Here is a 288,358-nt window from a genome sequence, read left to right as displayed (position 1 = left end):
TTTTATTATGACCACTACTACTACATTATATTTATTCTTTTGAAATTGTGCGGCCATAGCAAATGTCAACTGCCCTACGCAGTGCCGCCGGGTTGACTTATTTTAGTAGTATATACAGTAGTAGTTATAGCTGAACTGGAGATTAAATGGGCCGTATCCAGCCGCAGTCTCTGGCCGGCCATCGTGGCGTCGAAATCAAATGAAAAAATAAGAACTATGCATTTATTTTGAAACTGAACAAATCCCTCCACACATCGCCATAGGGAGTAGTGCAAAGGTTGTTTTTTGTGTGTTCAGGTACATGCACATGTGTGGGTGGTATATGTGAGCAGCAGCGAATGAACAGGCTGTATGACATGGAACACTACCGCAAAACCTTAGAGAATGCTCCACTTTCAACACCTTCAAGACTGAACTCGACTTGTTTCCTGCACAATAGCAGAAAACCGGGATCGACCCTCATAATTGATTTTGGATTCCTAAGAACGGCTAATATAAGTTACCAGTTGGTGCTCAAAATACCAACACACTTAAAATAGGGAAACAACTTTTTGTCTTTATACATTTATTTTAAATGCCTATAATTTTAACATGTTTACTTTTTAACCCTGGAGAGCCCACGGGGTCAAATTTGGCTCCTATAAATTCTGCTACTCAAATAACAAAGACCTTTTTTTTTTTTTTACAAATTTAACTTCAAAAGTCCAGAGTGCCACTTCTGACCCCTCCATCTAGTGGATGAATATTGCACTTACATGAGCCAGAGTGGTGGTGATAAGATGGCTAAAACGCAACAAATAAAACAAAAAAAATTATATTGTTCAATGTAGCTGTGTATTTGATTGATTATTTTCTTAAATTCTAAATAGTTTACTGACAGTTTTTGTTATTCAGATTTTTCGAAACGATACCCCTAAATCCCAAAGGGTCAAATTTCGCCCTAATCCTAAATTAGGGGATACATTGAAAAAAACATTGAAAAAACATATATTTTGGTGTTCAGTGAACTTATAGCAGTCATTTGATGTATAATTCATAATTTTCCAAAGAAGAAAAGGGTTCTTGGGTTCCCCAGGGTTAATTATAACTACATTTAGCATATCTACACAAGTAGCATTCTTTTTTTTTCCTATGACCCCCAATTCAGTAGCATTTTATCAAAACAAAATTTGGTGTTATAGCTGTAGATTTTCTCTGGAAATGGTGTATTGGTGCATTCATGACTTCAGTGCACGAAGCATAAGGGTAAGGGGTACAAAAAAAACTAAAGGATCCATTTGAATTGCTTGTATACTTTTTGCTTGTTGGATCTCTGGAGTATCTGTAAAAGTGTGACATTAATGACTTTTTCTGAAAATGTGTCAGAGAATATTGTTCTTCATTTTGCTCATCATGTCTCACAATTTTACTATTTTTCATAATAATAACCCTGACTTTTCTGGGTAAATCGTACATTCGACTACCCATTCACCTATTGGTGAAGCAGCATGAGGAGCAATTGGAGGTTCAGTATCTTGCTCAAGGATACTTTGACATGGTCACAATGGCATGAGATCAAACCAGGACTGGACTGACACAAAATCATTAGCCCATTTTGACTCATGGCCTGGCTCGACCCGACTCCTGACCATACATGTCTAACACATTTTTCTCCCACTAATATTTTGACTTATGTTGGTTCAGTTTCCTGTCTATATTCAAAACGGTCTCTCTAAATTGTGTGCCAGGCTCTTGGGGTAAAATGGAGGAAAATAATAACTAAAAAGCACTGCATCTGCCCCAAAAGACGCCGGCCCACCGGGCTTCTGCCCCGTATGCTAGATGGCCAGTCCAGCCTTGGATCAAACCCACAACCTCTTGATTGGGAGGCAACCTCCATTCCACTGAGCCACTCCGCCCCACTTTCTTAGTCCTCTTCAACTGGAAAAAAAAAAGAAGAAGAAGAAAAAAGAACACTTTCAGTCCACAGCCAGTCAACACTGTCTGAAACACTGTCATGTCAAAGCCAAAAGGTAAGCAGAGCTGCTTGTTAGGTCCCTGGACGTCATAGAAATATAAGCCATAATCGCCAGTGGTTCCGCAGTAGAGTTGGCAGGGACCACACCCTCAAAACCAACTTTCTTCTGGGAGACTTAAACCGACGGTTTTCCATTGCTGTTTATAAACACAATATTCAAAACTGACACTCGTGGAAGCCGAGAACAGCAGCCAACCAGGAACGAGCGTGAAAACCAGCCCACCAATCAGGAGCGGGGGTTTTCACTGCCGAATTTGCATAGGCTGACAAGACACAGGAATCAAACTCTTAACACGTCCGCGGACACAGTCCTTTAGGACGGTTCGATTTGAAAGTGGAACGATTTGATTTGGTTTGGCTCAGTGGGATTACGATTCCATTTGATATATTGTACGGCTCCATTTGAGAAGGTACTGTATGTAAATGTGCAATTTCCTTCTAAGATAAATCTCTCCCCAAAAAAATGATTCAATACATATCCATATATATTTATTTATTATTTATTATTTATTATTTATTATTTATTATTTATTATTTATTATTTATTATTTATTATTTATTATTTATTATTTATTATATAGTGGAACGATTTGGTTCAATTTGATGTACTCGCATCTTAAACCAAAAATCAAACACGTCCGCGGAAACAGTCCAGCAATCAAGAGTGGGGGATCGCACAGCAAAATTTGCATATGCCACTGATAGTAGCTTGTCTCCGCCCAGAAACATCCCGGACAGGCCAAAACAAATCCTACACCTTTAAAGAAATTTTCAACTACTTTGCAGTTGAAACCGTTTTTTGTTACACTCCAACAATTGAGAATAACATTTTAGTCTGGCCAACGACAAATATTTCAGTTCCTCACATGACCCTTTGAGAAAATGAGTTGCCCACCACTGAGTTAAATTACACACCAAAACAAGAGCGGAAAGCAAAAGCTATCATTCATTAACATTTGCCAGATCTAGGAATTTCATATTTTATTCGAAAAATTTCACATCATGTCTCCATTCTTTCCCTGCCCTGAGAAGTAGCCTACTATACAAAAACATGCCTCACCTTGTGCATCCGAGCTAACACCTGAAATAAATGCAAATGTTCAGATCACATCATAATGTACCATTACAAAGGCGTGCTATGTCACACAACAACAGCCGTCTGCGGAATGGCATGTCCCCGTTGTTCTGCCCCTCCACTGCAATCGTAATGGCGGAACATCATGTCCTCTGTATTCTTTCATCAGGTTTTAGACTGAACTGAAAGGCATATGAAAGGGGCAATTTTCTCTGCCTTGAAAAGGCTGAGTAGATGAGAGCCACGATGATTCACGTGAGACTCTTCAGAGACACATTGCAGCTGGATTATTTAACCGTGACATTCCTAGGTTCTTTATATATATTTATAATTCATACTAACAATGACATATGTTTGATCATCGGAGGTGGGCATTCTGTCAGTCCATCACTGATAGAATGCCCGTTTTGCTGACGAATGACCAGAACCTTTGAAAAAAATGACTGACTGACTGGAAGTGGGTTTACGTCCATCGGTGTTATCGTCACGAACCGGGTCAAGTACCGACGGACCTATCAGTGCGCCACTGATGATTTGTTGACGAATGACAGACTGCCCTCTATCTGTCGTTCCTAAAATATTGGTGACAAAGTCATGACTTGGGCGTCGATCTTAAAGTGTAAGTCATCCTTAAACATTTCTTGACAATAATATGTTATATGTGACCTCACTAGTCTAAACATGAAATTCTGATTTCTGATTAATATTACATTTGTGGAATATGAGTTATGAAGCAAAATCCAGCCATTTTTGTCCATCTCTGGAGGCGGCCATTTTGCCACTTGCTGTCGACTGAAGATGACATCAATGTTGCTCAGAGCTCAGGCAATGACCAATCACAGCTCATCTGTTTTCTGAAGCTGAGCTGTGATTGGTCGTTGCCTGAGCCAAACGTTTCAGAATGAGTATAATATTTTCACCCATTAAAACCCTGACGTATATGATCTGACACATGCGGGATAACCCATTAGAGGGCAGTATCACCCAGTTGATGGCTTTTCCATCGACCTTCCAAGATCGCAAGATCAATATTGGGGAATTGTCTTTCTGATTTATGGAAGTACTAAGAACATGTTTGATATGTCTGTTTTTTAAGGCTGGGTTTTGAAAAAAATTTGAATCATCAATATCGATTCGATTTTCCTTTTTGAGCCTGATTTTGATTGAAAAATACAGAGAATCGATTATTTCAATATCTCATTTTCCCCATAAATGTATAAGAAATTAGAATTTTAAAGGCTAATTTTGTTGTATCTTAATGTATTCTTACATTAATGAAATACCTGGCTTATTGCACTTTTTATTTACAATTATTGAATTATTTAACCATTTACAGCTTCCGCAAAATTTTATTTGGAATTTGTGGAGTTTTTAAATCATGCCCATTATTAATCAATATCAATTGAATTGAAGCGGATTGAATCGAATCGGGAAAACTCGAATTGAACTGAACCCTTGTGAATTGATTGTGGGAATGAGAATCGATGCCCAGCCCTACTCTTTATTATTACATTTTTGACAGTTATGAATGTACGAATTTAGCAGAAGCATTGTGACCGGCTGCATCAATTATGACACAAATAAAAAGTCACATGTGGAAGTTGATTTTAACGTGGAGGGCAAAACAGTTACAAATTGGCTGCCACCTGCCACTTCCTCTTAATCCCCTTGGCGGATGGTAATTGTGGGAATGCTGGAAGCTATTGTTATTTTATTTTATTTTTTTGCATTTTTACATTGGATATCCTTAGCTCCACTTTTCCATCTAAATGAATGGAGGGTAGACTTTTCCATATAAATTTCAACTTGCTTCAAAAATTCACGCCTCCCGGGTTAAAGTGTTCTTTTTATTCATTTACCTTTCAACTACAATTAATACTTTGTAATTTTCACATAATTTAGCTTTCAATTGACTTCATAAGCATTCATCTTAGCATTCAGCTATTAGCATTCAACTTCCAGCATTCCCTCGCAATTTCTGCAGAAATTGCACATAGTCTAGTTATCTTTTGTAAGACTGTCGTGGAAAAAGGGTGAATGGAAATGCATATAATGTACAGTATTGGCTTGTGAGCACAACTGTGTCATATACTGTATAACTTTGTATTAAAGAACAATACAGTTTCTAAAATGAATCTCTGAGACTGTTAATGTTTTTTTTTGTTTGTTTTTTTTAAGGAGGCTCAAGGCTCATTCACCTGCTTGGTTTAGCTTTTAACTAATCTTTTATTTTAAGTATTTTTTTCTCTCCACATTTCTATATTCATTGAAATGTTTATCCTTATTTATCTACTCACTTCTTTTTTTTTAAAAAAAAAGTTTTGTTTGTTTTGTTTGATCAAAAGTACCAATAAATACTCTATTTACAAAGAAACAGAATTTTGTCATCTGTTTCATGGTTCAGACTTTAAATGATTAATTTTAGAATGTGTCTAAATCTATTTTATTCTATGTGACCTGAACGAAAAAGTAGGTCTGTGAAGAGTTGAAGAGAATTCTCGCACAGTGCATCTGCTACATCTATGAATTATGGAGCACTTCAGTGTTGCCACTCACTAATCAGCTTCCTGATTGGGTAGTGAGCGTGTAGTGCTGTGTGTGCTCACATATCCGTCGCCATGCAAATGTCTGGACTGGAAAACACCACCGCTGGGTAAACACACGCGCAGGGGTCTTGTGTGAGGCGCACGCACGCACGCAGCTGCATCGCGTCCTCGCCTTGGCCTCGTCCGTCCGCCGACAGCAGGGAAAACAGAATCGTGTTCTACTGGGGCCACTGCTGATGAGGAAAAACACAGATCGCTATCCCGCACCTTCTCCAACCAATCAGATGCAGGCGTGCCCTGGGAGCAGCGGCCATGCACATACACACTCCAGCGGCAGAGAACAGAGCTGTCCACAGCGAATGCATGCCCACGCTTACTCCATGACTGATTTTGGCGGAGGGGTGTCTGGTTGCGTCTGGCTGGTGTGTGTAAGTGTGTATTTGGAGAAAGAATGCCTCTGTCTTCTGGCTGGCTCTCAGCTTTCACTGGGTTCATCTGTGCGTGCGTGCGTCCAGAGGGTTTGGTTCCCTTCTTACATATTGCAGCGACAAATAAGAATCTGATTCATTCCTTCCTTCCTCAGTTACACAAAAGCTCATCTAAATCCCGATGCAAATGCATCATCAAAGGGACGGGTGAGGACAACCTGTGGAGTGTTTGTTTATGGCAGGGATGGGACGGGTTGAGTGAGAAATGGATGGATTGATGAAGGGACTAAGGAGCGGATTGAGGACAAGGAATCAATGCGGCGACGGCGGAGGAGGTGACGGATGAATGAGGAGGAGGCATAAGTAGTGTGGGAGAGGGAAGAAAAAGAAAAAATGTCGGATTGGAGAAAGATGTTTGAGATGGGACAAAGTGATGATTAAACACACAGAAGCTCAGGTGAAATGGTAGCGTTCCCATTGACCTGTTTTGAAGTTTAACTCATTCACTGCCATAAATTCATTTTATTTTTTTAAAGATTATTAAAAATGAGAGGCAAGAGGCGATTTTTTTTTAATTGTAATTAATTGCATGACTTCACTAGTTAACTCACGATTAATCACAAATTTTATATCTGTTATAAATGTTCAATACAAAATTCTAGGTTTTCATACTCTTGTAAACAAAAGTGAACAAAAAAGTTAAATAGAAACAGTTAAAATGATTTTCTTACGTTTATAGCCATCAACGGCAGTGAATGAATTAAAATAAAGAAAGAAAATATTATTAAAAATTCGAGGAATCAGGCAATTAAAGTTTTTAATCGTAATTAATTGCATGACTTCAGTAGTTAACTCGCGATTGATTACAAATTTCATATCTGTTCTAAATGTACTATAAAAAATTCTAGGTTTTCATACTCTTGTTAACAAAAGTGGGAAAAAAATGTTAAACTAATAGAAATAGTTCAAATCAATTTTTGACGTCTATAGCCGTCAATGGCAGTGAAGGTGTTAAAGATGACAGAGAAATAAAATGATTAATACCCACTGTTTGGAAAAGGGTAAGGTCGAGGCATCCTGCAGTGTGTGCATGCTTGTGTGTGTCTTTATTAGTGATGTTCAATACAATTTTGTTTTTAAACCGATACTCAAATCTTCAGTATTCACCAAAACCGATACCAAGTGCCATACCATTAGTACTTATCCATCCATCCATCCATCCATCCATTTTCTTGACCGCTTTTCCTCACAAGGGTATGATACATAAAATTAAAAAAACAATGACAGATAAAAAAAAAAAAAAAAAAGACATAAATGTCCTTAAAATTGAATTAAATTATTGGCAAATATATTTTTTATAATAATAATTGTAATAGTTTTTTTTTCAATTTGCTCATAAAAGTCATTTTGCATAGCGCACACAATAAAACTAATTTTAAAAAATCGATAAATAAGATTAAATAAATAATCCAGTGGCCAGAGAAAAAGTCCCAATCAAAATATATCGTTGTACAATTTCTAAGAGGCAATTAAGCGCGCGGTAAAGTAAACTCTAACTTTTGATGCTCAAGTCTCTGCGTTCAATATCCTTCCATTCATCCATTACCCAAATTCCTTATCAAATGACACAATTTGGAGAATATTGTGTGTATGTATAAAAACTGTTTGGGAAAGAATCAGCTCAAATATTGGACGTGGTTGAAAAATTGACATATGCCAGGTCTCGACATTTTTGTGATGACTTATTAACTTTGAGAATGAATCTGTGATCAGATATTGATTATCATATAAAAATGGCAATCAGTATAGACATATTGGCTTGATTTTTTTGCATTTTTACATTGGATATCCTTAGCGCCACTTTTCCATCTAAATGAATGGAGGGTAGACTTTTCCATATAAATTTCAACTTGCTTCAAAAATTCACGCCTCCCGGGTTAAAGTGTTCTTTTTATTCATTTACCTTTCAACTACAATTAATACTTTGTCATTTTCACATAATTTAGCTTTCAATTGACTTCGTAAGCATTCATCTTAGCATTCAGCTATTAGCATTCAACTTCCAGCATTCCCACGCAATTTCTGCAGAAATTGCACATAGTCTAGTCATCTTTTGTAAGACTGTCGTGGAAAAAGGGTGAATGGAAATGCATATAATGTATTGGCTTGTGAGCACAACTGCATCATATATAACTTTGTATTAAAGAACAATACAGTTTCTAAAATGGATCGCTGAGACTGTTTTTGTTTTTTTAAGGAGGCTCAAGGCTCATTCACCTACTTGGTTTAGCTTTTAACTAATCTTTTATTTTAAGTATTTTTTTCTACACAATTCTATATTAATTTAAATGTTTATCCTTATTTATCTACACACTTATTTGAACTGCAACTCTATTTCAGCTTCGAAGATTTCTTTTTTTCCTTCTTTTTTTTTTTCTGGAGAGCTCAGTATTGTTCATTCGGTAATTTTACCAATTTGACATGTCATCATCATTGCTCTCTTTAAAAAAAATATATATATATATATATTTTTTTTTTTTGTAAGTGTATGTGCGTGCATGTGAGTGTGTGTGTATTCACACATTCGAAGATTTCTGAAGGAACATCCCCAAGTGACACTCAACTTGTCCTCTGTGGTTTGACATGTTTTCCGTACAAGCACGCACACACGCTATGAGTGAGTATTGATTTACTGGTATGTCCAAAAATGGGCGTAAATGTGTGCGGTAGGCAATAGTCATTAGTAGAGGAAATGAATAGTTGCCACCATGGTTGACAGGACCCTAATGAGGTGACCGGGGCCCTTGGCTCTGCTCGGTTCCTTGTTTTATACGATCTGTGTGGCCAGGTCTCTCTCATCATGTGTTTTTAGAACACCCAGAGGCCTCATTACCATTTCACTATTGTTTATTTGCAAGGGAAAAGAAAAGGGAAAGAGAAAGATGAAAGAAATGTCTGTGATCAATTGTTTCCTGTCGTACGACCTTTCACAAGGCTTGGTTTGTTCTTAGGGTCTACAAACACGCTTCACTTTTTGGAGCTTTTTGAAGGTTGTTTGTCTTGATGCTTTGATGTTTTGATGGAATTAACTAAATCAGCGCCAGGTTGCTTTTTGGTGTCATCTAATCCTTCCTGTGTGTGTGTGGGGGGGGGTCGGGCTGGTGGGCGGGGGGTTGTTTGTTATTGCCTATTTAGGGGAAACCAACAGGTTTTTTTTAAATACACTGTAGATAGATAGATAGATAGATAGATAGATAGATAGATAGACAAATAAGTATTATTAACCTTGGTTGAATTGGACATGAACAAAATCCACGTGTGAGAATATGTGTAACGGTTCAATGGGGAAAAAAAATAGCTTAACTTTTTGGCTATAATTCCAAATGCTACATTTGATGAAAACACAAAACAGCTCATCTCCCAAAAAAAAAAAAATTGGGGGCTGTTTTTCCTTTCAGCAGGATTCTTGGGGCCTTTGGAAGCAAAATAAAATGTCAGGAAAAACAAAAACATCTCACTGGCATCTGACTCCCATTTAACACGACTTTCAATGTGTCAGGGAGGGGAAGCATGGGAACCCAAACGCGGGAAGACAAGGCGAGGAGGCAGAAGCCCAATCAAAAAAAAGAATTAAATTTTTATGAAAAAAAAAGCGATCTTCCAAATTACAAGATAAAACAAATCATAAAACAAATCATAAAACAAAACATGGGCGGGACCAACAAGGCAAAGCCGAGCAGCATTACATGGGCCAATGACAAGGAAAAACAATGAACCCACAAAGACAGAGGGGAGACAGCAGACTAAATACACAAACACTAACGACACAACAGGACACACCTGGGCAAGACACAAGTGGCTGAGGGCACTGATTGGATAACACGAGGAAGGGCAGGATCACACTTAACAAGACAAGAAAGACACACAAGGAAAACAGAATCTAAACATGACACAATGTGATTGTTTAATTCTGAACACAGCCACGTGTCCATTTAGAGGGTGTGCACACTTGTGCAACTCCATTATTTTTGAGTTGTTTTTATTTCCGTGATGAAAAAATTTGTGGGGGGGAATCAGTTGAGTTGTACAGGTTATGTTGGGAAAACAACAGGTGTGTGTAGACTTTTTATTTTCATCACAGTATGTGTGACAAATGTTAACACAAAACAAAGATGTTATTAAATCTATTTTAGAGTATTTATAATTTCTCTATCAATAGGCAGAATCATTTAAAAAGCCATAACATAAGAAATAATGTTGTCCTGCATCTATTAACACTTTAAATGTTAAAGAATTTAGAGTAAGGTGCCCACAAGAAAAAAAAAAAGCTACATGCATTTCAAGCAGAAAATTCACAATTAGCATTAATTTGCAATTATGTTGCTGGATATTTTATGAATGCACAGCCATTATCTGTGCTGATTTTAGCTCCGTTTGATCTCCACCAGTCCCTGATGGAAACGTCTGGCCCTTGAGCTGCTAAACACTTCACCGTGTTCGCCTGCAAGGTGCTAATTTTCTCTGTCATGCTTGGAAGGCAGCGGAAATTTGCGGGTCACAAAAAACCAAAACCGACTCTCAAGAGTTCAGACGTCCGCAAGGCGCTTTTTAATCATTCTGCGCCCATAGTTAAATCGCTCTCCCTTGGCCCATGTTATACCTCTTCACCAAATACCCCACTGCTTCTTCATCAAGAACAAAAGAAGCCAAGTTTTGCAAGCAACTGTGTTCTTTCTCCATTCACGGTTGACAAGTTTTGGCAAAGGTTTTAAACACTTTGTTATTTTTAGGCCCGCTGTGCTGTAAACGAACTGCATTGTTGGACGGAACCGTGGGCTCACTAGCCACAATCACCATTTGAGGGTCACCTTGGAAAAACAGAGGGACTGATTATAATGATCAGCTTCAGCTGGCTGCTGACAGGATGAGCTCACATTGTGATGTTTTCCTATTTAGGCAGAGACAAGAAATCAAGTCAACTCATTTGTCATGGGGGGGTCAAGATGGTCATTGTGGTACTGCCCACAAAGATAGCAGCATAAGAAAAATAACCAGCACCGCATATTGAGTTTCATGAATTTTCAGTTTCTTTTTTTCAAACAAAGGTTGCACACATCTTTGAGTCAACTGGAATTGAATCGGGTCATTACCATTTCAGTAGTTATTTGGCACCCAACCACTCACCGCATGTCACCTGGGATTGGCTCGGCTCCCCTGTGAAGCTGCACAGGATGAGTGGTATAGAAAGAAAAATAGCTACATGGTTGGTTGGATGGATAGTCAACACACAATGTCACATTTAGAAATGACCCGCACGCAATATCAAAAGGAAGGCTGTTGATTATAACAGTGCAATATATGCATTGAAACTTGTTGCGTAATTAAATTCCATTCATATTTGAAATATATAATCCATTCGTCCTGCTATCGTCTTTGAATGTCATTGATTTTATGAGGAAAAAAATAATTACTTGATAACAAATGAAGCAAGAAATAAGCAAAGGCGGAATGGAGGTTCGGGATGTGGAAAGGAAGGGAAACCTTATGAATTGTTGAAGATTTTGTCTCATTAAGACGGACAAAAAGGAAACATGTTGACTTTGTGTCTTTTTTTTTTTTTTTTGACACATCGTAGACATTGCATGGTCAACCAATATTCATTGAGGAAAAGTAGTAGATTAGAAGTCAGTTGAAATTTTCCAAGAAATGTACCCAGTCAATTGAGGTGTTTTAATTTGTTTTTAAATTAGCTTCAATATTAGTTTTCTAATATAGAGAGTATTTGTGAAATGCGTGATTAATATAATTTTTTAGTGTATTAAAAGTAAATGACAATTCCCAAAGAACTATTCAACCTTCTTTCTTCTGCACGGGTGTATAGTAGTACCAAAATAAATTCATTTAAAATACAGTAAACCTGGAATGCTTGTGTATAAAATTAAGACAGAAACACATTTTTTTTTAAACGAAAGTAATTATAATAACTGTAAAATCCTTTTAATAACCCATTTTTGGGGGGGGGGAAAAATAATATGATCCCCAATTTGTTGGGGGGTGTTTGTTCTATTGGAGCTATACTGGTGCCTTAACTCATTCACTTCCATTGATGGCTATAGATGTCAAAAATTCATTTAAACTATTTCTATTAGTTTAGCATTTTCCCCCCACTTTTGTTAAAAAGAGTATGAAAACCTAGAAAAAAAATATTGTAAATTTAGAACAGATATAAAATTTGTGATTAATTGTGAAATAACTAGTTAAGTCATGCGATTAATTACGAAAAAGAATTATGCCCCTAATTTTTAATTAATTAAATTTTTCTTTTGTACAAAAAAAAGAAAAGATTATTAAAAATTAAGGGCGTCAGGCGATTACATTTTTTAATCATAATTAATCGCATGGCTTCACTAGTTAACTTATGATTAATCACAAATTTGATATCTGTTCTAAATGTACAATTAAAAAAAACTCTAGGTTTTCATACTCTTGTTGACAAAAGTGGGAAAAAATGTTAAATAAATAAAAATAGTTCAAATGAATTTTTGACGTCTATAGCCGTCAATGGCAATGAATTAGTTAATAAGAAACGGAAATTCTTCACAGGGGGTTGTAAAAAAATAAATAAATAGAATCACACAACGTAACTCAATATGTGTCACATACTGTAATCAAAAGTACATAAAAAAACTAGCTTACAATTCATTTATTTTTTAAAGAGCATACAGTGCCAGAATAAGATTTAAAAATATATATTTTTAAAAAAATTGAAAGAGCTTCATCATAAGTATGATGTACTTTTTATGAACATAGTTTTCAACCTCGATTTAAAAGTATGGGGGCGTGCGAGTATGTTTTAAATGAGTATGTTTTATTCACATGATTTTACAGCCGTTTCAGTCAATTTTATAAACATACAATGTGGTTTAAGTTAGTTTTTGTTTTCTTTTTCTTTTTACAGCAATCTCATTTTAAATTTATTTAATGAATCAAAATGTTTCTCTACTTTTAGTTTGAGTTATTTATAGTGATGCAACGATATTGGCAATATCGTGATATCGCGATATTAAAACTGACACAATATATCGTCGTCGTCATGTCAAGATATTAAAACAGCACATCTGTTAAAAAAAAAAATTGGGTAGATTTCCATTTGTGCAATTCTAGCACCCTCTGGTGGCTAGTTTTTTAGTGCAGTTTTAATTTTCAATTTTTTGTTTACACTCCACGCTAATGGTCAGATGAAGGGGAAGTCAATATGTGTAAGAACTCAATTTAAGTAAGTTCCTCAATATGTATATGTATTATATTTATATTTTTTATATATAATATTTATAATATTTTTATAATATTTTTCATTACTGTAATGTACAAAAGCACAATATTGTGTTTGTTTTTTTAGATTGATCCCCTTTTTTTTTCAATATTGTGACCTTTTTTTGTATTGCCAACCTCCCCACAATATCGTGATAACTATCGTATCGTGGCCTTCTTTAGTTATTTAATCAATTTCCATTAACTGAAATAACCTTGACCCAAGAATAACAAGCCACGTCAGTCAAATCATCTTAATATTTCTTTTGAATTGGCATGGAACAATGATAGCCAAATCCTCACATTGTATGCGGTGATAGCCTGTGACGGAAGAAACAAGGCAGAGTTGATGTTCATGGTCGACACCGTCAGGAAATATCTGCACTCAGCCACAATTTCTACACGGCTTCCACTGGGCATCGAAGAGCATGTTGTGAGCTTCTGATATTCTCCTGTTTGGCGCAGGACCACGAAGACTCTTGGCGGCGAGGTTCTTTTGTGTTTGGGAAGCCTTTGTTTGTATGCATATGCAACGTGCCTATGAAACAACGAGTACGAGTAATGACAGTGAAGCCCCCTGTCTGCAAATCACGCTTGTTGCCAGGTGACAAGCTGACAATACAAGATGAGTTTCAAATTGGTTTATAATGGGGTTTTTTTTTAAGTTGAAGGACAATTTTTAACATTTTAGGATTTTTATTTTGTTATCTTTTTCAAAACATTTTCTGTCCTCACTAACTATTGAAAAACTAAACGCCGTCCAACTCAACTCTATGAATGGGCTATTAAATGTTCATTTACACAAACCCCCAATTTAATACATATGACGATGTCCAATGTAACGTGAATAAAAAAAAATAAAATGCATTTCCAGAAAAATACATAATGATACATAATGACAGATAATTATAGATAATACTCCAGCTGGTTGTTTGAAGGAAATAATTAATGGTAAATAAAATGCGCATTTATTTTGGCAGACATGACAAGAACTGTGAGACCAGCTGGTATTAACAGTGTCGAAAGTGGGGAAAAACTCAATTGAATATGAACCATATCATTATGAGATCAGTTCTAACCAGGTTCGAGTGATGTGGGCGCCAATGGAAGCCGAGCCCCCACCAAGCGTACCTGAGCTCCCTTACAACCAGTCAATTCACCAATATGTGGGGTTATTTTATTCATGGTCGTCAGATTGAACATTATGCGCTCCAGGACCGTGACTGAAGCCTGATGTCACTTTTGTATTTTTTATTCGCCGGTTTACATTTTTACTATTAAATGATCTGTAGTTTTATGTTGTGTGATCCATCATGTGATATTATTTCCCTTGTCTGTACACAACTAAAGTTGTTCATATTACTAGAATTCTCTTTAGGATGTGGTTTATGCCTAATATTTACAACATGTCTATGATATGAATCTGCTAAAATAGCTGAAGGATCAATAATTACAGCAAATTTGTTTGCCTTGCTGAATGTACCCGGTTTGGGGGTGGGGCTTGCTCATGTGAGTCACTCACCCCGCCTCATATCCTGCTGGGCCAATGAGGGGTACAGATTACATTAACATGACAGCTAGGCTTGATCTAGTGGCTGCAAGTTGAGCTGCAACTCCCCAGTCAGTTTTTTTCCAGGTTCATACTGTGCCCCCCTTTAAGAAAGCAGAGATTGAGCCTTGTTTTCTCCCTCCCACTTTGTTTATTTTTCCTTTCAATCTGAGAAACTCGGGCCGCTGTAAGGTGACCCGCCAGTCTTCCCGTCATTGGTCATTGATGTTTTTATGTTTATTGGATGGGTTGTGACTGAGGGATAAAATAATTTTGATTCTGAGTCTAAAATTGCTAACTGAGAAGCGAGCACTTCATCACCAAGCCGTTTAATGACTTATTACTAATTACTTATTGAAAATTAGTTTGCAGATGTTGTGTGCTGTAGCATCCAATTCCTCAGATGCTAACGCTGCTAGCTCACATTAATCCGTGCATCCAACAAATCTCAATGCCGGTCTGCATACATTTTGGCTTTGATATGATGATTTCAGAAAGTGTAGTAGCCGTGTCTTAAAAGTGGAGGATGTTGGCACAGCCAAGCTGACAAGTTATGCACAGAGAAAATCCGTGCAGGGTTTGTATTATGTAAATGAGCTATATTGTTACATCACAATATGTCAAAATTAAGAATGGCTCACTCATACACATTTTCTCCAGATATATCAGCTACCAAAATACTTATTTGACTGTTTAATTTCAGATTAACTCATTCACTGCAATTCATTTGAACTATTTCTATTAGTTTCACATTTTTTCCACTTTTATTAACAAGAATATGAAAACCTAGAATTTTTTTATTGTACCTTTATAACAGATATAAAAATTGTGATTAATTGTGAGTTAACTATTGAAGTCATGCGATTAATTACAATTAAAAAATGTAATCGTCTGACACCCCAAATTTTTAAAAATCTTTTCTTCTTTTTTTTATTAGGGGCATCAGGCGATTAAAATTTTTTATTGTAATTAATCACATCACTTCACTAGTTAACTCACAATTAATCACAAATTTTATATCTGTTCTAAATGTACAGTAAAAAAATGTTCTAGGTTTTCATACTCTTGTTAACAAAAGTAGGGGGGAAAAAGTGAAACTAATAAATAGTTCAAATTAATTTTTGACGTCTATAGACGTCAATGGCAGTGAATGAGTTAAGTGGGTGATCAGGCACTCAGGAGACAAATCTACTTTGTATATAAGCAATTCATAAGTTTACATTCTATAATGGCATAAGTATCCAACTTCAAACATGACCCTATTGATCCTACTGACGACAAGCGACGTGGAAAATTAATGCAAGGATAATTCATAGAGACCTAATTAAAAGATCTTAATTGAGAGATCCCAGTGGCCGCCAGATATCTGTACACAGAAGTCCATTCCAGCCCGCCTATCAGATGAGAAGCCCAACTCAAGTGGAACTCACCAGCCTTGAGGGAAGGAAATACTTTTATGGGAAGTGTTGGAAGGAGTTGAGTAAAGAATCACATTCTCCTTCTTTCCTTGTGCTACTTCGCTTTGGGAGGAGGATGGTAGCAATTACCAGCGCCAGCAGCTGAGAGAGAGCCAAACCTCTGTACATCAATCAGTACTACACTAGTGCCACTGTATGTAGTGTAGATTGTGTTAAAGAGCACCCCCGAGTGGTGGTTTACTGCATAACACCCAGCAAGTTGGAATAGAGATTACATTTACAATTAGCTCAAGGGTCCTAAATTTGAGTGGTGAGCTTTTGTCCCCTTCAAATTAATGTTCACTTCCTAATTGCTATGTTCATTAGCCAGGGAACAATAATATAAAAAAAAACACTATCCTGATTTAATTTGCATGGGTGATGAGTCAGAAAAAGAGGCAGTATGGCGTGCTGCGTGTCATTTGGTTCATGTTGGACTGCATAAAAAGCAGAAGCAATTTAGGTTAATGTGGAGTGAGGAGGGGAGATGTCGCAAAATAGCAGGGTTAATTTAGGGTGAAAATTCATGGCTTGTCTTTTTGTTCGGCAAAATGGATGGAAACGCATTATTTCTTCTTTTGTTGAGCTTTTGACTTTATTGCAACAGTTTATCAAACTTTATGTTGTTGCCACATTTTGAGAAGTTCTCTATTGTTTGCGCTGATAACAGCTACGCTAAGCCTCATCAGTTGTGACATTTTCACTGTTCGTAATGCAATATCTATGCCGCTCTTTAATAGCTTTCCCCATTAGGAGTTTATATAGTGAGTGGAGCCTCTAAAGTCAACCACAATCATTTCTGAAATGCTGTTCAGTTTTAAATTGGTTCTATTTTCAAAACAATTTTCCCAAAGGAGAAATTATAATTGAGAAAATTATCTGTTGTAGATTAACAAAGTAAAATAAAATAAAAAATGGTCTCTAATCTATCATAAAACCTACATTAGCTGTAATTACAAAATGTAACACTATTCATCCATCTAGCTAATGCTAAATGCTAACTTGTTCAGCAGCGCTAAACAATCAATGCACCCACTATATTCCAATCTTTGTTGCTTGGTCTCGGCAGCTATTGGAAGCTGTGTAGTTTATCACGTGCTGCCAGAAAAACTCGACGTAACGCTCGTATCCAATATAATGAAAACAAGCCTTTTTTCTGATTAGATGTGGATGCAAATGAGAACGCAAACGGGAATTTAGAAGTAAATAGGAAGGAATTTAACATTAAATTCCCTTTTAGTGGGTTTATGGTATGAATTGGTAAGACAAATGGGTGATTAACGAACATATGGCAAAAAACGGGATGCCAGAACGAGACCTGCATAATAACTGGACAGAACATTGGTGTTGGACTGTTAAAACTGGACGCCTGGTCACCCTAGGCTAGCATCATTTGCCTCTTATATGGAGAACTGTGCAAACAAGCAAGTGAGAACGGGTACTAAGAAATACTAATAAAAGTTTGTTTTAATAAGATTATGTGTTTTAATGTTTTAATTGTATTCCTTTAATCTTTAAAGCATGTGTGATGAGTAAAACACAGTTACTAGTTGCCTAGCTAGCTAGCTAGCTAAATGCATGTCATTGATTTGTGGGTTTTTCTTCCCAAGAAATTTAGAATTAGTAAAACATTTTCTCAAGATGAAATCTTCAGTTTTGTTTTGTTCAGTGACCTAACACAATCTGGATGACTGTGGATTTACGCAAATATGGCTTTTGTAGCAACCCAATCTGCACTTCATGCCACGTTGCCAGGATGGCAGAGCCAAAAGGTGAGAGGAAACAATCCTCCATCCCTGATTACTGCTCTGCTCTTGGACTTCGGTTACTCAAGCAGTCATGCATACAAAAGCGCTGAAAAGCGTTAAAGCCAAATGTTTATTCTTTGTGTCTCCAAGGTAGAGTATGAAAATAAAAGCCTGATTGTTGTGTGTGTGGAAGCGAGGGTGTGTTCATCATATGCAGGTCACGCCTCAAGGCCAACTTGGAGGGCGATGAAAGGCAGAGGCGCAGCGTTCTGTCCTCTGACCAATGATTGTTAGATAGAATGCAGCGTTGGAGGTAAACAAATAGGACTCCATTGGGTGGAAGGATTTGGAGATGTGAATGCGTTATCAGCTAAGTCTGTGCTCTCTGAACTGTGTGGAAACAAGAACATCCGTGATCTAATGATTCATTCATCTTACTCTAATATGACGCATCAAATGTTTTCCACCTTTCACCTTTGCAACTCCTTGTAAAGGACATCCATCTCCTCTGGCTCAGACTTATCATTCATGAAATAACTGCCACTGGCACTGCTTTTAAAAGGTAATCAACAAGCCAATTTGATTGGCTATGACCATTTTCAGTATGCATTTCACCTAAACCTACCTACGTAAACCCCTACCTTTGCAACAGAAAGAACATCACAGGTACTACTGACGATTTTAGACTGTTTGGACGTAAATATAAATTTTGAGATTTCTCCACAAATAGCCTCCTTGAGGTCTCTAGTTTCATTTCCCATCAGCACAAAGGTAAAAAAAAAATAATAAAAGTGTATAAAAATAAGCAATTATTAGACAATATGCATTGTAACTAGGGAGTACTCTTAGCCTAGCTGCTAGCTAGCACCGTGTTTGGCATCTCTTTATTAAGAACAACACGGATTTCCTCACCTCAAATTTATTTATCATTCATAAATGGTTTATATAAATGTTGTGAGGATAAGCGGTTCTGATAATGGATGGCTGGACATAGCAACCCCCCCAAAAAAAAACAAAAAAAAACGAAGTACACCATAATGTGACCATGCACAAAAGTGAACAGAATGACGCCCTTCAAAACATGACATCATGCCTTGTAGTCGAAGTGCGTCGTCGGTCCGGTTACCGTGCTTTGTAATCCAATCAGAGATCTCTTTCTTAACCAATGGATGACAGCAGTGTTAATTTCAAAAGCCATTTCAACTTTTAAAGGGATTCTTGTCAATTTCAGATTTAGAAAAAAATATTAAATTCATAGCAAACTTTTTAGATTACTGTGATGGTTCGTTCACTGGACTCCATAAATCAAGCAATCACAGACTGCAGCCAATTTCAAATGCAGCAACACATTCTCATTGGCACAAAGAAATTGCAACAGTCACCAGCTGTTCTTAAATCACTGGACTGGACTGGTTACCCGTCAAAACAAGATTAAACAAGAATCAAAATTCTCCTCTCGATTTATTAAGCTTTACATGGCCTTGCAGCTTAGTACATAACCGACATGCTCATCAATTACACTCCGCCAAGAACTCTCAGACCTAGTAGCAATTGCAGTCTAATCATTCCTCGCAGTAACCCTTGGCAAGAGGAGGCAAGATTTTTTTTGTTTTTAAATCAATGTCCCGCGTATTTGGAACAGCCTGTGCAAGATAGTTAAACTCATAACATCAGTACCACTTTCAAAAACAAGTTAAAAACGCTGTACTGTTATTGTCTGCGTTATTCTAATTGTTTTAAATAATGTTTAATTAATTATGGTCATGAAATGTAATTAATATATTTTTTAAAAATTATTTATTGTTTATTTGATTCATTGATAAGGATTTTCCATCTTGGGTTTTATCGGGTACTAATTTTAACAAGAAGTGATACAATGCTAACATTCTGACACTTGGTAGGTGTATATATCGCAACCTGAGAAAAGAAACCGCTAAGTCAAACGTAAAAGTACGTAATATGTCATGGCTAGTAGTGTGGTGCTAAATTAAAAATCCTGATGAGACTGGATAATACCATAACATAAGAGCCCATATGTTGGCTTTAAAGAATTACATGTTGTGGATCTAGCCAAAGCAAAAAACTGCCTGACTAAGACAAGCTAGCTTAATGCTAACACACGGTCAACAGGCTAAATAAAAATAGCATCTTTGTTGTGGTATTCATATATCTTTAAACAACACAATTGATTGAAAACTGTTACTTTACATGCTACATGTTATTGTATGATTTTATGCAGTTGAAAAACTGTGAACATTGCCGAACGCTGCAAATGTTGAATTAGCAAAATATGAGGTTGTTGTCTGTCATTTTGCGACATATCTACGACGTGTTTGCGATGTAAAAGGGACGTTTGAGACAACGCTCAAATAGTGTTGCACGGGATACCATTACCAGTACTGTACCTTGATGTTTTGGCGTCAAAAACGGCTCGGTATAATTTTTTCTTAGTACCGGTACTTAAAGAAATAAATACGAGACAGCCCGCCAACTCATACACATACACGCATGGCCGCCTGTCTACCGATAAGTGGAAAATGCCTTAAGTAAGCTATACGCCTTTTTCAGCGTGTGTGCGGAGAAGGCGCAGGAATTTTCAATTTTAGGAATGTTTTGTAACAAGAGCAAATGTGGTTCACGGAGAAATAGAAGAAAAAGCAGCAATCATTCCTGCAGTGGACTCAAGGTGCGTTCAATGAACAGGCACAAAGTAGGAAATCACATTTTATGCATAGAAAAAGCTCAGCCGACTGACAGAGCAACAGACATGTGACGCATTTTTGACACTTCATTTAAAAATAAGTGGAGTGTGAATTATTTTGTTCCCAGTTTGATTTGATTACGCATTTGACTAATTAGGAGCGAAATGGAGAAGAGCAGAGACATGCACGCACACTCAAGCAACGTTACATTGAGTCATTGGAGTACCACTGTATTGCCAATATTTAAAACGGATGACATCAAATGCAGTCAAATACGGTACTTCAAGAATATGGCATGCAATGTGAAAGCACATACAGGATAAACATAAATATATACAGTATATACATAAATGAATATGTATACATCCTAATATTTTTAATTAATGATAAAAAAATAATAATTTGAAGTTCTTTTGTCAGTTTTAATTTTGCTGCTTTTGCTGATGTTTTAGAGTTTTGAGGTACCGTTTCAGTACCGGTATCGAGGTATTTTATGCAGGTATAGTATCGAAGTCAAAACGCACAAATTAACCTAAAATTTGAGTCAAATTGACCCAGAAAACATTTTAAAATGTAAATTTTTTGTTTCCTTTTCATTAGAAGATGTAATTATTGGCCATTTTTGTCCAGTCACACATCGCTGTGACGCGTTTGCGTGCAAGCAACCCCTATTCACTTTGGACTTATTTCCTGGTCTAATTTTGTGCTATAAAAATGAGTATGGTGTCGTCAAGTATATTGCCATTATTTAGGTATCACTTAGTCAGATTTTTCATATTTTTCCTTGGAGAAAGAAAGGGGAAAAGGGGTAGACGCGACTGCAGCGGAGTGCGCCAATTATGCGCAACGAGTCCTCATGGTGGCATTATGAATGAAAACAATGACTGTTTGTCCCCCAAATTTGTGCAGACATATGTTAAGCATAGTCTAAAAGTATTAGAACGAAGCTCACAATTTGGATAATATATAAGACGGAAGCGCTGCTGCACATTCATAGGCCTAATAATGATAATAATAATAATTATTATTATTATAATGAACGCTTTTGAATATTATCAAAAATGTAGCAAGTTCCGTTCTAATGTTTCCAGACTATGATTATCACATGTCTGCACATGCACTCATAAATTTTGATGACAATCAGTCATATTCTTTTATATATATATATATATATATATATACTGTATATACTGTATATATATATATATATACACATTAAGTGACGTATGTTTTGTGTCTATAGTGGCCGAGTGTCATCATGACGTGAACAACGTGAACAAGTATAATAATAATAATAATATTAATATTATTATTATTAATAATAATAATGTGAATTTAGTTCTAATATTTATTTTCAGACTATCATTAGTACATGTATGCATACATTTTGGTGGCAATCAGTCACGCTTTTCATTCATAATGCCACCTAAACGCACCGGTTACCTGAGTCAGTTTTTTTGTTTTTTTCCTTGTTTCTCAAAGGAAGAATATATGAAAACTGAGTGGGTAGGAGTGCTATCTAAATTATTTAATACTTGACGACGCCATGGGCATTTTATAGCACAATATAGTCCAGGAAATAATTCCGAAACGAACAGGGCCCTTTATCCCACTGTGAGCACCACGTTATAGCGATGACGTGCTGTACAAGAAAGTCCAATATGACAGCATACATGGTAGGCCTATATCATCATTTTGACACTTAATCGGCTTTAAACCTTTATTTTTTCAGGGATTCTGATGCCATTGATAAATTTAAAAAAAAATTGAAATATCTCCCTGCTTGACTGTCCGCGCTGCCCGTGGTGGGTTGGGGCACGTTGAGCACTTGTAAAACATAAAATACAAACTAGAAAATATGTTTAACACATGTCTCCAAACTAGCTTTTTGTTTTCATTTTTGAAATATGATTTCAATAAGTTTGCTGTTCCAGGCAGAGACGCACTTTCCCAAACAGAGCGCTCTCTCACCGTAGAATATGAGCGTCAGAGGGAATTTCTGAATGGGACCTCGAAAATAATTTTGCAGACACATTTATGAGAAATTCTAAAGAATTATGACGGGATTACGAACAAATGCGCATGTTGGTGAAAAAATTGATTCGTGAGGATTGCGATAAAGGCGGCAACTACGAATAACTCCTAATTCCGAACGCAACGTTCAGCAACCCTCGCAACTCAGTGGGATAAGGGCTTTGGTTAGTGTTTTTGGCGTGGAAGGATTGGATTACTGGAATTTCCATTCAGTTCAGTGGTTAACGTTAGTTTGAGAAGGATATGAGTTACCAACATGGCCACAGAACGGCTTGAACAAGTGATTAGGTAACGGAAAATGTAAAAAATAAAAAGTCGTCTCTGAGGAATGAAATGTTTATGAAAACTTTGGAGTCAATGTGAAAATTTGATTTAACTAGAACAACAAGTGTATTTTACATAACTTGTACAGTACATGACACCAAAGTGGCTTCATTTGAAGACCAGAAACACACATCGTCACTTACACCAAGCAATAGGCAGAAATGTTGCTGTTTTGATTTCATGGTGTTTTGAGCTGCGTCCAATACTTTCAGTAACACAGGACGGAAACGTTATAATTTAAAAGGAAAAAAATAATTCAAAGTGGAGATGAAGATCAGAAGGTTACTGTCGACCGTAACCTGCCATGGTTGTGCAATAAACCCTAAAAAAAATAAAGATAAAAATTGGGTGACTACAATGTCGTAATCTCCCAGCCCAAAAAATATAAATAATATATGTTAATAATAATAATAATAATAATAATAATAATAATAATAATAATAATAATAATAATAATAATAAATGACTTGACTTTCCTCATACCTTGTTAGAGCAGCTCCACCAAGTGTCAAAAATGCAACGCCGGCAAAATTGACAAGGGCCATGTTAAATGCCACCAGCCGTTTGGAATCAGTTTGCATCAGGCAGGAAATGACCAGCAAGCCGAAATGTTGACACGTCTGAGGTCGAGGTAGCACGTTTTGCCGCAAGCAGGCTTGGACGTGGATGTTGATACTACTGTACTGTACTATTTGGAACGATGCGCTACATAAAATTTATTAAAGTGCAATCTCCAAAGTCAAATGACTCTGAGGTTTGAATTTATACATGAATGATCTTGGTAAAATAAATAAATAAATAAAAACATGAAAAGGTATGACACCCTAATACATTTCTCATTACTTTTATTCCCATCACTTTAATTACTCCTTTTATGACCATCATTTATGTCATTTAATTTTATTTATTTGCCCACCTTTGTGTTTTATGTCAACCTCTCTGCTTAGGATCTGATGTATTTATCGCTCTGTAGAGCACTTTGGTGCACTGTGAAAAACATACTGTACCTCAGGTCAACAGTCTCAAATATGTCGATAAATTGCAACGTAAAAATGGTTCACCATATCTTTGGCAATGTTCAGTCTGATTAATTCAGCAACTGCCTTCCTTCCACCGAGATTCCTTCTTGTCATACAGCACACAATTTGAAAACGATTCTGCTCATGTTGTCAGTTTCTTAGCGGGAATTGAAGTCATCAGTCGTGAAAAATTGTAGTGACAAAATCACCAAGATGGCAACACTGACTTTTCTTTTCTAAACTAGCTCAAGATAGTTAGTAACCATGTTGTTCGTGGAAGCAGCAATAGTCAACTTCCTTTCTATTAAGTGAGTCATTATTATTTCGGTTGAACCATTAAACAATTAGAATTAAATCAACACGGCATTTATATAGGGTAGACATTGTAGTTATGTTAAGTTATGCAGTTAAAACATGCATGTAAACGGTACGATACGTTCTGTTTTGCCTTGGAAAAGATTGATTTAAATGTCATTATTTCAAGCAAGAGTTTTAAAATTTGAATCATTTAACCAGCATCTTGAAACGGGTTGTGATCGTCAAGAGTGATTCCATCATAGTTATAATTATTAGGGAGTACAGCACTATCTGTATCTGTATCTGTTTGACCATTTAAATTATATTTATCTGTATTTGGAGTAGGCGTGGCTTAACAAAAATGGGTGGGGCTTACATCAATATACTACTGTATTTTTTGTATGAAATTCAAAAATACAAAACATTTGTTTGAAATTGATATGATTGAGCAAAAGTTTCTATATTTTTTTGTTTATTTGAAAATTATTGACAAAATAGCCTGGTAAAGATTCAAATCAATGGTTTTGATCACAAAATAACTATTTTCCCAAAAAGATTTGTATAAACTCAGAAAATGTACGTGTATGAATAAATATTTACAGAACAGTCTGAAAATGAATATTTACTGTTTCTGATCACAATAGTAAAGAAACTATTTACAGAACAAGTTTATTTATAAACTCGGGAAAATACTGCTGAATACAGCACATGCAATAGTCATCATTTTCCATTAATAACGTCATTTAAAGCATACTGGATGCTGTGAATGAAAACAAGTACAGTCGAACCTCAATTTAACAAACACACAACTAACGGACTAAAAAATTTACAGATTTTAAGCAGTGTCCGTCTGAAACTCAAAATGTCTGCACATAGCGAGGAACGCCCATAAGTTGTTTACTAACCCAATCAGCAGATAGAGATTCATGCTGCAGTTCTGGAAATAGTTGCTGTAATAACGTGGGGTGAGCTTCATGACTGTTGAGGCACTGACTCCTCTGAAGTCAGATATTAAAATATGAACTCAAAATACAAGATTAGCCTATATTTTAATGTTGACCTTGATTGAAAAATGTGTTATCAATGGTTCATCATGCTTCAATCAAGCAAGAAAAAACAAAAGAATAGTTCATATGATGTCAAGTTCATTGTTCGTTGTGGTTGTTATTGATTTGAAAAAGATAATCAATGTAAAGCATGGACCAAATACTAAACTGGAAAATAATTTAATGTAATCATAATATATATTTTTTTATTTTTTTACTCTTTACAAGCAACGAAGGGAGGCTCTGCCTCTCCTGCCGACCTTAACCGCCAGTCACCACACGTTGTTTTGTAAACACGTCTCTCGAACTGTACACTACTGACTATGACTATGACAGCATGATTGCTGTTAGTCAAGCTTCACTATGTCACCCAAACGTGACGCAAGTAAAGAAAAGAAAGTACACAAAATAGAGCTTATACGCACGTACACCATAATTACGCTTGCCATTGGCTCTAAGGAGTTCCATGTGAGACTCAAACGCGCCTTTCACAAATATCAAAACATTGTTTGGAGAAGGTTAACTTTTCAAATATATTCAAACTTGTTTCTAATATATAATAATTTGGTGTTTTTTGGCCAAACAAAATTGGCTTTAACGGATGACTCCTCCCCCCCATGAGTCCGTTAAATCGAGGTTCCACCATATTTCAAAAACCTCTTTCTACTTAAAATGCATTCTATTCAAACATAAAATAGATGGTGGACCACTACTGATTAGTCCATTCAATAGTGTAACATATCGAATATAATGGAATTCTTTCTGACACCGCAATAACTCTGTTCACTGAGAAATCATGTTCCATGAAGCCGACACCTTTTCAATGAACCTCCAGCTGCTTTTTGAACATTTGTCTCTCTCAATTCACACCTGCCATCATCTGTTCTTCCAGCTCACTTGACATTAGAATGACTTTCAAAGTGAGAACTAATCGTTCATGTTGTAAATGTAAACAATATGCTCAAACTACTCTAACTTCTTTTTCTCACAACTGAAATTGAAATAGTTCACCTTCATTCTGCCTGCACCTCAGCTCTCCGTTTACAATTAGCTTTTCACTTCTTTTTTTTTTATATTCAGTTTTATTGTAATCCTTTTGTGACCGGCTGGGTTTCATTACCAGAATCTTATATGAGTAATCTGCATAATCTGTCTGATCTTTCTTTAAAATCTCAATTGTTCGACTAAAGGGTAATGTGTTATGTTGGAAAATAATTTCAACACATGACTGTGTTTCATAATTGTATTCTAATGCCTCGGGGCTATGTCACCATATGCCCGTGATCCCATGTGCCCCACAGATGGGTTACAGGCACTTTAAAAAGTCGTGTGTAACAGTGAGAAAGTGAGAGCAGACAAGAACATACTGCTGACTCATGACCCAACAAGCTGTTTTGAATTAGAAATTGCACATCGGGGATTTCACAGTACTCTGGAAAGTGTCTCTGGTCAGTTTCACTCCCACAGACACCCATGGGGTACTTTGGAAGTTGTGTCAGATTGCAAGAGATTATTCCAGTCTGACAGAATGCTTTAAAATAGTATCACCACAGGCAGAAGCTGATTTAAGATCCTTTTGAAGAGTAATGGATTGTGAAGTGACAATGACGACCAAAACATGACCACAGGCACAAAAGATGCATGCTTTATTCCCAAAAATGCTTTCTGACTTGTGTTGACAGGTTCAGAAAAAGAAATTATGAATACATTTTCACATGGATGGGACTGTTATGTGTAACCTTGGCCAATTCGAAAAAAACAACAAACAAGATCGTTTATTTTGGGAATGAAAGGGCAAAGTATTACAGTATAACAGCCAACCAATGGCATACACTATATAAAATGCACAGTTTGAAAACAGGACAACAGTTAAATGTGTTTCACAACAGGGTGTCCTCGGTTTTCGTCTGTACCAATGTACGCCATTTAAGGCTGACGTTGAACTTTGTTCACACGGAAAGCAAAGCCGGCTTCGTTCCCGAAAATAATCTTGTACACAGAGAAACGTTTCAAGACGTGTGTGTCCAAAAGAAGACGCTGAGAACATTTAACGGCTGTAACGTATATGCCAAGTCTGGAGTGGTGCTGTAGCGCAGCCACAGGGAGTTAATGGAAAGCTTAGAAGAAGAATCAGTAAAGAAGACGAACCACTGATCTGAATCGCTGATAGGCCAAGACTTTTGAAGCTGCGAGGCCGCCATATTACTCCTCCCAAGAAACGTTTCTCGGCGTACGATCCTACACATTTACATTATCGAAATATATGTATATATATACATATATATATATCACGTGACGTATCGCGTATGCAAAACACTCATACATTGACATGGCTGCATGCCAATGACTACAAAGCGTCTCACGGCGGACATCAAAGGTGGAATTACGCCCTATAGCAAAGACGCACTTCTTCAAAAGCAGTACCGCCACGGACGACTCACCAAAGATTTGTGCCCAGCCAAAAGCCGGGATGAAACCGGCCGATAAGGAGGACTCATTCAGCCGGCCGGCTCAGTGAGTCGGAGTTGGGGACCGTATGCAAGTTGCATTTTACAGAGGCTTCAAATTACCAGTCAAGTCACCACTGACATTGTTAACTCTATAAATGGAAGTTTTGGACGGTCCCTAACCTGGACGGTAAACATCCGGGTGACTTTTACTCTCACAGGCCATGCTACATGCTTTAGCCTACATTAGGAGAGGCCACGCCCCACCCAAACACACGGAATGACATGAAACCTGACGTGCTGAGGATTTTACTCTGATCAGAATTGGAACAGTAATTGGGATGGAAGACGTCCTTTTTCTTGCCCATTACGTCAGCAAACTCCCACTGAACTGAACAAACGCGGCTGTCGTTTACGCACCAGATACGTCATCATGATCACGTGACCAGGATAATAGCGTTCACCACGGTATGTTCTTATTTTGATACTTAATCAGTTTAAAAGAAAATTCAGGGAATAAGATGCCAGCTATATTTGCACTTTTATTCTTTATACACAATGCCTAATCCAACACTAGAAAACGAGTTATAAGTCTTGTGTCGCTTTAATCAGAATGCCGTGTTTAGACCTGTGGGTGTGCATAGAACATATTACTTTAAAGAAAATGTTTTTTCTTGACTTCCTTTTTAAACAGGTGACAAGCTTCATTGTGATATGTTTTGATGATTTAAATGTAAATTTTACTTATTTAGTGATTCTTTTGCGTACCACTAGAGTCATTCTGCAGTTTGAGAACCAATGCGTTAAAGTAAGCCTAATATATATATATATATATATATATATATATATATATATATATATATATATAAAACAAAGGAATAATAAAACCATACAAAAATTCCAACCTTTCCTCTTCATTTTTACTTGTATTCATTTTGACAAGCATGCCCTCAATCCCTCAATTCTCATACTAAATTAATATTTCAGCAAAGCACAAAAAGACCTACTTAGTCAAAACGAAGTTGAAATGATTTGAGCTGTTTTTATATGGAAGGGTTTAGACCTGATGACTAGTGACATAATTTGTTATAAGAGTGTAAAATCTATTATCAATCTAAATGACATGCCAGAAAGCGGACATCAGATCCAATATATCTGACAGTTTTTGTGGCATAGACTCGCATGATCAAGGGCATGTACTTGGTATTCCACATTCAAGTGAGCTGGAAATACCGACAAAGCTGTCTCAAGAGGGAATCCATAATTAAAGGCAACAATTTTGATGATGAGAACCCCTTTGCGGAGGATTTCCAGAGCAGTGTATGGAGGATTAACTATATGGTACATCATTTTATAAACCGCAAATTAGCATGCCTGATTAGCGTTCTAAGGCAGCTATTAGATAGGGATAATACTTTAATTCGCCCAAAATGGCTTGCAAAGCTTTGGCTGCTCTATACATAGCATTAACAAATCTGATAACATTACCATAGAGAGAATTTGGAAATTAATGCAAATATATATATATATATATATATTAGGGCAATTCGATACCGGTTAATCTTGATACGAATCGATAAGTCAATTAATGTGTTTTTTTTTTAACTAAAATTTAGAAAATACTAATCAGTAAACTTGTACATGTACACTGTAAGATTTGTATGAAAATGTACTTCAGGCTTATAACTGTGAGCCACTGTATCTGTTTCATGTTTGAACACCATTGAAATAAAAATATTAAGGCTTAATGTTCCATTGATATAACATTCTTCCATGCTTAAAGTGTGAAGCTAAGTAAGTCAATATTTCCATCAAAAATTGATCTTTAAAAATCGATTCGGCTGCATGTAAATCGATACGAGAATTGTGTGCTGTAATATCGCGATATATTGCCGAACACCCCTAATAATATATATATATATATATATATATAAATATATATATATATATATATATATATATATATATATATATATAAATATATATATATATATATATATATATATATATATATATATATATATATATATATATATATATATATATATATATATATATATATATATGAAAAAGAGGGTTTTGGTGAATGTGTATAGGAAACTGGTGGGGTTCAGTACCTCCCAAAAGGTTAAGAACGACTGACCTCAGAATGAGATCCAAACCCACATCCTCTAAACTGTGAGGCAAATAGTCCACTCAGCTGCATTTTATACAATATTTTACATAACATTTTAAAAAAGAAATGAATCAAGTAAAAGAAAAAACATTACAATCAAGATTTATTGTTGTTGTGTTTGTATGCAAGGTCAGATGTATTGTGAAAGCAAGTTTCGTACATAAATTATTCAGATTACAGTATTACATTTGGCTGCACTGTAATATTCATATGGAAAATGCTATTCAAAACAAACATCTCCGAATAAGCTATGAATTAAATTAGTAAAAGTAACAGTCAATAGTATGCACATCCTTTCTCTGAGACTGTCTTTGTGTAGCTTTTATTATTTTTACAACCTTTTAAAATTCCACTGTTATTATAATTTTGTTTCTTAAAACGAGCACTAGCCATATTACTGCAAGCAATTCCTTCAATTGCTTCAACTTGACTGCAAAGTCTTAAAGCCTCTGTCTTTTAAAATGCATCCCCTGGCCTCCATGTTCCCTGAGCCTCTCCAGACTGAATCAGTATTCCAGGGATGGAGCTCAACTCTCCTCTCCTCACCGTATGATTGTATTCCTATGCTGGGAATACCATCTGATGTGGTTGTCTTCCGGTACATCACCAGTTCCCCAGAGTCCAAACACCCGAGCAAAGCTCAGCCCACTATTCCTTACAAGAAGGAAGAGGATCGAGTGGTGTGGGATGTACTCCGAAAAGAAGAAAAAAAGAATAAACCAAGGCGAGGAAAATGTTATGCAGAAATGACAAACTATTGGAATCCATATATAAAACTCAAGACAACTACATCTGAGCTTTTGAATATCTTACACAAAATGTCAGTCGGACTTGTCTTTGTATTCTACCCAGAGTGAATGTGCTTTTTAAAACTCAGGAAGAAGAGGCACCATGATTTATCAGGAGAGCCTCAGAGGAAAGGGCAGCCTATGGGATTGGCTCGACAGCTCACACATATTAAGTAATAAAACTTGAATTTACTTTGGTATGCTCACATTGCAGCTACCGGGGCCAATATACAGCTAAACCAGGCCCTGGACAACTTTGTAGTTGTGTATAACAGCCCCTTTAGTCATTACTGTGTTATGCTAGAATTGGTTAAATAGCACTGGCTAAATAATTATTTCCACTAATGAAATGTTAGTTTAGTTTTTCTTGCATTTGGCACAGGCTTGGACTGGTACAAAAAAGTCGGCCCTGACATTTTGACTTAGACCTGTCACGGTGTGGTCACGGAGCGGCGTGGTGTCTGTCGGCGTGTGGAGTGGAGGACCCAACAGCAAGAGTGCGGGCGAGACTGGCGTGCATTATTTTACAGAAAACACTAACCGAGGAACTGGTTAGCATAAAATAAACAAGGAACTGAAAAGGTACAAACTCAAAATGACAGACAGAACTCCGGGGGTGACCGTGACAAGCGGCAATGATCCCACACAGACTGATCACCACCCGTGAACTAAATGCACCCACACTAATTGGGTAACTAGCCACACCTGGGGCCAGGCACAAGTGGCTGAGGGCCCGGATTGGTCAACCCGCGGAAGGGCGGGAACCCACTCAGGGCCCTCAACCAAAGCCAGATCTTCCCAGACATGACAAGACCAGGCGACTAGTGCTTGCAACCCCATTCTGTAACTGAGAAGTGGCATAACATTCACGGTCAGGGTTTCATTAAATAAAATGCACACATATTCAGAACCTTGCTCAACACACTCCTAATAGATTTTTTTTTTTTCTGGAGAGCTCAGTATTGTTCATTCGGTAATTTTACCGATTTGACATGTCATCATCATTGCTCTCTTTTTTTTTTTTTTGTATGTGGGTGAGTATGTGCGTGCGTGTGTGCGAGTGTGTATGTATTCATTAGTTCACCTAAAACCTATTAAAAAAATCCCATACCGTTCACCTAAACCGAACACTTCCAGCCAGAGTCGTGAGGCCGTCAGGAGACCCGAGGAAGGACCAAAGAAAAGAAAGGAAAGTGAAATCCAGCACCGACCAGACACCACCCACCAGGCCACCAACCAGAGTTCTTCACCAACCCCAGAGACATCTAAATAAATAATAAAAACTCCTAATAGATATTAACGTAACGGGTTTGCGAGTTCGCCCCTCATGGTGGGTTAACTTTACAGCAGACTCAGCTGTGTTTCTATTGTGTTTACACTGAAAGTTGTTTTGTTATTGATGAATGTCACCTGGCTTCCTCTAACAGTACGGTACTTGTGTGAGCAAAATGTATGCGGAAGATTTAGCTCAACACTCCTTGGAGCGGTACACGTTGAAACGTTTGATTAGTGGAATCGATTGTATTACAAACATTTGCTGATGTTACGGCCCGGATCGGACTACATGGCAACATATGCTCTGAGGTAGGATGGCTCCCAAAACACGGACATTCATGCGTCTTCTGTACTTTCGGCTTTTATTGGTTGCTACAGGGCCGGGCCTTGGTGATTTGGTAGATTGTAGCCCCCCCAGACAACAAGTAATACAAATAAATAGCATAAATACAGTGCAATACAACTGTTTCGTGAAATTTGTGCTGACATTATTAATTACAAAATGTTTTCAAACTATGTACAATATATTTGTGTAAGATACATATAAAAAGTACTAAAAATAATGAGGCCCATTTTGTTAACAATTGACGTAAACCTCGAAAAATTTACGAAAATTAACGATGTTTATTTTTATAGACAATTCTGATTGACTGACATGCATGCCTCTAACCCGGGCCTGTTTTTCCTCCACCTCCTTTCGCCGCTTTTTTAATGCAGTTCCTTAGGGCTTGGACCTTTTCATTGTAAAGGTTTTTACATAAGCGAGCCATCCATCTATCAATAGCGCTAACACTCTGAGATGATGCGCGACCCCTCCCCCTACCTTTCACTGTAAACAGCAGCAGGTCAGATTCAGGGTGCCAGGTCATGATCTCATATTTATTCGGACTAGAAGTCATTAAAAAAAAAAATATATATATATATATATATATATAAAATATATATACAGTATAATATAACATATAAATAATGTAACGTAATAATGTAAAATAAATAAAATATATATGATCGATAAAATTTTGTAGGATCCTCGGTTGAAATAAAGGTGATCTCTCCAACTGATGGTTCACAACTTTTATTAAACCTTCCTTTGTGTGAACACACTGTAAGAGCTACAATACAAATAAACAAAAATTGCCATTAATACCTGAAACTGTATGTTTTGTGTATCCTTTCACTGGATTTAAGCCATATACTAGAGTGACTATATTCCCATTTCCGAAAAAAAGAGGACACTTGCACCGGCCTCAAAATTGTGGTACCAGTCACAGTTACACAGTGTACTTCACCTCCTCTTAGTCACGCAAATGCTAACCATACATTTTCATGAATTTTTAAAACCCCTGGACGCCCCAACAGGAAGTAAAAAAATAGTTTGTTCTCCCAAAAGAGGACACCTTTGGTCACCCTACCATGTACTATAAATTAATTGCCTTAAATTAATACCTTTTATAGCCTTGACAATCTCTTGAGTACAATTTATATTGTAAATAAACATTTTAACCTTGCCTGTTGCCTTTAAAAATACCTTAAAACAAAAATAAACCATACAGAAATACAGATTATTCGTCAATAAAACTAAATCTTGAGCAATAGCATTTATTTACCAAGGAGCATTGGCACACACCAGTGGACGAAAACTGTAACATTTTACTTTGCAATAAATTACACAACGAACATTAAATATAGCAACATTAGTTAAACAATGAAACAGTGCTCCAATAAGAACATTGTTCTCTTCTTAGCCAGGTGCTAAGGAATCGTTCACTGACTTAGTTGTAAACTTCAGTTTTCTCAGATTTCCTGTGGCGCGCACACGTCTTCTCTGCACTTGGAAGACAGCGCTATTAAGTACGTCGGTTACTTACGTCAGTTCCTACCGGTTTATGGGACCCTTTCCTGTATCCTTCAAAATAAAAGTATCAACTATATTAAAATAGCACAATAAAACAACGCAATTCTGCAATACAAAAATGCAAAAACAAAAATAATAGCAGGGTCATTTGCACATTTTAATTTAGAAAACCTGAGGGGAAAATATTTGTAATCTTTTTTTTTTTGCCCTGCAATTTGGTGCCCCCTCCACTAGATGGCGCCCTAGGTGACCGCCTAGTTTGCCTGTGCCCTGGGCCGACACTGGGTTGCTATGTGCATTTGACATTTATGAATTTGAGGAGAAGAATCTCTGGTTATTTTTAAACCAAGTTAGCTAGTTTCCCCCCCACCAGATATATTTTTAGCCAGAGCTAGCGGCTCACATATATCACTATTGCATTATGGTAAAAGCATTTTTACCATCTTACAATGACACTCACCTTAATCAAAATGGTCAGAACATACTTTAGTAGACTTTGCCTTTCGATTTACCTTTGCAAAAGACACTTCTAATGTAGGGCAAATGACGTCATGTGAATACTATCTATACAAGCAGGATGAAGTCTAAGTTAAAAAAGTATTTTGCTGAGGTTAATTTACCTACCCTTTTATTTGCTGTGCTTTGCTTACTCATGCATTTGCCAACTAACAGCCAAAAAACCCGACATATTGCACTTTATGACAATTCAGAAGCTTTTGTATTTACAATTATTGAGTTAGAATTATGAAAACATTTTCATCTCATTTATGCTATGTCACACTTAAGTGATTCATTAAGAAATAAATCCTTTAACCAATTACTGCCTCTGCAAAATGCAATTTGGAATTTAATGTTGGTGTTTTAATCATGTCCTTGATATTTATAAATTTATTATTAATCATTATCGGATTGAACTAATGTGAATCAAATTGGAAAAAAAATCTAAATTGAATTGAACTGAACTCTTGTGAATTGAAATTGAATCGATTGAGGAAATTTCAATCGATACCCAACCCTAGAATTGATTGATGTTTAATTTCAGCTAAAATTCTAAACATTCTGCTCCTTATCAATGTGTTTGGGGTTTAGTGTACATTTTTTCTACATAGCTCGTTGAAGCAGTTTGGCTCAGTCATCCATGTGGACAACTCCTAAATACTGTATGACATCTCCTATATAGCGTTGAAATAGTGCACCTATGTAATAATAAAAAAGTTTTTTCAAATGACATTCCACATATAATACATTTCCCCTCTTCCTTCATATGGAGCCATTTTCTTATTTTCTGTCCTCTAACGGCTCTGTCACACAAATGCGAGGATTTTTTTTATATATTACACCTCCCTTGAAAAACAAGCTAGCCAAAGCAAAGGACATACCACAGGCCTGCATTGTGGATAACATGATAATGCTGTGAAATTAACGCCACCTTCAAAATGCAAAAAAAAAAATAAATAAAATGGTAGGAAGAAATGACAATTATTTACGGTATGTGTGTGACCACATCAGGAGAAAATAACAAATGAAGGACATAGAGAGATGAATGTACCCCATACCAGTCTGTGGTTAATTGCATTTGGGAGGAAATAAGATGTACGCATCAAGTATCCTTCTGTCTGCTACTGAATGTTTTGCATTTAGTAAACAAGTGTATTCTGTTTACACTTGATAAATGCGCTCCACAGAGATTGAATAATAAGGCAACAACTTGTACCTAACATAAATACATGTTTTCTTGTTTTTTTTAATTTATTTTTTAAATTAAATGTTCTTGGAGAACTCAACAAGGACTATTATGTATTTTTTTTAATGTGACAATTCACTGTAAGAAGCCGTAAAAACCAGGGGCCGATCTAATACACAAAGGTGTGTGTAATGAGTGTATACATACATTTTCCTGTTTATCAATTTGGACTCATACAAAGGAACATGTAAATTAAAGCACAAATTTTAGCACGTGAACATACAAAACCTAGGGTAGAACGGTGAAACTAAAAGAACGCGTGTAACCCACCATGCGTAACCAGGAAATGAGCGACAAAGAACGATTTTTTCATTGAATTTAAAGGCTAAATCAAGGATGATGGATGAATTTATGAGAACAAAAAACAGCACATTTTATGGTTAGATAGGTTTGGCTTCAGACTTCAAGTGCAATATGATGTTTCACCTTAAGGGGGTGCTGGAGTTTCTGCATCCTTTGGAGTGCGTAAAAGTGTCTTAGTCGGCCAGAAATGCGCACAACTGAGTATCTTTTCTGGCTTAAGCCCATTAAGGAGAATCATAACTCCAGTTTCCATACAGACATCGCTAACAAGATGAATTTCAACAAGGGTTTCATCATCCAATGCTGGATGCCCAAATATAACTGGAGCCATAGATTGCTTCCACATCTCAATAAAAGTACCGTTAGTCAAGTGAACTGGAAAGGATTTCATTCATTCATCTGCATTCCACAGACTGCATATATCACACATGACTAATTAATTCTGTGGAACAGTTCTGAGATTGTGAACTGCCCAGCAAGAGGTGGTAAGGATGGCTGACCGCTGAGTGTTACAACATCAAGAAAGAGCTGCAAGAAATTCTGGAAGAAAAGGCTACTCTCGTTCACCAGTTCACCACCTATGTCTTGAATTTGGAAAAAAAAAAAAATATATATATATATATAACAAAGAAAAAGGGTTCCGTGAATGCGCATATAGGAGTCTGGTGGGTTTCAGTACCTCCAGCAAGGTTAAAGAACCACTGAGCAAAAAGGTTGATGGTTTTACCTGTCCAATGCAGGTGAGGGGCCAACTCAGAATAAGTATTTAAAAGTCTGCCACATCATCCAGGCTTGCTGCATGCTTTACAACGTGGCCATCAGACAAGGTGTCCTCCTATGGGAATCCCTTAGAGCAAACGAGCTGATGCCTTATGCGGAGCATGTCCCACCCACTGAATGCCACTGCCATTCAAAAAAAAAGATCATCCACAGATTTTAGGTATGTTTTATTTATTTTTCCAATCTAAGATAGCAACTTAGGACATTGTTGAATGAACCAGAATGTTCATTCTGAAAATTTCCCATTCACGACATTGGCCCATAATTCTTCAGTAATTCTAAACTATCCCTACTAAACTACTTTATAATTATCAAAGTGCCAATCCAGAGCTCCAGAAAAACAAAAGTCAGAAAAACAATACAAGAGGTAAGACCACAATATTTGGAAGTAATAAAACTCAATGTTACAGTGGATAAGTCACATTATGTTGATAAATCCATTGTTAATAGATACCTGGCGTGATTTCGGGCTCGTGTTGTAGTCACTTGGCGATATTTTGGCGCTGTCGACGGACTGAGCTAATATTGCTAGTACCGATTAGCATGCATCCTACTTTCATTATTTCTGACCTTTAGAGCCGCCACGGTCGTCAAAGTTATATGCCGTACTCACTTGTTTATGTGCCGGAAAAGTGAGCAAGTGGAAGCCCTAAGAGAAGGATAATGGATGTACTGAGGGAAGACATGAGGGCAGTCGGGGTTCGAGAGGAGAATGCAGAAGACAGGCTTTGATAGAAAAGTATGACACACTGTAGTGACCTCTAATGGGGGGGGTATGGGGGGGGGGGATGGAAGGAAAAGAAGAAACATGTTTAACATGTTGTGTAAACATATCATGGTCACAGTGGGTCACTCCCATTTCCATTATAGCCTATGAGAAAAAATGACTATAAGTCCGAAAATACTGGAAGTTGACCATTGTCCCGGAACATTTTGGAAGGAATCAGGCTGCTGCTTCTTCTTCTTCTTTTTCTTCTTCTTCTACTACCACTACCTTATGTTGGAGTTTGAATGAATAAAGAAAGCAAAAAAAACAACTTCTTCTTCTACTACTACTACTTCTTATTCTTCTACTTCTACTACTACTACTTCTTCTGCTTCCAGTACTACTATTTCTTCTTCTACTACTATTACTGCTACTACTTCTTCTGCTTCCAGTACTACTATTTCTTCTTCCACTACTATTACTACTACTACTACTTCTTCTTCTTCTACTACTACTTCTTCTCCTTCTTTTACAACTACTGCTACTTAGTCTTCTTCATGTGACCAAATTGCGTGTATTGCCTAATAAAGGGCTACATTCCCTACTTTCTTACATGTTTATAAGAAAAGGTTAATGGGCTTTAAATTGTGTTTTATCTACACCATATGGTGCCCAAACCGCTTTACAAAGCCTGACATTCACCCATTCACACATCAGTGATCAGCTAGGATCCGCCAGGTCCACTGGGATCAAATTGAGGTTAGGTGCCTTGCTCAAGTACACTTCGACATGGTCACCAGGGGTGAGGATCAAACCCACAACCTCCCAGATGGGATACGACCACTCTACCACTGAGCCATGCCGCCCCACACATCCATTAAACGGTTGTCAGGAGTCACCTTTGTCCTTCTTCCTCTGCAGGCTATCGTTAAACTTTCATTACCAAATAACTCCTGAACAAAGCATATGAACCCATGACAGTTGTGTCCATAAATAAGAGCACAGATTTACAGATGTAGGTCCATGTGCTTCTCATTGCCATTTACTAACATTTGTATAACTTGAACCATAAGACTCACCCTAAGAGACGTTAACTGTTTTGTGTGCTTTGTAAAAAAAAAAAAAATTTAAAAAAAAAACACAATCCTCTTTATAAATGTGATTTATGACTCAAGCTCTCCACTTAGATGGAGGTGGTGAAAAACGACTATTTCACACATCAACTCCAACTCTCTTTTGAACACATAAGAGAGCCAGTGGAATAAATGAAGGAAATATTAACGACATCTTGTCATAAAATCAAAGCCCTGTTTAGCACAATCCTTCAAAAGATTCAAAATCCTTCCTCTCTTCTATTTCATTCCTGGCTCCTCCCTAGTGATTGGCATGGATTTAATAAGATCAGAGAGGGATAACGGATTTTACCTGAATTCACCTCATCAGTGTATTTCAAGCATAGAGGAGGTTTAATTTGTTCTGCTGTGCTGTGTGACACGTCAGTAATACCATTGCTTTGTTTCTCAGATATTCCTTTCCTCCAAGTTCTGGGCAGGCAACTGTCTACAAGCTGAACTGACACACTAGGTACATATTTCCTTTTTTTCTTTTTCTTTTTTCTGGAGAGCTCAGTATTGTTCATTCAGTAATTTTACCGATTTGACATGTCATCATCATTGCTCTCCTTTTTTTTTTTGTATGTGGGTGAGTATGTGTATGTGCGTGTGTGCGTGCGTGTGTGCGTGCGTGCGTGCGTGCGAGAGTGTGTGTATCCAATAGTTCACCTAAAACCTATTAAAAAATCCCATACCGTTCACCTAAACCGAACACTTCCAGCCAGAGTCGTGAGGCCGTCAGGAGACCCGAGGAAGGACCCAAGAAAGGAAAGTTAAATCCAGCACCGACCAGACTCCACCCACCAGGCCACCAACCCCAGAGACATCTAAATTCCAACAAATCAGGGAGACCTCAAGAGACCAAAGGAGAGATTGAGGAGAGGAAGGAACATATTTCAATCACATAAAGAAATCATCAAAACTCCCTCTGGGCCTCACAGCTGACCAAGCATAACAGAGTAAAGACCAAACCATGAGGTCAGAGGAACTGCCCAAAAGGCTCAAAGACAGGATTAGGAAATTGGACACTACATTTATGTGAACACTTACATCCATTCATCCACCTGTTAATAATATTGGGTGTGATCAGATGGAGAGAGCAATTGTTTGCTTACACAGTATCTGACGAAAGTGAGTACGCCCCTCACATTTCCGTGGATTTTAATTTAATTTTTTTCATGGGACAGCACAGAAGAAATAACACTTTGTTCTCTCGAAACAATTTGAAATACAGCTAAACTCCTGGCAAAAAAAAAGTGAATACACTAGTTAGTGAAAATGTCCATTGTACTGAGCAGAGTTAGTCATTTTCACTCCCAGGATTATGTGATTTTTGTTGTTAATCCGGAGCAGATGTGTTAAATTTGGTAATACAGGTCTCACAATCTCTCATGCATGGCAGTTCAACATGCCACCTCATAACAAAGAACTGTCTGAAGATCTGGAGGAAAAAATGTTGCTCTTCATGATCACCTCGTCAAGAAAGCTTTGCATAAGCCTGATAATGATCCTGTTCATTGAATTCAGCTGTGTTGGAGGAGGGAAACCTCTAAAACCTGCAGGGCTCGGGCCCTCGAGGACCGGAACTGCCCACCCCTGCTCTACATAAAGATGATCTAGGCACCACCCTGAAACTGAGCTTTGGGATGTAATCAACTTTGTTGACTTTTATATAAATTTTACCTGACTGCTTTTCATTGTGTCAAAGTGTCAGTACAAAAAGATATAACTGAATATCTGCAGAAATGTGATGTGTGTACTCACTTTTGTGAGATACTGTACTGTATTACATAGTGATTAGTTGTCATTGCACTGTTTTCACAGCTCAGATTCAGAAAACAGGTGAGCAGTGATTGGTCGTAGCCTGAGCCCTGAGCAACTGTGATGTCATCTCAAGTCGACAGCAAGTGGCAAAATTGCCGCCCCCTAAGATAAATAAAAACGGCTGGATTTTGCTGCTTAACTCATATTTCACAAATGCAATATGAATCAGTATGTCATGTTTAGACTAGTGAGGTCACATATAACATATTATTGTCAATAAATGTTTAAGGTTGACTTCCCCTATATGGAAAAGAAAAAAGAAAAAGATCAAACACAGAAGATAAATAAAACAGATTATTCTGCTTATTTTCCTGTTCACATGATTGGGTTTGTACTCTTCCTTGTATCTGTATCAATATTCCAAAAAGATTTGTGGAAATAGTGTCATTGGAACAAAAAGGGATACTCAGCAAAATTATAATTTTTAAGTTTTACCATTGTCAAAACTTACTTAAAATGGTTCTACTCAAAATGTTAGCTTTATGGTATTTAACCTAAACCTAAACTCACCGTATGTCTCTGTTGCTATGATGCCTGCATGACAGATTGCTGGGTACAACAAATATGAGGAAAAATTACTTTATTGATTAACATCAGGCGCACCACAAAGGAGATGAGTGTGAATTTCATGACAGTATTTACACGAAACAACCCCTCACATCCACCCTGTTTTTTTGTTTTTTTTTCACCCTTCAAAGTTATTACAAACTGCGTGATGTGAACATATTTGATATGGAAGTGCAGTTTGTTCACCTTTCGCACCACTGAGAGTACTACAAAAGTTCAGAGGGGAATTAAGGATGTGGAAGCATAAAAATACAGCGGAATGAAAAAGGAAAAGATTGCATCGTAGTGCGGTACAAAAGGAACAATGAAGGGTCAGAAACTCCAGAGGGAGGGAGACGGCATTGTGAAAGTGAAAAGCTCTAATGTGGCTGTGCGAGATAGAAAGAGCTGCTAAGGTCAGTGAAGACATCGGTACTGACAGCACTGGCCAGAGCAAAGGTTTGAAAAAGGAAGCATGTATAAAGTATTAAATGAATTTTGCCACATGTGGACATGTGACAACTGTAGATGAGCCAAGAGACACTGAAGAAATATGTCATGCAATCAAGTGAAGCTGACAAGCGTAACGGTTGTTGCTAGAAATCTATTGACTCAATAGGAGCTGACTGCTCAAGAGTGTTTCTCCAGGAATGCCCAGTGAGGTAAAACCAGTGAAGCTATACTCCACTTTAACTGCTTATGCCGGCCTATGAATTTAAATTTAAGTTGTCAGCATGCAAAGCTGCATGGCAGTTATCTCACAATTTTTTTCCTCCACACATTTTTCCACACCTATGCTTTAACTTGCTCCCCAACACTGATGAATATCTGCACCTGCCAACAAACAGCTGCAAGGGCACACAGATTAACAAACACATTTAAAAGATACTTTATGGCATGCAAATTATGTCACGTCGTTACATGAGGGAACATATCAGGGAAACTAAACCAAAGTCAGTCAAGCGTGTCTTGGGTTGGACTCCGCCGTTGCAAACTTGCGACTTGAGTTGCCCGACAACAAGTCGAGGTGCCAGTGGACAAGATAGTCATCCATTGCTGGAGCCGGCGAGACTTCCTTCTTCCCCGAGCTTCTTTCCATTTATATTGATATTTAAACTTAATTTTTGAATTAAATTTTTTTATATGCGTTTTTATTTTCACTTTTAGTCATTTATTTATTTATTTAGTCATTTTCTTATTTCTGAATTTTGACAGTTTTGGTCCTCCATATCAAGGGTGGGGGTGAAAATTTGCCAAAATGTGCCCAAGAACATTCAAAAAAAAAAAAAATTAAATCCCTTTTTCTTCGCATGTGCAAATGTTGCACATTAGCAAGTACCAGTCCACTAAAGAATCAATTGCAGGACTCCAGACTGCCCCAAAATGTTGGCATTTTGCCCCTAATATTTAAGACAGTGTAATATATATATATATATTTTTTTATTCTTTTCCCCCCTTGCAATTAAATATAAAATAAAAATTATTCAATTAAATTAAGTGCAATTCAATTTTTCATCCACTCGTGCATGTGGTCTGATTGGCCAGGAAGGGTAGTGAATTTATAATATCAAATATGATATTGTAAAATAATGTGCACATTTCCAGCATATGAAAAGTACTGAACAGGATTAGGGTCAGTGAAGAGAAACATTATAACAAACATTGGTCATGAGGAAAGGTTTGAAAACTTTTTGAAGCTAGCAAATCAAATTTCGCTCACAGGTAGAAGGTATCTATCTATCTATCTATCTATCTATCTATCTATCTATCTATCTATCTATCTATCTATCTATCTATCTATCTATCTATCTATCCATCTATCTTTTTTGCTGACAAACAGCCCATTTATGATTTATTTTTTATTTAATTTTTTTAAGATGTAGTACATGACCATGGATGGTGAGCCGCAAATGGCCCCCGTGCTGTAGTTTGAACACTTCTGATTTAGAGACTATTATTTCTCAATCAAACGACACAAGCATCACATTTTGAATGGTGAGCAGCCTGATAAACTTCACCCAGAAACACTTGTGACAGCCAGTGATATTTACTGGATGTTTATCTACTCTAAAGCAATCTTATTAGCTCATTATCCCACAGTGTTTGCATTGTGGGAAGCCCTTTGTTTGCCACATTGTGCTTAATGAGGTCTTAATAACATCTGCCTATGTCATTGAGGACAGAGGACAAAAAGGTGAGGGCAAGTTGATAGAAGGGATTATCTCTGTTGTAGTTTGCCTTTGCAGGAGGATTTTGATCCTAATTGGATGTTAACGTGGGCCAAGCGGCATCTAAGTCCATACGATGTGAAATAAATATTGATCATGGGGCTACTAACTTCTTATAGCAATCTTTTTTCAAATGGACTTTCCATATATGGTTGCTTATCTTTCAGTGGGTCGTCAGTCAATTGGTTTTGACTTCCTCTGAGCTGTCATGAATTGTTCTTGTGGCATTCAGGGTGACCTCTGTTGCACATATTCAACGTTTTGAATGAACTTTTTTACTTCACGTACCAATGAGTGCAGAGATGAGATTTCTACTGAGGTGGTTACTGTGTGCTGATGTTAAATTATGTTGGGTAGCATGTAAAACATCACTTGTATATTGGATGGTTATGGATAACCAAATCAAATTTCTCAAAGAAGAAACTTGGTTCTTGTCCTTTTTGACACATTGTTGTTGCCTTGGAAAACACTGACTCAATGTAGTATATTTAAGTTTATATACAATATACTGTTTACAGTAGTGGTTCCCAAATTTTATTTTATTTTTTCGGGATATAAAACGAGTCAAACCACCTTTTGGGAAATTGGCCTCAAAAGAAAGGCAAAAGCTGGAAACGCTTTAGCATTTAATATTTGCCCTTCCCCAGTGTATGCCCAACTGTGCAGGCGAATAATTTAAGATAATCTTGACCTTTAAACTTAAAACAGATCCTTGATTAAGGCAAAAAAGGGTCTGGGGGGGAAAAAATGAAATAGTCTTTTTCCATATTTCTTAGTAAGAGAGTCTGTGTGCAATGGCTCTTTTAGCAATCCATTTAAAAGTTGACACATTTGCTGAATATTTGTGTCGCTTTTTAAACCTTGCAACATATCTCCAAGCACTGATATTCAACACCATAGGGGTCAACAACAGGTCAATTGTGAAGATCCTCAATGTCCCTAATGTCTTTGATTTTATCTACAATCAATTCACTGTGGTATTGAATTAGCACTCTTTGGGAATTATTTTTTTCTTTTTTAATTGAGAGCTCAGTATTATTAATTCCGCAGCCTTCAACATGTTATCATCATCGCTCTCTCTCTCGCTCTCTCTCTCTTTTTTTTTGCATGTGTGTGTGTGTGTGTGTGTGTGTGTGTGCGCGTGCATGTGCACGTTAATTTACCTGAAACAAATTAAAAATCCCAAAGCCTTCACCTTAACCGGATACTTCAGAGTTTTGCTAGAGTCATGAAGCTGTCAGGAGACCAAAGGAAGGATCAAAGGAAAGGAAGATGCAACAAAGTGAACTCCAGCATCAACCTGACGCCACCTACCGCTCACAGTTACAAACTCAGAATCTACCACCAACGCCAGAAACATCTCAATTCCAACAAATTAGTGAGACCTCAAGAGACCAGAGGAAAGACTAAAGGAAGGAAAAGGAAGGATAGATGAAGCAGACAGAGATCCACAAACGCCGGCCTCCACTGATTCAGCAATGAGTGGGAGAAGGAAATTCTGTTTGAATTTCAGTAGATGCTGGTGTGGTGGATCTGGCATGCATGAGAACCTCTACCAAATAGGGGAGTCGTCGACCTCGGCCCATCAAGGCAAGCACGGCCCACCAGGCTGCGGCAGCACCAGGGCACTGTTTGGGTATTCACACGTCCATACATAACAGAGGCCCAATTATAATCTGATGATGTCCAATTGTATGCATTTTATTCTCTTTATATGGTCATGTGTCACTTGAACCGTAGTTCTGGACCAACCAGTTGATGAAGAAGTTCCCGTCCAGTTAGAAAAAAATGGTACTGAAAATCTATGTTTGTTAATGAGCTTCAAATAATTTCAGTACATATAATAATAAGGGCAGACCGACTTTATAAGGACTCTTGGCACATCCATGAATAATATTGGAACTCATGCATTTGATTATTAAATGGACTTTAAATGGAATCATTGGTCATAAATCAACATTATTAAACATTTTGCCCTGTTTTTGCCAGTTACACTGCAAGCTACGCAAGCATTAATAGTCCAGCTAACAAATTAGAAAACTCCCGATTCCACCCATTTCTCTATCTCTAATATCATTAAGGCTGTTTCAAGACACTTTGTTTCCGTCAACTCTGAAGTAACGACGCATGTTTAATGATCACTGCCACCGTTTCTCTTTATAAGCCTGCAGGGTTATCCTTTCCTTACCAAGCAATAATCCACCAAACTTGAAACAGCCGGCGTAATTAAGTATTGATCCCAAAGATCAGGCAAACTATTAAAGAGTGGGTCTTTGCCCAGACATTTGTCATAAGGTAACACTAATGAACATTGCTGATTCCGCCGCCTAGCTGCTGATGAAATTGTTGAATTTTGCCTTCTACATTAATAATAAACTTGACCCAAGTGAATAGTATTTTCACTCAATAACTTTCTTGGAACTTTAATTTGCTAAGAAATGGAGGAATGTTCGTGGCCTTTTAACTTGACATAACATCCTTCTTCTAATAAGGAAATATTACATTGTGATGTCGACTTATTAACAAAAATACATGAAACCCATGAGTCTGTGTAGGGAAATCCTCCTGCTAGTTCTGTATTTACATGGCCGTGTGCCTGTTTGTGTATATGTAGATGGAACTTCAGAAGACAACACTTGTCCGCCGTTCTTCCCCACAGAGACAGTAATTAACTTGTCTCTGCCTCGGCCAGCCTCCATGTTGTGCTGCTGTACAATCGGTGACAAGAAAGCCTTGTGCCACAGCATGCCTCTTGTATGAGGTTCATTGGCATGACAGGAAGAATTTGAACACGTTCTAACACGGTCAAGTGACTCTATTGGAAAACGAATAAATGGCAAGACTACTCCTGAATTGAAATAAAAAGAAAATGATGTACAGTACTTCAATTTGTATTCTCAATCATCATCATTTAGCATTCCCTCCAGGATTTCGCAGGCATTTTTTTATTTTTATTGTTGCCGTCTAAAATGCCTGATTTTGCGGCCAGTTTTTCTAAAAGTTGCAAAACATATTTTGTTGCTCAAACATTTTTTTGTGCAGATTTTAAGAATTTTGCAGGCATTCTTTATGATTGTTGCGGGCTAAAATGCCTGATTTTGCAGACAATTTTTCTAATAGTTGAGATCTTTTTTTTGTTGCGCAAAATTTTTTCTGCAAATTTTAAGAACTTTGTGGGCATTTTTTATGATTGTTGCAGGTTAAAATGCCTGATTTTGCGGACATTTTTTCTAATAGTTGAGATCTTTCTTTGCGGGCATTTTATTGATTTTTTTTTTTGTTGCAGGCTAAAATGCCTGATTTTGCGGCCAATTTTTCTAAAAGTTGCGATGAAAGTTTCCTTTTTTTTGTTGCTCAAACATTTTTTCTGCAAATTTTAAGAATTTCACTGGATATTTTTGAAAAAATTGTTGCAGGCTAAAATGCCTGACTTTGCAGCAATTTTTGTAAACGTTTATTAAAAGTTGTGATTTTTTTTTTTGTTGCTCAAACATTTTTTTCTGTAAATTTTAAGAATTTTGCAGGCATTAAAAAAAATTGTTGCGGGCTAAAATGCCTGATTTTGTGGCCAATTTTTTAAAAAGTTGTGACAAAAGTTGCAACTTTTTTTTTTGTTGCTCAAAAATTTCGCAGGCATTTTTTTTTCAAATTGTTGTGGGCTAAAAGGCCTGTTTTTGCAGCCAATTTTTCTCAAAATTGCGATAAAAGTTGCAAAAAAAAAATTTGCTGCAATTTTTAAGTGGATTTTTACAAGAGGTGTTTGTAAAAGCAACAAATATTTTCAAATAGGTATATTGAAATAGGTAGCATACCTGGGCGGCACGGTGGCTGTCTGGTTAGCACGTCCGCCTCCCAGTGCAGAGGACGTGAGATTGAGTCCAGGCTTCGGCCTTCCTGGGTGGAGTTTTCATGTTCTCCCCGTGCTTGCGTGGGTCTTCTCCGGGTACTCTGGTTTCCTCCCGCATTCCAAAGACATGCATGGCAGGTTAATTGAACACTCCAAATTGTCCATAGATGTGTTTGTGTGTGGATGGTTGTTCATCTCTATGTGGACTGCGATTTGCTGGCAACCAGTTCAGGGTGTACCCTGCCAGCTGGGATAGGCTCCAGCGCCCCCCGTGACCCTTGTGAGGACAAGAGGTTAAGATGCAAGATGCATGGATAGATGGTAGTATACCTTAACATATTTTACACTTTAAAGTGTAAACAACTTTTTTTAGCTTACAAACTGAAAAGCTCATCTTTAAACAAATTCACATAATTTTTTTTCAAATAATTTCTTAAAATCAAAATTGAAAATGTTCTTACAGTTGCATATGCACATTAGAATCAATAATATTTCAAATAAATTGCCAATGCTATGAAATATGCAGTGCTTAATGCTATCATGGCCAAAATCATTGCTATTACTACTACTCCATTTTCTCCTCAAAATCATCAGCTTCCACTTAATCTTTCCACTTGAAAAACATACTTTTGAACACTTTCATGTTTCAATTAACGATAGCATGGTGATATAGCTTCAGTTTATAATCTTACACATTTAAAGATATGTTTATAGATACAAGGGGTTCTTAGGTTTTCTGATGTTGCAACGGCCGAGACGTCATGAATTTGTACGTGAATCAGAATCTATCACCAAGCTACATGTACAATAACACAGAAGTGAAGTCATAATCAGCAAAATCATAAAAATTATGCAATACATAAAGCCACCCAGGAACGACTCAATTACCACTTAAGAATTTGATGCAGTTGATCAAAACATTGAGACAGAAACAATTCAGCAGCTTTTAATCAACTCAGTAATTTCTTGAACTCACTAGACTTTTCAATAAATTTCAATCAGGTTTCGCCATGATACAGAATCAGCTCTTATTAAAGTACTAAATGGCAAAAGATTGAACACTCACTAAGGAGAGGTGTTAGTTTTAGTCATTTTGGATTTCGGTTTTAGCGTTTGTTACATTAGATCATAAAGTACAGTTTTTTTGTTTTGTTTTTTCCTGGAGAGCTCAGTATTGTTCATTCGGTAATTTTACCGATTTGACATGTCATCATCATTGCTCTCTCTCTTTTTTTAATTTATTTTGTATGTGGGTGAGAATGTGTATGTGCGTGTGTGTGTGCGTGCGTATTCATTAGTTCACCTAAAACCTATTAAAGAATCCCATACCGCTCACCTAAACCGAGCACTTACAGCCAGAATCGTGAGGCCGTCAGGAGACCCGAGGAAGGACCAAAGAAAAGAAAGGAAAGTGAAGACCATAAAGTGCTGTTGAACAAGTTGGAATCTTGGGTAGGACTAAATAGAACAGTCCTAAAATGTCTCAGGTCTTACTTGGTGGATAAGACATATTTTGTGGCCATTGGATGTTTTGAATCTGATCAAATGACCATGGCGTGGAGTCCCCCAACATTCCGTCTTTGGACCCCTTTTGTTCAGCCTGTATAAGCAGACGACACAAGGCTATATGTATCAAACACTTGGGGCCCTATTTTCGTAGACTTTTCTTGACAACATTGGATCACGTGAGAATTATGCCTTAGAGGACTTTGAGATCGATGGTGCACAATCTTAATGTGTGCTTTGGGTTGAGATGATCCGAGTAGACCACACACAATGCAACAAACACTTTTCGATGCCTGATTTTCTATCTTTCTGTGTGGAGTCTGCTAAAGATAATCAATCTTTTAAGATTTCAAATATCCTCATGTGTGTACCAGGCCTTAGCTTCTGGGTAATCTTTCTAAAGTAAATATACATAACAGAAGACAGCAAATATCTAATCCTGAATCCAAACAGACTGTCACAAAGTGGGCGTGTCTGTGTTGCAATACCAGTTGGCTGGACTTTCTTAAGCAAACGCCATCTTTTTCAGAAGATTTTAAGGAAAAACAACCAATTTCTCTTCAGGCTGTACAAAACAACTGCTGCTCTGTGGAGGTGTGTTAATTACTGTTTATCAACCTTTACATTTCTCTGTTATTTCATAGTTATTAAGTGCTAACGTAAGGTACTAAATCAATTAAATTAGATTATTTAGTCTGTCAGCCTTATGTTCTATGCTAATTTTTGCAATTTATTATCTCGTGCGGCCATGTCTCAGCATTGTGCTGCGAGGTAGCAACCAGAACACCAAAAATAAATAAACCAGATCATTTAATGCTAATATTTGTTGCATTGCTGGTCACCGTCATCATTTGGTCTTGGAGTGGGGAGATATATAAAGTGAGGACATAAATAACACTATGTTGATAGTTGTTGTCTCAGAAAAGAATGTTAGAGGCCAGAATGACTAAACAACAAATGGAAGGAGGAAAAGCGTGTGCATACATCCAAGGTCCTCCCGGCCCTTGTGGCCGCTTGCTGATCGAGGATGATAAATGACCGAACATGGCCAAACCCTCATTTGGCTCTCGCAGCATCAGGTGATAAAGGCAGAGCTCTTGTCAGGGATGGAGTGCACTCTGCTCTGCAAGGACAAGACCTCACACCCGCAGAGACACTAGAGGAGACTAGCTTTAATATACTATACGCCACAGGCATACTGCATTCAGGGAACAGCATTAAGACACTACAAGTGTAGAGGATAGAATGGATTGGATTCTAAACTCGATGGATTCGATAATCGAGCAGTTTTTGAACATCTATTCCACTTGGCAGAAAAAATTATAACGAAAATGTATAACAAAAGATGCATAAAGTTGCAGACACACAGCACCATCTTTTGTCATACTTAACTTTAGAATGTCATTCATAATATATATATATATATTTTTTAAAGTTGCTCAGACAAATTCTTGACCGCTACAAGAACCCAGATGTCCTTAAAAAATGGTGGTATGGAATAAAACATCTAATATTAACCACCATTTTAAGGAGCATTCATGAAAAAAAAGGAACTGTAAGACAGAACAGACATAGGTAGTGGGAATGGAGGCTCTGAGGTGAATCTCTTCAAATTCATATGCTTAAATCATATTTATAATTTCGCTGTTCTTTATTAATTTTTTTTGGTATGTTTGTTTTGATGCTAGTTCTGCAGTGCAAATGAGAATCTGTTGTCTGATCTCACGCTAAATAATAATAAATAAATACATATTCAATAATGGAGAAAAAAAGTAACTTAGTCTTAAAAACATTCGTGTTTTCCTCCTACAACCCAAAAGGGAAGTCAACCTTAAACATTTTTTGACAATAATATGTTATATGTGACCTCGCTAATCTAACATGACATTCTAATTAATATTACCGGTACATTTGTGGAATATGAGCTATGCAGCAAAATCCAGCCATTTTAATCCATCTCAGGGGGTGGCCATTTTGCCACTTGTTGTCGACTGAAGATGACATCACATTTACTCAGGGCTCAGGCAACGGCCAATTACAGCTCACCTGTTATCTGAAGCTCAGCTGTGATTGGTTGTTACATGAGACCTGAGCAACTGTGATGTCATTTTCACTGGCCAGCAAGTGACAAAATGGCTGCCTTCTGATATTGATTAAAAACAACTGGATTTTGCTACTTGACTCATATACCACTAACACAATATTAATACAAATACCATATTTAGATTAGTGGGGGTGCATAGAACATATTACTGTATTGTCAATAATTAGTTTTTGGGTTGACTTCCCCTTTAAATGAAATTAAGTCTGACGGCTAAAGGTGTGTGGCTTTTGCACAGGACTAACCAGTAAAAAGGGAGCAAATAGTTAGCATGTAATTCACAAACCGTGCGCAGATGGTCAAATGTATCACTATCTGTGCTGGTGGTATTTCCGCATATTTAAATGAGGTCATATGCATATTTTTGATGGAGAGATTGCCCACTTCACAGATAAACATCGTCTAATTCACTAACATCAGCGCTAATTGCCACACAGCTTGAGTGACGCAAAGAGCATCTACAGAATGCTTGTGTATAAAAGGTTAGAGTGACTATATTCAATACAACCGAGAATCATAAACAATTTCTCATTAATCCACTGTTAAACTAATGCAGCTAATAATGAATTATTGTTAAAACCAAAATCCTTGAGGCTGACCAAAATCGCACCCCTCACTGATGTGCATGAGCATGATTCTCAAACACGGCAATTTATAATGGCATGCCATTGTGATTGTGCGTAGTTTTGATCAATAGTCACCGAATATGCAGTCCAGCTTCAACAAAACTGCAGAGCTAACAACACTTTTACAAGCCAACGTTAGTTAGCCACTGCTGATACAGTACGTTGCTAGCATGACTTGTTCATAATAGTCTTACTAGCAGATACATTTATCAGTTTGAAATACAATTTTTTGGAACGTACAGTGACTCAATAAAAAATCAGAAGAGGTGATGAGTGTACCGGTCACGTAGAACTGTTGCTAATTCCGTGTTGCTGCTGATGAGGAATATCGGAATTTTGTCCTCTTAACGTGTTCCAAAAATGAAGATAGATTTAATGTAAGAAAAATACACCTTTGCAAAAATGATTTTTAATCTTTCAGAGATCTCTGGACAGATAACAGCTTCCGATTACATCACTTAAAAACGTGGGATTTCAGAGCGTCAAATGTGCTCTTCTACGTGTACAATAGCTTCTTATAGTTAAAAAGACCTCCTCCTTTTCATTTATAGACTAAACATACTCTCTGGTACTTTTCCGTGAGCAGTGGCGTAAACAAGGTCAGATTTGGGTGTGTGTTCGGGACTGAATATGTTATATAGTTGAAGGTTCTATTTTTCCCCATAACAAAATCTCACAAACAAGTTGAACCAAATGTACGGTGGCCGTGACTGATGAAGAAAGTAAAGAGTGTGTGTGTGTGTTATTTCAAAGCAAATTTTGTTTTCAAGACCGAAATGTGTGTGTACAAAGCGCTGAGAAGGAACTTTTTTAGACTAAATAGTATGACCCAGTTTAAGGTCAGATTATACCGAAATCAACACCATCTGCTCTGCACAGGACGCAAAATATTTTGACAAGGTTAATATAAAGAATTGGAATGTTAATAATGGTTAATAAAATAAAATGCAGTATTAAAAATGTTATAATATCTTTCACTGCTGGATTCACTCTGCCTCTGTTTGCTAGTCTGATCCCCTGTTGTTAGCAAACATGCAATGGACATTTTTGTTTTATGTTTTTACAGAGGTGAATATTCCAAAATGGTTCCAGAAAAGCTTTTGAAGAAAATAATATTTTCCTTCCGCGTGTTTGTTTTCTTTTGGGTAGTGAGAATGTTGGTTATCCGAATGCAGGCTGGAGATCGATGAACAGTCACTTCGAAGCTTTTATTTCTACAGAATATTCCGGGCACAAGTGAGTTTCCAGAAAATGGCAGCCTCTCACTAGTTCGAAATTACAGCGGACTCACAACATTCTTATACTATCTTGAAGGGCGGTACCACAAAACCCCCAAGCCCCCAGCCCACCCGGAGTTCACCAGACATGAGATAAAACTTTTACAGACATCATTCAATGCACATTGACTTCGACCACAGACAAATGGTCTACAGTATTGTTGTGGAAAGAGAGGAGGCCCCCCAGACAAACCGACACCCGGCATAAGATAAGATTTACGAAGAAATCATACTAAGACATTGACTTCAACCACAGACAAATGGTCTATTGAGGAAATAAGTAAATTAAAACAGTTATGACTAAACCTGGGCAGAAGACCCTCTTCAAAGCTCAAGCTGAGGTCAGTGTAAGGCTGAGTGGGGTGGTAGGGGTGAGGGTGACCAGCTGTGAATATGTTCGTGAGTGTGCAAAAATTTCAAAATTATTTAGAAAAGCCAGACTAATATTTTGTAGATCATGACTCTGGACTAGTTCAGCATGAAACAAAACTTTTTACATTGAAGTGAAGCAACTGACAGAGGGAGCGGGTACAACTTGGCAACTGCAGCATGCTGGGACATTTTTTCGATCATTTTTCTTGGGCCTGACCCTGCTAATCACTTAGCAAAAATTCTCGCATAATGTTAATCCACTCAGAGCAGGGGAAAAAAATATTTTAATTAAAAGGGAGTGAGGAAGAAAAAACTCAAGGCCATGGCTAATTATGCTCAATCAGCGTGCAATCATAATGTTGTATGTCTCAATTATAAGATTTCAATGCCCTCATCATTGCAATCTCACACTGCACGTTAGCATTTGAACAGCGAGACTCGCGCCTGTTGCAAAAAGCCCGCCCAGCTTCTTATTACAGCTTTCAGCCTTCCAGATAATTGATTTGGTTTAATATAATGAAGGATGGTGAACAAAAAAGTCTCAAAGGAAATAGGATTGTCATCTGGTTTCCATTGTGATAAAAAACATTGTAGCCCAAATGCAATCTCCTAATCTCCAAAACTAATGAAGTTGTTTTCGTATACAGACCAACATCACAGCAAGATACACTTTTATGTTAAAAATGATTATTTTCCTTGATGGAGCTTGTCTATTATTGTGCACGCCTGATTCTACGCAAAGCTTTTATTTCCCAGGGCTGACACGGAGCACTGATGCCCTGTTTTGTAGAAGTACGTCTGAATGTCTGCTGGGAAAACAGACATGAAACATTCAAAGCCACAGAGAATGAATGTCAAATGCTTGTAGTTTTTGTGCAAATGATTTTTTTTTACCCTTTATTATTTTACGCTGTATTATGCAGCATGGTGTTCTTTTTTTGACATGTCATCATCATTGCTCTCTCTTTTTTATTATTATTTTATATATATATATATATATATATATATATATATATATATTATTATTATTATTTTTTGTATGTGGGTGAGAATGTGTATGTGCATGTGCGTGTGTAGCATGGTGTTTTAGTGGTTGTCATATGTGTCTCACATTTCTGAGGTTCACGGTTTGAATCTCGTTTCAGCCTTCCTGTGTGGAGTTTGCTTTGTCCTGTATGATTACTCTGGTCATGTTTTTCAAGCCCGATGTTTCCAGTAAAATTATTCATGCCAATATTAATGTCAATATCATCTAGCCACTGTCACTTCAGTGCTGCATGCCAAATATTAGCCATCTGATAAGGTAATGTGCGGCGCTATAAATGTGTCCTATCTGCACACCGAGTAGCTGATTATAAATGAAGTTTAACTGACAGTCTGCTGAAGCTTTCATGAGCTGACATTTCCATAACTCATTATTGTGCAAATTTAATGACTGTAATCATATTAATTCGCCGAGTACAGGCACATAAATCAAAGATTTCCATATTAGTGAAGTCTGTTGTCTGGTCTTGTTTATCATTTTCTGATGAATGGATTCTGATTGGGCCATCATTTGTCTGCTGTCAATTGTACAGAAGTGAAGGAAGGACAGCATAGCTGGTTAAGAGAATGCCTGTACTGTATGTACCCTATAAAGACTTAAGCATAGAACAACTGACATAAATTACAGATTTTTGGAAAATACTTTAGAGCCAAACTTTTCCAAATCAACTTCCACATATGACTTTTTAGTTGTATCATATTTTATACATCTGTTTAAAATGCTTAAAATTCTTAATTTCATTAACTAAAACACAATAATACACAGACATATAAAACATTTTAGTATTTTCAAGCATTGTACACTATATATATATATATATATATATATATATATATATATATATATATATATATATATATATATATACTTGAAAAAACCGAGGCAAGTTTTTTTGACTCAGAAATTCTAAGTACATTTTACAAGGAGAGTACATTTTTACTAGTTTATAAAAGCAATTGTCGTCGACTAAATTGACAGTTTATTCAATATTTTCCTGCAGCATACATAGTAACTTTTATACTGAAAATTATAACACACCTATTTTTAACAGTAGTTTAACACGCAAGACACATTTAATACAACGGTGTCTTTATTAGTTGTTTCAATGAAACATCTAGAGCTGACAATAATATAATTTAGTTTTCACCTGAATAGAAAAAAGTGCATAATTGCTTGAGATTTTTTTTACAGCTGCACAATGAATGTAAACATGTTTGAAGATTTAAAAAAAAAAAAGTGCAGTGAACACTGAACAGTTTCTGAGTTCTTCTCTCCAACCCGCGTTTCATTCCTTCTGATTGGAATGTGTGAATTTCCGTCACTGTGTTGTTTTCATTTTCATTTTGGTCATTGACGAAATTGTCAGTCAATTTGAGTTATCGTTGTCGTCTCAATGAATGGCTTCTATTGTAGTTTTGCTTTAAATTTTGTCTGAAAAAAATATTTTTTGTGACAAAAAATATGATGAAAATTTTTCGATGACCAAGTTATCACTGCTGAGGATCGAACCCACAACCTTCAGGTTGGGAGACGATTATGCAACCATTTGAGCCATGCTACTCCTACTGGCTCACTCTTTGTCAAGTGTAACAGGTGGAATCCTTGTACCTCCAAGACCAAAAAAATTGTCCACTAATATATTAATATAATATATTAACACACAGTGGGATCAGCATGGCTCAGGTGGTAGACTAAACACTGGATTTAACTGACTTGACAAAGCTGACTTAGTCGTCATGTTATTCATGTGTTTCACTAATAAGAATTTATCAGACATGCATTTTATAGATTAATTAATCAATCCGGTTTTGTCCTACATTCCTTTCTTCTGTGTCTTACTTTCTTTTCCTTCTAACTTTGTGGTAACCAATGCCCCTAGGAAGCCTCTTTTTCTGTTCCAGCTTGACTTTGCTCCAGTGTACAAAGCAAAATCCATGAAGGCATTGTGGGATGAGATTGGTTTTTGAAAGTGTAAGAGTAAAAGCCTCTACACCATTAAACACATTTGGGATGAAAAGAGATTATGAGACACACAACCAAAATCTTGTACAAAACCTTCCCAAAAAAGTTGAAACTGATCACGCTACAAACTCTGCATTTTCTTTTATTTTCTACCTCCCCATTCGTGGTAAATCCATCTTCTTCGCACAATAACTATGCTGGACCAAATCTTAATGCTGCAAAAATCGTTTAGTCTGCCTCCTCTCCTATTTTGTTGTTTGTTTTTTTTTGCACCGGAACCTCCAAACTCAAACACCCCAAAGGTTTTCCAATTCACAAGATGTAAAATGGTGCTGTGACATGTTCGCAGGTGCCAAAGTCGTCCTGCCATTGTCTCAAACATTAAGTCATGCAAGTCTATGTACACAAACAGTGCCGGTGTCGGTACCAGATGTGGATCGGGCTGCCTACCGATGGCGTCACGCTACGGGATTAGCTGGAGATGATCCGTTTACAATTGTTATTTGAAAAAAATATATATCCGGTTGACTTCAAAACATTGGAAAGAAAATATTAAAGATTTCATTTAAATAACAAAAGATATGGACTGAAATCGTCAAAACATGAATAAACCTAAGAATATAAAAGCAGGATATTTGAAGATTTAAGAAAAAAAAATAGATTGAAGCGCCGCTTAGCTTGCCGATGACACAGCAGCACTAACGAAATGCGCGATTCAGACTTGTTCACTTCGGTTTGGTTTATTTTTTAGCAGTTCACAAATCACAATACATCACAAAAATAGTCTTAATGATAATAGGACCACATTAGCAATCTAAGCTGACAATATTTGTCACATTTCAGGCAATCAATTTGTGTATTTGTCATTTATTCAATTTATTTTATTATTTATTCCATATAGCTTGCTTTTACTGTATATTCTTAGGTTTATTTGCATTTTTACAATTTCAGCCCGTACATTTTGCTATTTAAATTACATCTTTAACATTTTCTTTCCAATATTTGTCGTCAATTGGATAAATTCTAGCCAATCGTGTAGCGTGACGCCATCGGTAGGCAACCCCGATACATCTGGTACCGACACTAAACAAAATGTATTTTTTGGGCCCCCTATCACCACCAATTAAAGTGATTATTGATCATTCATACTCCTATAAACTTATTTCATGTTCTACTCTTTCATTATGAACACAATTGTTATGCTATATGTGAGACGTGTCGTGGTTAGATTGCAATCCACAATTATTACGGCCATTGAAGTAGACAACTGGTTTGCAAACTTGCAGGCAAATCTTTGAATTATTGCATACACATACATTTGACAGTATGAGTCTCTCTCTCTCTCTCTCTCTCTCTCTCTTGCTCTCTCGGGGCTCCCTGGTGGTCACGGGGCCCTAAGCAGCCGCTTATTTTACTTATGCCTAGGGCCAGCCCTGCACGAACTAGTACAGTGAAACTGTGAATGGCTCATTAAATGTCTTCTGGTTCCTTTGATTGCTCCGCTGTTACTTGGATAATTCTAGACCCTAATAAATGCAAACGAGTGCCGACCCCCTGGGATGCATGCATTTATCAGATCCAAAATGCAGGCACACTCACCCCCTCTCAAGTATGACCCTGGATAACCTCAAGCCGATTGCTGTCCCTCAGTGGAGGCATCGTATCATTCAAAGGTCTGCCCTATTAAATTGTGATTGTACTCTATATACATACTATAGTGACAAGATTAATAACCAAAACTCACAGCTCACAGCAAGTAATGCAGAGAATCTTCTCCGTAAAAAAAAAAAAAAGCACCTACCCATCACTTTATTAAATCTGTCCAGACTAGTAAAGAGAAGTAAACAATGGTGTGACAATGTGTCACTTTAGTTGAAATGCCTTGCGTTACAGTATACATATTAAGTGAAATGTGGGGCACGACTGCAATGACAAGTTGTTACGTCACAGTTGCAATACTGTATATAACGACCTTATCAATTATCGGTCCTTGCTATCGGCGAGGGCTCAAGTACAAGAACTTGTACTCATACCCGGAATAAAAAACAGTGGTATTGCGCATGTAAATCAACATACATATTAATGTTTCAACGTCAACGTTATTAATGCATTCAAACCCCAAACAGTATAAATGCGTTTTTAAATATTTTTTTCTTCACTCCCAAAAATGTATTTATACGTTTTTTTATGCTAGCGCCAATAGAAGGCTTTGATGCAGCTTCTGATCAGAAGAGGTCGCTTAAAGCAATGGTAGTTATCACCAAAAACGGCCAGCAGGTGGCAGCAGAGTATAATAGTTCAGCCAGGGCCCTGTTGCAACAAGCTCTTTTTGCCAATGTTTTCAACAGGTTTCTGAATAATAATGAAGCTTAGCTATATTTTAATGCTAATTGCTGCAAAACGGAAACAGATACAAATATACTTTTTTTTCCTGATGAAAGAGGAGATTTTAATCTTTAGTTTGGTAGGTTCCATGTTTTTACAGCAATAGAACCCAATTTTCTGTGGGCCTTGCAAAATCAGTCAAAATCCAGTTAAACAGCCAGGAGCGAAGGGGGTTGTTTCAGTGAAAATGGCTGCAAGTGAGTGACTTAAGAATGGTCAAATTACATGTTTTATGAAAGTAAAAATGTGAATTAAAAGACAACCTCTAAAGGTGATAAAGCACTACACAACACATCATATTCAACTTTATTACTCCTGTCTCACTCAGTCTCTGCTATTCACTGCTATTGAATTCTAACTTGTATTCAGAAAATGAGCTCTGTTCTGAAGAATAGCATTTGTAATGGTATTTTCACATCTTCATCTGACATGGGAAAATATTCAATTATAGACACATGTGGCCTTAGATAGAGTCTGCCAAATAATGAATGGGAATTAACTCCAGCCGTGCTGCATCTCAGTCCTTGCCCACAGGAGCGAGGTGGTTTGATGAGATGGAAGGAGAGATGAGGGGATATATTATGAGAGGTGGCAGAGCAGCCTGTTGTTTATTCACAAGGTCACCGGCTGATATTCATCCAAAATGTCCAAACAGCCTCTGTCATCCCAATATTTGCCAGGCTAATTGTGTTTATTCTTTGGCATACGTCGGGAAAGAGGAGCCCTGATCGTTTTGGGTGAACGTTTTTAACTACAGAATAACATATTTCAAGTTATCAACCACAAATAAGATCTGATAGAAGGACTGTGTTACACATTCTGGTTTTATGCAGTGTTTCCGCGGGTCATTAAAAAGCATTAAATTGATTTGGCTGAAATTAAGGCTATTAATACCATTAAAAACAATTGATGTAGAAACATTTTTGTTGATGCTTTATTTAATATAAAACATTGTGCAAAGGAGACTATAACAACATTTAGCAATAACAAATTGTACTTATTTTTTTAAGTGTATTTGTGGAGACTGGTGACCAGTCACCAACGTCCATCATGAAACACTAATGTCATTTAGTGGCAGAAAATGACCTCAACATAAATCTATAACTCAGGGTTTCACACTCCTTTTAACTGTTTAGTATATCTTTTCAACTTGAAATAACTTTGTCAATTACTTACTATAAAATGATACATGAAATATATGAAAAGATACAACCACATTTATATTTGGTGACCATATTTGTCCACTTTTATGTTCATTAACAAGACTTGAAAAAATCATTTATTTTACATTTAGCACAGATACAACGTGCGATTTACTATCGAAATCATGCCATTAATTACAATTAAAAATTGTAATCGACTTACAGTCCTAATATATAAAGAGTATATGCTTGCACTGAATGTATGTATGAATGTATGTATGTATGTATGTATGACGTATGCGCCTGTGTTTATATGCAATACAACATGGGTATGAAATTAGTTTTAAATTGCATCAAATTAGATTTGCTGATACCTGCAGAAACCCTGTTATAAATGTACTAACGTTTAGTTTTGATGGACATAATAATAATAATAATGATAATAATAATAATAATAATAATAACTTTTGTCAATTGTATCATGTATTTAAATAGTTTAAATTATTATTATGGCTGGCAACCAGTTCAGGGTGTACCCCGCCCACTGCCCGAAGCCAGCTGGGATAGGCTCCAGCGACCCCCGCGACCCTTGTGAGGAAAAGCGGTTAAGAAAATGGATGGATGGGATGGATAAATTATTATAAGTAGCCCAAAATAATAAACATTTAATATATTACATTGGGAAATCTATTGTTATTTTTTCATACTATAATAGTATTTACTGCATAAAAATTCCTCATATGTAAATGTCCTAACAACTTTGTTGTCCCCATGCACGCAACAACATATAACACATACAACAACATCCATGATGCAAATGACTCTGGGATTCCATCAGCATATTTCAGCCAGATATCATACAAATTGGTTACTGCATTGTTGTATTTTTCTCATTTTGTACAGCTGCAATGAAAGGAGAGGAGCATGCGCCTTGGGTTGTTTGTGGCCATTCCAGTTTTTTTCAATCTAAAAATACACATCGGCAGAAAGATGAGGGAAAATAACAACAATTTGTCAAATGTAAAAAACAACAATTGCTTAATGCGGCACATGGATTGTCACCACAGTTCTGCCGACTGCTATTCAGCATAATCATGTAGAATATATGTACCATTAAAAAGCAGAAAGGTACCATTTAAAAATATGTTTTTCATACTATGCAACATAATTTACACTTCTTGGTGGAGGCATTGCTTATGATAGCCATCTCCCTGCTTGACTATAAATAATGCATTGTATTCATTTCGACTATGCTCTTGACAACAACACTCTTGGCAGCGCCATAAATCAGACATGACGGACCACGGTATTTCTCTCTGGTCCTCACATGCATACTGTAGAACAAATGCATACAGTGGAACCGTAAGTCAAACGCCCCTGATGTGTAATACTTGGGAATTTGGGAGAAATAGGTTTCAAAAGTTGCACAAACACCTCAAAGCTCAAACCACATCCTTAAGATCTCAATGTGATGATGAACCTGATGCCGTTCATTTACAGGCTGAGGGAATTACCTCATCACTGGTTCATATTCTTTCACATGGTTGTTGGCCCCACGAGTTAAGGGAGCCCATACCACTTGTATATTTATTTTTCGTTTAACCCCAATAATCCAGATGAGATAAATGATTGCTTGACTAAACTTCAGGATGGATGTCTCACAATTTAAATGTTATTAACTGACAGCTTGACTCCAATTAGTTTTATTATTTTTCTCAACCCAAAAGGTTTCATAGTTCGATCATGACTGTGCACTACAAACACATTACTCCTAATGTTTGACCATAATCTGGTTAAGACGTGTTACCTGTCACACCGATTTTGACTGGCAGCTTTTTGTTTCCAAGGAGTCATTACAAACATGTACTTACTTTTATCAGTCCTACAATTGTCAACAATAAATGGAATTGTTTGTGCAAATGCTGCCAAAGAGTCATCAATCCAAAATAGATGGCTAATTTTAGAAATGACTTTGATTGACAATATAATGATGATACCTTGTAATGTGATCTCAAACCATCACTTTCGTCATTTTCTGGACAACTAATAACGTGGTTCGATAGAAACCAAAGGCCCGCAGTTCCAACGAATTGCCTGTCAATGTGCCCAAGTATCTTATTCCAGTACCGACTAGCAGTCTGAAAGAAATATATTTTCACACTGCACTTAGCACAGACCCCAGACCATTCTGTGTACCTTGGGTCAGTAAAGGATGGAAAACATTACTGTGAAGAAAGCAAATCTTCTTGGAAGGATGTTCGCTATCGCTTCTTAAAAGGTAAGGTTGATATCCCTTTAATTGTTTTTAATGGTTTTGATTTATTTTTAATGGTGAACGAAAGTTTGGGTTTGTTTTGATCTTATAGCGCCAAATACATTTTGCGGAAAGTGGCTTGCAAATATGTACTGTACATCTTTGCGCATCGTCAGTGCCACGTGAACGCATATTTTCAAAAGCCGTAAAATAATGAGCGTGAAGAAGACCCAAAAACCTTCTGTTGCGGAGAAATTATTTTTGAATAAAAAATACATCCCCGTGTACTTTTTTTTTTTTTTTCTGATCACAAGTACTCCTTTTATAACAAAAATGCACAATGGCCAATATTTACTGTATTAATGGTGGGGGGCACACAACTTTTTGATGGCAACTTTGTCTATTTAAATTAATACAAACTTCATTAAATCATGATGTGTATCTGTTTGTATTTTTTAATTAACGTTTAAGCCCGTATACCACGGAAGGGAAAATGTTTGCAAAGCTAGCGAATGTTGACTTCTTGTAAGGGTTTGTTCAAGGTCATTCGCCAAACTTTCAACAGATGTTCGCTAATGTTTTGATAACAAGAAAAAAAAAACATTAAAACTAGGCATACGTTTAGCAAACCTTGAACGGATATTGACGGGAGCACCCATTCACAACATTCACCATACTACTTACTGACTTTAGGGATTTAATCTTAAATTTAAAGTCCAGGACAAAAATCTGCCAAAAAATGATTATGTATGTATGGACTCAATGTCAATCTCATGGATTGCATTGTGATTGTCTGTCATTGTCACAGTCATAATCCATCCGTCTGATTAAAGGTTTATGCATGTAATTTGTAAATCGCTATAGTTTTCACGGTTAAAACAGTCCCCGGATGCAGTGTTATCTGAGTGACAGTTATGAGTCACTGCTCTCTGCTATCTGTCATTCTCGCCTGATTGGCAGCTAGCGTTTTGGAGTCGAGCCATGGAAGTGTCACCTCAGTGGGTGCCTTGGGGCCAGGTTGTGCTGATATGATTTATGTAGGCTGATGATTGTGCCAGCTACACCACAAATTGACTGTCACCCCTTCCTGTAAACCAGTGCCCTTCAAGAGCGTCTCCCCCAAAATGAGAGGCAAAAAAGCTGGAGGCGGGACCATTTCTCACAGGAAGTACACTAATTCTCTCAAATGTTAAGTTGCGGTAGTTGCAAAACATCACAAATGTACCAGTCTGAGATTGTATATTTTGACTTTGGGAATGTAGGTCGGCAAGTCATTGAACAAGGTGAAGTACAGAAAGGAAGTTGCGATTCACTGATTAATCACACTGCTGATGCAATCAAGAGGAGGGAAGAGTGCTCATCTCCAAGGAGAACATTTGAGTATTCATCCACATCTGCACCAGAGGGGAAAAGAGAAAGTAAGGTGAGTACAAGCTGAGAGGTTAGTAAAATTTATAACTGATAACTGAGATAAATTTGTTAAAGAATCATCTTATAATATTGGAAGACACTCACAGTTGTATAGTATTTCGTTTCATTACTAACATCTCATTTTTGCAGTCATTTATGCCCAATTTACACTGACTGCGGAACTTACGCAGTACGTTTTCTCTACGGCATCCTGGGACATCTGGGACTTCTACCATGGCTCTTCTACAATGGGTAAGTACGTTTTCTGCTTAAATAGTGTTATTTTGTCATGTTTAATTTAATCTGAGCTCGTTTTTTGTCTTAAATGTCCGACTCATGTCATGTAGTTAGCTAGCTTCCCTCTCCCCCAAAAAATTAGTTCACAAAATGGTTTTATTTTGAAATTTACCGGATCTTCCTTGATGCCGACGCTCGACTTCCTGTCCGGCTCGTGTAATTTCTTCAGCTTCATGAAAATCCACACGTGGCGTCCGGAAAAAATAGAACGCTTGCGGAAACCTTCCGCAGCGCCGCATCCCTTTTACACGGCATATGCACCGCACTGCAGCTGGTGTGAATTGACACACAGACTCGAAAGCTTTCTATTCCTTGCGGCGGCCATTCGGAAAACGCACCGCGTCCGTTACGCAGCCAATGTTAATTGGGCATAACACAGAGGTGGGCATTCCATCAATATTGACGTAAGGTTTGTCAATCCGTCAATGGCGGTCCACCCATTTTTATTCAAATTTTCAAGAAATGCGAAAATAAAACTGAATGGAAACGCTAGAATTTCGAAAAAGGGCCCAAAATTCACCCCAAAAGTTTTTTACGCTTATAAGAGGCGGATTTTTAAGCATATCGAAAAATGGAAAATGTGCATTTTGGCTTTGGAAACCCTGACAAGACACGTAGGACGTTTTGACCGGATATTACGTCACACATATGTTTGTAGTCACAAAGCAGTAGCGGACGATAAAGTAATGAATGTTTGAAGGGACGATGAAAGAGAATTATTTTTGGAATTAATTATAAAAGCGAATATTAATGCAATTTTAGATGGAAAACGGCAAAAAAGCGCTACGGTTTATCAAGAATTAAAAAAGCAAACTCATACGACTTCATCGCACAGCGCAGTCGCTTCCTGTTTTTCTTCTTCTTTTAAATTACTGGTGGGTCACATCTCTATGGTGTATACCGCCACCTACAGCGGCGGAGTCCCCTTTCTTTTTCTTTCTTTCTTTTTTTTTTTAATATTCGCAAAAGAAGAACAGATGGAAACGGGCATAATGTTGCATGTCCATTTTGCGCATTTTCAGTAAATTTGCTTAAAGAATTCTAAACAATTGGATGGAAACCCTACTATTGACAGACACGTGAGTCACTTGAAAAGGTTTAAAGTTCTTCCTTTGAAACAGAGTAAATACAGATAAACTTTTTCAGGATGAATAAAGAATTACGCTTTACAGAGCACTCAACAAGGTTCATGTCATTCTGACCGACAACATGTTGGTCAGCTTGACTCAAATATGTATTCTTTAAAATTTTGAGTATTGTTTTCCCCCACGTGAAACAATCAAGGGGCAAATGTTAGTGAATATTGGCAAAGGTAGCGAATGTGTGTTCCCGTAAAGGTTCACAAACGTTTCCCCAACGTTTTAATGTTTCTGTTTCTCAAGAAAAATAATAACATTAAAACTGTTTAGAGAACCACTGAAACTGTTTAGAAACATTTAGAGAATGTTTAGGAAACGTTGCGACCTTGAACTAACTAACACGTGAAATCAACATTCGAGTGATTTTTCCTCCCATATCTACTTGGGGAAAAAAATAAAAAATCAGTCGTAAATGTTAAATCTGTTCCATGTTTCCAATCGTGACTCCTCATGTGTGTGGTCAAAAACAATTTGACCGGAAACACGTACCGCATGGTTGTGATATAAAATATCATAATAAGATATCATGCTTGTACAGTTGCCAGACACAGTAGATCAACTGTTTGTGTTGAATGTTTGTCTAGGCCTTTCCACCATGACATCACACTTACTTCCGGGTGGGGAAAGCGATCTCCTATTTGCCCAACTAGTAAACAAACTAAATGTCATGCAGAGTGACTAAGAAACCAACTAAATGGCTATAATGATGATTTTTAGTCTTTCTCTTTACTGTTCCAGTCTGGCTCATCAGTCAAAAATATGATGTTATAGAAGATAAATTGCTTGCATGCAAGGAAGATAGCTGGCAGGTGGGCCGTAATTCACATTAGATAAATTGATTCAATAAGAGACATGATGGAAATTAGGACATTACAGTTAACGTGATCATTGGGGGACTGATTGATTTTTTTTAAATGGACTTGCTCAGATTAATGGCACAGACCTGCTCTGTTGAGATATGGATAACATGCCGTAGAGCTAACATGAGCTAGCAGGCTAGCCATTATGTTTGGCTGAGTTACACAAAAGACACTTCAAACAAACATACCAAACACAATGATGGATGTTGGGTTCCCATTCTGTCCCTTTAGAAGTGGATACTTCACCTCTGGTCAGTCTCACGAGCTTCTCAGTACAACTACGACATCCACTCAATTTATACTCTTCACCCACAGGTTGTTGTTTCCTTCCATCCAAGAGCCACTTTTTGGTTCATTGAAATTGTTTTATTCCATTTGTTCTCATTTATAATCATAGATTATTAGTATGTTGTCCGGCAAACTAGACACTGTGTAGCAGCAGACATGCAGCATCACCGGGACTTAACAATGTACAGCGTAAGTGGGTCTCATAATTCAAGTGAACGGAGGGAGAAGAAAGCAAAAACAAAACAGGTTTGCCACCAGGTGTGCCACTGATTTATGTTATATTTCTAATATGCCCAGATTAGTTACTCCTTTTTCGTGTGACTGCAATATTGTTTTATGTGCAAATATGTAATATGTTACATGTAAGCTAAGTGTATCCTAAGTGTGTTTAAATGCCATAGTATGTGGGAAAGTAGTGTATAGTGCAGTAACTTATCGTTTCTTTGTATTTGTTTCTTTTGGCATCTGGGCATTTGTGGTTTAGTTTCCCTTGGAGTAAAAAGTGAGAAAAAAATGCAGCAAGCTAATGCTAGTAGCCAAATTAGCGACGACTACGGCTACAGCCCTATGTAAAATGGCGCATGTTCATCAGTCAGAAAGGATGTCTGAGTTCACCCATATATGGTGAGAAGTTAGGAGGCAGCCATGATGATTATCAGTTTGTTTCCATTAAGTGTACAATTGTAAATGTAATATAGTTATGGTAATGACCAGCACTTCAATGTAAGCATAAGCATACAAATCAACAGAATTATCTCATGATTGCAATTAAATGAGCATGTAATAATTATAATCCAAGTAAATAGAGAAAGAGCAGTAGGTGTCCCGCATCATTGATTCACGTGTCATATTTCGAATATTTCCAGCGGTTTATCTATATATCTGCCAGTAGGAATCTGGCCAGGATCTATACACTTTTTTTGTTCCTTCCTTGGTCTGGTGTGTGCGTGTACCCTGCTTTTAATCTGCTTTCTTTCTTGAATTCAAATAAAATAGCAATCCATTAAACCTGTGAGGTTGTGCAGCCAGCCCCTTGTGTACAAACATCTTTTGAGCAATCTCCATGTAAGAATTTACAATTACCCGTACTACCGCTCCAAATAAGAGCAGTACTGATGTTTTCCGAATGGCTGCAAAATACAGCCAACTTGGAGCGGATTCATTGCCACGCACCTTCAGGTTGGTGCGCTTCAGCCCTTCAAGACAAATGATTTTTTTAGCAGGACATGTCACACTCATGGCTAGCAGAGTCAAGCGCAGTTCATCACTCGCATTTTGTGTCGTGTCTTTATGTTGCGGCACAAGAGGAGAAAAACTGCTGCAACCTCATTCTCTTTTTGTAGACCTGTCTGGAGATGTTTGAGAAAAAGATTACAAGGTGTGTGTCTTCTTATTAAATACAGGCACATAAATATAAAACATTTAAAGATATAAAGAAATACAGGGAGTCCTCGTCGTTTTGCCTTTTTTTTCGTTAATGTCTTACAGTAAACACACCATTTTAAAGTTATTTAAAGTTGTGTTGTTGTCATCTCCAGCAACGGATGTTCATCGAGCAGGTCGGCTCGCCATCAGGCGCGTCACATTTCCGTGTTTAATTTTGAATTAGCTACGCTCTGCCGTCCGTCAGCGATGAATGTCTGTGCGGAAACACAAAATATAATAATAATAATATCATATCTTCTGGGTATCGCTAATATGTTTTTAAAAATTACGGTACAGTATTTTGTTGTAAATATCGACTTTAAAGGTTAATTCCGACTTAAGTCAAAATTCGGGTTGCATCGCCAGCGTAGGAGCGGAACGTGGCCTAACTTTCATTTTAAAACAGAAAATCATCATTAATGATGTCAGATGTCGCATTTTAACAGGGACAGTTGCAATTTGAGCCTTGTGTCCCGAGTCTTCGGCAGATTTCGCCAGTCCATTGTTTTGTCACGCTTTTACGCAAGTCCAATCCCGGCATCCTGTTTGGGCCATGTGTATGTCAATCACATAGTTGTCAATAGAGATTCATACGACTAATCTCACTATGTGTAATCGCTAAGAGGTGTGTCTTCTCCTGCATTGCATCACTTTTTTCTTTTCTTTTTCTTTTTTTTTTCTGGAGAGCTCAGTATTGTTCATTTGGTAATTTTACCGATTTGACATGTCATCATCATTGCTCTCCTTTTTTTTTTTTTTTTGTATGTGGGTGAGTATGTGTATGTGCGTGTGTGCGTGCGTGCGTGAGTGTGTGTGTATTCATTAGTTCACCTAAAACCTATTAAAAAATCCCATACCGTTCACCTAAACCGAACGATTCCAGCCAGAGCCATGAGGCTGTCATTAGACCCGTGGGAAGGACCAAAGAAAAGAAAGGAAAGTGAAATCCAGCAACCACCAGACACCACCCACCAGGCCACCAACCAGAGTCCTTCACCAACCCCAGAGACATCTAAATTCCAACAAATCAGGGAGACCTCAATTCCTCCTCAGTTTTCTTTCCTTTCTTTTCTTTGGTCCTTCCTCGGGTCTCCTGACGGCCTCAGGACTCTGGCTGGAAGTGTTCGGTTTAGGTGAACGGTATGAGATTTTTTAATAGGTTTTAGGTGAACTAATGAATACAAACACACTCACACGCATGCACGCACACACACACACACATACACATACTCACCCACATACAAAATAAAAAATTATAAAAAAAAAAATAAAAAAGAGAGAGCAATGATGATGACATGTCAAATCGGTAAAATTACCGAATGAACAATACTGAGCTCTCCAGAAAAAAAAATAATAAAAAATAAAGAACCGCTCCCTGCTTCCATGTCTAAGAATCATGGGTAATGTAGTCCTACTAGCCTAAAGCCGCAGTCGCCTGTCAGACCCAATGCTGGACCGGCGTAAAACGGCACAGCCAGCTTCCAATAGCTGCCAAGAAAAATTTGGGGATGACGATTGGTTCATTGACTTGTTTAGTGCTGTTAAACTGCCAACCAAGATCACATTTAGCATTAGCTAAAGCAGTACCACAGTCACCATTACCAGATTGCCTGGCAATTGAATTAGTTATAAATAGTTCCTTGTGAGAATTTATAGTATATTTGATTTTCAGCGAAATTGTATCGTCCCGGATTTTAATTTTGAAATTGGTCACCCTATGTAAGGGGCATCTGAAACAAGCCGGATCTCTCCTGGACTTACAATAACATCAACCATTTTGATGATCAAAAAACTTGAAACAGCCCTGAATTGGACAAAAAGATTTTGTTGAAATTCTCAAATGATTCCTGGAAATAAAAGAAAAAAATTAAATGTAAAAAGTCCTTGTCCATTCAGAGTGTATATTAAGGCAACAATATAAACAAGCTTATGCAGACACATGCAAGGTCCAGCTTGAAGTGCCTTTCTTCCCAGCAGGCTCACAATAACCCAAACTCACACATACACACACCTTCCTGCCCCTCTATGTTGGTGTGAAACTCAATGGCCATTGGACAGACATCTCATCAGTTGCCTAGTGACGAGTGGCAGGTTGTTCATATAACTGCTTTGTTAAGTTGAGATGGAAAGGTCAGATTCAGGGTTCTGCCAAGTATTTTATCAAACCACGCAGCTGTGTGAGCTTTAGAAGGAGTGTGTCTTTGAGTTTTTACAGCATGTGAATCATCCACAAAAAAAACATGCTACCCTGACTATCCATGGATTTTGATCTTATCGCTTGTCTCGGAATAATGCAGGCTTCCTTCTTGATTAAATGTATTTGGGGATTAGCGGGAGTTACATTCAGAGTAAAGAGGTGTATGGGTGGAAAAAGAATTATCAGGGCAAGCAGCCCAGTACAGTGTGATTCTGTAGACTAAATCCCTCCAGGTCTGGACTTCTCCTTCATTGTCTGATTGAAGCAAACCTCTGTGGTTTAGAGGAGAGAAAAGCATTGAAAGTGAAAAAGCGCAGAGAGGATTTTGATGTCTGCAAAAGCTGCAGCTACAGCAGCTGTTAAAACACTGACAAAGATACTCTTGACAAGCTTTTAACGTCAAATCAACACATATCTGCTTTTTGGGTTCTGTGATGTAATGCTTTCATCTGACGTCGTGTGTTTGGAAGGCGTTCAGGTAGATGTGTTCGTTCACATAGAGTTAAAATATGTATGGTAAACCTTTCAAAGCCATGGTGATGCTTCATCAATTTTTCAGAACAAAAGCACCAGATTGGTCGCCATGGTAGCACTGAGCATAAGTGCAATGTCTGCAGAAATTGCGTGGGAATGTTGGAAGCTGAATGCTAATAGCTAAATGCTAAACTGAACGCTTATGAAGGAAATCAAAAGATCAATTATGTGGAAAATTACACATTTTTAATTGTAGTTAACTGACAAATGAATAAAAAGAAAACTCGAACTGCAATCTGAGGTCGGATTAAATGATTTCAAAGAATGTATAATCCATTTCTGATATGATAGTCAGTTGGTATCAAACCATTGAATGTACTAAAATGTCTACTAAGCGGTGTTTGAGCCAAGGTTCTCCGTGGTGGGAGGCAATTGCTCTAAGCACTGAGCTAACGTCAAGCTAAAGTCATGGCTAATGGCGTATTTATTTTGAAAAGAGTCATCTGATGAGGAAAGCCAACATGCATTTAATAATTTCTGTACATTTATAATCCATTTCCTGATATGATAGTCAGTTGGAGGTGGGATTCAAACCCGCGACCTTCTGCTTAATGGAAAATGCACTTTACCAAATGCACCACTGAGCAGTATCAGAGAGTTTTGTATGTTGTATGTATGGAAGTGGGCATGGAAAGTGGCACTTCGAAAAAGTTCTGTGTCAATCTCATTGAAAATGAATGAGGACAAGTTGATATTTAACATTAAATTGTGCCAATACTGTATTTATTTTCAAGTATGCCTCCTTCATATGGGTAGAAATTATATTTAAAACGGTCCAAATCCTATGATTTCAGCATATCAACAGTAATTGTTCAGAGATTTCTGTAGTCCATGAAAAAAGCAGGGCGGGGTTTAAAAAAAATCGAATAATCGATATTGAAACGATTTTCTTTTTGAGCATGATATTGATTTATAAAACCATGAATCAATTATTTTAATATTTTTTGCCCATAAATATATAAGAAATATTTTAAAGGCGGAGTTTTTATTTTATTTTTTTATTTTAGTGTTTTCTTGACATTTACTGTTCACATAAGTTTAAAAGTATTTTATTACATTTATGAAAGACCTGACTTATTGCACTTTAAGACAATTCCGAATCTTTTTAATTTTTATTTACAATTATTGAATTAAAATGACTGCGATTGGCTGGCAACCAGTTCAGGGTGTACCCCGCCTACTGCCCGTTGCCAGCTGAATCTTTGTGGATTATTTTTACCATGATATTTAATAAGACTTGATGTTCCATAATTAGTCAATATCGGTTTGAAGTGAATCAAATCGAATAAAAAAAAACAGAACTCTTGTGAATTGAAATTTTATTGATTTGAGGAAATTAGAATCAATACCCAGCCCTAGAAAAAAAGATCAAAATAGGACATTTGCAAACATCTGTTTTTACTTTGGAAAACTGACTGATCCGGTAACATAGTACAACATCAACCCCCCTTTTTTTTTATCACTACTGTATAGGAATACGAAGTACAAAAGACCAATCACTGGTATAATAAACAATAATCGGGGGGGCTGGGTTGGGGTGAAATATAATACACTATAATGCAAAATTTAATTGTATTGAATCAGTTTAGTCAATGGAATAATCGTTTCTAAAAGTATATATATATATATATCGGGGGCTTTCTAGCTGATAACTGACTGATAACTGATACTGATGACCTGCAGGAAAGGACCACACAGCCTAGGAACTGCTCCAAGAACGAGCCTCTACACGTGGTGCGGGTGCCCAAGGCAGTGAGCTAACCATCACCCGTTTCGAAAAATATTTGACCAATATTCTATTCTCCTCTGAATGCACTGATCAGCAAAATATTGGAGTGGGTTCATTCCAAAAGTGTCAAAATGTGAACATATTGGGCTAATGTCTATTTAGCATTTAGCTATCTTTAAAATGGCTGTTTTCTGAATTTTGTGTATGTCAAGTAGAAGAATTGCTAAATTTTTGCTGCTGTATGTCAAGCCTTCTCTGAACCTCAACTTAATGCTTGTGCGGCTGCGATGGGCTCTAAGAAGCAGTCAGGGCACAGTATGACAAGGAAACGAACATGCATTTTGACAGAAGCATTTTCAGCCACTCTTGTATCCAGAAGCAGACATGACTCGAGGGGGGGGGGGGGTGCTGTGAATTGCTAATTCCTCCACTCATGCTGCATCCAATCTGCCTGCTCCTGTGATGTTCATTTTGGATGGTGGGCTCTCACTGTGGGCAAGCGGAATAATTCAGACGTCAAGTGCGAGGGGTGGGGCAAAGTTTTATAGCTTGTGGTCTGATCACTTGATGTATTGTTTCCAAGTGATGTTTCTCTCAGGGTTCACGTCAGACGGATGAAAGTGTGTGATATATATATTTCTGTCCACTAATGACTCCCTTGACTGACACAATATCACAGGTGACAGACAGATTAAGGCTAGAACCAGACTGAAACACTTTAACAGGCACTCAGTCATCAAAGGGCTAGTATTAACTGCAGCACAGTTTAGTAACTACGACGGGCTAAATTAGCACAACTGAGCCAGCTGATTGCTTGTCGATCCATCCAATCCCACGGGAGACTTGACTTTCCCGAAGGAGAAGGCTCGTCTTTAGGGAAATGAACACAACATTTTTTTGTCATGAAGGTATTAGTTGATTACTATATTAAGTGTAATCTTTGCGTGTTCAAAAATAATTGAAAAATGAGATCTGATGAAGAAGCTTCTTTTGCAAAAGATTTATTTTAGGAGCTCCTAAAAGACACAAGACATGCTTACATTCAAAGGTGATGTTAAGCCTCGAGTGTGTCCATATGAAAAACACACAGTCGCTTTATAGAGGAAAAAAGCATACTCCTCCTCTGAGGCTGGACAAAGGGTTAGCAATTATAATAAACAGACAAGTGATTCATTGACATGTTTACTCCAGTTTCGTCCAGAGCCGGAAATATATGACTAGACAGGTACGACCCTGCGACCTAGACTCCCTAAGACCCACAGTGTTATCAACTTGAGAACATGCATGCCTCCCATGTGCATTCCTGTCTCACCAGCTGGAAGGGAGTGAAAAGTGTTATTCCTTACACTACAGTTATATGTCCAATATATTTCACACAAACATTATCAGTTAAATGGCATCTATATACTATAAGTAAATTCATAAACAGTAAAAATATGCATAGAAAATGTTAAATGTCTTCAGTCCCTCAATGAACAAACTATATTTGTTCAAAATAAGACATTAAATCCCTTAGAAATAGTCTAGAGAAAAATTCCAGCCGGATCTTCATCTGAAGTCGCCACCGCGGTCATAGCTTTAGAAGTTACAGATTCAACCATCATATAAGACGACTTGTTTTGTACATCTTGCTTTTCAATGGCTGTGGCAATAAGCCGCGTGCACAACGATCTTAAACAAGGAATACAGCAACAACCGCAAGTTGTCAAAAAAGCTGAAACCAAATTTTTATATCTTCCAAAAGCATCCATCCAGTTATCCAAATTGACGTATCGATACCGGACTGCTCTTTCATTTTTTTTTTAAGTGTTCGGAGTCCCTCAATGGCATTGGTTAAACTTCCATCCGGTGCAGTGTTATTAGGAATAAAAGTACAACATTGTTCTGCGAACATTGAACAAACACCACCCCTTTCTGCAAGTAACATATCAAGGGCTATACGATTCTGAAAAGCCATTAAAGATGTAGCTGACAACTGGCCGTGTACTGCTTCGAAACCTGATTGAGTCCAATTTCCTAGTCTTTGAACATTGTAATGTACATAATTAATCCTATCTACATTTTTGTTAATGGTACACCACCAGCAAATCAAAGATTCAAAACCTGAAGCCACCTGGTCCGCAATCTTATACTCATCTGGGACCCCGCGTGGCACTCCAATCGCATCTATGTATGTGGGAACATTTTGATCCTGCCAAGTGGATCTTTTGGCCCTCTGAAAAGAATGAGAAAAATTTGGTTGCCAAGTATTAACAATTTGCAGAAGGTTATCAACCGATGTAGGGAAAATATCTACTGGCAGAAGGAGGGTGATGAGAGCACAATATCCCTTCATATTCAGAGGTAACTTATCAAATATTCGGCTGTCCCCACACCACCACCAAATGTCAGCTCTGGACTGAGGCTGGAATTTACGACCCACATCTGTTGCTGAAATGCAGTGAGTGGTGTGGTTCAGTCTTCCCAATTGTTTCCCAGTACCTGACATTTTAATACATGAAAAACCACCATCCGCCACTTTATTTGAAAAAATAGGTTTAGTATCTTGCCAATCAACCAGTGGATAAACTTTATCCCATTTAGAGCATTTATCATTGGGGACAGTTTTATTCATTAGTTCCATTACACATTTATCCTCTATTTTAACAGGAATCACCCTCAATAAAGGTCTTGGGCCCACACATACTCACAATCATTTATTTTTGAAGGAACTTCTGGTTAGTTATCTGTTAGCTTAGAGAATGTAGACACTATCTCTTTAATTACCGGGGGCCTCTCAACGAGTGACTTCCCAGCGGAACATTAGGGGCGGGAAACAGCCTGTTTTTATGACCCTCAAAAGGAGTCCAACCTTTTTATATCTTATGAAGTTTTTGTTTTTTCAAATGGGTTCGTCTAATCCAATATTCCTAAGAAGCCCTTATAATAGTAGATAATGATTAATCAAATATTTTACCATGATATTTACTGTTGTAGATTTAGCATAAATGTACTTTTATCATACATCAAATTTCTGTATTTTTTACGCTGTTTTTTATTATAGCAGTGTAAATCATTTAAAAACAACATCATCTTAACCCAAAACTGCTCATGTCCGGCCGGGCCATAAACAGTCTGAGAAGAGATTTATATATATTTATACCTTTTAATAAACACTGCAGTCCTACAGTTCATTTTTACAACTTGTCTCATAAAATAATGTCCACCAGGTGTCCCAATGTTCCTTCCACACCTAAATGGCAAATTCCATGGGCTCTAGAAATTATACTTTTCAATTGTTTCTGAAATTGAATATACTTACCTTATTTTCCGCTATTCTGGTTGTCTTTTGTCATCTTTGTAGAACTTACTTCCCTCCAAGTCAAATCCTCCAATTCTCCGCTCCATTCTTTGCCTGTAAATTCCTCACACCAAACTTCATTCTCACATCAGACTTCCTTTTGATACACCGACAGACCAGTCATTCTCACATCAGACAGACCAATCATTCTCACATCAGACTTCCTTTTCAACAAACTCAGACAGACCAATCATTCCCCCATCTGATAAAGATCAATTTTGATCATTTCAGACCTGAATGTGAAAACTGCAGCCGCTTCCAAATTGCTGCTTCAAAGAGGAAAAACAGACACCTTGTGTCCTGTAGATTAAAAACAACCAAATTGTGACAATTTGGCCAACACCAGAACTATAAAAAGATCTCCAGCTGAGCTAGCCATGAGCCATAAAAAAAAACCTTTGAGGCAAGAGTTTGTAATATAAATTTGAATCCTGTTCAGGTAACTTAAAGTGGAAAAAACAACTCAAGCAGATGTAAATTAAGATACTACAGCGGAGGACTTTTAGGGTCAGGAAGAGAAGAATTATTATTATTATTATTTTTTTTTAAACAACCCCATTAATCTATTGCAGGTCACAAATCTTCCAAATATCTGCCATCTCAACTAGTAAAAGAAACGAGTTATAATCAGAAAAACAAAACCCCTACTTTAAACCAACCAAAAAGTATTCTTAAAATGCCAACTAACCTCACCTCTTCTACAGAGTAGTGGGGGCTTGTAAAAACACAGCAGGGAACTTTGCCTTTGTGCATTCCCCGTGGAATCCAAAGATCAGTGCTGTTGAGCTTAATCAAAATTAAAAATTTAACCAGCAAATTCGCCGTAAGTGTTCCATATCTGAGTCCAATCCAGAAGCTAAAATTTAAAAGGAAAATGGGCAAAAAATTAGAAGACCAAATTCAACAAGCATCAAACAACGGAAAATATAGTATTAAAGATTAGAATAAATTTTATACTACCCTAATTCACATAAGCCGTTCTCAACTTCCGAAACTGCGTTGCTATAGATCACATCTCCTTTACCGACACAGTACAGAGTGCAAACTGTACTCAAAACAGACCAAAATATGACTCAAAGGCCGATCTCAGATGACTCGAACTTTGAGTCCACACTGGAGTTCATATTCCTTTCTGTCCTTGTTGATAGCAGTTTATGCAGGGCAAAGTTCAAAGCAGGCCTTAGCTGTCACTGGAGACCGCTGACAGTTTCATCAGGACGGCTGTGATGAGAGTTTGAGATGTCTGCTCAAAGAGTTGATGGACATTTTGCTCAGATAATTCATAAGAGTCATTGAACAGTCTCATGGCGAGCGGATTTGCAGTATACCATCCTTTTCGCAGTCCGTGTGATCACTTCCCCCCCCGAAAGTGACCATTGTTCAGTTCGCCGTCCACTCTGTGCCCAACAGCCAGGTTATTCCAGCACGTTGGAGACACCCAAGAACAACACCTCTCGTCAAAGATTGAACCTGCCTGAAACATTTATACACTCGGAACAGACAGAGGGAGATGAGATCATAGCAAGAGATTTATATGCTTGTTATAATTAAAAAAAATAATAATTTTCTCAAAAAATATGTATTTTGTAGTTTCATCTAAATATGTTCTACATTATAGCAAGTAGTATTACTATATTTACGCATATGTCTACCATAGACTCCTTCTTCATTACATGTTACCTTAAATTATGCCTCCACATGGAGGGAAGTCTCAAATTCCAGGATTTCTCAGACTTCTAGAATGGGACTCAGATAAGGACAAAGGTTAAATCATTTTCACACCTACGAATGAGTTATCAGAGATGCAGGGGAAATATAAAATCAAAAATGAAAAGTCTATTTCAATTAAAATTTGGTTTTATTACTTATTCAACTATAAAAACACAGACCAGATTTAAAAATAATAATAATAATAATAATATGGATAGTGGCCTGTAGTTATCATCTAGACCTCTTTATCTTTCCGCATTCTTCTCTTACCTAGAAAAAAGAAAAAAAACTCCCATTACAGAACACATTGCCCTCTGACTCCTATTTTCCACACAAATCCCCCTCCTCTCTTCCAAGACACAGGGAAGGAGCAGAAAAAAGGGGAAGGGAAAATCACATTCAAAACCTATTTTTTTTTCTACATTCCTATACGAAAAACAAACGCCATTATCACACCAGTCTTTTCTACTCAAAAACAACACCAAACATACAGTTAAAGATTTTAAAGAAAAACAAATGAAATATCCATCCACACAACAGGAACAATTTGATTTTGCCTTAGACGACCCCTGCTATTCACACACACAACAGACTACAAGTCTCCAAAATGGAGACAATGGGAGAGAGGACTAAACTTATCACACCCCCTTTCATTTTTCTTTAGTTTAATTTAATTTTAACAGACAACAGTACAAATCACCACCTTCTTAAAACAGCAGCTCACGGCCCCCATCCTCACAGACCTTTAGTCCCTAATCAAGCGTGGGGGGAAGAGCTTTAAAAATTGTCACAGACAAAGGCAGAATTCTCCCCTACTTTCAAAATATGCAGATTTCCTGCTTACCATTCTTTTTCACCCTTTTTTGAGGACAAAGAATTTTGGAGGGAAAAAATTACTTTCCACCCATCTTTTCTTTCTTTCCTACACTTAAAAATCACTGTCTCAAACAAACTTACACTTCCATTCACTTAACTTCTGCACTTTCCTCATCTCCACAAAGGCAGTGAGGAGAAACAGACCAAACGGCCATTTTGATTTCTAAAATCTCGCTAGAACATCACACAACACACCTTTCCCATTGTCAGAGTCACACAAACAGTCACAAACTCCCTGCAGGCACACAAACAAGGAAAAAAAATCACACAATCCACACATTTCTTATTCCCAATTAGAGATTCAGTTAACTTCCAAACCACCCGGATAGCCCCCACTTTCCTTATCTAGGTCTCATTCGATTACTCAACAATTCTCTCAACTATTTCAAACTTTTGGGGCACATACGCACACACATACCAACTAGAAAAATTCCCATTATAATCACACAATTGACCCTAGTCATTTTATAACAAAAAAAAACATTCTCTCCTAATCACACAAGTCACACATGCTCCAGATTAGTACGCCATCTAGAACCAATAGACTGTGCAATCTCCGCATGGCGAGCCAATTCCAATCCAAAAATGTTTTGCCTTATTTAATCTATTTTCCGGGTCATGTCTCATTTCCAACAATTTTAAATTGGCGGAGATTTTAGCCTAGCATTCGCCATGCGTTCATCTAACACGTTGTCGTTAGCCGAGCCGTGGCTAGCGGACTCGCTCAACACAGCTTTACGAGCAACTTTCACAGAGCTACCCAACGCAAGCATTCTAGCGTTAACCAACATTTGGTCCACGACCTGACATTGTCGTCTCACTTTTTTCCATTTAAAGAAAATATAGATGTGTCTTTCACGGAGTCAATCAGCATTTGGCGCTGTTTTACACAAGCAACTTCTACAGACTTCATTAATGCAATCAGACATGTCTCAGATTTTAACGGTGGGAACCAACCTTTATCACAATTAGTCCGCATCCATTCATTTAAAAGATTTTTCATCTTACGCCGTCGCCGTGGTGGCAGCGCTTCAGCCATGACGAGTGTTGCGGCCGTGACTTGTTCGCTTAGCGACAAGCTTTGAGTATGGACCGGAAGTTTACGCAAATCAAACCACCCTGAGTCTCGGTCAAAAATGTCGTCCATTATATGTAGTAATTTAGTCGTTTATAATATTTATAAAGTCAGTGACGTCTCACTTATGATACTACAATACAACAGATCAAAACTATTCTCATTAATCCCCCCAAAAAATTATTATATATATATATTTTTTTTTAGAAAAATAAAAGAAAAAGGAAAAACGAAACAGAAATCAAATATCTTTTTGCGCGACTTAATAAATACTTATCCGGATCTTCGCGGGCGGCTTCTTCACAGCTCTCGCTTCCAATGTGAATGACATCACACGAGCGGCTTAATTCATAGCTCTCGCTTCCAATGTGAATATCACACGAGCGGCTTAATTTGACACAACACACACACCCCGCGGAATTATGTCCCACGGTTTTTAATAACCCACAGCACACACACCGTGTAATAATACCACACGGGCGGCTTATCCTCTCCGCTCACTCCGAAAAATTATTCGGAGGGCTTATTCATACCAAAATAAAAATAAAAACAAGACAGCCTATTCCACCGCGGAACCAATCTCATATGCCGTTTCCGAACGGCGGAGCGCTCCCACTTGACGTCACTTCCGTATTCAACGGGCCAACCCATGCATGGTTCAATGTCGTAGTAATTGTCATAATCGAGGACTTTCGCGTCCCTCCGTAACCAATACGACTCTAAAACCCCCCTAACTTGTTCACAGATCTCAAATACAATTTGGTACGGACGTAATGCAGCTCTGAGTAATCCCAAACAAACAGAATTTCTCTACGTGGATAATTTGTCCACTCACCTTGTTAATATTTGCGCATTTAGAAATTCAGTTGTCCAAGATCATCACAGCTGTTGCAAAAACGTCCCAATTTGTCGCCGTCGAGGGTCACCAATTGAAGGTATTAGTTGATTACTATATTAAGTGTAATCTTTGCGTGTTCAAAAATAATTGAAAAATGAGATCTGATGAAGAAGCTTCTTTTGCAAAAGATTTATTTTAGGAGCTCCTAAAAGACACAAGACATGCTTACATTCAAAGGTGATGTTAAGCCTCGAGTGTGTCCATATGAAAAACACACAGTCGCTTTATAGAGGAAAAAAGCATACTCCTCCTCTGAGGCTGGACAAAGGGTTAGCAATTATAATAAACAGACAAGTGATTCATTGACATGTTTACTCCAGTTTCGTCCAGAGCCGGAAATATATGACTAGACAGGTACGACCCTGCGACCTAGACTCCCTAAGACCCACAGTGTTATCAACTTGAGAACATGCATGCCTCCCATGTGCATTCCTGTCTCACCAGCTGGAAGGGAGTGAAAAGTGTTATTCCTTACACTACAGTTATATGTCCAATATATTTCACACAAACATTATCAGTTAAATGGCATCTATATACTATAAGTAAATTCATAAACAGTAAAAATATGCATAGAAAATGTTAAATGTCTTCAGTCAGCACCTGCATTTGCTTACTGTAAAAGAAAGAAGAAAAGATTAGCCAAGAGCGTTGAAGTTGTGTGTGTGTGGGGGGGGGGGACTAAAATTGTTTATCCACAATCTCAGTAGCATCAAACATGGCTGCCACAGCGCAAGCGGTTCTCAAGTCCATTAAAAATGGTGGCTCTTTGTGCCAGGTGTTCTTTTACGACGACGTATTAGGATCCATGAATAGATTTTATTATTATATATATATTTATATATTTTTAAAATTATATTATTTTGAGGGCGGGGGCAATAATCCGTGGCGAGTTCATAAAGTGGCAGATTTGCGAGAAAAAGACTCTTACGAACTTACGAGAAATACACGTAGTGTAGCTATAGTCTAATCATGTGAGGATTTGTTTATTTGTTTATGGGACGCTGTTTATAAAATAAAAAGGCAGGATGGAGACGGATTCATTCTTAATTTAAACTTTATACTCGTCATACACGGCAGCGAACACCTCCCGATTCCCTATCAGCTGACTAACACTAACCGATCAGATGCTAGCATACTTTAGGTAAATGCTAGTGAATGACGGAGAGCAGCAGATTCGACACATCAACTTAGATACTTGGACCAAAAAAATAAAAAAATGTATGAACGTGTAAATAATTATTCTGTATATAAATATATATATATATATACATTTTACCAAATTAACTTAAATGTTTGATCGTACGGTGTGGACCTTCGCAAAGTGAGGCGTCTTTGTCACTGGACGTACCCAACGCTATAAAGTGTGAATGCTTAACATAATATGATTAATCTCTGCTAAAGCGATTACTATCTCCTTATTTTGGAAACCCAACCGAAAGGTATTGGCAACAGTTGATTAACTTTTTGAGTTAAAGTGGCAAATTTGTGAGTTTTTATCTCGGAATATTGCCCCCGCCCTCTAAAAAAATCTATATTCATACGTGGTCTAATACACCGTCGTATTCTTTACCTTGGTCGTGATCTGGGGCTTATTTTCAAAGCAGTGGTTCTACCTCATTGTCAGTCCACACAAAATGTCTCCTTTCTTGTTTATACATTCTGTGGACATGGCCTCATAGGCAATGTGTGAGATTTAAGAGGTCTGGTTTTAATACACTTCTTTTAACCTGTTAATAAATCCAAGCTCTCCAAAATCAATAGCACTCTTAGGTGGAGTCTAAATAGGTTGTTATTAACTGCCATTTGTAACCAATATCCTACTCATCTCGAGATGTTGCTTAGTTGTCGATAATATTGATGCTGATGATAATTTAAAAATCCAGGTAATGACATAAGCAGGGTACTCACTCATGCCATTAGTTTTAAAGGGCCTAGCCCATTTATCTTACAGGAACCTTCGCAATTTAGGTACGTTAGCAACTTAGCATCTGCTAATTCGGCCGACGTCAGTTTCATTAATGCAGTAAAAAGCCTTTATAGTCAGTTATTAAATTCAACTGTGAAATATCTATTAAACCGTAGCAGCACAAATGAACAAAACTTTTATTTCCCCCACATTTTGTTAGCAGATGCTAGCTGTTAGCATCTGCTGATTCGGCCACCATGTACAAAATGCCGAATCACGTCTTTCATCTTCATTTAATGACTATACAATAAAGCTACAGCTACACGACTGATTCAGTAATTGACTCACCTGATATGAATTGATCGCTACACAAGCAATGAGGAGGATCGATCCCAAATCCTCTGTCTTATTGTTCACCCTGTTTAGGGCTGCTGTGATCCACTGGCTACTCATTGGTTCCTCTTTTGGTAGCCTGGAGAATGCTCAATCCTTTTTTTTTTGCATCTTCTCGTTGTGGCAGCTGGTCCACAAACGCTGTCAATCACTAGTTGGGTTTCCATCCACCCATTTTTATTTTTAAGAAATGCAAAAATAAAACTGAATGGAAATGTAAGAAATTAAAAAAAAAAAAAGCGCCCAAAATTCTCAAAAAGGTTTTTACGCTTACAGGGGGTGGAGTTTAAGGCGTATCGAGAAAAGGGAATTGCGAATTTTGATTATGGAAACAGGTTTTGCGAATAACAAGACCGAATAGACGTTGCACGTTTTGACCGGATATTACGTCACACGTACGTTCGTAGTCACAAAGCAATGGCGGACGATAAAGTAAGGTATGTTTTGGGGGATAACGAAACAGAAATCTTTTTAGAATTAATTAAAGAAGCGAATATTAATGCTATTTTAGATGGAAAACAGCAAAGAAATGCTAGGTTTGATCAAGAATTACAAACGAAAACTCATACGACGTCATCGTACGGCACAATCGCTTGCAGGTCTTCTTCTTCTTTTAAATTACTGGTGGATCAAATCTCTATGGTGTATACCGCCACCTACAGCGGCGGAGTCCCCTCTCAATATTTGCAAAAGGAGACCAGATGGAAATGGGCATAAGTCGCATGTCAGTTTTGCGCATTTTCAGTAAATTTGATTAAAAAATTCAAAACAATTGGATGGAAACCTGACTACTGTTAAATTGTGGCGTTTGCCATTTACTCAAAGTGGCAGATTAGTTTTTTATGCTGGCAAAATGTCTGCGCTAACGCCCATTTTGGGACGCATGACGTCAACGTCTGTTAGATGAAACTTAAAACAACGCAATTCGCACTAAAGGAACACAACTTCAGGATATAATACAGCGTGTTTTGGGGGGGACATGGGGCTATGACGGGCTAAGGGGCCCTTCAGTAGGTTTATGTATGGAGGCCCTGAATCTGGTTCTACGCCTGTGGCTTAGGCACAGAATTTTAAGCATTTTCTGCAGACTTCATCCATCTTGCGCTACGAAGAGAGGATTCTCTTTAAGTATTCATTGCAAAAACTGTCAGCTTTAGTGAGCTGCACCCGGCAGTGCTGAACAAAGGCAGAGGGTAAGACAGAAATAGAAGAAAATAAAAATTAGAGTAGCCATTGCCGCCTGAGTATTCCACAATCTACAAGTTTGCCTGTTAGGTCGTATTATGTCTACAATGCCTTGCCAGTTTCAGACATCTCCATAAATCAGGATTATGTCTGTCCAACATGCAATGAATTTCTGTATACTGTTGTTTGCTCTAATGTCTGTACCAAGAGTAGTCAGAAAGCCTACAGGACAGCGACAATAGGCACAGCTGCTTTACAGAAAGAGGGTCATGTGTTGGAAACTCCACTCAGGCTTTTTGGTGTGGAATTTAATTGTTCCCTCTGTGCTTATGTATGTTCTCTCCACTAGGCCACTGTCTAGATCCCATAGGTTCATTCCTCCCATTCTGTCATCATCGCACTTCCTGGCTGTTGATTTAATGATTCAGTTCAAAATGTTATCAGTGACTTACAAAAACCTTAATGATCAGGAACCTCCATACTGGATTTGCTGTCATATGATTTTGGTCGCTACGGTATACTGACTGCTTTTTGCTTACTGCCCTCACACAAAATGAACAATTAGCTTTGAAAGGAAGGAAGGAAGGTTTTCGAGGTGTTATTCTTCAGAAATGACTAGGGATGTTATCATGTATCAATGACAGCAAATTAAAATTGCCACAATATCGTCATGTCACGTCACAATATTAAAATTAGAAAATCTGTTTGAAAGGTAAGATTGTATTACATTTGTGTAGTTCCAGCACGCTCTGGTGGTCCGTTTATTAGTGGAGTTTAATTTTAATTAGGCATGTTTCGGCCATTGCGGTGAATATCACTCCCATGAATCAGTCATACCATATTTTTCAACGTCTCCCTAAAAAAAACATGACTTTTTGCCTGTTTAAGCCTAACACAGCACTGTGAACTACTATTACTTTATTTATTTATTTTAACAATATATACAGTATTATGGGCTTTTTTTTTCCATGGTTACAATTATAACAATTATCATATTGTGATGTGCCGTCCCCCCGCCGTCGAATATGAAGCACACGATTGGGCGTGGTATTGAACATCCCTACTTGTTACATTTACCTTTCAAAATGCAAAATGTAGACTAAATATCAAGCTGCTGATTATCGGTTGCGTTATAAATCAATGTGAGCAGACTCAGGCAGCACATGAGAGGGCGACGACAATGAAACGCCGGCTTACCTTACCCAAAAAACGGATTACTATTGCCACAAATGAAAAACCGCAATAGAGTGAATCCGCAATAAACGAACCTCAAAGTACTAGTGAGGGAACACTGTACAGCTGAAGGGTTACCGGGAATGCTCTTTAAAATATAGTTTTGTCAGAACTGGACACCATTCGCTCATTAAGCGTAAAGAACAGCTGAACTCTGCAATATCAGTTTAGTCACTTTGTGCAAATTGACAATTATGAATGCCTTTTTGGTCCCGGAGGTTTTCAGAGAGCTGTTCAGAAGGTGGCGTGTTCTGTCCTATTATAAATTTGCTGCACAGGAAGATGGGGAAACTTTCCTGTTGCTTACATTACACAGCTGAGTTTACTAATCTGCAGGGAAAAGAGGCTTTACTGTGAAGGTTTTCATAAAAGCAGCAGTGAACAACCTGCCTATTCATCAAAATTTTAATTAAAGACAAGCTGTTCCAAAATTGCAAACTGCCTACTTTTACTTTCCTCGAGGCAGGAAGAAAAGAATCCAACATTATTAATGGTCTCTATTCATTGACCCGCATTCCGACTGGTGTTTGAGGTCGAAATACGCCAGAAAGAAATGAACATCAGGTTAAGACAAATGGAAAACTAATAGCATAATTATTGTGTTGATGTCATCTTTATTATTACATCGTATCACTTTACCAAAAATTCCCATCACTGCGGAGAAGGCTTACAAGAATAATTGCTTGATGCTTTTGATTGTTTGTCATAATTGCACTGCACATTAAACAAGCCTTGTTTCTCCCTCACAAACTTATTGATGACTTTGGCAAGAATGATAGATGAAAGGCTCCGATCAAATCATTGCTTGTAGAAAATGTACATTTTCAACCCCCCCCAAAAAAAAATGTGACTAATGAAGAGCAACGATGCCTTTAAAGCATGTTCCTGTTGAGTAAAGTAGTAAAAATGAGACCATCAGGAAGAAAATAATGAATCTCAAAGTACAGAGGCTTTTCGCCAAACCCACACACTTTAAAAACAGGTCCTGCCCTCCCTGAAGATGCTGGAGGTAATTCACAAGGCACTCTCTCAGTGTAATTGGGTCATTCAAGCAGCGGAACAGTGACTTGATATGGGCTTGAGCAGACAAGCTTGGAAAGCACAAACATTTCATTTAGCCATTAAGCAGCAGAATGTTTAGACAAAAGTTTGACGAAATAACACTCGTCCGCTTGTGCCATCTGGCTGATAGCAGACAGGACTAGGAAGTTCACTGTTATGGAGTTTAATTGATGATTCGGGTGTATCGTACAATTAGGACCAATAATATTTAGACAGTGATAGTTTTTTATGGACTTTTCCATTAAGTGCTTTACAAGCTATAGTGCACAATCCACAAAAGAAGTGCAATGAAAGTAGAAATTGTTGTTGTTTTTTTGTAGGTTCTGAACAGCATATGATAAAGGATTTTTTTAAATTTGCTTTCATATAATCACTTTGTGCAATTTGTGCAAGTAAAATATATACATTTGGTTATAATGTTTCTCGGAAAACAAACAAACATTAATAAAGTAATTTCTATTTATCAACCAACTTTGTCCTAAACACAAAAAGACAACTTGATTGTGATTAAGCAATTCGATCATACAGCTACCTTAATTAAAAGAAATAAATATATACCATAATTTTCAAAAAGTATTGATATCGGTGATACTGGCCCTGTGTTTACTTGGTATCGGATCAATACCAAAATTTGTACTTTGTACTTCCAGTTAATTGGTTAGCCTAAAAATATTTTATTTTGAAAAGTGACCGAATTATCTCTGCTTACGACGGACTCTTGACGGATGTCAAGATGCTAATTATCTCAGTCGCGCAGCGCTGATGCTAATCGACAAGTTAGCAAAATGAGTAAAAAAACAGACATATTTGGAAAGGTTCACGGAAAAAAGGCCCAGTGATGAGGCCTATGACCAAGAAGAAAAAGAAAGATGCATGGACTTACATCTACAGGTGATTCCCACGCATGATGGCCCGCTCTGCGGCAAATGGCTCTTACTTTAGCGTTATGACGAGTGAGTTACTCATGGACTTTAGATTTGTTCTGCGGTGCCTTGTTATGTTGCCGCATTTAAGGAGGGCGCTGCTAATGTAGTTACATAAAAATATGGCTTCACATTTATTGTTCTATCTACAAAACGCAGTTTGTATGTTGCTTGTATCATTCATAACCATAGTGACCTCACCAAATTCAAGCGTTGTTGTTACCCTTGTTATGGTGTTTGTGCTGCTAGTACAAGTTAAAGGTCTTCTGCCCAGATTTAGTCATAACTGTTACTTATTTCCTCAGTAGAACTTTTATCTGGGTTTGAAGTCAATGTGTATTGAATGAGGTCTGGGGGGGCTCCTCTATTTCCAAAACAATAGACCATTTGTCTGTGTTTGAAGTCAATGTGTATTGAATGATGTTTGTAAGTCTTATCTCATGTCTGGTGAACTCCTGGGTATAGATAGTATAAGAATGTTGTGAGTCCACTGTAACTTCGCATTAGTGAGAGGCTGCCATTTTCTGGAAACTCACTTGTGCCCGGAATATTGTGTAGAAATAAAAGCTTCGAAGTGACTGTTCATCGATCTCCAGCCTGCATTCGGATAACCAACATTCTCACTACCCGAAAGAAAACAAACACGAGGAAGAAAAATATTATTTTCTTCAACAAAGTCCATAAAAATACATTGTGGATTTGCATTTGTTGTAGGCTTTTATTAATCAGCCGCCGAAGTTTAAAAAAAAAATCTTCTCTGTGTCAGTACCTTCTTAGTACAGTGTCTTCAAAAGTGTAGATAAGCTAGAGGAGGTTCCGATTGTATGTTAGCATTAAGATGTCAGCTATCTGCCTAACTAAGCACAGTATCTTCAGGGAAATACAGAGAAAACAAAAACTGTGAACCAAAGGAGGAAAGGCCCAAATGGCTTATAGTCCAAACTTTAAATCATTCTTATTTCCCTTATGATTATAATGACAAATGTTTCACATGTTGCTGTAGTCGGCATGTACTCTCCTGCTACCATAACTGAAATTAGTACATTTCTTATCAGACTGGCATAATCCTATTTTCAAGAACAGGATTTCTGTCACTAAGCTGAAGGGAGAAGCTTGTTTACAGATTGTGATTTTATTCAACATCCTCGACATACCCTGCAGATGTTTGGCTCACCAGTACATGTTCCAATCTATGCAAGCCCAGACCCTCCTTCCACTCCCTATGCACCACGACAAGTTTATCTCCTCCCAACGTAGTCGTCCTCTCGGCCCATTCCAGTCAACTCGCAAATCCAAAGACAGCAGGACCTGCCTACAAACACTCCTGATTTTGGCTGTCCGATTTGTCCGTCTGGCATTACCCAGGCCAGCGGATCAGTGCTGGTTGAGCACCCACACAAGAAAATCTCATCCAAGGGAATTTAAAGCCATCTATATTTTGACACACGCATGGGTCATGCGCAGAAAAAAAAAAAAGTGTCTATAAAGTGGCCATTATACAGCTGCAGATTGAAAGACAGATTGCAAGGCTTAGCATCTGCGAAACGCCCCCTCACTCCGCAGTGATCCAGTATTTTAGGGTGTGAGTGTTTATCTGAGGCCCAAATATGCAGCTCATGTCACACAGTGCAGAAGGCACAGCAGCGACATCACAAAGATGGATTATGCCATGCGTTAAATTGCTTCTTTGAAGGAAATGAATAAATAAATCGGAGACTAATTCCAGGACTTTGTGCACCATCTCTCAAGTGTGTGTGATTGCATAATGTCATCTTAAATGTTTCCTCTACCCCCTCTCTGTTGATCTGTAGGCAACTCTTTATTAATTAAATAAGCTATACAGTATTTATATATTAGTGCTGTCAAGCAATTATATATTTAACTAATTAACCCCCAAATTTTCTGTAATTAATCGCAATTAATCACATTTTTCTACTTCTGCTTCTACTTTTTTCTTCAAAGCTTGTAACAGATATTGAGTAAAATCTTGGAATTAATCTAAAGTCGTCAAATTTAGTTTATTTAGCATCCAAGATTGTTCTAATAGCTTTTTTGGATCCTTGAATAGAATACTTCTCCTGTAAAATACAACTGTTAAAATAATGAAAATTGACGTCTTTTTTTCCTCATAGAAACAATTCTCAGAACTTCCTGCTTCCAGATTTAGTTGTGCCCTCAAGCAGCACACTTCAGAAGGGCCAGTGGAGAGAACCTGAGCAGGCTATTTTGCTTGAGTTGATACGCCAAAGACAACAAATTTGCTATTTGAATTTGGCTATGTAAAGTGTACAAATTACTTGCGATTTCTCCAACAAGCATTAAGTAAAACTAAAAGTAAAACTACCTATAGTCTTTGTTTGCCCGTCTTTGCACCAGTGGCTAAGTTTGTCTGCAGGTTAATGAGTAGCAATTAAGCAATTTGATGTTTCTTATTACTATTATTATTATTATTATTAAATGTTAGTGCAATGTAAATATTACGTTAATATATAATGTAAACAAGGTACCTTTTATTGCATCCAGGATTTTGGAAGTCGTTCATGTTTTGCTTCTTTTGCAACAATAAATGAAACAAGTTGGAAGTTTAGTGAGCGCAATGGTTGTGCAATTAATCAAAATTCTATTACAATTTCAGTTATTACACTTCACAATTACAAAATCAGCATAATCGTGAACAAAAATAAAAGATTATTAATAACAATTTTGAGTTGTTTAAATGTATATATTTTCACCTTTTTTATTTTATTTATGACTAATTTAATAAATCTTGTTTGGTCCAAAAGGAACTTCCATAATTATAGTGTTTCAAATAATTGTATTTGTCTTAATATTTTTAAATGTTTAAACATTTTCTTGTTTTGTACCCAAAAAATAATCGTTTGAATAATCGTTTCAATTATTACGTAAATAATTGTGATTATTCGAGCAGCCCTATTATGGAGAATGAACAAAGTTACTCAACAAGCTGTCACATGACTTTATCATATTCCTAATTGATGCCGGATTTCATTTTATCCCCCAGTCTTTTGATTCACTCAGCACATTATTAATGGAGCAAATCTCTCAGGGTTTTCTATTGCAATCCCCCAAAGATCTGCTTCACCATTGATGTGAACGTTTTTCATCAGTAAATTAGCAGCAAAGATGTTTTTGAACCTGTCATCTGCATAACTATGATAAGAGATGTTGTAGTGTTCCATAGTCTGAGCAAGGGGATCAGCATATTGATATTAAACGAAAGTGGTCCATGTGATCGTTGTTCGTTCAGATTCATGTCTAATTGAGTCAAAGTAGTCCTTCCTTATCTTGCAAGTAAGACCTAAAACAAATACTTTTAAGCGATATCACATTAGCTTGAACACCAATTAACTTGAATGGACTACTATCTTGACTTTCATTACTGACTTAAACTACCCACCTGCACTTTTCTTGCACACTGTGAGCATGTGTGAAGGGAATTTTGACAGGAAGATGTTGGAAGAATGACAAGACAGAATTTGTATTTTTTTTCTTTCTTTTAAAAGGCTTGATGTACTTTAGCTCTTGTAGTCATTTTAATATAGCTTAGCTTGCTACATTCCTCTGGTGGTGCATTGCCTATGTTATGTGTGGAAGTTCATGCGTCAAGTCTTCGTCACAGCCAAGTCAAGTCACTCCACAACAAGTCAAGGCATATCAGGTCCTGTCACGTCACACTCTGTTTCAGTCCTGGCGACCAGTCTACTCACGTCCTGTCCAGTCATGGTGACCAGTCCAGTAACATCATGTCTATTCAAGGCGACCAGTCTACTCACATCCTGTCCAGTCAAGGGGACCAGTCTACTCACGTCCTGTCCAGTCAAGGTGACCAGTCCACTAACGCCCTGTCCAGTCATGGTGACCAGTCCAGTCACGCCCTGTCCAGTCATGGCGACCAGTCCAGTCACGTCTTGTCCAGTCATGGCGACGAGTCTACTCACGTCTCTGTCCAGTCAGGGCGACCAGTCCAGTCACATCCTACCCAGTCATGGCGACCAGTCTACTCACGTCCTGTCTAGTCATGGCGACTAGTCTACTCACATCCTGTCCAGTCAAGGCAACCAGTCCAGTCACATCCTGTCCAGCCATGGTGACCAGTCCAGTCACGCCCTGTCCAGTCATGGCGACCAGTCCAGTCATGGTGACCAGTCCAGTCACGTCTTGTCCAGTCATGGCGACGAGTCTACTCACGTCCTGTCCAGTCAAGGTGACCAGTCCAGTCACATCCTGCCCAGTCATGGCGACCAGTTTACTCATATCCTGTCCAGTCATGGCGACCAGTCTACTCACGTACTGTCCAGTCAAGGCAACCAGTCCAGTCACATCCTGTCCAGTCATGGCAACCAGTCCAGTCACATCCTGTCCAGTCATGGCGACCAGTCCAGTCACATCCTGTCCAGTCATGGCGACCAGTCTACTCACATCCTGTCTAGTCATGGCCACCAGTCCTGTCCCGTCCAGTCATGGCTGGCTGCTCACCTTTCTCCCTGTGGTGAATAAAAGTACCACACATTGCACTTGATTCCTGTTTCCCTGCATTTGGGTCCACCATCCTTCATCCACTCACGTTCCTTCATGACAAGAGGATTGTATTTTCCAGGTAGCTTGCCCAACACTGCAATCAGGGTAGTCTGACTCCCAGGCTCGAGCTGCCTCCAGAAAGTGACTGTAGAACTTCAGCCAGCCCTACCGCCCATGTCATTGGTGGAGAAGCTTGGTGTGGTGGTCATAATAAATCCAATTGGATTTTTTGTCCCCAACATCTCCACAATTGATTCTGTACAAAGTGTAGTGTCTACATAAGTGTTAGAAAGATGATAAGGCACTGATGGATTGACAACTTGATTATTACTGTCAGCCGTGACCTTGTCAAAACAACAACACACAACTTGGCTGTGTGCTCAAACCTACTGCTCATCTTCATGCCCATACATGCCCTCACTTTACACTCGCATTCATAGTCCTGGCTGTCTTGTCCAATCACATATTCGCACAGCTTTACAGATAGCACGTAAAAAAAATCTGTCGTAACATTGTTCCCCTCTTACAAAAGATCCTCTCCCGGAGGGTCACATAAAATGTCCCTAAGGCCTTTTCTGTTTCAGAGGCCGCCTCAGAGTGAACTCAAACGACCGTGCCTGCAGTCTTAAAGCCTTAGAGTATTTTCCTCTTGCCGTCATGTTGTGGTTTCCTGTGCCCACTTTCTGGTCACAAGCAAAGGCACAGGCTGACTCAATTTTGTCCTAGAGCCACTGCCGGCGTTTGTGGCGTTCTTGCCAAAAGCTATTTCCACTGGTGTCGGCATCTCTCGCCAAAGCATGAGCAGGGCAGGTGTGCAGAGTAGAATCCAGCACGGCTGACATGGAGGCCCATTCCAACGATGTTGCAATGTTCTTCTGTGAGAATGACAAGTTGTTTTGACAGGGTTCTGTTGAATATTTCAATGATGCTATCACTCGAGGGGTATAAGGTGTAGTCGGCATGTTTTGCATGCCAAGCTGCTTACACAGTCCCTGCCTCCTGATCTGGGATTGCATACAACTCTTGCCATTTTGTTAAGTAATCTCAGCGACCAGAACATACTGGTTGCCTTTGTCTGTGCGGGGACATGTGCCACAACAGTGACGAAAGTCCTTAACGTCTCTCCTGAGCTGACCCCAGTAAAAACTTTGCCCCGAGTCAGTTGTTCCATGAGTGGCTTTCAGCACCACCGACTCGCTCAGTACTTTGGGGACCATGCGCTACCTTTCAATTCGCTTCCACTGTTGCATGCGATTTCCAGGCTCTCATCCTTAACCCAGAGCAATCCAAACTACACACGGTCCTTGGATGAGGGTGAAAAGGTAGCGAGAAAGGTCAGTGAGCCAGCCTCTGCAGGCCATACACAGCCTCAACTGTCAACAATTACGGAGGACCAAAAATGGCAAAACATAAATACATAGAATTGTATCTAAAAAAATATAATTAAAAAATTAAATGCAAATATATATATATATATATATATATATATATATATATGTACTGTATGTGTGTGTGTGTGTGTAAAAAATAAAATGTAAAAATGAATTAAAAGTGTAGCACTCTGACTAGCATCTCCGCTGAACCTCTTTACAATGGAAGCATTATAATGAATACAAACCGTTTGATGTAAAATTTGCTCAAGGAGCCTAAAATGGTGAATTCAGTTCGAACGCCCAAACATTTTGATGGGGAATTTGTTTCCCCGTCAAGAAAATGTTTCAACTTGGTAGTTTTAAGGAATCATTGTGTACCACAGTACATCAGGCAGGATGACGAGGAGCTCCTTTAACCCTCTTGGCTAAGTGTAAGAGATACTGTATCTACTTTGAGCAGACGTAATGAAGGGAAAAGAGTTACTCACAGCTTGGCATATTATCCGCTCTAATGGAGGCCCTTCTGTCAGAAACAAAAGCCCTGAGTTGTTTTGTATCAGTTCTTTCAATGATTTGTCGATGCCTGTCCCACATTGGTGCAGTTTATTAAAAGCGCCATCCGTCAAGCAGTCCTGGCGCCAAGCCTGAGACAGAAATATAAACATTGTCGCTCACTCCCCAATTTGCTGTCATGTGTGCCTTTTTTATTATTATTATTATTTTCTTGGCTTTTTCTTTCCTCCGGCTGTCTTACTTTCTTCACCACCAATTGTTGAAGGCACCATACCAGGCTTTCAAAAGTCAATTTCACCCTGCCTGAGCAGGTCACGCCCGGCGTACACAACGTCACTTTATCAAGTGTAAAATGTAATTTCTGTGTTTAACTTATTATGCTTACAATATATGTATCTTGTAATGTAATAATTTTTTTCCCATTATTTCCATTCATCTATTTTCTATCACAGCGATGCTAGAGCCTAAACTACTTACTGTGGGCTTAAGGCAGACTACATCCGAGACAGGTTGCTAGTCAATCTCAGGGCGCAGGGACAGAGATCCATTTACCGGTACACTTGCATTCACAACTATAGTCACGTAATGGGAATCGATCTCAAGTTGGCTGCGCAAAAGTTGGCCATGTGTAACACTACTCAACTGTTGACTGCTATGATTTCCTACGGGAAATCAAAAGATAGTTCAGAGGGTCCATTGTGCTACAACACCAAGAGCTGGCATTATCATCCCAGGCCGCACTTCTTTACCCCCCCCACCCCCCGTCTAGCCTAACCCAACTGGTCAAGGCAGATGGCAGCAGTCATGTACTAAATCTCATTCATCATTTACAGTGTAGCTTCACCCATTAAAGATTCTTTCAAGGGGATACGGTAGTCACATGAGGAGCGAGGAGAGATACATTTTGGGAGAAATGAGATGCCATGTGTAGATATATTCTTTTTTTTTCGGAGGTAGGGTAATATTCAGAGAAAAAAACTTTATAAAGAGTCAAATTTGTGACTTTAAAAAGTGGCAAATTTGCGGAAAAAAAAAACCTCAGAAATTTACGACAAATACACGTAGCGTAGCTATAGTCTAATGTGAGGGTTCGTTGGTGATTAATGGGACACTGTTTATAAAATGAAAAGGCAGGATGGAGACGGATTCATTCTTATTTTTTACTTTACTCGGCATACACGGCAGCTAGAGCGACAACACTTCCTGATCAGCCGACTAACACTAACCAATCAGAAACTAGCATACGTTAGGTAAATGGAGGTGAATGACGGAAAGCAGCAGATTCGACACATCAATTTAGATATTTGTACAAAAAAATACCAAAATGTGTAAATAATAATTCTGGAAACATAAATTTACAGGTAAATATACATTTTAACAAATTAACTTAAATGCTTGATCCTCAGGGTGTAGACCTTCGCAAAACAAGATGTCTGTCTCTGCTCGTACCCATACCCTCAAAGTGTGACTGCTTAACATGATATTGTTAATCTCTGCTAAAGCAATTACAATCTCCTTATTTCAAAGCCCGACCGAAAAGTATTGGCACAAACATCCGAGTAGTATGCAACGTGTATTTCTCGTAAGTTTCTGAGTTTTTTCTAGCAAATCTGCTACTTTATGAAATCACCAATTTGCCACTTTATAAACTCGCAAATTTCCAAGTTTTTTATCTCGCAAAATAATCTTCTAGGATAATCTAATCAGACATGAAACAGTCTGCCGTTTGATGTCCATGGTCGGCAAAGGGGCTAAACTGAGACAAAACATCTTGATTGCCATTACAATCTCTCTTGAAAAGGAGGTTTTTAATCTCGATAGCACCAACCTGGTTAAATAAAGGTTAAATGAATGAAAAACAATATGTGTGTACCTAACCTTAGATTGTGCCTCCTCCATCACTGGCTCATTGGTGTGCATTGCGTCAATTTGGCCAATTTTCTTCTTATCATGTGCAACATTTTTTTTTCCACAGTTACAAAGTCCCTGATTATGAGGGGATTTGTTGGGTTTCTTTATAAGAAGTGTTGTCAATTTAATAAAATTTCTTCTGGTGCCATATGAACTCAATTGAACTGAAAACATTAGCTTCCACTTGTTTATCAGAGTCGGGGAACTGGATTGGCATCACCACACCATCACTTTGCCAGTGCTTCGCTGCCTGTGCTGGCATGACAATCTATTCTGATTCCCATAAATTATAGAATTAAAATGAAAACGTACAATTGCAGCCACCATGCTTTATTGTTGCGTTAAAAATATTTTTTTTATAAAAACAGGAGGTCTGACAATGAGGTGTTATTTCCAGGAAATAGGATGAGGAGGACTGTTAATGCCAACTCCTGTCAGTCATGTCTGTCATCTGGCGTAAGAGAGTGTACTAACCCTCACATACAAACATGTACGCTATAAGGGATAATGAATACATTTGACAAATATTACAGTTTCACTAATTACCTCATGAAAATACATCACAATGTTATGCACTTAATGGCACTTGGTGGCACTTAACTAGCAGATTATAGAAGAAACTGATACAAATAAAGTTACCATTTGCTTACAGCATAGCAGCTAAATGCCAATGCACCATGTTTGCTTTGAACTCTGGGCTCCATTAAATGACCCAAGACTTTTGCCCGCAGAACCCTACTAGGTTTAATTTAACGTAACTTGTCATCAATCAACATCATAGAAACCGGTCAATAAATAAAAGTCAATACATGCAAGATCCAAGTTTTTATTTCCAGATCTCAGATATTATGATCAGTATTCAGATTAGCAACTACAGCGGTACCTCGGAGTTTGAACATAATTCGTTCCTGCAAAGTGTTCCAAGTCCAAATTGTTCAACCTCCGAAACATGTCTTCCCATAGGAAATAATGTAAGTGCGATTAATCCGTTCCCAAGCTCCAAAAACAGAAAATTCCTATTTTAATTTCTATTTATGTTTTTTTTACATTTACACCCTGTACAGTATTCAAACAATAAAAAAATACCTTACCTTTTTTGTTGTGGTGTGATGGCATCAGTGGATGATAAATGCTATGTTAATGCTTAGTTTAGTTCACTGCTGAGTTTGTTTATTTTACATATATTATATTATATATATTTATATTATTATGCCTACAGGGGCCTACAGTCGTCAGGGGCCTATCAGAATCATTATTAAAAAAAAATGTAAAAAGACAATTTGTTGATTTTTCTGTCAATTATGCATGAGCAAGCTGCGGCCGCAGATGATTCTGTGCATCGCTGTGGTCGTAATAGGGTGTGTCCCAAAAGAGGGCCTATCAGAGCTCTTAACAGTTTCATATTCTATTGTGCCATTTGTTCAACTTTCTGTCAGTCACTGTCTGTCTGCACCAATTTACTAACCACGCCCACTCCGCAAGCAGTGGATATCAATAATACAGTTAATGGCGAGCGAGGATAGACAGCTATGGCACCTGGGAAAAAAAGTTTTAGAGCGGCGCTCAAAAAGGTTAAAAAGGAAAAAGAGCGCCGTGACAAAAAGCATTTGACGGAGGAAGGAGACGCCAAAGATGAAGCCACTCCTCAAGAGGATCCGGTTTGTCCTGCTACTGCTGTAGGAGGGGACACGGACTTGGACGACCCTTATGACACATCCTCCTCGATCGGGACACCCAACACTTACTAATGGGGAAAGTGTGCAAACAGAATGCCTGCAAATCCCCTCAAAGTGGCAACAAATTTTGCTTTTTGGGGGGTAAAAATAGAGCTAAATCAGCATTTTCTGCATCAGGATTTTCTGATTGGAAACAAGCAGATGAGCCATTACGTGATAGCTTTTATTAACGAGTCAGCTGAAAACGGTGTGGTGGATTCTGAACTATGAATGTCAGCACTGGTCACTTGGCTTTACTCGGCTACCCGTTTTCAAGGTACGTTCGGCTTAGCTTGCTTTTGCTTGGGTGTTCGAACTCCGAAAATTTGTTCAAACTCCGAGGCGTTTTTTACTCAGATTTTTTTGGTTGAAGTCTGAATTGTACGAGTTCCAAGACGTTCAAACTCTGAGGTTCCACTGTATTAAAAAAATAAATAAATGTGATTGCTTGGGACTGCACATTTTCTAATTAAAGTCACCAAACCTTTGTTTTAAATCACCTTTTGAAGACCGAAACAAAGCATCTAGCCATGATTTCCCTCGTTTAAGTATCTTTATTAATGAAAAAAGCTGAATTAACAACAAATGTATCCGCCAGGGAAACTTCTGACAGACTGCATTCTTCTGTTCTTTGTTTCTGTTTATGTGCTGAGTGTAACCGACAGATAACTGAACCCAAGTTATACAAGTTGTTGGCTCCTATTTGGTAGAAAAACTTGATAATTGAACGGTGACCTTCAAAGGCAGTGTGGAATGAGGAAGAGAATTGCAGCATGTGTAAAGTGGATCTAAAAAGTCAACACACCCCTGTTCAAATATAATTTTTTTGTGATATAAAAAAAAAATGACACCAAAATAAATCATTTCAAAATATTTTCCAATATTAATCTGGCCTGCATCTGTGCAACTAAAGGTATTTATTTATTTTTTTATTTTTCTATTTGAAAAAAAGCCCCAAAGCATGAAGTTACCACCACCGCGCTTCACTGCAAATATTCAACTTTGCTTTTATAGGATGTTAACAAAAATCTCCGAAAATGTGGTAAAATATGTTTTTGCATTTGAACAGAGGTGTGTACACATTTTATAGTTCACGCTAGGAGATAGATGAAGGGTGAGGTAAGTGGAGGACATATCTTGACAGAAAGGTTCATAAGGGAATAGTGCTCACCAAATCCAATCAGTTGCTAGGAAAACTTCAGGCTGACAAAAAAAAAAAGAATAAATAAATAAAATTTAAGCTGGTGTAAGCAACAAATGAATCTATCAGGAGACATATTTGGCAGAAAATCATGCATGAGCAGTGAGAGATGTGACTTAAATACTCGAGTATATTGGGTTGAAGCCAATTGTGGGTAACCAAAGGTGGACGTGTGATTAGCTGTGGCCCGCCCCCACGACCAAAAAATTGGAATAAACTAAATCTGTAAAAAAACAAAACAAAAAAAACACTTATTTTTTTAACTAGGAGCGCTTTCTTCTTTCTTTCTTATTATCTTATGATATCACACTTAGAGTATTGTTTGAACACTTAATTGAACAATGACAATTTTAAACTGACCGAATCCCAAATACTAACCGCAACCGCTCATCTGCTGGGGACATGTAGTGCTGGACTTTGACCTCCTCCGTCAAACCATTTAGTTAGCTTCGCCCCAACTGACTGAGTGTTGAGTTTTTGTAATTTTCAATGCTCCATAATGCGTTTAAAAAAAACAACAACTGTACATCATAAGGCGCATCATTAAATCTGCAATTTGTGTTGAAAAAAAAAAGTCATTTTGTAAAATCCATTTGGGCGGAGTCAAACGTTTACATCCACCCCGCGTGGCGGCACACCTCGAACTGCACTCTGCATCCAGGGCTACTTGGTCTAATAACCATAGGTGGCAGTTTCTTAAAGCGAAAGCACCAAGATGTCATCTTTCAGTTGACTCTTTCAGGCTTTCATCATGCCTGCCAATCATCAACCAAGGCCGCATTTCCTGCATATAAGCAATGTATCCGTGGAAATGCTCCCACACAGTCAGTCAAGTAGAGTGCTTACCGGAGTCGCACAACATTTACAGATTTTGGAACTCGTTGCACACAAAAGGCACATCTCATTTTTGAGAAAATGTAAGACTTTTAAGTGTGCCTTAGGCCGTGAAAATACGGTGAATCCAATGTATGAATGTGGGGGGTAACGACACTAGTGTAGCCCAACATAGTAGAGTAAGAGTAGTGCTTCTTCTTCACACATCTACTCAAGGAAAAGTAAAAAGTATTGCGTGGTAAAACTACTCTTGGAAGTACTTTTTTTCTCTCAAAAAGTTACACGAGTAAACGTAATGGAGTAAATGTAACTCGTTACTACTTAACTCTGGCTTTAAGGCCTGCAATATTTGATAGGACTGAAAATATAACATTCAAGGGCTGAAACAACCCTTCCACCCCATCACCTCTATCCCTGAGTACATACCACTACCAGTGCCACGTACTGTGCATCGACATGCTGATAGATAAATAAATAAAGAATGTTTTATACACTGAGTTCATCACTCTAATTAAAGAGAGCATGAGGTTGAAAACTGGAAGGCAGATGAAAGGGCAGACGGGAGCATTTTGAGAAGTTCTTCCGGTTCTGGAGATGATGGCTGACCGACATTGCTTATTCAACAATTTATATATACTGCCTTATACTATGTGTGTAAGTGTTGGTTGTACAAAGGGGCTGCCCTCATCTTTACCTGTGTCTCTCTCTCTCTCTCTCTCAAAAAAAGAAAAAAATAACAATTAAACCTGTGTCATGCCTCTACAAAGGCTGATAAAAATCAACTGTGACTATTTATTTATTTTTTTCCCAACTTCCTAAACAAACCACCCTAGCAACAAACAGTAATTAAAGCAATCTCTCACAAAAATTAAAGGACTTTGAGCAACGTCGGGATGACATCTGAAAATCAGAATGGACTCTTGTGCTTTGAGCCAATGCCATGACATCATTGGCATATTTGTGCTACTGTATTCTTTCCATGATAACATCTTTGAAAGAGTGCCATTTTTTGTAACTCAAAAGTACCTCTGGGGCAGTTGGCCAGTTCAAAACCGCTGAGCATTGGCATTGCTATAAAGTATAATGAACAAAATCAAAGGAGGAGTGATATAGAAGGGGGCTTCGGGGAACAGTTAAATGATAAATGTATAAATCAATGAAACAAACATAACATAATGATTTATGTCTAAATGCCACCCAAGCAAAGAAAAACACACACAAATGGAACAGTTAGCCTCTCCAACTCACAGCGAGTACTTGCCCTGACAGAAAAACAATTTAATTTAATTTTTTTTTTTTTAAGCTGCAAAAGTGCAAAGGAGGCGGGGTGGGAGGATAATAGGACATTATCTATGAATCAATACGTAATAAAAACTAATTTAAATTGCTGTCTTATTTCAGTTAAATGATCTGGAACAGCTGATGAACAAGTTGGATTCACAAAAACGACACTGTAATATTTCTCACTCCACTTTAGACTTGGCGCCTGCTCATCGAGTCTAAATTAAGTGTGCCGCATCAATTTATCTTGACCCCTGCATCCAACTCACACACACACTCCGACACCACCATTTCTTGCCAGCGATAAACTATACTTATAGTCTTCTTCTTTTTTTTTTATGTATGGGATTTTTTAATAGGTTTTAGGTGAACTAATGAATACACACTCACACGCACGCACACACGCACATGCACATACACATTCACATACACATACTCATACAAAATAAATAAAAAAAATTATATTAAAAAAAAAGAGAGAGAGCAATGATGATGACATGTCAAATCGGTAAAATTACCGAATGAACAATACTGAGCTCTCCAGAAGAAGAAAAAAAACTATACTTATATTCAACAATAACACCAAGGGCTGCCTCCAAATACACGGGGGAGGAACCATCGACTACGGGTACATTTTTAACAAATCCCAGGTCTCTGGAGCTCCAGCCGGACTTTCAGGACATGGCTATAAATACATTTTTGCAAAACGTCCGGCACCCAAAAGTCAATTGGCACTTATTTTTTTCCACTTAAAACACTGGGAAAGAGTGAAAGTTAATTTTATGCATGCGGACAACATAGGCAAGTGGAAGAATGCAGATAATGAAGAGAAATGGCCCCATGACGGGCCTCAGAGGTACACCAGCTCTGACAAGCAGATAATTTGATTTGTGAGATGTAAGCTGAATGTATTGAGTGCAATCAGAAAGATAGGAGGTGAACCAAGTGTGAGTCTGAGTGACCGCCAATGGATGCTCTTTCCAATCCAGACCTAGCAGCCACAAGGCAAGGTCAGAGCACCAGGACTCTATGGAAATACTTGGACATTCTTCCTTGAATATAAATCTGGAATAGTAAACATTGTGGTTCAGTGATCCCATTGTTCCTCCTTTCTCAGCCCAGAAATCTGTTGATCTTGTGTATCTACGAGTTCCATGGTCTTACCACCCGCAGCTACTTGACAGTCCGGTAGAAGAAGCGTGTGATTTGTAGATCATTTGATTAAAATTAAAATGACTGCCAGGAACGACCACTAGAGTAATGCTGAAGCCAAAGTAAAATTGAATGTATTGGTGTATGCATGTGTTAGGTCCATTAAAAAAAGGAAGCACATTGATATCAGACATTAGATTAGATTAGATAAATCTTTTGTGTGCAACAGTGCTTCATAATCAAACACAAAAAACAAACAATAAAAAACAGTCAAAGTTGTCATCATGATAATAAATTGAATGAATAATAGAAGGAATAAAACTCATAATTGATTTTAAAATTTAACAACTGATGGTACAAATGATCTCAGGCATCTATTGGACTTTGCCTTCTTAGAAAAGGCCAACCTCCTTCCTAATGGCAATAACCGAAACTCTGTAAAAAGGGGATGCTGGGGGTCTGCCTTGGCCCTTTGAATACATCTAATCTGGTAGACCTGGTTGAGATCAAATAAAATCAACCCCAGTTATCTTTTTACAATGCTTAACAACATCTGCTAGTCTGGTTTTATTAACCAGGCTGAGATTGCCAAACCAACAAATTATTGCAAATGTGAGTAACGATTCAACAAATGACAAATGGAACATTTTCATAAGTGAGTTGTCAATATGAAAAGTCCTCAACTTTCTCAAAAAAACAATCTCTCATTTGCCTTCTTCAGAATTTGATCTGTGTTGGCCTCAAAAGTCAGCTTGTTATCCAAAATAGTTCCTAAATATTTATATTGGCTGACTTTTTTCTACTGGTGAACCTTTAATAATGGTTGGTAGCACAGTAGGTGAGTTCCTACGGAAATCAAATCCGTATGTCTTTAAGTCTTGACAACATTGAGTTGCAAATATGACTCCTCACACCATTTGATAAAATAATTCAAAACAGGTCCATGGCCCAACTCATGGTCCTGTAGAAAACTGAGAATGACTGAATCCACAGCATACTTTATGATAGATGATGACGCAAATGAACTACGACAGCAATTAGTATATAAGATATATAACCAAGGTGACAAGACACATCCTTGAGGGGATCCTGTTGAGCACTCTGCAACCTTAGACAGGGTGTCATTTACACTGTGGAGTTGCAAATGCTGATGAAAAATCAATAAAGGATGTCAGTACATGTATTTTTGGATGCTCCAGATGCCCAACAACCCTGTCTATCAGGGTGGCTAAGGCATCCTCCACCCCTTTACCTGCTTGGTATGAGAATTGGAGTGGATCCATTTTGCTCTGTGACATGGCTAGCAAGCTTCTCTTTACAATTTTTTCCAGCCCTTTCATAACTAATGAAGTAAGCACCACCGGGCGGTAGTCATTTAATTCCATAGGTGATGGAATCTTAGCCACAGGAATGATAACAGATTCCTTCCATGCTTTAGCCCAGATTTAGTCATAACTGTTTTAATTTTCCTTATTTCCTCAGAAAAGCTTTGTGAGTGTTATCACAATTTCTGCCGAGTGTCTGTAATCAATGATGTGTTTAAAGTCATGCATTCGGATAACCAACATTCTCACTACCCGAAAGAAAACGAACACGCGAAGAAAAAGATTATTTTCTTCAACAGAACATACAACCGAGATAAAGAAAACCTATAGATATACGAGAAAATGTCACTTAAGAACAGGCTGCTGTTCCTGAGCATACGGCCGCAAATACCGTCAGGCCCAGAACTTTTCCTCTGGTCTGTCTTTTCTAAAATTCTACAGACATCCACTTCATCAACCTGTATGTTACTAACATATGCAGCGGCCCTTAATTTGGATATCTTGTCAGAAAAATCATGGCAATCAAACCTCAAATAAAATGTATTTAATTCTTCAGCCAAGTCAATATCAAGCTTGTCGGGATGGAACACCTTTTTTACATTTGTATCTTGGATACCAATCATGGAATTAATTCCTTTCCAAGCAGAGCGGGAGTTATTATTCTTAAGTTCATGTTCTACTTTATCTTTTAACCTAATTTTGGCCAATTTTATTTATTTCTTATCAATCTTATGTGCCTCCCTCTGCTGGTGAACGTCGCCCCGGTAAAAAGCAATCTTTTTCTGATTGAGGACACCCTTAGAGATGTACTAACCCAGGGCTTTTTATTTGGATATACAGTGGAACCTCGGAGTACAATGTCTCGGAACTCCTACAAATCGGACTTCAACCAAAAAATCGGCGTAAAAAATGCCTCGGAGTTTGACCTCATTCTTGGAGTTTGAACACCCAAGCAAATCAAACAAAGCTGAACGTTCCTTGATCGGGTAGCCGAGTGAAGCCGAGCGATGCCGAATGCTTACGTTTGTTAGTGGAGACGAAGCGCTCCTCATTTCCAGTCAGAGAAGTTTGAATACTCCCGGAGGTGCTCTGTACATTCGCTAGTGCATTTGGATTTTCGCCATGGGCCCAAAGAAAGACAGCAGTGCCAGAAAAGAAAAACGTACAGTGATATGAACCATAGTGGATTTAGGAAGGAGATTATCTCGCCGTTGTAACTACTTCCGTAAATACTGGTACAAGGACCCCGCTTAGTTGTTCAACAACATGCCTGATGCTAAACAGCGCACAAGGATCCCTTGGTAGTCTAACAATAAGCCCAATGTAAAATACACTAATTCAGCACTGAACTAAAGCATACATTCATTAACGTAGCATTTTTCATCCACTGAGACCATCACACCACAACAAAAACGGTAAGGTATTTTTATTTAAATAATGTACATTGTGTAAATGTTTTTTGTTGCGTAAATAGAAATTAAAATAGGAATTTTCTGTTTTTGGAGCTTGGGAACGGATTAATTGCATTTACATTATTTCCTATTGGAAAACATGTTTCGGAGATTGAACAATTTGGACTTTGAACACTTCACAGGAACGAATTGTGTTTAAACTCCAAGGTGCCACTGTAATTTAATTGTATTCCTGAGAATAATCATCTCTTCCAAGTAAGGAATATAACTAGTCATGGTAGCAAGAAGTTCGTCCAGGTCGGTACAAGTAATTTTAAAGACATCCCAATCCGTGCTGTAGAGGCAACCATTCAGTTCTCGAAGAGCACCTTCTGTCCACACCAAAACTTCTTTGCACTCAATTTTCTTTTCTTTTTTCAGGATTGGCTGATGAAGGGGAACTAGAAGAACACAATTATGATCAGAGGAAGCTAATGGTGCCATTGCCAAGGATTTATAAGCCCCTTTAATAGTACCATAGCACAAATCAAATACTTTATCACATTGGATAATTAGCATACTGATAAAAAATGACCAAGAGGTTTTTTTTTTAGACCGCATGAGTTAAAATCACCAAGTATAAAATGGGCGGGGGGGCATCAGGGCAAAGAGTCTGCAAATGCTGCACCAATTTAAGAGTGGTGGATGTAGCCTCTGCTATTTTGGCATTAGGATGAATGGACTACACAAATAATTGAGGGATTTCACATGGCAGATAGAATGGACGTAGAGAAATGGATAAAAGTTCAATATCAGGGGTACAGACTGACTCTAACTAATACAGTCTTACACCAAAGCTGATTAACATAAGGGACAACGCCTCCTCCCTGTGTTTTTCCGGTCAGCTGTTTATCCCGATCTAGGCTGCCTGGAACCATCAATCTCGTAGTCTTGGCTGAGATCCTGCACTTTCAACCAGGATTCAATTAGACCGATCACACAGGCATTTCTATATTCTTTTTTTTTTTTCTCTATCAGTTCACCTAAAGCCCATTAAAAAAAATCCCATACTAATAATATAATATAATAATAAATTGCCAAATGCAGAAACATCAATGTAAGTTATCACGATGTAGTGGCTCTCGCTAACAGACAGAATTAAGTAACCGGAATTAGGTTAAAAAATTCTATATACGTAGACCATGTTTCTATAAATTTTGATATTTGGTTTTTATTTGAGGCAGATATTTTTTCCATTAAAATGTGATTTATGAGGAGGTTAGACCATTGGTCGATATTCAGAGTTTGTTTATTTTTCCAGTTAACAAGAATTGTTTTTTTAGCGATAGTAAGGGCTACAAGTGTAGATTGAAATTGTTTATGTGGTAAATCAGTTGTTGTTAGGTCACCTAGCAAACACAAGTTTGGAGATAAAGGTATCCTACAGTCCAAAATAGCGGAAAGTTTTTCTAAGACTTTAGTCCAGAAATACATAACCGGAGTACATAACCATAAAGCATGAACATAAGTGTCTGTAGTGTTTTGTAAGCATTGGAGACAAATGTCGGAGTCTGAGAGTCCCATTTTCTTCATCATATATTGAGTAATGTATGTTCTGTGAATAACTTTATATTGGATAAGTTGTAAATTTGTGTGTTTTGTCATTTTAAATGCGTTTTCACAAACTTGAATCCAAAAGTCAGGTTCCGGTGCTATAGACAAGTCTGTCTCCGATTTCGAGATGGGTAAAGACATTTTATCAGTATATGAAAGTAACTTATATATTTTTGAAAGTTTTTTTGTTGTTGTCGGAGAAAGCTTGTTAATATCTTTAGCTAAAACAGGCGGTTGGAGCGTACCCCGAAGTGTTGGAATTTTTTTCTTTATCATATTTTTAACTTGTAGATAATGTAAAAAATTTCCGTTTTTTATATTGTATTTTTGGAGCAAGGATGTATATGATATAAACATATTATCTGAGAAGAGATGGTGGAGATGTGTAATTCCTTTCTGCTCCCACACAGCTAAATGAAATGGTTGATTGTTAAGTTGAAAGTCGGGGTTATGCCATAGGGGAGAAAGTCCACAGGGCTCCACTTGGGCTTTTGTCAATTCTAGTGCCTTCCACCAGGCAGTCACGGTGGCGGAAATCATTGGGTTTTTAAAACAATTATGGCGCTTAATCGATGTTGTAATAAAGAGTAAATCTCGAAGTCTGAGGTTATTACAATCCTTCTGTTCTAGTTCCAACCAACAGTTAGTGTCTCTGTTGGGTTGTGCCCATAGAACGATATATTGTAGCTGGTTAGCTATATAGTAGTACATAAAATTTGGTGCCTCTAGACCACCTTTGGATTTGCTTTTCTGAAGAGTAGATAGACTAATCTTTGCTTTTTTTTTATTCCAGTAAAATTTTGTTACGGCTGAGTCCAACAACTGGAACCATTTAGCCGTAGGTTTAAATGGAATCATTGAGAAAAAATAGTTTATTTTAGGTAAAACTTTCATTTTAATGGTGGCTATTCGTCCTATTAGAGAAATAGGAAGATTATTCCAGCGCTCCAAGTCACTATAAATGTTATCCAGAAGTGGAGAAAAGTTTAAATGAATTAAATCAGTTAATTTAGGTGAGATTTTTATGCCTAAGTATTTTAAATTACCTATAGGAAATGAGTAGTGTGGGTCCTGGCTTGCTGGGTTCCATGAATTTTCTGTAATAGGTAGAAGTGTTGATTTTGTCCAGTTAATAGAATAATCTGATAACTGTGAGAATTTAGTTATTAAATTAAATACTTCCCCTAGCGAAGTAGCCGGCTTTTCTAAATAAAGTAAGATGTCATCGGCATATAGATTAATTTTATGTTCTGTTACCCCAGAGTGAATTCCTTGAATCCTTCTTTCCTGGCGTATGGCTAATGCAAGTGGCTCAATAAATATTGAAAATAATAAAGGGGATAGTGGGCATCCCTGTCTTGTGCCTCTCTGTAAAGTAAAGCTCTGAGATATAATCCCATTAGTAGTAACTGTAGCTTTTGGAGAATCATATAATACTGATACCCAGTGGATAAATGATTTCCCAAAGCCAAATTTATTTAAAACAGCAAAGAGGAAGGACCAGTTAACTTTGTCGAAAGCTTTTTCTGCATCCAATGATATAATAACTGCCTTTTTATCATGCCGCTGTGACATGCTAATAAGGTTAAAGAGTCTCCTAATATTATTAGTAGAGTGCCGATCTTTAATAAAGCCTGTTTGGTCGCTATGAATAATTGTCGAGATTACTGTTTCTAGTCTAGATGTGAAAGCCTTAGTGATAATTTTAATATCAGTATTAATTAGTGAAATCGGACGGTAACTTGATGGAAGGGTGGGGTCTTTTTCTGGCTTTAATAAAAGTTTAATTGCTGCTGTATTCATGTGTGGGCGTATGTAGCCCTTAGTTTTAATTTCTGTTACTACTCTTAAGAATAGTGGAGCAAGCATTAACCAGAAGTGCTTAAAAAATATAGCCGGATAACCATCCGGGCCAGGTGCTTTGCCATTAGGCATACTATCTAGAGCACTGTACAACTCGTTTATAGTAAGTGGCGCATCTAACATGTCTTTATATTCAGTAGTTAACTGAGGCATATTTAAGCTACTGAGGAATGCCTCAATATGCTCAGGGTTAGGCTTGTTAGTTTCTAAGTATAGGTTACGATAATAGTTATAAAAAATGTGATTAATTTCTTCTGGTGATTGTGTGCATTCACCAGTTGTCCCTTTAATCGCCGTTATAAGAGACTTTTCCCGATTGCGTTGAAGTTGGTTTGCAAGAAATTTACCTGATTTGTTATTATATTCAAAGTTTTTATATCTCAATTGTTGTATTATAAATTCTGTCTTTTTAGTTAGCATATCGTCTAACTGTATTTTTGTATTTTGTAAGTCAGTCCATATTTGGTCATTTGGGTTTATTGCGTACTCATCCGTCAGTTGTTTAATTTTATCTTCCAAGTCTTTTTCTGATTTTTGATCCTGTTTCTTTTTATAAGATGAATATGATATAATTTTACCTCTAATTACTGCTTTCCCAGTTTCCCAGAGAAGAGATGGCGATTGGTCTGGAGAGTCATTTATTTCCAAAAAGTCTGCCCATTCTTTTCTTATAATTTTGTCAAACTCTGCGTCGTTTAGCAGTGAGATGTTAAACCGCCATGTCGGTGGTGGTTTAAAGGTATAATCAACTTGTAGGGAAAGGGAGACTGGTGCATGGTCGCTAATAATAATAGGATGTATTTTTGTAACAGTTTTATCAGCAATAGAGTTATTTGTAAGAAAATAATCAATTCTTGAAAAAGACCGGTGCACTGCGGAAAAGAAGGTAAATTCCTTCTTATTTGGGTTTTTAAGTCTCCAGCTGTCGACGAGGCCAAAGTCATCCATATATTCCCCTATTACTTTAGTAGATTGTAATCGTCTACATGTTGTATTATTAGAACGGTCAACTAATGGATTTAAGACTGTGTTAAAGTCTCCTCCAATAATAATAGTAGAGTTCGCTGCTAAATCAAACAGCTGAGAGAAAAATTCATGGAAAAAGGCCGGATCATCATTATTAGGGGCATATAAATTACCAAGTGTATATATTTTATTAAATATAGTCACCTGAATAATAATGTATCGGCCCTCTGGGTCTATTATTGTATTATTTAAAGTAAAGAGTAAATTCTTATGTATGAGTATACAGACTCCTCTTTGTCTACTATTATAAGGGGCAGAGTACGCTTGGCTAAAATTCTTATCAATAAGTAATTTTTCTTCAGATTTTTGTAGGTGGGTTTCTTGTAGGAGGCAAATATCTGCTTTTAATTTTAAGAGATGGTCTAAAGTTTTTATTCTTTTTGCTTCTGAGCGAGCGCCACAAACATTCCAGGAAACCAGAACTAATTTATGCATACAAACAATATAGACTCAGTCCTGTGTATATCTGCATAGGCCATTTGTCAGTATTAGTATGTTATAGGATAGAATCAAAGTGGTTAGGTGGTTTATGTAATTTGTGTAAAATATGAGGTAACGAGTAAGTAAATATAACAGTGAAAAAACAGCTAGGGAGGTAAAAGTAAAGGAAGTTAACGGGGGATTAAACATAAAAATACACCAATAACTGGTAACCTAAGCGAGATTTTTGTTTAAATATACTTTAGATATAGTTATGTATTTAATAATATATTTATAATATCGCCTAAACATAATGAGTATTCATATTTAAGGTTTTATAACCACATATACAGTATATGTATACATCTAATGATCAAACAAAGTTTAGTTCCACCAATGCCATTTAGAACAGCCAGGGAGTGGAGTTGGGGTTCCGGAATAGTTGGCCATCGATGTATAGTTTATCGACGACCATCGCAGTCCGTTTACCCTCCTGCCTATTTTGTTTCATTATAGGAAACAGTACCTTTCGCCGCTCATTAATCTCTCTCGGGAATTGGTCGTTCATTCCAAATGAGGTCCCTTTAAGCTCCCGTCCTTTACTTTTAACAAATTATTTCTGTTTAAAATGCTCAAACTTGGCGATAATAGGACGGGGTCTGTTGCCCCTAGGGGCTCCAAGCCGATGTACCCGGTGAAAAGAGATGTTATTTACCGACTCCTGAGGAATTTTTAACGACGTCGTCATAAATTTTTTTATCTCAACCTCTGGATTGTCAGAGGTATTCTCGGATATTCCTGAGAATATTAAATTCTCCCGCATGCTACGGGATTGAATATCCAGAACAGTTTCTTTTAGCGTTTTATTTTCCTTTTTAACGGTTTCTAACTCGGCTGAAACGGTCACGAGTGTAGAGTGTAACTCGGCATTGTCTCGTTGGAGCTCACTTACTTGTTGGCTGAAGAATTCCATACTTACTTTCAATTCTTTGACGTCCTCGCTGATTAGGGAGAGGACCTCTAATTTTTTATTTATGGACTCCAGCATACTTACCGAAACCTCCGTAGTGGCTAGGTTCTCCGTGTCCGTCGCTGAATCATTTTTCCTCTTTTTCGAAGGTTTTCTCGACAGTTTCTCGACGGAAGGATTCTCCATCGCGCAGCTGTAAAAATATGCGCCGATGAAGCGTTCGAGGTCCTCCACGTTGGGTGGTATTCCAAATCTGTCGGATGAAAAAGAGAGGAGGAAAAAAAAAGAAAGGCAAGATATATGATGGTTAAATTTGGATTAGTTTAGTATAATAGAGCTAATTCTATCTTAGCAGCAGGGCGCCGCCATGTTGGGGTTTCCCGGTCTCGCTGTAGGTCTCGCGATAGTCACAGCATCTCGCGCATGCGTCCAAACACCAATTTCCGAAGTCGCTCTCTTTGTTTTTTTGTTTTTCTATATTCTATATTCACGTGTATATTTCACGTTAGCCTGCAGCTCGTCGATTTTACTCTCTGACGCACTCCACCCTTCCGACCTCGCTCCCTCACATGTCTTGCCGACTGCTGATGTATGTCGCTGGGTCCGGATCGTCGTACACATCCTGTCCTTTCCCGGCCGCACTTTGTTGCCACCACTGCCAGCAATTCCCAGTGGGCAGCTATGCTTCTGCAGATTTCAGGCGGAATGTCGTCGGGTACTTGAGCCTTAGGACCGTAGTGTGAAATGTTTGCTTGAAGGTTAAAAACAGTTCCAAAAACGACAATGTTTATAAATAAATCTCACTCTGCTTCGTCTGTCCTTCCTTCCTTTCCTCAGTCTCTCCTTTGGTCTCTTGAGGTCTCCCTGATTTGTTGGAATTTAGATGTTTCTGGGGTTGGTGAAGGACTCTGGTTGGTGGCTCAGTGGGTGGTAGCTCGGTGAGTGGTGGGTGGTGTCTGGTCGGTGCTGGATTTCACTTTCCTTTCTTTTCTTTGGTCCTTCCTCGGGTCTCCTGACGGCCTCACGACTCTGGCTGGAAGTGTTCGGTTTAGGTGAACTATTTGGGATTTTTTAATAGGTTTTAGGTGAACTAATGAATACACACACACACTCACACACACGCACATACTCACCCACATTCAAAAAAAAAAAAAAGAGCAATGATGATATGTCAGATCGGTAAAATTACCGTATGAACAATACTGAGCTCTCCAGAAGAAAAATAAATGAATAAAAATGTTCCTAAATAAAATATTCCACAGATCCATGATGACTTTTAGTTAAAAGGAGAAATGTTGAAAGAGGACAAAAACACCATTCATACAACAGTCTAAAACTAAATCACGCTACCCAACTTACTGCTGCTCGTCGCCGCAGGTGCAGCGCCGGAAGTTTGGCTCACTTGAACGTAGATGCTGGCAGACAGTCCAAATGTTGGCTCACAAATGGGTGGCTTTAGACAATCATATTCAGATGTGAATACCTGGAAATACAGCAAAAGCTGACATGCTGATGTCTTATCTTGATCGTAATCATTGGAGGCGCTGATGCTCATGTTCTAATCAACTACAGAACCCCAGTCTGTAATCAAATCCCATCTAGTCTAATCAGTCCCATTGACCCATTCTCTTAATTATTGAACACTGACCTGCATTAACCTCTCTGAATCTGTACGAAAAATTTACCTTGGCTGGCATTATTATTAACTACTGTTGACATTATTAACATTTTCATTGTTTTATTTTACATTTTACTGTTTCACATTTCATTATAGATGTGTTGATGAAGGTGTAATTATGTTGACCTGATATAACCTGTGTGAGTAATGCTTTTGACATTCTTGCTATCTTTTCTACTGTTTTCCCAGATATGAGAAAGTTAAAATGTTTCTATGTTTATCTAAGAAGTCTAGTTGCTGTTCATCAGAAATCCGGTTGTCAAAAGTTCAAGGACGATCTAGTTTACTGGGAAAATGCAAACTCATTCTGTGCCTCACGGGATGACAGAGGCGTTTGTTTCCTCATGTTTTGAATAAAGAGGCTGTGTGGGCAAAAGAAGACACACACATTGGATGACACTGCTTAGGTGGTATGCAATTGTGTGACCAGAGATCTCTGTAATAAATTCTCCTTGCAAGGACCCTCTTCACCAGAATCTCATCTTGGAATTATTTGAACACGCAAACGATTACAATTAATGGTAATTCCTTCCCTACTAATCCAGTTATCCGACTGCCATGGACATCCACCCTCTCATTTTGCTTGATATCATTCCTCAACGTGCACAGAGACGCTGGTGGCCCTGACAACCAAAATGGGTTATCCTCAAGACAGTATGCCTCTAAACCAGGGGTGGGCAAACTTTTTGACTTGCGGGCCACAATGGGTTTGAAATTTCGACAGATGGGCCGGACTAGGAGCATTTGGACCTCATAACACAGTAAAAACACACAGATAAATGTACAACCCAATTTACTTATAGTGTGCACTTAGGACTGCGTTTTTCAAATGTGCAAAATCCACTTATTTAAAACAGCTTTTCCAATAGCTTCATTTTTATTGTTTTAGCTCAACTTTTGCTGTGTTTTTATGCTTTGTAAAGTGACCTTGGGTGTTCTGAAAGGTGCTGTTTTTAAATGAAATGTATTATTATTATTATTATGATTATTATAAAATAGACCTAATCCAGGTAGTACGTTTGCCTCAATGAATATGCAAGATGCGGCATTTACACACTATTTGGCAAAGTGGGAGGAGAAATGTAAATAGATTATAATAGCACATACACTGTGATCTGTCAAACCTGGTGACTGCATCTATTATTAATAGATTTCAATTCAAGGCGTAAAGTTTTGGAATTTTCTTCCATTGGCCCACCCATTTTTAACCCGGGCCCACAGTACGTGTGACACATGCGGCTGCATGATAGCCGCTGCTGCCTGTCACGCGCTGAGGACAAAACGCGTACATCCAATCCATCTCCGTGGGGGACGCATAGCACACGGTGTTTGTGCAGCAGCTCAAAAAGAAGCCAAAAGCCAACGAGGAAACGCTCATAGAAGTGCTCGACGCACGCCCCGGGTATGTATTCACCAATATCAACAGTCTCCTGCATGCGCGCTCCTCACCTCACCCATGACAACATGTAGAAAGACTATCTTCAGCTGTCAAAAGGATCAAAACACGCAACAGTGCCACAATGTTGACTGATAGACTGAACTCTTTTTCCCTGCTTTCTTTCAAAAAAAGAATTGACCGATTCTCTGGACTTTCAGGACATTATTGCTGTGTTCAACACAAAACCGTGCCGTCTCCTGCTGTAAATGTCCAAATCCAGGAAGAATTATATTTTTTGAATCAGTTATCTTGAATTAAGCTTACTGCCATTCTCCCGTTTATTTTAATAAATTGCAAACGTTGTTATGAATGTATCCTGCATATCTTTCTGTCCCCTTTCTTTTTTTTTTTTTTTTTTTTTTTTTTTTCTTGGGGAGATCTCAGTATTGATCATTTGAAATGTCATCATCATTGTTCTCCCTTTTTTTTTTTTTTTTTTTTTTTTTTATGTGTGTTTGTGCGTGTGTGCGTGTGTGCGTGCGTGTGTGTGTGCGTGCGTGCGTGCGTGCGTGCGTGCGTGCGTGCGTGCGTGCGAAAAAAATAAAAAATAAATAAGAATTCCCATACCGTTCACCTAAACCGAACACTTCAAAATCCAGCCAGAGTCGTGGGGCCGCCAGGAGACCCAAAGGGGGACCAAAGAAAAGAAAGAAAAGCGAAGCCCAGCACCGACCAGACACCACCCACCGGGCCACTAACCTTCACCAACCCCAAAGACATCCAAACTCCAACAAATCAGGGAAACCTCAAGGGCCCAAAGGAGAAACTGAGGAAAGGTAGAAAGGACAGACGAAGCAGAGTGAGATCCACAGACACCAGCCTCCACCGAATCAATGACCTGAGGGAGAAACAAGTTGTGTCTGAGTCTCGATAGATGCTGGTGTGGTGGATCTAGCATGCATGAAAATCTCCACCAAAGAGGGGAGCCGTCGACCCCCGCCAGGACAGAGCAAGCGCAACACCTCAGGGCCCCCCAGGCCGCGGCCGCGCCAAAGGACGACCCCCGGGCCCCGCAGGGGCCACCGGCCGGAGAGCAAACCCCGGAGCAGGAGCGCCCCCCACCCCAACGCGGCCCGCGCCCCCAACCCAACGCAGCAGGACGGGGCACTGCAGGCCCACCAGGCACCCCACCGAGGGAAATGATATCCCCCCCTGCTCCGATCCATCCGCCCCCCAGGCATGTCAATGAGCGTATGTGGTGCATTAAAATAAATTAATGGGGGGGGGGGGGGGGGTGCACACGGACAGGCGACCGCAGCACTGCTTCATACCGCGGCCGCCCCAACCGATGCCCCCCCCCCCCCCCCCCCAAGTTGTGTGGTGCATTAAAATTTGGAGGGGAGCTGCAGGGCGGAGACGGTGTCTCCACCCCACCCCACTCCCCCCCAAAGTGTGTTATGTGCCCTAAAATGTATTGTGCAAAACTAGTGCAGTGAGTTAAGAGGAGCGACCAGCTGGGCCCCCCCCAACCGGGCGGGGGGGGGGAGGCGCACCCGCCCACCAAAACCCCCACCCACCCCACCGGGACCCCGGCGGGGCTTGCCCCCCGGATACCGGGGCCCGCCCGAAGTGCCCGGAGGCCCACCGGAGCGGGGCGGGCACAACACCAATCCCGCCCACTCCCCCGGCCCCCGGAGCGCCGAGACCCGGGCCACGGACGGAACCCCCGGCCTAGGGGAGGGGGAGGAGGGCGGACAGGGGAGGGGGAGGGGACGGGGGAAGGAGACGACAGGAAGGGCAGGAGGCAGCAGCAGGGCCGCAGAGAGAGGGGGAGAGGAGGAGGAAGGGCGACGAGGGAGAAGGGACAGGGAGGCGGAGGACGGGCGGGGAGAGGTGAAGAGGGAGAGGAAGCAAGGGGGAGGAAGGGGGAGGGGAGAGGGAACCACGGGGCACCCCGGCGGCCCACAGGCCCCGACCCGCGTCGCCGGACCCAGAGCGACGGACCGCGCCGGGGCGGCGCCGCCCCGGACACCAGGGAGAGCCCCGCAACACAGCACCCACCACGAGACCCAGGGAACGACCAAGACGCAGCCGCCACCCAGCAGCCAACAGAGGGGCAGACCCGCCCACGCCCAGCCAGGGGGGACAGCACCTGTAGCGTTAGTCCCCTGGCATGCAGTGAATCCGAATATTAGCCTTTAGTGCCCATTGGAGGTGAATCTGTTCGATCCTGTTGGCAGCAACTGGGTTCCTGACTATAAAAACACAACCATTAGTAACAAACTGCCAAATGCAGAGACATCAATGTAAGTTATCACGATGTGGTGGCTCTCGCTAACAGGCAGAATTAAATAACCAGAATTAGGTTAAAATATTCTATATACGTAGACCATATTTCTATGAATTTTGATATTTGTTTTTTATTTGAGGCCGATATTTTTTCCATTAAAATGTGATTTATGAGGAGGTTAGACCATTGGTCGATATTCAGAGTTTGTTTATTTTTCCAGTTAACAAGAATTGTTTTTTTAGCGATAGTAAGGGCTACAAGTGTAGATTGAAATTGTTTATGTGGTAGGTCAGTTGTTGTTAGGTCACCTAGCAAACACAAGTTTGGAGATAAAGGTATCCTATAGTTCAAGATAGCGGAAAGTTTTTCTAAGACTTTAGTCCAGAAATACATAACCGGGGTGCATAACCATAAAGCATGAAAATAAGTGTCTGTAGTGTTTTGTAAACACTGGAGACAAATGTCGGAGTCGGAGAGGCCCATTTTCTTCATCATATATTGAGTAATGTATGTTCTATGGATTATTTTGTATTGGATAAGTTGTAAATTTGTGTGTTTTGTCATTTTAAATGCATTTTCACAAACTTGAATCCAAAAGTCAGATTCCGGAGCTATAGACAAGTCTGTCTCCCATTTTAAGATGGGTAAAGACATTTTATCCGTATATGAAAGTAACTTATATATTTTTGAAAGTTTTTTTGTTGTTGTCGGAGAAAGCTTGGTAATATCTTTAGCTAAGCCAGGCGGTTGGAGCGTACCCTGAAGTGTTGGAATTTGTTTCTTTATCATATTTTTAACTTGCAGATAATGTAAAAAATTTCCGTTTGTTATTTTGTATTTTTGGAGCAAAGATGTATATGATATAAACATATTATCTGAGAAGAGATGGTGAAGATGTGTGATTCCTTTCTGCTCCCACACACCTAAATAAAACGTTTGGTTGTTAATTCGAAAGTCAGGGTTATGCCATAGGGGAGAAAGCCCACAGGGCTCCACTTGGGCTTTTGTAATTTCTAATGCCTTCCACCAAGCAGTCAGGGTGGCGGAGATCATTGGGTTTTTAAAACAATTATGTCGCTTAATCGATGTTGTAATAAAGAGTAAATCTAGAAGTCTGAGGTTATTACAATCCTTCTGTTCTAGTTCCAGCCAACAGTTAGTATCTCTGTTGGGTTGTGCCCATAGAACGATATATTGTAGCTGGTTAGCTATATAGTAGTACATAAAATTTGGTGCCTCTAGGCCACCTTTGGATTTACTTTTCTGAAGAGTAGATAGACTAATCTTTGCTTTTTTTTTTTTCCAGTAAAATTTTGTAACGGCTGAGTCCAACAACTGGAACCATTTAGCCGTAGGTTTAAATGGAATCATTGAGAAAAAATAGTTTATTTTAGGTAAAACTTTCATTTTAACGGTGGCTATTCGTCCTATTAAAGAAATAGGAAGATTATTCCAGCGTTCCAAGTCACTATGAATGTTATCCAGAAGTGGAGAAAAATTTAAATGAATTAAATCAGTTAATTTAGGTGAGATTTTTATGCCTAAGTATTTTAAATTACCTATAGGAAATGAGTAATGTGGGTCCTGGCTTGCAGGGTTCCATGAATTTTCTGTAATAGGTAGAAGTGTTGATTTTGTCCAGTTAATAGAATAATCTGACAACTGTGAGAATTTAGTTATTAAGTTAAATACTTCCCCTAACGAAATCGCCGGGTTTTCTAGATAAAGTAAAATATCATCGGCATATAGATTAATTTTATGTTCTGTTACCCCAGAGTGAATTCCTTGAATCCTTCTTTCCTGGCGTATGGCTATTGCAAGTGGCTCGATAAATATTGCAAATAATAAAGGGGATAGTGGGCATCCCTGTCTTGTGCCTCTCTGTAAAATAAAGCTCTTGGATATAATCCCGTTAGTAGTAACTGTAGCTTTGGGAGAATCATATAATACTGACACCCAGTGGATAAATGATTTCCCAAAGCCAAATTTATTTAAAACAGCAAAGAGGAAGGACCAGTTAACTTTGTCAAAAGCTTTTTCTGCATCCAACGATATAATAACTGCCTTCTTATCATGCCGCTGTGACATGCTAATAAGGTTAAAGAGCCTCCTAATATTATTAGTAGAGTGGCGATCTTTAATAAAGCCTGTTTGGTCGTTATGAATAATTGTCGAGATTACTGTTTCTAATCTAGATGTGAAAGCCTTAGTAATAATTTTGATATCAGTGTTAATTAGTGAAATCGGACGGTAACTTGATGGAAGGGTGGGGTCTTTTTCTGGCTTTAATAAAAGTTTAATTGCTGCTGTATTCATGTGTGGACGTATGTAACCATTAGTTTTAATTTCTGTTACTACTCTTAAGAATAGCGGAGCAAGCATTAACCAGTAGTGCTTAAAAAATATAGCCGGATAACCATCTGGGCCAGGTGCCTTGCCATTAGGCATACTATCTAGAGCACTGTACAACTCGTTTATAGTAAGTGGCGCTTCTAACATATCTTTATATTCAGTAGTTAACTGAGGCATATTTAAGCTACTGAGGAATGCCTCAATATGCTCAGGGTTAGGTTTGTTAGTTTCTGAGTATAGGTTGCGATAATAGTTATAAAAAATTTGATTAATTTCTTCTGGTGATTGTGTACATTCACCAGTTGTCCCTTTAATAGCCGTTATAAGAGATTTTTCCCGATTGCGTTGAAGTTGGTTTGCAAGAAATTTACCTGATTTGTTATTATATTCAAAGTTGTTGTATCTCAATTGTTGTATTATAAACTCTGTCTTTTTAGTTAGCATATCGTCTAACTGTATTTTTGTATTTTGTAAGTCAGTCCATATTTGGTCATTTGGGTTTATTGCGTACTCATCCGTCAGTTGTTTAATTTTATCTTCCAAGTCATTTTCAAATTTTTGATCCTGTTTCTTTTTATAAGATGAATATGATATAATTTTACCTCTAATTACTGCTTTCCCAGCTTCCCAGAGAAGAGATGGCGATAGGCCTGGAGAGTCATTTATTTCCAAAAAGTCTGCCCACTCTTTCCTTATAATTTTATCAAACTCTGCATCGTTTAGCAGAGAGATGTTAAAACGCCATGTTGGTGGTGGTTTAAAGGTAAAATCAACTTGTAGGGAAAGTGAGACTGGTGCGTGGTCGCTAATAATAATAGGATGTATTTTTGTAACAGTCTTATCAGCAATAGAGTTATTTGTAAGAAAATAATCAATTCTTGAAAAAGACCGGTGTACAGCGGAAAAGAAGGTAAATTCCTTCTTATTTGGGTTTTTAAGTCTCCAGCTGTCGACGAGGCCAAAATCATCCATATATTCCCCTATTACTTTAGTAGATTGTAATCGCCTTATACATGTTGTGTTATTAGAACGGTCTATTAATGGATTTAAGACTGTGTTAAAGTCTCCTCCAATAATAATAGTAGAGTTCGCTGCTAAATCAAACAGCTGAGAGAAAAATTCATGGAAAAAGGCCGGATCATCATTATTAGGGGCATATAAATTGCCAAGTGTATATATCTTATTAAATATAGTTATCTGAATAATAATGTATCGGCCCTCTGGGTCTGTTATTGTATTATTTAGAGTAAAGAGTAAATTCTTATGTATGAGTATACAGACTCCTCTTTGTCTGCTGTTATAAGGGGCAGAGTATGCTTGGCTAAAATTCTTATCAATAAGTAATTTTTCTTCAGATTTTTGTAGGTGGGTTTCTTGCAGGAGGCAAATATCTGCTTTTAATTTTAAGAGATGGTCTAAAGTTTTTATTCTTTTTGCCTGTGAGCGAGCGCCACAAACATTCCAGGAAACCAGAACTAATTTATGCATACAAACAATATAGGCTCAGTCCTGTGTAAATATCTGCATAGGCCATTTGTCAATACTGGCATGTTATAGGATAGAATCAAAGTAGTTAGGTGATTTATATAATTTGTGTAAAATATAAGGAAATGTGTAAGTAAATATAACAGTGAAAAAACGGGTAGGGATGTGAAAGTGAAGGACGTTAGTGGGGAGTTAAACAACATTATAATACACCAGTAACTGGTAACCCAAGCGAGATTTTTTTTTTTTGTTTAAATCTACTTTTAGATATAGTTATGTATTATTATTATATTTATAATATAGCGTAAACATAATGAGTATTCATATTTTAGGTTTTATAACCACATATACATTATATGTATATGTATATGTATACGTATACATCTAATAATCAAACAAAGTTTAGTTCCATCGATGCTAATTAGAACAGCCAGGGAGTGGAGTTGGGGTTCCGGAATAGTTGGCCATCGATGTATAGTTTATCAACGACCATCATAGTCCGTTTACCCTCCTGCCTATTTTGTTTCATTATAGGAAACAGTACCTTTCGCCGCTCATTAATCTCTCTAGGGAATTGGTCATTCATTCCGAATGAGGTCCCTTTAAGCTCCCGTCCTTTACTTTTAACAAATACTTTTTGTTTAAAATGCTCAAATTTGGCGATAATAGGACGGGGTCTATTGCCCCTACGGGCTCCAAGCCGATGTACCCGGTGAAAGGAGATATTATTTACCGTCTCCTGAGGAATTTTTAACGATGTCGTCATAAATTTTTTTATCTCAACCTCTGGATTGTCAGAGGTGTTCTCGGATATACCTGAGAATATTAAATTATCCTGCATGCTACGGGATTGAACATCCAGAATAGTTTCTTTTAGCATTTTATTTTCCTTTTTAATGGTTTCTAACTCGGCTGAAACAGTCACGAGTGTAGCGTGTATCTCGGCATTGTTGCGTTGGAGATCATTTATTTGTTGGCTGAAGAATTCCATACTTACCTTAAATCCTTTCACCTCCTCGCAGATTAGGGAGAGGACCTCTAACTTTTTATTTATGGACTCCAGCATACTGACCGAGACCTCCGTAGTAGTTAGGTCGTCCGTGTCCGTCGCTGAGTCATTCTTTCTCTTTTTAGAGGGTTTCTTAGACGGTTTCTCGACGGAAGAGTCCTCCATCGCGCAGTTGTAAAAATAACCGTCAATGAAGCGTTCGAGGTCCTCCACGTTGGATGGTATTCCAAATCTGTCGGATGAAAGAGAAAAGAGAAAAGCCAAGATATATGATGGTTAAACTCGAATTAGTTTAGCATAATAGAGCTAGTTCTATCTTAGCAGCAGGGCGCTGCCATGTTGGGGTGTCCCGGTCTCGCTGTAGGTCTCGCGATAATCACAGCATCTCGCGCATGCGTCTCCGCCCGCTTGACTTGAGAAACTTCTTTCTGTCCCCTTTCTGTGCGTAAACGAGGTTATCAGTGAGACCCCGACCCAGTGATCATATTTTCCAGGTGTGTAGAAGTTATATAGTCTAGTATAGTCTTTGGCATGACCTGGCCGGGAATTGAACCCAGGACCTCCCAGTCTCAGGGTGGACACTCTAACCACTCGCCCACTGAGCTGAACAAAAAAATTAAAATAAAAAATAAAAAAAATAAAAAATAAATAAATAAAAAATAAAAATAATTGATTTTTTTTCCTAGCCTTATTGGATAAGTTCGGCGGGCCAGATTGAAACGCATAACGGGCCGTATTTGGCTTGCGTATGGGTTTGCCCATGTCTGCTCTAAACTCAAGTAACACAATTTCACTTCACAATCGGTAAGCCCATTTTACTCCAGATAATACATGGAAATGGAAACTATGGTATTCATTGGTCGAGAAATTGACCATTCAGCAGCAGAAAACCGGATGGATTCTTGACAAAGATATAGATGGATCTGACTCTCAGCTCGAGCTTAGCCATCTAAAATATTCTACTATGGTAACAAATTTGTCTTAAACATTATGTTCCAACAGCACTTGACTTATTATGTGCCCTAGAGGACAACAAAAAAAGCTCTCAATATAATCAGAGGGAATCTAAAATGGGATCAACATTCTTAACTCTTTGACTGCCAGACGTTGTCAGAAATGGGATGTCGCCAGTGCCAGCCGATTTAAGCATTTTGACTGATCTTTCAAGGTCCACAGAAAATGTTGTGTTTGGACTATGGAAACACACATACTACCAAATGAAAGATTGAACTCTCATCTCTCATCAGAAAAAAAAAGTTTGTTTCTACCTTATTCCGTTCTTCAGTAATCAACAATAGAAAATGGTTAGTTTCACCAAAATGCTCTGTTTTGAAACAAAAAGCGGAGAAAAAGAGCTTTTTGTGAGATGATGTTATTTCATGCACTCTAGTGAATTGTACACTTCTTTTTGTCCATGAATGATGCCACAAACACCGAAGTAAAGAAGTGCTTTACTTCTGTAAAACGCTATCACCAACAATGAAAAAGTGTTTTTTGGTTGCAAAATACGTTTATTTCCATTCAACAGTGTAACAATTTGACAAAACAATTTCACAAACTATTTACAAATGTGTGCAACTGTGGTACTATTTACAATTATGTGGATGTTTCAAATACAGTTTTTCTTTTTGTAACGCTCCCATGCGTGCAAGGAGACGCAGCAGGATTTGCACAACAGATTAGTTTCACTTGCGATGGCTCCTTTCGCGTGCAGACGTTACACTTTCTTGACGGCCTTTTTTTCCGGGGAATAGCAAGTAGCAGACTGTACCCACTCCTCCAATGAATATGCATTGGACTCGGGGCACTCTTCGTCGTCCGATTGAACGTCCGCCTGAGCGTGCTCGGTTGTGCTCCGCGTTTTCCGGTGTTAGCATCGCTACCCGGTGAACCTTTATGACGTCGTCATAGCCGCCGCATCAACGCTTGCAACTTCAGCGTCAACCTCGGAGTCACCATCATCATCATCGACGATGTTCATCGTCGTCATCAATGTGCTCTTTAGCGTTGGTCGATGCCTTTCGTCTTTGAAAAAAATTCCCAAGTGTGAGCTGCTTGAAACCGGTCGCCATTGTTCGCTTCTTCAGCCATCTAGCTCCGCCTCACGTCTTCTACTGCCGCGTCAATGCTTCCAACCTCGGAGTCACCATCATCATCATCGATGATGATCATCGTCGTCATCAATGTGCTCTTTAGCGTTGGTCGATGCTTTTCGTCTTTGAAAAAAACTGCTCGAGCGTGAGCCGCTTGCAACCAGTCGCCATGTTCTCTTCCCTTCCCCAGCCATTGTCCCCTCTAGCTCCGCCTCATGTCTTCTACTGACGCCTACCCAATCTTGTCAAAAGAGAGTCATTGCTGCCATCTAGGGGCCAAAAATAGTCATTAGGCTAACTAGATCTGCTTGAAACTTTCACCACAGCTGCCCAAGGCTTCCCTCCACCCGTTTCAAAAAAAAATAATTTGGATGACGTCTTTTAACGTCATTGGCGGCCCTCCGTAGGTTTTTACTTGACGTCTTTTAACGTCCATGGCAGTCAAATAGTTAATAAGTAGTGAACTCAGCAGCATAATAATCAGCACTTTAACATGAATCTCAAAAGTTCTTTCGTGACCCCAAAGCCCTCATCACGCATTTCTTTACAGCACAGTCCTCTCCTTCCATCATTCAGATAAAACTCAATGGACTCCATCTTAACAAGTCTGAAATCAATACTGCAGCCTCCACACAAGTGCGATGGGGGCTTTTTTCTAGTTTCATAAGATTAACAAACACTATTAGCGAATTGTTTGATTTGAAGTGTTTGAACAAAGAAGTTGTTTTTCATGAAGAGGTTATAAAGCTGACGGTTTAGGTTAGAGGACTTCATGAATAAAGGTAGATTAAGTGTAATATATGATGATAAAATTGCAGCCATCTTAAGGACACAGCATTCTTTAATTTTATGTGAATAAAGGATTCCAAAGGACTGGGTTAAACAAATAGGCAGCTAAAAGAGGCCAACAAAAATATTAGCAAATAAAAGTTAAACAAAGAAAAGAGGGCCTGTAACAAAATAAATTACGGCAGTGTCAAATTGCATATCAGCAGTCGTTTTGTGGCCTCTACATTAATTTTAAATCTTCTGATTATGAAGGGCTTTGGAAAGAGATAAAAAAAAATGAATTATATGACAAAATGACAAGAATTAAATCATTTTTATACAAAACAAATACGTGTATAAATGTACTATGAAAACCCTTTTTTTTTTAACTTTCCCCAACCTAAGCCAGCCGTTAATGTAAAATTGTGATTTATTTATTTTTTGTATCATATTTCGACTTGATTATTAATGCCAGATCCGTTTGCTTCAAAAGCAACCGGCCATATCTTAAGAATGTTGTTTTTTACGATTCCATTATACTGTACTTAGACGCTGCTCATGCCACAAGAGACAACCTGAGTTTTCTGAATTCAAGAACAGTCTGTTCCCTTGTTAAAACTATATTTATATAAATCATTCCACTGTCATAAGTGCACTCAGAAAGTACAGACCTCTGCCAAGGCTTAAAGCTTTGGTATGGTGTCCTGCTGCTCAATGGCATCAATTACGTGCGGATTTTTACTATTTACGTAAGCGCCCCCCCCCCCCCCCCCCTCCCCCACACTAATAGCCAGGGTTCACTGTGTATTTTTCTACCTATTTTGATTCAAGAAAATCCTCAACCATTTATACCCCAGTATACTATGCTCATTTCAGTTTTTTTTAAATTCATTATAAAGCACCTTTAACTATTTATTGCCTGCAATAACTTATGTTACAGTACCCCAATAACCTCTATCATATTTTTGCCTCAAGTACTTGACTTGTCTCTTTCGGTTTCGTCTTTTCTTTCCAGCTACCGGTATTTTGTAGAAATAGTGCTTCTTTCTTAGCAATTCAGCACTCCCGTTTTCCCTCTGCTGCACACATGAAGTGAGTCCAAATGTCAACACTTGTTTTTTTCAACTCAGCCCTGTGGTAGCCATCATGGAGTTTTGCCATCAACGTGTCATGTTGGCAGAGCTTCTCCGGCGAAGCCGACACGGTTGTTGTTGTGCAGCATCCGTGAGAAGACAATTCAGGCAGACAGGGAGAGCAACACTGAAGGTCCAAAATGATTAAGAAGGACGAAGGTTCTGAATATTTAAAAAGTTTAAACATGTAGTAGTTGAATGTGTGGAGCAGAAATATATGGAACCTTTGATTTAGCTTGTACATCTCTGAGAAGACTCAAATGCAGTAGTTAAAATACAGTCATACAATTATAAAATACATAGCAAAGGGAGAATAGTCAAGATTACATGAACTAAGCTTACACTTTTTTTTTTTTTTTAAAGGATGGGACCTAAGATTGACACTTGCGGAACGCCACAGGACAGGCTGTGACTTACAACGAACAACAACCACACAAAGATTAGACTAGAGTAAGTGCAATTTCTGCAGAAATAGCGTGGGAATGCTGAAAGCTGAATGCTAATAGTTGAATGCTAAGCTGAATGCTTATTAAGGCAATTGAAGGATAAATTATATGAAAATTACAAAGTAATGAACTATTAATTATTAGTAATAGTAGTAGTATTACTAGTAATTATTAAGTAGTATTTTGTAGTTGAATGATAAATAAATAAAAAGATAACTTGAACGGCAATCTGGTGAAGATGGGATTCGAACCATCGCCTCCTGTTTACCGGTCAAAGCTCCGCTGCACTAGCTGAAGAGTTGTCCAGTTGTGCAAAAAGCCTAAAAATAAGCAAAGATTTCTGGAATATGCTGGGAGGTTGATAGTCTGATGAAACTCTTCTACATTCAGATCAATAACACATTAACGCTTTAACTAAGGGAAGAGAGGAAATTTTGTAAATTAAAAGTTTCTGGCAGCCTTTCTGCTCGCACAACCCTTTGACATAAAGACAGTCCACTCTGCTGATCTGTTCATTGATATGGCCGCACAATGCCTTTTATAAATCCAATAAAGCTTTAGCTTAATAAATGTAATCCGTCCCCAGGTTTGAAGGTTCAGGCCTGGCAATACATCAGTGTACTATCGCTATATTGCTGATCTGTAATTGCATTTCTGGTGGCTTAATTGTTGAGGTGTACGTGATCATTTGAAAATGATCCCTCTCTTAGTAGCGCAATAATGAGTTTCCAATGGATGGCTGAGTGAACGCAGCCTCCCCTGCTCCCCACACAGGGAATTGGTGAAGCACCGTGTTGTACTACAAGTTGCAAATGCCGCGGTGAGGATTTGCACGAGTGTGTGTATGTGTAGCAAATAGTCAGTGAACAATTTTGATTAAATGGCTCCCATCCCCGAGCGTCCTTCAATCTATGAGTAGATACTCTATCTGCAATGCATAGAAATCAGGACACAGCCGGATTCATTTGCACTGTTTATTATTGTTAGGACAAGAGACTGAACTGTAGGTGCTGTCACTCGCGTTGCGCCTTGCATCTAATGATTGAAAACAGAGGCGTAATCTGCTGGGCACATTTTAAATTAAAGGCAGCAATACCTTAATAAATGTTAACATCAATGAATGCATTAGTTTATTAAGATAAAATGGGATTTTGAAAATGGTTAGGTTTCAATGATTTTCAATGAGATATGTTGGTGTCCTTCGCTATTTTGAGTTTGTTTTATTTTGTTTTTATGCAAGTATAAAGAAAATTAATATTTAAATATATTTAAAAAATGGATTATGTGGGCATACTGGCCTCTAAAGGGGTTGAATCCCCACAAATAGGATTATTTGTTGTTTATAAAATAAACTCACTTATAACACATTTTAACAGTCTTTTTTAAGTTGACCATTTGTGTCAATTATTACGCAAGCATAAACAGACATTAAGCATGGTTTCTTGTAAATTGCCAAAACTCTACCGAGACCGATACCAGTACGCGGGGCTGGACTGGCACAAAAAAAATCGGCCATGGCATTTTGACTTAGGCCTGCTGCCCAACTCTTGCTTAGCATGTAGTTTTGCCACTCATGTTTATTGATGATGTTTCACTTTGCTATCTATATTCGAAATGTATTAACAGACTGGTCCCTCTGAATTTAAGTCTCCTCTTATTATTATATACTTTTATTCCTTGGCTTTTAATTCAGCGTGAATTGTGTGGTCCTGTTTAAAAAAACATATAAATATATATATATATGCCCCAAAGATGACCGGCCCACCGGGCATCTGCCCTGAACGTCAGATGGCCAGTCCAGCCCTGCCAGTACGAGTACTTAACTCTTCAGTAGTCACTGACGCCGATACCAAGTACCAATGCACACAAGTACTTTTGATACATAAAATTTCCCCGTAAAAAATAATGACAAATAATTTTATTAAAGAAAGACCTGTCTATCCCAATATAACATTTTCGTTAAAATTACATGTAATTAATGTCAATTGTCTATTCCTCTAATTTCTACTTCTTGATTGTAAAGCTGCCACAAGATGGCGGCCTTACATACCAGTATCGGCTCCCATTGTGAGTACCTGGTATCTATACTCGCCCATCCCTGGCCAAAACAATGAATCCCACTACATTTGCTGTGATATCGCACATGGGCAGGCAATGCTGGAATCTTACTAATTTAATTGAATGGTTTCTTTACTTCATGGAGCTTCCAGGGTTAAGTCATCTTCACAACCTACTGTTAAAATCATGTCCTACATCACTTAGGGCTTCTCCCTCTTAAAAGCAATGTATGCATCCTGCCATTTCTAGCATCCTTCATTTTTAGTTGCATTTTCATCACGTCCACATGCTGGCAACATACGCCACCACCAAACTTAGAGCACAAAGCTCTTTTTTTTTCATGTTTTAAATGTCACCCTGCGGTTGATTATGCAGCCAGTTTCTACTTTCAAGCAGCATGTCAAAAATAATTTAATGCACCTGGAGAGCAAAGGTTTAAAGTTATTGTTTTTGAAAGGCAAATTACCACAATAAAGAGCTTCTTTTCTTCTTCTTGTTTTTTTTTTTTAATCACGCAAGCCTGCTGTCACCACACGGCCCAAGTATGACTCAGCAGGTAATTTGCTCAGTTTAAGTGGTAGTAAAAAACACACACACACAAATGTTGATTGATGCGCAAAATAACAGGAGAACTAGAACTTTATGATGTGACAGGTAATGATGGATGGGATGTCAAGGTAAAAATGCCATAAAAAGCTTTTGAGGCCGCTGATGGTAGCAGGCACGACTGTCACGGCATCTTTTAATGTGTGCTTCTCATTGGACATAAAAGTGAGGGACTTGTCTGATAACTACGATGTTTGATGTGAGGAGAGGAGATAAGAATACAATGTCTGAGATGATGACGTATGCCAGGTGGAACAGCAAAAAAAGGAGAGAAAGATCTTTACAGTTTGGCCAGACAGACACAGATGGAAATGATGTGCAGCAAGTTAGGGGTCCAATTCCCCCATTGAAATGAATGGCGGGTGACTACGGGTCCAATTCCCCCATTGAAATGAATGGCGGGTGACCACGGGTCGAAATCCCCCATTGAAATGAATGGCGGGTGACCGCGGGTCCAATTCCCCCATTGAAATGAATGGCGGGTGACCACGGGTCGAAATCCCCCATTGAAATGAATGGCGGGTGACCACGGGTCGAAATCCCCCATTGAAATGAATGGCGGGTGACCACGGGTCGAAATCCCCCATTGAAATGAATGGCGGGTGACCACGGGTCGAAATCCCCCATTGAAATGAATGGCGGGTGACCACGGGTCGAAATCCCCCATTGAAATGAATGGCGGGTGACCAGGGGTCGAATACCCCCATTGAAATGAATGGATGTTAAAGATAGAAATGGAAGACAACATGTAAATATTTTTCAAAAAGTGCTAAGATGTTCAGTGGGCTAACTCTAATATTACAACCAATCCCAACTCCCCATTGAACCAAAGTATCAATTACAGGTTTCTATCCTCCTAAAATATGATTTTCCTTTCCTTTGTTCAGACCTCTCTGACAGGCTGAAATTGCTTTATTATTCCCCCAGAGTCTGTCAAATCCCTCAGCAGCTACAAACTCATCACCCATCACTGGCTCTTTGTCTGGGAGGAAATAAAATGTCAACATTTCTTGGGTGACAGAGTTGTATAATCGCGCTCTTCTCAGCTGGATGAACAAACCAAGAAGGTTGGGAACGGAGAAAAGAAGGAACGGTATCACCTTTTTATTGTGAGAATAATTTTGAAAAATAAGGAATTGAAACCCATTCCGCCAATTTATAATTAGGGGTCGTTAATTTGGCAGCAATCATCATCTTAAAAAGGCATTCAAAATTGAAAACTATTCATATGACCCCGCGGCTGGCTGCTGTGTTTCGCATAATAAATGGCTGATTAATAAAATAAACATTTACTTTGGCCATTGATGATTGACATAACAGAGTGTATAGATACTTAAGCAGAGATCCCCATGACTGTGTTTTCTTTGATTCTCTAAATTAATATATTATATATTAATTGTTTTAATATATAACATTCCATATAACCATGCAGCTCATAAATTAAACTTGAAGTTTGTATTCAGTCATTGTTTACCACCAAACTTGCCTCTACTTTGTTAGACCCCTATAAATGATTAATTCATTTCCTCCCAAAAACATATAAACACCTCTGAGCTGAAGAGGTGGCTTAAAGCAATGGTAGTTATTACAAAAAAACGGCCGGCGGGTGGCAGCAGAGTATAAGAGATCAGCCAGGGCCATGTTGCAAAAAAAGCTCTTTTCCCCAGTGTTTTAAACAGATTTGTGAGTATTAATGAAACTTAGCTATATTCTAATGCTAATTGCTTCAAAACAGAAACAGATACAAATAAACTTTTTTTTCCTGATAAAAGAAGAGACTCACATATGGTTTGATTTGGTAGGTTCCATGTTTTTATAGGAATAGAAGACAATATTCTGTGGGCCTCTGTCAGTCAAAATCCAGTAAACCAGCCAGGAGCGAAGGGGGTTGCTTCAGTGAAAACTGCTGGAAGGTAATGAGTTCATATAAATTAAAATCATGATTTATCAAGTTTCACATTTGACACAAGTTCCCACATTATTAATAATAAACAGTACTCAGTTAATTCATAATTGTTTTTAATTAAATGATACCAACAAGTTGAAATGAAGCATAACATTAGTTCAGGCCACCAATATCAGGCTCCGCTAACAACGTACCATATGAGATGATCCAAAGTCAGCTCATCTGATGATTACACAGTTATTTCCTTCTAATTGGCTCTGCTGATTACCTTTTTCACACCATTGGTATAATGTCATTCGGGGTTCTTAGCTGGAGCTGTTATATTATAAAATAAATACAATAAATTTCAATGCTAGTCAATCATGGGGGGAGTGCCAAATACGGCCAACTTGCACATCAATCGCTAATGCTAAATGCTATCTAAGCGCTAAACATACAATGCACTCACCTTTTTTGCTTGGTCCGCAACCACAATTGGAAGCTAGCTGTGCCGTTTACCTCGCATCGGTCACGCATTGTAACATAGGAAATATACCGCTAGAAAGCTGAGCTTGAGTTGTCTGACCCCTAAACTAACAGAGGTAGACTATATTAACTTAGCTAAGGATATTTACTTTACCGTAGACATTGCAGTTGTAAACAACTTAAGATGGTGATTGTTCGCAATAGGTACATTTCATTTTAGCTCCTTTTATTAACTCATTTTCTCCCCAAAAACATAAATATGTTCTATTTTAAATGTTTTAAAGTGTCTCACATACGTATTTATGAGGGATTTTTTTAATGCTAGAGCATACAGAAGGCTGTTTGATGCAGCCTCTCAACTGCAGAGAACGGTTGAAGAAATTATAGTTAATACAAAAACGGACAGCAGGTGGCAGCAGAGCAAAAGAGATCAACCGGGTTCATGTTGAAAAAAGCTCATTTCTCAGTTCTAAACAGATTTGTGAATAATGATGAAACTTAGTTACATTCTAATGCTAATTACTGCAAAAAAGGAAACAGATAGAAATATACTTTTTTTTCTTGATGAAAGAAGAAACTTGAATCTTTCTTTTGGTAGGTTCCATGTTTTTATAGAAATAGAACACAATATTCTGTGGGCCTTGAAAAATCTGTCAAAATCCAGTAAAACAGCCAGGAGCGAAGGGGGTTGCTTCAGTGAAAAAGGCTGGGAGTAAATGAGTTAAGTGTGAAATTATCCTAAACTTGGGACATTCTCTATCCTATATACACTCTTTCCTCCTGGCTCTCACTTATTGCTACGTCAGTCTGCAGAAACAATGTGGAAAAATAATCAATAATCCGCCCATCCATTTTAGAACCGCTTATTCTCACTCTGGTCGTGGGCGTTTTGGAGCCTATTCCAGCTGTCTTTGGGTGGTAATAACAATAAATATATCATAATATAGTGAATAATCTCTGCTATAACTATGATTTTAAAGGAAATATATGTTTGGTTTATTTAGGGCTTTATATCACTAGTTGTTACTTTGATTTAGCAAAAAGTAAATGTATATTAGCCAAAATGTTGCTTGCCAGAGGTGATTGTTCTTTTGAAAGTTGTTGCTCATAAAGTTTGCAACCCAAAAATAATGGCAATAATCACAAAACATCATTATCGTTCCTAGTGTGAAAATAAAGTTGGCTTTCAATGATAATGAGCCGATATCTGGGGAAGAAAGCGCAGCTGGGCTTAAAATGAACCCGATGATTAATGTATTTGCTCTGTCTTTTATAGTTTGAGGTTACCCGGCTTCATCATTACATGGGCCATGTTGAATGGGAATAATCAACCTGCCATTTATTTTCCACCCACCAGGAAAAACTAATGTCAATTATAATTACATTATGGGATATATTAAAGTTTAGAAATGCCAGCGCCTGTTTAATGCAGAAACAACATAAAAGGGGTCAGGGCAACTTTTCCTCCGCTTGTTGATCACACACTAATAAGTTCCTCCAGGACATTCAAGATGTAGGAAATAAATGATTGGTCGGTGCTGGATTTCACTTTCCTTTCTTTTCTTTGGTCCTTCCTCGGGTCTCCTGACGGCCTCGCAACTCTGGCTGGAAGGTTTAGGTGAACGGTATGGGATTTTTTAATAGGTTTTAGGTGAACTAATGAATACACACACACTCGCACGCACGCACGAACACACACATGCACATACACATACTCACCCTCATACAAAAAATAAATACAAAAAATAAATAAAATAAAGGAGAGCAATGATGATGACATGTCAAATCGGTAAAATTACCAAATGAACAATACTGAGCTCTCCAGAAGAAAAAAAAGGAAATAAATGATTGGATCCGATAAAGACATTAACATAAATCTAAAGGGACATTGTATCCTTTCGCATTAATGTAAGAGAACAGGCTGTGGCCAAGTAAAAAAAAATAAAAAATAAATCAATATTCCAAGGATCTACTGTAAAATGACATCCTGTGGAGCTATATATTTCTCATCTTCTCGCTCATCTTGCTGACCCCGGTTCTCACTGAACAGCCACTTGAGTGCATGACTTGCGCGTAACTATGTGGGAGATGAAATCAATCACAGTTGTTTCTCCAACGTACATTTTGCACTTAAACCTTTTTGGTATAGAATAAAATGGGTTTTTTCTGTAGATATTGTATGTTGTCAACTGTGGGAAGATTGCTGTAGCCAACCCTTAACCAGTTATTTGTGTCGAGGGGTGACCAATAATCCACAATACTCCTTGCATCTGTGGCTCTCTCAAAACGACCAAAGGAGGTAATACAAAACATTGATATTTCTCTATATAGATAGGGAAAATGAATGAGATAATTTATCAAACAGCTTTCAATCTCTGGTGCAGAAAAAATAAATATGTACAGTATGTACGACTATTTTTTTAATTTATTTTTACTACCTCAATATGGAAAAAGTTACCTTGCATAGTCATTAAAATGAGGTCAAGAAATGTTCATTATTTGACTTTTTTTTGCAAAAACAAAAATACAATAACTATACCTTACCTAAAAAAAAATATATATATTAATGTTAATATCCATGCCGTAGCAATCCAGGATGCTATGTAATATGTCTTATTTTCATCCCAGTTGCTCAACGGAAGCAAATTAGATGAGAGCGATTTGTGTTTAGTTGACAAAACAAAAAGGACAGAAAAAATAAAATACAAAGACCATTTTTTCAATACCTTTTGAGCAGCGAGACCATACTGCATCTTCCTCACAATTTTTTTCAATATACATGTGCTTCAAATAAAAAAAGATTCAATCTTGAAAAAACAAACAAACATTGTAGCAGTTGAGGCACTCATTACATCAATTGGTGTGAAACCCCCGTTCCGCCCATAACATTAAATGTTGAAAGAATTAACACATAACAAGTTCGCTTCAAATTTGGCGGGCAAAAGATGTTGATAAAAAAAAAAAAACTTGGGCAGCAGGTGGGTTATACCTTGAACTGGTTGCCAGCCAATCACAACGGGTATTCCGGTTTCCTCCCACATTCCAAAGACATGCATGGCAGGTTAATTGAACACTCCAAATTGTCCATAGGTGTGGTTGTGAGTGTGAAATTTCTTCACGTGAAACTGGTCTGTTGTGCATACTGTGCTTTAGAGGAAGAGGAAATTCTAAACACAATCTGACCAGAGAGTGATCTGTTCCACTTAATTAATTACACTTGCATGAGAAGAAATTGAGAGCATGTTCAATATCACCAGTTTTGTTTATTTCCAGAGACCTTCGCCTGTGTCCCCCATGATGATGACAAAGCCCACCATCCTACCAGCTTAATTATCTATGAAATATTCTCCCTCACGTGCCCTCTGATGACTCACTATGTTGTGGTTTTAATGCCATTTGCGCTTTCCACAGCGTTGCATGAAGAAAAAAGAAAAAAAACACCTTCCAGTGACCCTTTTCATTTTTGCCTTGTTTGTCGTTTAATTAGCTAGCTGATGGTGAATTGTTTTTCTGCCTTTTCTCTCTCCGCAAAGCAGATTGGTGTGCCCTTGGTCATGGTTACCATGACAACAGCACGGACACAGGCAGGTGGTACGTTTGCTTTTCATGATATAGATTGGCCTTATTTTATCTGTACCAGGTAAGGGATTTTAAATCTTTTGACTGCTCAACGATATGATTGCTCGGTACAATTAATTGATGATTCCTCAATGTTGCTCTTCCTGGTTTACAAAACTATAAAACATTTATTTACTTAAAACATTTTGTTTCAGTACCATTGAGCCTTTGCAAATTTTCAACAACTACCAGAACAAAAAAACGTCTTAATTGCAAACAGGTTCATGTTCACATGGGGTGATTAAAGAATATCAGTGGATAAGAGTCAGATTTACCTTAACAGGAAGGAAATGTAATCATGTGGCGCAAATCACCTTCATCTCACTTCTAAGCCAAGAAAGTGAGTTTACAGTGGTTTGTTTGCCTTGATGTATGGAGGACAAAAACTGCCAAAATTCAAAATACATGACTAAATGAATAGATGACTAAAAGTTAAAATAAAAATGGCTATAAAAAATATAATTCAAAAATCAAATAAAAAAGTTAATAAATTGAAATAGAAATAGAAATAAACACACACACACACATATATATATATTTGTGTGTGTATATATATATATATATATATATATATATATATATATATATATATATATATATATATATATATTTGTATTTAATTTTTTAATTATATTTTTTATCCATCCATCCATTATATTCGTTTTTATTTTCACTTTTCGTCATTTATCAATTAATTTTTTTATTTATTTACTAGAGAGCAAACACAGGAGCCAGGAGCGCCCCCCACCCCAAAACGGCGCGCGCCCCCTGCCTAAATATTTATTTAGTCAATTATTTATTTTTTCATTTTGGCAGTTTTGCTCCATACTGCCAGGACGAAATGTTATTCAAATGAGGGGGCGGTCCTAAGCGCGTCTTGGTTTGGACTCCGCCGTTGCAAACTGTCTTTCAATGGTCGTCCATTGCTGAAGCTCTCCATGCAAGCCGGCGAGACTTCCTTGTTCGCCGACCCGCTCACTCGACAAATAAAAGGCCGCTTGCAACGGCGGAGTCCAACCCAAGACGTGCTTAGGACCGCCCCCTCATTTGAATAACATTTCGTCCTGGCAGTATGGACCAAAATTGCCAAAATTAAAATTAATAATTGACTAAATAAATTAATAAATGAATAAAACTGAAAATAAAAATGGATATAAAAAATATAATTAATACGAATGTATTTATGTATATCTAAATGTTTTGTTGTTTTTATTTCCATTTATATTTATTTTTTAATTTAATTTTTGAATGATTTTTTTTATATCCATTTTTATTTTCACTTTTAGTCATTTATTTATTTAGTTAGTTAGTTATTTTAAATTTGGGCAGTTTTGGTCCTCTCTATTGATGAGCACATATCGTTTGCATACTGTTTTTCTATGAATCCTTCTTCAGAGCTATGGCCAACAGTGAGGCGTGTGTTTGAAACGCACCACAGGGCACACTCCCCCAAACTAATAAGCTTTCATTGAACTTTAATGCCGAAGAGTGTCAGGACTCACTTCACTGGCTGCTTATCTGCTGATAGGCTGATGATATCAGTGTGTTAGCAGCATGTCTTTTTGGAGAGGGGCACTTTTCACATTGCGAGGTTCGCATTGACCGGAAAATAACATTTCAACACATCTTTTAATCAATTCTGGAATCAATGAGGTGGTCGGCTCAACCCCTTTTTTCACTTGAATTATTCATCATTTGAAAGGATTTCGTCAATTTACCTTTGTATGAACAGATTGGAGATGGGCCTATTCCCCAGTGCATATGGCAAGTTCTCCATATTTATGTGTGGGGGGGGGGAATTACGCCTTTTTCCATGAAGTTTCTCTTTCCTTAATGAATTTGTGAACCGTATACAGGGTACAAAGTGCCAAGTATGGCTGTGCAATTAATCAAAATGCAATTACAATTTCAATTATTACACTCCACAATTACAAAATCAGCATCATCGTAAAAATAAAGATTATTAATACAAATTCTTGAGCTGTTTAAATTGACAGATTTGCACCTTTAAAAAAAATAATAATTTAATAAATTTTGTTTCATCCAATAGGAACTTGCATTATCATAGTGTTTCAAAGTATTTTATTTACTACTGCGCAGTGCACATGCTGCACTCCCACTTCAAGTTTTTGCCAACATGAATAAATAAATGCATGTATATTATTCTAAATATGTATTATTATAAATTCTGATTCGTCCAAAAGGAACTTACATAATTATGATGTTTCTTTTTTTTTAAATTGGTCTTAATATTTTTAAATGTGTAAACATTTTCTGGTTTCGAACCAAAAAATAAATGACCATCCTACTCTAAGCTGCACTCTAACTTCATGTTTTTGCCAACATAAATAAATAAATAAATAATTATAGTGTTTTTATTTTTAAATTGCTCTTAATATTTTTACATGCGTAAACATTTTCTTGTTTTGTACCAAATAAATAAATAATCAATTAAATAATCAGGATTTCAATTATTGCCAAAATAATCGTGATTATTATTTTTTCCATAATCAAGCATCCCTAGTGTCGAGATTTCTCAAAAATGAAAGTCTACTTCAACCTGAGTACAAAGCACCACCAAAACGTGAAAATCAGTATGTGGTTCCGGAGTAGTAAACTTTTTTGTGTTGCAAAAAAAATGGCCTTTTGGGGAACATTTATGTGCTATCACAATCTCCCCAAATTCCCTTCAAATTAGAGAGAAAAAAGTGTAACGTCATTATTTCTCAACATGTCTCTAATTTTACATACAGTATGACACCTTCAAGTCAACTATGTTTTTACCTTTTGTGATTGTGTTCATATTGATGAAACTAGCAAGAGCTCCAATGTTCATCTGCTAACTTATTTATATTTGTTTTTGCCCATGTTACACAGACAAGAATGATGGTCTAAATCATCTGCCGTACAACATATTTACATTTTTATTTCGTCCACTGTTGCTTGTCAAAGCACAGTAATTAATACACAAGTTAAACAGCGTTCGCGGTGTGCGACCGTGTCATGCGTCATCATCCTCTTGCTTGTCTTCCTCGACCGCCGTCCGTTATACACTGCTCTCTGATACGCAAGCTTCTAAGCACCATCTACTGGCGAAAACGTATATTGCACTTTGGTATCAAATAGACACTAAACAGTAGTTATCTGTAGAAAATGGCTTTAAAACATAAATGAAAATAAAATTATGGCGGGGGGACTATTTCTGTGTATTCACTTTTACCATAGTGCCACACACACTCGTTCACTGCCATTGACGGCTATAGACCTAAAAAATTCATTTGAACTATTTCTATTAGTTTAAAATTTTTTCCACTTTTGTTAACAAGAGTATGAAAACCTAGAATTTTTTTTATTGTTCATTTAGAACAGATATGAAATGTGTAATTAATCGTGAGTTAACTATTGAAGTCATGCGATTCATTACGACGCCTGAAGCGGGAATTATTTATTTATTTATTTTTAATTAGGGGCGTCAGGCAATTAAAATTTTTCATTGTAATTAATCGCATGACTTCACTAGTTAACTCACGATCAGTCACTAATTTTATATCTGTTCTAAATGTATAATAAAAAAATCTAGGTTTGCATACTCTTGTTAACAAAAGTGGAAAAATATGTTAAACTAATAGAAATAGTTAAAAAGAATTGTTGACGTCTATAGCCGTCAATGGCAGTGAATGAGTTAAAAAGGTCATAAAAAGTCATAGAAGCTTAACTCATTCACTCCCAGCCATTTTCACTGGATCAACCCCCTTCGCTCCCGGCCGTTTTACTGGACTTTGACTGATTGACTGAAGGCCCACAGAATATTCGGTTCTATTGCTATATAAACATGGACCCACCAAAAACACACCCACCAAAAGAAAGATTAGACTCCCTTTTTTCAGCAGGAAAAAAAGTTGGTTGAAATCTTTTTCTGTTCTTTAGAAATCAGCGTTAGAAAATAGCTTAGTTTGAGCAATTTTTCAATTTCTGATGAAAAAAACGGAAAAATCATTTATCAAATTTTTGCTTATGTGACATCCCAAACATCTAAATAATGCTTTGCTTCTACAAAATTCTACAAAATTCTAAATTTTCCTTCTGCAAATTTTTTGGGGTCAGTTTAGAGCCCTTCTCATGTATGCAGTGTTCTGGTCCAGTTTGTCTACCCCATTCATGTAAGCGTTGTAGTCTACAACACAGACTTGGTTTGAGCACACACACCTTTTCTTTGTGTTCTTTCCTCCACACATCCACTTTTGTCATGACATCTTGGTGGCGTTTATCCAGCTACGCAATCACCAGAACGTCTCCATAATGGCAGGAAATCTTGGCCTCTGCCCCCCATGCTGCTCTTTGTTGCCTCTCGGATCACATCAGGCTCCCCCACGTTTTTTCTTAGGGTCCCGCAAATGTTGATCTGTGCCTCAATCAGACGCTCGCACAACTCAATGGAATTATAGAAATTGTCCATGAAGTGGACAATTACGGGTTTTTGTGGGTTGTAGGCCCTGAACGAGAAGCGGCCTCGCCACTTTATCACACCCTCATCAATGCAGATATTTTCATACGATTGATACAGTGTTTTGAAATTCTGTATCAAGTAGTTGAACACATGCTGAACTTTGTCAATTTTGTTTCCAACATATGGTGTGTCTATATTGAAATGAAGGAATTGCAAAATTGCTTGGAAGTGATTCCTAGACTTCAGCTGTGCAGCAGCACTGTGCGGTCCAGGAGCTGCCGTGAAGGGGATTTTTTTTTAGGTTGCCAATTTTCAAAACGCCAGCCTGGTTGATCAAAACTTCTCAATGCACGACCTGTAAATGATAGAAATATACACAACTGCTATTTCAATATATATATATTGCTGCAACATTTAAAAAAAAAAAGTTATATTCACCTTCCTTTGCACCCCCAACACGTGTGGTAACATCTTTGCTTATGTATACACGACATGTCATTTATTGAAACAGGATCAATTACTACAAATCATAATTTGTAACTGTAGTTCAAAGTGGATTTTTTTTTTTTTTACTTCACCTTTCCTTGCAGTGCCAACACAAGTGGTGACACGTTTGACGATGGATGTACTACCTGTAACTTATAGATATAATCAATAACCTTACAATATATTGTGTAGCTGCAGTGCGAAGTGCAAAAAAATGCTTCTATTCACCTTTTTTTGTGCTGGTGACGCAACCACTTGTGTCAACACTGTGACTGGATGCACACTTGCAAATTTATAGAAATATGTGTTTATTATTTATTGTTCAAGCTAAAATAAGGTAAGCTAGAAGCTACCTCCATGGGTTGTTGGGTCCGGGGAAGGCTCTCGGCTGCTCCCGGTGTAATGAGGTGGCTCCCAGTATGTGTGTCTCATCCACATTTATTTGAGTCTTTCTTTGACGATTGTGGCGTTTTCTTTCCAAAACACTCCTCCAGCGTCGTTTGCCTTTTGTTTTCCATCATTCTCCACGTTTTTCTCTCTCTTCTTCACAATTTCCCTCCAACTGCCGGCTTCCTGACAATTTTTCTTCACTTTACTTCCTTTCATGGGCCTAGTTGAGCTCTTATCAAATGCGCTACTGCCCTCCAGTGGACATTTTTATTGCTTTAAAATGGCTTTTGAGCATTGTGCTTTGTAGCGCAGTTGCATCAGAACCAAGAGATTCCTTTTGTGCAAAAATTTCATTATAAATATAAATACGTTTTGGGGAGACTGGAACTATTAAAAATAGAACATATTTATACGTTTTTGGGAGCAAATGAGTTTAAAATGACAAAATTCATGTGTATTATTCAAAGCTAAAAAGGTCATTGTGTTGCCTTTGTAAAGCGTTTTGAGCACCATATGGTTTAAATTAAAGCGCTATAAGTGCACTCCTTTTGACCATTTAAATCATTTATATCTAGTCCGCATTTGTTTATCTGTATATTAGTTTGAAAATGTAATCAGTAGTTGGAAATTGCAGTGTATTGTGGATGGCAGAATTAGTGTTTACTTATCATCCTAACTGGACCTCCTGTGTTGTGTTTCTTTTTCATACACCTCCTAAAGAAAGTTTTTTTTTGTGTTTAGAAGTGTGTAAAGATCTGTTTTGAAGATCGTTTTTGATAAGTGTTCTTCCTGAAACTTGCTTGCTAGCTCAGAGCACTATATTAGCATAGCAATGCTGCTAATGATCGAATTAGCCTTTGTAGCACCAGAGTTAGCATTTATGCCTGTTCTATGGCGCTAGTCATCTTGGTGCATTTGTTTAGTTATCAAAAGCGAATACACATTTTATTTTTCTTCATTTTTAGTTTCGCTTGACATTTTCGTCAAGTTCATGCCACAGTCGTTCACTGTAAGCAAACACAACAACTGTAATAAAGGAGCGCTCAGTTTCCTGGCTCATGAATACCCAGTTTGGCTTGTTGTTGACCTGCGGTGACATACACACGGTGTATCCAACACGTAGTGATAACAGTACATATTTACTTTTGTACATGTAGTTGAGAGGCTGGCTGTACTCCACAATCCAATTTTGTGTAATTCATAAAATACTTAAATTGTATTTCCACCTTTGTCGGTAAATGTAACATGATAAGTTCCATTACATCACTTTTTCAATACAACATGGAATGAGCAGAGGTTCCCACTCAAACCCAAAATGGCATTTCCGCCTGTGGCTAAAGGACTAATTAGCATCATTGATTATCAAAAGGCCACATGGCACACGTTTTCATCAGCGCTCACCAAAGGTGGAGAGAAAAAAAGGGTAAAATTCAGGAATAAAAGTCGTCAGTGATTTCATTTTTACTCTCAAAATGTTCCTCACATCTGACATCCCCATTCATCGGTCTTTCCACTCCTTCCTTTGTTGCCGTCAACCCCTCATTTACACACCTTTCAAATGTGACATATAGTTGTCATTTAAATATAAATCATAAGCATTAACATTTATAAACATGGATTTTATGATAGTTCCGTAATGAGATGTTATAAATCCCAAGGCCACAGTTCACAGTGTCAGCAGACACATAAACGGCAGAGAGGCCTTTTAACAAGGACACAAGGCAACGACGCTTCACAATATCATGCAACCTACCACAGTCATGAATTCTGCTCTCTTTTATAGCACGGGAGTTGTAGTGGGAGGTGGTGAGTGCACGAAGGTTCTTATAATATTAATAATAATAAGAATAATAATTATGAATAATAATATTCAATGTAAAAGGGGTGGCCGATGTAAAACACCGCTCAGCTCAGTTTCACTTCCAACTGCAAGCTAAATAAAATATTTCTTATATTTAGCTTGCATTATTATTAACCTCTCTGACCGTGTCAAATATGCCGTACACACCTGAAAAAATGTGTACAGTGATCTATATTCGAATTAGTTGTTTGATTCCATAATATAGCGTAGAAAAGTACAATTAAACTGTGTGGCTGTGTGAGCGATTAAAACAACAGCAAAAATGCAATGAAGCTCCGTTTGAATGTTGCTTGTTCAGGAAAGGCCATTAAAGCGGAGAGTCGATAACAGAAGATACGCATTCTGGGTATTAAACTGATGGTGACATCAAACTAAAAGCGGTGAAGTCTTATTTTTGGAAGCATGTAATTCATCTGAGGCAGAGGCTTTTCATTAAGTACTGGACAGAACAGATCAGGCACTATTAAGGCATCGCATGTTCGCTCACTCTTTGCCAGATTGTTCTTTCGAGTTCATGTGAGACTGTCTAGAATTCCTCCTTGGATTACTATCCCATTTTCGGTTTATTGGTAATCACCTCAAAATTCTGAGGTAGAGCTTTTTGTTTGTCTGTCTCAGTGGCTGCTTGGTACTGTACTATTTGGAACAGCGCTACGCCTCGCTGGGCGTTCTGGCAGACAGGGCTAAAGCACCCCCAGCACATCTGACAAATTAGTGGGAAAAAAGTAGACTAGATATTTAGAATCTATAAAACCAGGTCTAAATTGTGGCACATTTGGTGTAATGCAATTTTGGTGGATGGCCCAGGGAGACAGATTCAGCACTTCGCAGTCATGTGTATCCTTATCATGTATTTTAACTCACTTCACTTCCAGCCATTTTCACAGAAGCAACCCCCTTCGCTCCCGACTGTTTTACTGGATTTTGACTGTTTTTGCAAATCCCACATCATATTGTGTTCTATTGCTATAAAAAAACATGAAACCTACCCAAAAGAAAGATTAGAGTCTCTTCTTTCATCAGTAAAAATAGTATATTTGTATCTGTTTCCATTTTGCAGCAATTAGCATTAGAATATATCTAAGTTTCATCATTATTCAAATTCCTGTTGAAAACACTGGATGATCTCTTATACTCTGCTGCCACCTGCTGGCCATTTTTTTGTAATAACTAGCATTGCTTTAAGCCACCTCTTTATGTCAGAAGAAGCATCAAAGCCTTCTGGTTGCTCTTGCATATAAAAAAAAACACATACAAACTTTGTTTTCGGGAGTATAGGAAAAAGTATTAAAAACCGTATTTACATGTTTTTTGGTTTGAATGAGTTAATACCAACCCTCTAACTGTGCGGCACAACTTGGTCGGGGGAATTCCTCATTGGTATAAGGCGGTCTCCAATTGCTCCTGCAAATCACCCACAAGGGAAGATCTTGCAATTTACCAATTCACCTCATCTCATGCACGGACTGAGCCAATTTTGAGCAAAGACAATAAGTTGTATATCTGCATGTGAAACACGTAACGCATTACTCAAAAACTGAAGTGATGTTGTTGTTGTTTCTTAACAGTTCATAATACCTCAGTTGTTTAACCTAAATTACGCTTCATAACTAGGGATTTGCCCACGGTGCGGTCTGCATTTCACCCAAAATTAGCAAGGACGGGCTGCAGTTCCTAAACTTCCAATGGATGCATGGATAGAACTGAAGAGGGGGAGCTCAAGAGCATTGAACACACCATAAATTATTCCTTACAACTGTGCCCGTGTTTCTTTCCTATAGGACTGTAGATAAACTGCAAGGTGCAAACTTGCACTCACTTACTCCGAGAAGTACTGATTGGCCTCGGGACACAACAGCACACTTGTTCCAACTTCCTACAAGTGTGAATTGTGTCTTTGAGGACTATTTTAGCACAAGACACGACATAGCAGCCACAAGAGAGCCGACCACGGCCAGTAGAAATATACGGCTGTGGTCGAACCTCCGCTTACCGGTTTCTAAGGGGCATTATTGGATAGATTCCAGGTGAGCCTGAGGCACAGCAGCTTTTGTGCAAGTGAAGTGAAAGTCAAAGTGAAGTAAGGTATGACAAAGAGCCAGGACGAGCCGCAGATTCCTGTAAGCTCCAACGCTTGGGAAATGAACTGAGGAAACTTGCAGTGTCTCTAAAGACTTTGTAGTTTTGGCAGCACGGACAGAGGAAGGGAGCCACATGCACACTGGCATCACATTTTTGGATGGAGGGACTTTGGTTCCTCAAGGCAGTTGGGTGAGAGGTAAAATGTAATTAATAAACTAACTTGCTTTTGAAGTAGATAATTACTAAATCATCTCACTTTCAGCAACATCGCCTTTGTTTTGCTCGTATGGCAAGCTTAGATTCCAAGTCAACTGTTCGGACCATGAACGCATAAATATTCATGCACATATGTCATGGAGCACATTGTGTTATAGCTTTACTTACCAGTCGCTAATGTTACACAGACGAGAATGGTGGGCCAAGTCATCTGTCGTGCAACATATCTACTCCCCCCCCACACACACACACACACACTGTAGGCCTGTCAAAGCACATTAACCAAAAATGTTACACAGCATTCGTGGTGCGCAACCATGTCTTGCGTCATCTTAAACTGACTCGTCTTCTTCGACATTACATGAATACAACTTTTATTACAGCCTATGACATTCCTATAGCTACGGTTACACTCATTCGCATATCAAATCACAATATGCATTTTACTCTATACCAAACAATCTTTCACTATTATACTGTTGTCTTAGCTATTAATGTTCAAATATATTTCTTATTTGTTACACGCCGGGTGGCACGTAATTGATGTGGCATGGGTAGCACACATGGAGGAGATGCAGGGGGTAGGGACGGGGGGGCGTGGAAAAGTGGGCACAAACGGGTAGACATGGGAAGGACACACGACAACACTACACCTCACGACAAAGAAGTCCCAACTGTGAAAGTGAGACCCGAGCAAATACTGACTACACAAATAGGGAAACTACTGTTGTAACGAATATTGCCCGTCACCTTCAATTTTTCCATTTTATTTGCCTTTTTAAACATTTCCCCCCTGGGGAATGTGTGTGTGCGTGTCTTAACTCTGTTTTTTCAGTTCAAAAAGGACTCTTTGAGTTTCCCTCCAGCAGGGACTGGATTTCGTTTTATAACCTCCAGGAAATGCATATCACAGCTCCGACAGACCTGAAATCCTGTCTGATAAGCAGTCCCCAGACCTGGTCTATCCAAAGGAATTAACCATGTGTGTTTTTTTTTTAAAACAATGCCCCCTTGGAAGTTATATGGTACAACAGTGCCCTCCAGCGGTCACTATCGGTTATCCTCAAAAATCCTGCCGCTCCTAATTAAGCTGAAGTCTACATAACTCGGGACATACACGGACTCTATGTATTCGACTGACATCAAGTGACTCCTGTTGTTTATCTTTGTACACAACCTGTATGTCTATCTCAAATGAATGATATGTGTAATTTCTGTAGCCACCTAAGTTCAGCTAATTAGTAAGCTTAGCGGATTCAATAACTTTATGATCGCGGGAATGCTTGAAATGTGTTGAGAATGATGAATGAAGCATCTGGCTTGTCAATTCTGATAAAAAAATTATCAAATACTATCCCAAAAGCTTGGTCTCAGTCGACCTAGTCTACTTCATGCGCACGGAAGGGGCGGGACTACGGCCCCACCCCCTGGGACACAGCTTAAAAGCCAGCGCGCGAAGGAACTTCGTTCTCTCTTTTTCCTGCAACTCTTCCCCTCTCCTTCGCCCTACGAACTGCTCAAGGACTCTCTCTTTTCCTGCTTACTCTTCCCTGCCCTTTACCTCACGTCTGGCCCCATGAACTTTTCCTGATCATCACTAGAAGCGTGGTCACTGATGGTGACCATGCAGCTTCTCCCTTTGAGCCCCGGACTTGAGCCACCAAGCGCGGCCAAAGCATGCATTAAGCAAGAGCTCGCAGCCACAATGCGCATCCCCAAGGCCCGCGTGTCTGTCCAGCCGTAACCCGAGGCGTACCGCAGCGCTCACACAAGGACCTGCCGCGACCTCCACGCCACCAACCGGAGACCTAGTGCAACATTCCAGCATTCAACCGAGGATCGACCCTCGAGTCTCTCTCTCCCGTGCAACTGAACCAGTCCGTGAGTGCACTGCCATTGCAATCTGACCATATACTACTGGTGCAACGCTTTTATTCAAACATAAAAGAATTGACAGGTCAAACGCTTCCATCTTTATCCCCCATCTACCTTTTTCATCTACCTTTTTTTTTATCTTAGTTAGTTAGGTTGCAAGTTTTCTTTGATTCGCATTTTTATTCCGTTTCATCAATAGGTTAGGCTGTGACTGATATATGTGTGTTTACTAAATAAATTTGTTGTCTAGAAATTCCATTTCTGCGGAATCATTTGTGTTTACTGAGTGACTTAGTAATTCTCTTATGATTAACTAAAGTAGCAACTTCAGATTATGAATACTTGATAATAGGATTTTGATCGTTTATTTTTGCTCCTATAAAAAAAAAAGGCAACGTGGTGCCCCAGAGGTTGCTGAGGAAATTACAACTCCCCTCAGTACCATCTAAATTTCTCATAAGCCATTACGGCAACCCAAATAATCGCTACACTGTTATTGGGAACACTAATGAGTCATGGTTGGTGAGCGGAGAGACGAATTATGGCAAACGGTGCTCTACATGAAAGACAGCGGACTAAACACAAAACAAACGAAAGAGCACACCTGAAGCCAATGCGGTAATTAGTGCTCCTCCCTTGCACAGATTGGAGGCCTGAGCGGGGGACGAGGACCACCAATCAGGGAGGAGCACGAAACAACGTGGGCCGTAACACCCCTCCACCTAAAATGCAAACCAAAGCAACAAAAGTTTTGCACAAAAACACACCAAAGCATGTCCACCAACAAAACGTTCCTAGAAACAAAACATAAAACAAAACTTAAACTATCTTCTGGGGCTTGCCGGGCTTAAGGCGTGCAGCTCCCGCCAGGGAATCCACCCCATCCAGGATTGATCCCAAAAACAACAAAAACAATAAACGGGTGCCCGATGGAATGATTTTTTTTTTAAATCAAGCTGGACACCCCCCTACACCAAACTAGGAACAGAAAACGTGTAAAAAGAAATCAAACGAAAGCAACAAAAGTGCACCACATAAACCATATTTTGCATTTTGATATCAAATAGACCCTAAACAGTACTTTTCTCAGTAGAAAATGACTTTTAACTCTTTGACTGCCATGGATGTTAAAAGACGTCAAGTAAAAACCTACGGAAGGCCGCCAATGACTTTAACTCTTTCACTGCCATTGACGTTTATAAACGTCAAGTAAAAACCTACAGAGCACTGCCAATGACGTCTAAAGACGTCATCCAATTTTTTATTTTTTTTTTTTTGAAACGGGTGCGGGCAAGGCTTCCGGAGCTGTGGTGAAAGTTTCCAGCCGGTCTGTTGTGCCTAATAACTATTTTTGGCCCCTAGAGGGCAGCGATGACTCTCTTTTGACAAGATCGGGTGGGCGTCAGTAGAGGCGGAGCTAGAGCGTCGAGCAGGAGATGAGAATGGAAGACAAAGGAAAAATGGCGGCCGGTCGCGAGGAGCTCACGCCCGAGCCGTTTTTTTCAAAGACCAAAAGCATCGCTGAAAGAGCACATTGTTGACGACAATGATCATCATCGATGATGAAGATGAGGGTGGTGACTCCGTGGTTGGGAAGCATTGACGCGGCAGTAGAAGACGTTAGATGGAGCTAGATGGAGGAGGGCAATGGCGAGCGTTTGCAAGCAGCTCTACACTTACAAGACGAAAGGCATCGACCAACGCTAAAATAGTACATTGATGACGACGATGATCATCATCGATGATGATGAAGGTGAATCCGAGCTTGACGGCGAAATTGGAACCGCTGACGCGGCGGCTATGACGGTGTCGTAACGCGGAGCGCAACCGAGCACGCACAGGCGGACGTTCGATCGGACGACGAAGAGTGCCCCGAGTCCAATGCATATTCATCGGAGGAAGTGTGTACAGTCTGCTACTTGCTTTTTATTCCCCGGAAAAAAAGGCAGTCAAGAAAGTGTAACGTTTGCACGCAAAACGGACCAATGCGAAAGTGAAAGTAAACTGTTGTGCGAGTCCCGGCGTCTCCTTGCACGCAGGAGAGCGTTACAAAAGGAAAAACTGTATTTGAAACATCCACATAATTGTAAGTAGTACCACAGTTGCACACATTTGTAAATAGTTTGCGAAATTGTTTTGTCAAATTGTTACACTGTTGAATGGAAATAAACGTATTTTGCAATCAAAAAACACTTTTTCATTGTTGGTGAAAGCGTTTTACAGAAGTAAAGCACTATTTAGGTGTTTGTGGCATCATTCATGGACAAAAAGAAGTGTACAATTCACTAGAGTGCATGAAATAACATCGTTTCACAAAAAGCTCTTTTTCTCCGTTTTTTTGTGTCAAAACAGAGAATTTCGGTGAAAGTAACCATTTTCTATTGTTGATTACTGAAGAACAGAATAAGGTAGAAACAATTTTTTTTTCTGATGAAAGCTGAGAGTCCAATCTTTCATTTGGTAGTATGTGTGTTTCCATAGTCCAAACACAACATTTTCTGTGGACCTTGAAAGATCACTCAAAATGCTTAAATCGGCTGGCAGTGGGGACAACCCGATTCTGAAAACGTCTGGCAGTGAAAGAGTTAAAAGACGTCATCCAATTTTTTTTTTTTTTTTGAAACGGGTGGAGGAAAGCCTTGGCCAGCTGTGGTGAAAGTTTCAAGCAGATCTAGTTAGCCTAATGACTATTTTTGGCCCCTAGATGGCAGCAATGACGACTGGTTGCAAGCAGCTCACACTTGGGAATTTTTTTCAAAGACGAAAGGCATCGACCAACGCTAAAGAGCACATTGATGACGACGATGATCATCATCAATGATGATGATGGTGACTCCGAGGTTGATGCTGAAGTTGCAAGCGTTGATGCGGCGGCTATGACGACGTCATAAAGGTTCACCGGCGAGCAATGCTAACGCGGAGCACAACCGAGCACGCTCAGGCGGACGTTCAATCGGACGACGAAGAGTGCCCCGAGTCCAATGCATATTCATCGGAGGAGTGGGTACAGTCTGCTACTTGCTATTTATTCCCCGGAAAAAAGGCCGTCAAGAAAGTGTAACGTCTGCACCCGAAATGAGCCATCGCAAGTGAAACTAATCTGTTGTGCAAATCCTGCTGCGTCTCCTTGCACGCATGGGAGCGTTACAAAAAGAAAAACTGTATTTGAAACATCCACATAATTGTAAATAGTACCACAGTTGCACACCATTTTCTATTGTTGATTACTGAAGAACGGAATAAGGTAGAAACAAACTTTTTTTTCTGATGAAAGATGAGAGTTCAATCTTTCATTTGGTAGTATGTGTGTTTCCATAGTCCAAACACAACATTTTCTGTGGACCTTAAAGATCAGTCAAAATGCTTAAATCGGCTGGCACTGGCGACATCCCGTTTCTGAACACATCTGGCAGTCAAAGAGTTAAACATAAATGAAAAATTTAATTTTATGGGGGGGGCAACTATTTCTGTGTATTCACTTTACTATGTGCCACACTAACAGCTGATTGACAGTTAGTTGAGTTACTCACTATAAACATTTTCATTGGTAAATACTGTTCGATGGATGCCGTTTAGTCCGTTATAATACAACACTGGATAATTGAAGTTTGATGAAACAAAGATTAAATTTTGGCATTTGAAAATTGTTTCATTTAACAATCAGTAGACTCATTTGCGAGTGAAATCAGCAGCCTGGCACCTCCTCATGCTGGTCATGAACTGCTTTGGGATTCCATCCCATTTTTCAACCAGCAACAGTCGCAGGCCAGCCAATTGGTTGCTCTGATACGACCAGATGACGAAATTCTGCAGGTAGCCTGATAACCCCGCTCTGCGGGGTCGAGCGTTGTCATCATGGAGGACTGAGTTCCGGAGAAATACGCGATTGCCACTAGTTGCACAAAATCCCATCTCGACGATATCTCTCTGCGCTGAGATTGCTTCTACTGTTGAGAAACCTCATTTTTCCAGTGAGGAAGATGCGGCCCTATAACATAGCCCCGCCTCCCCAAAATGATGCTACCCCTTCAATCCGGTAATCAGCATATTGTTTTCCATGTCTTCTCTACAGTTTGACCTGAGCATCCAACTGCTGTTGGCAAAATCTCATCTCATTGCTGGACGTGACATTCCTTCATTTGTTCAGGTTCCCCAGCAGAAGATCAAAACAAATGCGGAGGGCTGGCATATTTTTTCATGGGCGTGTAACCCACATAGAGAAGATGTATTGTCAAGAAGCATTTTGGCAACAAAGAAAACACTACCAAATACAAATTCCCTTACTTTTTGAGCTATGTTTAAGTTCAAGAAAAAATCCAATATTTGTAAATTAATCCACAAATGACTTAGATTAGGTTGCACAAACAAGTTTTGATTAAATCCAAGATTAGTTTTAATAAAAAAATTGTAAAACTGTCTTTAATATGAGTTCATCCGCTTTCAAAATTAAGCGGAGCTGTGTTGCACCATTTCAAATTAATCTTTGTTGAGTTAAACTCAGTTTAACTGAATTTACCATTCATTTTCTTAACCACTTATTCCTCACAATGGTCACGGGGGTGCTGGAGCCTATCCCAGCTGGCTTCAGGCAGTAGGCGGGGTACACCCTGAACTAGAGACAAACAACCATCCACACTCACAATCACACCTAGGGACAATTTGGAGTGTGTCAATTAACCTGCCAGGGGAGGAAACCAGAGTACCTGGAGAAAACCCACACAGGTACGGGGGACAATATGCAAACTCCACCCAGGAAAGCCAAAGCCCGAACTCGATCCCATGTCCTCTGCACTGGGAGGCGGACGTGCTAACCAGTCATCCACCGTGACTCCCTGACTTAAATCAATAGGGATATTTGTGGATAGAAATGAAAATTAATAATGAATTTTGCAGTTAACATATAGGCCAGGGGTCAGCAACCTTTTCAGTCATAAAAAACATGTTCGGCCAAATAAATTACAAAAATATGTCTTGAACCGCAAAACATTTAAACATTGTAATGAAAAAAATGCAGCATCCAATACTTTTGAGATTAATTTTTCTTCTACTTTTCATCTTCCGTTTTTTAATTTTATTTTTTTACTTATTTTTATTTATTTTTGTTTACATTTGTAGAAATTTTCTGCCTTTGTTAAATTTCTGACATTTTTGGCATTTTTAATGGACAGATTGTGGTAATTTGCTGCCTCTCTTTTTCCTTTTTTGTACCTTTTTTTTCCATGGACACTTTATGGTCGGTAGGTTTTCTGCTTTTCCTATTCCATTTTGGACATTTTGATGCTGCTTCATCAATAGGTGAATGAGAATGAATGTAAAGTGCTTTGAGGGCCTTGTAATAATAATAATAATAATGAATTACAATTTACCACCATTTACCCGTCACATTTTGGACAATTTTAGGTATTTGTAAAACCTTTTTCATCTACCATTTATTTACCTTCCGACAATTAATTTTTTTGGACTATTTAAAAAATATATATATATATATTTTTTTTTTTATCATTAATTCATTTGAAGAATATTTTATCTAAATAAAACTGAATGTGTAAATTTTTTTTAAAAAAAGTTAAATTCTATTTTTTTTAGAGATCCACAGGGTGGCCACAGGAGAGGGATTAAAGAATGTGGCTCCAGAGTCGCCGGTTGCAGACCCCTGATAAAGGCTATGCCACCGAAAGTGTGCTGTCAGTACCCCAAGCCTGCTACATTTGGTGTTTTTTTTGTTTAGTTTTTTTAGTAAACAGTACATTGTTTCTAGCTAGCAAAAATGTTAGCTTAACATGGCCGACTCCTGGCCAATCAAAGCGGCTCCCCTCTTTCCCTTTAAAATCAGCGAATGTGCATGCAGATGCAGGAAATTGCAAACTAGCTTTAAAAGGAAATGCAAAAAGATCTGCATTTGCGGATAATGTAAAGTAGTACACCGCCTTCATACTCTTCAACACCCGGATGACCTCAGTGAGGACAAGTAGAATGAAATTTGTCTCCATCTGTGCCATCAGCGCATCACCTGGCTTGAACTCCTTCTCTTATTTACCTTATTGCACCCGTAGCGCTGTGCTCCTAATGTGCTGTTTTATCAAATGCTGCCTAATGTTATTTTGTTTTGAGCACCCTTGCAAATAATTTACTTGGCTCTGTAAATACTGCTAGGCTTTATCAGACAGTGAGTTGTGGAGCTCCGTGTGTGTGTGAACCAGGCCGGCAGCATTTTGCTACACTTTAGATGTGATTTATTCACAATGACATTCACATTAGAGCTGAATATTGTAAAGAAATAAAAGTCAACTCGTGTAGCAACAACCCGGGCTGAGCGGTGCTGTTCTTGTTTAGGTGATGCGGTTTAATGCAGCTCCATGTCTCACTACTGATTGCTTGTGATACAAATACGCAGAGGTAGTGAGACAATCAATCCTCTAGCTTTCTCTGTCATAACACACGTCTGATCGCATTTGTCAACAGCACAGACATGCTCCCATTTTAGGGTCAGAGCATCTAAGAAAGCGTTCAGGAAAAAAAAAGCAATCCTCAAGGCAACCGTCGTTGCTACTCACTTGCAACATTTGTGTGTTTTGCGTGAGGTTCCTAGACATGAAAGGTCAGCGCGGTTAGTGAGTGATGTGCTTTGGACTGTCGGCGTTAGTTATGGTAATGACACCAAGACAAGACAATCAAATATGGACGTGCATCCAAATATTTGGCTCACTTTTTTTCATAGAACCTCATCCGCATAGGCCTCAAGTGAAAAATACTGTCTGGATTTACTATACAGTACATAAGAGATCACCAACGTGGTGCGGGTTGGTCAGGTAATGTGATGGGACATTGCATGATTGTGATTTTCTAGGAATGCTGTAGAAGTGATCATTTGAAGATGTAAACACTGGAAGAGATTTCTAGAAATAAATTGTTGCATATGTTGGATCAGCATCTCTTCTCCTACTTCTTGATTTGCGGGTTTGATACCGTGGATCACAGTATGCTTTTAGACTGGTTTTAACACTGCGTTGAGGTTCACGGGCAAGCACTCTCCCGGTAAAACCAACTTGTAAGATTTACTTTAAAAAATTCTCGCAAGTATTTGCACTCACTCCAATTAAGTAAATTCTGTGCTCAATATCAAGTACATCGCACTCACCAGAATTAAGTAACATTTACATGATACAACTAAGGATTACATGTAGGAAAATATGAAGTAACTCTGACTAAATGTAATGATAAAGTTTCTTACTATAATGTAGTAAATTTTAGTTATTGTAATTAGGTCATAGCCATTACCTATTTAGTAAATCTTAATAACATAAAATGATTATCAATATGAAAGAAATAGATTCCCCATTTTTAGAATGTAGGCGTTTCCCCCAGATGAGCAGCGGAGCTGTTAGGATGGTCTTCTGCATGCGCATTTTTCAAAAACTGGCAAACAGACGTTTGGCTTCTACTTTTCGAGAAGATCATTGAATACACCTTTAATAAAGCATTTTAAAAACAACACAGTAGACCAAAGTGTGGTACAGAAATCGAAGAAAAAGGCACAAAATAGGCAACAACAATAAAAAAAATTATTTTTTTTTAAACGTAAAAAGGCACAGAAAGCTAAACATAAAAACAGTAAACTCTCAAGCCAGTTAGAATAAATGGTAGCATTTTTTTTTTTATTAAAATAAAAAAATTATGTTGGGATAAAACGGGTTTGGCTTTAGGAAGTTGATGGACTTCACAACTGCTCTGATCTGGGCATCTAGTCTCAGAGCTTCATTCCAAGGTTTATTTCCATGGGTCTCAGATCCACGGGACTGACAGATGCATCACTTGGGGGGGGAGAATAAAACAATTTCAGTTTTTTTTCTCATTAAAATGTAAAAAAAAAAAAAAAAAACATCCATGGTTTGATCTCATCCAAGCAATCGAGTACTGTTTCAAAGTGACATATATTTGACAGTCATCAGCGTAACAATGGAATGAAACATTCTACCTACGTAGGATGGACCTAGTGAAAAAAGTAAAGGGGCACAGAACGAACCTGGGAAAAAAACGATTGCAATACTTACCTTTGTAGGTTCTTTACATGCACCATGTGCACATTATGTGTTCACTAAAAGTAAGAACAGTGATACTGGATATGAATCACTTAGAGAGTCAAAAAGTCGACTTTCAGCGTCAATCCAGCCTTATGTCTATCTGTACGCCACTTAGAATAATTAATTATTATTTTTAAAGGTTCTTTATTGTACATCTTTGAAGCAGGAGCAGCCTCCTTATGTCAAGATGTCTTCCGCCGCGTCTCCTTTTTTACGGCTTTGATGCACTTTTAACGAGGTTAGATGCAGGCACTCAGCATTTTGGGTCGATGCCACTTGTGCGCTGTGTACTCATTGGTTTGTAGTGGCGCTCCAGACAGGAACCGTTGGCTTCCGTGCTCTGCACACCACGGTCATCCTCAAGGGAGCCTGTTTCAACCCTCGGGTGAGTTGGAATGGCAAAATCACACACAAGCACAAAAACAAAATCTATCCCTGCCACAGAAGATCCCCTATTAGTCCAAACACTGATTAGGCTTCTTTAATCTCTGACTGAATGTCCCAGTTAAGTCCAAATGGCTGCAGATTTTAAATGTCTGTTATAGGGTGCAATCTGACTGCAATAATGCTTGTTCTCTTTTATTTTTTCCCCCCAGTAGATTTCTCCTTTGGTGTGTGCTTCCCTGGACGGGCTTGTGGTGCAGCCGGCAGCACATAGATGAGAACAGATGATAGGAGCTTTTCCATGACCTTCCAGCCATTCAGCTCATTCCACTTTGATGTTTAAAGTAGACCAATAAACGGAGGAGCGGCTGTGCTTTAGATTTGGTCCAAATTATAAACTCGGAATGAGTGAAGCACTGAGGGAACAATGACAAGAGTTTTTGCTCCAGAAATGCTCCGGTAACACCACAGTGTCACCTACTGGTGCATGGGTGTCCTGCTTAGTGAGTATTGTACCATGTTTATACATTTACATTTGTTGAGGAATACTTTAGAGGTATGAATCAATCACTTTGCTCCTTACGGAATAGAAAAAACAGATATAATAGACCGCCAAAAAAAGAGAGACAAAAAGAAATGGAAATTTTAACTACTAACTCTGGAGTTTTTCATAAATAACATTTAATTAATAACTTAATTAATGTATGAAAAAAAATTTAACTAACATTTGATGTATTAATGTTTTTTTTAAAAAAAGTTAACCTCAGTAAATATCGTTACAGAATGACTTACTTGAAAAAACTTATACTTATAAAGAAATACGCCTAGGCGTTATTGTGACCATTTTTTGGCTTTTTGTTGGTTCTGACCAAGCCATTTCAAAATAAAATACTGCCCACGGGTTACTGTTTTGTAGGTCGTCTTGCTGTTTACAACACTTTCCGCTTCTATTTGCTTACCACAGCCCTCAGCCCATCTCCAACACTCATTGTGATCAAGCGGCCTGTGAATGCGGTGCTGTACCGTTTTGCGGTGCTGCTGTTAGTTTGACTAAATTGGACTGTTTTCTTCATCCATCACTATTATAGCACCGATGGGAACCCATGCAGCACTGGAGGCTGAGCTAGCAAGCAGAATACAATCCCTACTTGTATTCCCTTCCATTCTCTTCATTAGGAGTTCAATTCATGATCCAGGAAGATGTCACTTAGGTAAGGAGATGCGTCAAGATGTCTGGGGTCCTCCCTCCTTAGGATAATGGGTGAAATTGAGGTTAACCTTTTCATCCACCCAAACACAAGCGCCTCATTTGAGGGTTATATTGAAGTCTGACATCCAGCTGTCATACTCAGATCGCTGAGCTCATCAAAAAGACCTGAGTGCAGGGAGTGCGGTTTTCCTCATATCGACTCATTTCTGTGCGTAGCTCCATGAGCACTGGAGAGGATAATATGCAAGAAAATCAATAAGCCTTACAGCTGCTCTAACCATTTTTTCCACTTGAAAGGAGAATATATACACACTGTAATGCTAAATTATAACCTTAGCTTAATTTAAGAATTACTTGTAAGGAGGAAAAGCCAATAACAGAGTAAAAGGTGACAGGATTTTTAAGCTTTAAGAAATATGGTATATTTATAAACAATAAACGCATTGGATCTTGTGAGAATCTGTGCATGTGGTAGGGACGAATGGTCAGCGGAGGCAGGAGAGACAGTGCCTCCCAGTCTCATACCCGATCATGTGAAGAGAAAAAAAAACTAATGATGAAAAATACATGAAATTATTTCCCTGCTTTACATTGATTTTCTCTTTCAATACAATAACGTCAACAATTTCACCATTAAAATAGCCAAATATGCATATCTCCTGTTCAAATGCATGGGAAGCGCAGCTGAATAATAGATCTCTTGATTAACGCACAACAATTGAGCAGGAAGTTACTGACATGTGACCTCACACAAGAGACACAGTTTTTTTCTCATCACATCACCAATAATTTATCACTCATGTACCGCACATTCTGACGTTCAACAGTCTGTCTAATATCAAATGAACGTGTGTGACATTTAGTCTTTCTTGTCGGCCAGAAAATCAACTAAAAGTGCTAAGTGAAGTCCAGAAAGTACATTGCTGGTGCCACTGGGCGGCAGTGTTGAGTTGTGCGGACGCAAAGGGTAGAAGAAGCGTGGCGCTCTTCCCGTGGACTCTTAACCTGGGTTCGATCAATGTCGCGCAAAAAAATTAAGTGGTATGTGCAATATGAATTCAAACGTATAACGGATCAAATGGTGTTCCACAGGGTTAAATTCTGGGGCCCTTCTTGTTTTCATTGTATCTCTATTGTGTTGGAATCTCATTTTGCTTGTTTGAATTTAATGCTGTAGCTACTGGTCAGAAAGTATCATTTTTATGTAAAGACTGCCACATTAAGTGGGAGTTAAGTGGTCACCATGTTTACCAAACAGCACAGAATGAGAATAGAGCTACAAGCATCTCCCCACTTCATCTTCTGCACAGCAACAGACCGAAATAACCGGTTATATGACGAGGCCTTCGACCCAGCAGAAAAATCAATTATGTATGCGGATTTTACAATTTGTCACATCATGTCTTCATTTCCATGCGTGCCACGCATTTGATCTTCTTGAAGATGGAATAAAAACCAAAGGCGATAGATCTGAGTGGATCTTCAGAAGATGGAGAACACTAGAAAGACTAATGAACACATCTTTGTGTGAGGTGGTGGCGAGTTTGTTCCGCTTTCAAGAGCGAGGTGTTGGTGGCGTGGGTGGGTACTGCTGTGCAAGATTTCTTAGTCTAACTGAACTGACGCATCTACTTTGAACTAAGACATACTAAGTAGCACGGTGTCCAACTCAAGACTGGAAATAAACAAACAGAGGTGACAAAGCCAGGTCCAGGAAGTAAAAACCCTGTCACAGTGAGGCGTTAGCCCCAGGTGCTAGCTAGCGAGCTCCCTAGCTAGCTTCCCGGGTGCTCATTTAACTGCTAGGGAGCTAGCTAGCTAGCAAAAAAGGGCTAAAGCCAAACTGTGGCAGGGTTTTACTTTCTGGACCCGGATTTGCCACCTCTAGAACAAATAAACGTGCATCAATTTGTTGGTAAAAATGGGTAATAATCAAATGAATTGCCCAGACCTCTTGTCAGGTCTGTTGGGACAAGGACCCAGTTGCAAGCAATCATCATCATCGTCTCATCTTCCACTACCACGTCACCAGATTGACTTGGACTGTCATTGATTCAGCTCATATTCATGCGCTCATGTTTTGATCTGAACCTATATCTTTGTTCGACTCACCTCTTGCCCAACCAAAGCCCCGCAGCTGTGAACCTCATCTTGCAACCTTGTCCAGATTCTGCTCGATTGGCCCATTCTTCAAAGTAGTCAATGAGTAGTTTCATCCCATGTCTGTTCTTGGATCGTCTTTCCTGCACTGAACTCTAACGCTTCTGAGACGGTATCTTTGTTTCCACTGTTTGAATCCTCTGCTTCCGTGATATTATGGATAGGATTGAAAAACAATATGGTTCAAGCGTTGACATACTTAAAACCTGAGGCGGGCATATCAATGAATTTTGACTGTCCATCATTTGTCAACAGCCGGGACAACGGTGCATCATAGTCACTCCGTCATTATTTCAAGCCAAACTAAACTGTAATCGGCAATCCGTCATCGTTATTTTAACCGCGCTTCCATCATTGTTAACACTGTAAAGCCTGAACCATGCAATATATGAGAGAAAATTCTGATTCTTTGTAACTATTTTTATTATATATTTATAAATATTTAATATTCTTTGGATTATTGGTAATTTTGAACAACAAAACAGTTTTATTTTTTGAAGATCAACTTCCACATATGACTTTTGATTTGTGTCATATTTGATACATCCGGTCACAATGCTATATATTCGTACACTTATAACTGTCAAAAATATAATAATAAACAAACATGTCAAACTTGTATTTCTAAAAATCTGAAAGAACATTTCCCACTATTAATAAGTGTAGGTGTCTCTCCTTTCTCAATTGGGACGATCTTGCAAGGCCGCTGGAATAGCCACCAGCCGGGTGATATCGCCCTCTAATGGATTATCCGTACAATGCATGTGTCAGATCATGTACGTCAGGGTTTTAATGGGGGGGTGGGGGTGGGGGGGATTGTACTCATGAAATGGAGGGCTCAAAAATGTATTGTATTTAAAATGATATTTTGGCTTTATCAGGTTAAATTAGAGCCGCTATTTGAGGACCGTCAGTAAATTTCGCCAGTCCTTCAGTCCGTCTTCGTTATCATCGTGATGAACTGGAGAGTGGTGAAATCATGTTTTTCAAATAAGCAAACTTTATTAAGTCACGCGAACAGCTCAAATGATTGAAAATGACATTTCCTTACATTGCGCAGTTCTGGAGCTCTTCTTCTCTCCTTTTTGGTGGAGCCTTTGTTGCCCCTCTGTAGGCTATATTCTCCCAGACAATAAGAGGCAGTGAAGAGCATCTACGGCATATGAACAACACCCCAAGAGAAGTAAAAAATATTTTTTAGATTTCAATAAACAATCGACTACTACAGTATATCATTGATAATGATATACTGTAGTAGTCGATGCAATGATTTATTGCATGTGGTGTGCTGTGCAGTCATCTCGAGTATACGACACTATTGCATAAGAGTAGCAGGCATGCTTAGCTTAGCTTAGCTTTTTTTTCCCTTCATCATGGGCCTCATTAAAAGTCAGTTAAGATTTTAACATTCTTTTTCCACCATTCCCTAGAGACTGGGACCAAATGCCTGATAATCAGTACTCTTACTAGGATCAAAAGTAACTATATTTTCCGGACAGACTGGAAGTTTTTCAACTTTTAAAGTGCTGCCCACGCAGGTTTCTCACATAAACATTTCTCCCTTGTGTGCTCAGCTGGAATCAGACTGTGGTTGTGGCAGGAGGGGAGACAAAGTGTATGTGTGCTGATTGTGTAAAAACTCCTCTGTTGACAAGGTCAAAGGACAAGGATTCATTTGCAGCTGACAACCATCAGGTTACCGATACATTCCTGGCCAATACTATACCTTATTTATACCAAATGACAAACCCTAATTCAAATTGAGTTGGGATGTTTAAAGTCTAAAATGTTTACACGAACAGAGTAAAAGGATATTGCCACGTGAGCTCTGGAACAGTTCGGAAAACCATTGTCAGTTAACACAGCTTGTTGCTGCGTCTACAAGTACAAATACAAGTTAACGACAAACCCTGCTGGCTTCTCTGGGCCGGAGCTCATCTGAGCTGGCGCAAAGTGGAAAATTGTGCTGTGGTCTGACGAGCCCACATTCCAAATTTTTATTTTTTTTTTCTGGATTGATTTGTTTTTGGAAATCATGGGCGTTGTGTCCTCTGGGCCAAAGTAGAAAAGGCCGATCCAATTGTGTTATCAGCACAAATGTAAAAAGTCAGCATCCGTGATGGTATCGCATGGGTGTTATTCTTTTAAATGTTTTATTACATGTAAGGAAATTGGAGTGTAGCAAAGGTAACTACAGTATCAGGGAGTTGTGGTAGTGATTAAATATGATGAGTAGGAAATTGGTATTCCCTAACCACTGGATGTTCCAGCCCTATCTGTTTAATGCAGCTGAAGCTGGACAGGAGGGATGAACAAATTGAAGAAGAACTTTGCTGAAGCAATCATTTCTCTTGACAAAGTTACCTTGAAATGTTTCCTTATACTACTTTCAAGGCTTTCATCTTGACTGTGTCAGACATGGCAGAGACGTTACTTCATTTTATCAGAGGAGGCAGAGATCAAACCTCAGCTAGGATCAGAATCACAGGATATTATGGGAAACCTGAACCACCAGGATCAGACTGACTTCAAATCCAGGTGTTGTGCAGGGGGGGGAATCAGAGGTTACTGTCTCTGCTGGATAGCTACAATTGTATTTTTCTTGTTAAAATGTGTATATACTTTTTTCAGGTTTTTGTGATATAGTATGGAAACTAAGGGTGTTAAAATTATTGCGTTAATATAAAGTGCCTTTAACGGCACTCATTTTGTACCGCTCAATTAACGACCGCCCCTTATTTGGAAAGCCTCTTCTAAGGAAAGTCCAGTCGCGACACAGCAGAAATGTCCACGTCAAAATTACCCAAGAGAAATGTACTGTACTGCACTGGAGCTAAAACACACAATGTTTAAGGAGCAGAATGTTAGCGTGGAGGAGCCATTTGGACTGTGTAGCACAGAGCACTACCGCCGGTTCTTTGATTTGGAAGAACGCACTCGGTTAACCGTTTTGTTTTTCTTCAAAAGTTGTACCACAAGTTATGACTTTAGTCACCTTTAAAATCATGTTTTAAATTCATTAACGACATACTTGTATTTCATGTCACAATTCAAACGGGACCAAAAGCTAATATTTCTCCCCTCATTCACTGATCATTCATATTTTTTCCTATCTAAGGTCCCATGAGCTCAACCGGAAGGAGTGGGAAGCGGCTTTGTCGTTGATTTATTTTTTATTAATCATGCAAGAAACTGCAAAATATTATTGTGTTGATCGTTTCGAGGAAGTACCTTTGGCGTGTTTCTGAGAAAAGAGAAATGCCGTCTTCAGGTTCAGTGCCAAGTTCGGTTGTCATGTGGCTTACAGGGGAATATTTGAATACAAATATTACACTGTAATAAAACTGTTGAATACTGTGCAATCCTTGTATTTTTTGTTACTGGTTGTCTGTGATTTGCAGGCCTTGTGCTATAAAAAAAAGTATTTTGATTGCAGGATTATCCTGTCAAATAACAGTTAAATGCTGTAAAATGCAATGATATTTTTTTTAACAGTGTAGAGTTCCTTGTAGCCTAAATATTAAGTGGAGATGCACTGCTCAGATGGGCAAATAATGCCACTGCACACATCAAAAAATTAAAAATAAAATAAAAAACACTATGATGTTAACTTAAAGTATATATCAGCATTTAAAGTGTGTAAAGGGGAGGTTGTGTTGTCCAACAATTAACAATATATATATATATATATATATATATATATATATATATATATATATATATATATATATATATATATATACATATATAATTATTATTATTATTTTATTATTTATATCTATATATATATATATATATATATATATATATATATATATATATATATATATATATAGCTTATATATATATATATATATATATATATATATATGTATATATATATATATTATTATTATTATTATTATTAAAATGTTTACCAGAACAACATAGATTTTCCAGATCACAACATGTCTTTGCATTGATTCTCCTGCTTATGGTTATAATGAGAAGAACTCGTGTTTTGTTCATTTCCATAATACAGCAAAGAAAAGTCTTTCTTTTTTTCTGGCAAATCTATCTTTGTATTCAATGGCTCGCTGCACCACAGCATGAGTTAACCCAGAGGAAGACTTTGTTGCTCACAGTAGTTTTTCTGTATCTCATCATCATCTTATTTGTACATTACTCTATTCTATCTCCTCAACTCACTTGGGGAAAATGAGGAGCAAAAGAAAATCGATCAAAGACAAATTATGGAGTCCGGGTTGAGAATAACGTTGCAAAATGCGAAAAGCAGCGGTTTATGTGCTCATTGGCTTCTCGGGGCAAATTTACACATCTTAAACTGGATCGCTGAGACCAATTGCTGTTTATGTACACTCATTTAGAAGCTGATTACATTTTCTCTTTGGATCTTGCTGTTATCCCAAAAGCTGATTATGTAGGAGAAATTATATCAGTGCTGGAAAAAAAAAGATCTTTAACAAGGTGTGATTTTCAGTCTTGCTGAAGAAAGAAAAGGCTGGCCAATGATGACATGTCATTTCCAATTGTAAATTCCGCTGGGCAATCGTAATCCTGATGTGTCTGATTAAAACAATAAAATATTGTACACATTAACGCTTAGAACAATTAACTTGTAATTATACAAAAATATATGGAATGTAATTTGCTCATCACATCAGGGGTGCAAAGCATGCGTCAAAGTTTTAATAAGAGTCAACAGGATGCAATATAAATACAATGGACCTTTGGGGACCTCGACAAGTTCAATTGACTGATGGTAATAAATGTGTCATGCCGAAAGACTGATTAACTCATTTGCAGTCTGACATTTGTGTTATTTGTGATGGATACGCTTTGTTAGTCAACAGACTGTTCTCCATTCATCATTTTAGCCAACCGGCTAAATATCAGTGTGTCATCTCTTGTGGCCATTTAAAATAGCCGCTCCATAATAATGTTGATGGTAGACTGTCAACCCCAGATCACCTTCGTAACTGGTCCCAAAAAATAAAAATAAAATAGAATAGAGTCAAGTAGAACAGCAATAATTGAATAGAATGGGTCTTTATAAAGTCAGGTTTTACTGCAACAAAGTTAACAGCAGGAGCACACACAAATAATATCAAAAACTCACCCCATGAATCAATGCACATATTTACAACATCAGGCAATGAGACTGAGCAGAACGAGAGTCAACTGTACATGACTAATGAACACTATATATGCAGATGAGAATGGCAACTGCAGATGAAGTAATAGATGTATTTTTTTACATGGATGGTAAAAATATATGTCAATAAATATTCTATATACAAGCAGGTGAGAATGAAATAAACGCGCGCAATACTACAGTATCAGTAGTGGGGTGAAAGCTATGAATAATATTTAAATTGAATATTATTCTATGCATACTAAATACAGTATCACACAAAAGTGAGTACACCCCTCCCATTTCTACAGATAATTAATTGCATCTTTTCAAGGGACAACAGTGACGAAATGACACTTTGACGAAGTAGTCAGTGTACATCTTATATAACTGTAAATGTATTGTTCCTTCAAAATACAGCCATTGATAGCTTAACACCTGACAACAAAAGCGAGTACACCCCTCAGTGAAACTGTCCAAAGTGAGAACAGTTGCTTTTTTCCTTCCCCAAAGTCATGTGACTCGTTAGTGTTACAAGTGCAGACTAAGGACATGAATTAGTGGAATCATGTCCTGAGGTCTGATGAGACCAAGATAACCTTATTAGTCTCAGATGGCGTATTTTATGCATATTTACTTGCTTCTTCACTTTCTGATCATGTCATCGATGCTTACCCTCTATGTTCTAATTCCACAGTGACAAAAAAAAAAATGAATGTGATTGTCAGACTGTCATGTTTAAGTGTGCTACTGTAATAAGTGTTTGTTGTAGCAGCGCCATTTCAAAAGTGATAAAGAGGTGTGGGAAGATGGGTTTCAGATGTTGTTCGACCATGTGCACATCTAATATGCACATCTGTTGAAGCGTATTGATATTTTTACAAGCCGTGTTTAACCAGCCCTGCCTCTGAGACTTTGAGCTTCACCACATGAAATATGCCAGGCAACTCAGCACGACCTACAATATTACAGTGTCAATATCTTTTCAGTATGCCCCTCGGGTACGCAAAAGTGGATGTGGCAAAAAAACATCATTGCATGTAGTGCTGTCACTATCGAATCTTTTTAAAATGGACAATTTGAGTAATCACTGATTTTTTTGTGTGTTAACCCACTAAGGTTGGACGTGAGTTGATATTATGTACTATACATATTCATTCATTAAACACCAACAAAATTAGCCTATGCTAAACGGTTAGCAATCACAATTAGCATCAGCACGCCAGCGATTACCTTTTAAGGTAAACAAACACTACCATTTGGTTCACACATACATTATTATATCTACAGTACACATGTAATAGTGTCTTAAAAGTCACTTACAGATGTTGCTTCAACATTTTTCCATGAGTAAGCAAGGGTATTAGCCTATGCTAAATGGTTAGCAATCACAATTAGTATTAAGGTGCTAGTGATTACCACTTAAGGTAAACAACCATAAACTACCATTTAGTTTACATGTACATAATCATACCTAAATTACACATGTAATAATGTCTTAAAAGTCACTTACAGACGCTGCTGTAACATTATACCATGAGTAAACAAGGGTAGAGCTATCTATTAGCTACATGAGGTCAATAACATCCTGTTCCTGTTTTCTTCTGGGCACGTTTAGTGCATGACTGTCCTCAAGTAGATGGTTAGGTGATGAATACCTAAAACCCAGTGGCAGGTTATTTTTGGAATAATTACAGCGCAAGTGCATTTTAGGAAGTTCAGAACTTCCTTTCCTGGAGGATAAACTCTGAAAAACCTGCGAAATATCGAGATAAACCCCACAATGTACAAGTTATGGACCCAAATAAAAAATCTGTGATACAGTGAATCCGCAATAAGTGAACTGCAAAGGGACCATTGTAAAAAGAACTAGTACTTAGACCACTGTTGTACTAATTATGTTTTGCATTACTCTATACTGTAACTTCTGTTGTAATTTTTTTTTTTTTTTTTTTTACATATTGTTTCAACTCTACAATTTTATTAAATCCAAACTTGAAACTTACCGGGTGAACACCTACTGACTCTAACCACACTGCCCTCTATTTTTCTGTAGTTGTTTTATTTATTTTTTAAAAGTTTGCTTTTATCGTTGTCTTATTTATGTACATTGTCCTTGGGGGGCCTCCAAAGATTCTTCCCAATTCAGGTTGCTGAGTTCATTTCAGTTTGTGCCCTTATCTTACATATTAATGCAGTCAATTGCGCTGAAACTGGTTACATCTTTGATGACGGAAATTGCTGCTAATTGCCTTCTGATGTTGGCCTGCTCTCCCACAGTGTGAAGACACCTTATACATTAACTACTATTGATGAAGACTGTATTGCGCACAGGGACTGCTGCAATACTCCAAGGGATAGAATTGATCAAAATTTGATGGCAGTATTCCCAAAAGGGACTTTAGCCAGTCGGGTAATCAAATATGTATACATACCTCTCAGCTAATTCCTTTTTTTGGTAAGTGCCGGTTACCGGGAAGGCCAAAGTGGCCAATACACAAGACTTTTGGGTGGACCTCTCCAATGCTGGACCGTGTCGACCACATTGATCCAAAATCACGACTCCAGATGACAATCAGAGTGATTGATGTATCTCTTGGCATGATGATCACGTCCTAGGAAGGCAAGGTACACCCTTGACTGGTTGCCAGCCAATCACACAGCACATATTGAGGCTGGCAGTCATTCGCACTCAGACAATTCTGGGCATTTTGAAGCCTTTACAGTTAACTAAAATGAATATATTGGAAATGCGGGGGGAAACGGAAATAAACGGACAAACCCACCCAAGCACGGGGAGAAAATGTGAATTTCTCAAAGGAACGCCACTTTGGAGTCATAATTTTTCCAAATATGAGTATTCTGGTCAAATTTTACGACTGTATGGGCTTTTAACTTTCACTTAACATGAAAATGATAAAGCTTTTCATTTTCATTACGTCTGGCTTTATCTATCTGGATATCTACAGTTTATGACGAGATTTTATTGCAACCAATACAAAATAGGCTTACTTGATTTTGCTATTTCACCAGACTGCATTTGTTAAGCCTAATATGACAGAATCACAATATCATAATGACATCAATGATGGAAATTAGCTGATCCCCTAAGACGCAAAGCTTCGCCAGACAGACGGTCCTCCTCATTCCGTGTTTTTTCAAGGCCTCGTGTCATAAAGCACTCACCGTGTATGTGGCCATCTATCAACGACGGACAGATGAAAGTGCCCACCTCTGGTATTTCGTTTTTTAACTAGGTGAGGTAATTGAGAACAGCTTCTGATTTACAATGCCGACCGGGAGGAAATGTTGATTCAGTGTCTTGCCCAAGGACATCTCCCATACTTTTATAAACGTTTCTGTCGCTACAGTCTATCTCGCTCTGTCTGCCATCATTCAGGTCTCACTCGGTTCTGCTCTAGTGATAGCACAATAACATTAACTATACTACGTATTGGATTGATCGATATGCTGTACATGGCCTCCCCGGAGGACATGAACTCTCCATTGTTGACGCAATTGAATGCGGAGCAATTTACAGTACATACACACAGCATGTACATAATGGTCCATTTTCTCTCAATTGTCCATATTTTACCTGACCACCGATCCTTTTCAATAATTATGCTTGCATCGGCACAACTGGTCAATTTTCATACTGCTCCAAGACTTCAATTGTGTCACATCTAAAGAAAATGGACGGTGCAGTCCCACTGAAACACAATACTGTGGACTTTAAATTTAATTTCCTGGCAAATTAAATTTCTGTTACCATTGGAGAGGTCGCAGAGATATCTCAGAGCTATTGGAACAGAGACACAACTGTTAGCATGGCTCCATTACGAGACATAGCCTAAGTCAAAAGGGATGTTTTTGAAGCAAGCCATTAAATAATTGCCTCTCCTGGGTACCCACCCTGCTTTTTAATCACATCCTTCTCAAAACAGCTCCCTCCATTCTGTGATTCCCAGAAAGAAAGAAAGATCAGAAAAACTTGAACTGCTTTAAAACTTTGGAGGCAAACACTCATGCAGCCCTGTGAGTCCTCTCGGGATTGCAGCTTGTCTTTGACAGGAGAGGATATGGTGGTAAGACATTCCCAAGTCCCCACTAGTCCTTGCCATACGCTGCAGTTTGGGACAGTGATTTATGTGTAATTTATAGCAGCAGACGTTTGAGATGTAGGTGAAGGTTCCATTGTTTGTTTGTAAATTTTGTCCGGTTGTTTAAAACAATGAATCTGAGATCAAACTGAATCCAAGTACTGAATCTGAAAAATATTTTGTAGACAGGTTTAGCCAGAACTGGACTGGCACAAAAAAATCATCCCTGGCATTTTGACTTAAGCCCGGTGTCCTGTACACCGGCCCAGCCCGACTCTTGTCTAACGTGTAGTTCTGCCACTGATGTTTATTGATGTTTCAGTTTGCTATCTATGTTCGAAATAGAATAACAGACTGGTCCGTCCAAATTGTGGGCCAGTCTCTGGGGGTAAAATGTAGGAAAACAATCATTAAAAAGCACTACATCGGCCTCAAAAAAGGCCGGCCCACTGGGCATCTGCCCTGTGTGCCAGATACCCAGTCCAGCCCTGGGTTCAACTATATGCTACGTTGAAGCTCACTTAACATTATATTATATATACAGGGTGTCAATAAAGTCTCTTTACCATTTCAAAAATGTATTAAAAATGCAATTGATTAGATATTTTATTTAGATTTGTTATATTGTATTCAGCGTTTATTAAAGTTTTTTTTACCTCTTTTAACACACTTCTACATGGGCACCATTAGTTGCACGAAGCACATCAAGACGGTACTCGATTTCTTGCCATGTTTGCTGTAGCATAGCCTCATCAATTGTGGCAATGGCATCAGTAATCCTTTGCTTAAGGTCAGTAATGATAAACACTGTGTGTGTTTTTAAACACTGAATACAATAGAACAAATCTGAATAAAATATCTAATCAATTGCATTTTTAACATTTTTTTTAAATGGTAAAGAGACTTTATGGACACCCTGTAGATTAACAATTTGCACGAGTGTAATATGTCTTGCCGAGGTTGAAAGATCATCACAAAATAAAACGTAATTGTTCATCATCATCTTTATTTCATCATGTTGAACAATGCTCAAACACGAACACCATTTGCTCATTCTTTTGCCGGCGGTTATCGGTGATGAATATGCCACTTTTGAATATGTCAATGTGTTCAGACAATCAGACATTTTGGTTCTGGTAACTGTTTAACTTTTGGCAAGACTGACAGATACATACTAATCCAGTGCCTTGGATCTAATGATTTTATGTCTTCTCAAATGACCAAATGTCAAAGGACACCACGGGATTTTATGAGGGTAAAAAAGCAAAGAAATTACAGAACATGTCTTTATTTACTTGGCTATGGGGTTACTGATCTTGCCCATGAAAAGTATGCTGCGGGTGGAGTCCTCCACGATCAAGACCAAGAAGGGTCTATCCATTTTAATCCTCGTAGGCATACTCATCGGCATAATCTCCAAGGTAGTGACAGCCGCTGCCTTGGTTCCTGTTTCATCAACACTCAGAACAGCCTCCTGGGTTGCCTGTGGAAGAAGCAGTTGGTTAATGACAGAGAAAACTGTCGAAGAAAATGCAAGCTGGAGTTATAGCAAAGAACCTATTAATCATATTTGTAAAGTATGGAATGGGATGTGTAGGTGGGCTGGTTGGGAGTCGCAATGGCTTTTTACAAGGGTGGTCTCCCTAAACTAGGTTTCATCAATTCCGGTCCTCGAGGCCCGGAGTCCTTCAGGTTTTAGATGTTTACCCCTCCCTACCAAAGCACTTGATACTAAAGATCAAGATCGTTATCAGGCATGCTGATGAGCTGATTATATGAATCAGGTGAGCTAGTGGGAGGAAACATCTAAAACCTCAGGACTCCGGATCTCGAGGAACCCTGTCCTGTCCTAAACCATGGATTATTGACCTTTTGCAGAGGTGTCAAATCCAGTTCCAGAAAGTAAGAACCATGCCACAGATTAACGAGCTCTGAGTAGAAGCATCTAAAGCCAAACTGTGATAGGGGTTTTACTTTCTGGACCTGGATTTGGCACCTCTTCCTTTTTGGTAGTCCAATAATTAGTTCCCTTGAAGTCCTTATCCTTGAAAAGACATAGATGGACTCCTAATGTACATGTATGACAAACAGTCCTCCCCCACTCCTCCTTAAGTATGTCTGTGTTCTGTTAATTATACCTTAGATAGTTTCAGCTTGACATCATCGGAAATGCCGGAGAAATCGGCAGTATTTTCAAAAGCTGCAGTGATTCCCATTTCTTTCAATGTGCGCTCCAAGTCAGATGTAACAGAAATGGAAAATTTGGGCAGGAACACACTCACAGATCTGAAAAATCAGATAAGAGGTTGTGTCAGTGCACTGCACAATGCACCACATCTTTCCAGTCATCTTGCCATTCTTACTGTTTATAAATAGAGTCGTGCCAGTGCTTAATGTATTCCTTGCTGATGTAGCCCTCCACATCCTTCATCTTTCCCTCATCAGGCAGGATGATCATCATGGAGGCGTTGCCCTTGTAGGGCAGCATGAGGACGGTGGTGCCGTTGTCCATGTCGTGATACATGTCGTAGCGACCGGTCCTCTTCATCATGTCCACTTCCACTTTGGTGTTCTCATCCATGTGGAAGTCAGCCTTCCCCGTCAGCGAATTGTTGAAGGGTCTTTCCCACTCTCCTGTAACCAGACGTTGAAATGTTTTTAACGCCTTTGTGACCACAGGTGTCAAATCAAGGCCAAAAGTAAAAACCCTGCAAATTGAGTAGAAGCACCTGTGGCTAAAGCCAAACTGTGGCAGGGTTTTTACTTTCTAGACCCGATTTTGACACCTCTGTTTATTACTCATACTCTGTTGTTTCAGTCTCCTACCTCTGAAGAAGACCGTGTTGATCAGCATCATAGCCAAGCCTTCATCCAAATCCTTTACATGCTCTTTAATCATGTTATTGGTTTGATTGGCTATGTATGAGTTGATTGCAGCCTTTGCCTCTTCTGATTTGCCGAAGTCGACCTTGAGGACCTCAGCAGAGTAGAATTCTTTGGCATTTTTCATGAAGGTGTCAGAGGGGCTGAAGTTGTCGTCTATCGCGACTGCATTACTGACATGCAATTCCTGGTGCTCTTGAGTGTGGCCGAGCATGTGAAAAAGATGCTTGTATGCTTCGTTGATCGTAGCCTGCTCCTTGCCACTGTACCCCAAGGTGGAAAACAGCTGGCTGTGGGTTTCACCGCGTGCCCCCGTGGATAACAGAGACAGGGCGGTGGAGATGCCCAGCGGGGAGAAGAAGATGTTCTCTGCATCGCTTGCTTTGGCTCTTAGGGTTTTATAAAAGGCAAAGCCAAAATCTGCATTGGGAGGGGACAGCTCGTGGCAATTCATGTCCTCTCCATGGTGGTGGTGGTGATCGTGGTGGTCATGGTGGTCGTGGTGGTCGTGGCTGGGGGCAGCCAGGCATGTAGCCAGCAGCAGTGCCGCGAGAGAGCAACTTGCAATGAAACCCTGCATCTTCACAGCCTGTCCAGAACAATTTAGAAACGGCAAATTAGAGCAAAGATCATCAGTATAAGCAAGCATATCATTATTATGAGAAGATGAGGATTGTTGGAGAACACTCTTTGTCTTCCGCGTGTTCGTTTTTGTTCGGGTTGAGAGAATGTTGATTTTTTGAATACAGACTGGAGATTGGTGAACAGGTCCTTCGAAGGATTTATTTTACAGAATATTCTAGACACAGCAAGTTACAGACAAATGGCTGCAGTTCCTCTCCGCTCGTGTGTCTTTACAGCCGACTCCCAGCATTCTTATACCATCTTGAAGAGAGCAGTATCATAAAACCCCCAAATCCTTAAGCACCTCCCACCCCCTTTGCCCCTAGTCACCAGCGACCAGCCCTCAGCTAAGACAGACTTTTACAGCATTCAATACACATTGACAGATGGCCTTTTGATGTGGAAATATAGTAGGTCTCAGCCCCGATGTCACCTAGCATAAGATAAGACTTTCAAAGGAATCATTTTAACACATTTGCTTTAACTCCAGACAAATGGCCCATTGGTGTGGGAATAGAGGAAGCTCCCCCGAACATCATTTAAACACTCGGTAAAAAACAGAGGTGGACACTTCTATCCAAATTTTCGCCGAGTGCTTTATGACACGAAGCCTCAAATGAATACATGGACTGAGCACCGACTTGAAGCAGGCTTGCATCCGTTGATCCGGGACAGGACAGACGGTCCTTCTCAGTCTGTGCGTTTTTCAATGCTTCGTGTTGGCATCCGTCAATGACCGGCTGACGAAAGAATGGAAGTGGCCACCGTGTCACAGTTTGGCTTTAGCCACAGGTGCTTCTACTCAGAGCTCGTTTACCTGACGGTTGAGTAGAAGCACCTGTGGCTAAAGCCAAACTGTGGCACGGTTTTTACTTTGTGGACCTGGATTTGACACCTCTGAATGTCATGTAGGCTACATACAAGCACACGTGTTTTTTCCGTCTGGGTTTTAGCCATCACAGTGGCGGATGCAGCAAACTGTTAGTGAACACACAGTGTAGCAGGGGGCTACTTAAGCACCCAGGGGGGCGGTTAAGGTTATCGCTGTTTTACTTATGGGTCCTGGGAATGCTGGTGGTGAATTGTTCATTACCACATCCTTTTGAATGCTGTCAAAATAATGGGTTCTTTTTTTTTGGCCCAGATTCTTGTGCCGCTCAGGGGCTTGAATCAGGGTCACCAAGGTGTCAGGTGACATTATCAACTTGGCCACGATTTCCTGTTTAGCTTTGCAATGAGCTGTTCAATTGTTTCTTTTGACAAAATTGTGTCCGCTTAAATCAGGAATGGGCAACTCTGGTCCTCGAGGGTCACTATCCTGCGTGTTTGAAATGTTTCCCTCCATCACCACACCTGATTCAAATGGTCAGTTTATCAACAAGCTTTGCAAAAGCCTGTAACGATTTATGATATTTGAATCAGGTGTGTAAGAGGAGGGAAACTACAAGAAGATGTAGGACAGTTGCCCATCCCTGTCTTCGATACAGTAGAACCTTAAAAATTAAACCCTGCAAAAGTGGTACAATTCGGAGTTCAAAAATATGCCTCAGTCAAAAGTCAAAGACACAGAAGGAATCAATTAATCTCTTGAAGCTTGGAATTGGAGCTTGGAACATTAAGGAGTTGGAGCCATAACTACTTTTTGGCGGGGCTTTTGTGTTTTTTAGTGGTGGCTAGCAGTGATGGCTAGGGCTATGTAGCGATTGTAATTGCCTCAATTGATTCGATTCCAATTTACAAGAGTTTAGTTTGATTCCGTCTAATTTATTTATTTATTTTCTTTTCACTTCAATTCAAGCCGATATTGTTTAATTATGGCACATCAATTCTTCTTAAATGTCAAGTACATGATAAAACGCCACAAATATTAAATTCCTGCAGGGAGGCAGTAACTGGTCAAATGATTTTGTTTATTAATGAAAGTAACACATTTTAACCACTTAACTCATTTGCGCTCAAAACATATAAATACTTTCTATTTTAATTACCATGCTCCCAAAAATGTATTAATGCTTTTTTTTCTTTTTATTTATTTATTCTGTATGCTCTAGATACAGAAGGCTTTGATGCAGCCTCAGAACTGAAGAGAATGCTTGAAGAAATGGTAGTTATTACAAAAACGGCCAGCAGGCGGCAGCAGAGTATAAGAGATCAACCAGGGCCATGTTGCAAAAAGCTCTTTCCCCCACTGTTTCAAACAGATTTGTGAATAATGATGAAATTTAGCTATATTCTTATGCTAATTGCTGCAAAACGGAAACAGATAGATTTATACTTTTTTTCCTGATGAAAGAAGACACCATAATCTTTCTTTTGGTAGGTTCCATGTTTTGATAGTAATCGAACAAAATATTCTGTGGGCCTTGCAAAATCAGTGAAAATCTAGTAAAACGGCCGGGAGCAAAAAGGGTTGCTTCAGTGAAAATAGCTGGGAGTGAGTAAAATGTTACACAAACATTGACCTCAGCAAGGATGAGATAACAATATTTTCATAATCTAATTCAATAATTGTAAATATAAATCAAAAATATTATGAATTGTCTTTAAGTGCAAAGAGTCTGGTCTTTCATAAATGTAAAATACAGTACTTTGAAATTCATGTGAACAGAAATGTCAAGAAAACAGTAAAATACCAAAGAAAATGGCCTTTAAAATTCTATTGTCTTAAGAATTAATGATATAAATAAAATAATCAATTCATGGTTTTATGAATCGCTATTGGGCTTGAAAAGGAATATCAATTCAATATTGATTATTCGATTTTTTTAAAACCCAGCCCTAGTGATGGCAGTGTGGATGGTAGCATGACAAAAAGGGAATTTAGGACAATGCTAACCAAAAGGTTTCAACCACTGCACTCCATCCAGCGGCTTGGGAGGTACATATCACTGCAGTGCGTTATATACAAGAATGTGACAAATGTATAACGTGCAGCTGTATCTCTAAAATTCCTCAACATATACAAGTCCAGTACAGTCTTACCTTGAAGTGTCCTCTTTGCTGCGGGCAGATCTGCAGAAATGTCTCCATTTTATACACCATTACTGACAGTCATGTTTGTTAAAGATTAACCAAACATGCCTCTGTCCTAGCAAAGAGATATGTTATCTGGATATCATCCTCACTGATGTAACACAACTAACTAATGTGCAACAAAGGGGTGAAAAGCCCGGGGTACGTTTTGGAGACAGATACTTGGATGCTATCGGAATCGTCTCATACTTTTAAAGCAGTCCACCACTTGCTGTGCATGGGGAAATCACACCATCAGTTTTTCATACTGATTATTTCATTCGTTTATGTATTATTATTAATTTAACTCATTCACTGCCATTGACGACTATAGTCGTAAAAAAAATTAATTTGAACTATTTTCTATTAGTTTAACATTTTTTCCACTTTTGTCAACAAGAGTGTGAAAACCTAGAAAAAAATGATTGTACATTTACAACAGATATAAAATGTGATTAATCGTGAGTTAACTATTGAAGTCATGCAGTTAATTACCATCAAAAATTTAAATCGCCTGACACGATTTTAAAAAGGAAAAAAGAAAAGATTATTAAAAATTAGGGACGTAATTAATCGCATGACTTCACTAGTTAACTCACAATTAATCTCAAATTTTATATTTGTTGTAATACAATAAACCAAAAATCTAGGTTTTCATACTCTTGTTGACAAAAGTGGGAAAAAATGTTAAACTCATAGAAATAGTTCAAATGAATTTTTGACGTCTATAGCCGTCAATGGCAGTGAATGAGTTAATTTAATTTAGAATATTCAGTTCAGTTGTAGCTCCAGTTAAAGCCAGCATTTTATTTGATATTCTAAAATATATTTATAAATTATTTTCTCTGAACTACCCCCCCCCCCCCCTTCCCCCATGTATTGGTCAAGCCACCCTTTAACCATGGGAGAGAAAAAGTCCTAGAGCCGTCCCTAAACTTGCAAACCAAAATATTGTACTTTGGAGACATATTCCTCCACAATATTTTAGTGGAATTCTACATTTTTAGGCTGCAGGGGGATTCATCTACAGAGGTTCGACTGTAGGTCCAAGCTAGTGAGTTAAATGTCAATTTCTGTTTGTTTACTGTTGCAATCAATATGTGACGATGTCTGGTCTCTCTATCTAGCTATCAATAGTTTATGGCATAGTGGCAAACAATACAGCATAGTGGAGAATAGACAATACTGGATTTTGCAATCCATCCATCCATCCATTTTCTTGGCCGCTTTTCCTCACTAGGGTCGCGGGGGTGCTGGAGCCTATCCCAGCTGGCTTCGGGCAGTAGGCGGGGTACACCCTGAACTGGTTGCCAGCCAATCGCAGGGCACACAGAGACGAACAACCACACTCACATTCACACCTAGGGACAATTTGGAGAGTTCAATTAACCTGCCATGCATGTTTTTGGAATGTGGGAGGAAACCGGAGTACCCGGTGAAAACCCACGCAAGCACGGGGAGAACATGCAAACTCCACCCAGGAAGGCCGAAGCCCGGACTCGATCTCACGTCCTCTGCACTGGGAGGCGGACGTGCTAACCAGTCAGCCACCGTGCTGCCGGATTTTGCAATTTCAGGCAAAAAGTGAAGTATTTTAAATTGTTTGAGTTAAGTTTATTAAAAGAAGAAAAGACAGTGTGCAGTAACATAAAGAAGATGGCTGCACCAGATTTAGCATAATGCTAGTTTCCATCTGTAGTCCACATTTACAGACATGCTTATTAGTAACATTGTTTTCTCCCACTTTTTTATTTTTTTTTCATTTGATTTATTGTTATCTCAATTTTATTTATTTATTCATCCCAACCAAGTTATCTGTTGAGTTCTTGCATTGCCTGGGTTATTCAATCGGTTTTCAACATAATAGATCACATGACAATTGGTATCTACTGCATAGCTCTTTGGATATTATGTTGTGATTTTGTCCTGTTTTGCTTCATGTATGCTTCTCTGTTCTCTGAAATCATTTTGGAAACAACTGTTTTTGAAAGTGTGATATAAAATTATGGCTATTATTATTATTGTTTTTATTATTATTATTATTATTATCATTATTATTATTATTGTTATTAAATTTTATTTTGAACATCCATAATAATAGTAATAACATCCATATAATAATAATAATAATAATAATAATAATTAAATTATTATTATTATTATTATGTTTACATCTTATTCTGAATATCCATAATAATAATAATAATAATAACCATAATAATAATTTTAAAGGAATACCTCTATATCCCAATAGTATAGCGTTTTTCCTTAAAATTGTATGAAATGAATGGCAATTTTCTATTCTTTTCATTTCTAGCTCCTGATCGTAAAATGGCCACAAGAGAGTGGCCGATACTGGTATTGGCCACCGTCATGAGTACCAATACCATACCTTGAAATACGGCTGGGTATCGGTCCTCATCCATCCGTTGTTGTTGATGCAAATCACTATATTATAATAGAATGTAATGAAGAAAATTTCCTTCCTGGCAGTACGTTGGTACATGTGGTTAGCACATTGCCCTCACATGAGAAAGGTTCTGGGTTCGAGTCTCTGTGGAGTTTGTAGTTCTTCAAATGCTACATTCGCAAAATATTCAATTCTAAATTGGCCACAGGTTTTAAATGTGAGTGTCTCTTCACCAGAATGAAGAGTATCGAGGAATTGGTATTGGATGCAATTTTTGTGTCAATTGCTGATGAAAGTGAACTTCTAACATGTAATATTCCCCTTAAGTGAGCTTGGATGACAAAATGAGGAACTTCTTGAGCTCTCACCATCAGAACGAGAGGCCAAAAAAGGCTGATAGTGCGTGTAAATGACAGAATGTTGCAAGCATGGCAATTGGGTGCAGCCTCCTTGTGAAAACAGCAATCGGCGCTACACCGACTGCTTGTCTCGGCTTGCTGACGGAGAGAGCAGTAATTATTGCCGACTTGAAATCTACTCGACATCATTTATTATGCTACGAAAAAACAGAAAGCGGAGCTGCAAGGAACACGCCGGAGGGTGATCCGACAGGATGGATCCATATAGTGATGGCCTCTCCAGAGGACATGAACTCTACATTGTGGACATACGCAATCGTATGTGGTGCTTACATACATGCCTCATACGTAATGAGCAATTTCTTTCAATTGTCCATCCTCTAACTGATGGTCGCTGAGCACAACTGTGACTTCTCAAAATGAACTGTGCATTTCTCCCACCTTGGATTTGTGGGGGGGGACACCTGATCAAGCTTGGGCACTTAAGAGCCAAGCCCAAAATTATTCATAGCCCCGGCAAATTTTGAATATGTGGACATTTTAGCATGACAAAATCCCAAAACACAGAAAAAGTGGTTAAGAAATTAGGGTTGGTAATCTTTGAATGTCTCGCGATTCGATTCTGATTTTTGGGTCTGCGATTCGATTCAGAATCGATTTTCGGTTAAGAACGATTTTTGCTTTAAAATGATTTGATTGACAATGATTTTTGCTTCAATCTATAGATGTGCAAAGAATTGTAATGATCTACTCCAGTCTGACTCGCTAATGCTAATTAGCGCGTTACTCGCGGCACTTTTATCACTCAAAAGAACACAGTCCACACTGCAAAAAAAACTATTGGAATAACTTGATCGTGACTTTTTCCTTCTACTCTCTAATGTGGCTACAACTTAAAAGTGTATTAGACTGCGTGGAACCACACAGCCCCCGAGTGGCCAAACCGGGTACAACGTGATCAGCGCACCAAATAAAGGCACACACAAACAAGGGGAAGACAGTATAAAATAATATAAATAAAATTGTGTCCCTGGAGAGATTTTTATTTTCCCAGGACAGCTGGTAAAAAAAAAAAAAAAAAAAAAGAGAGACAGAACAATTCTAGGAAAAACGGGACACGTAGCAACTCTACTACTGGGACACAATATTATCGAGTTGAAATTGAATTTAGTCCAGGCCTACTCAATTCATGGACTAAAATTAAAATAAAATTTCTGCTACCTAATTATATTGGTCGCCAACATATTTCACAGCTATTGAAACAGAAAATAAAGGCATAAAACAGACCCATTAACTCTATTACAAGGAATATGCAGTAAGTCAGGAATGTATATGTTATTTAAGCAAGCTATTAAATCTCTCGGGCATCCGCACTGCTTTTTAATCAACACTCCCTCAAAAGAGTTTCCTTTATTATGTGTGCCCCAGTAAGAAGAAACAGAAAAAAGCGAGCGACGCCGAAAGACCAAGCGAGCCAGATTTAGCCGGAGCAGCTAACAAGAGCAGCTAGCGGGAGTTGACAAGCAACGGGAGCCCAAATCACAGAACTCAGTGACTATTATATTTTTCTTTGAATCTCATTGTGGGTTTTTAATTGTATGAATTATTAGTTCACCACTAGATGGCGCTACTTCAATCAGATGTGGATCAAAATGGAATATAAATGTATAAGATATACCACATACTTTTACGTTATATTTTGTGCAACTTCACGTCGATTTCCAGTCCCGAACATTTCAAGATTTTCTCGGTTTTAATTGAAGCACAGCTTGAACGATAAACTGTACAACCAAAAAACAAACAGTGACTACTTTTCATCACTAATCTCGGCCTCATTATGAGGCGCCGCAAGCTTATTTTAGACAAGACAGGACGACCTCCGGTTTTGGTGAGCGATGCTCTCTTTGCTCTCTGAGTGGGTGGTGCTGAAAGTCTATTGATCTCTCGGAATGAGCTTTTGACCCACGGGCTGAGTTCCAGGCAAACAACGACAGCCGGCTTTTTTTTAGTTTCGTAGAAAACTCCCTAGCTGTGTGTGTGCGTGTGACGGTTAGGATGTCACATCCCCTTTTAAATGATCAATATGGATTTTGAACACTTATGTAACCGATGCATGCTACAATTTTGCTTCACATTACTTGTGTACACAAAAAAGGTGTTATCTTTATGTATTTAAGAATGTATTAAATTTCCTACTAGTGCGCTGAATTTCAACTAGAGTACTACTGTGTGCTACTAGTAACATTCTGCTAGTAAACATTTAATACTTCACTAGTTATACTAGTAGCACACATGTCAACTAGTGCAGTTTGCCTCTCTAGTGCAGTTCTACTAGTGCAGGGGTCTGCAACTTGTGTCCCTATGGCTCTCTAAAAAAACAATTAGTCAACATTCATATATTTTTTTTACATACTTTTTTATATTTTTTAGATAAAACTTTTTTTTTTAATTCATAATTTAAAAAAATATATATTCATAAAAGTTTTAAGTTGTCAGAGAAAGAGAGATGAAAGATCAATGGAAAAAGGTTTTAAAAATTACCTCAAAATGTCCAAAAAGTGACCATAAATTGTCTGAGGAAAAAAAAGAGGAAAAGCAGAAAATTAACATAAAATGACCATGAAATTGACAGAAATGTCCCCCCAAAAAAATGATCATTATTATTATTCATTTATTTTTTAAAGGTAGAAAACATGTAACAAGTAAACAAGTAACCATAACATGTGCAAAAACAACAGAAGAAAGGCTGGAAATTACCCGAAAATGTCTTTGGAATTGTCAAAAAGTAAGAAAATTGATTTAAAAAAAAAAGGCAGTAAAAAAAAACATGCACAAAAAAATATGTCCTAAAACAAAAGAAGAAATCCCAAAAATTACAACAAACTATCCACAAAATTACCCAAAAAGCCAGAAAATTGATTTAGAAAAAGGCAAACAAAATGTTTTGGGTTTTTTTAAGGGCAGAAGAGAGGCAGAAAATGACCATAATATGTATATAAATTTGTCAAAGTCCGAAATTTGACAGAAAAGTTGAAAAAATTTATGAAAAATTACCCAAAAAATAAATAAATCAAAAAAACGGAAGATGAAAGGTGGAAAAAAAAGTATTGGATGCTGCATATTTTTCTATTATGCTGCAGCTCTAATTAGCTTTTTGTCCCTCACTATATAAGACTAACACAAATGCACTGTTTCCTTTATCACAATATGTAAATGTTTTGTGGCTCCAGACAGATTTTGGGTGATTTACTTGGCCTCAAACAGCTCTTTTGACAGTAAAGGTTGCTAACCCCTGTACTACAGTAGTGCATCCTACTCATTCTACTCGTGCACAGTAGTCGTTTCATTCTATTTCTATTTCAGGTAACGAAAACTAACAAAATAGCTCACGCTAAAAAAAAAATACATATTTTCGTTAATAAAATAAAAAGGATATACTAAAAAAAACACTGAAACTACATTTAATTTTACGTTTACAAAACTAGCTAAAATAACTATAATTATAGCCCAAAAAAAATGTTTCATCTTGAACAATTAATTCAATACATTAGCCTTTTCAGTTGATCTTAAATGTATTTATTTCTCTATTACAACACAGCTGTTAGCCTGTTGTGGGAGTTGTAGTCCTTTTATTGTATGCCACATAGAAGTGACGTCATCCAATTAAAAAGCGCCACCAGATGACATCGCTCCTAGGCAGGATAATGTTATACAGTACCAGTATTTGATTTGTGGATGGCTGTTTTTGAAACGTTTTGAAAGTAATATTTTTGCTGATTTTTTTTTTTTTTGTATATGGAAAAAGATTAGGGCCAGTGAAGAGAGAGAAAAAAAGTTTGGCAGGATTCTCACTTTATTCTCAGAATTCTCACTTTAATTCTGATTTTAAAATGAGAATTGTAACAATTCTCACTTTAAAGTCAGAATCCTGCCAAACTGTTTTTCTCTCTTCACTGGCCCTAATCCTCTTTCGTATTTTTTATTTATATATTCTCAAAACTTGATGTGGATTTTTTTTTTAAATATACACTAATAAAAAATATTTAAATTTAAATCTAATACTAAAACTAATAAAACATAAAACACTGTATTATTATAAAATAAGCTAAGACTATGTTTAAAAAAAAAACTAAAACAAATTCGCCCTGAAAGCTTATTAAAACTAAATAAATTAAATAAATAAATACAAATAACTATAGAGAGAAAAAATAACATTATAACTGCAGTCTGGTAGGATACTGAATAAATGCTTCAATGGCTCAGTAACTTGTTATGTTACTATTTATGAAAGTACCAAAACTTCTGGGTCAATTACCTTTTAAATCATAAGTATATCATAAAGGAGGAGCTTAATAATTGATCATGTGGCATCTTAACAGGAGGAAAGCGGGAGCGTGAAAATATCAAAGTGTTCATTAAGTATGATGAGATTAATCTCATCATGTCAGTGCAGTTCATAATTAGACAGGAGGTACAATGGGAGACATTATAGGCCATGGGATTGGGGTAGTTGTGTATTTGATGTTGCAGTGCCATCATGTGGGGACAATTGAAAATAACATGAGTGATGCCAACATGAGAAGAGACCAAAACAACAGCTGGGCATACAATAAATTAAAAAATTCTAATTCAAATCCTGTCCAGTAATAACTTGAACATATCCCAACTGACTTTGGGCAAAAGGCGGGCTAATCAGATCTAGATGACAACCATTCGCATTCAAACGAGGATGGGCAATCAAGAGTCTTCACAGGCATGTTTGTGGCCAGTAAAAACTTCAAAAACTCTGTATACAATTTGTATAGTGCAAGCGCTGTTTATCAGAGCAAGCAAATCTGAGTAATTATGAGAACAACTGTGTGATGTTGAACATCTGTTGGCAGTGAGACGGCCAAACAGAGTCATTAAATGTTGTCTTGAGGGAAATTGTGTGACACAGATACAGAAGAGTCATCCCCAGCCCCAAATGCCTCATTTGGCCCATGCAAACGCTACATTTGAATAAGGAGGGTGTGCTGCCGGGTAATTCAAAGGCTCATTTGAGGCACAATGAGGCAGCAGTAGAGCAGGATCCACAGCAACAGGAGCATTTCCACCTCTAATGGGCTTATATCACAAGAGGGAGCCGAAAATGGAAGGAAGAATCCTCCCTTGCTGTTGGAAAAACACACACGTGGTAGAATCAGGGCTAAGAAATAGAAGTTACACAGAAACAATGAAAACAAATGTCAACTCATTCAAATTTACCAATCAATTTTTCACATTGTTGTTTTGCAGCAATGAAGCTACAGCAACCACAACCCATGGGCACCAGTTAGCCCCAACGACCACATGAGTAGCCCGCGGGCCTGTTCCAAAAATAGATCAACAGCGATGGGACATTGCAAATTTCTACGAATATTGAATAAGTGATATTTTAACATGTAAACATTGATGTAAGATTTATAGAAATAGTGTTCCTAAATGATTGTGATAAATTATTAACATGATCAATACCTTATATATATATATATATATATAAATGAATATCATTTATTACATAACATCATATTACAAGAAAATATAGTCATAAAAGTGCTGGGTCAAAAATAACCCAATTTGGGGTTGTTGTTGGTTGTTTTTTTTACCGAGTTTTGTACTAAGCTACCCCCAAAATTGGGTCAAATTGACCCAAGTATACCGATCCACTACTTGGATCAGTTTAACCCAACTTCTTTTTTGAACCCAAAAAAAAAAGTTTTGTACAATACTACACCCAAAATTGGATCGATTTGACCGAACTTCTTCTTCTTTTTTTTTTTACAAAAAAAAAGTTTTATACAAAACTTCCCCCAAGATTTTTTTTTTTTGCAAAAAAAAAAGAGGGAGAGTTTTGTACAAAAAAATGGGTCAATTTGAACATTTTCTTACAAAAAACATTTTGTACAAAACAACCCCCAATGTTTTGTTTTGTTTTTTGTTTAAAAAAAAAAGAGTTTTATACAATACAGTACTACTTACTGGGTATAGTGGTACAAAACTACTCTTAAGATTTTTTTACACACAAAAAAAACCCTACACCCAAAATTGGGTCAAATTGACCCAAGTATACCGATTCACTACTTGGTCAATTTGATCCAACTTCTTTTTTTTTAACCCCCCAAAAAAAAAAAAAAAGGTTTGAGCAAAACTACCCCCAAAATTGGGTCGAATTGCCCGAAGTAGTGGATCGGTCAAACTTTTGGCCCAATTTTGACTGACCCAGAAAATGGTCGCCATTTTTTTCAATTTAATGTAATATTCTTATTTTAAAAAGGTGTCTAGTAATGATATTAAAAAAAAATACTTGCACCATCTCAGTGTTATTAAAAGCGAAGATAATTTGGTAATTTTTGTTTGCCCTCATGGGCCGCATACAATGAGGTGGCGTGCCGAATCTGGCCCCCGGGCGTTGAGTTTGGCACCTGTGTTTTAACAGTTTGAAAAAGAAACTGCGCTTTTTAGAGTCTTCAATTAATCGAATGTACATGTTTTGGTAATGATTAACTGACTGTATGGTGTTTACTGTAAAATAATGACATACCTGATATGGGAGCTTTCAAGGCCTTGACCGTAAACTGTCTCATCATTATTCTGCCCGGTAACAACTCCCTCTACTTGACTTTTCACATCATGAGCGGAGGCCGCCACAAAGTCTGAGACTTTCAGATAATCTGACTTTTCTCCATTCAGGATAATTTCTTCCGCTGTTTCCTCTTCAACTATTGCCACTCCTTTTCTGAGCCGAGCGTATGGTAGAAAAACGTCTTTGCTCAGGTCCATCATGTAACAGGAGTCGTCGTCGTCCTCTGAGTCCAGTGTTGCCAAGTTATAAATCCCTTCCTCGGAGCTCATGGACAAATGACCCTCACCAACTTGTGTTTTGCTGCGGCCACGATCCTCAGAGCCTTTTTCCATCCACGATCGGATCTCCTGACTGACGCCTCCTGCTTGCAGAGGACTCGGGGGCTGTAAGGTCAGTCCGACATTCGTTCCAATTATTTGCGAGGCTTCCTGTGGTGAGCATTTTGCGACGTTACATCCGTGACATAATGAGAGGGTGGAGGTGTCAGAGGCCTCTTTGTTGGGAGCGTTACCACGAGGGCTACCTGAAGGCTTTTTTGCCCAACGTTCCCAAAGTTCCTGTTCATTACTCTTTGTGAGGCATTCAAACAGACCTCGGGCTGCAGGTTCCACAGTCCCGCCAAAGGTTGCTGACTCAACTGATCCAAAATTTGGGATCTGAGGAATGTTATCCTCAATATGTGACGTTGGTTCCTGCAAGATAAAATGTATGTAGAATGTTATGTGACACCACCAAACATACTCTAGAAGACTTTATGGCCTCAAAAAAAAATCACCCTTTAAAAAAAAAATTTGTATAATAAAGTCCCCTGATTTGTTGTCATCTTTTATTACACTGGCCAACATTTTTCTTTTTGGCCAACGATATTTTAATAGTTTGAATAATTTTGGGATGCTGTTCAGTCCAAAAATGTTACCCGTATTCGGTTTAGGTGAACGGTATGGGATTTTTAATAAGTTTTAGGTGAACTAATGAATACACACTCACACGCACGCACACATGCAAACACACATGCACATACTCGTGCACATACAAAATAAAAAATTGTAATAGAAATAAATTTAAAAAAATAATAATAATAATAAAAATATATATTAAAAAAAAGAGAGCAGAATGATGATGACATGTCGAATCGGTAAAATTACCGAATGAACAATACTGAGCTCTAAAAAAAGAAAGAAAGAAAAATGGCACCCGTTTGTTTAAATTGGCTTAGTTTGAGAGATCTTGATATTTTTTTCACAATTAATTGAAAGATAATTAAGGTCCTGTCATTTATTCTCTGTTTACTTCTAATTTTGCCAATTGTTTTTGAATTTTTGCTTGATTTTCACATGAAATAAATAAGAAAAAATGTATATATAAAATATATACAGTATATATATATATGAAATAATATCAAATATTTAAAAAGATATAAAATAAAAAAAATAAAATAATACTGTATTGACATGCTTGAAAAGAAAGATGCAATGTCAAAATTGGCATTTTTTTTGCACGTTGAATATTTCAAAAACTAGAGCCAATTTTGAAAGAAGAAAAAAACACAATGTCATTTTCGGATTCAGTAACATCAAAATATCCTAAAACTGATGAAACTAGCTAACATTTTATTTTTTTACAAATAAGACACAAACCTTATCAATTGAAAAATGTCTCATGAACATGGACACATAGGTGATGATGGACTGCTCATCCGGTGATATGCATGCCATATCTATAGAAGGAAGGAGATTTAATGTAAATACAATGCTTGTCTCAAACTAAACAACAGATTAGGAGAAATTATGATGACAATAATAATAGCTAGATAATATGTCTACTGCTAAAATAAACTTCAAATAATGACAAGTATGTTTTTAATATAGTCCGAGATTATTCTGATAAAGGCCAAAAAGCCTGTTGTTATTTAAATATATATATATATTTGACATTGACATGTCGACTGACTACTGGTTGTATTAACAGTGACAAAGTTAACAGTCCTTGTTGATGCACGTAGTCATTCGTATGCACACTGACTAAACACGGACACAGACATAATGACCATTTAGTGGCTCTGTGTGTATTGATTGGTGTGTAGATAGCTTAGTGATTGATTGAGTAAAGTGGCATACTGTGAAACCCTTATTATCCATTCAGCATTTGTAAATTTGCGGACATTTGGGGGGGAACTATCCTCCAATGTCCTCAAAATCTGATGTGATGCTTCCTAACAACTAGTTCAAATGTGTCCTCTGTGGAAGACTACAGATAACACTTTGGACATTTTATTGTTTCTTCCATTTGGTTCTGTTTTTTTTTTTCTTTTTGTTTAACAATAATAATACTAGTAGTAAGATATAAAGTGTCTACTGTAATTTACCCAGAATAGTTGACAACACCAAAACTTTTATCTTTTCAAACAATATCGTTTTCAATATTATAATTAGTACCTCACAAAGATGACTTTCTGAAAAGCATTAAAAGTAATACTTTGGCGCCCTCTAGTGGAAACTCTTTGTTATTGGTTCAATAACATTGATGGTATTTTTTAATTCTTCTGCCTTTGAGATGTCCTGTTTTGTTGGCATTCCTCACATGCACCGAGTACACCATTAAAAGTTAAATTGTTTGTAGTCTATTGCACTTTGCCCTTCCCTAACATTTATTATTGTGTATAAATTTCAAAGGTTGAGTTTAATGACTTAACACCACTGTTTGTGTGGTGTTACGTACGTTTGGGCGAGCTTGGTAATTAGGCTAGTCTTAAATTGAAGGTGATTTGTTTGTGTTGAATATTTAAACAACTGAATAAAGTTGTTTACCTTACATGGAATCATGTTTCCATTATTTATCTCTCTGTGGCTGCCTTTGTGATACTAGTTATTATTTTTCATTTTTAGATTGTTCGTCTCTGTGTGCCCTGCAATTGACTGGCAACCAGTTCAGGGTGTACCCCGCCTACTGCCCGAAGCCAGCTGGGATAGGCTCCAGCGCCCCCCGCGACCCTTGTGAGGACAAGCGGTAAAGAAAATGGATGGATGGATGGATGGATTTTTAGACTTTGTTTTTAGGGGGACTTTTATTTTCATGTCGTTTTTTTATTATTGATTTAAAACTTCTGCTAGATGTATGCAACGGTGTTGATGCTTTATTTTCTCCATTTTAAATGCTTTGCCACCCACTTGTGGCATCTCTATGCAATCACAAACCCGGCCCAATGACTATGGAGTAGATGCCACAGACTTCCGGATTTTGCACATCAGCGCCGTTTCCGGCCACTGTTCCAACACTTGCACCCCAACCCCTGCGCCCCCGAACCGCGCGTCTCGGCTAACTGAAATGCTTCGGACACTGAGACAGACACTACACACTTGCAGCCTTGCACCCGTCGACGGGAACGCACAACCGAGGGGCAGAAAGGCGGAAGCGCAAGTAGAAGTCCCGTCTCCTCTGTGGCGTCCATACAGTCTAATCGTGTAAGAATGAACCACGGCAAAACATGAGACTGTACTGAAGTTATTTTATATATGATTAGAGATGCTCTTTTACCTTTCGGGTCAAGTAGAGTTGGTATATCTAAATGACGATAGGCTATCATAAAAGCCTGTTGAAGGCATTCTCTTGGCTCCATGGACAGACTCTCCTTCAAGTTGACCAGTGTCGGACTTATGGACTTAATCAATGCTAAAAACGCCAGTCCGCTTCTCCAACTCTTCCCAAAATCATTCACCTCTACCCCAAACCTGTCAATGTACAAATGCATATGAGAAACTCCCAAATATCTTACTTTTGTACCTCACAAAGATAACTTTCTTTAAAAAAAAAATAAAAAGAGGGGGGACGCATTAAAAGTAATACTTTGGCGCCATCTAGAGTTAACTCTGAGGTTTCGTCCCTCCTGATTACAAGTTAAAGATGAATATTGTTTTCCGGCTCACTTTGACGTGCATCTTTGTACCCACAGCAGGAGAGATTTGATTGCTTTCCTGTTGCGCTTTGGATCTTTGAAAGCATTTCTGCATTTACTTGGCAGAGTGTTGCTGCGGTAGTTGTGGCCATCTTCCAACCAGGGTGAAAGGTCACCAGATGAGGGGTAACTGCTCACTGATACCGAAAATCGGCTTGGCGATAAATGCTTTTGGAGTCCTGCCGTCACTTGTTTAACCTGAATTAGCAGATTGCATGTGATTTTCTTCAGGTTGTTTTTTTTGTTTTTTTACAACAAGCTATAAGGCTGACCTGGAAATGCAGTATGATATTCCAAATAAGATTAAGAACCACTGAGGGGATGCCATCAACAATACCAGAAGCATCAATGTCATGCAGTTTCACCTGAGTGGAAACAAGGAGAGTAAATGATGATTCCTTTATTTATTTTCTGTAAGGAGTCATTCTTACGTGTCTTTCATCCAGGAAAGCAAGGGCCTTGGAGACGTTGCTCAGTTTTAACATACGGTGAGGTGATGATCTAAGTCTGTAAACCTGTAAGAAATGACACTTTTAGATGGTTCAATATTTTTTGAATGACAAGCTTTATTATTATTATTATGAAATTCTCTATATGATGTTGGATCCTTACTAGTTTGCCCCCAGTCAGTTCCTCCAGTATGGCCATAAGTATGCGTCCATCTTGGATGTCTATGAACAGGTCATTCACTTTGACTGGAGGGTCACACTGCAACAAATTAGAAAGAAACTGCAGTTACAACTGTAATGTTAAAGAAGCAGTTCAAGTACACAAGCCAGTGTTCTCATTTGTGCCTTACTCGCTGCAGAAAAATGTTCATCCACCTGCTGAAGGTTCTCTTCTGCGTTGCTGTCCTCTCATCTGGAGCAGATAAAAGTAAAGGATTTTCATTTCATTTCTGGGAAGGTCTTTGACTTATCTATTTTTGTGTGTGTGCCAGAAAAGGGGCTTTAATCAAGGTGGAGGGAATTATCAAACATCCCAACACTGCAAAAACTGAAATTTTAAGTAAGATCTAATTTCTTAAATTTAACCTAAATTAGCTTATTTTGCTTTGACAAGTTATTTTTTACTGAAAATGAAATTGTCAAACAAGAACAAGATCATTGTGCTTATTTTAAGATACTGTACTTATTACTTACTTATCTTATTTGATCAAGCAGTCTTGGCTTGAGTGTTAACAGCCAGTTGTATTTAGTACAGATTGAAAAAAGTCAATATTACTTGTTTTTAGGACCGCTGTGGTTGATATTGGCAGATAATTTTGCTTTTTTGCTGCTTTTTTATTTTACTTTTTCTTAAATGTTCTACTGTTCTTTTTGCAGTGAAATACCAGCCAGTGTTAGCATAAAACTTTCTGGCTTCTCCTAGAAAGCAACCCAAAAAAACTGCAGGAAAAGCCTACTGGAACATCCGAACATTTGGGCTTAGTCACAGATACTTTACAAAAGGGGTGTGTAAAGTTTTTAAACTTGTGGCTGTGCTCATCACTTGAAAATGGCAGCTTTTCACTTAGCCTAGCTACCAATTCATGGATGGAAAATTATTGTGTAAATTCAAATTTAGATCACAAGCCAGGAAAATTCACGAACAGTAAACGTATAATGTATTGTGGTGTTGAAAAAAATTGTTTCGGCAATATATCGATTCAATATGTGGCAAATCGATTTTTAAACATAAATTTTTGATGGAAATATTCAACAAAATATCTTACTTGAGGTTAGCTTTTAAACTAAGAGTGCCTTTTGGAGGAGTCAAAAAATATCACAGGTGCTTCATGAAGCTTAATTTGTCCGTTTGTGTGTTTGTCTGTCTGGTTAGCTGTTTCGCTAGCTAGCTAGCACCTTTAAACCAAAAGTGCCGTCTAGAGAAGTCAAAAAACATCACAGGTGCTTCATGAAGCTTCATTTGTCCATCTGTCTGTTTGTCTGTCTAGTTAGCTGTTTAGCTAGCTAGCACCTTTAAATAAGAGTACCATCTAGAGGAGTAAAAAAATATCACAGGTGCTTCATTTGTCTGTCTGTCTGTCTGTCTAGTTAGCTGTTTAGCTAGCTAGCACCTTTAATTAAGAGTGCCATCTAGAGGAGTAAAAAAATATCACATGTGCTTCATTTGTCTGTCTGTCTGTCTAGTTAGCTGTTTAGCTAGCTAGCACCTTTAAATAAGAGTGCCATTTAGTATCACAGGTGCTTCATTTGTCTGTCTGTGTGTTTAGTTAGCTGTTTAGCTAGCTAGCACCTTTAAATAAGAGTGCCATCTAGAGGAGTGAAATAATATCACAGGTGCTTCATTTGTCTGTCTGTCTGTCTAGTTAGCTGTTTAGCTAGCTAGCACCTTTAAATAAGAGTGCCATCTAGAGGAGTAAAAAAATTTCACAGGTGCTTCATAAAGCTTCATTTGTCTGTCTGTCTTTCTGGTTAGCTGTTTAGCTAGCTAGCACCTTTAAATAAGAGTGCCATCTAGAGGAGTCAAACAATATCACAAGTGTTACATGAAGCTTCATTTGTCTATCACTACCGATTAGTATTTTCCAAATTTTGAATTTTAAAAAAAATCGCAATAATCGACTTATAGATTCGGATCATGATTAATTGGTATCTAATCGAATCGTGACCTATGAATCGTGATACGGATCGAATCGCCAGGTACGAGGCAATTCACACCCCTCGTATAATGTATCTTCACTTAGTATGTTTTCGACCCGGAACCGAGTTAGTCACGCAGCACACCGCATGGGAATGCTGAAATGTTGAAACGCAGAATGTCATGTGTACCTTGAAGATGATGTTTAATTCCAGAAGGCTGCTTGCTGCCGTCCTTGTTCTGCATTCTCATTAATCCAAGGTTCAACACGGCACCTGAACACTTGAATTCGCAGACGCTCGTGCTGAACACTGGATGAAGACAAAGAAGGCAAGTCTTGCCCGAGCACGCCATCGGAGACATTCATCAAATGTTGCGTCACTCCTTCAAAACTATGCAGCACAAATTCTGTTTCCTGGTTTTGGATTTCTTACAATGGAGCTGCTTTAATGATGAAGAAATTTCCAGCAAAAAAAAAATAAATTGACATCCTTTTTTTAAAATCTGAATTGATAAAAGTACTCGACCTTTAACCCTAAAAACGCTAAACATATATTAAATACAAGACATTTTGAGCCCTCTATTTCATGAGTATATTTTTTCCCTCCATTAAAATCCTGACATATATGATGTGATGCATGCATTGCACGGATAATCCATTAGAGAGCACCATCACCCGGCTGATGGCTTTTCCAGCGACCTTGCAAGATCGCCCCGATTGAGAAAGGAGCGACACCTACTTATTAATAGTGGGAAATGTTCTTTCTGATTTTTGTAAATACAAATATGTTTGATATGTCTGTTTATTATTATTATGTTTTTGGAAGTTATAAATTTACGAATTTAAAGCATTGTGACCGGATGTATCAGATATGGCAGAAATCAAAAGTCATATGTGGAAGTTGATTTTTTTTTATATATATATTTTTGGCAGTTATAAATTTACAAATTTAAAGCATTGTGACCGGATGTATCAGATATGACAGAAATCAAAAGTCATATGTGGAAGTTGATTTATTTATTTATTTTTAAATTAAAAAAATATTTTTTTGTATGTTCAAAAGGACCAATAAATACTCTATTTATAAATAATCCAAATTTTCTCTCATGAAGTTCATGGTTCAGGTTCAATTATTTACAAATGTCTGGAAACACTGCTGTGCATAATAATTTGGAACAGTGCATTAAAAAAAGTGTTTATTTTTTTATTTATTACTGATATCACTAGTGGGTTTATTTTTAAAACATTCAAATGATTCTAACAGTTGAATTGAAAATAATGCCGAGTACTATTTGCACAGACAAATCAGGGAAAAACATTTGCACAACAATTTGGAATGCGTCGTATATAGCAAGTTTCCCTCTGACGAGCGGACGTTAGACTCACGCCGTTGCATTTGTTGGAGTTTTAACTTGCTTGCAAGTGTTTCATATAAATCGGTTAAAAAAGGCCACCAATACATTCAAGTTTCACAACATTCATTTTATTTTCTGATAAAAATGTAAAAATAATCATCTGGGAGTCAACATTTTGTTACTCATTCTGAAAAAGCACTCACTGTTCAGTTAGTAGGAACAATTGTGTCTCAACTGTATTTGTGACTGCCAGCAGTGTCCAACAGGTAACACTTCACCTGATTCAGACCATATCCGGCTGCCAATGTTTTTCTCTACCTGCCTCAAGAAAGGTGATGGCCACAGACAGTCCATCACCACCGTGGCGGCAGGAGTTTTGTCTAAAGAATATCGCACGTGTTGCTTCTGGGCCTCCAGAAGTCACGCCTTTTCATTCTTTGAATTGCTGTTTGCAACCTTGTTGTGTACACAAGCAACAGACATGTGCAAGGGGCAACATCACAAGGTCGCAGATTTGCATAAATGTCGCAATGGGATTGTTGCTAACTTTAAAAAAAAAAATCCAAAAGCGATAGGGGAAGGTGGAAATGTTTTAGCATTTATTTGACATCTGCACACTTGCTTGTACCATCAGTGAAGTGCTCTAATAACTAGAATTTGAAATCACTAGTGCCATGCAGTTAACTAGTGCCGTTACCAGTGGTGAGGATAAAAATCTTACTAGTACAAGGACCTAAGGTGGGATAACAAAAATGCTGAGACGGCTTTGCGTTGGGGAATTTAGATGAAATTACTTGACACCTGTCAAATTACTGTACTGGAATTTTTGTTTATTAAAATGAGTTACAAAATGAGGTGTATAATTGAGGATCTGCAACAATTTAAGAGTCCAAATTACAGATTTCCTGACACAAGAGAAACATACTTTACTGTACTGTAAAAGAAGATTGTTTTCACGTTGGAGTCGGCCTATAACCAGGTTTTTGGATATTCAACCAGACGGCATAGTCCAAACTTGTTTTAAAATGTTAGGTTTACAGTCATGTTCTTTGAGTGGTCCATATCACTCTTATGTTGGGGAAAAAATGGCAACAAAAGTGTCCAGGCAAATGCAAAATGGACTACTTCTTCCCCATGATGAAGCTAGGGACCTCAGCATCATCATCAGCCTCTTTTTGCTCATCCTCCTTTTCGTCTTCACTGCTGTCAGAGCTTTTTTCCGCATCGCCATTTTGTTGGTCTTCTTGTTTGGCTTTCTTCGCCATGAGCATCTTCTGCTTCCGTTTTTCCCGCTTCTTCCTGCGCTTTTCCGTCCTCTCTTCGGCTTCCCGTTGGTTTTGTTCCACTTTGTCCAAGTAGGCTTGCTCCTTGTTTTGCTTCACCGACATCTTGTCCAGAAAGTCTTGTCTCTGGTACTCTCGGCGTCGGAGGTGCCGATAAACGTGGAACTCACCGCTGCCCGCACCGGCGCTGGAGCCCATCACATCTCGTACGAACTCCGGTGGAGCACGAGGGTTCCATTCTTTTGGTCGGTCCGGGATTGTAGCGGGTTTATCGGGATTTCGCATTAACCTCTCCAACTTTAGGCGTTGTTCTTCTGCAGCGGTTTTGGCAATGACCAGCGGTTGGCCGCCCTTTCCACCTGGTTTCGCCGTTTTGTTGTTTTTCTGTTCGTGCGCCGCCATCTTGCTGAACGACTGAACACGTCAAATACTTCCGTCTTGCGCAAATGACCCGGAAGTTTTTATGCTGATTTCGTAGCTATTTACACGATTTAATTTGCTATTTTTATTGAATAACATATTCCGTTAATGTTATATGAATTTTTAATAGTTTTATACGTTTCGATTAACACAAGTCTATGTTTAAAAATAACGACTGACCCGACCTGTTTCCACCTCGCACGGATTAAGTTTGATGTATTTGTAATAATTTATTTGCACGATGATTTGCAATTATTTTAAATCTAATATATATATATATATATATATATATATAAAATTGTATATAATATTTGGTTGACATTGTAAGCGTCCCTGTGTTTAATAACAATAGCTGACGTTATCCTGCTCGGGTGACCCGGAAGTTTTTGTTTGTTTGTAATTACTTAGTTTCTATCCTAATTGAATCGCATATTGGGTGGATTTTTATTATTATTATTATTTTGTAATTTTATTTAATCTTTGCTTAACGTTATAAGCGCCAGTGTTGTAATATATTTGTGTAACAAATACGATCGACGTATCTCTCGACCAATGATCAATGGACGTTATGGTCCCGCCTCTCGGTTTCAAGCTTCTTTTTTTTAAGAGTGGCAGAACTCCGGTGTCAAAGCGAGATACGTGTGTTTACAGGAAAAGCCAAATAAGCAGCATGAATAGCTTAATAAGAAACACTTCCCGGTGTCTGCGGTTCGGAGCGGCGTACTCTCTACCCGGACAAGCCGAAGGACGTGTGTGGACGGCCTCGACGCGGCTCTTGTGCGCGGCGTCGGGTCCCCAGAAGGACCTAGGCGACATGGTGAAGAAGGACAAGGTGGTGGTTTTCATGAAGGGGACACCAGCTCAGCCCTTGTGTGGTTTTAGTAACGCCGTGGTCCAGATTCTACGGATGCACGGAGTGGACGACTACGCTGCGTATAACGTGCTGGCGGACGAGGAGCTTCGAGAAGGTCAGTACATTTAGCAACAAGTGGTCACCTGGAGTTAATTTTACTTGTTTTTTTTTAGTCCTAAATTCTCCAGACTACTTTGTTGCGTGTCCATCAGACCACGCACAAATGACTCATCGTTATTCAATGTTTCCTGTTCTACTGTCAATACTTCACCGTAGACGTCAGTGGATTGTGACGTCATCAACGTTCTTGGCTAACTCTCCGAGGCTAACCTTGCGTGACGTTTATCAGCATTTTGCAGAAGCACCGTAGGGTGTGGTGCTTCGAATCAGCCGTGCAAAAAAAAAGATGTAACTGTTCCAATGAGTTGGGCAAAAGCCTTACGTTTGGCTACGACCATTTAGACTTTAGAAGTTACTTTGTTTATCAATAGATTAACTCATTCACTGCCATAAATTCATTTTAAAAATAGATTATAAAAAATTAGGGGCAAGAGGCGGTTATCTGTTTTTTTATTGTAATTAATCGCATGATTTCACTAGTTAACTCACAATTAATATTTTTTTTTATATCTGTTCTAAATGTACAATAAAAAAAAATCTAGGTTTTCATACTCTTGTTAACAAAAGTGGAAACAAAATGTTAAACTAATAGAAATAGTTTAAAAAAAAATTACGTTTATAGCGGTCAACGGCAGTGAATGAATGAAAAAAAAGGTAAGAAAATATTATTAAAAATTTGGGGCGTCAGGCGATTAAAGTTTTTAATCGTAATTCATCTCATGACTTCACTAGTTAACTCGCGATTAATCACAAATTTCATATCTGTTCTAAATGTACAGTAAAAAAAATTAAAGGTTTTCATATTTTTGTTAACAAAAATGGGGAAATAAGTTAAAACTAATAGAAATAGTTCAAATTATTTTTTGACGTTTATAGCTGTCATTGGCAGTAAATTAGTTAAATAAAATCACACTTTATCAAGAAGTTGAACTATCACCAGTCTTGTCTATGGACTCAACAGAGTAGAGCTTAGGTGACTCTTGCTACTCATGTTTCTAGTAGTGCACCCGTTTTGAATTGTAGCCGACATGAAACACAAATAGGAAATAAGCTTTCATGCAGGTTCTATCATGCCTCACCAATCACTAGTCTTGAACCAGTGTCTTTTGCTTCCACAGGAGTAAAAGCGTTCTCCAACTGGCCAACGATCCCTCAGGTCTACTTCAACGGAGAGTTTGTGGGAGGCTGCGACATCCTCCTCCAGATGCACCAAAATGGCGATCTGGTGGAGGAGTTTAAGAAGTTGGGCATCCAGTCTGCGCTATTGGATGCTGAGAAAGACTCCAAGTAGAGGAGGAAGAAGAACTTAAATGTGCTATATAACAGAGGACATATTTACTCGGTTGACTTCACGCGTTGCACTCTAAAGACAAAATTGACTCTTCTGACTGACGGTGTAGATGTGATTCGGTGCTGCCAGTATGAGCGGTTTAGGTGGCTTACCAGACTTCTGACATGGAATTGGTTCTTAAAACAACCCACATGAGCATTGCTAACTAGAAATGTTGGCTTCCAAAGTAAGGTGGCCACCTAAGATGGCTTTTTTCTCTTCCCTTTGCCACTGTAGCTTTAATACTAAAACCGAGACTCCTCAGGATGACTTCACACTATTGTTCAAGTTGGGCCAGAACAAAATGACATCATACTAGAAAACATCCAGGAAGGGACAATTCTGTCTTGAATTGTTACTTATTGAATGAAATGTCTATTACTTTAAAGATTTTATAATGTACATGTTTGTGACAATGTTGACATGGGCTCCAATGGCATCAACAAGTCTTTTGTTTCCTACACATGAAATGGACACGCCCTGTTTTTAAGTAAAGACCCGCCGAATCGCAACAAATAAACTACACCATATTTTGGTCTTGAAGATTAATCACGGGACAGTCAATCACTTTAGCTTATTTGCTGCCCAAGACTTGCATTACCACAGCTATGGTACATTGTAATATATTGTACATTTATAACATGATTAAATGTATTTTAGCTGCATGTACACTGAGTCACAATTAAAATATCAAGTTTAAAAAAAAAATTGTATCTACCTTTTTGAGCAATGCCGCACCTGCAAGATATTCATCAAATCAAAAACACAAAAGTATCAAAAGTTATCTTAAATACAAAATACTATTTTTACAAAATATAGTACGGTCTTTACAATAAAGACGCTGTAAGTTTACTGAGTAACAGTTCAGATTTTCTGCAGGAAGCGCAACACCAGGTCTCGCAGTGTCGTGCGCAGAGGTTCGTTGTTGTCGCACACGATGTGTGTGCCGTCCTCTTCCAGCTGAATCAGTGTGTCCTCCGCCTGCAGGTGCAGAATGTGCCCGTCTGCCGTCTCCTCGACTTTGACCTCAGTGATGCCATGCTGCAAAGAACGTGCAAGATTCAACTGTGTAATTGCTGGATATTTTGTTAAATTGAGTTTTTGCTGCGCCCAAAACATTCTACATTGCTCTCACCCTAAATTAGGTGTAATTTCAATATTTAATTTCAATTCAATTTCAATATAGAGTTGTAAATTTGAGAATTAAGGCCAGGCCAATTAATCTGCTGATTATTGGCCTTCAAACATCAGCCAAAACAATTGGCCTGTTGGGCCAAATGGCCCATTATTTTCCCCTTAAAAAGAAATTGAAGAAAACCGAAGTTTCCGACGCTGTGAAAGTACCCTGAATGTACCAAAAATGTGTAGCATTAGCAACTAGCAAGTGTGTAGCGTATGTTGTTGTTATAGTTATTCTGTTGTCCCTAAGCGTTCTTTAAGCTGTTTAATGACACCTCAGTTGGAGTTAACGGTAAAACTAAACACAGGACAATAATAATTACAGCCACTGTATATTTAAATACAAAACATGCTAATGCTAAAAGCGAAGGGAGGATCTCATTCAAATGCTAACAGGGAGTTAGCATCAACTTAGGGAGTGTTTTTCCTTTAAATAATGAATATCCACACACAAATTCTGTGGGAACACATACCCACAGGTGAGATAACACTACACAAAGGCACAAATTCTTCCCAATGTGTGGAAAATGAGTTATTTTAATAGAATTCTATTGCAACTTTCTTCTGTACTCACATTAAGTGTGTACATCATGGATGCACGGCATGACACTGCCCCCAAGAGGCCAAATCGCACAGGAACAGTATTTGTTCTTACTGTTTTAGTTTATTATATTCTTATTTTACTTTCTTATTGTTTTATTTTTGCCATTGTCCTTTCAAGTTATATTTAAAGGAAAGTCTTTGAATATTTAAAAATATTCAAAGACTTTCTTTTCTCAAAATTCAAGAATACAAACATCCAAGGATTTTTTTGTCTGTTTTCTTGTCTTTTTTTCCCCTTTTCTTTTGTCATTTCCACACGACATAGCACGAAATACAATGCCTGAGGTCCCAGTTTAGCCCTGTAAGTCCCAAGACTTGTGAAAATAACACAAGATAAAAAAATATATATATATATAAACGGTTAATGCTTTACAGCAGTTGTAAACATAGTATGGTTTTAGTAATGATACATAAATCAATACAATAACCTTGTATTCTTCATGAAATTTGTTGATAAGGTCATATTATGGACTTGTCATTCAAAGCAGATAATCTTAATAGCGAAAGTTTGTGCGTAAGTGACACCCATTGAAAAGCAATTGGGGGGAGGGTAATTTTATGCATTATATATATTCTTAAATCATCGGCAGATTAATCGGTAATCGTTATCTTTTCTGCCAAAAATCGGCATCTGCCTAAAAAAAAAAACAATCGGTCGGGCCCTACAGAGAATGACACTGAAAATATGTTAATTTAATGTAATATTAAAAATGATGACTACGGTATATTTCAAAAAATGTTATGTAAAAAAATATTTTAAAAATACATTTCTAAAATATACAACTTAAATTGCACCATTATTTTCATATTGTAATGTATTTTCTTTTTACTTTAGCCCAATACTTCTTTGAAACATTCTTGGTGAAAAAGCAAAATCCAACCTTTTGCAGAGTTGCAAGGAAGGCTTCCAAGGGTACAACTCCACTGAGCAGGGGTTTGGGCGCCTGACCCGCTGGGGGTTCCTCCATCACTCGCTTCCTCTTCTTGGTAGGGGGCGCTGGAGGAGGCTTTGGAACAGACTGGCAATACAAAAATGGGAAAATATCTGGATTAGTGTGTTACATGGACAATTGTGTTGTGTGTTGATAGTTGAGCCTTGGCAGAGGTCAGTGACTCACCATCAACGTGTGCTTGTTGTCTTTCGAATGCAACATAGCCGAGATGGTTGCCACGGAGATGCCAGGTTTGATCTCGGAAGGCACCAGGGAGTTGGCCAGCTAGGAACAAAAGCAGATGATGTCATGACTTTGAAAAGTTGCTTCCCTCCTGGAGAGTCTCACCTCAGGTAGAATATAGACACGCTCGTAACGGCGCCTGAAGGGCAGGCTGAGCACGGAGCAGCGCCTGTAGGCCATTGGTGGGGGCTGCAGCTCCAGCATCAGATCGGAGCGATGAGACTGGCTCATTGGAGGCTGGGTGTACTGCTCGGGACATATCACGTGGACGGGCTGCAGGGAGAGCCAACAGGCAGGTAAAGCAGACTGCAGATTTTTTCCTGAGTCATGAAAACTGTTCAAACTTGACAAGCATTGTACTAGTTGGCATATTTTTAACAGCAATTACAGGTCCTCATTTTATATTTATGGACGTCAGCCAGCGTTTATTCATATCTACGAAGATTCGTAACTAGAGGACTACATGTACAAGGACATAAAAACAGAAATGCTTTTAGAAAACTACATCTTCCATGTAACTAAAACTAGTTGTAGCTTTAGCAAAAATGTCCTTGATTTTCATCTTTGCCAATTAATATTAGTGTTGTCAAAGTTAAAGCGTGAACTGATTAAATAATCACAAAAAATTATCGCATTAATCATGAATTAACGCAGATTAATCGCACTGTTCATTTCGACCATAGATTATTACCCTTTAGCGTGACAGCGGATGGCTACGTTTAAGGTAGCACAGGTTGTGTTTTAGCAATAAACATAATTACATGCATTAAAGTAAAGCATTTAATAAATGTTTGTGTATCACATTTAGAATATTTGTTCATGTCAAAATATTGGGGTCATTTTTTTCCATTTTAAATTATGCAAGTAATTAACTGATTAGAAAAAGAGGAGGATGAGTGTGTGCAGTGGATCAAAAAATGTTGAAGACGTCCTCATAACATTAAATGTCAAAAGAATTAACACATAATCGGTGCTCTTCAAATTTGGCGGGGGAAAAATGTTGATAAAAATGCCTTTTTTTACTAAGCGATTAATCAAAATTCTAAGATGTGATAAATCTGATTTAAAATGTAATCGTTTGACAGCTCTAATTAATATACATAAGCTTTTGGGGTTCATTTTAATTGTATTGATTATTGTATTGCTGCAAAGTCAAAAAGTTGTTTGAGAACTCTATTTAGTTTACTACACAATAAGGGATGCTTAATTTTGAAGAAAATATTAATCACGATTATATTGGTAATACTTGAAATCACGATTAGGACGATCATTTATTTTTTGGTACAAAACAAGAAAATGTTTAAACGTAAAAAAAAATATTATGACAAGAAAAAACAAACCTACTCTAAAGACTAACCAAATTTAAAAAAACAAAAGCAAACAAAAAATATAAAAATAAAGACAACGAAAAATCCAAAACTATTATAACCCTGACCCCACACTCGTAAATTCAGCACTCGTAGATTTGAATATGCGGATATTTTTTATTTTTATACCCCATTCCCCTTGTTTTTCATCGAAAACATAACAAATGTTTATCATCATTTTTATTGTATTTCTCCAACGCATTGGAATGGAGTAATTTAGTGATTTATTTTTGGTACAGTACTTGTAAAACTTGACCAGGGTGGTGGTGGATTGTCTTACCTGGACCTCTTTGAGCAGCTTTGAAACTTGGTGGAAGTTAAGCCGCGTGTCAATGGGGCAGTAAACACACTTCATGGCCAGCGGCTGGTAGGGAGCCAAAGCATCCAAGTAGGAGAAGTCCGGTTCTGTCAGTAAAAATGAATAACAGCCTTACCTTTCAGTACATCGTTTTGAAAATCATCACTGCTTAAGTGATTGGCATGTGTGTGTTTCCAAGCCTTAAAGTGTTCATTACCAGTAAAGATGATAGTGTTCAGGCTGGATTTGCCCCACAGCTCCATGAAGTGGACCACGTCCCCGAAGCGCAGGGAGGGGTGTCCAGTGAACACCACACACGGTTGGCGGAAGTCACTGCTGAAGTCACCGTGAATGCTGGGGTAGTGCTTCAGCTTGTTGCTTTGGATCAACTGAAATAACACGGACCATATAAGTTATGTTCACTAACTTTGCAACTGTTTAAAATTGAAGTCTGGCGGCCACTTTTCTACATCGGCCGATTATTGCCCTTCAAACATCTGCCAAAACAATAGACCAATTGGGTCAAATGGACAATTATTTTCCCCTTAAAACGTTATAATCGAAGAAAAAAAGTTTCCAACGCTGTGAAAGTGCCCTGAATGCAGCGCATGGCAGTACGCATGGCATTAGCAACTAGCATGTGCGTAGCGTATGTTATTCTGGTCATTTTGTTGTCCCTAAGTGTCATTTAAGCTGTTTAATGACACCCCAGTTGGAGTTAACCGCAAAACTAAACACACAACAATAAGAATTATATCCACTGTATATCTAAATACAAAACATGCTTTATTTTTAAAACATTGCTAGCCTAGCGCTAATGCTACAAGCGAAGAGAGGATCCCATTCAGATGCTAAGTTAACTTCAACTTTGGGAGTGTTTTTCCTTCAAATAATGAATATTTGATCATGACCATTCTTGGTTTTATTATTGACACATAAATCTATACAATAATCTTCTATACTTCATGAAATTTGTTGATAAGGTATATAGACTATAGACTTGTCATTCAAAGCAGAGAAAATTTTAACAGTAGAAGTTTGTGCAAAAGTCACTCCCATTAAAAAGGAATGGGGGGCTAATTCTATGCATTATATATATTTTTCAAAAATTATCGGCAGATTAATCAGTAATCTGTATTTTTTTCTGCCAAAAAGCGGTATCGGCCTCAAAAAATGCATATCAGTCGGGCCCTACACAACATAACATAATTGTTGTACCTCTGCATGGGGGAATGGAGGCTCTGGAAGATACACCTTCGACTGCTTGTTATGACAGAGCCTAAAATAATAATTAAAATCAAAGTGAGCTTGTGTGACATCAACTGCTGTTCTGTTCTAAGTAGTGAGTAAAACAAAATGTTAACAGAAAAACATCTTCTCACCACTCAGCAAAGATTTGTGAGAACTCCAAGGAGCTGTTGGCGACAGGAGAGATAAAATAGAACGGCGTGGTACCCAGGTTGGCGCTGTCGATGAACTGGTACAGACACTCTAGCAGGTCATAAATCACTCCAGAGGAATAGCATGGCACAAGCACATTGCCTCCAGCTCGTATCGTCATGGCTACGAGGAACACGTGACACATCATCATCACAAGACGCATCTTCGATTGGTCAACATCACAAAGTAGCTAGTCGGCACATTTCAGCTAACCTAGATTGCTGCAGAATTCTCCCAGCATGCCATCTGGGTTGGCGGTGGGCATCTGGGTGAGGCCTGTCAGAATGAGAACATCGCTGTTCTTCAGGGAACTTTGGTCCATCGGCTGGGAGAAGACAAAGGAAAGACTACATCACTTTTGATCATAGCGGATCACGGGATATTTACTGCATACCTGCGGGTGGGTGGTGAGGAGGGACGACCCGGACACGTAGGAAACTTTCTCATGATGGGATTGGATGATCCAATTGGAGCTACCCAAGGAGTAGCCAGAGCTTAGTGGGGAGATTTGTACAGCTCCAAACAATTCCTGCAAAAAAAAACTTGGTCATTGGGCAATCGTGAAATTTCCACATCATGTTACCTTGACGCAACATTCAGTTCAAGTCAAATATTTATTTCAAACATATTTTTCGTAAAAAACACACACACACCAACAGAAAAATCCCATTAAATCGATATATGTATGAATTTGCAATTATTAAAAATATTATTTTTTTCACCATGAAACTTTCAAGTTTGTGTGTGCGGCTGTGCGCTAGATAACACAATTAGGACAGCTTCTTACCACTTTCTGTGAATAACCCACGAGTTGCACTTTGCTGAGGGCAGAGTTGACCTCCTGCATACCGTAACATCGTTTCCACGTCCAAACATCAACTGCATTCTTTAGTGGTCCAGGAATCAACCTTAAGAATAAAATGCAAAATGAATATGCAAGAAAATTAATAAGCGCAGCATGATTTATTTTAAGAACACAAAGATTTGTTTTCCCCCCAGGTACAGTAAAAGGCAAAGCCATGATTATCGATCCATCCATTGTCTGTACTATTTGTCCTCATCAAGTTTGGCAGTGATCTGATACCTTTGTATTTCCTTCTTCTTCCAGGAGGTGGCAGACTGAGCTTTGGGAACTCTCTCCATGAACTTCACAAGCTCTTCCATCAGCAATCTAAAAAAAAAAAGAAAACAAAAAAAGAAACTCAATTACTTTAAAACACCCACAAATGAAATTTACAGGAGTAACTTACACCCCAGGCTCTTTTCCCACATTCATAAACAGTGTTCAGGTGTTGTGAAAGAGTATCTTCCTATTGCCAAATTCTTATGTTTGTTTCCACAAATTCAATGGTTTAAGATCAAACAAATAAATGTTAATGTCGCACAAAGTAAACAGAAAATGCAGTTTTCAAATCATGATTTATTTATTTAGGGAAAACAAATATTAAAAGATCCCTTGCCTTGTTTGAAAAAGTAGTAATTGATCCCATTGTTAAATTGTGAATTAACTGTGGCAAAAAGACCAAGGAAAAAAAGATGAATTCATTTTCACTGACCAGACCTAAGCCAGATTACCTCCAAAACTGTCCAATCAAGAAGTCAAAGAATTAGAAAATGTCTAGCAAAATTAAGTCACACAAAGAGCTTTAAAAAAAAAAGAAAAAAAAGGGGGGGGGGAATAAAAGGTCATGATGCAAAGAAATTCAAGAACCAATGAAAAATAAAGTCACACGGGTTCTGATCATTTTCAATATTTTATCCTTTAATAATTAAAATGATGAAGGTGAATCCGAGCTTGACAGCGAAATTGGAACCGCTGACGCGGCGGCTATGACGGTGTCGTAACGCGGAACGCAACCGAGCACGCACATGCGGACGTTCGATCGGACGACGGAGAGTGCCCCGAGTCCAATGCATATTCATCGGAGGAAGTGTGTACAGTCTGCTACTTGCTTTTTATTCCCCGGAAAAAAAGGCAGTCAAGAAAGTGTAACGTTTGCACGCAAAACGGACCAATGTGAAAGTGAAAGTAAACTGTTGTGCGAGTCCTGGCGTCTCCTTGCACGCAGGAGAGCGTTACAAAAGGAAAAACTGTATTTGAAACATCCACATAATTGTAAGTAGTACCACAGTTGCACACATTTGTAAATAGTTTGCGAAATTGTTTTGTCAAATTGTTACACTGTTGAATGGAAATAAACGTATTTTGCAATCAAAAAACACTTTTTCATTGTTGGTGAAAGCGTTTTACAGAAGTAAAGCACTATTTAGGTGTTTGTGGCATCATTCATGGACAAAAAGAAGTGTACAATTCACTAGAGTGCATGAAATAACATCGTTTCACAAAAAGCTCTTTTTCTCCGTTTTTTGTTTCAAAAGAGAGAATTTCGGTGAAAGTAACCATTTTCTATTGTTGATTACTGAAGAACGGAATAAGGTAGAAACAAACTTTTTTTTTCTGATGAAAGCCGAGAGTCCAATCTTTCATTTGGTAGTATGTGTGTTTCCATAACACAACATTTTCTGTGGACCTTGAAAGATCACTCAAAATGCTTAAATCGGCTGGCAGTGGGGACAACCCGTTTCTGAAAACGTCTGGCAGTGAAAGAGTTAAGAGCGGGCAAAATACTTTTCAAGGCACTCTAAGACTGTACTAAAATGTCACAAATGTTGGCATTAAAAAAAAAAAAATCCCTATGTCTCTTTACCTTCCAATCTGCAGGGTGGGCTCTGTGGCATACACTGTGCCAGTGAAACCTGTGTTTTCTGTGATGTAGGGCAGGGCCATCATACAGTGGTAGTTGGAAATCAGGATGACATCGATCGTTGACAGATCCAGCAGTTCTCTCTGTTTTTTTGTGTGTTTTTTTTAAAGAGAGGATTCATTAAACAAGCTCAATTCTATACATGTTAAAATATAATGTGAAATAGGGCTCCATTTATAGTGTAATGCCATAGTAGCGCTGTGAAAGGAGCATTCTACCCCCCAAAAAAGAAAAAAAGTATGCATACAGTGCCTGGATTTATTACCTCGGGGAGACAGAATTCTGGCTGTGAGTCCACAAACACTCTGCCCGCACACTCTTTTAGCTCCTGGAAATATCAGTGCAAGAGAGTCATTTCACAGTCTGTAATTAGGTTTTTAGTACAAAAGCAAGACCTATCAAAGCATTTTCAGAATCCACCAAGCATCTCACACCTTTTCCAAGTTTAGAGGTCCGTCTTTAGCACTCCAACCTGGTAGCTTTGAGAGTCTTGGACTAGAAAAGGAAAACAGGCAATGCATACAGTCATTTAAAATTATGCCTAAGTGGAAAGTTTAGTCATCACAAAATCAGTCAAGTGGCTAACTGGCTAATATAATCGATAAAGCAGTAAAAGGCTACATTATTACTCACCTGTGCACGAGGGGAAGGGGCAAGAAGTGTAGGACAGATGTGGTGTCCAGTCCACAATCCAGCATGACGGTGGTCGATTTAAATTTGAGGACATTGCACGGCAATGTGGGATGGCCAGACAGACAGTACTAATGGAAACCAATCAGTAGGAAAACATACATAATAGGTTGTTTATAATGTACAAGCCGTAGCATATCAACACGTCATCTTCAGATCTCCAAACATCTCAGAGTGCTTACAGAGTTACTCTTGGGCTAGTGAATGACAGAAGAGGCTGCTAGTTGCTACGCTAACACCTGCTACGCAGCCCTGTACCTCTAGCCTACACAGTTACTTTGTCGGATAAACACGAATAATGCGTACTTAATACTTACCAATTTCATGTTTTAACAAATGACACCATAATCTTATGAAGGAAAACTGGTACTGTATTGCAAGCCTTGTGCAACTTTCTTCTTCGCTGGCTAAATCAGTAGGTTGTACACAAATGTTACAGACACAGGGCGCCACCTATCGCGGGCCGGAAGAGTAAGGGTTCATATTGATAAAATAGACTTCCGGTCTTTAGTGGTTACTTTAAAATGTATTTACAAACTGTTTACGTCTATGGTTGCAAGTGAAACTAGAATATTACAGTATAATATTGATGACATGCGTGAAACCGTAGCGATAGAGACGTTTATAATTTCAGACGTACGCTATGGCCAATACTAGATTCGATGCGATGCTTGCAGCTGATTTACCTTAGCATTCGAACCTGTCAGAACCCCTCCCCAGTGACTCACACTTCGAACTGGGTAAAGTCAAGTCATTTGAATGTTGCGACATGGATTGTGGAAACTTTGCCCAGTCGACTCCGAGCTGTTTTTACCTCCCCAGGTAAGTTGCAATTTTTGTTTTAAGGTCATTGTTTCACTCTCTTAACAGTTTGCGAAACTTAAGTGTTCAAAAATAGGACAGTACTGGCTTTCGTCAATTTTCCTAAATACAAACTTTGTTTACTTGAGTATTTCCTTCACATTAGCAGTCAAAATGATTGAAATGCCATCAAACATGTCTTCCTTTACAAAACTAGTAATTCTCTGACAGGCTGTCAGACGATTATGAATTTCATTTTCCTTATTGATGTAATAAAATAAAGAGGCGACATTAACGGACTTCCAGTGGAAAACTACTGCATCAAAAACAACTGATATTTTAATTTGTAGCTTAAAATTAATATTTATATTCAATATATAATGTTATTTAATATATTTTTTTTTAAACCAATACAGTATCTCCTTATCTTACATGAGAGGCTTACCCAAGACAGGGTTTTCCCCAAGGAAGTCTGAGATAATAAAATTATAAAAACGACATAAGTACTGTTGACTGACCATCAATGAGGATTTTTTAATTTTATTACTGCAGCACACCCTGTGACGTGTGCATGCCCCCTTTTGTTGTGTACATTTGACTTGTCACAATCCATGTCCCCTTTTTGCCCACAGATCAGAGGTCTAAAGTTAACATTTTCAGCTATGGGAAACATGTCCTGCAACAACCTAGAAATCCCTCCACCCAAGGGACCAAATGCTGCAGGATGTACTGACTTTATGATGGATAACACAGTGCAGGTAAAGTGCAGGATGGCGAAGAACAGTCAGTGTAATTGTTTTCGGTAATAAATGTCTGCATTTGTGTTCCCAACAGGGAAGCTTCTTCCGTCTTTACTACCCTTGCCAGAGGAATAACAAAGCAGAGATGCCGGACTGGATTCCAAGCAGAGAGTACTTTAATGGGCTGGCAGATTTTTTGAAAATCAACAGGACTTTCAGCGAAAGAATATTCAACTGTCTCTTTGGTAATTCATCATGACATTTTTCAAATTTGGGCCTCGTCATTATCATACTGTTTTTTATCTTTTAAAACTGTTCTTAAATCGCTTAAACCTTAGTGTCTACAGAAGTGGTTCTGAAACCCTAAAGGAAAGAAATATTTCCAATGACTCCCATAAAAGCATAACACCAACTAAAAATGTTTATTATGTTTCATAATATTAAGTACAAACACTTAATTGTGAGCTTTATTTATTGAAAATGTATGTATTTTTTTCAGGGTCCTTTAAGATTCCAGCCTACTTGGATGCTCCATTTAAGTCAAATGAAAAATGCCCCGTAATTATCTTTTCACACGGTTTGGGGGCCTTCAGGTATTTATTATCCTTTTTTGGCATTGACGGATTTAAAAATGTATTGTATATATATTTTTCGGAATGGTCTGATTTGTGTTTTTCCCCCCTTTGTTAGGACTTTGTATTCCGCCTTATGTACAGAACTAGCTTCTCAGGGCTTCATCGTGGCCTCTGTGGAACACAGGTACGTGTACATGTAATTGACTGATTTATCTACTCTGCATACCGTAGTGCGACAAAGGTTCTATTGTTTGTTCCTGCTATTGGAGTTATACAGGTTTAAGGTCATCTAAACACTTGACTGTATAAATAAGAACACTTTTCAGTATGATATATTTTTAACCTTTTTTTTCTCGGTGATTATGATCGTGAACATACACAGAAAAAAACACATTCATTGCAACTTCTCCCACATGACACGAATCAGCAATATGATTGCCTCTTTCATATTGTTGTGTAATAGGCCAATTTTAGGAAGCCTATTTTTGGTAGCATATTAGCAGACTCAGCCCACAATTGGTCCATCTCGTGCATACATGCGACTTCTATCAGCTGGTGATGGGTAAAGCCACAGAAAGAGCATATGACCTAGTAATCCTGCATGTAAAGTTGTCACAAATGTCAAGTCATAATAGCAAATACTTTGGGTAATTAGTAGGCAGTTGGAGGAAACTGAATCATTACTTGATTATCTTCATTTACTGCATATCAGAAAGTAGCTAATCAAAACAGACAGTGTTGTCCAGGAAATGAGTCAGAATCATAACTCGGATAACCACCATTCCTCCAAGGTTATCAGCCTTGAACGTTGGCACAGTGCTTCGTACCCAAGGTTAAGGAGGAATACTTGTCCATGCATGTTTTAAAATTTCACTATCGGATCTTCGAAGTTTCAAGTGGGACGTTTCAGAGTTCCGAGCACTTAAAAAACGTGTACTTCTGTCTCCTGCAGAGACCAGTCTGCCTCAGCCACGTATCTCCTACGACAAAAGAGCGAGTCGGAGACGGCCGACAAGGATTCCTCGAAAACTTCACTCGCAGACACCCTGGTGAGGGAGTGGATGTACTACAGAAGTCTGCAACAAGGGGAGCAAGAATTCCCCCTCAGAAACCAGCAAGTATGAAGCCTGAGATATGTTACATTATTTCACTATACTAGTATACACACTATGGACTTTAACAACAGGTCTGCAGTTATTAAATAAAATGATCTCATCTTTAATCAGAGAAATCTGATGCTGTAAAATATGAAAGTTATTTTTGCATTTCAAAGAATGACTTCATTAAGAGTGTGTAAGATTTGATACAGAAGCTTCTGTCTTTTCCAGGTGCAACAGAGGGCCGACGAATGCATCCGTGCGCTTCATAAACTCACGGACATAAACTCAGGGGTGCCAGTGCAAAATGTTTTGCATACACAATTTGACTGGAAGACTTTGGAGGTAACTCAAATAATTTTTTTTCCATGTATGATTTATTTTAAACTAAGGATTGTAATGCCATTGTGCTTGATTGTTGCCAGTACACTAAATGTTGACTTTTCAGTATCAGTTAATAACATTTCATGCAACATTTACACATCCACTAAAAACAACCAATACAATACAATGAAAACAGCAGAGGCCCCAGAAATGAATCCTGTGGAACACCATAAATACTCCACATAGTAAATTATCACACGACATACCACCACAACAGCCACAAGTCGTCTACTGAGTGCACCAACTTCTCTACAGCACAGATAAGCCAAGCAATGTCTCGTGATCAGCAGCAGCCAATGATGGTCAAACCATTAGTGTATGACTCACTGAACCCGGGTTCAAAACCACTGCCTTAGATTTTAGTAGATGCTGGTATGGTTATGTACCTTGTAACAGTCCTTTGGTAAAGCGACTTCTGATCAATTGTCATGTTCAATACAGAATTCCATGGATCTTGGCAGAGTATCTATCATGGGCCATTCCTTTGGGGGAGCGACAGTCATAGAAGCTCTAGCCAAAGAAGCAAAATTCAAGTAAGAGCAGTTCTACACATCAATCCATTTTCTATACCACTTACTTGGCCATTGAAAGGGGCCTTTGATAACACGCTTGCTCTCTCTCAGGTGTGCTGTAGCGCTGGATGTCTGGATGTTCCCGTTAAAAGACGAAACCTTTCCTCAAGTAAACCAGCCTATTTTTTTTATCAACTCTGAGAAGTTCCAGTGGGCGGAGAACATAAAACGCATCAAAAAGCTGGACTCGTCAGACATCGAGAGGAAAATGATGACGATCAGGTAGCACGAAGCAGAAAACACCACCATCGATTGTAAACTAGATGAAAAATTCTCTTCTGATGGATTTTGTTGCCTTCATTGCTCCAGAGGGACTGTGCACCAGTCTTTCCCAGACTTCACCTTTCTGACAAGAGACTTGATCGGCAAGTTTATGAAGCTGAGAGGTGACCTCGACCCAGAAATCGGGATTGACCTTTCAAACAAAGCATCGCTCGCATTTCTGCAAAGGCATCTTGGTAAGACTCTTCTTCACCCATACCTCCGTTAATTAAATTGTGAGTCGTGTCTGAAATTGTGTGCTTTTTTTTTTTAAGGTTTGAAAAAGGACTTCAATCAATGGGATCGTCTGATTGAAGGGGATGATGAAAACCTTATTCCAGGAACGAATGTAATTTTGCTTCAGTCAGCCATCTGACAAATGAAGCAACGGCAAATTCCTGGAGCTTTTGTGACCTCATGCTGTAAACTTGAGGACCCCGCCATGTTAAAGTAATATTTTAAACTCAGGTGTTTTAAAATGGACATTTGAAGAACATTGTTTTCTGCACATAACTGACCACTTTAAAGTATATATGTTTGTATTTACCAGCATTTTATCCATTTAAAAAAAAAAATCAATATGTCCTTTTAGTTTGTTTTTGAAATTTGACAGCAACATTTTAGGTGTGTGTGCGCACGCCTGTGTATTTTTTATTTTTCATCTTGAGCCAAATTAGTGCTCGAAATGTGGCTATGTCAACACGGAATAACTTTGAATACATGTACAGAATGTACATGGTTAACTGTGAGATGTGCCTTCATTCACAGTATTTTAGTATAGTCTATGTACATTTTAAAATATATATTTAAATCCAGGCATTTATTGTATTTAGTCAAGTCTATTTTTATGTGCACACTGCAATAAATCAGGTTTGTATACCTACATCAGCCTTATTTTAAGTGTTCAACAAGTGAAAAGGAACGTGCAAACCCAAGTGATTTTTAATAACATTTGTGCCAACTTTAAACTCGAACACCCAAGAACAAAACAATTCCAACGTGCAAACGTATTAACTGGCTGTCACTCCTCTGGCTCAGTGTTGGCTGAGTCATCCTTGACGACCACAGACTGGTGAATGAGGTCTGAGAATGTCTTGCCTAAAAAAAAAAATAATCACATCATAATCACTGGGGGGCTAAATTGTGTGCTAAAGTAATGGCTATAAGAACTGAGGCTACAGTTATACAAACAAAAACAATCATTTTTTTTAGTATGTCTGTTAACACCATGCATTGTCCCCCCCCCCAAAAAAAAAGCAACACATCCATCATTTTCATCTACTTTTGAGTCACTGGGGCGTCAGCTTTAGCGGGGAAGTCCAAACTTCTGTCTCCCCAGCCACTTCTTCCAACTCATCCCAAGGCCAGCCAGGAGATATAGTCTCGCTAGCGTGTCATGGGTCATGCCCGTAACACCTCACCAGGGAGGCATCCTAACTAGATGCCCGAGCCAACGGATCGGGCTCCTCTCATTGCGGAGGAGCAGCGGCTCTACTCCAAGCCCCTCACAGACAGCGATGGGAAGTAATGAACTGCACTTGAGTAGTTTTCTTCAGTACTCTTCTGAGCATTCATTTTTTTAAACTACTTTTGAGTTTTAGATATTACATTTTAACATTAGTATCTGTACTTTTTACTCGAGACATTTTCAAAACAAAGTTGTTACTTTTGTTTTGAATGCATGAAAACAATTAAAATACATGACCTGGTAGAAAAAGCTGTTAATGTCTCCTGGCTCCGCCAATCATATGAAGCGTTACACACGGTCCCCTACATCCCAGCTTGCGATTGGCTCTTATGACACGCTATCACATGACGTGCAATGGGCTAAATTAGAACCCGGAAATATGAGGGCAATGCGCGACGCCACTACAAAAGGTAATTTGAAATTGTTAAGAACGCTCCAGACTGCTAGTCAATTATGAAAGAAGGTTCAATCATGTCAATGAGGAGTGGTACATTAAAAAAATCTAGATAGCTCGTAGCCCGTGCAAGCCATTGACACCACAGGGCGGCCATCTTACCACTCCCATTGCGCGAGCTGACTACTGTATATACTATAGGCACTGCACAAACAGATTAGACATATTGGACAGTATATGTGCTGCTTTGAAGACCCCCTTTATCTTTTATCGCTCAGTTTCTTAGACCCCAATATTAGATTTAGAGGCATACCCCCATCAACATAAAATATGAGTCCCCCCCGCCCATTCATACAAACGTGATACAAAGATCAGTCACAAACACAAACTTTTCTATAATGGACACCCCAATGCATTAACCTCCCTAGTGCAAACTCGCCAATCACTGTCCACGCGCACAAATGTAGGCCTACAGAAAATGACAGTTTGATCTTTTGTTTAATTACAGGTATAATTCTTTACTAAAAACCCTGCCACAGTTTGGCTTTAGCCTCAGGTGCTAGTTAGCTAGCTTCCTAGCTAGCTCCTGTGGGTGCTCGTTTACCTGCTAGGGAGCTAGCTAGCTAGTACCCATGGTGCTCGTTTACCTGCTAGGGAGGTAGCTAGCTAGCACTACGAGCGTAGCTAGCTAGCACTAGGGGCTGAAGCCAAACTGTAGCAGGGTTTTGGGACCTGGATTTGCCACCTCTGATAAAAAAAACTATCCAAGTTTCATCCTGTAAACATCAGATATATATAATATATACATGTATCTAATTATGTACAAAGCAAGGGCAAGTTGTAAAACGACTGAAGTCCTCTTGTTTATGTTTCACAAATGAAAACACATGATGCTGTTCCAAGTACTGTCTCAATTGTTTTCCAATCTCGATACTGTAAATAAAATGTATAGGATTAGTTGTCCAGATAATGTTTCTTGGAGTGGTAAAATGGCGGCCTCTCTGCGTCAAAACAATCAGCTATCCAGTTTTACGTACAGATCAGTGGTGTGCACTCATTTTCGCTCCATTAGCTAATCTCTTTCAAACTGACGTAGGAGGAAACAGTCGTTAAAAATAATTTTTACTTCTACTTGTCAAGTACATTTCAGAGCCTGTACTTTTTTACTTTTATTTGAGTAATTATTTGAGTACTTTTACTTCCACTAAAGTATTTATTTATTTTTTTACACAAGTAATTGTACTTTTACTCAAGTAGAAAGAGAATGTCAGTACTTTTCCCATCTCTGCTCACAGATGACCAAGCTTCTCATCCTATCTCAAAGACAGAGCCCGGACACCCATGTCTGTGATATGCTTTTGCCGAAATATCACAAGTATCAAGAATGCTAGCATACTTTATATAAAAAAAGATTTCTCAATACCTACCAATACTGTCATCCGGGGACAATGGAGGTACCCCGTCACTGGACTCCTTTGGAAATACCACACTAGATGTGTTTTGACCACAATTACGTTATAAAAATTGGTTACAAATAAAATGATCACTCACTTCATTGTGACGGTATGTTCTAGTTTAATTCAATCAGTCTCATCTTACTTTGTTGCACTCGGCATTCTTCGTTTCCTCCTCCTCTTTTTGGTCTACAACAGAAACGATATGTCAGCATCACAATTTAAAAAAACACAACCATGAGATCTATGCTACTCTTTAAATCACCCAGTTACTACACTGTAACTCTTAATAGAGAACAGGGCTGCTTGATTATGAAGAAAATATTAATCATGATTATTTTGGTAACTGAAATCATGATTAGGACGATCATTTATTTTTTGGTACAAACCAAGAAAATGTTTAAACAAAGAATATTAAGAAAATAAAAATCTTTGAAACAGGGGTGTTAGAAAAAAATGATTCTGCAATATATCGCGATATAACAGCGCGCAATTTTTGAATCGATTCAACAAAACGTCTTACTTAGGGTTAGGATTCACGCATTAAGCATGGAAGAATGTTATATTAATGGAACATTAAGCCTTAACTCTTTGACTGCCATGGACGTTAAAAGACGTCAAGTAAAAACCTACGGAGGGCCGCCAATGACGTTAAAAGACGTCATCCAATTTTTTTTATATATATTTTTTTAAACGGGTGGAGGAAAGCCTTTGGCCAGCTGCTGTGAAAGTTTCAAGCAGATCTAGTTAGCCTAATGACTATTTTTGGCCCCTAGATGGCAGCAATGACTCTCTTTTGACAAGATTGGGTAGGCGTCAGTAGAAGACGTGAGGCGGAGCTAGAGGGGACAATGGCTGGGGAAGGGAAGAAAACATGGCGACTGGTTGCAAGCAGCTCACGGTCGAGCAGTTTTTTTCAAAGACGAAAAGCATCGACCAACGCTTAAGAGCACATTGATGACGACGATGAACATCGTCGATGATGATGATGGTGACTCCGAGGTTGACGCTGAAGTTGCAAGCGTTGACGCGGCGGCTATGACGACGTCATAAAGGTTCACCGGCTAGCGATGCTAACACCGGAAAACGCGGAGCACAATCGAGCACGCTCAGGCGGACGTTCAATCGGACAACGAAGAGTGCCCCGAGGCCAATGCATATTCATCGGAGGAGTGTGTACAGTCTGCTACTTGCTATTCCCCGGAAAAAAAGTCCGTCAAGAAAGTGTAACGTCTGCACGCGAAAGGAGCCATCGCAAGTGAAACTAATCTGTTGTGCAAATCCTGCTGCGTCTCCTTGCACGCATGAGAGCGTTACAAAAAGAAAAACTGTATTTGAAACATCCACATAATTGTAAATAGTACCACAGTTGCACACATTTTTAAATAGTTTGCGAAATTGTTTTGTCAAATTGTTACACTGTTGAATGGAAATAAACGTATTTTGCAACCAAAAAACACTTTTTCATTGTTGGTGATAGCGTTTTACAGAAGTAAAGCACTATTTAGGTGTTTGTGGCATCATTCATGGACAAAAAGAAGTGTACAATTCACTAGAGTGCATGAAATAACATTGTTTCACAAAAAGCTCTTTTTCTCCGCTTTTTGTTTCAAAACAGAGCATTTCGGTGAAACTAACCATTTTCTATTGTTGATTACTGAAGAACGGAATAAGGTAGAAACAAACTTTTTTTTTCTGATGAAAGATGAAAGTCCAATCTTTCATTTGGTAGTATGTTTTATGTGTTTCCATAGTCCAAACAACATTTTCTGTGGACCTTGAAAGATCAGTCAAAAGGCTTAAATCGGCTGGCACTGGCGACAACCTGTTTCTGAAAACGTCTGGCAATCAAGGAGTTAATATTTTATTTCAGTGCTGTTCAAACATGAAACAGACTGCAACCTTTTTGTTAAATACAGTGTCTCAGTTATAAGCCTGAATTTTCAGATAAATAAATACATTTTCATACAAATCTTACAGTGTACATGTACAAGTTTACTGATTAGTATTTTCAAAATTTGAGTTTAAAAAAAATCGCAATAATCAATTTATAGATTCGTATCGGGATTAATCGGTATCGAATCTAATCGTGACCTATGAATCGTGATACGAATCGCCAGGTACTAGGCAATTCACACCCCTAATATTTATGCAAGTTACTTTTGGATTAAACAACATTTATTAAAAATATATATATATTTTAAAGACTGCAAATGTATCAATTTACACGATTCAAAACATTTTTTTTTTTACGATTATGCTGATTTTGTAATTGTGGAGTGAAAGAATTGAAATTGTAATTGAATTTTGATTAATTGCACAGCCCTATTGGAGAATGTGAACGTTTATTATTACCATGCATGGCGGCCACATTTTCTTGCATATGGATGTCTTTCAAACACAAGTCTCTGACAAGACAGGTCACCTCCTCAACAACATTCTGAAAAGTAGCATAACATATGCTAGTCATTTTTGACTAAGATGGTTTTGTTAATAGAATGACGTGAACTACCTCATCTTGACAGAGATGCGTTTGGGATCCCGCCTCTATGTCAAACGATGGAATTGAAAACACACTTCATTTTTATTCTTGAATGTAAAACAGTTACCTTGATCATGGAGGGTGTGAGGGGTGAAAAAGAGATACAAACCAGGATGTTCACTTTGACAAAAATCTGACATCTCGTCTTCTGCACTCGTGTTGCTCTGCAAACACACAACACATTATCATTAAATGTGAAGTCAACCCAAACATTTTTTTGACAATAATTTGTTCAATACAGCCCCACTAGTCCAAATATGTTATTCTGTTTAATATTACATTAGTTTTAATTCTGAATATGAACAAAAGTATTGATATTTGGAAAATACAAAAGTAATCCAGAGTTGAAAATACACATAGATAGTATACAATTAGAAAATGTGAAGGAATATACATTTTTGGGTGTAATAATTGATAGCAAGTTGTCGTTGAATGCCCATGTAAGACACATAAGAACAAAAAATGTCCAAAAGCCTCTCAATCATGAATAAAACAAAAGCAATTTCTAGATCATGATGCTATCAGAATATTATATTGTTCCTCAGTTCTCCCATATCTCACCTATTGTATTGAAGTATGGGGAAATAATTATAAATGTTCCAAACAGACCTTATTCATATTGCAAAAACGTGCAGTAAGGATTATACACAAGGCTCAATTTCTAGCCCACACAAATAAAATGTTTATTCAATCTAATTTAATTAAGTTAGATGATCTTGTGAAATATTCTACCTGATTTATTTTATCGAAAGTCTTTGGTAAATCGCTACCAAATAATGTAAGTTTTTTTCTGTTCTAACTTGGAGAGTACTTATGGCATGAGAGGCTTTGGAAATTTTACACTACCAACATTTCAAACTACCAGGAAGAGTTTTAGTGTGTCTGTATGTGGGGTAAAACTACAGTCTGAACAGTCTGAACCTACACTACAAGCAATGTCAAAACATTTACAGCTTTAAAGCATCTTACAAACACATAATCTTGTCACAGTATCAGGATGGCAGGGCTTAGCTGGCTTTTTTTTTTTTTTTTTTTTACCATTGTTGGTATTGATTAGTTGTTTGTTTTTTAATAATGCTGGTATGTTCCATTCCTTCACTTTGTGGGTACTGATGATGCCTTTACCATGTTGGTATATATTTGTATTACCTTTGTTGGTATTTAATTATTGCTGCAACATATTGTATTCTAAAATTGTGCAAATTATTATTTAGATAGTACGATATCTGTATATAATGTTCGAGTTTTCGTAACATTGACCAGTAGGACTTGTATGGATGTAATTTAAATATTAGGGAAGCGGAAAGTGCCTGAATGCTGTGTATATTGTTGGAAGATGGGGGTGGGATTTAATAAGTTATCTTCTTCCGACTCCTTTTTGAGTAGCACATGTTGAGGTTTCTTTATTGCCACTGGTATACATGATGCTATGTTTTTTTTCTTTCTTGCTATGACTATTTTCCGATTGTTTTTTGGAATATGTCATATTGCTTGATCTGTTCAAAACAAATAAATCAATTCAATTCAATAATAAATGTTGCCTATACGTGCCCAAATTAGGCGCCGCCTAGAGCCCTGATTCATATTAACTGCTCTGGGACAACTAAAGCCATGTTGACAAATTGCTCACTGTTGCTTCTTCGGTCACGTGCGGTGGTGACATATTACCTCCTAAGTTGTGCAGTGGAGGCTTTGACTCTTACAATGACACACGTTAGTATAATTTTTTTTAGACCGTTTTTTATATCGGTCTATTTTTTTCAATATCAGACCTGTACAAATGACGTTTTTGATCCATAAATGGACCAATAAATATCCTGCATCAATTAAATTGATATCAACAATCCACTTCATCACGTTGTTCACGTTTTCACATCATGAAACTAAGATAACATGGAAATGTTGGTCAACATTTCCACACCATTGCAAAGCTTTAAACAGGATTTTCACAGAGGACAATGGCCACTGGTAATGTAAGTGTTATCGCAGCAAATTGCAACAAAATTATAGAAGGCCGGTAAAATGCACAGATAGGCAAACAAGTGGACGTCCTTGGAAATGTATTACAGTACTCGATTCAGGGATCAAACGTGGGAATTTTGCCATTCAGCTCCTTATTAGCAAAACGCACAGGGCGTAAATAAGTCATGAACTATAGTGCATTTGAAGTGCATTCAAAAGTTTAAAGAAATTAACAGATAAAGGTTATAGTGGGTTTAAGGTTAATTATTTCTCAATATAATGTGAAAGCCAAATATCCCGATTTTTTGTGAGGTGTAAATAAATACAAAATAAGTTACATTAAAATTCTTTACACACATTAACATCATACTAATATATATTCTGTTTTTTAAGGTCCCCATCGCGGCTTAAGTATGTTGACAATATGAGCATAAATTGCTTACTTCTATTATCCCTTTGTTACCGAGATTCCCAAATGCCCCACTTCCATCAACAGAGCAGGAAATAAAATTGCTAATATGAGGAAACAATCGTTTTCAGACATTCCTCTCGCTCGCTTTTATGTCCAAATAATCACATGTACATACACAAATTAATACTCTTTAGCATCACTTTCGAAACAAAATTTGACATTTTATTTTGACTCCACAAAGACCTTGCGAGGACCAGTCAGACTGTGAATAGGCAGGTGTGACCCACAGGCCGTATAATGCTCAGTTGTCTGTTCTAAGCAGATGGGTTCAACACTTGCCACAACAACAACTCATCAAGACACCTTCGGTTGTGACTCCAACTCAGACTCAAGCACAGAATGAAAAAAAAACATTACAGATGTGTACGCAACTCATGTCGAAATGGAGTGTGATGCAAATTACCATTTCCTCTTCTATCACACTGATGCGACAATGTTTTCCTGCAGCCATTACGCCATCACTCTCATTTGGATCTACAATGCAAACGTGATATTAAGTTATTCAATGTGTTTTTCAGCAGAAAAGTTAGTTACATATTTTTAACATTTTGAAAGTGTTTCATTTTGAGTTTTTGTTTTTTGCAGAGATTGTAGTGGTGGAAGAAATAGTGCTCTCTACTGGATGATAATTTCATGACATGTCAACGAGCTTCATGAAGAGTTCCATGGACAAAACCTAGTCAATGTCATCACAGTGCTTTCTGCATGTGAGATCTTTTGTAGATACCTGTCAACTCCTTAACAGAATAGACCATGGCACTCTGAAAACAACAAAAGTTGAATTACATTTTTTTCTTTTCCCCAACAAGCAAAATTGTGCATACTGAGCGGTTACTACCTGTGTAAAGGAATCTGTGCTGAAATGTGACTCGCTGAATGAGGTGACAGTATTGGCGTCAGTATCAACAGGAAGATCTGGTTGGGCAAAAACAAAAAACAAAATACACATCTGAAGAACACTGATATACCAGCAGTTGTTATACAACTTGTCAGGGGCTTACAAGAACAAACCTGAATATGCATTCACTTCAACCAATGCCAATGTGTTATCCTCAGTTGTAATAGCAATCTAAAAGAGAACAGATTCTTGTATAAGCAATAAACTTTAGGAAGAGGGACAAGAAATAAGACAAGCTATAGCATCAGTATAAAAAATAAAAATAAAAATAAAAATTGCTCAGGTGGGTCTCGGTTTTCAACAGAATTCCCTTCCAACTAGTATTGTTACTATAATACTAAAATCTGAACTTCGCTTTAAAAAAAAAAAAAAAAACAACCACCTGCATTTAATACCTCAATCCCACAACTGAAACAATACTACAACAATAATGTAATTAATTTAATTAATAATTAGCTCAATAACATAAAATTATTTATATTTGTATTTATTCAGAAAAATAAAAAAATAAAAGTCATAGGCCACCAAAAGTTCGATTGTTCTAGCAATGTGTATTATGGTCATATCTACCTAAAAGGCTACCAAGTTATATAAATAAAGTGAAAATCCTTTGTATTTGTTTTTTTATCCATCTTTCTGTTGGCTAGCAGGCCCTGCGCCTTGGAGGATGATGGTGATATTGATGCCATGATGACTTAATACATGACTCTTACATATCTTATGTAATCTTATCACAAAATAATTCACGTGTAACATTAAGTATTATGCATATGAATGTGGCAACGATTATGATGTTAATATCCAAAATATTGCGACTTCCATAATATTTTCAGACTATGATTAGCACGTCTACACATGTACACATACTGTAGATTTTGGTGACAGTCGCATCTTTTGGACAATGTTTCATGTCTTCAACGCAACTAAGAGCCAATGTTACATACAAGGAGAATATAAAAAATATAGCAAGTGTCGTTATAATATATTTCAGACAATGAGCACATGTCCACATTAAATTTTCGTGAGAATCCATCATGGTTTTTATATATCTGCCACGGTAATGCATCGGTTGCACACCACTCTACAGTTGCTCTCTTTTTTTTCTACCTTTCTTAAAGGTAGAATATGTATGACGGCGTATTGGGGCCGATTCATTCTTCAGATGGTGACGACCTGACTACAGAGACGTTTGACGGTTGTGGCGTTCGCGGACGGTTTGAATTCCTGGCGCCATATTAACTGAGGTAAGTGGAGTAATTATCCACGTTTAAGGAATTCTTTCTGTTTGGGACCGCTCCGCCGCCATGCGTTTTGTAAATAACTAAATCAAAGGTGGGATTTGTGTGAACAGAGGAATAAGTTTAAATTGTTTGGTTGTATGGAGTCCATGATTGTGGATTTTCCTACGGTATTTGAAAAATACACATGTGGTGACGAGCAATGTTTATGAAGATGCTGTCACGTTGAATTGAGTGCAACTGCATGGGGAAGTCAACTTAAAAAGCATTTTGTTTTTATAAGCGTTAGATATTTGGATAATTGGTTTGAAATCCATATATATGTGTTGAAGTTGTTTGGATAAGTGGTTTGAAGTCCACATATATGGGTTGAAGTTGAGAGGAAGTCAGCTTAAAAAGCATTTTTGTTTTTATAAGCGTTAGATATTTGGATAATTGGTTTGGAGTCCATATATATGTATTGAAGTTGAGGGGAAGTCAGCTTGAAAAGCATTTTTGTCTTTACAAGAAAAGCATTTTGTTTTTACAAGCGATAGATTCTTGGGTAATTAGAAATGATCCTTGAATAAAATAAAGTCAGCGGATAGACGCAGCAGAGAGTACGACTGCTGTTATGTAATCGGGACAAGATATTTGCTCAACTTATGGAAGTCAGATTGACATAAAACGGACTTAATATGCCGTTTTAAGATCAATCGCTAGGTCTTTTGAATAATTGGTTATTGATATTCTTAGACAAGAGATATTTGCTCAACTTATGGAAGTCAGACCGACATAAGAATATTTGGAACTCCTTAAGATCGGTCGATAGGTCTTGGAATATTCGGTTATTAAAATTCTTAGACAATACTGTTCAGCTGGGACAAGAACAGTTATCCGGATTTTATATGTTTTGATATGTCGTACAAAGCGACATGTCTTGTCTGTCCGTTGTGTGTGTATGCCGTCTGATCGGTGAAGAAACTCTAACGTCACGGTAAAATCTTAAAGTGACCGCGACGAGAACAGTTGACTAATTCTGTTATAAGTGAGACGTCACTTCATTTTAAATATTAATACGACGTAACGTCAATATAATATAATATAATATAATATAATATAATATAATATAATATAATATAATATAATATAATAAGCTATAAAATACGGGCAATAATTAATAGAAAGTATGGACACTATTTGAGAACTACAAAAATGGTTGTCATGAGGCGACAGGGAGTTGCGAGCACATGCGCATTTGCGATCGGAGAAATGCCCAGTCCGTGGTTTGAAAAACTGATAAAATGGATATACGATTGCGGTGGAATAAATCTTATGGCGCCGTTATAAGCTACAGTAAGTTAATTTTATTGATGGGGGACGTTGAGGCTTGCGCCGCGGGCGTTCGACGTAAAAAACGAGATATAGAACACTTTTACGAGTGGAATAAAAACGACACATAATCGTGTATTTTTGGATAAGATGATGATGAATAATGCTAGAATACTAGCTTTAGGTATTTTTGTGAAGTTATAACCATTTATATAACTTTAAATAATGATATAAGACTAAATGATTTGACCTGATATCACTTCCGCTAGTCGGAATTAAAGCTTCCGGATTAAACATACCGTTTAAATAATGACTTAAAATGTAATTAATATTGAACGACGGGACTTGATTATATTGTGAAAAAGGTTAGTTTATTCTAATAAGATATGGCATTTGTTACACGGCGCCCGCTCGCTAATAATGTTAAGAGTGTTATAAGTAATATGTAATTTTTATATAGAGGAGAGTCCCGGACGTATCTTTAAGAAAAGTGTATTGAAAAAATGATTAATACTAAAATGTTGCTTTGCAAAAAAAATAACTGTATAATACAAATTTATGTAATAAAACAAATTAAGCCGTTTAATAAGCGCTAAACGGGATAAATTAATTAGACGGTAAAATTACTAATAAAACTTCTAACGCTAAAACCCGCAATTGTCTGCGTTAAATAATTGAACGACATTATATAAATTGTTGCCGTAACTGATTTTATAAGCCCCTTATATAAATTTCTTAAGCACTAATGTTGAATACTTAAACTGGATTCACGAGTGCAAATACGTCATATTTAAAATTATGTTTGATATAAAACGAACGAATATTAATACACAAATAACATAAAGAGGTATAATTTTAAGATATTATAAAATTTAGATGCATGTCTTATGCTTGTAGACTCTACAAATCACCCATGATCTACAATGTAGAGCTTTGACTGATTGTAGTTGCTATGACTCATTTTGACCACCCGATGTCCCCTTTCTCGGGTTAAAAAATGCCAACAGCCATCAATCTTTGTAATGAGGTCAAATAAAATGCTTTTATAAAAGGTAATGTTAATTGTGTGATTGTTAATCTGCTTTTAAAGTTTAATGAGAGGATGTATGTTTGTTTTTTCTGGGATTGTTTTTGGATTAAGTAGTTCAGTCTCTACTCTTATAATAATAATAATAATAATAATAACTAAAAACGAATAACTTGGATGGCAATTAATGTGGAATAATTCTTTATATAGATGATTGTTTTTTCCCTTATAATTTTGTTTGTGCGCGAGAACATTGTTTAATAAATTTTAAATATCTTTTCAGAATCAGGAGACACACCCATGAAGGACAATTGGGGTCCCACCAAAGTGCCATATTCCGGTCCTGGGGATGAAGTAATGTGTTAATTATAATTTAAAAGGAGTCTTTTTTATTTATTTATTTTTTTTCTCCCATGTTTATAAATAGAAAATAATTTTAATCTCTCCTGAATATATTTAACCTTTGAATTCGACATTTGAAGTCTCATTACAAACAGACTGGGGAAGCTATCTGGAAGAATTACATTTTTGACATAATTTGAGGTGCTATGTAATTAAAAATCATTCCTGCTTTGACGTTTGACCAAAGGCTAACTTTACGGGCTGCGGCCTCCATTGAGAAAACATTAATTGAAAACTACACACTTATTAATTAACTATATTTGTAAATTGTTAGAGTATATCTGTCCTATTTTATCCTAAGTATTATTTATGAAGGTATGCAAACCATATTAAATTAAATATTGTAAACCATAACAAATATTGACATATAATTAGTAATTATTTAAAATTGTAAACTTTCATTGTTTTAATTATTATTATTATTTTTTTTATTAAAAAAATATATATATATATTTTCTTCCCCTTTCTCAAAATTTTTTGAATTTTTTAATAAAGGAAGTTTTTGTTTTTAATATTTACTGACATGTTATGGCCTAAATACTGTTGGGGCAGATTTTAGTGTTTTCAGTCGAGTGAGGATTATTGGTCGGGGGTCATTATTTCAGAACAAAGTCAACTGGCGGGACACAGACCTCTTTAAAAAAAAAACACCCACAAAGAAACTGCAACTGCCACCACCATCAGAGGGGCGTGATGCAGCCATCATCACAAAACATCCTGCCAATACCTGATGGAGAGTTGAGGTTCCTGGCGCCACCTGTTGCCACAATGACTGTGCCATCATATACAAATGTGATAAAAGAAAAACTGCTCCACTGCCCAATGCACACAATGCTCCGCACGAACTGTCCTATGAAAAACTGCTCCATATGCTCTGCACAAGCGTCCTTAAAGCATTCCTGCGTCCAGAACTGTCCACTACGATGGTGACTCAACCCCACAAACAATGCTTTCCTTGAATTAGTGATACCGGACCATATGATGTGATACTGACTGTTTACACTGCACTCTATTTTTGACAGATATAAGGTGATATCATTTACAGTAAAACATTTCGTAAATATAATGAACTGATTGACAACACTATATACACACAGATTTATTACATTTTAAAAACGTTTGATGTCTATTTTGATTTGATCTGATTTGTTTATCTCTGTCTATTTTAAAACAGTCAGCTTTTTGGACAAACATCAACAAGGGGGACTAGCAAGCTTAATGGTAACATTAAAACTAAGGGCAACTTTATGTATTAATAATAATTGATGAATTGGCTGAAAACTGAGATTCTTTATAAAATTCATTGGCATAAGCTACAATATTTTTATAGTACAAAAGATAATACAGGTAAATTTCGTCTGGTTTCAGAAATTGAAACAGCTAATATGAATACAGACAGATAAGATACAATTTATTTCAATCTTAATTATTATATTTTACTTTTTTAAGTTTGGTCTTCTAGTGTTTTCCCGAATTCTCTTTTGAAATTTAAACAGTTGCTTGGGACGCATTGTCAAATTTGCTGGTTAAATGTAAAATTTTCCCCTCTTTCTAAACAAAAAGCAAGCAAAATTTATTTACTGCAAAACTTTATATATTAGTCTGAAAATTCTCTAAAGCGATCTTTTTCAGATGGGGGAATTATTGGTTGGTCTGGGTATATCGTCGCGAAGGACACAAACAGTCCATGTTAAATAAATAAATTTAAAATTAAAAGTTAGTCTTAATGCGATAATTATAGATAGTCCGTGAGAATGAATTTTACAGGAGGACAATTGGGGATTTCCTTGACCATGGAGAAGGAGTAAGTTTTGGCAGAGACGGCGAAAATAAGGTGAATATGTTCCATTTCTATTTCTATTTTTCCCCTGGGGCCCTGGGGTTAGATGTTATTTTTTGATTTTATTTGTTGACGAAAGTTGCATTTATTTAATGGCCGGAAGCACATCCATGCTATATAACAATAAATATTATAATAAAACATTCCAATAATTATTACATTCTGTAAACAAAATTGGCCTCGTCAGATTTGAACTGGCTAAAGATTTTCATTTTTTGCATTTAAGAATGTGCTCAGGTCATTAAAGTCAGCCAAAGGCTGGATCCTAATTGAATGTCACAACAAACAGAATTTTTTCCCACAGGAGAGGCCTACAGAACTTTACTAACATTTACTAACTCCTAACTATATAACACTACCAAAATGCTCTTTCAAAAAGAAGGGATGTGAATAAATGTTTATTAGTGACTAAATGAAAATATTTTGCACCCAGATAAGGTGATGAAAAGGTCAATCTAGTCCAGTCCACGGGGCACCTGGTTCCACATCTTGCCTATTAGACCAGCCGGAGGTCCGCCTTCTACTCAACCCCCACCTTCAGGAGCCAGCCACCAGCGGGAGCCAACTGAGTGACCAGACGTGGCAACCGAGAGGCCATTCAACTGCTTCCAGTTTCCACCAGATGAGCTGAGGATTACCCAATGGAGATAGGAGGAATGTGTCCCTTTTCCGGGGCGTTCCACAAAGAATGAGTCACACCTTGGGCCCGGTGATCATCTCTGGCAGTTGATGTGGGTTCTAAAAAAGCTGAAGGAATCCATCCATCCATCCATTCCCTTGACCACTTGTCCTCACAAGGATTGTGAGGGTACTGGAGCCTATCCCAACTGGCTTCGGGCAGGAGGCAAAGTGCAACCTGAACAGGTTGCCAGCCAATCGCAAAGCTGAAGGACTCGGTTTGAAAAAACCCCAAAAAAACAAAAACAAAACGCAAGCAACAAAACTTCCCTAGCCCAAACGACAACAAGTCTTCAATCGCATCTCCAATTGCACGTACATAATGACACTCTTTCTCATACTGACTGTCATGCCAATTTGCTATTTCTGGGATCCCTCAACACAAATTTTGAACATAATCACAACACACTGTCTTCATATATGATATGCTTATTTTACTGAGAAAAAAAACAAAAAATCATTTAATGAATCACATTGTTTTGACATATGACTGACCTCCTCTCCTGCTAAAAAGAATGTTTTCATTTTTCCTCTTCCTATGTTGCACCTGCCATTGCGATGATGAAAATCCCGCGGGAATCCTTTGGTAAAAATGTTTAAATATTTAGTTATTGGGCTTTATTTTAAAAAGCCCAAAGGGCGGACTGAAAGATATTATAACATTTTTAATACCTAATTTCATATATCAACTATTGTTACACATTATGAACATTTTAATTCTTCATATTAACCTATAAGACATATTTTGTGTCCTGAGCAGAGCAGATGATGTCGACCTCGTATGGTCTGGCCTTAAGCTGGGTCATATTATTTAGTCTAAAGAAGTTCCTTCTCTGTGCGAAAACACATTTCTGTTCGTGAGTGAGAGCGCACACTCATATAACTATCTATGTTACATTAGGAGCTGTTGAGTTCAACTTGTTTGTGAGATTTTGTTATGGGAGAAAGTACTGAGAATTGCCTTGAAAGTATATTTTGACTAGAGACGAATACAGCTGTATCTGTGTCCTGAGAACTCGGTTTTTCAACCTGTATTTTTCCATTATATAACACATTTACTTATTCATGAGGGGCGGTGTTGGAGACACTGTTCTTGCGATTTGATTGTAATAAAGTGTGGGCTCTTCGAAAGAGGAGTGGCATTATTGATCTGAAACTGTTGGAGTTTGATTCAATGATGTAACGGAAATCTCCGGAATAAATCATCCTGCGCAGGAACTCTGTTCATTTCTTATCCCATAATTAGATTTATTGGACACGCAAAAGTATGGATTTTTAATATACCTTCTTCAGTATAAATAATTTTTTTTAGAGGGTGAGGGCAATATTCCGAGAAAAAAACTTCCAAATTCGCCACTTTATAAAGTGACTTTTTTTTCCTAAGACTTTATAAAGTGGCTAATTTGCGAGTTTTTCTTGGAATATTAGCCCCCTGAAAATAAAAATAAATATACGTGGCCCTAATATGCCATCGTAGATATGAAACCTGAGATGATTTATTAGGAGTGCCATCTAAATTATGGCAATACCCAACGTAGCGCTGGGCGATGTGGTCAAAAAATAAAATCTCGATTTTTGCAATCATTCAGGACGATTACGATTTTAATCCAATAAACCCAGCAAACATTTATTTAAAGGTTTCATTCATTAAAAAATGATTCCTGTTCTTTCTGCCACAAAATTACAACTCACAAAAATATTTGGATGTAACAGAACATAAGAACAAGAGCTTTTAATAATCCAAAAGACAAAACTTGATTTCACGATTTAATAAATTTTCAACGATTCGATTCCTAAAATGACGATGTATTGAATTCATTCGATTCATTGCCCAGCCCTAACCCAACGACGCCATATGGCATTTTTCGAGCACAATAGACCAGAAAACAAGTCCAAAATGACCAGTGCCACGTTAAGACGGAACACATCACAGCAATGACGTGGACTGGACTAAAAATGTCCAATTTGGCAGCATACAGGGTATGTCATTTTGATACCTAATCGGCTTAAACCTTTTGTCAGGGATGCCCATTGATATTTGCACTTTAAATGTTCATACACACTGCCTCATAAAATGACAGAAAAGTAATTTTGAGTCGTGTCGCTTTAAACACGCGAGTGTGCCCCTTTTGACACAGAGTTGTGCTGATTTAGCCAGCCACGTCGTCCCTCTCACAAATGTAGCCAGGCATAGAAATGAAATGTATTGCCAATTATAGTTAATGATGCAAACCTGGAACAAGTGAAGTTACTTGACAGAAAAATATATTATGAGCAGTGCTGGATTAATTAATACAAACAAAATAATAGCATTATACCAGTTGTGATTCTTCAGTGGCGTCCACATCGTGCTCATAAGGAACCACGTAGTTCATGACGGTGTCACGAGGTACCTTTAAAAGGAGACAAAAATTATACTTTATTTAGGGGTCAATTCCAAGAGCAAAACGTTTGTTTTTGTTTTTTTACACCATTCATTCTTATTGACATCTAAGGGATGGGCTGAATATTCGATTCACTGACTAAGAATTTGGTCGAAATTTATTGTTGATTGTGTCTTCAAACATTTGAAGCAAAATTACGTGCAATGCTTAATTATCCCCATGCATGATCAAGAGAATTCAGTCAAATGCCAATGGTGTTAGGAAACGCAATGATCTTGTTCATACTATGTCATGTAAAGCAATTGTTTATACAGAGCAAATATCAGCAACCTTTTATTTTTTTCCTAAGTAATTAATTACTTCTGAAAATGTGTCAGTAAAATATTATATAAATACTGTGCAAACATAAAACCATGTACTAATACGAATTACAAAGGATTTACCATTGTTACAGCTGTCCCACTCATAACTGGCTTTGTATTGGCAACCTTGTCATCAGTAGAAACATTTGCATCTAAAAATAGAACATACAACAATAATATCAAACACTTAAATAAAGCTATGACATACATTCAGTGCTTGACATTAACGTTTTGCTCACCAGTCACTCTGGCTCGTGGTTTTCCCAGAGTTACTAGCCAATCACCATTTTCATTAGCCACTATTTTGTTGCTGAATAATAGGAATTATGCAGGCACAATTTCCACATTACGTAAAAAAGAGATGAATAAATGCTATTTTTTGAAAAGTTGAAGCACTTCCTTCCGATTCAGGAGACTGGCAGAGCCCTATGGCAGTACACCGAGACAAAGCATGAAATATTAAACATCTACACTGTTTTTGCTTTACACAAGATGTTTTCGAGAGCTACGAAAGATGACCATAAACAAGGTTTAGGCTTCGATATATATTATCATATTAGAGTTGCAACATTTAATGGATTGACCGATTATCAAATTAGAAGACAACTATTTTGATAAGCTTTTAGAGATCTAGTTTAACTTAAAATTGTCCAAATCTAATGCAGAAATCAAACTTGATTGGCTAAATTAGGTCACACCGGAAGGTTTAACTCACATGTAATTGGTCTGTACATTTTGTAACTACCATAAAGCCTGCAATGCTGCACCATTTAACCTTTCTTTTTTACTATAGGTGGTGTGGGTCCAAATACACTACTCACAAAAAGTTAGGGATATTTGGCTTTTAGGTCAAATTTCAGGACGAGCCTAAAATGTATTCAAACCTTTCCAGGTGAACTTAATGTGACCTTCTCTAAGCTTTTGAATGCATGTGTCCAACTGTTAAAAGTTTCAGTACTTTTTGCACAAGTTGCTGTTCTCTAACGAGAAGGTTAACAGCAAAATTCACAAACGACAATGCTCTAGCTGAAGGTCAGCTGTTGGAAACTGGTGTACCTCAAATGGAATGGCCTGCACTTTCTCCAGACCTTGACCCTATTGAAAACCTGTGGGATCAGCTAGGTCGCCATGTAGAGGCTCAGAACTGCACCCCAGAACCCCAATGACCTGATGGCTGCCCTTCAAGAAGAGCGGGATGCCATGCCTCAGCAGACAAGTCAACATGTGAACAGCATGAGACGTCGTTGTCAAGCTGTAATTGATGCTCAAGGGCATATGACGTTGAACATTTTTTGTTGTGGTGTAACCACCCATTGTTGTTAACTTGTGTTTCAATCAATTGTTTGAGATAAGGGAATCACCAGTGCATCTTTCTACTTAAATGTCCGCTTTCAAGATATATCACTGTAGCGTGAACCTTTGACATTTTCCATATATCCCTAACTTTTTGCGAGCAGTGTACATAACTCGAGTCTCAGAAGTGGCTAGTGAGAGTGGCCTCGTCACCTGCCACTGATGAAATTCTCCCATGTTTGCCGGGTGTTAATGTCCAGCCCTGCACACATTACACAAAACAGAAAGGACTTACCTGCAGAATCGGTTGTGCCAATAGGGCAGTCACTTATGTTGTGGCTTTCCACCACTTCACCTAGAGACAAAGGAATCCCAGACTCATCTGTGGCCTCTTGAACGGTCTCGGCTGGTGGAGATTTTAGGTCATCCGACAAAGATTTGTCCATCACAGAGGAAGCTCCCTCATCAAAGTCTTGGCCACTATCAATAGTTTCCTGAGTGGTCTCGGCTGGTAGAGATTTTAGGTCATCCGACAAAGATTTGTCCATCAAAGAGACAGCTTCCTCATGAAAGTCTTTGCCACTCTCAACAGCTTTCTTTTCCATATTTAGCAAGGGCAACACATTTTCTTGTTTTCCACTATCAATCTGTGAAACGGTTTCAATGTGAGGAATCAAAACAGTGGGGACCGTGTTTACCCTTTCACTTTCAGACAAACACCTCTCTTCTAGTGGGGACTCTGATGAAATAATTGAAGTGTGAAGACAATCCACAGGGCTCTGAATGTCCTTTGGGGTACTTGTTACTACAGAGTACAAGTCAGCATCATTATCATCTTGCCCCACGTGAGCATCAGGAACAGCAAGACTTGTGCTTTCACTTTCGGGGGGTCCATTCTCTGTTTTTTCCACAGTCACATTAATTGGGCCTAGTTCTTCATCCAGCATGTGCTGTGCGATATCCGGTCCGGTTTCCACCATGGAAGTCATCCACCAGCGTTTCATATTCTCATTTAACCTCTGACCTTCACACTCCAACTGCACAAGATACATGTTCTTTCCATCTTCTCTGTAAGCCATGGTAACAGTCATCTGCAATAACTTGTCTGTTGCAATTGAAGTCAATCCTTCGGATGCCCCGTCACACCAAGAGCCATGAGTCTCATCAAAACCATCAAGCTTACACAAAAATGCCTGTACATGAGTCTGTAACAGCTCAGGGGGTATTTCCCTCACATCTGTTCCGGTAACTTTATCTGTGTTTCCGTAGTCTACAAACAGAACTGACAGCTCATCTCTATCTTGACTCACTATTTCAGCACGGCACCAAAGCTGATCCTCTGCGGAAAACGCAATGCATGGTGTGCCAGGTGAGAGACTGCTGATGCTGACACGTGAATTATAAGCTGAATTTCGAATTTCTGAGAGACTTTCAGACAGCTTATCAAGTGTGGCAGAGTCAGCAAGCTGACACCAAAAGGTATCATCACCAAAAGCTGAGACGTAAACATCCAGCTGTTGTCCCTCTGTAAATTCTAAATGGTGGTAATTCAATGACATTTCTGAGTTCTGCACACTCGTGTCCATCTCATGTTCAGGGTCAGATGGAATTTCAGGACATGCTGTGGGTGCTTTACATGTGACCTGCACACCATTATCCACAAGAGTGACTTGCCACATTAAGTCCAACTGCTGCACAAATCGACATTTCAGCATTTTGTCTGCATTCGAGCCAATCTCTCTTTTCAGAGTGGACGCCACTTCTGCATCAAGCGGCTCAAGATATTCAGCTTCACTTAGCATGCAGTGTGTGCTATACCTTGGCAAGTGCACAAAAGCCTGATTGAGTTTGGCTAGTTTGGAACACGGTAACTGTGCTGAGTTGCCAAAATCAACAAACTCTACAAGAGCCATAGAGCTGGAGACCATTTCTTTAACACTTGCCCGGTACCATAAGGAATCATCAGGAAACTCCGCTTCAACTAGGTCACCTGCATTTACCTCACTGATGCTGATTTTGGGAGCAGCTAGCGGGTCATTTAGCTTTTCATTCAGGGAGAATATTTCATCCTCTTCTCTGACAAGCTGCACATAGAAACTTGATGGGCTGTTGTAATGTGAAACATAAACATCTGCCTCCATATCCAATGTGATCACATTTTTGGGCAAGTCTTCAAGTTTAGGGAGTTTTGGAGAGTTGGTTTGTGGAAGCACGTTACCAGATTCTTTGACAGGTGATTTAGAATCCAATTTTGAGTTTGTGACTTTGAGATTTTCTTTTCTTTCAGTATTATCAATTTGCTTGCTCTGCTGTTGCCTTTGATGTGGTGTTTGGTAGAGTTTTTGAAAATTCGGTCTTGAAGGTTGTGTCACTTGTCTCGCTTGATGTGCTGGTTTTGGCTCAAGGGCGTTGTTTTTTTGGATGACTTGGGTAGAAACAGATTTTGTTTCTTTCACGCCATTTGCATTCTCAAGAGCTTTTTGACACTGGTAGTGAACATGACCTTCAGTCTGCGTCTGCAGCCGAAGCTTTTTCTTTATCTTTGAATTGATTTGAGTGTTTTTGTGGTAAAGCTCAACCAGGAGGCTCCCATTGGATTCTTTGGCTATGAAAAGTGCTTGGAATTTACATTCTGTAACCGATGATTGAAACCAGTCATTCACCTCACTGGGAACATCTGTTGGGACATCAGAGAGACTGCACAAAACTGCTTGCATAGGGACAGACATTATGTCTTCGGCCTCTTTGGGCACTGGAATCAAGTCTGATTTGTCCACTTCAGCTGTATCACCATAATCAACAAAGTGAACCAGGATTGATGGCTGGAGTCTCTTGATTTGTGCCCTGTACCACAGCCCATCAGTGTACTTTGCAAAGCATAATTTTTGAAATGATGTTGGGGGCTTCACTTTGCTAAGCTGATAGCAAATGTTGCCGACCTTCTTATTAAGGTCCTTCAGCACATCAGCGTTCCTTTCAAGTTGGCAGTAGAACTGATCGACACCGTTCACACATGTGACTTTGACTTGTTCTTCAGTTCCAATTTTGATGCTGTGCGTTGAGTAGTAGTAGTAGTGGAAGTCCAGGCAGCAAGATGGTTCGGGTACTGTCCTGCCAGGTGTAAAGTGGGCAAGGTCAGCCATACTGGTGGAGATGCTCTCAAAGGGAGTTTCTAGATCCACAATGTTGACAACTAGTTTCTCTTCATTGTACATGACTGCATAGACAGTACACTTTAATGGAACAAAGGTGGAGGCAGCCATTTCCACAAAGTTCTGAAACTTTTCTTTTGCCTTATCATTCCAATCATTTACATGTGACATGATCTTGAGAGGGTTGAGTAGACTGCACCGAAATGCTTGACCGTGCAGATCAAGAAATTCACGGCGGATTTTCCTCAGGTCATGGAGAGAGACCGTCTTTGTTTGGCCGTAGTCAACAAAAAGAACAACCACTTGAGTTGGTATGTCTTTGCAAATTACAAGACCTCTGTACCACATTCCATTGTCAGAATGTCGAACAACACAAGCCGCTTCTGTAAGAGGCTCATAAATGCTACATGCATAGTGTCTCTGTATGTCTTGCATCAGCAATTTCAACTTCCAAGAGTTTTCCGCACGCTGGCACCAAAACTCATTTGGGCTCTCGATGCAAGTCACATTGACTTCAAGGACACTACCGATAGGAAACATATTTTCTTGGAACTTTCCAATTTGTAACACTTTGCTGGAGGGCTCAACATTACTCTGGGTCTCTAAAAGGACCTCGCTATTTTTGTTAACATCCAATAATCCAGTTTCTGACTTTTCAGTGGAGATTTGGGATGTTCCTTTCATCTCATTGCATTCGGCAAGACCAGAAGACCACATTAGCTGACCAATATCCCTTTCTCCTTGTGACTTGGGATCTGTCAGTGTTACAACATAGGTATCGTTGTGTTTTCCTATCACATGTACATTAAGGAGTTTGTCTGTGGTCATTTTGATAAAAAACTCAATGGCAGAGCAACTCCATCTGAGGTATTTTGGCTTAAGGCCTGCCAGTGAACATTTCAGTGCAAGCTGTGGCATTTTTTTAAATTTATCAGGAAGAGTTCTGATGTTACTCCAATCAACCTCCTCGGTGCCTCCATAATCCACAAAGAACACCTTGATTTTTGTTTCTCCAACATCTAACACAAGAGCTCTGTAGAAATCTCCATCAGCTGCTTTGGCTGCACAACAAGCACCAAGGGTAGGTATTTCCATCACATAGTTAATGTCTGAGAATTTGTACAACTGTGAAATGTCATCCATTAATTCATCAAGCTCGTTTGCATGGTTTTGTGTTTGGATCCAAAACTCGCCGGGGTTGGATATGTGAGACACACATGCCACCTGTGAAGAGTCGACTAAGATGCTTTCAACTGGAAACGTGGTAATTCTCACCACCTTCTCTTCAATCATCATGGTCTGCCCAGAAGATGACATTCCTTGATTATTTTGAACCTGGGGGGGAAGCTGGCTGCTGTATGCCATGTTTCCAGTAGCATAATCGCAAAGTGTTTCTTCACTCTCCTGCAGAGAATTCTCCTTGAAACAAAACACATTGTTGAGGTTCGTATTTTCATCACCATAGAGTGTAACATAGTAAACACCCTCTGCGATACTTTGGTAATGGAATTTGGCAATGACAGTCTTGTGCAAGAGTAAGGACTTGAGGTAGGTAATCTGGCTGCTTGTCCATCCAACTCCCTTGTCAAAGACTCCATGGAGTGAGCACACATAGGTCACAACAGGCATTTTGAAGAACTCTGGACCCAGTGGTCTTATGTTTTCCATTTGAACCAATTGTTTTGTACCATAGTCAACATTCAATACTTCCACCTGTTGACTTTTTGGAAATACCTGTTGCAGAACAGCGCGGTACCAACTGCCATCATTTCCTCTTGCAGCACAAGTAAATCCTATCATTTTAGGATCTACACTACAACTGACCATTCTGCCCCTACAGCACTGTGTGATTTGCTCTGAGAGTTTCTTTAATGCTTGAGAAAAAACTTTCAACTGGCAGAAAACACGCTGTGGACTGGTCACCTCTGTGACTACAACAGTCTCCACAGCTCCTGTTGACAGCTCTGGAAAAATGTACAGATCCTTCTTCTGGAGTTGCTCAACTTCACCCATGGAGGTTTGATGAAACTTTTCAGCTTCAGTTTTACGATGTGGTGACTTGAGAACAAAATCCAGGAACATGTTTGGTTCCATTTTCTTTGCTAATCCCATTTCATACATTTGACTGGATATGCACGGTATATCTAGAAGCAGCTTTCTTTCATGTACTAGCACATCTTGCACATGAGCCTTTACTGTGTGTCCTCGAAGAGACTGCATGAATTCAATTGCAAATGGAGACCATCTATTTTCGGGAGAGTGTGGCCATACATTGGCAAGCACACAAAACTCCACTTCAGGTAATAGTTGGAAGTGCTCCCTCTTACCCCAAGCCAATGCATTTGTGGTAGTGCTACATGTCATCCCTTGGTCAATAAGAAAGACTTGGTAGTTAGATCCATTTTTTGTGACGATGCGAGACCTATACCATGTACCTTCAATCTGAGCCAAGCACAAGTCACCAGGATTTCCTTCAAAGTCATGAAATAAGTTTACAGGTGACTGAATATTTTTTGCCAGGGATTGATACTCCTGGGCCCTGGCCTGGCCAAAGTTGGCCCAGAATTCTATGAGCTCACAATGCGGATATGAGTGAACCCTGCTTATCAGGATTGTTACATTAGAGCCTCGTGCTGGATGTCCAAGGCTGGGTGCCATTGCAGCAGTTTCACATGCGTCAACTGACAATCTCTACATTTGAGCAATGGATGATCTGGAAAACAATAAGACATAAATGCACATACTGTAAATACAATACATAGGACTGTTGAGTGGTGCTGCATGATACTGTATGACTTCAAAATAAAACCTAGCGCTGTGCAATTAATCGAAATTCAATTACGATTTCGATTAATACGCTCCACGATTTCAAATTTGGAATAGTCGTAAAAACGATTATTAATACTAGCTCTTTGACTGCCAAAAACGTTAAATAACATTTAGTAAAGTCCTACGGAGGAGTGCCAAAGACGTTAAAAGACGTTTGTTTCAAAATAGAGCATTTGGGTGAAACTAACCATTTTCTATTGTTGATTACTAAAAAACGGAATAAGGTAGAAACAAACTTTTTTTTGTGATGAAAGATGAGAATCCAATCTTTCATTTGGTAGTATGTGTGTTTCCATAGTCCAAACACAAAATTTTCTGTGGACCTTGAAAGATCAGTCAAAATGCTTAAATCGGCTGGCACCCACGGCATCCCTTTTCTGAAAATGTCTGGCAGTCAAAGAGTTAAGGTTGAAATCAGTCCTCGTCATTTTGGTCTTGGATACCTGCTGAGGAAGTCGCTGTCTAGCCAACAGCAGTATGCATGACAGTACACAGCGCCAACCCGGAGAGAAAACCAACTTCAAAATAAACCTTACTAGGGCTGGATTTAAAAAAATCGATATATCCATATCTAATCGATATTGCTTTTCATAGCCCAATATTGATTCATAAAACCATGTATCGATGCTTTTAATAAGGCTTTTTCCGGTAAATGAATGTGCCCGAGGAGAGCACGTACTTGTTCAAAATCTCGTGTGAGCGTTGTTCAAATATGCCCTTCTGTTATTCAGAGTACCCCAAAAGGAGCCCAGTGCTTACAAAGAAAGGAAACAAGCTCAAGCATGAGCTGCTCCGAGCTGCTGATTGCTGTATAACTTTAAAAATGGGCTGCGTTTTAATGCAAGCGGATCACATCGCGGGTCTCCCTCTCGAAAAATACATGCATGCAAACACACACTGTTTAGACAGATGCACTATGTAAAAGCTTTTCTTTTTGCAGTAGTTTTAAATGGCTTACCTTAACTAAATGGAATTTTATGCTTTTATCTGACTTTGACCAGTCAGACCTTAACTAAAATCTGCACCGCCATCCAATAGTTGAACATTATTTAGGTAATTACTAGTGATGCACCTTATATTCAGCAAACGAAAAATTTCTGCCGAAAATGTCAAAAATGTGCATTTTCAGCATTCGGCCGAAATAAAATTCAAGCCGAAAGAATATGGCCGAAAGAGGACGTTGTGGTGACGCAAGCAAAAAATAATAGTAATTAAAAAAAACGGCTGCAAGCAAGTGTCTATTTGAATTAAACACCAAACACAGGAGAGAGTGTCCGCCTTGCTGTTCGCTGGCGTTTGTGAGTACCGGCATCTTCATTGTGCGCACCGAAGAAAGAGAGGGTCGCTTGGTAAACTATGTCAAAAAAAGAGAGCGCTGCAAAGTACTGCACTAAAAGTGAGCCACTCTTTCGCCTGCAGCGCCTTCCTTATTTTATTTGATGAGAGCCCCTCGAGCGCGTCCACTTTTTCACTTGCATTCTGGTGGCCATGCTAAATTCTTTAGCTAACATTAGCACTATTGCTATCAACAGTTTTAAACAAGTAAAAACTTCTCCAAAGCCAATTGGCTAGTGCAAATTATTATTATTATTTTTTTTATAAACGTTGGTGAATATGTGAATGTGCTCCAAATAGCCTACAAATGTGTCATCCGCACCGCACGGCACGCATCCGTGCCCGCCGGTGCGAACTACTGTACATTGACTATATAGTGCAATTGCACCGCCAGAAAATGCTCAGTTGCTCACCCCGTGTTTGGTGTTGAATGTACCATTTGCCAACATGTCTCTGATGTCTGTGGTGTGGACACATTTCCATTTATATTGTGCTTTGTTAAAATGCCCTTGCTAAATAGGCTTAAATATGTTATAATAATATTATAATTTTAATTAATTATAATAAATGCAATGATAATAAAAAATTGTCATAATTTATTTTTCAGCGTTTCGGTTTTGGCCCCAAAAAATTTTTTTGGTGCATCCCGAGTAATTACAATTAATCAACTAAGAATTCATCAAGTTTGCTTATTTTGCCGCATGAAAATTTTTAATTCTTTCAATAAATAATAAAAATATAAATATCAATATTCAGCCACTACATTGCATATTTTTCCAATATCGTGCATATTACATTCTTTTGTTTGGCGCCTGTTGTCAGCTTTTAGCGGTGGCAGCAACCCACCAGCACCTAGCAGAAAGCTAGCCGTGCTAGTTTGCAGCGCTTAAGTGCCCCAGCCGTCGGATTACTCATGACTACAGCCCGTAGAAAGCTGGGATAAGCTCCAACGCGCCTGCGCAACCCTTGTAAGGATAAGCAGTTCGGAAAATGGTGGATGGATGGACTCTGCACACTTTGTTGCTGACATTAGTTTCCGGTTATTTATACTTATTAACAAACCAGGCTTACTAAAATAAGCTGTTTTAGCCAACAAATCTCCTGCTGTGATTCTAACATCACGTAGTCTCTATAGGAGAGATTTGTCTAAAAACTCACTTATTTTATTTTGCATAGGATTTTAACTACAAGGCATTTCAGATAGGCACAAATATTAAATAAAACATGGCAACAAAGAAAATGCCTGTTCAGTCATTCTGACTTGTAACAAGATAAAATAAATCTGATAACGAGGGTAATGTTATGCTAAAGTTTGAAAATGAAGAATGAAAATGCAAAAGGGTTAAATTTTACAGGATATTTACTAGACTTGACAAAAAGAAGTGTTAAAGAATAAAGTGTTCAACGTGAATCGATGGGCGTAAGGCAATCATATTTTTGAGTAGTTGAGTTTTAATAGTTTAAAAAAAATACTAACTTTTAAAATCAATGAATAACCTTGATTTCGATCTCAATCAAAATAATAGTGATTATCATTCTGCTTAGTGTCACGGCCTTGTGTTGGTAATTTTTTTTAAATAATAAATACTTAAGCTTCACCTCTGACGCACATCGAACACAACTGTGACCAATTAAGGCCTCCAATCGCACTCTGGTGTTGAAAAAAACGAGGGGGCAAGAAGATTTTCAAATACTTGGCATAAGTTTTGTTGCTGCATACACACCATCTCACCTTTTGTTGTTTTCTTCGTGTTACGGCGTACTTTCGTGCAGAAGGCGCCGATTGTTTCACTGATGAGCTTCCGCCAAAATCCAAGCAGTTGCTAAAGCACTAGGTAGTTAGCACTAGCAGTCTTCCAAACGTCGCAGAATCTAACTCGTACTGTTATTTTAGTCCAGGTTTTTGTAATGCTGTGCGATGTTGCGCAAAAGTGAGCCAAACCCAATTTTAGTGATCTAAAAGTAACAAACATCGACAGTAACTCGATGTCTACTGTAGCTTGTTAGTAAAAGACACGCCCACTGCTTTCCCTTCGCAAACCGGAAATTACATTCTTTCTTTCTTTTTTAAATTGCAAACAGACGACACAACTTTCTCAAATATGAACATCGAAAGATAATCAATACAATATCAATAGAATTGAAACAATCACTCAAGATAACATGAACAAATACAAAACAAAGAAAAAGGTAAAATACTAAACAAAGTGGAAAAAAACAAAAAGGCCATGCTGCAACATACTAGGGTCTTGTATTTTATTTGTCAGAAAACTTGATTGAGAAAATGTATTGTCTGAACTTGCTATAAAAGGCTGTAAAGCATGGCTTCTTTCCAAAGAATTTACAACAATGAATATTATATTTTGACATTAAAAGTCATACATTTATTAGATAGTTAAAATTATTTTTCTCTATACTATTTTAAAAAAGCAAGCAATACATTTTTCCAAGCAATCATAACATCCTTTTCAATGTTATTATGAATGAAATCGCACACTTTCTGCCCAAACAAACTGACAGATGGACAGTACCAAAACAAATGTACAACAGTTTCAGGGCACTCGTCACAAAAGCTACAGTTCACATCAAAATCTTTTTTAAATTTCTTACAAGTTATAAGTTTTAGCTGGATAGAATTTATGGATCAATTTAAAATATATTTATTTTACTTTATTCATAATCAGAAATATATTTGGTAGGAGCCAAACCTTCCTTTATGGTATATAATCCACAAACATATTCTAATGCAGAATAACATACAGTAATGTTGTAATCTCTTTCTGGAAGACGGTTCTTCTACGCCTATTGTTATTTGTAGTACGACCAGATAAACAAACTTTCCCTATACAGTTGTATTTTTCGGAGCCCAAAAAAACTGTATCATAGTGGAAGTTACATCATTATTATTATTATTCTTTGGCGAACTTTGTTTGTTTGTGCATTCAATGTCATTTTGTCGGAATGTCAAAAATTAGCAATAACAAATTAAATTACAGGTGTAAGAATAGATGAAAGTACTGCGTGGCGGGAGCGGTGTGTGTTGATGGTAGGCAGCAGTAGAAGCACAAAAGTAAAAAAAATATTCAATATTTGTTTTGATCATTTGGCAAAATTATGAAAAATGCACACAAAATATCTTCCCTTTTTTATTGCTTGCATGGTTTTCGTTCTGAGAAGAATAAAAAAATACTGGATCATACACCATGAGCATAACAAAACATTTTTGAAAAATGCTATTAATGTTAACTGAAAAAATATACTGGGGGGGAAAATATATATAGCCTGGCACAAGACACAATGCACCCGCCATGAATCATTTCAAGCTGTAGCTGACCCAAAAAAAAAAAAAAAAATCCTTATTCCGATCAACGCTGCGCTATAATAGTCAATGCCTTTTGGTTCCCTGGTTCGATTGCTGTCTTTTTATTATTATAATTTATTATTAGTAGTAGTAGTAGTAGTAGTAGTAGTAGTAGTAGTAGTAGTAGTAGTAGTAGTAGTAGTAGTAGTAGTATTTTAATCTCCTTTCTACATTATACTGTAAAGTCCTCATGCAAACTCCCCAAGAACACATGTCATGGATAGCGTAACCAAAGCTTCTCAAAACTTGCTGACTTCCAGTCAGGGACAGACAGAAAAACTTCTTGCAAAACGGACATTTTGAAACGCTGCTTCAAAATAAACTTCAAGACACTAGGAAGGGAATCGACTTACAAAAACTGCAAACCTATGCTTTCAAATGTTTATTGTATTCAAACGATAGATGAAAAAATAGGGGGGGAAATAAAAAAATTAAAAAAAGAAAGTAGGCCTATAGTGCCTCTTGACACTACACTCAATGGGTTGGTTTTAGTGCATTTAATGTTAAAGTCAAATAATTTCAATTTCATTCTTTGATTGTATGCACCTTGGTGGAAAAAGTCTGTTTGGCTTGATTTAAGGTTGTTTCTGCTTGTCATAAGGCAAAAACGGTGCATTTGTTATTGTATCTTTTATCCTGTAGGGGGCAGACAAGCCCAAATCCGTCACGGGAAGTGGCACACCAACAGGCGAGGGCGCCATCTTCCTTGACGTCGTCCAAACACAAGTGTTGTTAGCTTACCTCTTTCTGTCTGACTTTCTCCCCAAAATACAAGAATACTCATCATGGCTATGCAAGCAGCGAAACGCGCTAACGTAAGTTTTTATTACTTCAAGCTGTTTTTGTTTATTTTATTCGGATGTAAATGTAACTCTTTTATACACATTTCGCAATGTTAGCACGCTGTTGTTTGTTAACTAGATAGCCCACCAACGCAATATTACCAAAGTGAGGCCTATTGAACCGGGAATTTTACTTAACAATATACATTTTCGCCACTAATTTTACTGAACGCGAGTTATCGGTGCTTATTATGCCTCTCAATGAATGATTCCTAAACCCATGTAGAATTACGTCACTAGTAGCCATCATGCTCCGGGAACGTAGACGTTCGTTGTTTTTTGTACCCAAAGTCAGATGGAGCTAAACTCTAATGTTGTTATTCTGTGAATGTCTTGTTAATCTGTGCAGATACGACTGCCACCAGAGGTCAACAGAATCCTTTACATTAGGAACCTTCCCTACAAGATCACAGCGGAGGAAATGTATGATATCTTTGGGAAATATGGACCAATACGTCAAATCAGAACGTAAGTAATACAAATATTGATGAGTCAGTGCCATTTAAACGTGTGTCTTAAATATATACATGTATAACTATAGAAGCCGGTATATTTCCATCAAAAATGGAAATAGCAAAAGTTATTCCTATTCATAAAAATGGAGAAAGACATATATTCTAATTATAGACCAATATCACTGTTGCCACAGTTCTCAAAATTTCTAGAAAAAAATAGTTGTATATAGACTGGACAATTTTATTGAAAAACATAAGATTTTAAATGAAAATTAATATGAATTTAGAGGAAAAACGGACAACCTCAATGGCAGTCATGGAACTCGTAGAAGCAATATCTACTAACATCGCTATTAAAAAATTCACTGTTGGAATTTCTATAAATAAGTAAAAAAACATGTGATACTATAGATCGTTCTATACTAATGAATAAATTAGAGAGATATGTCGTAAGAGGTTTGGCATATAAATGGATGAAAAGTTGTTTGGATAATAGATATCAGTACTTACAGTTCAACAATATACAATCAAAACACTTGAAGATTACTCATGGATTCCCCCTAGAAGGATACATACGGTATCAACTTTTATTCATTGTGCTTTTTTTTTTTCCTTTTTAGGGGTAACACACCGGAATCAAGAGGAACAGCCTATGTGGTTTATGAAGATATTTTTGATGCAAAAAATGCTTGTGATCACCTGTCAGGCTTCAACGTGTGTAACCGCTACCTGGTGGTTCTCTACTACAACGCAAACAGGGTATGTACAAGCTTTTTCCGTTTTGTAAGTCAGCATAATTTAGTTTTTTAAATGTATAATCTTAGATGTCACTGTTTGTATAGGCTGTTTCTTATGTTTGCACCATGTAGTTAAATCTCAATTCCCATGGCTAAATTGTCTTGTCTTGTCTTGTGTGTTTGTTTAACAGGCATTCCAGAAAATGGACACAAAAAAGAAAGAGGAACAGTTGAAGCTACTAAAAGAGAAATATGGCATCAACACGGATCCCCCAAAGTAGAGTTTGGAAAATATTTAGTCCTTTTTTTTTCTTTCTGTTGTCCCAATTCATTTGTGGTGGTCAAGTACTTCCACATTTATGAAAATTAACATAAATTTTTTAATTATTTTTATTCTGTTGATATGAGGATTTTTTTTTTGTATTAATTCAGCATGTGCAAATGTTAAGGGTAGACTTGCCTTGGAAATAAAGGGCAGGAATGCCCTTTGCTTCACGTGACTTGAGTTTTCCTCTTCAGCAACCTGACTTTTAATCAGTCTGGACAGAAATAATGTTGCACTGTCTTTAAAATAAATATTCTTTGTTAAGTGTTGTTTCCTTCCTCGCTCACACATTTTAGATTTGCTGAAGTGGAAATAGTGACCGATTAACCACCAACATCGTGAGTGTAATTTTACACTAAAGTCTGCCTAACGTCCATCCATTTTCCCATTATCATATGTGTTCATGTTATGGTAATAATATGCCATTCAAGTTTGGATCTTGGGAAGAAGCATATTTGTAATTTGGTGACTTTGCACTTCTATTTCATGAGAAAATGTTTGGTTTATATTAACAAACTAACAGTAAGTTTATTCTTATTTTATTGGTGAGTGTGGTCTGTGCTGTTCAGCAAGAAAAGGTGAAGAAGCCCATAGAGTTCCTTTTATTAGATTAAATCACAACACAGGGTTTAGTGCAGCCATGTTGTCAGGAACACAATACATGCTACAAAAGAATCCTCATACACAGTTGCGTTTTGCTTACATTTGGCATCTTGATCATCGCAATAACAGACATGTAGTTAGAAACACCTCCCTGCCCGTCCTCCCAAAAAAAAAAGAAGACAAAATAGTTTGTGTAAAGGTTAAACCCCCTCGTTAATGAAACACTCGGTCAGCTGTGTTGCGTTCAAGTGGGCAGGGTGGATTTATTTACTGAAAGGTAATGAATGATGGTCTCTCTCAGGAGGCACCGCACTTCCATTGACTCTCGCGACACTGGCTACTTTGCATCCACACAATGAGAGAGACATATTAAAAAAGTACAAAAGGGTTGCGTTTCAAGGTGGTTAAATTGTTGAACGTATCTCTACTAGAAGGGATGTCCTCCACTGACTTTCAGTGAAACTCCCTTGTTCACACTAATTATCTTCTATTCAGCTTCTTTCTTTGTCCTGATATGCAACCTGCAAACTCTTGGCGCTCATCGAGGAGATGGGAAAGAATGTCAATGATGTGGAATTGTTGGTAATGTCGAAGTAAGTGAAACAAAACGGAGTGCACTACTTGATTCAGTCACATCCGGGTCGCAGTCTAAAGCAGAATCTTCCCAGACTGTTAAGAACAAAAATCAGTCTGGAATTTAATGTGTGGATTAACGCACTTTCCTTCATATTTTTTCCCATCTAAATGTAATATTTAAAACAGAATCTATGGGGTAGATGTCACGGACTTCCGTATGTCACACGCAGCTTTCCGAAATGCTTCGGAGAATTGAGAGGGACACACTCGCACACGTCGACGGGAACGCGCAACTGAATGGCACAAGGGCAGAAGCGCAAGCAACCGGACGCGGCCCACACGTCGCTAACAGCCCAAGTGTGTGAAACCCGGAAATTCCAGGATTTATTTTTTGGGGTACACAAATGTCAATTCGAGTTTGTTTCTTTTTCGAAGAGCTTTACACTGATGAAAAATAGGAATGCTATTAAACTTATTTGTATAATTGACAAATGCATGTTATGTTAAAAGCACTAGCTGTTTTTTTTAATCATTGTATTTTAGTTTATTGTGTATTATATTTTCATTGTATACCGGTTCCTCTTAGAATTTCATAGTGTGCTATAACAAAAGCCATAATTTTTGTATATGTTTGTCTTTGATTCAAACGTGTATGTTTGAAACACAAAACACACACACACACAAAAAAAAGAGAAGTCCCGCCTCCTTAGCATATACCCCGTTAATTGATCGATCCTTGATCAAGGAAGTTTAGGGTGAACTCACACCGTCTTTTCTTATTTATCACTTAAAGTGTTATTTATTTGTCCCTTTAAATCTTCTCAAATCAATAGCATGCCATTTTGTAACGAAGATGTATTTTGTCGCTCGAGGTCCGGGGGTTGGATTCTTAGCGACATCTACTACAGCTACTCTACAAAGACACATGCTCTCACAGTTAAAGCAGTCAGGAACAAAAACGTCACACACAACTGGAGTTCCACAATAATATGGTTCCCCACCCTTTTTGGTAAAAAAAAAAATGTTTTCCTCGCAGGTATCAGATTTGATAAGGCTTTCTTGTCTTCGATCGCAGGATGCAAAATGACGAGAGTTTAAGGCAGAACCTAAAGGCATGCAAATGAACTACGTTTACATTTTTATTTTTTATTTTGCCGTTTTATATTTCTGTTAACTGACAGTACAAGCATGTTTGAGAAGGAAACGCCGGGCAAATCACCTCTCTGTTTTATTATCTAGAGCTAATATTTGACGGATAGAGGCAGATGCATTACCAAAGGAATTTGGTTTGGTTGACTTTAGTAAACACGCACAGCTAGCATCAGTGGAACAACAAATAGAATATAGCGGCAAATCCATTGAAGCACATCATTGATGCTCCAATAGAATGGAACTGGAGGGGGAGGGGGGCGGCATTGCACACTTCACATTTTGGCATTTGATCTTTAAATAATTTAAATATATATTTATATATCTTCATATATTACTTGTGAGTGGTGTTAATATACAGTGGCGTATTGTGTGTGTGTGTGTGTGTCATTATGTGTTTATCTTTTGTTAAAGCAAATAACATTCTCATGCACACGAGTGTTTCAAACACAAGAAGCAAGATCCATTGAAAGGTAGTCCAAGCATTTTTTTTTCTGTTCAGTGGAAATAGCTGCAAACTGAATGGAACGTGAAATTCTTTCTGTGCAGTCCGTGGCGGCAGCGGCGTCTTATCGGGGTTGCTGCGCTCGCCTTTCACCTTATTTCTGGAGGTCGCACTGCAGGAGTAATACGATGGAGGGGTCGCTCTTGGCCGCCTCTTTGAACTCGTCCAGCGAGATCTGGTCGTCGTTGTTCTTATCCATCTTGGAAAAGATCTTGTCCACCCGTTGCTGGGGCGTCAGCCCGTCCTCGTTCATTTTCATCATGATCACCGTGCCCACCATTTTGTAGATTGCCTGCAAGGATGGAACATATGAGGGCGTCTTCATATTAATTCTATTTTGTTTAAGCTCGTTTTTCAATCTGCATCGTTATCTGTAGTTAGTAATTCACCGAAAGGGAACACTTGTATTAACTTGTATACAAATATTCTGGACAGTGGTGGGAAGTGATGACAAATACTTTGTTACCGTACTTAGGTATCTATTGAAAATTTCTTCTTCATTTTACCCCCTACATTTAAAGTGAAAGTCAACCTTAAACATTTCTTGACAATAATATGTTATATGTGACCTCACTAGTCTAAATATGACATTCTGATTAATATTACATTTGTGGAATATGAGTTATGAATCAAAATCCAGCCATTTTTATCCATCTCAGGCGGCGGCCATTTTGCCACTGTCATGTCTGGGAGGATCGGGTTTTGGTTGAGGGTCCCGATTGGTCCTGAGTGGATTCCTGCCCTTCCGCAGGCTGACCAATCCGGGCTCTCAGCCACTTGTGCCTGGCCTCAGGTGTGACTAATCAACCTAATTTGTGTGGGTATTTAGTTCCCGGGTGGTGATCAGTCCTTGTGGGATCATTGCCATTTGTTACGGTCACACCCGGAGTTTGTTTTGTCTTTTTGGTTTTGTGTTGTTCAAATAAAGTACAACTGTCTAACCCGCACTCCTGCCGTGGTTCTCCTGCCTCCCTGCATTTCGGGTCCTCTACGCCTCACCTCGACAGACACCACGCCGCTCCGTGACACAACCGTGACAGCCACTTGCTGTCAACTGAAGATGACATCAATGTTGCTCAGGCAACGGCCAATCATGGCTCACCTGTTTTCTGAAGCTGAGCTGTGATTGGTTGTTATCTGAGCCCTGATTAACATTTATGTCATCTTCGGTCAACAGCAAGCGACAAAATGGCCGCCCCCTGAGATGGATAAAAATGGCTGGATTTTGATTCATAACTTCTATTCCACAAATGTAATATTAATCAGAATGTCATATTTAGACTAGTTGGGCTGCATAGAACATATTATTGGCAAATAATTAGTCTGGTCATTTTTTCAACTTCCGCAGAAGACGACAACACACAAAAAAAAACTTGGGACTTCAGCGAGGAACATTATGTCAGCAAACTCGGAAAAGCAAAATATATCCAATATATGGACCGTTGTTTGATGTTCTTAATATTTAAAAGAATGAGTTGTGGTAAATCTGTTGTCTAAAAAAAAGACCAGTTTTGGGCATTCAAAAAAAAAAGGTTCTTATCTCAAAACGTAACTTTTTTTTTTTCCTTCCAGTTATTAGTTGCTAATTGAGCATTTTTTTGGGGTGAGTTAGTTTACAAATTAGCAAAGCTATGTGAACAAAGCTAACAGGCTAGCTAAGTCTTGGTTAAAAAAACAAAACAAAAAAACAGCCCCCAAAATGTCTCTGAAGAAGAGATGTCCCAACCAAAACAATTAAATAAAAAAGAGTGGGACATTGTAAACAGAACCCTCTTGAGGCAATAAAAATTTACCAAAATGTGAAAAATTGTCCTCTAAGTCTCATCATTAACTATTTCAAACCGCCACAAGAGATGTCAGCAGGTCATGACGATATCAACGATATCTGTAGTGTAGTGCTCACAAATGGGAACACAAATAACATTAAAATCTTTCAGAGTTGATTTTTGGTTTGCTTCAAAGTCTTTGCAGGAGTAGATCTATTAAATATGATTTAAACATTCCAATATATTAAGATCATCTTCTTCACATAAAAATTAGAAACATGCACATATTTTTTGTGCTTCTTCAAAATGGCATATTTGTAATACATCTTTGTTAGGAAGTGGCCCCTTAGTAGAGTTGATGACAAATTGTGGCCCCTTCCATCATTTATTATTATTATTTTTTTAAAGAGCTCAGTATTGTTCATTCGTAATGTCATCATCATAACAGCTGTTATGCCTCTGCGCGCCCTCTAGGAGGTGTTACAGGCCAATGAAAACTCCTTGTGTGCATGGTTCACACCTCCCTGATTTTCCACTTGCCCGTTTTTGGAGCTCACAGACAAAAAGCCGCAGGCTTGGAATGAAATGTATGAATTGGCCAGCAAGATCCAAGATATCCAGCAGGCGAATAGGATGACTCATACCGACGGGCTCCCTTGTTTATCTCTGGTCGTGGTGTCTCATTGTCAGGGACTCCATAGTTTCACACAATGTCTCCATGGCAAATAATAAAACTGAGGTTCATTGCAGTATCTTTGTGCAGGGAACCACGTTTGGCAAGTGAGCACGTCTTATTCTAATATTCATAATATTGTTGTTTTTTTATTGTGTATTGTTGTTTATTGTGCCCCACTTGTCACCTCAAAATGCTGTTTGTTGAGAAAGTCATAAACCGAGGAAGCCTGTATTCACCTTATTTTGCGCTATCGTTGTTTTGTTTTTTTTTGTAATTTACTAGGGGTGGGGATCTTTGACTGTCTCACGATTCGATTCCCATTTTTGGGTCTGCAATTTGATTCAGAACGATTTTTGATTCCAAATGATTTCATTGACAATGATTTCTGCTTCAATTTATAGATGTACAAAGCATCGTCATGATCTATTCCGGTCTGACTCGCTAATGCTAACCAGCGCGCTACTCACAGCACTTCTATCACTCAAAAGAACGTCTGTTCATACAAAACGCTTCAGGAATGTATACATCGAAGCATTTTAAGATTACTCACCGGCAAAAACTCTTCCTATGCTGCAAAAAACAACAACTTTTACTGCCATAACTTGATCGTGACTTTTTCCTTCTATTCTCTAATGTGGCTACAACTTAACAGTGTATCATAACGCGTGCAACCACACTGCCCCTAAGTGGCCAAATCATGTACAACATAAACAGCACTCCCAAAAAAAGCACACACAAACAAGGGAAAGACAGTATAAAATAATTTAAATAAAATCGATTTTGGGACATTTAAAATCGTGATTCTTATGACAATCGATTCCTGGCACACCCCTAGAATTGACATTTAATTGCAAAAATCCAGCATGTATATTTCATATAACAGTTGCACAATAGGCGCAAAGTTCGTTCGTTAATCCAATTTAAAGACATTGACTTCCTACCTCGATGATCTCCAGCATCTCCACTCGTGTTATCTTGCCATCTCCATCCAGGTCATACATGTTGAAGGCCCAGTTAAGCTTCTGCTCGAAGCTGCCCCGCGATGTGATGGACAACGCACAGATGAACTCTCTGAAGTCGATGGTGCCATCGCTGTTCTTGTCGAAGGTCCTAAAGGCGTGCTGGGCGAACTTGGACGCGTCACCGTAAGGAAAAAACTACAGGTGGTGGGGGTGGGGTGGTGGGTGGGGTGGGGGGTTGTTAGATTAAATGTTAACAAACCACACAATACAGTATTTCCATATTAGGATATAAAAGCAGGACTAGATACATTTTTAATAGGGGTGCACCGATTGATTGGCCTGCGGATTTATCGGCCCTGATTTCCTTAATTTTGGAAGATCGGTGATCGGCCGTTCCCTTAAAAAGAAACTGATCTTCTCCACCAATCTCATCTCCCTCCTCAGAGGTCTGACAAAGTCAGCCACTGTCCTGGTATGCTGAGATGACTAATAGGATTTTCATTTCCATTTCAGAGAACTACTTCATGTGCAGTTGAAACAACCCATTTGTATTATTTCACCGATATTGTTCAATGTTTTCCAATAAAACAAGATTGGGACACTGAAGGTATATGTCTCTTGTAATGAAAAAAATCGGTATCGGCAGGTGAGACTTTTTAAAAGATCGGGATCGGCCAGAAAAATGTGATCGGTACACCCCTAGTTTTTAACTTCTTTCTACCCCTTTTGAACATATAACCTCTTTTCTTTCTTCCTACTTCAATATATATTTTAGACTTGTAATGTGTTTTCTTTGTGTTCATATGTTCAATAAAAACCTATTTAAAAAAATGATGATGGTGAAATTTGTTTGACAGGAGGTACAAGCAAGAGGAACAGCCTATGTGGATTATGAAAATATTTTTGATGCAAAAAATGCTTGCGATCACCTGTCAGGCTTTCAACGTGTGTAACCGCTCCCTGGTGGTTCGCTACTACAACGCAAACAGGGTATGTACAAGCTTTTTGCTTTTTCCATTTTAATTTAGTTTTTTAAATGTATAATCTTAGATGTCACTGTTTGTATAGGCTGTTTCTTATCTTTGCACCATGTAGTTAAATCTCAATTCGCATGGCTAAATTTTCTTGTCTTGTGTGTTTGTTTAACAGGCATTCCAGAAAATGGACACAAAAAAGAAAGAGGAACAGTTGAAGCTCCTAAAAGAGAAATATGGCATCAACACGGATCCCCAAAGTAGAGTTTGGAATAAATGTATTCTTTTTTTTTGTTCTGTTGTCGCCCCAATCCACATTTACCACCCCCCCCCCCCTTCATTTGTGGTGGTCAAGTACTGCCAAACCCTGGAAGAGGGAACAGCAGGCGAGGTGGGGTTGGGTTTTCGTGAGGACGAAAGCAAATGAAGCAATGACGGAGAGAAGAAGCAACCGCAGCCCCTTATGAATCTACAAAGTTATGAAACAGTGCCTTATGTAAAGTCATAAGAGAGAGAGGGAGGGAAGGAGGGAGGGAAAAAAGTAGGACGAATGGGTGGAGGGTGTCAAGAGACTGTAAGATTTCCGTAACTGGAGTGCTTTGACTTTTAGAAGCACAAAGTGGCAGCAGGAATGTCATTTTAACTTGTTAGATGAATGAGCACTGAAATCCCGCTTTACATGCTGTCAAAGGTCACGCACTGCCCATGGAGACTGTTGTGCCTCACATGAAAAGTGTACAAGGCACTCAGCAAAACGGTTAACTTTGTGATGACAATATGACGTGATTATATTGTGAGTGGCGTGCCTCAGGAGTCATATACAAGTACTCTACACTTACTTTACCCTTTTGTTGGACAGAAATAAAGAAGCATCTGGTTGTGTTGAGTTATTGTACAATAAGTCTTACAAGCCATTCATTCACCATGACTATAAAGCCATTTCTTGACAGTGACCACTAGATGTCGCTATACAATAGAATGCAGCCAAAGCACATGCATGTCAACTATGGCCGAGACCACGCTTTGCAAGCCTACCACCAATTCTTATTTTGCGTGAGCGAACGAATATCTCGGCGAAAGACAGAGCAAGACGGATTTAGGGGAATGTCTCAAGATGCATTTTGTATCAGTTCTTTTTTTTTTACCTTTTACAATCTAACGGAAATACGTCAAAGCCAGATGAGAAGTTCACAAGTACACAGCGAGCCGTTCCACAAACGAGACTAGCTTATTTAGGAAGTGCGTTCTTTTTAGAAGACCATACTTAGTGAGTTCACAAGACTGCACCAAGGTTATTTTATTTTATTTTACTAACCAAAAAAAAACAAAAATTTAAAAAAACTATTTCGTTAGCATAAAAAAAAAAAGAAAATTATTTTAAAAAATAAAAATGAACTGAAACTGCATTTTATGTTTATAAACCTAACTAAAATTGTCATCATTTAGCAGCAGTTAAAAGAAAAGCACCTTCATTCAGATGGCGTCGCTCCTAGGCGACAAATTTACCTACTTGACTTTTGGCTCCAATGGCTCAGCTCGCCTGCTTTTGCATTTAACTCAGCCAAAATTCAACGCTCGGTAAGAAATGTCTTACTTTTTTCATTTTACCATGGTGATAATTAAATATTGCGCATAACTGATACACATTGAAAAACGAAAACTAATACTGAAACTAACTAAAACTAAACTGAAACTAACTAAAACTAAACTAAAACTAAATACAAAAACAGGCATGCAAAACGAAATAAAAATTAACTAAAATGAAAACTCCAAAACTATAATAACATTGGACTGCACTCTGCATTGTTAATATTGAAAGCTTAGTTCGGTACAGGAAGCTAACAGTTAGCCTAGCTTCTTTTTCAGCTACAATTCTTATTAATTATTTTTAATTTTCCAGCCATGTTTGCTCTCTGCTGCCTCTAATGATTTATTTTTTAGGGAGGAGACTGTGCGTGATGTGCTGTGTTGGTCTTCTCAAGTACACCACATTAAATCAAAGCAGTAAACACATTTGTGGGGGTCTCTCACAAGTTAAAAATAGCTATGTGTGGACTCCTGCTTAAGTGGTTACCACCTATGTGTCTGTCTAATTCCCAGTGGTTGTAGTTCCTGGTTGTGAGATGAGGTCGGGTTTACAAGTTTAATGTCAGAGTTTATACAGACACAGCTGGCTTGATGAGAGCTAACATCAGTGGATCGTGGGAGCCTGGCACGGGCCAATCTGGAGAACACACACGCAAAACCCATACACACACTGTTGTTAAGCAGAACATTAAAGCCTCTCTAATCAGGCAGCAAGCTGGCACTGGTGCTCATCCAAACACTTTGATTGGCAGAGAAGGGAAAGGAGGAGACACTTGACGAGTCGCACTTCAGTGAAAGCCATTTCTCACAGACTGGATGCAACATCGAAGAACAGATGCATAATTCAGTCTATGATGGAGCGCGCGCGCACACACACACACACACACACACACACACACACACACACACACACACACACACACTGGTGAAATAGCACAAAGAAGCTCATCAGGAAGTGAGAAAAGGATTTAGCAAGTTTGGGTTGAAAATAACCCCCTTAGCAGCAGCCCCCAGATCTACATTTGTGTTTGCTTGCTGCTCTTCAGATAACAGCTAAGCTGGACAGACATCTTGCAGCTTAAAAGCTTCCAGTGATGAGCTTGCAAGGGTCAGGATTTAAAATGGGGCGATTTAGTTATTCTATGCGCATTCTCTTGCAGTTTGGGGAGTTGCAGATTGCATGTAACTGGATTATATTCCACAGCAGTTATCTGGGAACTAAAAAGGATCGAATGGAGCCAAATTGTAAAAAAAGAAAAGAAAAAAAATCTCCAATTTGTAGTGAATAAAAGTTCCCCCTCTGCTTGCCTTTTCAATTCTGCATCCTGTTATGCTGGATGGAGCTACCCGCCCCCTACGGTTATGTTTTCAAAAGTGACACTTGCCTTTTTGTGAGTTAGCAACACTGAAGTTCCATACAGTGTTCGCCCAAGAATGACAGAGCACCGCTGTGAATAGTGAGAATCTGCACGTAATTGAAGTTCCCCCAAAGAAATAATGTAATAAAAATATTAGAGGTGTCCGGCGATAATCGTAATTAATCGCATGACTTCAATAGTTAACTCATGATTAATCACAAATCGCATATCTGTTCTAAATGTATAATAAAATGTATAATAAATGTAATTTTTTTCCTAAGTGTTCATACTCTTGTTAACATAAAAGTGGGAAAAAATGTTAAACTAATAGAAATATGGCTGCATCATTTAATCATTGAGACAGTAGTTTCATAATAATTCATAAAATTGAGTTAAATTAAAAAGATGCACTGTACTGTAAAAAACTAATTTTTCTGCCACTAGATGGCATAATTGCATTTGTAAGATGTTGGTGACAGCTCAGTGCATTTTTTTGTAGCTATCTAATCTTTAATATGAGGTAACTTGTGAAATTCTGCACATTTTTAAAATTGTAAAATAAAACTTGATCCTAGTCACCCTAAATACATGCATTATTATTAAATTTATTACTGCTCAATTTTGACGTGGACGTGTCTGCTGCGTTGCAACTCTAATTCCCCCAGTACAGGGGGCGGTCATTAATTGTGCGTTAAAAAACTACTGGCATTCAAGAAACTTTGAATGAACTCAAAATAAATGCACTAATTTTGACACCCCTAATAAATATCTACAGATGCCACAAGATGGTGGAAAAGCACTACTTTGAAGCTCCTTAATTGACTTCAGTAAAGTTGTTTAGAACCAGTTCTGCAGGGCTCAGACAAGGACCAATGGCGGCTCAGCTTCAGAAAACAGGTGAGCCGTGATTGCTCGTTACTTGAGTCTTGGGGAACTGTGATGTCATTTTCTGGCGACAGCAAGTTGTAAAATGACCACCCCCTGCGATGGATAAAAACGGGTGGATTGCTGCTCAATTCATATTCCACAAAAACAATATTAATCAGAATGCTGTGTTTAGACTAGTGGAGAACATATTGTAAAGAAAGTATTTTACTTGACTTCCCCTTTGAGGCCCTGGAAATGCGTACTTTGTCTTTACCACTCTGTAAAATGAATCACATTCCAACTATCAATTGTTTCCTCTGCTTTCTGTCAGTCTTGTGTGTAGCTAGAGGGCTGCATAAATAATGCCTTAGTCTCATGGATCACTGTCAGGTGCAGTGAAGCCCGTTTGGAGTATCCAGCAAGACTTCAGGCTGACTGCACTGGCCGCCGCTCACGGTTGTTAAGATTTCTTTTTTTCTTTTCTTTTTTTTTTGCACAGAGGCTAGGGAGGGACAGAGCACGGGAATACAGTATATGCAAAATCCATCGCGGGGGTATTTACAGCGTGTGATTGTGTGTGTTCGAGCGGGTCTGCGTGAGAGGGAAGTAGCCGGCGTTCCCGCTTACATAAACCTTCCATGACATGCAAGGCAGAGACTGAAACTCAGCCAGCACGCTGCTATTGTTGCCACTGCTTCCAAGGCTTCGGGGTTTCCACACAGACAGGCACACCAAACAAACACAAACACGCAAGCAAACACACTCCAATATGATGAGTTCTTAGTTACGCTCAGATTAGCAGATATGCTAAACAGTCTTGGAGTAACTATTTCATAAATATGAAAATTTTAGGGCTGTCAAAAGTATTAACTAATTTAAATTATTTAAAGCGTTAGAGAAATTAACTCAGCTAGCTCAGTTTTATTTCATTCCTGTTACGGCCAATATCCTGCAACTAAACTAGCAGATGAACAAACACGGACTATAGGTAGTTTTCAAGTAATTTGTGCACTTTTCACAGCTAAAGTCAAATAGCATATTAAACTAATATGCTATAGTTGTACATTTATATAATCTCAGAGCAAAATACCCTTCTCAAGTTCTCTCCACGGGGCCTCGCAAATCAACCCTTCTGAAGTGTGCTGCTCATGGGCACAACTAAATCTGTACGCGAAAGATTTTGGGAATTGTTTATATGAGAAAAAAGACTGCGTCCATTTTGATAGATATTTTTTTCAACAGTTGTCATTTACAGGACAGGATAAGCGGTTCCAAAAATGGATGGATGGAATTCTAGTCAAGAATCAAAGAAAGCTATTAGAACAGTCTTTGATTATAAATATACATTCTGTTTTATGATTTTACATTAATTCCAAGATTTGACTCAAGAAATATCTGCTACAAGCTTTGTAGAAAAAAAGTAGAAGCAGAAGTAGAAAAATGCGATTAATTGTGATTAATCGCCATTAATTATGGAAAATTGTGCAATTAATTAGTTTAAAATTTGTAATCGCTTGACAGCAATAATATTAACTCTTTTACCTCCAAAAATGTCAATTGATGTTAAGGACACAGCCACTGTATACCGCCAATAACGTCAATTGACAACAACTACATTTTTTTCTCTCAATGGGCAGTGCAACGTCTTGTGCAGCAGCTCTGCTTTGCGAATGGGTTGGAAAAATCCCAAAACACCCAGTAACTATGGCCAGCAGGTGGCAGCATTGTACCTCTTTTCAATGGGCTCCCAGAATATCAAATGACATGAAAACATGGCGGATCTTTGGAAATAGAACGTTTTGAAGGATGACGTGAATAATCAAAGCGTTTGTCACATTAAATCTAATTCGAGCGCCACTAAACAAAATATATTAGTGTCAATTGGCTGTTGTGCAAAAAATTTATATTTTCACAAAAAGCTTGTTTTCTTCTTATTTTTTTTAAATTTTCGCTTGATGTCACTCAAATTACCTATTTTCAAATGGTGATTACTAAAGAACAAATAAGGTAGAAAAAAAATGTTCTAATGAAAGAATTGAATCCAATCTTTCATATGGTATCCACCATGTTTATGTAGTCATAGCACACAATATTCTGTTTGCCTTGAAAGATGAGTGAAAATGCTCAAAATCGGCTGGCACTGTAGGGTTATTTATTTATGTATTTATTATAACGTTTGGCAGTAAAAGAGTTAATATATTTCAGATTCAGATTAATTTATTGATCCTAAAAAGGCAATTACCCTAATCACAATCTACACAAGAAACATGAAAATAATATTGACCAACAGTGTTGTGTTAGCTAGCATATGACACAATTGGAATGGAAACTGAAAAAAACAAAAAACAAGAAGAGGGCGGCTTCGAGTGCAACCCAAATTCCAACTCAGACTCCAAGAAAAAGACAAAAATTAAGAGTTTATTCAAGGACACGTACTTGCACGCATACCATGCACGAGCTTGACACAGAAGCTGCAGTTACGCTTTAGGCCAGAGGTGGCAGTTGCGAGTAAAAAGGTGACCCACTCTGCAATGCACCTTTTCACTGTAACTACTGTAGTGAGCACTATGGCACTAGTCCAACAGTGAAGTATTGTGAAACAAGTACAGAGGTGGCAAATCTAGGTCCAGGAATTAAAAACCCTGCCACAGTTTGGCTTTAAAAATGGGACCCATTGCCTCCCTGCTTGACACTCAGTATAAAGGGTTGGAATTGGGGGGTTAGATCACCATATGATTCCCGAGCGCAATCATTGCTGCTCACCGCTCCCTCAGGGGATGGGTCAAATGCGGAGAACGAATTTCGCCCCCACTTAGTTGGGTGTGACAATCAGTGGAATTTACCTTTAACTTACCTTTAGCCCCTGATGCTAGCTAGCTAGCTCCCTAGCTAGCTCCCATGGTGCTTGTTTACCTGCTAGGGAGCTAGCTAGCTAGCACCTGGGGCTAAAGCCAGACTGTGGCAGGGTTTTTACTTTCTGGACCTGGATTTGCCACCTAGTGGATGAAATAGTTGGAAAAGGAATTTGTGTGCACATTTGACTGCATTATCAGATTTCCCTTTTTTGGCTTGAGGGATGAATTTGGCAACATCACAACCTGACAAGTATGCAATATTCACACTGTTGTCATTTCCTGCCTCCTGTGCTGCCGGTGTTCAAAATCAGATACCGACGGGCAGCCAAGCGGGACAACAAGTCCAAGTGACTCATTGCTTGGATGCCAGCTTTGGCAGGTGAACCTGGGGTTTACTCTCCGCTCATTGTGACGCACTTTGCCCGGCAACATCCGCAAGCAGCTTGAGTGAGGTGATTTTTAAACGCTCATCATCAGCCTTCTCACGCTTATTCAGGCACAAAGACAAAGCCAGATAGGAGCGGAAGCAAGAGAGTGTAGACTGAGAATTAAGTGTGTAGTGTGTGATGTGATGCAACAGTGACACGCAAGCTCTTATTCTACATTTTCAGGATGTCCATAATGTGGTCGCATTATTTATACAGCGCCACCATGTTGTTCAAATTCCTCCTCGATTGTTGATGGTACATGCATAAGTCCATAATAGTCTACATGTAATGTATAGTTTAGTATGTATTGTCTTTGCTAGGGATGTTTGATACCACTTTCTTTCAGACCAACACCAGTACGAGTATTCAACTCCTGAGTAGTCTCCGATACCTGTTCCAAGTGCTGATACTACTAAGTACATTTGGTACATAAATTTCCCCCCCAAAAAACAATGACAGATTCCTTGTATCGGTACTCGCCTATCCTTACTCTTTGCATATACTGTTTGTATGCATAGGATAACTGTTTTGATGTACTGTAACTATTGTCATACCTTACTCCCTTACAAACCTGTATTTACTGATTATTATGATAAGTCAATGTTCCACCAATTAACTCAAAAGTAATATGAACAAATATATTAGAATTAGGTTAGCCACCTGATTATTATATATTTTTTATATGTTGGCAGTATTAACTGTGTATGAATTTAACCTTTATTGGCATTGGCACTGGTATCAGTATTGGTGCCTACTCAAGAGTTGAGTACTCGGACTGGTTTTGGTCTGAAAAAAAAAAGATTACATTTGATTAAATATATTTTTTTTTTCTCATGACATTTTACATGTATGACTTTAACAACTACACTATTAGAAATAATGACAGCAAAAAATATATTAGTATGCAACTACAGTACGTTTAATATATTCATAACCCCTCGAGTGTGTTTGGATGCAGTGCATAACGCTGATAAAGTGTCTGTGGTTTCTAACTATTATTGTTGTATGACCCTCCATAATGGGATGCTTACAAATGTGGCAGTGTGACTATTTGTTATGGGGTTCCCATGAGGGGAGTGGGCTGGAGCTACATAATGAAAGTGCAAACATCCATTGTAATTACAGGTTTACCTACTGTATGTGAGGTCAAGTGGAAAACGTAAGTCTTTTGCACAAAAAATAATCAACATCCAAAAGGAGCTGCAAACAAACTTGGGCAAGAGAGGAAAATAAATTTTAGAAAGCGATAAAACTATAACTTCAGTACTTCTTTCTCACATTCAAATCTCACAGTGTGCTGATTTGGGGGATCCAAGTCCAAAATCATGTATGCTAAGTACATGAGTGCAAATGAGTCACACTAGTACTGGTTCACTCATCTGAGTTCAACGCAGGCAGCGTTCGTTTGGTTCCCACTCGGTGACGTGTGGGTGCAAATGTGTCTCTATATGTGCCCTCTAATTGATTGGAAACCAGTCTAAAATGTAGCCTTTCATCAGTGTACGATAGTAGGCTGTAACAGGCTCCAGCTGACCCTGACCAGGACAATTGGTATGGAAAATGGATCTGTGTCAATATGTCAATATGACTAAATCACATCTCACCCTTAGTCATCTAGTGTAGACTCCCGCTTCCCTTTGTATGAATGCATGGAATTTTCCAAATATGGTAAACTGGAAAAAGTTAGTCACTGTACGGTTTTCTGCTCTGGTAAATATTCCTCACGGACACAAGCGGTGGGCCAGATGATGTCAACATCTGGCCTTCTACCTTTGCCCCATTGTGTTTGTTGATTATTCACACGCACACACACACACAAGCACAGCATACAGTACATACTGTACACTCATACAGACACAGAAGCGTGCAAGAAGAATAGCTCCAATTCATGGATGGATTCTGCTCTGTTATGCTACATTTTTTGAACCTTTGGAGCCTCATTAAAAAGCAAAACATAACAAAAAAAACCTCTTGTTTACTATGCATGGTTTTGCATCAGTATTACAGTAATGAGGCAGGGGTCAGAGACACTGACATAAGAGTGCATTACACTGACATTTGAACACTACCTGGCCAAACAACTACAACATAATTTCCACTCCCAAAATGTAATGACATTCAATACAAGGCTCATTTGAAAAATGTAGACTTTGCAAGGATAATCTTTACTCAGCTACAGTCATTGTCAGAAAGTTATGATTGTTAAATCTTCATGACGTTCCTTGGACGTGTGTTAGGTATCAAAGAGAAAGAAAAAAAAACTTTAGGACAAACTATCACACCAGTGTTTCAGGAATCATCACCAACTCTTGTTCCAAATGACTTACAAAGGATCTGATGTCTCTGGGATGTGAAATTTCACACGCTGATGTATAAGTGCCTCAGTGAATGAATTGTCACATCTAGTCACCCATCCATTTTGGCTGCACTGGTGTCAACAATAGCACTGCATAACTCTAACCTAATTTCGAATTCTACGTCAAAGTTTTTCATTCAGTGTAATTGACCAAAATGATTTTACATGAATTTAGATGGAAATCAAACGCAACATTGAACACTGAATCTACATTAAGCAACAGTATGTAACAATTTATTTGATTAATTTCCCGACCGCTTACTAATGCTGGCTAACTTACTAGCTTGTAGCATAGAGCCATAGTAGCCACTTGTTGATATACTGTAATTGTGTGTGTGAAATTGTTTTTCATAAAAAAAGATACTAATTTTTTTTTTATGTAAAATTGTTTTAGATCCGAAATGTTTAACATTATCTGCTGACAAAAAATACACTAGACAGTTTTTGTTGACTAAAACTAGACAAATAAAATGATGTTTTCTTGGACTAAAATAAAGATTAAAATGCTAGATTTATAATCAGCTACAAATTGACTAAATAAAAATGGGGTGAGGTTGACTAACTATAATTAAAAACTAACAAGGATGATTGAAACGGGTTCTAAAACTGAGACTACATTATCAAATGCCTGATAAAATTAGGACTATGCCCCACACTCCACTCATCTATCCAGGAGTCTGACTTGAGAAGGGATTTCACTTTCCTCATCTCAGATTTAAATAAGCCATTGCCTTTTAAATTTAACATACTAATAGACACTTAAAATCACACTACCATCTCTTCTCATTTCACAATCTGAATGTGTGAATGGTTCTTTGCCTTCCTGTGCCCTTCAACTGGCTGGCGACCAGTCCTGGCTGCCAACGACTGTCCTAATGAGGATAATTGGCATAAGAAAATGAATAGATGTCTGAACAATTGATAAAGGCTTTTTAATTCTATAACCAGAGGTGGCAAATCCAGGTCGAGAAAGTGAAAACCCTGCCACAGTTTTGCTGTAGCCTCTGGAGCTAGCTAGCTAGCTAGCTAGCTAAGTCCCTAGCAGGTTAACGAGCTCCATGGAAGCTAGCTAGGAAGCTAGCTAGCTAGCACCTGGGGCTAAAGTCAAACTGTGGCGGGGTTTTTACTTTCTGGACCTGGATTTGCCACCTCTGTCTATAACACATTGGTCTCTATTTTCATCAGGGGTGCAAATCCGGCATAGCAGGGGGGGGGGGGGGGAAGCACAGAATTAAGCACAGTAGAGTAAATAAAAAAAAAAAGATCTGAGTGCACAGGGGTGTATACCAATCATACATGCAGGAATGAGACGGGCTCACACATACACTTTGTAACACAACTGATCTCTCGTTGCTGTGTCGCATGACTCCATAGGATTTAATGACTAATAAATAATGCAAGCACACATGCATACTTTTCCTGTCTTTGCCCCTTGGTTTCCTGCTAACACTGCTCCAACCAAATATGAACAACACACCCATCATCCATAAACACACACACAGTCACAGTTACTCTTCACAGGAACAATGTGTCCTGTTAATGTGAGGTCACAGCAGGCCGTTCTTCCACTTATCAGCTGGCTGGATTTAAATAAAGCCCTATCATGGATTCACTGTTGCCTAGAAACACAATAGGATGCATCAATAATGGGATTTTCCCTCCAACCTACAGGTCCGTGTTGTTTTTTTTGTGTGCAGATTTCCCTTTTTGTAAAAAATATTTTTGGGTTATTCAAATTGAAATCAATTGACCAATTTTGATAGGACCATTGAGTCAATATGGAAAGTTCACATGGTGTCTGATCCTCAACTGAGAGTTTTTCAACTGAAAGCTTGAAGACCATGATGCAAAAATATGTCTCTTTTCTTTTCTGGTTGGGAGCTGATGCATGAGCTCCATTGGCATTTAAAGGAAGTGCACTTGTGACCTCAGTGCCTGTGCAGGAGGGTCTTATGTAACTGCAGCACCCTCTGGCATTTCCTGGCACCGGTTATAAAAGATTAATGGTTATTCTTACACTACTCACAATGCAGGCTGGCATCTGAACTCATAATGTGATTAAACACAAATTAAATAAAACAGACTAATGTAAACACAAATACATTCAGAGTAACCCAGCAATTATGTTCCAATTTACCGAGTGTCACTTTATCATGCAGCAATATTACGGTTTACTTTACTTTAATTTCTAAAATTGTAGATTTCAATTTCACACTCCATACAAATTAGTTTCTTCTAAAAATGCCAGGATGCCAGGCAGTATTAATGTTTCTCAAAGAATCCCTCCCAGTTGTGAGGGTCAAAATTAATATTGCTGTTATTTTGTCACATTGTCAGTTTAATTCCAAAATCACTGCTGTTTACCAGAACTAAATGAAATTAATTTCATTGAATAAATTCACACCCGCTGCTTAATGAGATACAGTAGGCTACATATTAATGTGAGTAGAGGCCAATCTAATATCGGCTTCTCTGTTGGTTTTCTGCCCAGATACAGGAACAGCAAATGGGAACATGCCAATAGGTCTTGTCTAATATCATCATTTTATAATCAACATAATGATAATTCTTCAATGCAATGTGTCCATTATGCTGAGAGGGGTGAAGGCAAAATGAGTGAACAATAAATATAATAATTTTTTGACATACAAGAGCACTGTGAATGCTTGTTTCTTAGAATTAATATATAGGATCAACCTCATGAGTTAAAATCAAAATAATTGCTGCAGCAGTTTGATCAGAACTGGAAATGGAAAGCTTTGTCTTTTAAAATGGTTATTTATTTATTTTTTAGAAATGATTAATCCAGCCTCGCAATTCATTAAAGTTTTTTGAACACATTCAGACTAAGCTAATTAATTGTTTTAACAGATTACAATCTGCTGGTATCGGTAACCATTTTATTTTCTCTCAAAGATAATCAAAATGGATTTACAATGTAGAATTTTGGATTATGTTTCTCCATTTAAAAAAGGACGACTATTAACTCAAAAATTGTTTTCTTTTTTATTATTTTTTATTTTTAATTTTTTTAAAAAAAAATTTTCAAAAATTGTTTTCATTGCATGTAATGTATTTTCACATCACAACCCAGTCCAAATTAGCAGCAGGTACAGTATAAACTCAAAAACAGTTCTTGTTTAGAGAACGGTCATATTTGCCTTTTTAGGCAATGTGCTTGAGCATTCTTGGCACAGTGTGTCTCTCTCTCACACACACACGCTTGCTTGGTATGAAATATGCTAGCATTACGCTAGTATGCTAATATGCTAGGCGCTTTATGTGTATCTCTCCTGCGGCAGCTGCGTCTTCTATATCAGCCAATAGGCTGAATTGTACCGTCGCTATTAACAGTGTCATTTAAATGACCCCAAAGGAACAAACAACTGCAAATGACCAAACTCGTACAGAGATATAGTTGATCTCCTGTTGGTTCTGTTTTGAAAACTACGGTACAACTGAACTCACTGTTTACATTGTTAAATATTTCAATAAAGAACTCAGTTTTGCTCTGCTGCCTTTTTAAAAACATAAGCTAGAGCTAGCATGCATGCTAGTGTATGTTTTAGCGTAATAGCATGCTGCCATATGTTTTGAGCAAGCGCATGTTTAACCGTGCCTGCGCCCAATACTACGGTGCGCCTTGTGTGTGTGTTAAACATAGAAATAGCACCCGCAACTGACTTATAATATGGTGCACTTTATGGTATGGTAATCCAAGCCTTTTGCTTTCCCTTTGGCACACCATTCAAAACAATCTTTTATCAAAATAACAGAGAGAAAATTCTATGTTGATGTGTCAAAGAACAGAAAGACAAAATGGTGGCTATGTGTATGGTTGGTTGGTAATGTATATATCTTTACTTTGTATTCACTAGTCTAGCTTGACTTTTAAATAGTTTAAACCAAGGTTTAGAATGTGCGAATGGACATTTAGATGCACTGGAAAGCTTGATAGATATCTATAAGTATGAACGTGATACATGTGATTGTGTGACTCACCTTGACATAGAGCTGCTGGAACTCCTCGAGGTTAAGACGTCCGGTGGGACAGTCCTTCAGGAAGCCCTTGTACCACTGCTTCAGCTCATGTTCATTGAATTCTGTATTCTTCACCAGATCTTCCATCACCTCGGGGGTCAGCTTGCTGTTCTGTTTCCCCATTTTGCCTGCACACAAACAAAACACAAAAATGTTTGTCTTTTATTACAAAAATAGAAGAGTGTTTCATCAGTAGTGAAAACTGAGATTTCGAGAGAACTCTGATGGTGCAACCGAAGCAAAAACGTCGTGTGTGTTCTCTGAGTAGGCAGAATTGCGTTTGAATAAAGTCCCGGGCTGTGTTTGCGTTTAGTAATAAGGGCAGCTGTGAGACATACACCTTTTCTTGCTTCCTTTAATCAGCTACTTGTCCTACTTTCATGAGTTTGTTTCATATTTAGAAGCATCCAGTCAGAACCAACAACATCCATTCATTCAGCCAAAAGTGTCATACATTTCAGCAGCATTATTTTTCCTCACATTTACTGTCCAAACCATAATTATTTTATCTTTCTACAATCCTTGACATTTTGGTTTCCAAATTGTATTATACAAAAAATCACAATGACCAATTGCAAGACATCATCTGAAGAGAACTAATATGTAGAATAGGGATAGACAAGTTAACGGCTGGGTCGATTACCGGCACCGATGTTCAGCATTTTGACAAATATCGGCATATGGACGATAATAGATCCATTTAAAAAAGTGTACAGGGGAGGAAAAAATTCAGGGAACTAATTATTAAAAAAAATTATAGATGCTGATTGAACTCTCAGGACCTTCTGTTTTTGTTTGAAATGAAAACTAAGACAAATACAATTTTAATACTTGTATTTTTAAATTTGAGAAATCTTTATTTACTGTAGAAAACAATAGGGAGCTATTTACTTAATTTTTTATTTAACTTTTGAAAACATGCTAATGCCCCTGAGAGATCCCTGAACTTTGTGTTAGATTTTTAAAACAAAGCTGTCTATTAACTAAGATTTTTTTAAACTCCAATATTTTACTAACCATAAAATATGTTCAATAAACATATGCTTTTAAAAAAAAAATGAAATCAAGAGCTGGAGTTTGTATTTTTTAATATTTTGATGCCAATATTTTTCCTTTTGGTGGGAAAAAAATATTGCCTCCAATTATCGGTTATCGGCGTCCTTGATGACTAATGATCGTATCGACTCTGAAAAAAACCCATATCGGTTTATCTCTAATGTAGAACTATGTTTTTTTTCAGTTTTTAATAACTCTTAAATTTCTCAACAACAGACTCTTATCTGAATCATCACCATAATTGTGTACTCCAGAATCCAAATCAGAATTATTGGTCAAGTATGTAAAAACACACAAGGAATATGTCTTCACATTCACCACATATCTGCTAAACACAAAAAAATGGACAGAACGGGAAGACTGGCGGTTCGCTAATTAGTGCCCTGAGTTTCTTGGGGGGGGGGCATGAGGAAGGAGGGTGGGGAAAAAAACAAGGCTCAATCTGTGCTCCTTCTGTACTTCTGTACACATCTATACCCCATTAATTAAGTAATTTTGGAAACTCACATGTATAAAATTTGACTTGTTTGCTTTTTGTGTGTGTTTAAGATTTACAAATTAGTAGACGTGTGAAATGTGGGTGTAGTTTGCTATGGTAATTACGGTATAGCAATTATGGGAATCCCTGTGAGTTAGATGGCATCAAAAACAAAGCCACAAGAAAAGGAAGCCATTTTGATGGACGGGGGAATGTCCAGGATATTTATGCCCTCACTTCAGGTTGAATCAATGAAACACCCAAGCAAGATTGAGGCTCATGATGAGGCATGTCATTAAATGTAGACTTGTGATGAAAAGATGAACATCATCACTGCCAGACATTAGATTCTAAGATGCTATTTGAGCACATTGGAGCTAATCAAGGCTCTATTCTTTTTTATTTGTGTTCACAGAACAGCTGATCGCAATGAAAAAACTCAGAGATGCATGATATTTTCTTGAGAAAATATGAACAGAAAATGAATTAGTCAATTGTGAACAGCTGTTGAGTAAAAACAAAATAACTTGACTGACTAGAAAAAGTGCCATTTCTGCAGAAATTGCGTGGGAATGCTGAAAGCTGAATGCTAATAAAAGCTGAATACATGTGGAATCTTTCTGAAATGCTTATAAAGTAAATCGAAAGATAAATCACGTGAAACTGACTAATTATGAGGGCGGCACGGTGGATGGCTGGTTAGCACGTCCGCCTCCCAGTGCAGAGGACGTGAAATCAAGTCCGGGCTTCGGCCTTCGGCCTTCCTGGGTGGAGTTAGCATGTTCTCCCCGTGCTCGTGTGGGTTTTTTCCGGGTGCTCCGGTTTCCTCCCACATTCCAAAGACATGCATGGCAGGTTAATTGAACACTCTAAATTGTCTCAAGGTGTGATTGTGAAGTGGATGGTTGGCCCTGCGATTGGCTGGCAACCAGTTCAGGGTGTACCCCGCCTACTGCCCGAAGCCAGCTGGGATAGGCTCCAACGCCCCCCGTGACCTTTGTGAAGACTAAGTGGTTAAGAAAATGGATGGATGGATAGTTGGATGATAAAAAAAAATAATTGCATTAATCATTTCAGTGAAATTATAATGCATTTCCTGATATGATAGTTGGTATACATGTATATCACTTAGCATAACAGACATGGATTTTAACCTACGACCCCCCAGGTTAGTGGACAATGAACTTTACTGCGACGCTGAGCAGTATCAGACAGCTGATGATGATGATAAGTTGTGTGTACGAAAGTGGGCAAGGAATGGAAATTTCAATGTCTGTTTTATTGAAAATGAATGGGGAAAAGTTGATATTTAACATTAAATTGTGCGAATACTGTAAGTAATGTGGAACCAGACAATATATACCCCGGGAGGCATAGCAAGTTGAAATTTGAACGGTGTAAATCGGAAGTATTACTGTATGTGGGAGTTGTTACACGGCAAAAAAGTGTGGAGAATAAAAATCACAATAACATACAGTATGTGGGAATGCATTCCCACAATCAAATAACCATAGAAGGATTAATTTGGGCTATGATGGTGTGACAAAGCCAATATAACTAATGTCATATTTTCACTTTTCTCTAATGCCCAAAGTTCAACATTTTCACATAAAATTAGAATCAACAGCACTCTTGCTGGTTGTGTGATCAAAAGTGCCACAATTGTTTCAAGACAATCAACAATCAATTCCATACAAATGATTGACACCTCGTAAGCCACGCCGTCTGTCTCTGATTGGTTGTTTTTCTCGGGCATGATGGTTTCTCAAGAGGCACAAGACGGCAGATTTTCCCCCCATAGGTCATAATGACTGTTTTAACAAACATGACCAAAAGTGTGTAATTCTTTAAAATTGCACACTCCCTCATTTACTTGACTAATGCTGCTATTATACCGATGTTTTGTAAGAGATCAATCAATAAAAAAATAGCCGAGTAAAACCTGAACCAAGCTCCAATAAGTCAACTTCCTCAGATTTACTATCATGCATTCACTTGTGCAGTGAAGTACAGAACCCTCAGCTTATCTTGTAGCAACCTTGAAAGGACAGTTAAAAAAATATCCCGAGTTATGGTGAAAGTGAGTAAAGGGATCATATCATAACAGCTTTTCGCCTGTTACTGTATGTTGTCAGACGAGATGGGCCGAGCCTTGAGGCAGCAGGTTCCAGAAGACAGATGTGCGATTTAGGAGTGGTGTATGTGAGCTCTGGATAGACTCCAAAGCAGAGGTGGACATTGAGGGCCGGAGTCCTGCAGGTTTTGCATGTTGCCCGTCTCCAACACAGCTGATATATGATCAGCTCATCAGCAAGCTCTGCATAAGCCTGATAACGATCCTGTTGATTAAAATCAGCTTGTGTTGGAAGTGAGAAACCTCCAAAACCTGCAGGACTCCGGCCCTCGAGGACCGAGATTGCCCACCTCTGCTCCTAAGTATAGCCTGCTAACACCAACATGGGACTCGGGCTAACTACTGAAATTTAGTGGAAACTGTAACTGTTTACAGAGAAGTTGCTTTGTTCCTTAGGTACTGCAATGGGGCCCTTGAGCAAGGCAGCAAAGACCCAACTGCTCACTTATGTGACGCAGTTGATGTTGGACAAGCCATAAATGAGCACTATGAGTTAAATCAATAATTGATTATGAAGCATGTCGTTGTATTATAATAAGCTATCAAATAGTTAAGATTTTTCAGTACAATATAGTAGATCCTCTATAGACAATAGTTTCTGTTGTAATTAAATCCCACAAAACTTAAGAGTTTGAACTGTCTTGAAGCAAACAAGAACAACAAAGACGTGAGATGTGAGAAGAAAATACAGCATGCACCTTTGTGGGGAGTGCACATGTGTGACGCCTGGAAATACTTGCGTGTTAACATTTGGCCAGCTAATGAACATTAAATCAAACTGTTAAGCAGTCAGTCAATAAAGCCCAGCTAGGCAGTGCCAAGGCCAACGCCAATGCCTCGCTTTTGGCCTTAAATGGCGTCCTAGCAAAAAACGAAATCAAGTTTGCAAAGTTGGACACTGGACCTGAAGGATGAACTAGCTTAGCGCTAGCTAGGACGAGGCTAGTACAAAGCAACGGAGCTCTATTTAAAATGGAACCAAAGAGAGAGAAAAAAACATCCGGGGCTTAAATTTGCTTCACCTCATCAACTGTGCAGCGTCACTTTCAAGTGCGAAAATACAAACACTTTGTCTCACCCTCCTTGGCGCACTAAACTGAAAATGAAGCCCTCAAAGTTATATAAATACAACAGTTTGACCCTGGAACAGATTGTAAACAATTCTGAGGCCCTTAGAGGTTCCACTCTTTACTGTGGAGTGTTAAGTCATCTCTGTTCATTGTTTAGATGTGTCATTCTTTTTCTTGTCAGTCAACATATTAAAACAACCCTTGGCACGACATGACTCTCCGCCTGAGCGAATACACATATTCAGTATGTACATACATGCACGCACACTTCATTCACAAGACATGAGCTGAATCACAGCTTCTGTGCACTAACCACATAAGTTCCTTGTTGGTTTGTACACATTTGTTGTTGTCCTTTGACTTTCAGCTAAGTCCCTGTCAGTCAGGGATCGTCACAGCGAGTGCTCGGCACAGTTTTTGCACCCGCACATCGTACGCAACCCACAATGAAGACGCCTCATAATGAGTGATGCTTTCCTCTCTATTATAATTAATGCATATATAATATGGAAGTTTTCAAACATTGTCTTGAAAATTTTTTCTTGTAAATTTCCAGTTTTCCTTTATTAGTTTAGCTGAGAAATTATGGAATACTGTATTTGTACATTATTTTCTGCCATTACGGTTACTAAATATCTAAAACTATTGTAAGAAAGACTACCTGGGCAAAATCACATTTGAGTTATGTGGTGTCCATTTTAACTTGTCAAAGTTAACAAAAATGGTAATTTTTAGTCGTATGGGTTATTTACATTAATGTATGCAACGAAGACATGCAAACTATAAAACATCTCTTTTCACTGTGAAATTTTGGCAAATTGTCAGTCTATTCTATTCTTTCTATATACCGCATTTCAGTTAATTCCCCAAATACCAGTAAGATTTTTCCGACTGTTTTACAACTTAAGAAAAGAACAAAACCCGCCTTGCCATCAAAGATGCAGCAAATGACAATCATGCCAACACTTGTCTCTCTACACCCACCCACTTATCTTGCTTTGCAACATTTTGCAACACGGGAAAACCTATAGTGCATAATGATTAATCATATGTATATTTTCGTTTACAAAATGAGTTTCAGAGTCCAAATCTATGTTTAATACAGAAGCGCACACTACAATGACTCCGGACTAAATAAGATTTTTGTCCTTCTAACCCTTAAGGCTAGGCAGGAAAACAATGACTCACAGTCATCAGCATGTATGCAGTTATGAAGACATATCCCCAAGGTTGATCTAACATCCCTTGTGAACAACGTGCAGCAGACTGGCCCCACAGTCAGTCGCTGGGATGGCTATTACATAACACTGTCTCCCTTACCATCATTCGCTTACAGGGGATGACCTTGAGACAGGAGAGGAAAATAAGCTTGGACAACACAGGTTGATGGTGCACTAGAAACATATATGTTCAATGCGCACTTGTATGAAAGTGTTCGCATTTGCGTGTGTTGTCTGCGTGCAGGATAAGCAAGGGTGCGATCATTATGAAAGAAAATGAGGAGGTGTGGTCAACCTGCACTGGTTGGCAAAAAAGTGGCAGATGGGGTGATGTAGGTTATGGAAAACACTACGTCTCCATTCTCTTCTCACGCGCACACGCACGCACACAGAGTTGCAACTTGCACTTGATTTTGACTGTGTGTAAACGATTTCTAATAATACAGCTGAGCAGTCGTCAAGCATTCTCTTCACTTTAGTTGTTGAATCAGAACAGCGCGATGTGCGAGACGCACTTGTGACAAGAGAATCATCCTCATGCAAAATGTGTGCCCAAAAACTCATACTGTGTGTTCTGTGATCTTTACACCATTGTCGTCTAAACTATCCACTATTATTCCAATGGAAGCAGAGGGAATGACGCACTACATAGCATCAGGCGGGTACACATTAAATAATAACATGTAAATGCGCAAATAAAGATAAGGGTATGGCATTTCCTACCTGGAAAGTCGAGGAGGAAAGTCCGATCTAACGTCTGGAGAGGTCCAAAACTGCGAGGGGAAAAAAAGAAGCGTACTTAGTCGAGCCACAAGCTTGTCTTTTCTTTTTTCCCCCCTCTCGTTTTTTTATTGCGTGTATTGAATTGTAGTTGAGACTGATAGTGAGCGGTGCAGGTACGGGATGCTGCTGCTAAACGCACACTGCCGTGATGCACTGGGCAAGAGGCACGCAGGGGGAGAGATGCGCTTATCTCTATACGTGTGTGTAACTGTGTGTGTGTCGTTAATGTTTCCCTAGGCTGCGCGTGACATGAAATGGCAGACAACAGCCTTTTATCGCACGAACGAGAGACAGCGGCGCGTAAATAATTGGCAAAGTACAACTAACATCGAATGTGACACCCAAATATTTAAGTTAAATTTTAAAAAAAAAAGGTTATACAGTGACATCATTCCTCACCAGTCACCACCAGTTTGGCGCCACGCAAGGTTCTCGACCGGGAAGCTACTTCAAGCTAGATGCTAATTAGTTCAAAGTGGCTTCCTGTTGTCGGCTCCCGGTTAAACAAGCAGGCTGGTTTAAAGGTAGGTGGAGTGGTTGAGTTAGTAAGTATTCTTACTCTTATTCTTTATATATTACGTAAATGAATAAATAATCACAAACAGCAATAAATAAGTCCGGTATTCAGAAACAACTTTGAATAGAATAACGTGTTTGCGTTAGCGTTAGCATGTAAGAGGCTAGTTAGCAATACAGGTCTTTATTTTTTTAAATAATGTACAAAATTTCTCTTATTAGCTAATTTTTTCAACATTTTTGACAAACTATTTAGTTTCATTCTCCACGTTACCAATAGAGAAAATTAGATAAAGCCTACAAATAAACTATTTACGACTAAAATAAAAATTCTCTTCTAAACACTAATGAAAAAAAAGATTATTATATTTTTTAAGGAAAGATAGTTTCTTCCATTTTCTGCTCTGTTTTAAGAGACGTTTTATGAAGATATCACATTAATGACCTTGAAGTAACTGTTTTAAAATGGTCAGGTTACTAGTTTGCTCTTGTTTTGGTTCTGATTATAGAGATTGTATTTGGCTGCTGTTCAGTGTAAGGGTGGATCTAGTCTAGTGGGATATAGGGCTGACGGCCACCCCAAAGTCTTTACAATTTTGGAACTATTTGCCTTATCACCTTTAACAGAAAGCAGTTCTGCATTTATTAAATTTACTGGAAAATACAATATATAGTCGATTACTCAATTAATTATAGTGTGCCTAATAAATTTAAGTCGATCTTTTTTTAAACTGTCCCCTTGCATTTTTTAAATTCTCTGTATGCGGCCCTCAAACAAAAAAGTTTGGACATTATGTCATTATGACATATTGGTAGAAATGCTCCCACTTTAATATAGGTACTTTAGCATCATACATTTGAAATCAACGTAAAATGTCCTGATGTTATAATTCATTTTAATTATTTATAAGGATATGTAAGTGGTTATAAGGCAAGGCAAGGTAGTTTTATTTCTATAGCTTATTTCATACACAAGGCAACCCAATGTGCCTTACACAATTACAGACACAACACCAACAAGCATCAACAAACACAACAGTTGAAGACAATCATGGCTTAGCTTCAAAAAACAGGGGCCTCTTCGGATTCTGGTTTTTGCCTAGGAAATTTCCTTTCCTATCCTATCCAAGTGAGATGACGCTACTTGGAGAATAGGAGCATTCAAATTCTACAAATGTTTAGGAAAGGTTCCTGTATGCCACTTTTAGCAAGGGTTACTTCTCTGACTGACTAGTTGACAAACTACTGCTAAGAAAATTTTCATGTTCAACATTTTAAAATAATAGAAAAAAAAACAAAAAAACAACAACACTCATTTGATAAAAAATAGTATATATATATTTTTTGGGGATCACTAGTGGATAGTCAATGAAAACAAGAAATATACATTCATAACAAAAGAGATGGTGTGGTTCCACACAAACACAAATAAAATTATAAACACCTTTCTATTATTCATTTGAAATTCTAAAATCAACAAAAACATCATCATAGATCCTTCACAAAAACAATTACTCTGTGTATTAAAAAAAAAGAAGTAAATTCTGCAAGTGAGCGACAACAACAGCAATACACGCTGTCGCACGGTATTGTCAGTTAGGAAAAGTGGAGTCAAATTCATGCGAAAACATGTTGTCCTTGCCTATGTTTGAAAGGGACCACCTTTTCATTCCTCCTTTACCCGATGACATAATCCAACAAAGGTCCAGGAAAGGTGGCGTAAAGGTTAGGAGATTTGACTTGCCGAAAAGGCTACAGGTGAACCGTGATTGGTCAATACCTGAGCCCTGAGCAACTGTGATGTCATTTTCAGTAGACAGCAAGTGGCAAAATGGTCGCCCCCTGAGATGGATAAAAATGGGTAGATTTTGCTACTTAACTCATATTCCACAAAGCATTATTAATCAGAATGGCGTGTTTAGACTAGTAGGGGGATTAGTGGGGGCACATGCAATATATTATTTTGTAAAGAACACTTTTGGAATGACTTGCGCTTTAAGGGCAGTTAACAGTTATGTAAAATAAAAAATAGTTTGGTCATGTTGAAATAGCTAACAAAATATCAATATTTTTTCTTTAGTTGATGGAATGGAGATAAATATTTTAAAGTAAGAGTTAAATGTAAACTATTAATTCTTTTCAACAGTATTGTTGCTGCTGACTACATTTTTTGACTTCTCACCCGTCAGTGAATGACAGGTAAGCATTATTGTCTCTTTACTTTGTCTTGGCTATGCAAAATATACCTTTTTTTTGTTTAGTTTTTTTGTTACAGATTTCAGTTAAAAAGCACAAATGGATGTGCACGGAAGTGTGAGCCTTAAAATGGAGACAGAAAGTTCTCTTCCCTCCCCCAAAAGACCAAGGATAGACTATATAGTGACCTTCGACAATACAAGCACAGATGACCTCCCAAATATTTTGACATCCCAAACTGTTGGCTCCCCATCTGTGGCCTTACCCAGAGATGCCGACGTAATATGCACCGAACAAAACAGACACATTCAGGACAAAAAACCTTGTGAACAAATTCACGACACTATATTAACTGCTGGGCCCCAGGCTGAAGACACAACCTCAAACACACTTGAAGTCTGTGTTAGTACTGAAGTGAGTCAACTCCTTCATCTGAAACAATATGATCAACAAGACAAGATCAGCCCAAGCCCATTATCAGGGTCTTACACTTTGGAAGTCTCTACTTCTGAAATGTCAAGTTATCCTGAGTGTCAACACATGAAGAACTCACTTGAAGACAAATCTCTTGCTGATTGCAGCTTACCTTCTAAAAATGGATTGTCAAATGATGCGGAAGTCAGATATCAGTCAGGTTCTCCTTGCGACTCCAACCAACATGAAACTGCTCCGGGTACATGTAGCCAATCTGTCGCATTTGATGACAGGAATCAAAAAGAGGAGGATTTCGCTGATACTATCTTCCAACAGGGAGTGAAACAGGATGAAGGGGAGAAATCTCTCAGTCATATGAAGGAGTTTCAATTATTTGTCTCTCCACCTGATAAGGATGTTCCCGTAATCTTAGCAGGGGATAAAAGAAAAGTGGACATGTGTGATAGTGCTGCTGCGTGTGACAGGGAAACAAATGACCAAGCTAACGATACAGAAAAAAGCGACATCGCCTCTCCCGTTGAATGTGCTGAGGTGTCACTTATCTCTTATCACGCTACACCGGCCAAGTACATTTCAACTGAGACAGAAAACCCTGATGACTTTGGACAGGCAGGAGGAGAGCATAGTGAGACGGCGGCCGAAACAGAGAAGGAAAGAGTTCATCACATGCCAGAGAATCACATGCCTGCGAGTATCAGCATAGAGTCTGCTGAAAAAGATAATGATGCAGATCTTCACAGAGTAAGTGAGTTTACAGTCTGGAGCAAAACTGTCAGAGAAGCTGAAGAGAACTGCTATAACTCTAAGAGCATTGCAGGTGAACAATTACCTCCATCAGTAATGGACTGTGAGCTGGAAATACCTCATCCTCCCACATCTGATGCCGGACCATTGCAGCCGGCTTCAGATCAGACAGTTCAGTCTATTAACCAGTACAGACCTCAGCAGCATGAAGACAAAAAAGAGAACTTGAGTGAGTCATTTTCTGTTCCCTCCTCTGGAACACACAACACATCTGGCTATGAAGACAGCTGTCATCTGACATCAAGTCCTTGCATTAGTCCACAAAGGACGACAAAACCTCTTCCAGCTGGGGATGGAATACATAGCTGTGTTATTGCGGGACATCATTTGGAAGATCAGTCCAGCTGTTTGCCTGTCAGCTGCAACTACCTGAAGGCCCAGCATGTTGAACATTCACTGCCTGGAATCGGCACAAGGGATGAGCCAAAGGAAATCAAAGAAATGACAGGTGAAATAAAACCACATGAGCTGGTTATGCAACAAAATAGTCCGAGCAATGAGGATATGAGTGAACAATCACTCGTGGAGGGCTTAACAGAGGACACCAAACTGACACCAGGAGAGGAAACTGTACATGTCATCACACACCAAAGTTTCCCTGAATACCAACAAACAGCGGAAATGTTGGAGTGTAAAGATGAGCTTTTGCCTTCATTAAGTGATGCTGTTGTACCAGGCCCTCATGAGTTAAGCCCCAGACACCACTCACCAAACCCAGATCGCGTCCTGGCTCAAAACTGCAAGGACAAATTCGCCTCATTGCCATCTGCTTTCGCTATCTACACCCATGTGTCAGGGGGCTTTGACAACTTCCACAAGATTCAACTGTCACCAGATGATGATGAAGCTGTCCAAGGGAACGACTGTCCTCACACCAGCTTAGCCATGCTGCTGATGAAATCCCCACAAAAGGACCACTCTATGCCCAAAAGAGAGGGTCAGCATGTGGAGATGCCAAAGGAGATGGAGCAGGACCAAGTCCATGAGGGAGGTGGTAAAGTTGAGTGTCACATTCAGGACTTAGCCAGTGGAGGTTTTGACACTGAAGCCAACTGTACAAAAGGTTTATCAGAGGAGGACGTTATTGTTTCAGAGTTTTCCAATGATGCTGCTGTACACAACAGTCCACCCCCCTTCCCGATCCAGTGGCCAGAGTTTAAGATGAAAAAAGAATTTGACTTGGTCTTAAAGGAACTAAATGTGTATTTCAATATCTGTAAAAGTGAAATTGCATGTGACAATGGGAAGCCGCCTGAGCTGGGCAATGATGTGCTGTGCAATGAAGTCTCTAAGAGCAAATGTCACAGCAGCAGCCCAGAACTGGCTCTCCACAGAGATTCAGCTTTAGGTAAGTACATTTCTTTTCAATTGAGCTTTTATTCTCAGTGGCCCAAGACTATTTGGAACATTACCTTTGGGGCAGTTATTCAAAGAGCACTGTTGATATAATAACTCATTTTAGTATTCCAATTAACTGGCCACACATTTTTCATTTAAATTTGTTTTGTGTACTGGCCAAACGCCACAGTTGCAGAGAACATCCTGTTCTTTCACAAGTCACACAAGTTGTCAACCTCACTTCATAAAAATAAAATAAAAAATTCAAGTTGTTAGGAATAAGCGGTTAAGAAAATGGATGGATGGAAGTTGGAAGGAGCTACTACTAGGTCTTTGGATGAAACCTGAAGTTAAAATTTTAACCTTATTCTGTACTACGTTATATATTTAAGGCTGACTTTAGACCCTACACACACACAGCAACTTTTAACTTGCTACAGCTGTAACAGCTATTTTAATTAAATTTATTATCTTAAATTGCCACCCATTACAAAAGATACTTTGAGACAGTTTTATAAAATTGCGTTTTTGTGTCTTATTTTCATTTAGGTCCCGATGAAAACCACAGTGTGGAAATATGTGTAACAGATCCAGACGCTTGTTGTATAACCAGCCATGGAGGTGAACAGGAAGTGCCCATTGGCTGCCATGTGTCCCCAGAAGGAGCAAGTCTTGCTGCAGCGAAACACAGAGGTTAATTTTCATTTTTTTTTATCTTGTGGAGAAACACAAAGGTTGATTTTCATTTTTTTTTTTAACTCCTGCTTCACAAAATCTAAAAGTCTCACTTGTTTCAAAGGTGATCTATTTTAAAAGGTCTGTTTGGACAAAAAAATTATAATGATAATTTTGTAACCTCTTGTCAGCATTCAGAGGTTTATTTCCCATCCTTGGTTACCTGCAGAAAAACGATAACACTGGTATGAATAGAGGCACATTGTATGAGCAGGAACAGATAACAAATAAAATAGGATTAGCCACTCATCCCTGGCTGTGTCTCACTTTCAATATGTCGCTGCCAGAAACCCATCAGACAGAGCTAAAAAGGACAACGTGGTCACCATCCTTCATGCGTCTACCTCTCATGCAGTCACAAAGCCACAGTGAGTCCGTGATCACAATCTTAATTCAAAGGTGGTCATAATTGTTACTATCAGAATGATGGATTTCCTCTTTGAAAAGTTCAATTCAGTATGTGTTTTCCAAAACCATTCGAAGTTTTTTAATCTTGAGATAATGGAATTACTATACATGTGTTAATTTCCTATACTGCATATCCTGCTAGGGTAAGGTAACCACTTACCAGGTTTTTTAAATAAAAGACGAGAACACTATGATTTTGCTGAAAATCAAATGCAGTATACAATAGTGAAGAAAGACAAAAAAGAAAAGAAAAAAAGAATGGAAGATTTTAAGGTGGCTGAGACATGGCAACACATTTTAGACAGGAATAGGTTAGGGTTTCAAGAGATTCTCAACTCAACTCCACTCAATTTTATTTATACAGCATTTTAAAATAACCAGGACTTCAAACACAAAGCTCCAAACCGTTAACCTGGGACACCAGGGGCCTCATGTATGAAGGGTGCGTACACACAAAATTATTGATTATCTTATCATGCATCGTAATCATTCCCACCCGCAAGCCCTGTTTATACTAATTTGCATATTTATGTACGGGCGTGGAGAGGAAGGAGTCTGGTACTGTAACATTTCCGCATTGATTGAGATGTATGAAAGGAATGTGCTTGGAGTCGTACGTACGCACAGATTCGTACATCTGGATTTTTTTATGCGTGCGACGCTTTCTGGATATGGATGTACGGCGTGTTTCAGTATGAAAGCCACGCAATTCTTAGTACATGAGGACCCTGGTCACCATATGTTAGGGTAACAGGGAAGCTAGAATATATAAAATAACTGCTGCCTTGCTTCTAATTTTCTTCTCTCTTAACACTCGCTGACAAGGCTGGTCCTTCTGCAGGGGTGGCCAAGTTCGGTCCTCGAGAGCCACTATCCAGCCTGTTTTCCATGTCTTCCTCCTTCAGCGCAGCTGATTCTAATGATCTGCTCATCAGCAGGCTTTGCAGAAGCCTGACAACGACCCTGATCATGAATCAGGTGTGTTAGTGGAGAGAAACATGGAAAACAGGCTGGATAGTGGCTCTCGAGGACCGAACTTGGCCACCCCTGATTCTATTGGAATGGTCCCAAAAAAGGTGTAGAAAACTCCAAATACAGATCCACAATTAAGGTTCAAAGTAACTATTAAGAATAGTATGCTGAGAGCAGCAGGAAACTCTTAATGACAGTAAAAGTATAGACGTCCTCAAGCACATTTACAGTACATGCAATAAAACAATTGCAAACCTTGAATGGCCGATTCATCCTGTTAACGTTGTGCTTTTGTGGACAGCACCATTGTTGGAGGCCAAGAGACTGCAGCCCTTGACGACGTGCACACGGCCAATCCGACTTGGACTGTCCAAAAGAGCCAAACCCAAACCCCTGCACCGTTTCCACCCATACATATGAATCACAAATGAGAAGGGTGAGAGAAGAGTTCTCATATGTTCACAGGGACTATTTCCGAGTTGTAGTCCATTGCTCATTTTGTAGTTGTGTGAGTGTTACAGTAAGTTTGTTTTTCACACATTTGCATGAATACTCTTCGATGATTCTGATACACAACACCAACTATTACTGCATGTTTTTAATATTGTTCCAGATATTTATTCTTGTTAATAATTCCAACTATTACTGCCTGTTTTTAATATTGTTCCAGATATTTATTCTTGTTAATAATTCTTTTGAACCGTTATTGTGGCTTAAAAATGTCTCTCTTGTTGGTCTCATGAAATATTCATATTATTCATTAAATAAGTTAATATTCAAATAAAACAGTTAATTTGTGGTTCATGAAATCCAAAACATGCTTCTACTTGGCTATTATGTATTTACCCGTAGGTGTTTTTATACAATATGCAACTTGTTCCAGTTGTGAGTGGGCGTACTTAGTCAAGCTAAGTGCGATATTCTCTGTCCTTATGTGTTTTTGTTTTGTTTTGTTTTTCATTAGAAAGAGACTTCCACAATATAGCCTTGAGGAATTCTATTGGAGGTTAGCTGGAGTTGAGTTTTGTTCTAAGGGAATTAGATATTAGCATAAATGGCATCTAAAAGGAGCATCATCTGTACATACTGTATCATCACAACAGGAAAGTAAGTACAGTATAGAGAAAAGACCAATAACTTTCTGGCTGATTTATTTTTTTAAAGGAAAATTGTTCTTCCAAGTTTAAACAGCTAGATGATAATGTTTTTTTTTTGTGTTCCTGTTCAAGGAATCCAGTGTATGCTAGGGCTGGATAATTAATCAAAATTTTATCCTGATTTTGATTTGGGCTTCTCTCGATTTTTAAAACGTAATAAACGAAAAAAATGATGTGCAGAAGGGCTCGGTGTAGTTACAAGTTCTCTACGTTGTGAAAGTACCCTGAATGCACAATATAATTTGTAGCAAGCCGTAAGAGGCCAAAACACGCAGGAACATCCAGTATTAGTTGCTATTTTATTATATTCTAGCAGCACGGTTCGCACGTCCGCCTCCCAGTGCAGAGGTTGTGAGATCGATTTTGTCTTCTGGCCTTCCTAGTTGGAGTTTGCATGTTTTCCTCCATGTTCTCTGGGTACTCTGGTTTCTTCTCACTTAACGAAAAATATGCATGCTAGGTTAATTGAACACTCTGAATTGTCCCAAGGTGTGATTGTGAGTGTAAATGATTGTCCGTCTGTGTGTGCCCTGCGATTGGCTGGCAACCAGTTCAGGCTGTACCCCGCCTACTGCCCGAAGACAGCTGAGATAGGCTCCAGCAGGCCCATGACCCTCGTGAGGATAAGCGGTTCAGATAACAGATGGATGGATTTTGGCAAAAATAGCAATTTTCGGCCCAAAATTTCGGTGGCCTAATATTCGGTGCATCACTAGTTATTACTGTAATCTATTCTACTCGGAGAGCGACAGTATTGAATGACTTATGTCGTTGTTGCAGTAAAAACTTGATGATTCAAGTTATGATAGTCTTCCGACAGCAAATAAACTAGTTTGATTGCACAGTTTTGTATTTTTGCACACATACAAACATGGTCTCACAGGCGGGGAAGCGAACCCACGCCAACCTGCATTGTACGTAAGTGACGGTCCCACTCCGCCACTTGGAGCCCCAGATTGATTGCACAGTTCGTTCTTTCCAGACAAACTTTCTTTTGTTCCCGAAAGTGGGTGTGGCTTGCCAAGCTTATACGAAGAGCTCCATACTTGCGAGGGCATGCATCCAATTAATGTGAGTTAATGATCCGGCATGTCGTCCAAAAACTTTGTCTGCCCCCGGTCGATATCAATTATAGGGGCATTCACTCTGGGCATTGAGCTTCGTACGTCATGTGTCATGCGTCCAAAATTCCATCTGCGGAGTCGAAGAAACAAACATGAAGACTGTGAACATGCAAAATACAAGCTTACTTTATAGAAAGAAAACTTCTGCATATTTAGAAAATCTGTTATTAAAGCTGAGGATAGCTAATGGGCATGATATATGTCTCAAATGCTTCACAGGCCTCAGAAAGCAACTAATGTCACTTTGATTTTACTGTTTCATTTGCAGCCTATTCAGGCTTCTGGTATTTCAGGTGAAAATGAACAATAAAAAATTGTGGAATCAGTTTAGATGACAGCTATGTATGTTTCTGCTCAGTGCTTCTTTTGCTATTATAGTACATTTAGATTGCCGGCAGTTCTGTGCACAACCAGTGTGTACATAGTATCAAAGTTGCAGTATCAAGCAGCTGTCATATTGCAGATATTTGCTAACCAAACAAAGTAGGGCTTAAGCACGCATTGCAGCACTGTACTGTATGTGCACCCTGCCAGTCGTGTATGTGTTGCCCTGTGCAGATCAATAGCAATCACAGGACCACAGACGCACTATATGACCCACTTGGAGACTAAAAATACAACCCAGAATATCCATTGCTGTTGTACATTAAGCATTAAATTAACATACAAAAACGACCATATGTAAGCACTTTTATACACAGTACATTGATTGGAAGCCAATGACATAAAAGAGCACTTTATTTTTAGAGTAGCTCACGGCAGAGGAAAAACGTGTTATTTATATTATATTATTTATTTATGTGAGTTTTAAACCTAATGGCCTAAAAATGGGCTAAATGATTGCATGGTCAAAAGATTCAGGGTTAACCACGTTACATGGACCAACCCCTGATTGATTACTTTATTGATTAATATGTGTTTCAATGCTTCCCTTTATGCCATGTATGAAACAAAGGGGACATTTATATCCTTAGTTTAATTGTTTTCTTGAGTTTGAGTTTGTCTGAGAGGCAAGGCCATAAAATATGATAAATTTTGTACTATTGTTATGCCTGCTTCATGAAAAGCTCAAATTGACTCATATAACTCCAGCTGGAAAATATCGGTAACAAATAAAACCGGTTGAATACACATGGTCCAAGGAATGTTGACCAAATGGTCAGCAACGCCAGCATGATAACATGATTGTTTATACCGAGTTAGTTTTTTTTTTTTTATTAAAAACACACTGTTTGAATTTGTTCCCTATTTATTACATCAAGAGTTCTGTGCAATTAAATAGGTTATCTTATACTTGAGAAACAACATTAACTAGTTCATGTTGATTTCTTACCCCTTGCGGGAAACAGAGTTTGTTTTATTTTCAATGATTGCTCCTCCTACTCTTATTGTTGCCAACTGCCAACCTAAATACAGATTCATCCAGGTCAAAGGAAAACATAAATAGCAAAAAGTAAACAGGAAAAACAGGGAAAAAATAACACACTTTTAAGTAACACCCAGAAACAAATTGGTTGTCTACTAAGTATAGGTCATTACTTTTCATTAGACATTTCTAATTATAACAGGCTCCCTACTTTGTATTTGACATCAAACTTAAAAAGCAAAACGAGAACACACTTTTTTTTTAAAGTAAAACTGGGTTTTCGACCGATTCCAACACTTACTAATTTTAGCCTGTAGGGGCTGAACAGGCCACACAGTAAATCATTATTAAAGGCCATAATATCAGGAGGTGCTGCAAGATGAGCGATGAGGTGGATGAGGATGAGTTTCAGATGAGTGAGTGCGTGGGGCCGGAATCTGGACCAAAGTCTGTCAGTTAAAACAATGTAGGTGGGCGCTATTTAGTAATGGCTTGAAATAACAAGTGCAAAAATCTCTCATGATCCCATTACCGTATGGTACTTCATTACATACTGTGGCTGCTACACCACTGTTTAATTCCACCCACGCATCCCAGTTGTACTACAGAATCATATGAAGCAGCAGCAAATTATATTCAGATATTTAAAATTGTAAAAATATAATCCTGTTGATAAATTTATGAAGCTCTAAAAAAGATGTCATGTCGTTAAAACTCATTGCAATTTTTTTCACATGGTTGATTAAACTAAATGATATTCAAAGTGTTTGCCAATGAGCTGATGTGAAAATGAGGCGCTGTCGTAAATTCACTGCAACCAATGACTAATCAGCATCTGCCTCTCAGCCAACCCCACAGGCATGATAGAGGGCGTTAATCTGCATTGGACAAGCGGCGGCTAATATGTTCCCTCGCCTTCTGACTGCAGCCACAGTATGTAGTCACTCGCTCTAAAAACAGAAGTGGTACTTTATATCAAAAGAGTTGTCAGGTACAAGCGTTATGTCACATTAAGGAAAGTCAGCTAAGAAGGGCTGATTCATTTCTTATACTGTAGTTGAGCTTTAACTGAGACTAAATGCTCCATACAAATTATGCATTGCTGTCAAGGATTAAATACAATTTAATTACTGTCACTTGAATCTATTTTCATTAAATTATATTTGTATTTGATTGGCAGACATGTTTTAATTGTGTGGATCTGAGTGGGCAGAACCACACCTTTTCCTCTAAAGGTGCTTTTCTATGGCAGGTTCCATAATGGCCTGACCCCGGCCTCGCTTGGCCTGGCCTCCATTGCTTCCTTATTACAACCGGCATCAATCGATTGGGGCGGAATTAATTGAACTGTGTGAGTCTCCACTGTACATGTACTTGCAGTGCGTCGTGACGTTCCACAAGATTTCACGAGTGGCCGAATCGTGGCAACTGGTTCTGTGGTAATTCAAGATATTAATATCAGTTGCGCCGATGTGGTGATATCAGAAATGATAGCCTATCTGCAAATGCACAGACGCTTTCACATAGGCACAGCTGTCCACCGTCAAGACATAAAAATACAGCACATACAATACATGTATATTGTGTTTTACAACACATATTTTTAATTTAATATCTATTATTTTCGCGAGCCGTGGGCATGTCGCTGGGATTGTTGTAAAACACAATTTATGTACTGCATATATATATACTGTATTTTTGTGACTTGGCAGCAGCCAGCTTTGCCTCACTTGATTGAAAAAAACGGGTATGTGTAGTAATAATGTATGGATAGTGCTTACTGTAATGATGAACTTATTCCATTTGACATTATTGTAACTATTGTTTTAAAAAATCAAGTACTTGATCTCATTTCAATGTAAACCTAGCCATTCACTACCCAGTACAGGTTAACCTCTCGTTTTTAGCATCATCACTGTTGATCTTTAGATTGTGAGGTGATCCATTTAAGAAGCCCTATTGATCAGTTGGGATTCGGCATAGTTTTTTATGCGCTCTCGCCTCTGGCACTTAATTAGGTGTATTTATTTCAACTGGGAGAAAAGAGGAGGGAGGAGAATCGATTCGCTGCAACTAATTTTCATTCCACATGAACACCGATTCTCTTATTGATCTCCTTGGTGCTGGTCCTCTGGACACACACATTCAGCCACAATATTCATTCTCATGTAGTTTGCAATAAATCATCAGGTGATAGTAAGCAGGAACAACTCGATACAGCATGGACAACAAAATAATAGATGGCGTAGTTGAGCTTTGCCTGTGTTTTGTAGTTGCCTCATTAACACCTTGGAGGCTTTGTGCTATTTTTAAAATATTTTTTCTCATCTCTCGTAAATGAGCAGAATCATGCTGGCACACGACTATTGTTCTGGTCAGGTTGTTACATATACGGATCTTGGCCACCTTTTTCACTTCTGAGTAACATTATTAGAGGGACATTTGTTGACTAATCAACATATTTTACAGGTGACAGCTACGGTGTCTGACGTGTCTATTTATATCCCTCAAGTAATCATTTATTCTACTAAACCTCGTAGGGCTATCTATTTATGTAACAATTTATATAAATATTTATCTATTTATATAACTGATTCAATTTTTAAAAAGGAACAGCAATCTGTCAAGCTATGGAGAATACCCGAGTAGCGAGCTATGGTACCACTTAATATACAATTCTGTATTTATTTATTTATTTTGAATTTTAGCGCAAAATGTGTGGCTAAGATCTCACAAAAGTGAGACTGCATGCCAGTAAATGACAGGCCTGGTTGAATTAGCATGTCATCAGCAGTTTTAGCAGAACTGGGCAACCTTAAACCTAAATCCTATTATGCTCCATATATTGTCACTTTTGCACCTTGCTTTGTCAAAATGTTGCGGAAACGATCTGCTCCGCTTCTCGGCCTGACTGTGGTAGAGTTATTTTGGAATTTGGGGATTGATTTTGGCCAAAATGGGGTCTCGGCTCAACTTCTTCAAAACTGCATGTGTGGATGTGCTTTGATTTGGCGTGAGTTATTGAAGAAGTACTTGGTACCTATGGATTAGTCATGAGCCATGATGGTAAATAATATGCTGCTCTGTCCCCAAGCTGACATTTTTTTCTGAAAGCAAGCTGTGAACTTTTGTTTTGCTTGCTTAGAAACAATCAATCTGACTATGTGAGTAGTCGCTAGTTAAAAAGAGCTAAGAACAGTACAAGTGATGGATTATTCTTTGTCATCTTTCTCCAGATATTCAAACCAGTGATATTGAGCATTTCTCAAGCAAATGTTTTTACTCTTAGTTTTTGATCCGAGTGTGGATGCAAACAGTTTATATTGACTCAGCCAAATAGAGTTCTAAAACTCTTGTGAAACAAATCATTATGTGTGTCAGGATGTTGTTTGGTCAAACCGCACACTTAAAGTGTTAAATCACGATTAAAAAAATAAATAATTATGTGTCAAAAAGATGAATTGGCAAACAAAAAAGTATTTTTACTTGTTGCTTATTGCCCATCTCAGTTACTAGCATACAGGAGGGATTGTCAATACCCTGGACCACACTTCCTCACTCAGCTGTCTCACAGCTCCTTGCAGGGATTTGCTGATTTATTACAGAAAAAGAAAGATGCTTGGCGATTCTGTCCCTATCATTATGAACCAGGCAACAGCGTACACAGAATGCTATTGATGTTTTTGAAATTGATGTCTGTGTTGGCGCAGAGGCTAATAAATTGCATTGATTTGGTCCAGAAAGTGAATGCCTGGAATGAAAGGAGCATTAGTGCTACTGATTAAATAATATAGAGAGCCAAATATAAAAAGAACATTCTAGAGGGAAGATCAGAAATGATAAAGTGAGTTCTGTGACCAAGAACTCTCCAAGTCCTAGATTAGACTGCTGAAAAAACAACTCTGTGATCATCTTTAATACTTGTGTATATCACACTGTGAGTGCTGATCAATCCATTTTAGTCTGCTGGATTGATGTGCTGATGAATGGAAAGTTGAGCTAAGAACTGCGTATTTTGTTTTCATCTCTCCTCTTTCCTGAGAGAGAAAGTCCAAGCACAGGAACCCTTGCTGCAATGCAGCATAACAAATCACGAGAATCTTCACTACATTTCTGATAAGAGGAGATTGTCCCTGTTTTGTTTTTTTTTAATGGTCAGATGTTCATACGATTATCAGATGACCTACAACTTAATTGAGTCAAGCTGTTATTTCAAGTCACAGCACTTGTAGATTTAAGTGCAGTATTGCCAAGGTTTAAGGTACTGTACCTCTTTCCAGATTATTGATCCATCCATCTATCCATCCATCCGGTGATCCAACCATTTTCAATCATTTAAATTGATTCCTCTCCCCAGCCACTTCCCCCAAGCCAGCTGGGAAACATACAGTAGTTTCTCTCTGCTCTCCAGCAGTTAAGGACCTGCTGGAAAGCTCACCAAGAAGATGCCCAAGAGGCATCCTAACCTTGCCACCTCATCCGGCTCCTCTCAATGCGGAAGAGGAGCAGCTCTAATCTAAATCAATCCCAGAGGACAGAACTTCCCCCCTATCTCTAAGGGAGAGCCCAAAAACCCCGCATAGGCAGCTGATTTACGTCACTCTTTCGGTCACAACCCACAGCTCACAACCATAGGTGAGGGTGGGAATGTAGCTCGATCGTTAATTTGAGAGTTTAGCCTTTTGGCTCAGATCCTTCTTCACCACCAAACACTGATACAGAATCAGTATCAGCTACTCCAATCCACCTGTCGACCTACAGCTCCATTCTTCCCTCACTAAGAAGATTATTTTAACTTCTCCACTTGGGGCAGGATCTCATACCTGATCTGGAGAGGGGACTCCACCCTTTTCTGACCGAGGTCCATGACCTTACATTTAGAGGTGCGGATTCTCATCCTAAACACACTCGGCTGCAAACCGCTCCAGCGAGAGCTGAAGTTTGTGGCTTGATGAAGCCAACAGCAACACATAATCAGCATAAAATTCAGATTTGTGGCTGTTCTTGCATTGGCACACCCGCTGTCGATCAGGACACGGTGAGCAGTGGCTTATTTGCAAGAGAGAAGACAGGCTGCGTTTGCAGATGTATTATCTCAGTATTGAACTGCAGTAAACCGCAGCTTTTCAACATATTATGCCACAGTAGGATACCAAAGCGAGTCAAAGTTCAGGGACGACAAAGTTGAGGAATTGAAGAACCAATGGAGGGAAATGTGTATGTGCAACCATGAAAAAAAAAAGAATGTATTTACTGTATCTTCTGCAGGTCGATTGCCATGGAAACAGCCTGTCCTCCTTTCCCTAGTATTCCTGCTCCTTTCTTTTTACAACTATCCCTTATAAACAGACAACCGTGGAATTGTTCTCACTATTGAAGGTCTGAACTGAAAGTTAGCCAACTGAGATAATAATAGAAAAAGCTTTCATTCAAAGGACACCCAACTTGTTGTATATTCACTAGGTGACAGATTCCCCACTACTTACTGAACCACCACAGCATCCTAAGAACATGTCGTAGTAGCTATTTCAAATTGCTGAACTTTTTTTTTTTATTGCTTACTGTTGCACCAAAAACACATTTTACTGTAGTTGTTTTTTTAAATTTAAATGGAAGAAGGGGATAATCTGAATACAAACAGCTGTGGTATCTTTTATCAGATTATTACATAAATGTAAGCATTAAATTATTAAGTACAGTATGTCAGAATTCGAATTTCTTGCATTCCTTGCCAATGTGAAGTCCGTGCAGTAAAATGTTTTAAAGTTTTAACAGTATGCGGCTTCATTTTCTGTCATGTTTCTAAACGTTAATGTACGTAGTGAATATTTTAGTGAAGCTTCATTTGAAGAAAATGGTGAATTGAATCAAAATCACAATATCTGGGGAACCCCCCCCCCCCCCCCCCAGGTTACATTGTTTTCCCTAAAATCATTTAGACCTAGTTTAAAAAAAAAAGAAAAAAAAAGATCCCTTTTAGCTCTGACTAGATGGATGCTGCTGACAGCATTTCTTCTGCTTAACACCTTACTGTACGGTACCGGTACTTGAAAATAGCGTTTTGCATAATGGAAGTAGCCATCTATCCATTCATTAGCATTATTTATTACACAGTAGTTCATAGTTTTAAACGTAACTCTGAAAGGACTACGTATTCAAGTTTGTATGAATTGGTTGCATTGTGTGTTGGGTTTACAGTGAATGAACAAATTGTTTCACCTGTAGTCAGTTTCAGTAAAGGTAGATATCTAGTGAACATTAGGATTTTCTGTCATATGTGGGTGGATAATTTTCCCATCAAGCTTGCTCAAAGCCACAATGAAACTTTAATGAAGTTATGCTGCTGCTAGATAATGAAGCTGATAATGCTCTCAAGAGCTGTGCAGAATTGCAGATATATATTATAATCATCATCTACTTGCTCACAATGTTCAATGTGTCGCCTAAATAGCCCATTGTCGACCACGCTCAAGCCAAGGTTTTGTTTCTGGGTGCGCCACAACCTGAGGAGGGATGTCGTGTCAGATTTGTGCCCATCCCGGTTCAAATGATGGGCTTGTCAGTTCTTGCCCGGATGAATAATTTAGTTAGGGAAGAAGGAGAAGGGCAGTTGTTGACCTCTGATTCTTGCAGAGCACCTGCAGCTATGAGCTGGACATTTCACAATAAATAAGTTGAAAGAACAAGGAGATTGTACAGGAGAAGGAAGAAAAGGGAAGGTGGTTCTTTACAAAGGCCACGACAGGACATGTCAATGTTTCAAGTGGCGTGCAATGTGAGAATATGTTGTCATGGTGCACAAGAAGACATAAGCACAAGTACTTAGTGTTTTTCATTTGATTGTTTTATAGTCTTGACCTAGAAGTGTAACAGAAATTCTGATTTTACTACAGTGTTAGCATAGGTTGGTGACAGACTTTGTTTGGCTACCCCTCGAGCCAAAGATGATGATGACCAGTTAACTCCAATTACTCCGATTAGATGGTTCATGAGACACTTGGCCTAGATGCGCACTGACTGCCCCAGGTGTTGCTGATGATGGCGTCAGGTGGCTTCAAGCCGTTTGTAACAGTTTCTGGGTTTTTCTTGGATGTTGTTGGTCCTGGTGACGGAGAGATTTTTATTTTATTTTTGGGGGAGATCTTGTGAATGATCTAAGAGCTGACTTGGAGCCACTCACAAGAAGGAGTAAACCCATTGACCTATGGCAAAACTATGCTTTTTTTTTTTTTTTGCATCCAGCCCATTGCAGCGCGCTGTGGCCATTGGTGCTGGTAGAGTTTTTCGGGTGTGCAATGTTATGCTGGATGGCGACATGCACAAATTCCCATTCACTATAGATGTGTTAACACATTCACTGCCATCCCAGTTACAATGAAGTTTTGACATCTATAACCAATAGTGGCAGTGAATGAGTTCAATCTAACAGAACATGGCTTCTATGCACTTCCTGGCTTCCCCAACCTTATTAGAGTGGTAGACTGCACTTTCTGTGCAATTTATTTCCCCCTTAGACAGGGAGTCTATATACATCACAACCGTAAGCACACACATTCTTTAAGTGAGCAAGCTGCGTGTTAATCAAAAAGGGTTATAAACATGTCTAAATATCCAGGCTTGGTGCACGACTCATTCGTCTTGAGGAATAGTGTTCTCTTTTTAAAGTTGCATTTTGGGATAGCTGGGTGTTGGGCGAGTTCATTATATAATTTATACTTTGTAATGCAAATCTGGCAGCATGGCGACCGACTAGTTAGCACATCTACGTCATACTTCCAGGCCTGAGATTTAGCCAGTCAGGCTAAGGAGCCAGCTGGGCTCCTAACATGGGAAATTGAGGTAGCCTGACAATTTTGCAGGTAGCCTGACCATTTGATAAGAAGTATGGTCTTTTTTTTTTCAAGTCGTATCGTCATAAAACTAAATATAATGCAGGGTTCTACCTTAAGCCTTTTTGGGTGGTGGCCCGAGAAACTAAAGTGTGGTGGCCCTGCCAGAACCAGCACTGTCCCTGTATATATCACTGGCTTGGTCCGATACCTCACATATCATAATTTGGTCAATTCAATATTTTGAAAAAAAATTATATCATTAGTCGGTCACACGTGTGTGTTATTTTTTAAAAAATATTTACCAATAAGAACTATAACAAGTAATAAAAGCAAATAATGATTGCTATAGTAACAATAAAAGATAAGTAAAAAATATTGTATATTATATATTAAAAGTGTTGATTTCATCACATTTATTTATGAAATGTGTAAGGCCATCTGTATCTTCAACTCTGTGTCCAGACTATATGCACATGCTATAGAATACACAATAAAATAAATTTAAAAAACCTAAATACATTAATAACATGAAAGAAAAATATCTAATGCCCATAAAAAATTTCACTGAGACAGTCGAAGAAGAAAGTCACTGATGATGTATGGATATTAGCATTGTGTACCGACTGATTAAATATAAATAGAAGAATGATTGCTGAGAATACTGCACAGATAATCAAACCCGACGTCTGCTACAAGCAGACAGCGACCTCCTCCCGACCTTTTAGACTATTTTTGGCGATTGAAGGCTTTTATCCGCCGTGATTGGATCGCAACAAAATTACATGCTATGCTCACGGGCCACGACCACAGTGAGTTCAGGCTAATAGCACACTCGAATGGGAAAAGCTAAAGTATGGAAGAGGTCTCGCGATATACTCGTCGCAAAATCATGGTGTTTGAGCAAACGCTAAAGCTCAGCCTTGTACTTCAAAGGTTGAGGGTTCAAATACGGACACAAGTGTACTTGTAGAGTTTGCATGTTCTCCTCCGTGCCTGCACGGGTTTTCTCTGGCTACACTGCACATTATAATGTCATCCCATTCAAAAAGGCCCTCGGAATGTTAAGGGGTTATTAAACGTAGGCTACCACATACACTGTGTTCAAATAGAGAGGCAGATATGGCATCATCAACCAAACATAATGTCATGTGGAGGTAATAGTGCAAACCAAAGGATTATGCTTTGGTTCATTGGGTCTTTCAGTGTTTAGGCAATGTTAAGCTTTGTTAGGTTTCCACATAAGAGAAACATTCTTTAAAAGTTAGCTCTTGGTTTGGTACTAACAAACTTTTAGACAACCATAGGCTAACATTTAAATGTTCTGTGTTACTAGAGACGTTGTGGCTGGTATTTCAAACTTCCGATAAACTGAACCTTTATAGTCACTAAAGAACAGAAAACCAGCCTGGATTTTAAAACATGATGGTGATGATGACCATTGTCCAGCCAGGTATGGTGCTGACCAGCTGCCTGTTTTGCACAAATGGGTCCAAGTGTCTCTTCTGAATGCACATACCACAAAGGGCACAGCTGTCATGCATGGCCTGTCAAATGGACTTTAAGCCATTTCAAATGCTGCAGACGCGCCCTTTATTGTGACTGACGTGAGTGTGGGATTCTAGAACTTCTGATGCACACACAGAACAGAATTGTTCTGTTGTTTAGAAATGATAAGAATAACTGCACTAAAAGCATTGTTGATTGCAAAAAAAAAATGTTTGTGTGCAAATTTTTGAGTTGATTAATTTTGTATATCGGTTAAAAAATAATTAAATACACTTTTTTTAATTTCTTCTGGAGCTATTAAATGAGTATCACACACTTTTGTAAATGAGATTAGCGTCTTCAGTGAATATTCAACTAAACAATAAAGCCTGAAGCAAATTGCTTTTTGATAAATATCTGAATAAATTAAACGTGACCAAAAATAGAAATGTCTCTATTATAATTAGGCCTACCTATAGGTTTTCATTTTCTGGTTCAAGGGTGTCATATATCTCTCGATTCCTATTATCTACTCATTGCAGAAGGTTAACTGCATATGCTCCTTAGGCAGATGCATGTTTTTCTCCTATCCTCCACCTGTTTTATTTGCAGATGCTTTTTTTTTTCATTTGTTCTTCTTTGTATGTCTTGCCATTTTTTCTTTACTTAATCTGGTTGTTTTACTGTCTGGCATTGACTTTCGCACAGTTTGTCTCCAAAATTGTCAGAAATAGTGTTGGAGCAAAGGAATCAGGACCAACCGATAAGTGATGGGTACATTATAGTAAAAGGAGCAGAAAGTGAAACATCCTTGCTTGAGAGATTCAGCAATATTCTGACAAAAATTTGATCGGAGGAATAAATTCTCTGATT

The 288,358-nt window shown here is 38.3% G+C and overlaps 11 protein-coding genes, 1 long non-coding RNA gene and 1 other non-coding gene across 17 annotated transcripts; 4 read left to right on the top strand and 9 right to left on the bottom strand.

Moving 5' to 3' along the window:
* Nucleotides 1-72,718: 72,718 nt before the first annotated feature.
* LOC144039179 (uncharacterized) lies at nt 72,719-79,435 on the bottom strand. The gene is made up of 2 exons (XR_013289380.1): nt 78,617-79,435; nt 72,719-77,894 (listed from the first exon to the last, which is right to left on the bottom strand). It is a non-coding gene; the product is annotated as an uncharacterized LOC144039179 (long non-coding RNA).
* Nucleotides 79,436-113,156: 33,721 nt separating this feature from the next.
* LOC144039856 (uncharacterized) lies at nt 113,157-120,023 on the bottom strand. The gene is made up of 2 exons (XM_077553567.1): nt 119,643-120,023; nt 113,157-113,416 (listed from the first exon to the last, which is right to left on the bottom strand). The coding sequence occupies exons 1-2, from the start codon at nt 119,817-119,819 to the stop codon at nt 113,273-113,275; spliced, it is 321 nt and encodes a 106-aa protein (XP_077409693.1). The 5' UTR covers nt 119,820-120,023; the 3' UTR covers nt 113,157-113,272.
* Nucleotides 120,024-166,165: 46,142 nt separating this feature from the next.
* On the bottom strand, nt 166,166-171,811 carry LOC144039620 (alpha-1-antitrypsin homolog). 2 transcript variants are annotated; one of them, XM_077553167.1, is made up of 5 exons: nt 171,666-171,811; nt 168,003-168,648; nt 167,540-167,810; nt 167,315-167,462; nt 166,166-166,659 (listed from the first exon to the last, which is right to left on the bottom strand). In XM_077553167.1, exons 1-5 carry the CDS (start codon nt 171,723-171,725, stop codon nt 166,468-166,470), a joined length of 1,317 nt encoding a protein of 438 aa, XP_077409293.1. In that variant the 5' UTR covers nt 171,726-171,811; the 3' UTR covers nt 166,166-166,467. The 2 variants fall into 2 exon arrangements, with proteins under 2 accessions (XP_077409293.1, XP_077409294.1); XM_077553168.1 differs by lacking the exon at nt 171,666-171,811 and adding an exon at nt 169,325-169,438.
* Nucleotides 171,812-178,400: 6,589 nt separating this feature from the next.
* Nucleotides 178,401-188,171, bottom strand: clmnb (calmin b). Its single transcript, XM_077552793.1, has 10 exons — nt 187,795-188,171; nt 185,820-185,881; nt 185,633-185,728; nt 185,452-185,535; nt 185,293-185,385; nt 184,992-185,218; nt 184,603-184,796; nt 182,706-182,785; nt 181,027-181,760; nt 178,401-179,618 (listed from the first exon to the last, which is right to left on the bottom strand). The coding sequence occupies exons 1-10, from the start codon at nt 187,964-187,966 to the stop codon at nt 179,492-179,494; spliced, it is 1,869 nt and encodes a 622-aa protein (XP_077408919.1). The 5' UTR covers nt 187,967-188,171; the 3' UTR covers nt 178,401-179,491.
* An 894-nt stretch (nt 188,172-189,065) lies between these two features.
* Nucleotides 189,066-190,753, bottom strand: prkrip1 (PRKR interacting protein 1). The gene has a single exon (XM_077552065.1). It carries the CDS (start codon nt 190,642-190,644, stop codon nt 190,081-190,083), a length of 564 nt encoding a protein of 187 aa, XP_077408191.1. The 5' UTR covers nt 190,645-190,753; the 3' UTR covers nt 189,066-190,080.
* On the bottom strand, nt 189,198-189,474 carry LOC144039958 (small Cajal body-specific RNA 13). The gene has a single exon (XR_013289586.1).
* Nucleotides 190,754-191,230: 477 nt separating the features above from the next.
* Nucleotides 191,231-193,612, top strand: glrx5 (glutaredoxin 5 homolog (S. cerevisiae)). The gene is made up of 2 exons (XM_077552063.1): nt 191,231-191,630; nt 192,754-193,612. The coding sequence occupies exons 1-2, from the start codon at nt 191,231-191,233 to the stop codon at nt 192,924-192,926; spliced, it is 573 nt and encodes a 190-aa protein (XP_077408189.1). The 3' UTR covers nt 192,927-193,612.
* Nucleotides 193,578-202,953, bottom strand: ints9 (integrator complex subunit 9). The gene is made up of 17 exons (XM_077552061.1): nt 202,800-202,953; nt 202,426-202,553; nt 202,227-202,287; nt 202,058-202,120; nt 201,736-201,875; nt 200,112-200,198; nt 199,815-199,935; nt 199,422-199,556; nt 199,241-199,352; nt 198,970-199,150; nt 198,806-198,866; nt 197,805-197,976; nt 197,570-197,694; nt 196,028-196,195; nt 195,866-195,964; nt 195,629-195,766; nt 193,578-194,006 (listed from the first exon to the last, which is right to left on the bottom strand). Exons 1-17 carry the CDS (start codon nt 202,806-202,808, stop codon nt 193,830-193,832), a joined length of 1,977 nt encoding a protein of 658 aa, XP_077408187.1. The 5' UTR covers nt 202,809-202,953; the 3' UTR covers nt 193,578-193,829.
* On the top strand, nt 202,950-207,795 carry pla2g7 (phospholipase A2, group VII (platelet-activating factor acetylhydrolase, plasma)). Its single transcript, XM_077552062.1, has 11 exons — nt 202,950-203,304; nt 203,916-204,041; nt 204,118-204,268; nt 204,523-204,616; nt 204,714-204,782; nt 205,551-205,716; nt 205,927-206,040; nt 206,521-206,612; nt 206,703-206,873; nt 206,961-207,109; nt 207,188-207,795. Exons 1-11 carry the CDS (start codon nt 203,242-203,244, stop codon nt 207,286-207,288), a joined length of 1,296 nt encoding a protein of 431 aa, XP_077408188.1. The 5' UTR covers nt 202,950-203,241; the 3' UTR covers nt 207,289-207,795.
* Nucleotides 207,796-207,836: 41 nt separating this feature from the next.
* tdrd6a (tudor domain containing 6a) lies at nt 207,837-235,983 on the bottom strand. Of its 2 annotated transcripts, none has more exons than XR_013289344.1 (14): nt 235,686-235,983; nt 226,933-232,502; nt 225,426-225,496; nt 224,917-224,991; nt 216,216-216,273; nt 216,043-216,119; nt 215,932-215,965; nt 215,608-215,678; nt 212,880-212,934; nt 212,741-212,775; nt 212,584-212,668; nt 210,326-210,417; nt 210,202-210,247; nt 207,837-208,010 (listed from the first exon to the last, which is right to left on the bottom strand). XR_013289344.1 is itself a non-coding variant. In XM_077552060.1 (14 exons), exons 2-13 carry the CDS (start codon nt 232,445-232,447, stop codon nt 210,237-210,239), a joined length of 6,147 nt encoding a protein of 2,048 aa, XP_077408186.1. In that variant the 5' UTR covers nt 232,448-232,502; nt 235,686-235,983; the 3' UTR covers nt 207,837-208,010; nt 210,202-210,236. The 2 variants fall into 2 exon arrangements, 1 of the variants encoding a protein (XP_077408186.1); XM_077552060.1 differs by having other exon boundaries at nt 210,202-210,263; nt 210,374-210,417.
* Nucleotides 235,984-237,965: 1,982 nt separating this feature from the next.
* sf3b6 (splicing factor 3b, subunit 6) lies at nt 237,966-239,937 on the top strand. The gene is made up of 4 exons (XM_077552356.1): nt 237,966-238,129; nt 238,506-238,624; nt 239,232-239,370; nt 239,540-239,937. Exons 1-4 carry the CDS (start codon nt 238,100-238,102, stop codon nt 239,627-239,629), a joined length of 378 nt encoding a protein of 125 aa, XP_077408482.1. The 5' UTR covers nt 237,966-238,099; the 3' UTR covers nt 239,630-239,937.
* Nucleotides 239,938-240,260: 323 nt separating this feature from the next.
* Nucleotides 240,261-267,297, bottom strand: vsnl1a (visinin-like 1a). The gene is made up of 4 exons (XM_077552355.1): nt 267,058-267,297; nt 260,338-260,504; nt 245,890-246,105; nt 240,261-242,798 (listed from the first exon to the last, which is right to left on the bottom strand). The coding sequence occupies exons 2-4, from the start codon at nt 260,497-260,499 to the stop codon at nt 242,601-242,603; spliced, it is 576 nt and encodes a 191-aa protein (XP_077408481.1). The 5' UTR covers nt 260,500-260,504; nt 267,058-267,297; the 3' UTR covers nt 240,261-242,600.
* LOC144039233 (uncharacterized) lies at nt 267,275-275,253 on the top strand. 3 transcript variants are annotated; one of them, XM_077552352.1, is made up of 6 exons: nt 267,275-267,641; nt 269,780-269,832; nt 269,909-272,416; nt 272,956-273,099; nt 273,429-273,509; nt 274,823-275,253. In XM_077552352.1, the coding sequence occupies exons 3-6, from the start codon at nt 269,929-269,931 to the stop codon at nt 274,939-274,941; spliced, it is 2,832 nt and encodes a 943-aa protein (XP_077408478.1). In that variant the 5' UTR covers nt 267,275-267,641; nt 269,780-269,832; nt 269,909-269,928; the 3' UTR covers nt 274,942-275,253. The 3 variants fall into 3 exon arrangements, with proteins under 3 accessions (XP_077408478.1, XP_077408477.1, XP_077408480.1); XM_077552351.1 differs by having other exon boundaries at nt 269,895-272,416; XM_077552354.1 differs by lacking the exon at nt 273,429-273,509 and having other exon boundaries at nt 269,895-272,416.
* Nucleotides 275,254-288,358: the final 13,105 nt, after the last annotated feature.

The sequence above is a fragment of the Vanacampus margaritifer genome, chromosome 19, assembly GCF_051991255.1.
Source record: "Vanacampus margaritifer isolate UIUO_Vmar chromosome 19, RoL_Vmar_1.0, whole genome shotgun sequence".
NCBI classification, from domain to species: Eukaryota; Metazoa; Chordata; class Actinopteri; order Syngnathiformes; family Syngnathidae; genus Vanacampus; species Vanacampus margaritifer.
Note: the sequence above shows the minus strand (reverse complement) of the source record. Positions and strands in the feature narration are given on the sequence as shown.

Bases quoted from the DNA above. Each gene is read 5' to 3' on its own strand.
- LOC144039856 (XM_077553567.1), bottom strand. From the start codon at position 119,819: ATGGAGGACTCTTCCGTCGAGAAACCGTCTAAGAAACCCTCTAAAAAG. The intron at 113,417-119,642 runs GTAAGTATGGAA...TTTCTCCCTCAG, and splicing joins AGGAGGTGAAAGGATTTAAG to GTCATTGATTCGGTGGAGGC.
- LOC144039620 (XM_077553167.1), bottom strand. From the start codon at position 171,725: ATGGTGTATAAAATGGAGACATTTCTGCAGATCTGCCCGCAGCAAAGA. The intron at 168,649-171,665 runs GTAAGACTGTAC...TGTTCTGGACAG, and splicing joins AGCAAAGAGGACACTTCAAG to GCTGTGAAGATGCAGGGTTT. The intron at 167,463-167,539 runs GTAAGAATGGCA...CTGATTTTTCAG, and splicing joins CACGACTCTATTTATAAACA to ATCTGTGAGTGTGTTCCTGC.
- clmnb (XM_077552793.1), bottom strand. From the start codon at position 187,966: ATGTCTCCGATGGCGTGCTCGGGCAAGACTTGCCTTCTTTGTCTTCAT. The intron at 185,729-185,819 runs GTAAGGCACAAA...AATTTGTTGCAG, and splicing joins TGAACATTTTTCTGCAGCGA to TGTGACCCTCCAGTCAAAGT. The intron at 179,619-181,026 runs GTATGTCATTAT...TTTTTCCAACAG, and splicing joins CTTGAAAGCTCCCATATCAG to CAAGGGAGGATTCTTCCTTC.
- prkrip1 (XM_077552065.1), bottom strand. From the start codon at position 190,644: ATGGCGGCGCACGAACAGAAAAACAACAAAACGGCGAAACCAGGTGGA.
- glrx5 (XM_077552063.1), top strand. From the start codon at position 191,231: ATGGTCCCGCCTCTCGGTTTCAAGCTTCTTTTTTTTAAGAGTGGCAGA. The intron at 191,631-192,753 runs GTCAGTACATTT...TTGCTTCCACAG, and splicing joins GGACGAGGAGCTTCGAGAAG to GAGTAAAAGCGTTCTCCAAC.
- ints9 (XM_077552061.1), bottom strand. The intron at 199,557-199,814 runs GTAAGAAGCTGT...TTTTTTTTGCAG, and splicing joins TGGGTTATTCACAGAAAGTG to GAATTGTTTGGAGCTGTACA. The intron at 199,151-199,240 runs GTTAGCTGAAAT...TGTTCCTCGTAG, and splicing joins AGAATTCTGCAGCAATCTAG to CCATGACGATACGAGCTGGA.
- pla2g7 (XM_077552062.1), top strand. From the start codon at position 203,242: ATGTTGCGACATGGATTGTGGAAACTTTGCCCAGTCGACTCCGAGCTG. The intron at 204,269-204,522 runs GTAATTCATCAT...TATTTTTTTCAG, and splicing joins AATATTCAACTGTCTCTTTG to GGTCCTTTAAGATTCCAGCC. The intron at 206,613-206,702 runs GTAAGAGCAGTT...GCTCTCTCTCAG, and splicing joins GCCAAAGAAGCAAAATTCAA to GTGTGCTGTAGCGCTGGATG.
- tdrd6a (XM_077552060.1), bottom strand. From the start codon at position 232,447: ATGGCACCCAGCCTTGGACATCCAGCACGAGGCTCTAATGTAACAATC. The intron at 216,120-216,215 runs GTTTGTTCTTGT...TTGCCCAACCAG, and splicing joins TGAAGTGAATGCATATTCAG to ATCTTCCTGTTGATACTGAC. The intron at 212,776-212,879 runs GTTTGTATCTCT...CGTTTGACATAG, and splicing joins TTGTCAAAGTGAACATCCTG to AGGCGGGATCCCAAACGCAT.
- sf3b6 (XM_077552356.1), top strand. From the start codon at position 238,100: ATGGCTATGCAAGCAGCGAAACGCGCTAAC. The intron at 238,130-238,505 runs GTAAGTTTTTAT...TAATCTGTGCAG, and splicing joins AAGCAGCGAAACGCGCTAAC to ATACGACTGCCACCAGAGGT. The intron at 238,625-239,231 runs GTAAGTAATACA...TTTCCTTTTTAG, and splicing joins CCAATACGTCAAATCAGAAC to GGGTAACACACCGGAATCAA.
- vsnl1a (XM_077552355.1), bottom strand. From the start codon at position 260,499: ATGGGGAAACAGAACAGCAAGCTGACCCCCGAGGTGATGGAAGATCTG. The intron at 246,106-260,337 runs GTGAGTCACACA...CACCACCTGTAG, and splicing joins TCCAGCAGCTCTATGTCAAG to TTTTTTCCTTACGGTGACGC. The intron at 242,799-245,889 runs GTAGGAAGTCAA...CCATCCTTGCAG, and splicing joins AGATGCTGGAGATCATCGAG to GCAATCTACAAAATGGTGGG.
- LOC144039233 (XM_077552352.1), top strand. From the start codon at position 269,929: ATGGATGTGCACGGAAGTGTGAGCCTTAAAATGGAGACAGAAAGTTCT. The intron at 273,100-273,428 runs GTTAATTTTCAT...TGTCGCTGCCAG, and splicing joins TGCTGCAGCGAAACACAGAG to AAACCCATCAGACAGAGCTA. The intron at 273,510-274,822 runs GTGAGTCCGTGA...TTTTGTGGACAG, and splicing joins CATGCAGTCACAAAGCCACA to CACCATTGTTGGAGGCCAAG.